Source organism: Xyrauchen texanus, chromosome 1, assembly GCF_025860055.1.
Source record: "Xyrauchen texanus isolate HMW12.3.18 chromosome 1, RBS_HiC_50CHRs, whole genome shotgun sequence".
Classification (NCBI taxonomy): Eukaryota; Metazoa; Chordata; class Actinopteri; order Cypriniformes; family Catostomidae; genus Xyrauchen; species Xyrauchen texanus.
The window spans coordinates 30,222,066-30,510,423 of NC_068276.1; the positions used below are offsets into that span (position 1 = coordinate 30,222,066).

General features: G+C 39.5%; 4 protein-coding genes across 7 annotated transcripts; 3 read left to right on the forward strand and 1 right to left on the reverse strand.

The window, feature by feature from the left end:
* The first annotated feature begins 19,317 nt into the window (after positions 1-19,317).
* On the forward strand, positions 19,318-86,287 carry LOC127634292 (coronin-2B). Of its 3 annotated transcripts, XM_052113821.1 has the most exons (13): positions 19,318-19,477; positions 66,292-66,378; positions 68,445-68,645; positions 75,295-75,411; positions 76,394-76,543; positions 76,848-77,012; positions 77,901-78,017; positions 78,407-78,511; positions 78,775-78,871; positions 79,066-79,178; positions 80,418-80,508; positions 80,631-80,770; positions 81,323-86,287. In XM_052113821.1, exons 1-13 carry the CDS (start codon positions 19,463-19,465, stop codon positions 81,476-81,478), a joined length of 1,554 nt encoding a protein of 517 aa, XP_051969781.1. In that variant the 5' UTR covers positions 19,318-19,462; the 3' UTR covers positions 81,479-86,287. The 3 variants fall into 3 exon arrangements, with proteins under 3 accessions (XP_051969781.1, XP_051969866.1, XP_051969937.1); XM_052113906.1 differs by lacking the exon at positions 66,292-66,378 and having other exon boundaries at positions 19,319-19,477; XM_052113977.1 differs by lacking the exons at positions 19,318-19,477; positions 66,292-66,378 and adding an exon at positions 58,072-58,172.
* Positions 86,288-86,852: 565 nt separating this feature from the next.
* LOC127634475 (acidic leucine-rich nuclear phosphoprotein 32 family member A-like) lies at positions 86,853-94,783 on the reverse strand. Its single transcript, XM_052114098.1, has 8 exons — positions 94,457-94,783; positions 93,072-93,136; positions 90,776-90,925; positions 90,558-90,680; positions 89,607-89,808; positions 89,370-89,479; positions 89,230-89,284; positions 86,853-87,701 (listed from the first exon to the last, which is right to left on the reverse strand). The coding sequence occupies exons 1-8, from the start codon at positions 94,470-94,472 to the stop codon at positions 87,637-87,639; spliced, it is 786 nt and encodes a 261-aa protein (XP_051970058.1). The 5' UTR covers positions 94,473-94,783; the 3' UTR covers positions 86,853-87,636.
* Positions 94,784-117,117: 22,334 nt separating this feature from the next.
* LOC127663349 (D-glucuronyl C5-epimerase B) lies at positions 117,118-224,551 on the forward strand. Its single transcript, XM_052154934.1, has 5 exons — positions 117,118-117,251; positions 184,366-184,469; positions 211,691-212,196; positions 218,121-218,360; positions 220,607-224,551. Exons 3-5 carry the CDS (start codon positions 211,701-211,703, stop codon positions 221,629-221,631), a joined length of 1,761 nt encoding a protein of 586 aa, XP_052010894.1. The 5' UTR covers positions 117,118-117,251; positions 184,366-184,469; positions 211,691-211,700; the 3' UTR covers positions 221,632-224,551.
* A 6,268-nt stretch (positions 224,552-230,819) lies between these two features.
* Positions 230,820-241,052, forward strand: LOC127663422 (membrane progestin receptor gamma-B). 2 transcript variants are annotated; one of them, XM_052155055.1, is made up of 8 exons: positions 230,820-230,971; positions 231,299-231,426; positions 236,207-236,412; positions 236,853-236,979; positions 237,465-237,509; positions 238,906-239,002; positions 239,302-239,446; positions 239,936-241,052. In XM_052155055.1, exons 1-8 carry the CDS (start codon positions 230,918-230,920, stop codon positions 240,205-240,207), a joined length of 1,074 nt encoding a protein of 357 aa, XP_052011015.1. In that variant the 5' UTR covers positions 230,820-230,917; the 3' UTR covers positions 240,208-241,052. The 2 variants fall into 2 exon arrangements, with proteins under 2 accessions (XP_052011015.1, XP_052011072.1); XM_052155112.1 differs by lacking the exon at positions 230,820-230,971 and having other exon boundaries at positions 235,556-236,412.
* The last annotated feature ends 47,306 nt before the right edge of the window (positions 241,053-288,358 follow it).

Sequence of the window (288,358 nt, forward strand, 5' to 3'; positions counted from 1 at the left end):
GTATAAATACACAAACAAGGGAAAAAGGGGCCAATGAACGAACAGAACTCAAACAAGATAATAAGGTGATTAACAGAAGCAAACGGCAAACTAATGAGGGCAGGTGAAAACAATGACAGGGAACACGAACGCTAACAGAGGACTATGGAGTTACATAAGGGACTAAAGTGAAAACTAAGAAGTGCAAAAGTGACAAGATGGAAAACAAGAGGGCAACAGTGAAACAAGACAGGGTAACGTTACATAGCCCCCCCCCCAAGGATCGGATACCAGACGATCCTTGACAACAAACAACAAAAGACAAATCCACAAGGACAACATGAGGGCACCAGGGGCAAACAGACAGTACAAGTGGGCACATGGGCAGACAGGCAGACCAGGGGGGCACACTGGGCAGGCAGGAAGTCCGCGGGGCACAGAGGGCAAGACAGGCAGGTCCGGGAGGTGCCAGGGGCAGATAGGAAGTCCGGGGGGGAAATGAGTCAGTCCACGAGGGCACGAACGAAGGTGAGACAGTCCACGGGGGCACAAGTGGAGATGAGGGTTAGGGGCCCAGGGAGGTATCGACCGGGCAGGGACAGGTTTTGATGGTCTGGGAGCGGGCCATCGGGCAAGGACAGGTTTGGGGAGCCTGGGAGGAGGCCACTGGACGGGGACTGGGTCAGGAGGCCTGGGTGGAGGCCACAGGACAGGGACTGGATCAGGGGGCCTGGGTGGAGGCCACGGGACTGGGGCTGGGTCAGGGGGCCTGGGAAGAGGCCACTGGACGGGAGCAGGGTCAGAAGCCCTGGGAGGTGGCCACAAGACAGGGACCGGGTCAGGAGGCCTGGGAGGAGGCCACAGGATAGAGGCCGGCTTTGGTGGCCTGGGAGGTGGTCGTGGGCCAAGGACCGGTTCAGGGGACCACGGAACAGAGGCCGGTTTTGGTGGCCTAGGAGATGGAGTGGCCACAGGGGAGGCCAGCAGCGCTGCGTGAGGCGGAGCCAAGGAGGACTTCTGAGGTGGAGCCGAGGGAGGTGATGGCTCAGAAGGCCCAGAAGGCGGGGCTGAGGGAGGCTCAGGAGGTGGAGCTGAAAGAGGCTCAGGAGGCGGAGCCGGGGTAGGTGGCACCGTGGGAGGCTTTAGGAGCGGAGACCAGGAAGACTCTGGAGGCTCTGGGGGCAGAGACGTAGGAGGCTCTGAGGGTGAAGCCGTCGAAGGCTTGAGTGGCTCGAGAGGCGGGGCCGGAGGAAGCTCGGGAGGCGGAGCCACAGGAGGCTCGGGAGGCTCTGAGGGCGGAGCCGTCGAAGGCTTGAGTGGCTCGAGCGGCGGAGCCGTAGGAGGCTCGGGAGGCTCGGCGGGCGGTGCCGTCGAAGGCTTGAGTGGCTCGAGTGGCGGAGCCGTAGGAGGCTCGGGAGGCTCTGAGGGCGGAGCTGTCGAAGGCTTGAGTGGATCGAGAGGCGGAGCCATAGGAGGCTCTGGAGGCGGAGCCGCAGGAGGCCCCGGGGGCGGAGCTGCAGGAGGCTCGAGAGGCGGAGCTGCAGGAGGCTCGAGAGGCTCTGAGGGCGGAGCCGTCGAAGGCTTGAGTGGCGGAGCCGTAGGAGGCTCCGAGGGCGGAGCCGTCGAAGGCTTGAGTGGATAGGGAGGCGGAGCCGTAGGAGGCTCTGGGGGCGGAGCCGTAGGAGACTCAAGAGGCTCTGGGGACGGAGCCCTGGAAGGCTCGAGAGGCGGAGCCCTGGGTGGCTCGAGAGGCCTGGAAGGCGGAGCCCTGGAAGGCTCGAGAGGCCTGGAAGGCGGAGCCCTGGAAGGCTCGAGAGGCGGAGCCCTGGAAGGCTCGAGAGGCGGAGCCCTGGAAGGCTCGAGAGGCGGAGCCCTGGAAGGCTCGAGAGGCTTGAGAGACGGAGCCCTGGAAGGCTCGAGAGGTGGAGCCCTGGCAGGCTCGAGAGGCTTGAGAGGCGGAGCTCTGGGAAGCTCAGAGGGCGGAGCTCTGGAAAGCTTGGGAGGCTTGAGAGACGGAGCCCTGGAAGACTCGAGAGACTTGAGAGGTGGAGCCCTGGAAGGCTCGAGGGGCTTGAGGGGCGGAGCCCTGGTAAGATCGGAGGGCGGAGCTCTGGAAAGCTTGGGAGGCTTGAGAGGCGGAGCCCTGGAAGACTCGAGAGGCTTGGGAGGCGGAGCCCTAGAAGGCTCGAGAGGCTTGGGAGGTGGAGCTCTGGGAAGCTCGGAAAACTCGGAAGGCGGAGCTCTGGAAAGCTCGGGAAACTCGGATGGCGGAGCTCTGGAAAGCTCGGGAAACTCGGATGGCGGAGCTCTGGAAAGCTCGGGAAACTCGGATGGCGGAGCTCTGGAAAGCTCGGGAAACTCGGATGGCGGAGCTCTGGAAAGCTCGGGAGGAGGAGCCCTGGTAGGCTCGAGAGGAGCCCTGGAAGGCTCGGGAGGTGCTGGCTCTAGGATGGGCACGACCACTGGCGCTGGCTCTTGGACGGTCACGGTTACTGGCGCTGGCTCTTTGACGGTCATGACTTCTGGTACTGGCTCAGGGACGGTCGAGGCCGCAGGCGCTGGCTCAGGGACGGTCGAGGCCGCAGGCGCTGGCTCAGGGACGGTCGAGGCCGCAGGCGCTGGCTCAGGGACGGTCGAGGCCGCAGGCGCTGGCTCAGGGACGGTCGAGGCCGCAGGCGCTGGCTCAGGGACGGTCGAGGCCGCAGGCGCTGGCTCAGGGACGGTCGAGGCCGCAGGCGCTGGCTCAGGGACGTTTGAGGCTAACGTCACTGGCTGGGTTACCGTGGTATGTGCCGGCTTAGGTTCGCCGGGCGCTGGGGGCAGAGTCAAGGGGGGTTTAGGGCATGGGGCTGCGGCAGGCGGAGGCTGGAGCACAGAGACCACTCCCTTTCTCCTCTTCCTCCGGGCTGATGCGACTGACGTGGCTGGGATGCTGTTCCCGGTCAGCGTGGGTTCAGGCTCGCTGGCCGTGGTTGACGACGACTCAGGCTTGCTGATGGTAGAGGCCGTAGGCGCTGGTTCGCTCACTGTGACATACGTGGCCGCTGGCTCGCTCACTGTGACATGCGTGGCCACTGGCTCGCTCACTGTGACAGGTGTGGGCCCTGGCTTGCAGACCGGGGCAGGCGTGGGTTCCGGCTCGCAGACCGGGGCAGGCGTGGGCTCTGGCTTGCAGACTGGGGCAGGCGTGACAGGGGGGGCCCCGGACAGCTGAAGGGTCTCCACAGTGGGTGGAGGGGTAGGGTCCTCCTCCACGACGCCCACGGTGAGCTGTGAGCCGCAAACTAGTAGGGTCGCCTCCAGGAAGTCGCAGAGCGTCCAGCCGTGCGTTGCCTGTGGCAACCGCTCCCTCAGCGCCGCGTTCAGATTGCCCCGAAAGAAGGCCACCAAGGCTGAGTCCGGGAAGTCTGAGACACTCGCCAGGTTCAGGAAATCGTGGATGTGGTCTTCAATGGGGCGGTCCTCTTGCTTTAAGCAGAGCAGATGGTAGTTCGCAAGTTGGACTGCTGGATCCATGGGTGGGTCGATCATTCTGTTATGAATGATTAACGAGGCAGACGAGGAAATGCGGATCCAAACGCAGCTTGAACTTTATTAGACGAACCAAAACAGGAAAACACAAAGGAACAACCCACGATGGGGAAAATAAACATAAAATAGTAAACTACACACGACGTGAGCAAAACAGGGGACTCGAGGAGGAAACACACACACACACACACACACACACACACACACACACACACACACACACACACACACACACACACACACACACACACACACACACACACACACACACACACACACACACACACACACACCGGGTTGACATCAAACAACGATCGACAAAGACTGAACAAAGACACGGGGTATAAATACACAAACAAGGGAAAAAGGGGCCAATGAACGAACAGAACTCAAACAAGATAATAAGGTGATTAACAGAAGCAAACGGCAAACTAATGGGGGCAGGTGAAAACAATGACAGGGAACACGAACGCTAACAGAGGACTATGGAGTTACATAAGGGACTAAAGTGAAAACTAAGAAGCGCAAAAGTGACAAGATGGAAAACAAGAGGGCAACAGTGAAACAAGACAGGGTAACCGTTACAAGTTCGCTATTACTTACTGATTGGTTAATCAGCACCTATTATGGTTTTTCAAATATTACATTTCATGTAGTGTGTTATATAGCTGTTTGTGTAAGTAAAAAAGTCTGCAAAGTTTCAAAAATCAAAGTGTATGACAAATGGAGTTATTGACCCCCAAAAGAAAGAACCGATTCTGAACACATGAAACGAGTCATTAGTAATTCCAGACTTACTTCCTATATAACTTTCATAATTTGGTAACCAAAACAACTGCCTCTGGTCTTCATTGGCTGCTCACGAACTGCTTTGACCCATCCTCATACACAACACTAAGTGATAGACCATTCACAACAGACTGAGACATCTAACCAATCAGAGTAGAGTATGCTCTCTAAAAGGAGGAGTTTAGAATGAATCCTTTAGGAAGGATCATTGAACAAGTCGTTTTTGACACTGGAAAAAAAAAAGTAATGCTGCAATTTAAATTATGAGCAAATTAAAGTTTGTTTGACCTTGGATGCATGTAAAGCTATTGCATAAGACCTATAAATCAAAATTAGGCATGTTTAAAAACCATAAATGGTGCTCTTTAATAGTAGTAACTAAAGTGTTAATGTAGTATTATTCAGTAATCCTGCATTAATTCCTGCATAGTTACCTATTTAATGACTGACCATTTATTATAAAGTGTTACCATTTTATGTTTAAGAGATAAAGATTTTTAAGAGATTTTCAAAACTGAAAATTGTGTCATTATGTACTCACTTTTATGTAGTTCCAACACACATTACTTTCTTTCATCTGCTGCAGAACACCCAAAATATATTGTATTTTAAAGAATGTTGTGATGCTGATTTTCAAAAAAATATTAGTTAATAGTGACTAAAGGTTAAAAAGCTCCCAAAAGTTAAACGAGTCCATGTGACTCCAAGTCTTTTAAAGGCATGCAATGTCTTTGTATAATGACTGAAATTTAAGTTGTTATTGAGTAATAAATCAAATCATTAATAAACTCTATAAACCAAATATGGTGACACGTCAAGGACATCGAACTTCATTGGTTCTTTCTTGTGTGTCTCGCAACCAAACAGCATTATTTCATGACACATGAACCAACTAGGTTTGTTGTGATTTATGTGTCACTATAATTGAGAGAGTGTTTTAATGATGGACTGAGGTTAACTATTGGATCACCATTGTAATTTATACCAAATATTTCAGTGTTTTACTAATGTTCATATTTGTCTTTTTTTGTTTTAAAAGGTGATGCTACTTTTTAATTGACTAATCCCCATATGACTTTTTAAATTTTTCTCTGGTGTTTACTTTTGGCACATACTGTATACTCCAGACACTGCAGAAGGGTCTTATGCTATGGGAACACACACACGTTAGTGGTGGTGGAGACACTAACATGTTTTGACAGCTTGTTGCCTGCACAGTACTTTTAAAGAGTTCAGGAAAAATGTATTCTCCTTTCATTGTAATCTCTGGCATGTTAATGGAGCCCTACAGTCTCGACTCCTTGCACCACTGTGAGAGGTATTAGCTGGCTCACAGCTCTGTTGTAATTGATGCAAGACCACTAGACTCACAGTTAAGGTCTCACTGTGCTTCAGAGGTGAGGTAACAGACAGACCACACACATGTGTTTACACACATGCTCAAACACTCACACAGGACATATTGTTCTTTGGATTGTCAGCCCTACATAAAACACATTAAAGTACTTGGCTGACACTGGAATAGTGTCAGCCAGAATAGAAACCAAACATGATTGTAAAGGTAAATGGATCCCTGAACACATCAAAGTTTTTCTTGACCACTAAAATTCAAGCATTTGAAAGCATTTTATCCTTTGAAATATGAACACTATATCCATACAAATCTTACACTGCCCAAGTAGACTCATACGGGCAGTTTAGCTTTTGTGTGACATACTTTTATTTTTCTGTACCAGTATTTTGTATTTTCTAGGAGATATTTTATCGTATACTTAGAGAGTATTCACAATCACAGTCAAAAAGTTATCAGCAATTGTCAGGGCAGCATTCCATTTCCAGACAGCCAGTTAACCCTCAGGGGCAGCAGCAGTAACTCACCAGAATGAGCCTGTAGTGATGTAACAGAGTTAACAGGCTAATGTGTTTATGAGGGGAAAAAACCCCACATGTGCAATGCAAACCTTAATGTTATACTCTGAGGAAACATATAGAAAGGGTAACTGAATATGGGGGTGAAGTCGCACAGTTTCCTTCCACTTGTAATGTTTTAAAGGGGCAGGTCTGACAGTGGGAAACATTATATAATTGGCAATGAAGATTTCCTGATTAAGATGGAAGGTGAATATCTCTTTGTATACAACAGTTTGTTCTGGTCCTCAAATCTGATTGAAAAAGTGATCTTCTGTGAGTGCTAATGTCTCAGAACATCAGCATCGCTTCACTGTTGGTACAACACTTGTGTTCGTGGCATTCTAAACTAAAGTGTAAGAGCAGCGCTGTTAAAGATTTTGGCGACAAATACCATTTTTATGTGTTATGAGTTAGTTAAGTTTGATGTGGATAGAGTCAGTGCACGTCAGTCAGCGAGTAGTTTCTTTGAAGTCATCGGCATTGTCTCTCACGCCATGATCATGATGACAGCACGATTGCGAGTGTGATATTGCTTTAACAAAAGTTGCTTATAACAGTGATATATATATATATATATATATATATATATATATATATATATATATATATATATATATATATGAGTCTTTTTGGATTAAGTAGGCCTAATGCCTTTTAACTCCACATTTCAGAAAAATGCTTAGCATCACATCCATTTAATACTTTTGAAAATCTATTTTATTTCCTCTGTTACACACCTTATTCTTTTAGTTTATGCAAATAGCCTTTTATCATCAGCTAAGCTCCTCTCTCTTTCCAGGAGGCCCTTCCATTTTCCTTCTTCCCTGACTTCAGAGGAAGTGGTTTCTTCGTTTAGCTGGAACATTGTGTCATGTACATGGGAAGGGGGGAAGGGGCTTTTATAGCTATTATAGTGTGTGTGTGTGTGTGTTTGCGTGTTTTTGTGATTTACGAGGACAATTTTGTAAGTTACAAACTGGTAATTACAAGGTTATTATGCTATAAATGTGATTTATGAGGACATTTATAGTGTCCCCATAATTCAAATCGCTTAAAAATCATACTAAACAATGTTTTATTGAAAAAGTAAAAATGCAGAAGGTTTTCTGTGAGGGTTAGGTTTAGGGGTTGTGTTAGGTTTAGAGGATAGAATCTATAGTTTGTACAGTATAAAAGTCATTATGTCTATGGAAAGTCCTCATAATGATAGGTAGACCAACATGTGTGTGTGTGTGTGTGTGTGTGTGTGTGTGTTCTTTATCTCTGCATCTGTAGGTAAATTCAACTCTTTATTCACACACAATAATAAGTCATAAGTAGCTTTCTTCAAACACACTAATGCACCGCACTGCTGTGCATCACTCTCTCTCTCTCTGTGGGCTGTGGTGTGGGCTCATCTTATCACATTACCGCAACAAGAAACTGTTGTTAGACCTAATTGTCACCCAGGGTCAAGGATGAATAGGCTTCTTATCACTTCCCCTCTCCCTGGACGGAAACGCAACAACGATTCAAACAATTCAAAGTAGCTACTCTATGAAACCAATGCCTTTTTACTTTGCTAATTTTTGTTGTTGTTGTTTAACCCCACTTAAAATTAAAGTCACTATAGAGAAGTCTACACAAACTTATATAAATAAATGTTCAAGTACATTTTAACACATGAGAATAACTCAATTTTATTCTTACTTTTACAGACACAGTAAAGGGAGTGTTTTAATTAATACTGTTTCTTTATTACAAGTTCCTTTAGCTATGTTTTATGGGTTGTAAAAGTATAATTGCAATGGTATACATGTGTATGTTTCTTTAAGAAATCCCTTGCAGACAATAAAGTTTGGTTTAATTTCGCTTGTGCAAAGACGTGTTTTTATTCATTTTATTTATTAATTTTTTTGCCATTTTTTGCCATCCCGCCCTCACTACGTGTTGTTGTTGAAATTTAAAAAGTCAGTAGAGATGGGCGATAAAGCTTTTTATTCTTTTCGATCCCATACCAAGTACTTTTAGGCCAATTTCGCCGATATCGACACCAATACCTCTATTAATTTGAATTTGGATAAAATTAGTAACTTTATTATTACTTGCATTATTATTATTATTATTATTATTATTATTATTATATATATGGGCTTAAACAGAAAATTAGGCTGCTTTGTTTACCCTTTAAAAATGTGTTAGTATAAGCCACATATAAAACCTCAAAATGAACCATAGATATTATTATATGGTTACTATTACTAAAATAAAGCTACTATATGGACACTACAGTAATGCTGCAGTAAAAACTAGGGATGCACCGAAATTTCGGCCACCGAAAATGGCACTTTAGGTTTTCGGCCGAAAGAGAAAAAAGGCCGAAAATATGAGCCGAAAATACCTCCTCTCCTCGCCCCGCCCCTCAGTGCTCTGATTTCACTCTGGATCGATCTAGCCCTTATCACGGCGCTACCAAACAAAGGCCGATCATGTCAGCGGTGTGGAAATTCTTCAAAGTTTCTGATAAGGACATCACATTTGCGATCTGCAGTGTTTGTTCAGCAGAACTTTAAATATATATATATATATATATATATATATATATATATATATATATATATATATATATATATATATATATATATATATATATATATATATATATGAGTACAGCAAGAGATTCTACAGGAAAGCGCCCCGATCCACAGCAGTCCCACAACTAGCGCAGCTACACCACAACTTGAGGCGTATCTAGCGGAACTACGCCAGAAGCGACAATCCCCTTGACTACGGTCGCATAAACAAAGACCGCTTTCCTTTGCTTGCGCGGATTGCGCACAGGTATTTATCTGCCCAAGCACCAGCACAGTGAGAGTGAGAGAGTGAGAGACTGTTCAGTGCAGCATCTCATGTTCTTGATGAGCTGAAAGTTTAGCAACTTTTGTTCTTGAAGAGAAAACTGTCACTTGTAGTTAAATAGAAAGCGGTCCAATTTGATGTGTATAGCAATTACATTACACTTGTTCTTCACTTGAGGATACGTCTGTCGTTTACAGTTGAGGTTGGATTTAGTTCAATTACTGCTGTTTTGCACTGTTGTTTTGCACAATAATTTTCACTTAAAGTGTACATATGTTTACATAAACAGAATAGAGCACTGATCTATATATATAATTATATATTATAGTTATATATAGATCAGTGGAATAGAGGCCCTCTGCCATTCGGTGTTCTGCCTTTTGTTGTAATTAAAATTACTGTTGCATATTTAAACTTTTTGAAAGATGTTAGCTAAGTTCATTACTTGACTGTTGTTTTGCATATAATAGTTTTCTAAAACTTTACATTATTTGGATAATTGTTAATAAAATCTGTAAAATTAAATTTTTACAGAACTGAATGAATATTTAATAATGTTTTAATATATTTTTTGTCCAATTTTGGTGTTACTTTCAATAAAAGTGTGATTTATTTTATTGGTTTGTAGTTTTTCAATTCAGATTCATTAAATTCATGAAATTAATGAAAAAGTATAATATTAATACAATTATACACAAAAATAATTTTCTTTTCCTTAAGTTTCGGTTTCGGTTTTCGGCCAAGTGCATCCTGGATTTTCGGTTTCGGCCCAGAATTTTAATTTCGGTGCATCCCTAGTAAAAACCATGGTATCAACTTGGTTAGCCTACTGCCTAACATAAGAGAAAAAACAAAACATGGTTAATTGGTTACTAGTCATCATGGATAGCAAGGGCATCATTTATTAACGAGGATTAACGATCATTATCGTTTTAACACCTCTGAATTTAAATAAGCCTGTAAAGATTGTCACACAAGCCAATTGTAATACATGTCATGTGTAGGTTTGTCATTACTTGGTGAATAACTCCAGATGCTGTTTTTCTGTCATTACCTCAGGAAAGCACTGCTCCCATTTGAACGAGCGCTGTGAGTGAAAGGGTGATTGCTGTCTGTGACTGATATTGTATTTTGTCTTTTCTGCAGGTCATGATGAGCAGAAAATTGTTGCCATCCAACAATTCCCTCATTTAATTCTTTGTTTCCTATTCGAAGCTTATGAGATGCATTAATATTCATGTAATCTAAATAACAAGATAACTTCAGAATCTATATTTTTTTGTGAGGATCGATATACCAAGGGCCAATAAGAGGGCCGTGGACCAAAGGTAAATGTTGCATTATAAGAACATGGTTCAGATGAGGGGCATTTTGTAGCCTTTAAAAGTGTTGAAAATGTAATTGTTTAAATGAAAGTATTTGACAAAAGGATTACAGAGTACTGAACAAAACTTTTTTCTCATTCACATATTTCCTAAATATTTTGGCTATTAATATTAACATAGCCTAGAAAACTAATTGACACACGACACACTGGAGTAGATGACAGCATTTCTACAGATTTGGAATGAGTAGCTTATATTTAAAAAACGTAGCAACTCCTTCATGCCAATTTAATAAAACAGTAGACAGAGTAAGGTTCCCTCTCGAGAGGTCTCTCCTATTGCGTAAGTAGCTTACGCTTTGGGAAAACTCTGTTTCTCGAGAAATATTGAAGTCTTTATGTAAAACGCATTGCAGCTGCACAGCAGACAGCAATGAGCGAGGCAGCTCGGTCATTGGCTGTGCTACGGCAACTTGCTCGAACCAATGACGGGGCGACTCTGAACGCGCGACCAATGAGCGCGCGCTTCGCGCCCGCGCCCAAGATTAGCGTGGCTAAGGCTATATATTAGGCGCCCCGTCATGAGAGTTCTTTAGATTTAATCTCCTTCAGCGAAGACCTTCTCTTCGCTGGATCCTCCGGATTGTTGGAGTCTTTTCGCCCGCTGTTGACAAGCCTACAGCAGGACTGCTAAGAGGACGCCGGCGCCTTCAGCCGCCTTCGAAGCCTTCTGCTACTCCATCCGGCGCGCATCACTGATATCCTTTTACTTACAAGTGTTACGCCTCTGCGACGCTTTTGATTTAAGTAAAAGAGCAATTTTCGAGCGTTGTTCCAAATGCCTTTAACCTGCGCCTCGTGCAGAGGCCCTCTTCTTGACGGGGACTGTCACGTTATCTGCACTCGCTGCCTGGGACCTGACCACGCAGAAGCTGCTCTCATTCAGGGCGGATGCCCGAATGTGACTCCCTGGGCCTCGCCGGTAGGCGCTTCGCTTTGCCGCCTTTGCCGCAAACGAGCCTGCTTCCACCGTGCTGCCGTCTCCTCCGTTCGAGCCGCGCAAGAAAAAGCACTGCTCACAGAGGCTGCCAGAGCATGTGGAATTCAGTGACGTCACGCCGGGCCAGTCCCCGCGTGCTTCACCACTACCCAAGATCTCCCCGCCGCCAGTCCATTTCACGCAGGCGGACCAGCACCCCTCCAACAGAGCGGTGGGTCTCGTCTCGTTCAGCGCGTCAGGGGACGACGGTGAAAAGGATGACAGCCTTTCTATTGACGCTGCATCCGACGACTGACCGGGCTCGGCCTTCGACCCCGCGCCGTCGACATTAGCGGACACGGGCACCAGCATGGACTCTGAGATCGTCCGCATCCTGTCCAAAGCCGTGGAAGACCTCGGACTCGACTGGTCTTCTCCGGAAGAAACCGCCCGCAGCCGGCTGGACGAGTGGTTCCTGCAGGGGTGCCGGCAGGCCCCTCGACAGAGACCCTCCCCTTTCTTCCCCGAAGTTCACGACGAACTCACAAAGTCGTGGAAAGCCCCGCACTCTGCTCCCCTGAAGCCTTCTTTCTCTTCCTCGCTCTCCTCGGTGGACGGCGCAGAGAAAGAGGCTACTGAGGAACCCGCCCCTCGAGGAGGCTGTGGCCAACCATCTGTGCCCACCCTCTACCGCTGGATGGAAAGCCAAAGCTTCTCATCCCTCAAAGCCCTGCCGATCTACCTCAGCTCTCGCCGGCCGCGCATACGCCGTCGCCGGCCAAGCTGCGTCAGCGCTTCATTCCATGGCTGTTCTACAAGTTTATCAGGCCAAACTTCTCCGCACCATGGACGAGTCGGGACCTGAACCTGAGGCTTTTCTCAGACATCTGAACAAAGCTTTAATGATTCGCTCATTCAGAATGTTAACGACCAAACATATCCTCGCGCAAGTTCGCCCCGCGGATTGGTTTCTATCAGTGGATTTGAAAGACACTTACTTTCACATTCCGATAGCGCCTCATCACAGGCCTTTTCTGAGATTCGCTTTCAAGGGACAGTCATACCAGCACACAGTACTACCATTCGGCCTATCATTGGCCCCCCGTACATTCACGAAATGTATGGACGCAGAACTTTCCCACCTGAGACAGCGGGGAGTGCGAATACTGAATTACCTCGATGATTGGCTAATCATAGCACAATCAGAGAGTCAGTTAACGACGCACAGATCTTGGATTATCAGCCATCTAGAATCTGAGAATCAATTTTGCAAATAGCGTGCTATCCCCCAGCCAGAATATCTCCTTTCTGGGAATAGTGCTAGACTCAGTGCAGATGACGGCGCACCTCTCATCAGAGCGCGCGTTCTCTATTCGACGCCTTGCAACATCATTCAGACCGGGCGCGCGCGCCCCCGTCAAACGATTTCAAAGGATGCTCGGTCTCATGGCCTCGGCATCAGCTGTACTCCAGCTAGGATTGTTGCACATGCGTCCTCTCCAACACTGGCTCAAGAGCCGTGTCCCCACTCACGCTTGGTGCTCGGGCCACTTTTTAATCAGAGCAAATCACGGCTGTATAAAAGCCCTGACGCCCTGGAAAGCCGTCGACTGGTATCGAACCGGCGTGAGTCTGGGCGTGAACACACGGAGAAAAATGATCACAACAGATGCCTCCAAAATAGGATGGGGGGCCCTTTACGAGGGCAGGCCTGTCTCCGGCTTTTGGTCAAACCCGGAAAAGGGCCTACATATAAACTGTCCGGAAATGAAAGCGGTCGCCTTGGCTCTCAGAGCCCTGCTTCCGTACCTGAAAAACGAACACGTCCTGGTCCGAACGGACAACATGACGGTAGTATCGTATATAAATCGCCAGGGTGGACTCAGGTCGAGCTCCCTGCACTCTATGGCCAGGGAGCTCATCTCATGGTCACAGCACCACTTGCGCTCGCTGAGAGCAGCGCATGTGCCAGGCATCCTGAACCAGGGAGCGGACATGCTGTCCAGAGACAAGGTTCTCCCAGGAGAATGGTCTCTCCACCCCCTGACGGTTCAGTGGTTATGGCAAACCTTTGGCAAGGCGGAGGTCGACCTCTTCAGCCTCCAGGGAAAATGCGCACTGCCCCCTTTTCTTCTCAAAGAGCACGGACGCGCTCGCCCAAGTCTGGCCGAGCCACCCCTTGTATGCTTTTCCCCCGATCGCGATGCTACCTCAGGTCATCAGTCGGATCAGGGAAGTGAAATGTGCAGTGCTCCTGGTAGCCCCTCTCTGGAAAAACCAGACGTGGTTTCCAGAACTGATGCAGATGATGCAATCTGCCCCATGGCCGATTCCGATGAGGCTAGACCTCCTCAGGCAGGCCAACGGGATGATTCTTCATCCCCGCCCCGATCTGTGGGCCCTCCATGCATGGCCCTTCAACGGGTTCCCGAGAACCTCCCCAGTGGAGTTTTGAGGACCATCATGGTGGCGCGAGCGCCCTCTACGAGATGCTTATATGCCCAAAAGTGGAAAGTGTTCAGTGACTGGTGTGATACCAAGAGCTTGAACCCCAAATCGTGCGAGATACCAAGTGTACTCGCCTTTTTGCAAGAGCTGCTGGAGGCGGGCCGCACACCCTCCACGCTCAAAGTCTATGTGGCTGCCATAGCGGCGTCACACAATCCTGATAAAGGACGTTCATTAGGGAAAAACGACCTAATCATTCGTTTCCTAAGAGGCTAGGAGGATGAACCCCCTCGCCCCCCTCGGTGCCGATCTGGGACCTGGCCACGGTCCTGGACGCACTCAAGAGTGCCCCGTTCGAACCTCTCCGAACCGTGCACCTTAAACAGCTCTCGCTCAAAACTGCGCTCTTGCTTGCGCTCGCCTCAGTCAAGAGAGTGGGCGACCTGCACGCGCTGTCATCAACGCTGCTTGCCTGGAATTTGGACCTAACGACTGCAGAGTTGTCCTTAGGCCAAAGCACGGGTATATTCCTAAAGTGCTCTCCACACCCTTCAGAGTACAGTTGATATCTCTGGCAGCTTATCGTCCCCAGTGGACTAAAGCGACGCTAATTTACTCTGCCCGGTCAGGGCTCAGAGTATATTTGGAACGTTCTGCCCGTTCAGACAGACGGAACAATTATTTGTATGCTTTGGCGGCCGCACTAAAGGTCTCGCAGTTTCAAAGCAAAGAATATCACGCTGGATAGTGGATGCTATAGCGCTGGCTTATGAAGCCAAGGGCCTTCAATGCCCCTTAGGCGTCAGAGCTCACTCTACGAGGAGCATGGCCTCCTCGTGGGCGTGGTCGAGTGGGATACCCATTGAAGATATTTGTGCGGCGGCAGGCTGGGCCTTGCCTTCGACATTTATCAGGTTTTATAACCTACAGGTCCCCTCATTGCATTCCAACATTCTATCAGCCTGACTGTAGAATGGACTGGAGTATGTATATGCTGAGCATTATCTCCTCCCTTATAGGTCCGTCTCTGACTGACTTAGAGGATTTTTATGCATATCAATACATAGAAAAATCAGTACATAAGTTATGTGCTTGTGTTTTTACAATGAGCCCCACCATGGACCTCCTTGGGGCAAAGGCTCTCTGTATTTTCCCATTATATAGCTCGCCGTTGGCGGCTTGTTGGATAATCACTTTGCTTTAAGGCTCAGGCATCCGCCTCTGGCTTTATAGAGCGAAGTCAGCACGCACGGCGTTTTGCATGGTGTTCCCATAGCGTAAGCTACTTACGCAATAGGAGAGACCTCTCGAGAGGAACGACTCGGTTACTAACGTAACCTCGGTTCCCTGAGAGGAGGGAACGAGTATTGCGTAAGCTGCCGTGCTTGTGCTTGGTCAGTTCGCTTCAGTCGATTGAACCTAAAGAACTCTCATGACGAGGCTCTAATATATAGCCTTAGCCACGCTAATCTTGGCTGGCTCTGAGCGCGTGGGCGTCTGGCTCATTGGTCGCGCGTTCAGAGTCGCCCCGTCATTGGTTCGAGCAAGTTGCCGCAGCACAGCCAATGACCGAGCTGCCTCGCTCATTGCTGTCTGCTGTGCAGCTGCAATGCGTTTTACATAAAGACTTTTACATTTTTTTACATTTTCTTTAAAATTATTGTAGAATCACTAATACTTTTTTTTAACCTCCAGGCTATTTAACACATCCATATTTTATTTTTGTTAAGATTATTATTAGCTACATTGTAGCATTTGGTAGCCTAATTTTAGCACAAGAGCAGGACACTGAACTGATGCGCAGCGTGAGAAGCGGAGTGCCTGTCTGAACGTCTGCCACTGACAGGGCAACATCTGCACAACGAACAGCACAAAACAAATAATATTCAGCGAAAATTCAAATGAAGATCGCGATGGATATATTTGGAACTATATCAGATTGCAGGGAATTTCTTTTTATTTTATTTGTTTTTTGCTCAGGCCAGAGCCCCTGTAAATTTCGGACGCTTGATGGAACTAGATGGAGATAAGAAATGTAACGAGTGTTTAAGTATATCTCTTAACCATGCATCATTACACAACATTTTTTTCCCCTATTTCTGCCTTGCAAATGTGCCTCATTATTTATAACTAATAAAGGAGCGCCAATATATGAAAGGTGCCAAAAACTTCAGATCGCTCCTACATCGCGCGCTTGCAATGTTAACAGCTTTGATGATTATAAACAGGAACGATACAGTATTATCGCGTCGCTCTCTTACGGAGCCGCGTTGTAACGCCATTTGTAAGTTGAATTAACAGGTTTCGAAAAGTTTATACATCTGTAGTGTAACCACGTGACAAAGTGCTTCCTCACTGTACGCTTACACTTCTGACACAGCTGACAGCTGTAGGAGAGCAAGAGACAGAGCACACCTTTTGTAATTACAGTTTGATACAAAACAAGTTTATTGGTTTGATTTGTTCATCAGTATATACTGGCTTACTAATTCGCATCTGCACTGTAAACTGAATAAAAGTTTTATATTAAAATATGAAAGTGTCCCTGGTTCCTCTCCTGTAATTTAATTATATTAAAAATCAAAGGCCATCAACTTTGGCCCACCAGCCCTGGTTTGGGCATCTAACTAGAGTGTTCAGATCGTAAATAGATGCAATAACGCTCAGATATTGAGAACGGGTGAATTAACTGCTCAAACAAGCAAGGTATAACATTTTATTTCATTATAAAAGTTTTCATTGTGTTTATGTGTCAGAGTGAATGTTTGTAAGAGGCAGACTTCGTTATTTGTCCGAGTATTTCTCTTCAGCAGTGTTCCAGTGATATCGCTGCTTTAAAGCTTCATCAAAAACATGTTCTGCTCTTTAAAGATGCAGTATGAAAGATTCAGAAACTCTTGTTATTAATGACACCTGTGGCCGTTTAGTGAACTGCAGCCAGCTACCTGTTGCTCGTGATCGTGCACAGTACACACACACACACACACACACACACACACACACAAGCATGGACCAAAACAAAGAGACTGAACTTGATCCACCGGCATCATGCTGACAGATGAGGTAGCATAATTAAAATTACACAGTTAATGATTATATTACTACAAACTTAAAGACTGTATATTATATTTGACTCTCCAGTGCTGGAACAGGGCTAAAACAAAGTGTGGACATGGGTCTGGCTATGCGAGACTGTAGTTTGAATTAATCACTTTTCTTTGCATGAAACATTGACTGCATTTATACGGTAGCCTATGTCTGCATTAGCTAGCTATCCAGCTTTATCAATAACTGTTAGCTAAATTTGGTGGATGATGACAACAGCTGTTTATAAAATAGTCTGTATTTTATAAATATGTTGACACAATTCAGTATTGATGTGATACAATCACAACTGTCATTTGATGCGCTATTGTTTATAATAATAGATTGTATATATTTTCTGTAAAAGGAGTTACATTACAAAAATGAATAGCGCTTTTTGATCTTGAACATTGTCTAGCATTCATTTCATGTGTTATTGTTGTTTATCTTGCTAAATAATTACAGATTGACATGGACATTAACCTGACTTTTAGTATAAAGAGAAGATCGTTGAAATTATTTGAAAGTTACGAAGCAAGGTAGCTTGCCATCCGTCAGCGTTAGCAGGCAAGATCAAGTTTACACAGATCAATCCTTATGGCACTATATTTCACATGCTTTGCAGTTATGTAAGCTTACCTGTCCAATAAGAAGAACGCCAATTCAGGGTTTTGTTTCTAAGGCCACAACGCACAAGCAAGGGCACAGACCTACATCAGTGTGTGTGTGTGTGTGTGTTTGTGTGTGTGTGGGCCCACATTTAATTAAGAGTATACTGTTATATTATCATACTTGAAGTTGTGAAAAAGGGTTGCCTTATATTAGTTCATATTCACTACTTAAATAATGTACTTTGAATTCAGTGTTAATTGCACTAAAATTGCACTATAAGTGTTAAGTTTATACTGTAAAACACAGTTTGCGCATACTGTGAAAGTCTTCGAGTATTTTATACGGAGTATCTGGTGAAATTGTATACATTGATACACATCTGAGTTTATTCAATGTATTTTGCTCTTAAGAATTGAGTGTAAGTTCTAAGTTTTCAAGCACATTTTGAATATATTCACGAATATATAACGTTGAATAACCTATAGTGAAAATATCTTTATTATTTATATACATATTATATTGTTTATTATTTTATACCTTCCCTAATACTTTTATTCTGAATAAACCCTTTGGATTATTATTATTATAATTTTTTTCTAAATCAGTCTTTGCTATTTTCTTTATATTTCTGTGGGAATATAGCCTAATAACAGTGGGATACGAGTAGGATTTTATATATAGTCGGTGCTTCACCCTAACAGAATTTAGGCATTACACACCTAAGAGGGTAGGGGGCGCTAGAGTTTTATTTATTTATTTATTTATTTTCAGGTCTATTTTGAAATTGAAAAAAATATATATAACAATTGCTTAAATATGCAAAATCATAACACGTGGGATTTGTTTTGTTTAACGCTACTACAAGCTATTGTACACCATGATAATGGCCTAGTCACTTTTACTCTTGTTTAATAAATATAATTAGTGATGTAATATCGCCAAAGCCCACACGAGGGCAGTAGAATCTAAAAAAACGCTACAGTTAATTCTGCGTCATGTTTTCAAAATTATCACTCAGGCAGCTCTTGCGGCAGTCAGTCTCATAAATGTTTGTTGGTAGGGCTGTTTACACTGAGAAACAATACAAGAATCTGTAGTACGGGAATCTCTTTTATAAAGGAATATTACAGTTTAACTTAATAGCTCCTGCATTTAAAGCAATTTTTGCTGTTCCATTAGTATATCCCTTACAAATACGCCATTGTAATTATAAAATAATATTTCTATTAAACATTATAAAATAATAACATAGTTTCCACTAAAATACTACAGTTATTGATTAAAAAAAAAACAACTTCTCCCTCAAAGGAATCCAAATAGGATCTCCTTCAAAACAACTTTTAGAGTCTTTCTGTCATTTTATATATGCATTATTACTTTTTATTTAATAAAAAAAAAACTTAAGGCAGTGGTGGCCAATAGCAAGTTCCTCGTAGTAACATTCATTAGGGAGAGAGATATTGAGTTTATTTATTTTTACAAATCTTGAATACAGAAGGAGAAAGAGGATGACAGATTGAACAGAGTGATGCTGTTGTGAACCATGTGGACATCAATAATCTTCATTAGTGCTTCAGTAATCAGATTGACAGAGAGAGAGAGAGAGAGAGAGAGAGAGAGAGAGAGAGAGAGAGAGAGAGAGAGAGAGAGGGAGGTGTGGTAGTAACACGCTGAGCTCACTGTACTGCAGAATCCTGACTAAGGGAACTGGGCATCCACTGCACTGATAGGCACTGATAGGCTTGTTTACTTGGTTACTTAGCAAGAGACAGTGGCCAGACCCTCCCTCCCTCTCACTCTTAAACGCCTCCTCCTCTTTCTCTTTCACAATCTCCTATGTCTCTCACTCTAGTATCAGAGGGGCTGCGAGCACACACATACACACACACTGAGTGAGTCTCTCTGTGTCCTGCCGTCTCACTCAGCATTTCAGGAACACAAGCTGACTGTTCTGCACTCTTCTCTGCATGACTGTCACAAAGGTAAGCGTGTGAGAGCGTGTGTCAGAGCACGTAAGGCTGGGAGGGGCTGCTGGTTTTGAGCGTTACTGCAGTGGGTTGTTCTGCTGAATCTGTGACTGTATGCTGCAGTCTGGACAGGTAGAGCTGCTTGAGGAGGAGTGTGTGTGTTTGTGTATGCAGGTGTATTGCATCCTGTATCTGTGTGTATGATTTGCTGTGCATTGCAAACTTGTGTGTGAGTTTCATCAGTCTTCTGTGTGTGTATGTGTGTGTGTGTGTGTGTGTGTGTGTGTGTGTGTGTGTGTGTGTGTGTGTGTCTTTTAGGCTAAAGCAGAGTGATTACTAACTGAAGCTCTTAATCCAGTGCTGTCCTGCATACAGCCTGAGCCTTGCTCTTTTACTTTGTAGAGACTGCGCTGAGCTGCAATGTGTTCATTTATGTTGTAAAAACATGTTAAAAACTATGCAGATAGATACTACTGTATATGAGAGAGGAGAGGCAAATGAAACAGCAGTATGTATGTGGAACAGGTGGTGGTTCACTGGGTCTTTCCTGGATCAAAAATGGTCTTCAGTGGTTGCTGACTTACGTGCTTATCCATGTGAAGTTTAATACACAGTTGCCATTTAAAATGTTTCCATTCCTCCATAGCACTTGAAATTAGGCCATACTCTGTAGATAACAAATGGGTTGCAAAACGTTTGTGGTCTGCGGCGCGATATTAATGGAAGCTCGGTTGACTCGTGCAAGTGATCCATATATCTGTACTGTAGAGCGTGCATATCCAGACTGATCTCACAGTGAAATCAGAAACAGTATGTTGACTTTTCTTTAGCTAAAATCGTTCTGTGCTTACCAAAATACTGTCGCCAGTGGACAAAGTGATAGCTGTGATGGGCGTGTGGGCATGTGTGAGCTCAACTGTCCAGGTGTGATGTCCACGGAGGAGCACAAAAAGCGAGTTTGGAAGGGAGTTCTTTTCAGCTGTACAGGCTGTAATAGTCAATTGAAATGCATATTTTATACACTGTACCCCCAAACCCCAAAGACACCATATTACAATTTTTAAAAAGCTCAAATGTGACCAATATGATGATACAATTATTTCAATTTATAATAAATACAATACAATAAATATAATTTATATAAAAAATATTTTCATAATGTACATATTTAAAAGGCTTTCTATATAATTACATCATTAACATCATTAGCTGAGAGATACTGTAACTTCTTTCATATGTAAGCAAAATGGACATTATAACTGAAATATAGCCATATGAATGGATATCGAATAGAATCTATTCCAAATTGAATCAAGCGCTTGTAAATCGGCATTGATTCTGGAAATCTGTATCAATACCCAGCCCTGATTGCACTCGTCACTGATTATGCAAATGTGATTTCTTCCTGGATTCAACATGGGATCTGAACCCAGTCGCACCAGAGGGGAAGGTAAACAGGCCAGAGCCGATGCAAAAATGTCTGATAGGAGATGCTGCTTGTAGTTGAGTTGGCATAATATGGCCGACCCTAGAGTAGCCAGAGATAGGATAGCACAGAACAGATTACTTGCGGAAATTGTTCTGTGATAGTTCATGTGACACTCGCATGAAACTAGGCTTCAATCACGCAATTTGCCCCTTGCGCAGATGAGCACTTATGATGCATCAAACGCAACATGAAGATCATTAAATTCCCTTTTGGTAGTCAAATTTTTTGCTTGTTTGTGTGTTTAAGTGACTTGCATGTGTAGGCATAGTGTGTTGTCACAGCTGAAAGCCTGGAGGAGGCTTCTGGCTAAATCGTTTGAATTGATCAAAATGGCAGAACACCGGCTCTATCAAATTGGCAATTCTGTAATCCCTCTCAGTCTCAACCATTTTCTCTCTCCCACATACATACAAACAAACACACATGGGCACACTCTGTCTCACACTTAGGAACTTGTCAAACTCTTTCTCAGTCAGTAAGGCTGGAAACATAGCCAGAGACTGCTGTTCTAAAGAGAACAGATGAACACATTAACAAAGTTTCCATCCAAGGTTTTTTTGTGAAAAAAGTTTTATCACATCAAAATAAAGCTGATGGAAACGTTAAATTTCACAAGTGTCGACACAATATTTTTCCGTTAAACTCTAGTGCTTATTGTCGATACTTCAAATGTCACAAAAAACTGGTTTGGAAACACTTTTTGTCAAGAAAATTGGCATTAACGCAAAAACATAGTGTCACATGACCGAATCAATCATTAGCCTGTGTTAATCACGACAACAAGCTATACATCATTGAAAGCCAATTTATTGTACGTGATTATGGATTGATCTTAACGGCATACCTGCACAGATCCGATGGTGCAATAATGCAGAGAGTCCCAAAACAAATATCTGGTATCATGCACATCTACAAGTGCACAGAGAAAAAAATGAATGGCCACTTTTTGCAATAAATTTAATCGTGGTAGCCATCCATTTATTTATTACAATTTCTTTTCCACAGTATTCAAAATAATAGACAGCAGTCATGGAATTAGCCCACAATACCAAAACATATAATTTCTGTGCACAAAGATGTTTTAAATAAAAAATGAATACACAATACAAGGTGAAAAGCTTCAGTGTGCTTTTTTGGAACACTAACAGCCCAATTCTAAAAAATTATTGTTTAGCTTACTTTTGAAAAAATGCTGGCAAAATTCCCTGTATTAAATAAAATAAATTAGCCATCCAAACTAATAAAGCATTAAATAAGAAAAATAAATTACCAAACAAGAAAATAATATAATATTATTAGGCCTATATACTTGCCTTTTCTTTACACAAATTTAAATTAGACTTACCCTGTTCTGTAGATGAAAAACGTTGGCTGAATGACGTTCTCAATGTTCTACAATTTTCAAGACTAGATAAGAAAACTATCTGTCTGATGCCGAGTTTATTTTCAGAAAACAAACTTTTGAAAATGTTAAATCTTTTAAATCTAACCCTCTTTACATTGGATCGTATTTGCTGTGCTTCTTCTTAAATTGCATAATGACGCTAACATTTTATTTTAGATGACAATCAAGTTCAGTTGGTGTTTTAGGTCAGTTGCTGGACAAATATGCTGGACAAAATGCTGTTGTGATGGTGATGCTTTAGGTAAGATGATTGTTCAAAGTATTAGATATTGGGAATACATCACATATATAATATCAGTAAACCCTGATATTACACTGTATCAATTTTTCTTTAATAGCACACGACATAAACACATCGATGGATGGTCATTATACTAAGACTGAAAATGTTCCCCACTACTTGATGCAGGTTGCCAGCTTGAACAGGGCCATGATGATTTGCTTTCAGTACCGGTGGCAACCTGCGATAGGTTCAACATCAGGACCAATATTACAGTCCTATCAGAAGGGCAACAGCTCCCTTTTGATTGCAATTCCATCTCCTGATTGCATTTATTTGTGAAATTAAAATAAAAGTAAGCTGGCTAATTAATGAATTATCTCAATACTCTCCCCATTTTACCAAAACTTAAGAGGAAAAAAATGATCCATCTGGGAGGCAAAAGGAATGGCCTACACAATTAAAAGTTCTGTATGGAAACAGCTTAAGGGCAGATTTCTTTTGCAATAACCCAAAACTTATGCGACAAAATGTTTTTTTAGGCATGACGTCATCACGCACACCATTTTTGTTGATAAAAGTTCATTTGAATGGCAAATTTCACAAACTACACATTTTCACTTTGTCGATAACATAAAACAAAGGATAATGTGAGTGTTTGTATTACAAAATACGGTATGTGTACAGGGCACACAGAATGATTCTAATAAATTATGTATTCATGGTCTTAGTGTATGTGTTTGCTTAAATTTGAATGATATATTAAATTTGTGAACAGAGGGAGAGTTTTCATCTAATCCTGTCAATCATAAATGGCCGCTTACCTCGCTGCTGTGACAACCACCAAAACCCCCACCTCTAGTTCTATTCAGTTCCATTATTTATTAAATATTATTTTATTTTTGATAATTAAGAAGTACAAAAGGGGAATTTTGAGTTGATGTTGAGTGCTTTGCTAAAACCAATTATCATGGGCAGCAAGCCAAATATGTTTACCCTTCTCTTATTTTATATGAAAATGTGAAATTGTGAAGTGTTGTCATTACGAGTTGCAAGATCTTTGAAGATATCACATATAGCCTATCATATTTGTATCTGACACTAACACAGAATTAATTTAAAAATTCACTGCCATGATGCAGCCATCTATGTTGCAGTTATTCCCAGCTGAACTACCCGCATTACACTGGTGCTGACTGCAGAGAATGGATGAGTGTCTACATTGTGTGTGTTTAGCTCTTTTGGAGAGGATTGAGGAAGAGAGACTGTGGGTGGGGGCTCAAATGATGGATACTGTACAGAGCAATATGACCTTGGAGTGTTTGAGTGTGTGTGCTGACATAGCTGAACAGCACTCTGTGTCAGAGAGTGCGAGATAGAGAGCAATTCCACTAATCTGTGAAGACTAGAGTGTGTCTGTATATGTGAGGGTGAGTGTTCATACATTAGTGTGCTGTATGGCTGTGTGGCAGGATATCCTCACTGACCTCTGAGAGTCCAGACAATCATGCACGGGGCAGGATGCATCCTTCACTGCAGGATTATGAAACAGCTGGCCGCACCTCACTTCATGTCACACATTAGTACATTACTATAGCTAATATGCGTCACAATTACACAAGTCACTATGTGTAATAAACATCTCATGTGTGACGTTTCAAGCTTGAGAATACAAAAAACCTCCTTACTACAAAAAAACAAGCTGGCCTGCCTCATATTTAAATTCAAAAGTACAAAATTATCTTTTCAACACAGTGGAGAAAATGAGAAAAGAGTGCAAAAATATACAAACATTAGGCCTCTTTCAGCCAATCTAGGAAATATTCCCATATGGTTACAAATCTTTTTTGTGGGAAAACTGTATTAGCCATGATCATAAGAATATCATTAGCACTCGGTGGCGAATTCTCAGGTCCACCGAACCTTCTCTGCTGTCCTAACGTGCATAATTAAAAATCCTATCTCTTTGTCATTCACATTTTTGCCTATTTATTTCTATAGCTTTTCACTCCTAATTCATCTACAAAAACAAATGGGGGAAAATTTAAAGTTTATCCAATCAGAATTTAATCCTTAACGCTTACAAGCAAAGCATGATGGCTGCATTTCATCGCATGCCGAAGCCAAGCTCCTTGGCCGAGTCTGAGCTCCACCCTCTGAAGTTCCACTGAAATGTGCAGTAAATTGGTATCTAATGTCAGATTGTCAGGTTCATCAGCCAATCAGATTGATTTATATGTTCTTGGTGGGTGTAGTCTTTTAGATATGTCCCAATCGAGGCCTTCTAACTGGCCTTGAGTCACGCACTGACTGAGGTACTTAATTTGAAAGCGAAGAGCGCAACAGAGTTGGCTATCTTGACTGCCACTATCGCCATTGAGAAAGAGATGGGTTTATAAACCTGATATGTTCTGCATGATCGTGTGACTGCTGAATTTATAAAACAGGAAAGGAGTGCTGATTTTCACTTCAAGTAAATTGTTAAGTGCTTTTTGCATAGCATAATAATTTGTTATAGCAACATCAGCTAGTTTAAGTGTAACTTAGGCTGGCTGGAGCATTCAGTGTTGTTTCAAAAAGTAATTATGTTCCCTGACAAAACAAAATTTAATTCAAGCAGCGTTGAAAATCACAAATATTATTAGATAGCTTTTTCCAGGTATTATAGAACACCTTGGTAGATTTGAATGAAAAATTTGAATTTTGTAATGTCAGTTCAGGAGAACTATTCAACTCTTATTTAATAATGTATTTCACAAAACAATCATGCCGAAGTTAAAATAAGGCTGGCTTGAGCATTCAGCATTTTTTCAACCTTTGGCATTTGTAATAGTGACACGAGTTACACAGAGATGATACATGCAGTGTTTTTCTTTCTTAAAAAAAAAGAAAAAAAGATTTAAAATAAATTTAAATAAATCCAGAGACAATTATGTATGGATTAAACTGTGTGAGCCCTCATTCTTAAATGAACATATAACATCTGCAATGACACTTACATTTGCTCAAGGTAAATTAAAGTTAATAACTGAACATTAATTAATTTATGTATTGATTAAAGTAAAAACGATAATAAATAACATTCACAGCATCAAAATTAGTGTTTTATGAGACATTATAAACAGCTCTTTTCATTATTGCTAACGTTATTAGATGTGTAATAGCTATTAAATTAAGTTATTCTCTTTTCAAGTGAACTAATGTTATTCAGTGATTCTAAATATATTTTGTTTCTTAAATAAAACCAGTTGTCTTTTTCAGCGTATTTAGGTACATTTTTTCTTCATTACGAAACACACATAAGCTGCATATATTTCTACAGAAAAGATAAATGTGAATGTCTCTCTATGTGAAGGTAGAAATAAAAATTTAGAATCAGTTTACACAGTAATCCATTTCATTTTAAGTGGGAAAGAAAAAACCGAGGAATGGATGGAACTGTTGGAGGGGTTGGGGATTATAGGTCTCCTAGGGTGGAAGGTCAACACATGTGCCCTCATGCTTTTGTTTATAGCTTAGCATATATTTCACCCTGGGACAGACTTCAGTCAGACAGAAATGCCAGTAGGCATCAAATTCAACAATAATTGTGTAGACTGGACCCATAAGTTGAATTCCCTCCTTAAAATCAATGCACAGAGCCAGGCAGATGTCAGAGTGCTTTTTAATCATTGGAGAGCTATTCTAGATTCTCTGTAGCCTAGATCCCACATAGAGTTTAAAAGAGGATGTGTGCTGCTCTCTCTGACGTCTACTGTATAGTAGCCAGTAGCATGTCACTGACTAAGCATCATTTCATCAGTGTGTAGTCAATTTATTCTGAATATTGTGAGACGGCTTCCTATTGTGTGTGTGTGTGTGTGTGTGTGTGTGCGTGCGTGTGTCTGTGCGCGTGTGTTATGGGTTTGCACAGGTGATATGTTTGTTAGTAGGTCGAGAGGCAGGTAGAAAGCTTATAGGTGTGAATATAAAGTTTAGATAAGACAAGAAAGCCATATTGTTGCACATATAGAATAAAGAGGAACATGCTTGGTGGTAATGATTGAGTGAATGAGAGAATATTGCGTGGGTAGGAGGTCTGTAAGACTCTCCGGGCGAGACATATTATCATAACTGTACTCCATATGCAGAGGTGACCTCAAAGTGCACAGAGTGTGTGGGAGTTTTTTTTTTTTTACAGAGATGTGAGTATATGGATGTGTTTACACCTAGCATTAAAACAGGATTAAACGGATTCTAAAAAATGTTGTAATCAGAAGGGAGGAGACCCTTCCTTTGAAGTTTGAACACAAGTGGACACAGGAGATGCAATATTACGCAGGAGACAAATATAACTACCAGGTGTAAACGATGGGTCTTGTGTTCATTGTCATTTTTGTGTCATATGGTATGACATTATGTATACTTTAGGGTTATTCCATGTCTAGTCGCCTTTGGCTTGCTTACTAGGGGCCTGAAGTCAATAGTTTTTAAAACATGCTTTTTCAGTCTTGTTATTAATTTGAACCACACAATGAAGACTTTAAGACATCACAGCATCTTCTGTTGCAGCATAATTTTCTGTAAAGCTGCTTTAAAACTATGTGTGTTGTGAAAAGTGCTATATCAACCAAATTTCAGAAACTAACCCAGATTATTCATTTTTATTTTGTTTATACTTTTCAGAAGAAAGATAAATATTAATGAAGATGAAAACCACATGCCTCATTTACCAAAAAATCCAAAGCACAAGAACTCAAGGAATTGGAAGGGAATATTAAAAGTGCCAAGCACTTTTAGAATGTCGTCTAATGGTCTCAAGGAATTGACCCAATTGAAATACAGATATAATACTATTTTGTTACGAAAGGTGGAGTTTTGGCTATTCAGAGCAAGAAAGTCATACTTTGAGTAGGGGCACAATGCAGGGAAACTTCTGGCTTGATATATAAAACAGAGAGAGTTTTTATCTACCATTTCCACAGTGAAATCTGTTGGTGGTGAAATATTTACCTCAGCCATTGATTAATGATTATTTTAAAGAATTCTATCTTGATGTCTATAGTGCCACGTCTTCGTCTGCTGATGAGGATATTAGAAACTTTGTGGAACCATTAGAACTTCCTAAACTGACGATTCTGAGATAACCTTGGAGGAGCTTGGTGAGGTAATTAAAGCATTGCCTACAGGTATGGCTCTGGGGCTAGACGACTTTGCCGCTGAATGTTTTAGATATTATGCTACAGAACTGGCTCCACTTTTGCTAGAAGTTTATAGGAAATCATTAAAGAATTTAAATCTTCTATCAACCATGACACAAGCCTGGATCAGTCTGATTCTTAAAAAGTACAAAGTTGATCTCTGATCCAGCTAGATGTTAAAATATTGTAAAAAATTTGGGCTAATCGATTAAGTTATGACATCTTTCACACAAATAGATCAGGTGGGGTTTATTGGGGGCCACAGCTCTTCTGATAACATTAGGCATTTCATCAATATCATGTGGTCAGTGGCGAATGATCAGACTCCGGTCACTGCCATCTCACTTGATGCCGAAAAAGCATTTGATTTGGTAGAATGGAATTATCTTTTTAAGATTTTGGAAATGTATGGCTTTGGGAATACTATTATTGGATGGATTAAGTTACTTTATAGACACCCGGTAGCAGCGGTACAAACAAATTGATTAATTTCAGTTTATTTTACTCTGGATAGGTCTCTTTCCCCATTATTGTTCTGTCTTGACCTGGAATCATTTGCCATTGGTGGTGGCGAGAGGTGTGGCGAATAAGCTTTTGCTTTACGCAGATTTTATTATTTGTCTCTGACCCCACTAGATCTATGCCTTGCCTCCACAGAATTATTAATTTATTTTCTAAATTCTCAGAATACAGAGTTAATTGGTCTAAACCGAAGCTTTGGCTCTGACAGCGTTCTGCCCGGTAACGGCTTTTCAGCCGGGCGCCTTCCAGTGGCCCAAACAGAGCATTAAGTATTTGGGTATTTTATTCCCAGCAAATTTGTGTGATTTAGTTAGAGTTCATTTTGACCCTTTAATAAATCTTTTTTCGAGCGATGTGGCCAGGTGGGCTTCATTACATTTATCTATGACTGGGAAGGTTAATGTTAATTAATAATAATCCTTCTCTTATATAAATCAATTTGATAGCATAGTGAAGTCCTTCATTTGGAATGGTAAACGTCCCAGATTACATTTCAGTAAATTGCATAGGCCGATTGACAAAGTTGGGCTAAGCCTTCCCAAGATTTGTTTTATTATTATGCATTCAGTCTCAGATATTTGGCTCACTGGTCGCTTCCACCTGAGAGAACCCCTCCCTGGTTTTGTAGTGGACAGGAAGTTCTTGCCCCTATTTCGCCATTGCAAAGTCTTTCTATCAAACTAACCGGAGTAGTTAAGTTATCTCCCATTTGCACGTGGTATGGACAAAAGTGTCCAGAGTGTTTAATTCAGACATTTATTTAAATGTTGCTTCGAGCATGTGGCTGAACCCATAAGTCCCCTTTCTGCTGGGCAGAGTGGATTGTGAGGGAGGTTAATATGCACGGTGACATTTATAAGAGTGGAGTGTTGAGATCCTTTGAAAATATGGTTCAACATTTTGGGATTCCCAGGTCTCAATATTTTAGGTATTTACAGCTGTGCCGCCTGCTTTGTACTATTTTTGGGAGTAGCATACACCCCCCTAAAGTGGCAGATCCTGCTTTTGGAAAAGGTCACGAGGCATCAGTGAATTTGGGAACAGTGAATTTGCATGCCACTCCCCTGGTCATATGGGTATAAAACGAGCTGGCTCACAACAACTGGTTTCAGGTTTTGCGCTGAGGAGCCGAGACAGGGTCCCAGCCATTTCAGCGGGTAGTTCAGTTTTGTGGCAAAAGGGACACAACGTATTGTTCCCTACATCAGGAAAAGGAGGTTACAACAGTAACCAAGACTTTCCTTATCTATCACTCACTCGACATTGTGTCGATGTAGTGACTCTAGGGGTCCCTATACAAAACGCCACAACTAGCTGAACTGTGTTATGTGGATTGGCAGTGCAGGTGCGGGTAAACCACCGCGTGCCTTGTAGCAAGCGCACCCGGCCCTTACGTAACCTCCCCCAACACTCCATGAGCGTTGTACAGTCTCCCACACCTCGGGGACAAGCCAACTGCCCATAATGGGGACAGGCTGCCCCAGCCGTGGCCCCTTCTCTTCTTTTTTCTCCCCAAAAAGTGGAAATCGTTCAGCTGGGGCCATAAGCATCTGCTTCGGGTGGGTGTCCTTTCCCCGAGGGGAAAAACACAGCAGAGACCACACCCTGCCCAAAGGGGAGGTAATTGTGTGGAAATACATCACATGGACTTACGACCAGCAGTATCACATGTGGAGGATGTCCCAGTGGTAGGTCCTAACAAGAGGGGACAGATCTCTACAAACACGGCGACCAGTGGCAGAGGGAACTCTGCCCAAGTTAGACACAGGTTTTCCAATGGGGAAAACGTACCGCGGAAGATTCATCACACGGGGTTACTCACGGGCAACCAGCGCGTATGCAGCACCTAGCCCAGTATAGGGTCTACTAGCTCACGTACTGGGCCGGCATTAAATTTAACTGCCGAATTCGTCTGCTACAGGTATAAAGAGGAAGGACATCCAGTGTCCAGAGTCTCGTGAACTCAGCTGGGGTGGGGGGGAGCATGTCTTTCCCTCCAGGATGTGAAAGGTGCTGGACGCAAGTGGGACATCTGGCAAGTTGCCACATATACTTACCTGTTCGTACCTGACAACACACGGGACGAAACCGGCTCAACCCGGAGATTGCAGAATATCAGGAAAGTATTGGGTGTTGCCCAACCCACTGCTCTACAGATGTCTGCTAAAGAGGTGCTGTCATTCTCTGCCTTAATGACTTCAGACAGTTCAGCACCTTCTGTGTTTGCTCGCTCGTGAGTCTATCATAGAGACAGAGTCTAACTCCATCACAGAAAAGAGATGCTCTGAACTGGGGAGAGCTTGCTCTTTTCCCAGTTGACCCAAAGCCCCAACTGGCTGAGGTGCCCAAGTACCAGGTCCCTGTACACACACAACAAGTCTCGAGAGTGAGTTAGAATCAGCCAGTCATCTAGATAATTGAGGATGCAAATGCCCACTTCCCTTTAATGGTCAAGGGCTGCCTCTGCGACTTTCATGAAGACACGAGGCAACAGGGACAGACCAAAGGAGAGGACCTTGTACTGGTATGCCCATCCCTCGAAGGTGAACAGCAGAAAGGGCCTGTGCCTATGTAAAACCAAGACATGGAAGTACATGTCCTTCAGGTCTACCAGCACAAAACAATCTTGATGCTGGACGCATGGAAAAATGCGTCAGCATCTTGAATGGGAGACTTTGCAAGGCCCTGTTCAGTACTCGCAGGTCCAAGATTGGCCGCAACCCACAGGCTTTCTTTGGCATGATGAAGAAGGGGCTGTAGAAACTTTTCTTCATCTCGGCTGGTGGGACAGGCTCTATCGCATCCTTCTACAGAAGGGTCGCAATCTCCACTTAGGGCAGCTAAGTCAGATGGTCCTGGCCAGCCATTACGATGGGTTGAAGAGTGTTAGCCATGCCTCCAAGCTCCGGGTGAGGGGCATCAAGGGGACAATTGCATCTGACGTACCTGCAGGTGGGGGTCCCACCTCCGTAGCGCCGTGCCTGCCGTGAATGTGTGGTGTATGGTGATCATAACAACAATGGCCATAAACACTGGGTGTGTGACCGAGGGAATGAGTAAACCGCGCATTTTCTTTGAAAATTTGGGTAACGCAGCCCCTTGGGCATGCGGCGAAATCTAAATCAAAGGAAACATAGGATTCTCCTCCCGGCCCTCGATCGGGGGATGGAGTCGTCTGTTCACCACCTCAAAACTTGTAGTGGGTCTCCATGTCCCTGGGTCGCCGGTCTCAGGGGTGTTTTGAAGCCTTTCTAGGGTTCTTGGTGGTAGACCATGAGATGGGGGCATCAGCTTCCTGTGGGGGGATTTTACGCCGGGGGGGCTTTACGCCACTAGGCTGAGGCGGAGACGGTCTCGTCCCCACAGGGGGATGCCCCTGGCGATGAGCAGACAAGGTGCGGGACCTTGATCCGTGCCGGGGCAGGATGTGTTGGATGGCATCCGTCTGCTTACTGACCACAAGAACTGCTGGGAAAAGTCCTCGATGGTGTCGCCAAATAGGCCAACCTGGGAGATGGGGGTGTCAAGGAAACACACCTTGTCAGCCTCCCTCATCTCGACCAGGTTAAGTCACAGGTGGAGCTCCTGAACCAACAAGGTGGTCATCACCTGCCCGAGAGCCCGTGCCGTGACCTTCATCACCCGGAGGGTGAGATTGGTCGCCGAGCGCAGCTCCTGCATAAATCCCGGGTCAGCACTACCCTTGTGTCAGTCGAGTCCTCCGCGTCCAACGGGACCAGCATGCTCTCTGATGTTATGATCGACAGCTCATCCTGTTCCCGAGCCTAGATTGAGACATTAAATTCACAATGAATCTCATCCCAGAACCGGGGCAAACAAGCATTCTGAGGAATCGGAGGTCCGTGGGGGATTACCCGGAGGAGCCAGTCCCATTGGGGACCCCAAATCGCCCCCAGTGCTAACCGGTGTGGCCTTATACCCGTAAATAGAAGGACTGGGGTGGGGAGCAACTGGAGTGGTTTTCCCTCTAAAGAAGGAAAGCCACGACCGCAACGTTGCCATGGTCATGTTCTCGCAGTGAGAACATGATCCATCCATGAACGCTGTCTCGGTGAGATAGCAATCATGGCCATCAGAGGCGGAGAGGTAGCGACCGCAACAAGGAACTAATCACAGACGGAAAGGCATCTTTAAAAAGACGCTCTTTACAGTGCCACTCTTTTAGAGAAAATATACACTTTTATTTCAAAAATATACATTTGCCCAGGGGTGTTCTCTGCACTCAATCTGTTCACAAAGGGGAGAAACCGCTGTAATGCGCCATAAATCGAACAGCATGCAGAGGTGAATGGACCGGCAGTGGAATTTAGCTCTCTATGAATCAACCACTTGGCTCCGAAGAAAAAATCTGAATGAGTGGTTGCGAGTCAGCTCCTTTTATACCTGTATGTCCAGGGGAGTGGCATGCAAATTCCACTCGCCAATTCCCATTGGCCTTTTTTCAAAGATCAGAGGTGTTTGGGGCTCCCAAGAGTGACCCCTAGTGTCACTGCATTGACCCAAAGTCTCATCAGGGAACGGGGGTTACGACCGTAACCAAGATATTATTTGTTCACTATTGGCTTTTTTCTGTATAGGTGCATTGGACCGCAGGAGGTTTGGGTTTCTAAGCTGGCTATTTGGGTTTAATTCTAATGTAACTATTGTCTGTGTGCATGCCATGGGGCATAATAGCCAGCAACTTCAGTAGAGATAAAAAAAATTCAGAGAATAGAACAAAAACCAGTGTCTAAATCAAGGAAGTACTAATGCATTTTTTGCCTGCCTAAGACTGACATTTCTATTGTAAAAAATATCTTGCAATGCATCTTTTCTCAAAGATCAGAGGTGTTTGGGGCTCCCAAGAGCAACCCCTAATGTCATTACATCGACACAACATCGAGTGAGTGACAGAAACTTTTTTTCATGAGAGAGTTTTTGTATGTGCATTTAATGATGCAGTTATAAGAAAGCCCCTGTCCATATTATTTGGTTTGGAATCATCTAACTCTGCTCTTGCTCCACAGAGAGAATGAGTTTCAATGGGAAATTTTGTAGAAAAGGAAAGGAGATCATGTCATTTATAAATATCCTCCTCTGATGCAGAGATAGAGTATGTCTCTGTGCAGAGCTTTCAGTCATGCAACAATAAAGAATGGTTGCAAGATAAAGACATTGTGTGGAGGAAGTGTTTCCTGTTTAGTGCTCTTGGGCTGGTATAAGTGCAGTGTGCTAGAACAGCAGCTGTGGGGCATGAATTTGTTTGTGATGTTCACACTGTCTGTAATTTGCATTATCTTTCACTCATACTCACTGAAAAGACAGTGAAACTGAGAATATGTAATATTAAGACTGTTGCCTTAAGATATCAGTCTCCATTACCACCAAACTTTTCACCCACATCAGGGGCGGACTGGGAAGAGAAATCAGCCCGGGATTTTACAAAGAAACTAGCCCAAAAGTTGTTGGGTGGGGGGTCGCTGTCCTTTTCTGCATATCGCTGCCCCCTTCGGAATATCGCAGTGCCATTTTGTGTCTCGTTCTGCATAACTTGGCGGCCCATTCGGGAAATGTCCTGGTTCTCCAGATGGCCAGTCTATCAAAAAGTCGTCTCACCGTGTTAATATCCATGAAAAATACATTCTGCATCCTTTAAGATTCTGATTTAACTTACAATTTGCAACTCTCTAAATGGCACACATTTATGTTCCAAGGCCTATAGATTTTAAAAAGTCTTCATAAATAGCTTTGGATGAAATAAATAAATGGAATGCAACAAACTAAATGGTGATGTTATTGTTGTGTATTTTGTGTAAGAGGTCCACAGTAGAGCATGGGAGCAGAAAAGGAAATGTTACAGCCTACACAAATTATATAGTGCAGGAGAAAGAACTACAGCGTAAAAGAGCATAAAAAAGATGGATCATATGCTTCCGCTATCTGGATATCAACACACTAGCAGAGTCTCCTGAAAATGGAGCTCATTCTCTGTAAAACAGTAAAACACCATATTCCATTTATTGATTCCACTTACCAATGACTATTTTAAAATGTTCTTGCCAATATGGGAAGGTATAAACAACAATGCCCTGTATAATATTGCAGGTAAATTACACACTGTATAGATTAATTTCTTTCACTTAAATGCTTAAATGCTATTTACGTTTGGATATATGGCCATTAGACCTGACTAGTTATTGTGTGTTTGTTCTGTGAACCAGATTAGATTAGTTTTCAACATGACAAATGGTGCAATCATTTACACTGGTGGCCAAAAGTTTGGAATGATGTACAGATCTGGCTCTTGTGGAAAGAAATTTAACTGATCACAATGAATAGTAAGGACATTAATAACATGAACAATTACTATTACAATTTCAAAGACATGTTCAGAACTTCTTAAATTACTTCAAAGAGTTCTCATCAAAAAATCCTCCACGTGCAGTAATGACAGCATTGCATATCATTGGCATTCTAGCTGTCAGTTTGTCCAGATACTCAGGTGACATTTCACTCCACACTTCCTGTAGCACTTGCCCTAGATGTGGCTGTCTTATCGTGCACTTCTCACAGAAGTGAGAGTGGTTTTACTGCTGTATATGAAACTGGTGTTGAGTGGGTAGAATTAAATTAAGCTGTCATCAGAGGACATGTGAGGTGTCTATTTCTCAAACTAGAGACTCTGATGTACTTATCCTCTTGTTTAATTGTAAATCTGGGACTTCCACATCTCTTTCTGTCCTTGTTAGAGTCAGTTGCCTTTTGTCTTTGAAGATTATAGTGTACACCTTTGATGAAATCTTCATTTTATTTTATTTTTTTGGCAATTTCAAGCATTGCATAGCCTTTATTCCTTAAGCTTATTTTAATGAACCAAATATCTTTCAGGGGTGTTTGATATAATGGCCAGATTTTCTAGTGTCAAATTAGCAATTTAACATGATTACTCAAGGACAAGGTGTTGGAGTGATGTCTGCTGGAAATGGGGCCTGTCTAGATTTGATAAAAATTACTTTTGACAAATAGTGATGGTGCTGTTTTTTACATCAGTAATATCCTGACTTACTTTGTGATCAGTTGAATGCCACTTTGGAGAATTAAAGTAACATTTTCCTTCCGAATCAGCAAAATCTGAACATTATTCCAAACATTTGGCTGCCAGCGTATGTCCAAGTTTTTATTCCTTTATTTTTAACTCCAAGTTTTTATTGAAACACATTTTTATCTGCAGGTCAAATATAAAAGCTTCATAAGCATAGGTTTCCTATAAATCGAGGTATGTGTTGTAATTTCACCCCTTTACATCTGTTTGGACAGCATACATTATACTGCTCATCGACACTATCTGATCATATTGGCAAAAAAAGATGTTGCACATGTCCAATATAATACCGATTCATAACAGTAGCTACAGCACACAACCTTCATTGTTGATGCCTCTAGTCAATTTGTCAATATCTACATATACATCTATTGGATTAGAAACTGCGGCTAGCAGTGTATACATTACAGAATTGCCTTAAGGTACCATTTCAGATTTCACATGCTGCCATATTTGTGATGATTTTGGCTATATCACTTTAACTGTACATAGCCTGTACAAATAAAATACAATATATAAAATGTTTTATACAATTATTAGTGAAAAAATATATATTTTTGTTGTAAATGTTACAACTCTAATATGCACACCTCATGTGTTATCCTTCAGGCTGAAGTAAACAATACTTAAATGTTTTCTAAAGGATTTGGTGTGGTCATTTATGTTAAAAAATGAAAAAGAGAGCAGTTTGCTTGGTGAGCAGAGAGAAAGAGAGAGGTCAGCTGAGTACTGCGAAGGTTCACATTCCTTCTCAGCATACTCTGGCCCTCATCAGTGTTTTTTGAAGTGATATGCCAAAAACTCAAGCCTTTTATTTTCTTAGAAAATGTATCAGTGAGAATGTGCAAAGGAGCACACAAAGTGTGTGTGTGTGTGTGTGTGTGTGTGTGTGTGTGTGTGTGTGTGTGTGTGTGTGTGTGTGTGTGTGTGTGTGTGTGTGTGTGCGTGTGTGTGTGTGTGTGTGTGTGTGTGTGTGTGTGTGTGTGTGTGTGTGTGAAAGAGAAACTATTAGAGACTACATTTTTTAACAGCATGGGTTAGCTTTTCCAGTGGGAGTGATCAATATTAAAATAAACACCAGCCAGAACATGATACCATCAACTGGCCAATAATAATTCAATAACTCTATAAGCTCTCTATGGCAATGAGGCCAACAAAACCGGTCTTAGATGTAGACTAAGTCAAACTTGGCTGTATTGTAGGCCTTAGGTAAAAATCTGGTGTTGTGGAAAGAGATTTAAAGAGTTCTAACCCCATCAGCAGATGTCCTTGAGGTGACTTTCAGAGCACTCAGTTCTGCCTCCAGCTTCCAGTTAACCAAGATCACCACAGACAAAACAAATCCCACACAGCTAAACAGTGGTTGAGTATTAAGACAGAAAGACAAAAAAAGAATGTGTGAAGGTTAGAATACAGAATGCTTGACAGGTCCTGAGGCAGAACAGACACATCACAATGTGAAGGCCCACTGACAAGGATCTCAGCTCCTTCACTCCAACTGTTTCTTGCATTTGCATTGTTGTTAAGCAGTTATACCCTGATGATAGGATGTAGTGTTCTGTTCCACCTTTTTCCTACATCCCATGATGCTTAGCGTGAAATGAGGGCGTTAATTCCATTGTCAAGAAAACATAGCCGTTGATATCCATTTATTCCATCTTTGCGGTGTTGGGATTTTGAGGACAGCATGTATTATTTTGTGAGGACATACATCAGTCACTGTATCAGTGTGTTACTGAACGATAATAAACTGCAAAACAGTCATAAAGACAAAGAAAGAGCAAATAAAAACTGACACGCTGATTCTCCCACATGCAGTTGAGATTTAATCCAAGCACAAATGCAACATGTCGAGCAAAATTAGCAGATGTTTTAGCAGAGTACCTGTGTTAGTTCAGCTTCAGATGTGTGTGCTTGTCATCTTGTCACCCTGCACTTTCAAATCAGACAGACACACTGAGGAAGAGCTGAGCACCTCAAATGCAATGTGGTTTTTGACTCTCTCTGTACGTGTTTTTTGTGATCCAACCACAAAACATTTTGCACCGCGTTTACAACTATATCTAGTGCTGACCATTTGCGATTGGATCATCCAAAATGTGTTATTATCAGCTGTAAACTGCGTCTAAAATGACTGCAGCAGGAGCCAAAAAAAAGCTATAGAATGACATCCGGAAATCGCACCCACATTTGTTTCCCCAGTAAGACCCCCAGGAAAAAGGTGGATATGTTAGTATAACACTATTTAGACACAAAATCAACAGCTTCCAGTCTTCCACAATAACTCATTTTCTCAAGAGCTCAAATCTTTATAAATCAGACACTTCAGACTCCAAATTATGATTGGATATTCGTTGTAAAATTACTATTGACCTGTTTCATGTGATAACAACGCGGCCATGTTTGTGACCAAAATTCCATATACTTTAATTTTGTTTGTATTGTTTGTAAACAAACAATATGTTTGTTTCTGTTTATAAATCTTGAAAAAGTGATACAGCTGTTTACTTTATGTAATGAACTCAGACCGGAGGTTGGGTTAGAATCCATTTTGCAGATGAGTTTATTGAACACATACAAATCAGGCAATACAGATAGAGGTTTGCAACAAGTAATCAATCCAATAAGGCAAACAATACAAAAGGGGTACTCCAAGAACGTAAATCCAGTGAACAGGCAGAAGATCAGAACGAGATAATAACAGGTAAACGCTTGGTAAGGCAGATAAACTTGCAATACTTCACAATGTGAAGTGAGTGTGCATGGCTTACATACAAACAAACAGGAAGTAATATGACAGCAACTGATGTGGCAGGAAACAGGAAACATGTGTTGAGCCCGGACGGCTATTGATAGAGTTCAGTATACAGGTGAGGGCTCCCTCTGGTGGACGGGAGACCAATCAGACTTTACATTGTACCAGATCCAAAAGGTTCCACAGGGCAGCGACTGGGTCTGGAGGCCTGGGAGGCGGCCACAGGGCAGGGACTGGGTCTGGAGGCCTGGGAGATGGCCACAGAGCAGGGACTGGGTCTGGAGACTTTGGAGGCGGCCACAGAGCAAGGATTGGGTCAGGAGGCCTGGGAGTTGGCCGCAAGGCAAGGACTGGGTCAGTAGGTGGAACCTCTGGTGGAGGAGCCTCTGGGGAAGTGGGCGGAGCCACAGAAGACACAGAGGGTGGATCTGTGGAAGAGTCCGAGAGCAGAGCCAAGGGAGGTGGAGCCAAGGGAGGCTTAAAGAGAGGAGTTGAAGAAGGTCGAGGCTACTACCGCTGGCTGTGGCAGGGAATCGACCACCGGAAACAGGATAGGATGAGCCCCCCAAAAAAAAATATTTAGGGGAGTTGAATGGAGTGGAGCAACCTTTGAGACAGAGGGCGAGGAAGGAGTCGTGGGAGCTGGGGCCGAGGAAGGCTTGGAGTTACCGCCATAACCCTCAAGGTGAGGAGAGAAAACTGGGAGATTATTTCTTTTGAGAAGGAGGGTAATGAGGGTAGATGAAGGATTGGAATAGCCGCAACATACTCCACCAGGAAGAGATTCCCCACCACAGGAAGCGTTGTTGTATGGTTAAAGTTTAATCCCATATCATAAATGGGTTTGAGGTACTCATCGGAAAAGTCTGCAGTAGCTGTGAGGCGAAGGAACCTAGTTGAGTATTCCAGTAGGGGAAGATCCTGCAGAGACTGGGAGATGACCTCTGAGGTCATGAGCACTGGCAGAGACTGGGGAACGACCACCGCGGTCATAAGCACTGGCAGAGATTGGGGAATAACCTCTGTGGTTGTGAGCACTGGCAGAGACTGGGAAGAAGGAGCCCTCTTCCTTCTCTTTCTCCTTCGGCCAATAGGGAGCATGGTTACAGGGACAGTCGAGGCTACAGGCGCTGCCTCTGGGATGGTCAAGGCTACAGATGCTGGCTCTGGGACGGCCGAGGCTACAGGCGCTGGCTCTTTGACTGTGGCAGGCGTGGGCACTGGCTCTTTCACCGTGGCAGGCATGGGCACTGGCCTTGCTAACCATGGCAGGTGTAGGCACTGGCTCTTTGACCGTGGTTGCTACCACTGGCTGTGGGAGGGAATTGACCACCGGAAACAGGATAGGATGAGTCGCCCCCCCAAAAAAAATTATTTAGAGGAGATGAATGGAGTGGAGTTACCTTGGAGACAGAGGCGAGGAAGGAGTCATGGAAGCTTGGGCCAAGGAAGGCTTGGAATTACTGCCATAACCCTCAAGGTGAGGAGAGAAAACTGGGAGATTACTTATTTTGGAGAAGAAGGGTAATGAGGTTAGATGGAGGATTAGAGTAGCCCCAACTTACTCCACCATGGAGAATTTCCCCACCACAGGAAGCGCTGTTGTATGGTTAAAGTTTAATCCCATACCATAAATGGGTTTGAGGTACTCATCGGAAAAGTCTGTAGTAGCAGCGAGGCAAAGGAACCTGGTTGAGTATTCCAGTAGGGGAAGATCCTGCCTGAAAAGCTCCAAAAATAAAGCTGTTGGCACCATGCTCAGTGAAGTGCTCCTTGAAGTGAGGCTTAGTAGGAGAGGAAGACGTTGGGATGAGCTGGCAAGTGAATCCGTATTCTTCTGTAGTTACTGGTCAGTCCTTCTGTAACATTTGGTGCCCAAGGACTGGAAGAGGAGATGCAGGAGTAGAGTTTTTGAATCTTTTAATTAAAAACACAGGAGTAGGACATTAGTAAGTGTCCCACAGTTAGGATAATGAAATATACTGCTTGGCAGAATACATTTTTATTCTGATTATTAACACATTACTAGTATTTACACGAATAACTTCAGAATCAGTTCTCGAACCAAACACACAGCTTTTATGTGATTTTCTTACCAAGCAGTATTACTCTGCAGACCAAGAATAGGACAAAGTCACAAAGAAGGACATGGTTATTTCCTGGAGGAATTTTTGTAGAGGGAATGCTGTGATTAAAAATTCCCACACAAGAGAGGAACAGGAGAAGGCCTGGGTTATATGGTTGCTCATTGATTTAGGACACTCACACAACCTTGCATTTGTTCATCCATCCATCGTCAACCGCTTATCCTGTGTACAGGGTCGCAGGGGGCTGGAGCCTATCCCAGCTAACACTGGGCAAAAGGCGGGGGACCCCCTGGACAGGTTGCCAGTCCATCGCAGGGCCACACATAGACAGACATACACTCACACTCACCTCCACATCCACATCTAGGGCAATTTTTTTTGGAGACACCAATTAACCTAGCCTGCATGTCTTTTGGATGGTGGGAGGAAGCCGGAGTACCCGGAGAAAACCCACGCAGACACGGGGAGAACATGCAAACTCCACACAGAAAGGCCGGGGCAACCAGGGTTTGAACCCACGACCTTCTTGCTGTGAGGCGACAGTGCTAACCGCTGCACCACCTCTTCTGCTGATGACGCCCATGGAACAAATAAGAAACACACTATAGATTGTAGGAGATGTTTATTTTAGGAAATCAGTGTAACATGCCTAATTATGTAAATTGGGAACATTGTTTAAATATACTGTATTTCCATTCCTTGTAGAAATCAGTCTGTTTTCTCCTGGAACCTTGAATAGGTCAGATTTTAAGTTTACTAAAATTTGAACCCCCAGGAAAATAAACTTGTTTGAAATGTGCCATCGGATGCATATAGATACATTCACAGTTGTGTCTCTGGTAGGACAGAAGATAATTTCTCATGGCTTATGCCTTAAAAAAACTAAAGTGTGGTTAGTAAACCTGTGATCAGGGCAATGAAATGAGCAAATACAATAGTATGTTAACACTTTCATCCCAGCAGTAGTTCTTCAAGAAAAGGAAATTAAATATCTCTTCTCCTCTTTCTAACACCAAATAAATGCAAGCAACTAGAACATTGTTCTAATAACAGTGACAGTGGCATTTGGTAAATAATAGGTAATTGATATGAGATAGATCTACTAATAGTACCTACTCATTATGAGTTTTGTGCCTGAAGTTTGAATTCACATTGAATGAATAATCATTGAAATGCAAGCCAACAAAGGCAGAATAGGAAATGTCTTTTAAAAATTATTTTCGGTTTGTCATTAGTGTGTGAATTAGTATTTATCATTTCACAGTCATCACTGCTTTAGCTCAGCCTCTCATCCAGCTGTTTTATATTTGACACTAGCCTGAGCCCATTTCACAGTACACCTTGCAGAAGACAATTTTAGCACGGAGTGCTCTGCTAGCGATCATGCTGGAACACAACACTGCCAGCTCTGAGAAACAGTCACAAGAGATTAGCAAAGCAGGAAGACAACAGGCTAATTCAACATTGTCATGTCACTGTGGAAGGTCACTGTGCTCATCAGTAGCTGGATAACAATATTACAGGATGTCAGGCTCTGAGGTCTGGCTGTTGTTGTCATCTGAAATGGCAGTGCCTAAGGAACTATAAAAAAATAGAGAAGTTTGAAAAAACTCATATAGAAAACTAAGCAAAGGGACATTTCTAGCTATACGCTGTAAAAGTGGCCACTTAGGGCTCCCACAAAGCACATTTGTATTTTATTTTTTATTGTATTTTATTTTATTTTTTAAATATACTAAAAGCTGCAAGACTCAGGTCTTACTGTTATGGCTCAATTAGAGCATTATGAGGGCCCCCTTGTGGTCCGAGAGGGAAGGGATAATGTAACTGCAAGAAGACAGTTGTTGCGATACAGTATGTGACAGGCAGACTCTTAAAAGGTTTTTTGTCATCGTGAAGCACACCCAAGTCGGAAGTGGAAAAAAGAAAAAAGTAGAGGAGAAATGCAACCAGACCACTGGCAAGAAATTAATGCAAGCCGTATTCTTCTGCAAGACAAATTAAATTGTCATGCATTAAATTGCAACAATTAGTTAGCTAATGTTTTGCAGTTGTGTCCTGTTTTTCAAAGTTACATGTTTTCATTTCTGCTTGCTACCAGTGTGTATCTAATGTCTAGTCAATAGACATAGTGTAGATATCCAAGGTTAGCTCACAGACTCGAGGCTATCTTTGTTTCAGTTAGTTAGATAGCTAGCTAATGATAGTCCTAGCACTGGAGAAGATTCAGTCAACCAAATTAGTTTTGTCTGCATTATTTAGGTGCCATATTACTTAGGGGCATCAAAGGCAACTGGGGATTCAGGTACACAAATTCCTTGTAAATAGCCATATGTAGCTGTAACAAGGTTAAGTTTGGGAAAGCAGGAGGCGGGAACCAGCTGAGCCATCAAAATAATGTGTAATGAAAACAAAAAAACACAAAATATAAATGCACACACTGCAGCTGTGTGTGGCTCTCTCTCTATCTCTCTCTCTCTCTCTCACTCTCTCTCTCTCTCTCTCTCTCAGACTGCCATATTCTGCTGCATTTATTCCTCTCCTCGGCTGATTAGCCCGATTGGTGGCCGGGCGCTCCCCTTCTGGCCCCGCCTGCTGGCAGGCTTTTCCCCGCCTCTCTAGGGCTTGAAAAGGGGGATGGGGGGGCAAGAGGAGAGGACAAGGGCAAAGTGGAGTGACAGCAAGAAAGAGAGAGAGGAGGGAGAGGAATAGCCTGCGCAATGACGTGAAACATAGATTAATTACATGGATGAATGAAAAACACGGAACAGCATACCTTTTAAAAATAGCAAGCTTTATTTTATGACTCATGCAAATCAGCATTCAAAGAAATAACCTCAATTAGAGTTGTTACAGGGCAAAGGAGATATATCCAGTCATGTGCCCACACGCATTTTGCAGGAGCATCTCTTCCTTAACTGATGTCAAATATTCAATGATGTATTGTCATGTATACTTGGACAGAGAGATAAAAAGTCTGTAGCTTGACTATGCAAAGCCCCGCTTAAGCTTGATTACAATTGTGGATGTAAACATACTGATGTACTATCAACTTACGAATGGCTTACCTGATTGCTGTCTCTGCATATTAAGCTGGGATAAAAGCATTTTAACCAAAAAATTATATCAGCCTTAACTAGCTTGGATTTGACAGTATCTATAGGGTTTAACATAATGCATGTGTAACACAATGCATTATCTGTCCTGCAAAAGGAAGCCAGACACACCTCACCCAAACACAAAACTCACACCTCTTGTTGTGTCACAATGCATGTGTAAGGGTGCATTGTGACACAACAAGAGGTATGAGTTTTGTGTTTGGGTGAGGTGTGTCTGGCTTCCTTATGCAGGACAGATGGCATGTCTGAGCCATGATGCTCCTCTCCTCTGCAGCACACAGGAGCAGACTGTTTACTTACACCGGGAGCCAGAGACTGCAGGAGAGAAAGTCTGTCCACTCAAATCTCAAGCCTTTGTAAAAGGACTTTCTCCATGATAGAGAATTCTGGAAAGAACGTATACCGATGTGCACCATTCATAGGATTAGAAAGCAGCATACACTTACCAATATGCAGGATAAATATAATAAAGGGTATACTCGAGGATTCGATATCTTAAAATTCTCAAATAGAATGTACTGTAGTTACTGTAATAAGTTATCAAAACTTGTTTTGCAGTGCAATGCAAAAACTGTGAGCCATAGTTTGACAGCAATGAGCAAACAGAATTTTCATTTGAATGTGTTAATTTACAGTTGTGACCATAGTTGGACTAATGGCTTTGTAAAAGCTACCATTCTGGTTGGTTTCTTTCATAAAAAGCATTTTGACCTAAATGAAATGAATGGACTGTTATAATGGAATATACCTGTATGGAATATACCTTCCAGATGAGGTTTAATATGAAAATATAAAATTTCTGACCAAACTTGTTGTCTTGTATGGTTATGAGTATGTACTGCCATACTGTGTTTAAAACTGAAAAACACATTTGACATCTTTATTAGGTCTGATATCGATAACAAAATATCAAGCTGCCATTAAAACTACCTGTGCAGCTTTAATGAATTATCTCTGAACGACAAAGTTGATATGTACTGAATCAGAAATGACAGGCTTTATGGAATTTTGAGGGACTCAAAAAAAGGTATGCAGGTTGGGATGGAAGTAATTTTGCAAAGTGCATTTACATCTGTGCTGGAGCTATCTAAATAATGAAAAGTATTCTGCCAGCAGAGAGCTGCTCTTGCAGCAGAATAAACGTTGCATGCTAAACTCAGAGAGAATTAATTCTAACCCATTTAATCACTCTCATAAAACACCACAGCACAGATCTGTTGCACCTATCTTAAAATACTGCAGTGCTCTTGGTTAATTTTGATTGGGTGTGTGTTGCATGTGTGTCTACGCATGTTTATCTCTTACAGACAAGCTGCCACTACTGAGCATTCTTCTTGTGCACTTGGCAGATGGCAGTCATTTACAATGGGGCTCATGTTTTTTATTGCATGTGTTACAGAGTTGGCATAAGGACACCTCAAGCTGAGTCAGAATGCTCACACCCAATCAAGCATACATAAATCACTCTGTATTCTCCATGCATGCTAAAAACATTGTTTAATTTCAGTTAGGAGCATTTGCTTTTTCATGTTGTTTTGGTTGAAAATGTCTTACTGTTGCAAAGTGTATTGTTTAGCCAAACATAAGAATCACCCCACACAAGTTGTCCTCCAGCAGCTTACCCCTTCCATCTCTTAATGTGTGCCATCCTACGTCCTTCAACTCCCCACCTTAATCTCCATCTACCTGACCATTAACAACATAGAGAGGTTAGAGGAAGGAAAACAACATACAGCTCCACTTCTGGGAAGTCTTTTTAAGATGAGGAAAATTCCCGGTCAGCAACTTTGGGGGCGTTCTCATTTAGAATCACATTAGAATCACTGGGTTTCACCCAGGGCGCCAAGCAAGCTAGAACCGCTACTGAGGATAATATACAGTATAGTGTCTTGATAGATATATTGCTAAATCAACTGCAAAGGCTTTAGCTAAAGATTTTATTTTGAATATTTAGCATAATCAAATAATTCTATAGATTATAATATTACTCAGTCAATTAATGCAAGGTGGATTCAAGTGTTGAATTTCACCAGGAAGAATACCTGTGTTCAAAATTACAAGCAATTGCAAACAAGAAAGTAATTTTTGTATTTGTCTTTGTTTTACTAATACAAAGAATGCACACACTGTTCAATTGTGGAGTTAGAGAGTTTGACAGTGTGTGTTGATTTTGGGTGTTTGTACAGTATGTCCCACGGACTTATCAAAGGGACACACTCACAAGCAAGATATAAGGATGCACAGTGTAAGATAAATAGAGAAGGAGGGGATAGAGAGGATCTCTTGCAGCACTGGCCCTTTTAAATGCTGAGAAAGGCAGTCCTTCACTGTGTGTTTCTCTCAACAAAGGATCAGATAACTTCCTCCTTTATTATTGTCTACCTCTCTATCGACTAAGACTGATAACCCTCTCAAGGATATCCTGTCTCTAAGTGCACGGACAATCCACCAAAGTTCACATCCTCTTTACACTCTGCACACAAATTGAAAATTAAAACTTTAAAAGGAACAGTCCAAATTAAACTTAAGAAATGTGTTTTGGGGGCCTGGGTAGCTCAGCGATTGTTGATGCTGACTACCATCCCTGGAGTCGCGAGTTTGAATCCAGGGCATGCTGAGTGACTCCAGCCAGGTCTCCAAAGCAACTGTCCAATTCCCAAATGTCCAATTCCCAATATGCTATAAGTCCTCATGGTGGCGTAGTGACATGGCTCAATCCGCGTGGTGGAGGACGAATCTCAGTTGCACAGTGTAATGGTCAGGGCATGCTGAGTGACTCCAGCCAAGTCTCCTAAGCAACCAAATTTCGAATCTCAGTTGCCTCTGTGTCTGAGACCATCAATCCACACATCTTATCACGTGGCTTGTTGAACGCGTTACCACGGAGAACTAGCGCACGTGGATTCACGCTATTCTTGTGGCATCCACGCACAACTCCCCATGCACCTTTTATTCAATTTCTTCAACTTCAGTCATCTAGCATTTATATTGAATCTTGCTTTTATTATGTGTGGTTCACAATGAATAAGTGCTCTGCTCTGTCATCTCATACAACGTGAATGATTCTCAGTATCTGTTGCGTTTCCAGTGTTTAAGCGGTCGGATATATGCATTAATTTAAATACGCTCTCATCCACACTAAGATTGCAGCCTTCAGCGGTTTAATAAATCATAATAGGACATGTCACAATTGATTAATTGTCCATTTCAGTGTAAAAGGAGTAACAGAGCATGGGTTCAAAATATGCATGTGAGCATTTTAAAGCTGTCATGTGTCAGTCATATTGCACGCTGTTACTGGATTGTGTCGGTACTTGATACTACTGGTACTGCAAAAACACTAATATCGTTACTAATATCTTTTTTATTTTAGTACCAAAGTACTGATACTAATCCTGAACATGATTATTGGTTATTAAGCATTTTGTTTCTTGCAACAGAAGGACCTAATAGTCCCTTTCCCACCTACAGTCCTGGTAATCTTCCCTCAGAAACTTTCTAGATGAGAACTCTTACGAGGACCAGAACACCCATTGCATTCACATTCACATAAGGAACAACCGACATCATCTAGTATCGACCATTTTATCTGAGCATTTCAATAACAACAACAACAAAATCTACAACACCGACACAGGATGCCGTGATCAGAGCTACACTTTGGTTTGTTTTTGACTGTTTTCTACAAACTTTGGCTGCATCATAAAATGTATGTTGATCATATTATTTTACTTGGTACAGTGCTTTATATTGATCAATCATTATATTGATGGATACATTGAGAGAGTAAGTAGGAAATGTAGCCACTGTTAATAAACAAACTAGCTGCTAGCCTGCTACTCAGAGGACTGTGGTAATTTACAATTACTGATTAGGCAGTTGTTAGAGTTTACGGGTAGGCTTAGTCTCAGAACTGGAGTTAATGGCTTGAAAAACATATTAATACACCCATCATCTCCTTTTCATTTTATGAATGGGTTTGCTTAGGGTTAGAGCTAATATATGGCTCACGAGTGGATATGGGAATGTTGGTCTAGGACCAACAAAAAATCTTAATCCAGGAATATGTCCTACATGTAACTATGTCATGCCCCAGAGATCTATATATCAGTCCTTATAGAGATGCACAGTGTGTTCATTTATTTAATGCCTTGCACAACTGTATTGCTTGTTTGGCTGTAGCTTGTTCTGCTAGTTTTAGAAGCCAAAATAATTAAAATATTTCAGATTTTAAATGTATTATTGTACCTGATATTCATTAATGGTGTCTCTTTTATACCAGACAAAAGTACCACGTGTCATAAAACTGGATGTGTTGTTAGTATTGATGTAGGTTGCTACAAATATATTGACATTAACTTACTTGCTCTTACTTGCAATATTCCATTAAACAGTTGCACTGCCATGGCAGTGGTTGACTTCAAAGAGAAAACTTACAATATAGCTTCTTTAAGACACTTTTAATCAGGGCTCTAAGCTAACATTTACAATAAGGTTCCATTTGTTAACATCAGTTAACAATATTAGTGAACATGGATTAACAATTAACAATACTTTTACAGCATTTATTAATCTTGGTTTATGTACAACACTAATTCTGAAAATGTTGGGACAGTAAGAAAATGCTAATAAAAACTAAAATAATTGATATATAAATTATATTCACCCTTTGCTATATTGAAAGCACTACAACTACACATTATATTATGTTTTTCCTTGTCATTGTTTTTTGAAAATGTACAGTCATTTCAAATCAGATGATTGCAACATTCTCAAAAAAAGTTGAGACAGGGGTAATTTAAGACTAATAACAAATTGACAAGTTAAAATAACAAGGTGATGTGAAACTGGAGATTGTAAACAGGAGAGGCAATCGTGTCAAAGTATATAGGGAGCTACCAAAAACAGCTTAGTCCTTCAAGAGCAAGGATCATTCGAGACTTGTCAATTTGCCAACATAGTCTTCAGAAAATAATCCTGCACTTTGACAACAATGTTCCCCAAAGACAAATTGGAAGGATTTTGGGCATTTGACCCTCTACAGTGCACAATATAGGAATTTGGTCAAATCTCGGTGCGTAAAGGGCAAAACGAAAACCACTTCTGAATGTGCGTCTGATCCCTCAGACATCACTGTCTTAAAAAACATGATACATCTGTAATGGATATCATGAACATAGGCTTGGGATAACTTTAATAAACCTTTATTAGTCAAAACCACTTGCAGCTGCATCCACAGATGCAAGATAATATTTTACTGTGCAAAGCAGAAGCCCTACATCAACACTTTCCAGAAGCTCTGCCAACTTCTCTGGGCTCGGTCTCATCTTAAATGGAAAGTAGAACAGAACTGTGTTTTTTTTGGTCTAAAGAGTGATTTCAAAAAGCTTTTGAAAAACAAAACTGTTGTGTTATCCGGGCCAAAGAGGAAAAGGGCCATCCAAGCTGTTATCAGCATCAGGTCCAAATGTCTGTATCGGCCAGGAGTGTGTCAGTGCCCATGGCATGGGTAACTTGCACATTTGTGAGAACACCAGGAATGCAGACAGATATGTACAAATTTTGGAGCAACATATAGTGCCATCCAGTACCATCTTTTCCAGGGACGCACCTGCATTTTCCAGCAGGACAACTTCAAACCACATACTGCCCGGATTACAAGTGCATGACTGTGAAGCAGGGAGTGCTGGTGTTAGATTGGCCTACCTGCAGTCCTGATAATCTCCAATTGAGAATGTGTGGCTCATTATATAGCACACAATACGGCACTGAAGACCCCGTACAATTATGCAGCTAAAGACTTACATAATGGATGAATGGGGGAAAAAATCACTTTCTAAACTTAACAAACTTGTGTCTTCAGTGCCTAAATGCTTAATAAATGTTATTAGAAGAAATTGTGATGTTTCACAGTGGTAAACACTGACTGACCCAACTTTTTAAAATCTTAAAATTGTTATTACACTGTAAATATTCAGTTTTAAAAGATACAGCTTCAAGTTTTCAAGATGAAGAAAAAATTCAGATCACCAAATTCAATATTCTAAAATTCAAACCACAGAAATTCAGATCTACAGAAAGTGGATCAGAGATCCACAGGGAAGAGTAGAGGGTCTCTTCAAAAGTTTTTTTGGCCAATTAAAGGTCGAGGTGCAATAATTCTCTAGCGTGAGCCTGATTCAAAAGGTCGCCATTCTGACCATGAAGTGGTTCTTAAACTTTTATGATTTATATTTTTATGGTTAGCATGTTAGCACCTTCTCAGCACATGAGACATTTGTCTAAGCGGTCTCTGGTATTTGTTTTAGTATAAAGTATTTTTAGTATGAAAATGATTAGTATGCGTAAGAGTAAGCATAACATATAACTCAATAATTAATGTAATTCTGCTTCATTCTGTGATCAGAATCCACATCAGATCCAAGTCGGATGTTATTTCAAACACTTGTTGGTGTTTGTAAGTGCATTTTGAAGCAAGAATTTGGTTAAATATGAAATGTCCAGGACTGCAGTTTAAAAAAAATTCAAATTCAAACCTATTTAAAATACAACGTAATCATTTGTCAAAATCACACTTATAATTCAAATTCAAAAGTCTATAATTCAAATTTACACAATTCAAATTCAGATTGTTTTGGCATATTTCTGGCTCCATATAAGAACACCTCTGATAAAAAAATTTCAAGTACATTTTTTAAGTTAACCTTACAGGTAGCACCAAACAACATTAGTCCTGACTGATCACCTTTTGAGCATCTAATAAACTAAAGGTGTATTGATGACATTTTACTTCCATTTGATGGTAACAGACATTATATTGGTAAAACATGGTGTGGCAGGGCGGAGGGCGGGGCCGGGTCGTGATCCTACACACCCGGTCCCGTATTAGGCTAATTATGCCTCCGTGAGGTTTAAAGGTCGACTGCAGAGGGCTGTGCAGGAGAGAGAGATCGTTAGCGGACATGTCCGTCATGTGTGTTTGTGTTGTCTTTTAAGTTTTCCATTAAACTATGATTTATATCGTCAAGCCGGTTCTCGCCTCCTCCTTTCCATTGAATACGTTACATTGGTGCCAAAACCCGGGAAGGAGGAGGGATACGCCGTAGTAGCGTTCTCGCCACTACCATCCACCCCAACGGAGCAGCCGCGGCCATCTGCCGGGGGACGAGGAGCCCAGCCACCTGAGCGAGGACGATGGCCGCCGACCGCGAGGGGAGGAGGGGCTCCTAGCCGACCGCCTGGAGCGAGAGAACCGCTGCCAGGGGCGGAGGAGTCGCCTACCGGCCGCTGAAACGCGGCGGGGTTTAAGACCGCCGACCGCGAGCGGGGAGGGGCTCACTGCCGACCGCCTGGAGCGAGAGAACCGCTGCCAGGGGCGGGGGAGACCCCTTCTAGTCCCCGAGAACGCGGCGGGGTGTTCCGTCCGCCAGGGGCTGGAGGACTGCCTCGAGGCGCGGCTGTCGTCCGACAAAGGGTGGAGGAGTGGCCGAGGAACAAGCTGCGGCGTATCTGAGAACTGGCGAGTAAGTTTTTTTTTTTTTTTTTTTTCCATCTCTCTCTCTCTCTCTCACTGTCGCTCTGCGTTGGCCTTTATCCTCTTTTAAATTCTATAGTTTTTTGGGGGTACTACACTGTTACAGGAGTACCCTCCCATTTTAATCATTTCTGTTTCCCTCCCTTGTCCCTCCCTCATCCAGGTAGATGGGGATGACCTGCCGGCAGTCAGCGCGAAGGCGCGCCCTCCCCAGGGAAGGGGATGTACGTCAGGCCGGGGCTCCCCAGCCTGAGAGAACGAGGGAGGAATGTGGCAGGGCGGAGGGCGGGGCCGGGTCGTGATCCTACACACCCGGTCCCGTATTAGGCTAATTATGCCTCCGTGAGGTTTAAAGGTCGACTGCAGAGGGCTGTGCGGGAGAGAGAGATCGTTAGCGGACATGTCCGTCATGTGTGTTTGTGTTGTCTTTTAAGTTTTCCATTAAACTATGATTTATATCGTCAAGCCGGTTCTCGCCTCCTCCTTTCCATTGAATACGTTACACATGGATTAGTGAACACTCAAATATATTGAATCAAACTTTGATGACATGCATAACTATTCCAAAGTATTTTTAGTTGTAACTATCTCTGTTAAGCATTGTATAATGCAATAATGTAATGTTATTCATGAACATTGTAAAATGTTAATGTTTTCCATGACATGCACATAAACTACCTATTTATTTGAAGATGCATTTCTGTGTCCGTATATGCTGTCTTTTTTTTTTAATTGTTTTTCTATATAAAACATATGCTAGACTGAGGTATTCTACCATTGCATCTCTCGGCAAGCAAGAAACTCTGCTTAAACCAAGGTCCCTTTCAAGGCAAGTCAGTTCACTCGGCGGCCATCTTTGTAATGTTCCCAGCCATCCCGTGCAGGCTGAGCAGTTGTTTTCAATGTAAATATGTGGCATAAAAGTGGAGCTCCTATGAAATTGAATGGGGAAAGGCCGGAATCTCCAAAATGGTTGGTCAAGATTACGATCAAAGAACACATTTAAAATCAGCAGTAAAATCTGTAAACATTGATATCATAAGTAATAAGTGCACTGTAAGTCGCTTTAAAAGCATCTGGAAAATGCATAAATGTAAATGAAAATGTAAATATCATAAATTGTGCTTCTCTAGCTCAGATCATGCTAAAAAACAAAGTTTTTCATGCTAGTTCAACTAATGCACATCCGTGTTCTTGAGTTGACTGACTGGCAATGTCTGTTTCTAAAAGGACACACTTGAGAATGCGAAAAAGCCTGAAATTTAGCTTGCGTAGCTACGAGCGTCTGAGACCACGTACTTGCATAGAGTATGTGTCGGACTTAATAGCAATCCACTACAACTACTATTCTCCCACTACACCGAACATACTGTATGTAACACACACAAACAAACCTTGGTTCTATGAGCAAGATCTCCATCTACAGACTGCAAGTAGAAAATAATTAGAAATATTTTTCCCTTTTTTACAGTTAGGACATTTATGTCATCTATGTCATACAGTTGATGAAGAGCAGTTTATGGTCTTTGAAAAGGCAGTGTATAAAATGTAATAGTTTGAGTGTTGTTACTCATAGCTGCATCTTCACCATCTGGCTGAGGGAAAATACAGCCAGGCAGACAGACAAAAGCAAACAAAGGTCACTCCAGTACACAAAACACCCTCCAGTACAGTAGTAATGAGTCTATACTCCCTCTCCTTATAGTCTCGCTCGCTGAGATTTAAAGGGATGTATCTGATTTTCAGCTCTGACAAAATTATTCTGTTCTGATGAAGTTATCCAAGTTTTTTCTTTCTCAATGTATTGTAAATGCTTCATAACATAACACAAGCTCATTGCTGAGTTTAATTTCATTAGGTTGTACATGCACAAATCTAGCAAAAGTAAAAACACACACTATAGAGTAGAATGTTATAATTTGCAGCTTGGCAGCTATGTCAGGTAAATATCATGTTGCTCTCATTATATATACAGTATATATATGTAGGCAGTGAGTAAATGTTTAATTTTCTAAAGCACATTACCCAAAGTTCAGCACTGGCAGACCTGGGACACATTTAAGATAAGACTTATTGATGTTTACACTGAAACTCATCTCCAAAGTCTCCACCATTTATTCTAACTGCTCAGTGTCTGAAAAGATGGCATGCTAACCCGACTTGGCTCTCTCCCAGCTGTATTTCACTCACAGCTGGAGCCAAAACTGCCAAAACAGCCAGCGGGTCTCCAAGCTTAGAGTTATTTCACTCCTACCGAGACAGAATGGCATCAGAACTGACTCCCCGTACTCAAAAATTGGAGCAAGAGCCTTAACAAAGACGAGATGCTTGGCATGATGGGGGCCCAACAGCAGTGTAATTGACGGCAACTTTGGCCCTCTGGAGGCTTTTTTGTCCCGCTCTAAGGACAGATGAGGCTTGCTTCCTGTCTTGGAAGCTGCTGGGTATTCAGTTGCTTTGTATGTAATGATTCATTAAATGAATAATAATCAAAAGCAGTTGGGTTGGGGAGATCTGGTATTTGGATGCTGTACTAGAGTGATCAATGGGGCAGAATGTACTATGAATGATAAATGATTGATACTGCATTATGGTTAGTCTTGTTATGGCATTCTGTTTCATCGTAGCAGTGGAAATAAGATGAAGCCTGTGCACCGAATTACTTTGGCAGGAGTATCTTTGGTACAAAGTAACACTCTGGTTCTTGTACAGATCTGGTTCTCTTGTTCAATGAGGGGGGAAACTGGATAGTATTTTGTGATGCAGATTGAGCATTAATGGTAGGTAGATACATTTATGGAGAGAACAAAAAAATCCAAAAACATATATAGCAGCAGAATAAACTGCAGCCAAGAAGTGGAAAAGTCAATATACAGTGTGTTCTCTGGAGTTGCTTTACCCTGCAGCAAAAAGAGCACACACATAGTGGAACCATGCAAATGCATACACACATCACAAAAAAATTTTTTCTCTCAAACAGTCTGCTAAATTTGCAGCAACATCAGTCTAGACAAACTACATGTGCACACACAAACATATCCTCTGCAGGTCTACCTCTAGTAATGTGGCCTATACATTGACTTCTTAAAAGAGGTTTAGATCATATTAATTCTGCTTCAGACTAAACACACAAATACCATTGTACCTACAGGAATATGTTACTTTTTTATTGTCTAGTTCAACACTGTCTGACAGCCCAGTTGTTTATTAGTACAATGCCTGTAGGTATACACTCAAAGACATATTACAATATGGTATGTGAAAAAATCAGTTATGCTTCAGTGTCTGTAACACAACTACATAGTTCAGAGTCAGACTAGGGCTGGGCGATACAGCTAAAAAATCTATCATGGCGATACAGCTTAAAAATATATCATGGTATAATCTCCTCATCGCCGACAGGTACGCCACTCATTTTTGCATGTGTTCATGTGTTCTGACGTCACATGGCGATGGTGCAACAGAACCCCACAGCAATGCAACTTGTTATAGGCTGTTTGCTTGTCACTCGTAGCATGCTCCTTTATCAAGCCATATGATAGGCTGTTTATGATCCAGGGACAGTGCACGCTTGAGGGTTTTTTATGCAACCAAACTTCATGTCTATTTCCATTTTAATGCATTTAAGTGAAACTATCGAGCATTATATAGAATTTTTTATATATCATTATCGATAAAGGTGTACCGTTGATAAATACAGATACCGTTTTATCGCCCAGCCCTAAATCAGACTACAGAATATTTGAAAAACACACTGTTAACAGAGTGCAAAGCCGAAGGTAAGGCCAAGGAGAGATGTCTCACAAAAGTAAAATAAATCCCATCTGTCTGCATAGAGGTTATAAGAGCCAGCCAAATATCCCATTTAATCATTCAAGATAATTAGAGAGAGAAATTGAGAGCAGACATTTGTATTATTATAGGTTTTAGAATGCTTCAGATGACCAAGGTCTTATTAACATTCTCCTGTTTCTTTCTAAAAATATCCAATAATTATAATTATATGAGAGTGTAAATGATTGCCAGACATTAACTCATGCTTAATGTGGGGTTAGTTTAGGATGGCATTCAAAAAAGATGCATAATATATCATGTTGAAGTTTCCTGTAAATATGATCAAACATGAGCATCCAATCTGCCTAAACATTTAATAAATGCTGAAACACTGTTATTTCAGCATAGCCATGGGAAGATGCTTTATTAGGGTTACTGAAAGGACAGCATGGTGTGGGTGTCACGATTCCCTTGTTGTCTGCCCTGGGTTTCACTTGTCATTGTTAAATGTACTACACTTCCCAGAATCCACCTGTCATCACCACTGCCATTTTGTTCATTGTTCTCACCTGTGTCTAATTCAGTCATCACTCCCTGGTTATTTAAGCCCTGCTTTTTGTTCACTCCTGGTCATTCGTTGAATGTTGTCAAGCCTGATCTGTGGTTCCCTGCCTGAGTTCTTAGTTTTTGTTTCCCCATCAAGGGTTTTTCCTTTGTGTTTGTTTAATAAATAAAGAAGCCTGCATTTAGATCCTCTCTCCTCGCTGCCTCATTCGTAACGGAACGAACGACCAACTATGGATCTAGCAGGGTTCCTCATGGAGCTGACACAGGCGGACTTGACTGTCCGGGAGTTCTCCTACTTTTTCACCAATGTGGCCAGTTGCACCGGCTGGGATGACCACACTCTGAAGGTGGCGTACCGGTTCGGTGTTCCTAAACACCGGTGGTGGGAACTCCCGGAGACTGCACCTGGCGGGAGTACGTGGGACTCATCTTGGAGGAGTTCGCTGCCGGGGAGCCACCTCTCCAGATCCCAGCTCCCGCCTCTGGGCTTTCCTCTCCAGCCACAGTGAGTGAGCCAACCCCCACGCCTGCCGTGGTCAACGAACCAGCGCTGCTAACTTCATCCGCCCGGAGGAGGAGAAGAAAGGCCTCTGCTCTCCAGCCTCCGCTAACCACGGCCAACCAGCCAATGCCTGCAGCCCCGAAGATCAGTGAGCCAGCGCCTGTAGCCTCCGATGTCAGTGAGCCAGCGCCTGTAGCCTCCGATGTCAGTGAGCCAGCGCCTGTAGCCTCCGATGTCAGTGAGCCAGCGCCTGTAGCCTCCGATGTCAGTGAGCCAGCGCCTGTAGCCTCCGATGTCAGTGAGCCAGCGCCTGTAGCCTCCGATGTCAGTGAGCCAGCGCCTGTAGCCTTGACCGTCCAAGAGCCAGTACCCCCCGAGCTTTCCAGAGCTCCGCCTCTCGATCCTCCCAGAGCTCCGCCTCTCGATCCTCCCAGGGCTCCACCTCTCGAGCCTCCCAGGGCTCCGCCTCTCGAGCCTCCCAGGGCTCCGCCTCTCGAGCCTCCCAGGGCTCCGCCTCTCGAGCCTCCCAGGGCTCCGCCTCCCGAGCCTCCCAGGGCTCCGCCTCTAGGGCCTCCTCCCAGGCCCCCTGTCCTGTGGCCTCCTCCCAGGCCCCCTGACCCTGTTCCTGATGGGTGGCCAGCTCTTCCTGATGGGTGGTCAGCTTTTTTTTATTTTTGAGGGGGGGGCTGCTATGTCACGATTCCCTTGTTGTCTGCCCTGGGTTTCACTTGTCATTGTTAAATGTACTACACTTCCCAGAATCCACCTGTCATCACCACTGCCATTTTGTTCATTGTTCTCACCGGTGTCTAATTCAGTCATCACTCCCTGGTTATTTAAGCCCTGCTTTTTGTTCACTCCTGGTCGTTCGTTGAATGTTGTCAAGCCCGATCTGTGGTTCCCTGCCTGAGTTCTTAGTTTTTGTTTGTTTCCCCATTGAGGGTTTTTCCTTTGTGTTTGTTTAATAAATAAAGAAGTCTGCATTTAGATCCTCTCTCCTCGCTGCCTCATTCGTAACAGTGGGGGCAAATTATGCTGACTCCATGGCAACAGTGCATAGAAAAAGTGTTATGCAGCACTGATAATGCATACATGTACTCTTGTTTGAGAGTAGCACTGAGACTCAAAAGTATCTATCAATGCAAAAGGTGAATTTACATACCATATGTTTTTTTGTGCCAGAATACATATGCAAACTCAAAATATCAGAGTAAATTACAAAAACCACAAATTATGTGTATTTTTTTTTTCTGTGGTTTTGATACGATTAAATTAAGTGCATTAATAGGCACTTCTTGCTAAATTTGTGTTGTTGCGTCCCAGCATTTATGAGACTGCAATTCATAACACAATGCAAATGCGTGTTCCAGTTTCAATGTTGTCTCAAGGTGCACTACTGTAGACATTAGAGTGAACTGTCCTCTTCTACTTTGAGTTTTCTCTTTCAAGCCAATTACCGTCATGGCAGGCAACAGTTTGAATATTGTGGCAATTAAGTTAAAATAAAAATATTGATAGCAACCAAGTTGTATTAAAAACACAACCATTTTGTTTAATGGCACTGATTTTTTTTTAACTTAACTATATCTCCCCCTTGAGTACTGAGGTTTGTTAGCACCATAGTAATGCTAGATTGCATGTTGGCATGTTTAACCGGACCACGTGTTGGCAATGTGTTGGCTTGCATTTGTGTTTGCGTACTGTGTTTCTGGCTTTAATTTTGTCATATATTTAACAGCACAATGTCTCATCTGGAGGACTGGACAGTTAGAAAGGAGAACATTTTTTAAAAAAAATGTGAAAACAATGTTTTCACATTTTCACAGAAAGGGCTCAGGAACAAGAGAGTAATCTTATAAACATTAGTTTTATGACCATAACTGCCAGAATGGATACAGTTCAATCATCATCCACCAGTGCAGATGGGGGCACTTCCCAAAGACATATGTAGACAAGAGTGCAGTTGCGCCATATTTATTATATTTCTTCCAGCTCTCTTTTAATAAAGATCAATATATTTTGATAAACAGAGTGAGGTCAGGAGTGTGACTAGGGTCAGTCTCTGCCAATACATGACAAAAAGACACTGCAAAGCAAACACTGACATAAGAGCCGGGGTGGATGGAGCAGAAACTTGTGTCTCTAGGGAAGCAATATGTATTCGTTAGAAAGCGAGTCACTGTGTGATTGTTTGGGATAGATTCAACCTCTAGCTGTTACAGTAGCAGCAGAGTAGCTTATCTGGGGCTGGGCCTGTCTGCCTCGGTTAGAGGAGGAGGATGTGGGAGAAGGCTTGAAGGAAAAGGGAAAGAGAGAAACAGATGCAAGTAACTTTGGGCTGGTTAACTAGATGTAAGCAGGAAGCCAATGAGGATACTTGCTGATTCTGTAGCACAGAGGCGTTAGCTGTTTGCAAAATTATCAGAGGCTGTTCAGCACAAAACCACTAGGAAGGTAAGAAATTAGTGTCAGTTTGGAGATGAAAATAGATAATACATTATTGTATATTAATATTAGCATATTTTGAAGAAAACAAACATGTTTTTGTGGATAAAAGATGCAAAGAAACTACTTGAGAATGTTAAGTTTGTGTCAGTTTGAAGGTCTAAGTGTGTGAGTGAATGTGTATATACTGTATATGGGCAGCATCATATGAATGTCCTTGTATGCAAATCTCAAAGACACATCTCTCCACAGCCCAAGGCCTCTCTCTTCACTGCTTTATGGCTCAACAGGCAAGACAACACACTCACAAACCACTGCAAGCTTTAGGACAGCTGTAAATACACACATATACTATGGGAAATCTTAAAGGAATAGTTATAAAATGATCATTCTCTCAGTCTCATCATTTACTCACCTTATGCCGTCTCAAACTCGTGACACTCTTAATTCTGCGGAACACAAACAAAGATATTTTGATGCAGTGTCAAGATTTATAGTGAAAAAGGAGTTGTTGTTTTTCATCTTATTGCTTCAGAAGACGTGGATTAAACCTTTTGGTTCGTATGAATTAACTTTTTGCTGCCGTTATGTAAATTTCAGAGCTTGAAATTGTTGGACCCCATTGACTTGCATGGTATGGATATATTAGCATCATATCTCCATCAAAATATCTTTGTTCTCTGTAGAAGAAAAAAGTAATTCTAGTTTGAGATGGCATAAGGATGAGTAAATGATGAGATAATTATCATTTTGGGTGAACTATAGCTTTAAAATTAGACAGAAAGGAGCAGTGTTCAAAGTGGGAAGAAACAATTGGTAGTGTGAGTTATGACGATTAATTGTCTGTTTTAGGGCTATGACAATTAATTGTTTCTTTAAGGAATTTCACAATATTTTTACTCATTTAACTTGAAATATATAAATCAAATAATAAATAAGGACATGGGATTTCATTTTAAGTCTTTAAAAACGTATGAATGACATGAAAAATAATGTTTTAAATATCAAAATACTTACAATACTTCAAATATGTCTCTCTTTTTGGTCATCTTTAGTTTTGGTCAATTTTAAATGTATATCGTTGTTTTTTTTTAATCATATATTTAAAATGTTATATTTTTATAAAAAAAATATTTTTTATATTTTATTATCTTTATATAATATGTTATTATATTATGCAATATTAAAATATTTCTGTCCAAATTTCTGCACTTTCACACACTATTTTAATGCTCTGATTAAACCACGAGCCCTTATTTGTCATGAAGCAAAACTTTTGTGATTTTGTTTAATCATTTCATGTTTCCTCCTCTGTGCCACTGTGTGAATGAACCAGTAACATTTGCCATTACACGATCGTTTAATGTGAAACCAGAGCGCTTTGCGCTAACTGTCACAGTTTTTTGTTTATATTTTCGCGGTAGTATGGTGCGAGCCTCTGATAACAGTGCACGCATCAGATTGCTTGAGTTTAACTGAATGACACACAAACGCACTGTTCATGGCATTTATACAGTATATTCAATTAAAATTCCCTTATTTGGGCATTAAAATATGATTGGAATTAGAATGCCCAATAATTGCAGTCTCATATAACCGCAGTTAGATCGCATAACCATGATCAGATGGTTATTTAATCGTGACAGGCCTAATGTCAGATAAATGTCAAACTTTAATAGCCCACTGCTAACAGAATTTGATTAGCTACATTTCCTTTATCATCTCAAAACAATTGCTAATACACTAATTACAAATGTTTGTACGTGTGTCACGGATTGAGGTGTTTGAGGGAAGGACCCAAGCACATATAGGCAAACAATGAGCTTTTATAAAAATAGACAGAAAACATACATAACAAAAACTCTTTTGATGGAGAAAAGAAAACTAACATAACCAAACTAGAATAAATACAAGAAGTACTGAACCGACAGGGAAGGCAGACAGTAAACACAAGCACATGACGACAGGAGCAAACAAAACAATCCATCACAGGACAGCAAACACAAGGCGCTAATATAAGGAGAGAAATCAAACAGGTTAACAAGGGGCAGGCGAAACAACTGAACTAATAATGAGCATACAATGAGGTATGACACAAGACTGAGAGACACGTGGCAATACGGAAACAAAACAAAGCCACACACTCTCACAGACATAAACACACAAATGAGCGCATATCGCCAGAGACTACAAGGCAAAATGCCGCCATGGCAAACGACAGACGAGATGGGACATTTGTGCGAAGGTTCGGCCACAAATAAACAGGTACCAAGACAGAAGCGGCAGAACCAGGAATGCTGGTAATGATAGGGGAATGGCCTTCATGGCCAGGAATGCTGGCAGTGACTGGGGAACAGCCCCTGTGGCTGGGAGCGCTGACAGCGGCATGGGAATGGTCTCTGTGGCCGAGGATGCCGGCAGCAGAAGGGGAACGGTCTTTGTGGCCGAGGATACTGACAGCGACTGGGGAATAGCCTCAATGTCCAGGAGTGCAGACAGTGGCAGGGGAATAACTCTGAGGCCGAGGACGCTGACAGCGACTGAGGAATGGCCTCCTTGGCCGTGAGTGCTGGTAGCGACTGGGGAATGACCTCCGTGGCTGGAAGTGGTGATGGCGACAGGGGATCGGCTTCCAAGAATGCTGGCAGCGACTGGGGAACGACCTCCATAGCCAGGAGCATTGACAGCAGGGGAACGGCCTCTGTGGTCAAGGACACTGGCAGCAACTGGGGAACAGCCTCCATGGCCGTGAGCGCTGGCAGCGACTGGGGAACGGCCTCCGTGGCTGGGAATACTGGCAGCTGGAGAACTGCAGCGAGAACGCCCGCCGTCTCCTGGCAGTCGGCAATGGAAACGAACTGAGGGGTTGCATCTGACCTGTTCTTCCAGCTCCTCCGTTTACGGGTCATAGGAGGACTGGGGATTGGTCTTGTTCAGGGTAGGATGATAGTGTCCACCTGGGGAAACCTCTCCTGGGATAGGAGTGCATACACCCTGCACTCGAAGAGATAGTCAAAAAAGTCCCAAATGCTCCAGATTCTCTATCTCCCCCAACTGAGAGGTTGTTCGAGGCAGATGTTATAAACCTCTTTCTGATCAGTCTCATCATAATCCATTGCAATCAAAAACTCACATGCAAAGTCCCTCTCCTCATTTCCCCTCTTATGGACATTGCGAAGGTGAACAACTGAGTCATGCGCTGACGGAAGGAAAAGTCAGTTAGGGGCAATGGAATAGGTAGATGCCCACTGTGCCCCTGAAGTACTTTTATATTTATATATATATATATATATATATATATATATATATATATATAGATATAGATAGATAGATAGATAGATAGATAGATAGGTATAAATGTATTTAGAACCCCAGTAAGCAAGCCGAAGGCGACTGTGCAAAGGAACACAAAACTCCATAATATGTTGATTAATGGAGGAAAAGAACCCTGGGTGGAACCAGGCTCACTGTTGGGTGCAGTTCACCTCTGGCCAAACAGGATTGACATAATACCATAATAGTTATTTATGTGCAGTGCAAGTCATGATTTAAAATTAGTAAACTAAGTAAGTTTTATGGGCCAGTGTTTAAACAAAGATACTGTAAACTGTAAGATTAATGTCTAATGTCTCTGAAGTTCATCCTGGATTAACTGCAGAAGTTCATATAGATGCAATTGTCCTTTGTTAGACGGCTGATAAAGTCATTTGTTAGCAATTAATTGATAGTCTAGGTATTCCATTTTAAGTGTGTAGTCCATCATTAGACCAAGGTGATGCAGGCGGAGATCAGTGATGTGCATCGCAATTCAACCGGCATGTCATTTCGTTGAGGTTCAGGCAGTGGCATATGAAGTATACCATGTCTTGGTTGAAGTTGGCATCAGTTCATCCTCTGAAGTCCATCGTAATAAACTGAAGTGATGTCTGGCTGGCATGGCTGCATTTAGTCATTATCACTCAGAGGCACATAGCAGTGGAGTCCGACACCGAGCAGGACCGGAGCGGGGTCTGGCCGGCTCTGGTAACCTCGGGATATAAATCGGGAGGTTAGGACAGGGAAACAAATAGAATAATATTAGTGTATATTCTACAAATATTGGAAAAGTGATTTTCAGAGGACAGATTGGTATCAAATATATAACACCTAAGTTCTTCGCTGTAGAAGACAGTGTAACAGTACATCCATTGAGATTGAAATTATATTTTAGCTGTTTTTGGTCCAATAATTAGCACCTCGGTTTGGTCGGAATTGAGTGGAAGGACATTTCTGAACATCCATTGTTTGATTTCATTGATACACTCTGCTAATTTGGAGAATTGTGAAATTTCATTGGGTTTTGAAGAAATATAATCAAATCAATCAAATTGTCACTCAACCATATACACAATTGCAACAGTGGGTGAAAGTCTTGGGTATAGTTCCGAGTAACATAGCAGTCATGACAGTGACCAATTTACAATAAACATTAGATTTACACAACACAATTTACATATCTAAAATACACATAATTACAACACAATATACAAATAATAATATGCAATGTACAGTATACAATACAAACAATATAGAATACACATACACACAATATAGAATACACAGTATACAATAAAAATAGTATATATAAAATATACCATAGGTTGTATAGCACTGTATTCAGGCTGTCGGTTGATAGTCAGTTGCCAGTATGTTTTTAAGAGAGAAAATAATTTATGACAGTCCAGTGGAAGATTAACCCTCTGGGGTCGACGGATGCGCCGGCGCGTCCTGCTGGATTTTTTCATCATTACAGTGGAAACAACATAAAATTATCCATCATTTTGTGGCATACAGATAAGTGTAAGACATCATTAGAGACTATAAAGGGTCTACTTTTCTTGTGTACACTCACAATAACAACAAAACCTTGTGCTTTTGTAAAATAAGGGAAAAAAAAAGGGTGAGCTAACAGCAATCTGAAACACGTCACAAAAATGAACTGAAACTCCGTGAATACTCATCAAAAAAACATGAAACATATGTCTAAAGAAAGCTTAAAATGTCTACTTTTAAATAAAACAATTCAAATTTAAAACAAATATTCTCCTGCAATGTAATTTGTATGAAACAAAGCGATGTACAATTTTTACTGGCTCAGCTAATTATCTGTAATGTGATCCCACCCACCTGCTAAAGCAGGTATTTAAATTGTTTGCTGTATAATATAAATATGATATGTAATATGATATAAAAATAATATGAATTTTTAGATAATATTTTAACTAGTGTTTATGCTGCCTCATTATCATCAACAGAGCTTGTGCTTGCAAATATGTGTTCAGGTTAAATGAGTAAAATGCACTTTAAATATGCCCATATTAGAAAATCAGCATATTATAATGATTTCTGAAGGATCATGTGACACTGAAGACTGCAGTAATGATGCTGAAAATTCAGCTTTGATCACAAATGCATTTTACAGTATATTCAAATAGAAAAGTGTTCTTTTAAATTGTAAAAATAGTACAAAATATCACTGTTTTTACTGTATTTTGGATAAAATAAATGCAGCCTTGGTGAGCAGAAGAGACTTCTTTTAAATGGTAGTGTAGGTCTATAATTAAGTAAAGTCTTTATGTAAAGAAAATGTATAGTCAGATTACTTCTTTTAACTTAAAACTTGATTTTCATCATTAAGTCTCATCATATTCATTATCTTTCTGTCACATTCCTCATTGATGGGCCCAGGGGAAGGTCTTTGTCTCCTCAGGTGTGAATTACAATTAATATTCATTATAGTTCACGCCTCCTCGCATATGACTTTTCATTAAAAGTGTCTTACAAAAGATAAATGACTATATTGTTTTGTATGAATGAGTGATCAGGATGGTTTTCACATCATTTTGTAGCAAAAACTCTAGGGTACAAGATCCAGTTCTCAAAAGGCTTGTGGACAAATGTTGAGCCTTATTGTATGGCCTTATTTCAATTACTTAAAAAATGTGTGCATAAAATTAGTGCATAAACGTTATTTTCTCAAAAATACAAACATGTACACACATGTTGCTTTACATAGTTTGATTGGGGGAAGAAGCTGTAATGAAGTTTGCTGCTGCGGGTCATGATCGTTGGTGCAGGTCTGTCGTTGGAAAGAGATCCGTGCACTCAGCTCTCAGAGCTTGTTGTCCAGAGACTGAACATTTGCCAGTAGAATACTGGGTAGCTGGGGTCGATTTGCATGACGTCTTAGTCTGATGAGAACGCCGGCTCTCCTTCCCCTTTTCCGGCGGTGTTTCCGCAGCCAGGCTGCCTAGACAAAGGTCTCCGCTGGAGTGTTTGAAAACAACGGGTGAGCATTGAGGTATTTAAAGTCCGGTTTTTAGTGTGCTTTTGCAGAACCAATGTCCAAAAGTGTTTGTCTATCGTATACAATAAGGCAGACAACATCCAAGACAAAAACATAAGAATTGTAGACAAAACAAACAAAAAACTGCAATATTGGGTCGGAGCTCACAACGCAGCAGTCATACTCGGCGCCATCTTAAACATTGAACAATTAAAGTTGGGTATCATCGGCATAACAAAGGAAACTTATTCCACAATTCCTGATAATATATCCCAGGGGAAGCATATATAAAGAGAAAAGAAGAGGCCCTATAACTGATCCTTGTGGCACTCCATACTTTTGTTTGATTTGACAATTCCTTGTTTACACAGACAAAGTGGTAGCAGTCTGCTAAAAAGGACCTAAACATGCTAATGCAAGTCCACAAATGCCAACATAATTCTCAAGCCTATTCAAGAGGATCTATTGTGTCGAAGGCAGCAAGATCTAAAAGCAATAGATGAGAAATGCAATAAACTCCTAGTGATGTTGGGCTGTGATTTGTGTGTAAAAACTAGTTGGGTTTTGGGTGTAGGCTTGTTTAGCCTGGTTTTATTTTATGTCCTATGGTAAATTTACCACTACAGTTATGACCAATGTTTAAAAACACACTATGATGTTATTTAATAAATCAGACTTCTCGTTAAATTAGGGTGTGTGTGTGTGTGTGTGTGTGTGTGTGTGTGTGCGTGCGTGCGTGCATATTCAGACTCTAATTATTTTACATTTTTAATGGTGTGCAAATAATAACAACATTCTACTGCAAAACAATGGGTATGTTTACATGCACCCTCATAATGTGATTACAATGTTTAATTGTTTAAGGGGATACTGCGATTAAACTGTTGCTCATGTAAACAATATTGTGATTATGCTAATAATCAGAGTAATGACAATCACAGGAAGATATGTGGGGTAACTCCTATTTTAATCTCTTTATACTGGAATGTAAACTTTAATCACATTTCTCTGATCCACTCTGACTAAAGTGCACCTGCGCCAGTGCTGCAGATGGATCTGATGATGTTACACTCAAGCACAAGCTCAAAAACATAATGAAAAAAATGCTGCTCTTACTTCTCGGCTTCATGCAAAACGGCAATTTCTAGCATTGTTTTCCAGCAGTGGTGCTCCAGAACTGCAGAATCTACAGCCCCGCTGCAAAAGAAAACATATTTTCCTGAGTTATAAATGTCCATTTACAATTGACAATATTCTTGGGCTGGAATGAAGAGTGACATTGTAAAGCATATTTATCTGATGTTTTTTGTAAAAGAAATAGTAAAATTGCACTGTAATTTGATTGAAAACTGTGGAGACTGAGAATCAGAACCGCGACAAATGATCATCACAGTCACTTGAAAAGAGAAGAGTGCCATTTGATGGTGACACACCTCATACATTTGCACAAGTGAACAGAACTGCTAATAACGTATCATAAAACACTCACTATGATGCTGTGAACTCTTTCCTAAGTCCTGAATTAATGTTAAGATATTAGCTTTAATTTACCTTGGAGCAAATATATGTGTCCTAGCTGATGTTAAACGTGTTCATATGGGAATGAGGAATGACAGTTTATTCCATAGGATGCTCTTCTCGATATTTATTTAAAGATTTTTTTTTTAAAAGAATGAAAATACACTGCATGGATCCACTTTAGGTACCTCGTGTAACTATTACAAGTGATCTAGCAACAATGTTTTGTACATTTTGTAGATATTTTTTGTCAAAAGCTTAAAACTGCACACATTCCTCCCATAGACTCTCATTGGAAAAAGCAAGCGCTTGTCAGAGAAATGGAGCACGGCTACAGTTGCTAGGATAGGATTGGTCAGAAACACTTTTAAGGTGGGATTTAGCGAAGGGTCAATTCTTACATAATTTGCTTATAACTTAATCTCATGCCATCCCAGATGTGAATGACTTTCTTTCTTCTGCAGAACACAAAGATTTTTAGAAGAATATCTCAGCTCTGTAGGTCCATACAATGCAAGTAGAAAGCTTCAAAAGCACAACGGCATCTTAAAAGTAATCCATAAGGCTCCAGTGGTTAAATCCATGTCTTCAGAAGTGATATGATAAGTGTGGGTGAGAAACAGGTCAATATTTAAATACTTTTTACTACAAATCTCTACCTTTGACCAATAGGGCTGAAACTAGTCGACATTATTGACAACACTGACAATAAAACATTTTCGTCAAAAATGTTGGTTGTTGAATAGTCGTTTGATCTCATTTAACGTAACATGAGATCATAAACTCTAATGATAACGCACAAGAGCAGCATTGCAGTTCACACCTGAATGAGGAGAGGAAGAATTACACAGCTCACAGTCCAGATGCACTCTAAACTTTCCAAACAGCTTCAGGTGATGTAGATCACAATGTATGAGGGAATAATACAAAATATGTAAATAAGCTTTCTCATTGAGGAATAAGTGGAGCTGGAGCTCCGCTGAAGCAAAACATGCATGTCGATTGTCTTTAAAGGAAACACCCCAGTGTTGCATCTTTAAAAAATGCAGTTATAATCTTAAATGCTGTTATATTTCATGCGTTAAAGCTTTATTAAAGTTCAAATAATATGGAAGCAGATCACGTAAATAACTACAAACTCCGAAACTGGCATTTGTCTGTGCGGTCAGCGCCTCTTCCATGAGCTGCGTGAAGTGTCCAGATTGAAACTGCACCCAGCTGATACACATTCTGTCGAGTGAATGTTATAACTTATTGTCTCATGACTTATTGAATCATAATACAGTATGTCTCACTGTGCATTTCTTATTGGGAAGAAAATTGGCATTACACAACTTTATTAGAGTGAGGTTTTTTTTTTTGTGAGTTAAAGATGGATTGAAGTGAACAGAAAGGTGAGAGAGGGAAGTCTTCATCCCATAATACACTGAACAAAACACGTTTTTTATTTATTTTTGTTTTGGCTTGTTTTCCAATATAAATATCAAAAAATCCTTTAAGAAAAGATGCATTAACCAGATGGCAGGGTGGTCAAACATATAAGATATTAAGAGAATAGATCTTAAATACAAGTATATGTCGTCTTTACTGCACTTGCAGAAGCATAACCAAGTGAAAAAATACTCTAATATACAAAATACACTTATATTTAAGATACATCCTCTTAAAGCAAGTCTAAATATGTTATATGTTGCTTATCAAGTAAATGTATCTTGTTTTAAGAATTTTTAGACAATTTTAAATGGAAAACAAGACAAAAACACCTGATAACAATAGCATTTTCAGCAGTGAATTTCTTTACTGAATTAAACACAAGCTGAATAATCGGTTAAGAGCTAATGATTAATCATTGCAATAATCGTCGAATAGTCGAATAACCGTGCTTATAATCGTTAGATTACTCGATTATCAAAATAATCGTTAGCTGCAGCCCTATTGACCAGCACCAACCAGTAAGTGGCGATATGCACAAAGATGTGAATTGACCAAAGTCTAAAGAATATGGAAGTGAAAGTTGAGATTTATAGTAAAAAAGTCTGTTTCTCACCCACACCTATTATATTGCTTCTAAAACATGGAATTAACCACTGGAGTCCATATGGATTTATTTTATGCTGCCTTTAAACTTTTTGGAGCTTCAAAGATCTACCCACCATTCACTTGCATTGAATGGGCCTACAGAGATTAAATATTCTTCTAAAAATCTTTGTCAGTGTTTTGCAGAATACAGAACACCATAGACATTTGGGATGGCATGAGGGTGAGTAAATGATGAGAGAATTTTCATTTTTGTGTGAATTATTCCTTTAAATTGAACAAATTTTTTAGTATGAGTAAATATTAAAAATAAAGTTCTTAATGGAAGTAAATAAACCCTGAAAACCTGTTCTAATGATGCTTTTCCTCACAACGGTTTCCTCTTTGTATGTGTTTTGCAGATGTCATGGCGGCCAACCTACCGAAGCTCCAAGTTTCGAAACGTCTATGGCAAAGTGGCCAACCGAGAGCACTGCTTCGAAGGCATCGCAATCACAAAGAACGTCCATGACAACCACTTCTGTGCGGTCAACGGCAAGTTCCTCGCCATAGTTACGGAGAGTGCGGGAGGAGGATCCTTCGTTGTTATCCCGGTCACTCAGGTAACCATGGCGACAGTCCTCCTGCCCGGCCATACTCCGCTCATGTGCGTTTCCTCTGGACCATTTTTCTTACGGCTACTACTAAATGAATGACTAACACAATGTGGGCGGTGAGACAGGCACAAACAGCAGCATGTTAGGAATGATGCTAAACTTTCAAGAAAGTTACTTTGGCTATGTTACATGCATTCACAATGTTGAAACTGGAGTCATTAGCTGTTAGTTCAATTCATGTTCACAATTCACTGTGTAACTTGGAACAACTTAGAGCAGTTGTGCCACTCAAGAGGTCTTCCAATCCTGAGTAAATTACAGAGCAAACATGCCATCATAATATTTTTCTTTTTTTAAAACTGTATGACAGGCAAGAGACAGTTGCAGCAGGACTAAATGTTAAAAATGGCATGATTAAAATAAATAAATAAAAACAGGTAAAACCCCATCTAAGCTTGTTAGCTGGTCTTAGCTGGTCACCCAGCCTGGTCAGTTGGATGGTTATAGTCGGTCTGGGAGAAACAGCACCAGCTTTGCCAGTCTTGGTAACCAACTTAAACCTGCCATCCAGCTTCACTGTTCTGTTCTGATCACTGTTATCACCTACATGCTGAATAGAATAATGTATTCCCTGAAGGAAAGGTATCTCTTTCAGGAGGGTTATATTCTGTCCATATGGCACAAATTAGTTTGTCAAATGAATTAGCAGAACTTGCAAACTTATTTTTACTGTTGCTTTTGCCCTATTGCCCATGTTTATGGCATTCTTTGCTGTAAGCTTTAAGAACAGTATGCTATCATCATCATGCTTTAAATGATGACTCAAGTTCCTCACCTTGTAGCTTGACCTGCTTTAGATATTAAATCTCTCCTTCACCCTGTTTACAGGTGAGTAAAATATGAGTATTGGGCAAAGAGCAGATGCTTTCCCTTTGATCTCTGGCTTTAATGCTGTAAATTGGAAAGCACTGCGAGTTGTAACCTCCTGGCCACTGAAACTGATATTACCATGGTGTAGGCCAATTATTGTGAACATCAATGTGCTTTGGCTGGATCAGAGTATAGTTTCTTATGTCTGCTTCATTAGGAAAGATAAATGACATGGGTAGCAGTCATAACATATAATATTAAGATAAAAGGCAAGCTACTGCATTCTTAAGATATAAAATGTAAAACATTCAAAGGGGAATCCAATCTTCCCTGCATGTAACTGAGTAGCACAGTCAAAAAGACTGACACAAAGAATGGCACAGCCACAAAGCCATTTATCATTGGCTTGACAATGAGATTTTAGCATGTCCAGTCCTTCCTCCCAGTCATCTCCTCTTTATTCTTTACTTCTGTCCCTCCTTCTGGGTGTCCTTCCGGTCACGCAACACTACCCAGTGTGCCTACATACCCTCGGTCAGAGTCTCAGCCAACTTAGAGAAACTATCAATAGCACTTTTGTGATAAACATTCAGAGTCATCCAGTTAATGTGTAATGTAGAAGGCCAGCTTTGTGCCCTTTTATGCCCTTAATATGCTCATTTTGCAGAGTGCGTGACTCCAGCTAGGCTCCCAGGCCTTGAAAGAGCAGTTGACAGAGTTCAGTCCCTCGGACTTCCGCATATGTGCTCCTCTTTACACATCATGGGGATAAATTTTCTCCCATTTTCGTCAATCACCCTCTCTCTTTCTTTCTTTCTCTCTCTCTCTCTCTCTCTCTCTCTCTCTCTCTCTCTATCTATTTATCTATCTATCTCACTCTCACTGTCTGTCTCACTTTCTTTTTCTCTGTAGAATCTGACATCATTGCAAAGTTTGATTGCATAAAATACTTAATGGGAAATGTTTTGCCACTATCACTGAAATCTGACATTCATCATATGTGGCTATTTAAAAACAAATAATAATCTCACCTTGGCTGTATGATATAACCAAAGATTTTAACTTTTTGAATGATCAAAAACCAACATCATGCCCACAGTTTGTTTATTAACAACTTATGATGCCGAGGCCATAAGTTGACCCTGAATGGTCAAATAATTTCCGTCTGTCTATTATGAGATCAGCAATAGTATATTTTCTGAGAGAAATCCAGACACATGGGAGCAATATAGTGGTTGAACGTTGGCTTTCAAATAAAATTCCTCAGGACAAAGGAGCTTTAGTTGTGGAATAGAAACAGCATACTGAAGACACCATGAGATGGCCCAGAGAAAAAAGAGCATGAATAGAATGCTGTGGTATTCACAATGATGTCATTATTAACTATTTAACTATTTGGAAACACAATTCCTTTCCTTGACCTGCCAGGCAGCTGCTGAGAGAAATGTCTCAAAATGGTAACGTGTTACAGGGTTTTGTAAAGGTTTGGGATGATATCAGATTTCTTAAATAATGAACTCCCCTCTAAACAAATTGTGCAAACACACACACACACACACACATAAGAGGGAGTCTGGGCCATCTGGCAACACTGATAGGAAACTGCCAACTGGACTACCCTGCCCAAAAGCCCTTATAGAAATTTGTCCAAAAGCCCTTTTTACTAGACCCACATCCATTTTTAAATGTCACTTATTCACAACTGCGTTCAAGAGCCATGGAAAGGTTTAGATTTAGGAGTATGCTTAATAATATTAAATAGCCTAGACTTTAGAGAAGAGTAGTGCTGGCCAGTCATGACTGAATCAAAAGCAGCACTTTTCTTGTGATGTGGTAGTGCAAATCTAGTGTTAAATCCAACTGTGCATATGAGAGTGGTTCCACACTCTTTTATTCTCCTGCTGTCTCTAAATATCTAAGAATGATAATTTGTTATTAGGCAGGCACTCACAGCAAAGTTACTGCATATTTGTGCATGGAAACATTCTTAATCTCTGCATTAAACATGTATTTTATTTTTTTTTAAACCTAACCATAGAGACCTAAAGCACGATTTGAAGCAGAACGAATATGTTATATACGGTATGACAGAAGAAAGTAATTGTCACATTTTAGTTGATGTGGGAGAGTCGAAGTCCTAACAGAATTTGTGTGGTTCGGTGTGTGAACATACAACTGTAGGCTTTCTGTGATAATAAAGGAAATAGCATTATAAATGAATGTATTATTTAAGCAATATCACATGAGCAAGAGTGCGATATGGCATTACATCAAATTTGATCGCAGTAGAGTGATATTGCTTATATTCAACAGTTCAATGAACATGTACATTTAACAAAATAAGGGAAAACTGAGTACGGTCATAAAAACTAATTTGTGCATGAACTAATTTCAATGCGGGGGATCAGAATCTGCCGTTGCTGGTTCAAACCAAATGATGAGTCCAAGCCTCCGTTAGTAATTCAAAAATTTTACTTCAGAAATAGTATCACAGTTGTGCTGTTTCTACCAATTTATTGGATAAACAAGGATGGATGTGTGTGTGCATATGTGTGTGCATATGTGCATGCATATGTGCATGCGTGTGTGTGTGTGTGTGTGTGTGTGTGTGTGTGTGTGTGTGTGTGTGTGTGTGTGTGTGTGTGAACGTGTATTTATCACTTTGTGGGGACCAAATGTCCCCATAAGGATAGTAAAACCCGAAATTTTTGACCTTGTGGGGACATTTTGTTGGTCCCCATGAGGAAAACAGCTTATAAATCATACTAAATTATGTTTTTTGAAAATGTAAAAATGCAGAATGTTTTCTGTGAGGGTTAGGTTTAGGGGTAGGGTTAGGTTTAGGGGATAGAATATAAAGTTTGTACAGTATAAAAACCATTATGTCTATGGAAAGTCCCCATAAAACATGGAAACACAACATGTGTGTGTGTGTGTGTGTGTGAGAGAGAGAGAGAGAGAGACGGAGCATGTGCAATCACCTGTTTCTGGAGATCAGCTTTCTCAGTGGAAAAATAGCTGTCCAAGCGGGGGTAATTCTCCCTATTTCGCTATAGCCGATGTGCAAGAATCTTTCACTATAGAAACCGCAATGTCCTCCATCATTTTTAACAGTACTTTTTCTCCAATCTGGAAACTCCAGTTAGAGGTAAGCTCCTTCAGTTTGTGTAATTAATCTGTCTGTTGTGTCTCTCAGCTGTGATGAGCCGTAATGCTGAAGTTGTTCGTATAAAGCCATTTAAAGATATTTTCTAGCTGTAGTCATGTAGTACGTATGTATGTAAACAATGACTGATAGATTCACTTCACATCACTAACTGCTCATATTGCACACCAAAATTATCTTTTGCCACCACATGCTGGCTAACATATGTAATGTCAAATAATAAAATAAAAAAATACATATAAGAGACACTTGCACAGTAACTCTTGCACTACTCTTACACTTTATTTTAGAATGGCACGAACACAAGCGGAGTGATGCACACACAGTGAAGCGTCGGAGCGTTGATGGTGTGAGACCATCAGTGCTCATGGAACGTCTCTCGTCCAATCAGATTTGAGGACCGGAACTAACTGTTGTATATTTGACAATAATATATGAATTGCCTAAGGTCTCCTTATATTGTATTCATCAACCATTGAAAGAACACAAACAATTGTGCAAATTGTATTTCTGGGCTGGCCCATAACAATGTTTTTGTGAATCTTATATGATTAGCAGTAGATGATGTAACAATAATTGTAACAATAATTGAAGTGTGGCTCATCAAAATCTGGGGCCGGTTGCATAACATTTTTTAGACTAGTCTTACTAGTTATTCGTCTTAAATTTTGATCATAACTTTTTCAGTCAGTTGCATAAAAACTTAGATTTATAAACTCTAATTTAAGACCTAAATGTATGACAGCACACCCCTAGGCTAACTTTTGTTTACATTTTATGTTGTCGTGGAAAATATCACCTGAGCTAGTGGGGGCTTCTGTTGAGGGATTGAAATGTCTTCACTTGAGATTTTGTCATGTGTTTTTGGCCTACTAAAGACAGCTGTGAGCTTTTTTCTATGCAACTGGCCTTCTATGGCGTCTTTAGCTAGTCAGACTAATTGTTAGAAGAAGTCTTAAGTTAATGGCTATGTTTACGCAACCAGCCCCTGGAGAACGTTTCTGCTTCAGTTTGTCCACAAGGATGCACCATGTTTTGGCACCATCTTTCTTTTACATTACATTATCAATTTAAAGGAATCAATTGTATTTCAAAGATTAAAGTTAAAGAATATTTATAACATCAATACAGACTTATTGGAAATCTAGACCTTGGCACATCCACTGACATCATAATTAGGATAATCACATGGCTTTACCCACTGCATCAAATATATTACTATCCTTATCTCCTTTTATCTCCTGCGACTGCAAGATCACAGGCAGTGACTACTGAGAGCCTGATGTCAGGCCAACACATCAGTGTCAACAACCCACACTGAAAATCAGTGTAAAAGCCATCATGTATACACTGTAGTGTAAGAAAACATTTGCAGTACATTAAAAAAATCATAAAACTCTGCAATGACTGCATTTCATTGAAACCCTGACCTATAGATGAAGACTTCCTAAACCAGCCCACTCCGGGTGCACTCAAGCTTGTCCTGAACTACAAATCCAAAAAAGTGTCATCAAACATTCATGACATCATCACTGACGTTCTAAATGTTGACTGTATGACTGTAGTGATGTAGCTCCACATAGTGGACATTTGTGTGCATTACTAAGGAGCTGTATTTGTCCACATGTGATAATGGTGTGGACCTTAAATATCTCCATAATTTATGTTATTTTATTAACAATAAATTGTTTGTTTATCTTGTTATGTTATGTTATATGTGTTTGTGTTGTTGTTGTTGTTGAGTGTGTGTGTGTGTGTGTGTGTGTGTGTGTGTGTGTGTGTGTGTGTGTGTGTGTGTGTGTGTGTGTGTGTGTGTGTGTGTGTGTGTGTGTGTGTGTGTGTGTGTGTGTATGTGTGTGTGTGTGTGTGTGTGTGTGTGTGTGTGTATACTATATTCACCGATCAGCCACAAAACCACCTGTCTAATACTGTGTAGGTCCCCCTTGTGCCACCAAAACAGCACCAGCCTGTCTGGCACCAACAATCATCCATGCGATTATCTAATCAAACAATCATGTGGCAGCAGTTCAGTGCATAATATCATGCAGATATGGGTCAGAAGCTTCAGTTAATGTTCACATCAACCATCAGAATGGGGGAAAAATGTGATCTCAGTGATTTGGACCATGGCATGATTGTTGGTGCTAGGTGGGCTGGTTTGAATATTTCTGTAACTGCTGATCTCCTGTGATTTTCACACCCAACAGTCTCTAGAATTTACTCAGATTGGTGCCAAAAACAAAAAACATCCATTGAGCAGCAGTTCTGTGGATGGAAATGCCTTTTTGATGAGCGAGGTCAACAGAGAATGGCCAACTGGTTAAAATGAAAAGTCTACGGTAACTCAGATAACCACCCTGTACAATTGTGGTGAGAAGAATATCATCTCAGAAAGCTATTCTGAGATGCGGGTTGGTGCTGTTTTGGTGGCACGAGGGGGAAATACACAATATTAGACAGGTGGTTTTAATGTTGTGGCTGATCGGTGTGTGTATATATATATATATATATATATATATATATATATATATATATATATATATATATATATATATATTCATATTCCTTGTCATATTGAAAAAATAAATCAGATCAGTAACCTGTGGTTCCCTCCCACAGTTTGGCCGGATCGAATCTCACTATCCAAAGGTCTGCGGTCACCAAGGCAACGTCCTGGACATAAAATGGAATCCTTTTCATGACAACATAATCGCTTCTTGTTCAGAGGACTCTTCTGTGAGTAAGCTAAAAGTGTAACATTCACCACAGTGGTCAAAGTATTTAGCAATCAAGTACAACATTTATAAAACCCCATTCTGTGTCATTTATTTATATTTTCATAAATGAACACCTGCATTACTTTTTTGTTAATTTTAACAGTGATTCAAACAATCGTTATGTATCGCCAAAATACACCAGTGTCAGTGAAATCTGTTTCCACAACTTTCAAGTGATGTCTAACGCTGAAGTTTTACAGGGACAATTCCCTTGGCGCAACCTGGGGTTAAGTATCTTGCTCAAGGGCACAATAGTGATGGCTCATTCATCACTATTTGCTGAGATAAAACCAGCAAACTTCCAGTTACCAGCACTGAGCCTTAACCAGCATAACAAGGATAGGGATAAATAATTCAAAAATATGGATTCATGTAAATATAGTATGTCTCCATAACTTTTCTTATGAAAATACATTTTCTTTTTCACATAAATTACTTTAAGTGACCCTGCGGAATAAAAAGAAATATTAAAAGAAGCAGATACGGTATTTATTTTAATGTTAACTGTATAATTTTACACAATAGCATAAATATCCCAGTGCTTTGCTCAAGACCTCCATGGTGAGTGCCCAGGAAAAACATATTATTCATACATGGCTCTCTGGAATGCTTGATTCTGATTGGTCAGTCATTGCATACTGCTGTCAAATACCTTTTGAATATTGACCATTAAACATATTTAATTGACCATTTTCCTATTATGTTTATCAGTCAAATTAGTTTGTGTTCTCTGATACAAGAAATGTTTTGCTTCTACACAAATGTAACTTTCAAATTCCTATATTTCAGTCATCATAGATTATATTCCATTTTTGTTCTTAAATTGCACTCTTAATCAAGGCTTGCTGAGTATTAAAGAGTTTAAACGTGAAAGCCTAAAACCAGCTTGGAAACAATATCATAAGTGATATTTGGCATCTGTGTGTTTGCATGTTTGTCAGGTGCGAATATGGGACATCCCTGATGGTGGACTGAGAAGAAATTTGACCGAGGCTCTATTAGAACTGTATGGCCACAGCAGGCGTGTAGGCCTCATAGAGTGGCACCCAACCACTAGTGGCATTCTCTTCAGTGCTGGCTATGACTACAAGGTAATTAATTATTTCACAAACAACATTTTTACAGTTTAAAATACAATATTATTAGATATTACATGATATGTGGTATAAAATTAGTTCTCAATGATCTGAATTAATCACTTGCCAATAACAGTCAGTCCAGAAGATCAGCTTATTAACTGACTAAAGATATTTGTAATTGTCTGCATTGTTAACATAGCTTTGCAGAATTATAGGAAGTATATGAGAGAGATTGTATCTTAGAAATGAAAATGTCTAAGCAAGAGTTTTAGAGTATCTTAATTGTGGCTCTACTATGCTTGCTCTCTCCCTACAGATCCTGATTTGGAATCTTGAGATTGGCGAGCCAGTGAAAATGATTGACTGCCACACAGATGTGATCCTCTGTATGTCGTTTAACACTGAGGGAAGCCTTCTGGCCACCAGCTGCAAGGACAAGAAACTTCGCATTATCGAGCCCCGCTCTGGCAAAGTGCTACAGGTGTGAACTCTCTGGAGTGTAATCTGTCTGAAGTTAATCATAGTTACATCTCATGAAACCTGTCAAGAACATGCCCTGGTCAAAAGAAAGAAATAAGAAATTATATTTTGCTAAATAATATTTTGCTAATAAAGCCTCATTTGAAGTCCATTAACTTGAAATTTGACATTATTTTCATAACAGTTGTCATAATACATTTCTGGTCATTCTCATTACTTTAATGACAAAAAGAAAAACTAAAAAGGACATCTAAAAAATAAATCTACAATATTTGTATTACAGTATATTTAATTAAATTCAGTAAAAAGTAATCTACAACAAAACCGGGAATCTAATTAATTTTGTATTTAAATTAATTTCATTAAAATGAATAAATCTTTATATTAATGAGATTGTGACAGGGAAATGTGCTTACAAATGCACACATCGGCTTCATTTTGTTACGCAAAATCTATTTTAGTTTTTGTTTTTACTTTTTATTTTGAGGTGAAATGTAACCTCGACCTGTGACCTGGATAAACACTCATTCATGTAGTCAGAAGTAAGCAGATGCAGTGACTCACTCAAGCCAAATGCCAGTAAAATTATGTTCATAGCTCATGCAGTCTCTACTCATTTCCTATTAATAGGTTGTAAATTTTTGGGATTGATCGACAGTATATTGACAGAATACAAAACTGTTTATCTTGAGAATGAGTCTGAGTTCATATTTTGTGGTTGACTGACTCCTATGACAGAGTAGTAAAGTATTCTTCTTAACCATTTATATTTATAGGATCCAAAGATCTTCATGAATCCTGATTTTACAGATGCACTATTGAGAAAATAGTGTGCACATGTACAAACATGAGTTTTTCAGTTATGTTTTTGTTTAATGTTGTCGAGCAGGAGGCAAACTTCAAGAACCACAAAGTGAACCGTGTTGTGTTCCTAGGCAACATGAAACGACTTCTGACGACAGGCGTGTCCCGTTGGAACACACGCCAGATTGCTCTCTGGGACCAGGTGAGAACAACCTGTTTGCGTGTGTGTGTGTGTGTGTTTGTGCTTTCTGTCTGATTAATTCCCAAAACTCAACCAGAAATGAACCTTGCACCAGATATCTATTGCCTTAAAGATACCACCCCTCTGAAAGTCATTATATTTTCTTCTCAGCTTGTCCCCTGTAATTACTGTGTTATAATCACATTCATTGTTTCAGCTACAGCTACACTTAACGGCAGTGGAAAGAAAATGTCTGTAAAGAAAATAGTTGCTTTGCCCTTACCAACAATTAATTTGTGGTGTTCTAAGAAAACCCTGAACACTTCTCCCTTTCAGGACAAAAAGGCTTTTTTGTGTTGTTAAGTTATTATTTTCTCTTATACTGTGTGCACTGTATCTATCAATGACAGGAGGATCTGTCCATGCCTATCATTGAGGAGGAGATTGATGGCCTGTCAGGCCTGCTTTTCCCTTTCTATGACGCAGACACACATATGCTCTACCTAGCAGGCAAGGTACACATTACCCCATAGTGACAAGTATTCCTAAATGCAATTGTACTGCTAGTAAATGTATATTACATGTCAAAAAATTCTGGTTGAATTAATCAATTAAATTAAATTAATAAAATAATTGTTATTGAATTGAACACAGAACAAAAAGCATATTGATGGAACAGTAGGTTAATGCATTATGATATTGCAGAGTTGTTTGATCAGATTGCTAGATGATCACTTTAGAACAAAAATTTCTTTGAACTGACTGAGTGTAATTGTAGGGTGATGGGAACATCCGGTACTACGAGATAACCCTGGAGAAGCCCTACTTGCAGTATCTCATGGAGTTTAGATCCCCTGCACCACAGAAAGGGCTTGGTGAGACTGCATCTACATCTATTGATAATCAGACACCAGCATCCTCTGTAAAATGTTGTTGGGTCTTTGCATGTATAGCCTTATGTAAATAATAGCACTTCCTTTTATTTTCGCTGTATGTTCTTCCTCAGTAAAGCAAGTATATATTGTGTTTTTATTATCTAAAAAGACAAAGCTAATGTGTGTTCTGATAGGAGTGATGCCGAAGCATGGGCTGGATGTAGGAGCGTGTGAAGTCTTCAGGTTTTATAAGTTGGTGACTCTGAAGGGCCTGATTGAGCCTATCTCTATGATCGTGCCTAGAAGGGTGAGCATAAACACCATGACCGCACTCCACTATTAGTTTACTGTGACCTACAGTACATCTTATTAACATGTTTTTGCATCTTGCGTTGCAGTTTTACTAAATAAATTATTGAGAATTTATACAATTCCACAGAAGGATGAGAAATTTGTGCTAGACGTATACCTTGACCTTGTGTGAGGTCCCTGGTTATAGTTGTGTATCTAGCCAACATGTCTTTTTTCAATCAAAAAGTCTGACAGGGTGCAGGAATCCATCACCTCTTGGTTCCTGTTGTAACTGTCACATCATGGAGATTAGAGTTGTGAGCCATGTAATAACCTGCATGTGAGACACAGCTTGCTCCGTATATACTTGGCATTGGCAGGCTCTCCCATTATCTGAAGGCTTCAAAAACAAAGGGAGTGACAGGATCCTCTCAGTTCCACAATGTCAAAACAAGCCAAAGAAATTCAGCACCAGATGCTTTTTCAATGTATCCAGCTCTGATCTCTATCTAACTATCCACATCTATCATTAATAATAAAAAGACATTGGATGCCAACAGTTTAACCCATGCTCAAAGCATTAACAGAGTACATGCAATATATGGCCAAAAATCTTTTTCACATTCTGGAGCAATCAAGGGCACAATGATTAGAGGATACTCTTAGTAACTCTATGGGTATTTCATGGTTGTCTCACCTTGGTTTGAACCTGCCATATTTGCATTACCTGCCCAGAGACTTAAAGGGATAGTTCACCCAAAAATGTAAATTTGCTCATCATTTACTCACCCTCATACCATCCCAGATGTGTATGACTTCCTTTCTTCAGCAGAGTATCGCAGCTCTGTAGGTCCTATATGACTCCAGTGTTTTCATCCATATTTTCAGAAGTGATATGATAGAAAAAAAATCTATATGAGAAAAAAATCTATATTTACGTCCTTTTTTGCTGGAAATTGTTCTCCCTGCCCAGCAGGGGGCAGTATACATGAAGAATATGAATCACCAAAAACACAAGAAGAAGAATGTGAAAGTGATCTGTTTCTCACCCACACCAATCTTATAGCTTCTGAAGACATTGATTTAACCACTGGAGTCTCATGGATTATTTTATGCTGATTTAAGTTATTTTTGTTTTAGCTTCAAAATTTTGGCATGCTTGTTTTGTATGGATCAAAAGAGCTGAGAAATTCTTCTAAAAATCTTCATTAAAAATAGTGTAAAAACAGTAAATGAGAGCCCTGTTTCCTTGCAGTCAGAGACATATCAGGAAGACATATACCCCATGACTCCTGGGACAGAACCTGCACTTTCTGCTGATGAGTGGCTCAGTGGAATCAACAGAGGTGAAGACTAAAATCCACAGTTATTTTTAGATGAAAAAACTTTCCAAAATTGCCATTGTAGAACTTCTGTTCTGTGCATGATGCTGCATCTAAGCTAACTGTTTTTACATGTGCACATCTAGGCCCTATTCTCATGTCCTTGAAAGAGGGCTACAACAGGCCCAACAAGATGGTATTCAAGGCCCCTGTAAAGGAGAAGAAGAGTGTGGTGGTCAATGGTATTGACCTGCTGGAAAATGTGCCTCCCCGTACAGAGAATGAGGTGAGCATTTTATTACAGAGGTTCTTGTACTGAAGGGACAATTAAACAGAGAAATTGTATGTGTGGGTATAATTTATTGCTGATAGTGTGTGTGTGTGTGTGTGTGTGTGTGTGTGTGTGTGTGTGTGTGTGTGTGTGTGTGTGTGTGTGTGTGTGTGTGTGTGTGTGTGAGCGTGTATTTATCACTTTGTGGGGACCAAATATCCCCATAAGGATAGTAAAACCCGAAATTTTTGACCTTGTGGGGACATTTTGTTGGTCCCCATGAGGAAAACAGCTTATAAATCATACTAAATTATTGTTTTGAAAATGTAAAAATGCAGAATGTTTTCTGTGAGGGTTAGGTTTAGGGGTATGGTTAGGTTTAGGGGATAGAATATAAAGTTTGTACAGTATAAAAACCATTATGTCTATGGAAAGTCCCCATAAAACATGGAAACCAAACGTGTGTGTGTGTGTGTGTGTGTGTGTGTGTGTGTGTGTGTGTGTGTGTGTGTGTGTGTGTGTGTGTGTGTGTGTGTGTGTGATAAACCTGTGCATTGTCCTCTGCAGCTCTTGCGGATGTTCTTCAGGCAGCAGGATGAGTTGCGAAAACTGAAGGACGAGCTCACTCAAAAGGACATTAAGATCCGACAGCTTGAGCTGGAGCTCAATAACATAAGAAACAGCCCAAACAACAATAACAACAGCAATGATAGCAGCATTTGACATGAAATCATTAATGTCTCTGTTGATTTCCTGTCCTAAAGTGACACTATATACAGTAAGCCTCCAGCAATGCTGACACTACACAAGGACCTCCTCCTTCCTAACGGTCCAATATCCTCCTTCCAAGATCCCTGTAGACCAAGTGCTCGTCTTCATTAAGCAGTGTTTCACACTTGACCCCCAGTGTTGACACTACAGCGACCATGTGCTAAGTTGACTTTATTGGAGTGATGATTCAATACTCTCCCTTCAAATGTCCTTCATTCACAATACCAATCTACCTGCGGTAGCTCTTCCTATATACAGTGAAGGGGTACACAAGACTCACAAATACATAAACTGGCACCACCCACAGATAGGTTGGGAGGTGCAGTGGGTAATGAACAGAAAGGGCTCCTCTTTCCTTTTCGTTATATTTATTAAAGGGTTAGTTCACCTAAAAATGTAAATTCTGTCATTTGCTCCCCCTCAGCAAACCCGTATGACTTCCTTTCTTATGTGTAACAGGTTTTAAGAAGAATGACAGCCTCAGTCACCATGTACTTTCATTTTATGGAATAAAATGCAATGAAAGTAATTTGGTGACATTGACTAACATTTTTCTTTTGTGTTCCACTGAAGAAAGGAAGTCATAAGGGTTTGGAACAATATGAAGGTGAGTAAATTATGAAAGATGATCTTTTTAACCATTCTCTTTCGTGTAATTCTAATCCCTTCCTCTCTTTTGTCACATATGAATGTTTACTTCAAGACTGGTAGTTTTGCATTGGATTGGTTTTGATTTGACTTGGCTAATAATTGCAGTATCATCTCGTAATTTAATCTTACCTAGATTTAAGTATTAGAAATATTTATTTAATTATTTCCTTATTAGTAATTGTTCTAAATATCTCAGTAAACGCCATATAGAGTCATAGCTATTAAGCCAGAAATAAAAAAAAAGTATTGTAAGGTTTAAGATAAAAAATGTTTAATGACTTTAAGGTAAATTAGAAATGCTTCACCAATCAAGCTGTATTCTCATGAGAACTGAAGTACAGTTAGGTTTGTTATGACAGTACCCACAGTGCTGATTGAATGGAGAACATTTTTCAAAAACCACAGTTCAGCACAACACAATAGATGATATTTATCCAAATGACACCCTGGAGTATTGGGTTATTACTCATTTGAGTTGGGAACTGTGGTGACACTTTAGTTGCTCCTCTTCACATTGTGCAAGTCAGTTTATAGAGGCAACACAAATGGGTCAATAAAGCAATTAATAAACTTAGTGAGAAGATTTTACAGTGTGAATAAACAAGCAACGTCAGATTAATTTTATACACTGATATACACAAAAACAATCGCGGTCAAAATTTTGGAATAATGTACAGATTTTTTACTTTTTATTCACCAAAGTGGCATTCAACTGATCACAATGTATAGTCAGGACATTAATAAAGTGAAAAATTACAATTACAAGTTTAAATTTGTTCAAACTACAAAGAGGTCTCATCAGCAATGACAGCTTTACAGATCCTTGTCATTCCAGCTGTCAGTTTGTCCAGATACTCAGGTGACATTTCACCCCACACTTCCTGTAGCACTTGCCATAGATGTGGCTGTCTTATCGTGCACTTCTCACACACCTTACAGTCTAACTGATCCCACAAAAGCTCAATGCAGTTAAGATCCATAAAACTCATTTCCAATTATCTGTTGTACAATATCTGTGTTTCTTTGCCCACTCTAACATTTTCTTTTTGTTTTTCTGTTTCAAAAGTGGCTTTTTCTTTGTAATTCTTCCCATAAGGCTGCACCCCTGAGTCTCCTCTTTACTGTTGTAAATGAAACTGGTGTTGAGCGGGTAGAATTCAATGAAGCTGTCAGCTGAGGACATGTGAAACGTCCATTTATCAAACTAGAGACTCTGATGTACTTATCCTCTTGTTTAGTTGTACATCTGGTCTTCCACATCTCTTTCTGTCTTCGTTAGAGTCAGTTGTCCTTTGTCTTTGAAGACTGTAGTGTACACCTTTGTATGAAATCTTCAGTTTTCTGGCAATTGTAAGAATTGTATATTCCTCAAAACAATGATTGACTGACGAATTTCTAGAGAAAGCGGTTTCTTTTTTGACATTTTTAACCTAATATTGATCTTAAGACATGCCAGTCTATTGCATATTGTGGCAACTAAAAAACAATCACAAAGACAATGTTAAGCTTCATTTAACAAACCAAATAGCTTTCAACTGTGTTTTATTTAATGGCAAATGAATTTCTAGTACCAAATTAGCAATATAGCATGATTACTCAAGAATAAGGTGGATGTGATGGCTGCTGGAAATGGGGGCTGTCTAGATTTGATAAAAAAATATATATTTTTTTCAAATAGTGATGGTGTTAAATCTGTACATTATTCCAAACTTATGGCTGCAAGTGTATTCAAATCTTGTATGGAATCCACTAATTGTAAAATTAAATTAATAGTAACAGATGTACATTAGTATTAGACACTGACACTGTCATTTCATAAGGATCTGGGTAAGTAAAGTTTGAAGGAAATGTAAAACTGACCACTCGAAGAAAGAGATGGAGAGAGAGGTCTGGCTGGTAGATTTTTGATTGAACAGTCTAACTGTAAGATGACATGCTATGTTTCAATGGATAGTTCACCCAAAAATGAAAATTATTTTATCATGTATTCACTCTCACGCCATACCAGAATATCTCAGTTCTGTAGGTCCTTATAATGCAAAATAATGGTGGACAGAACTCTGAAGCTCCAAAAAGTATATAAAGGCAGCATCAAATTTATCCAGATGACTCCAGTGGTTTAATCCATCTCTTCTGAAATGATGTGGGTGAGAAACAGATCAATATTTAAATATTTACCTTTTTTACAAAAAATCTGCCATCCTATTCATGTTCATGAGAGTTCTTCTGTTTGTTTGTTTTTTTGTCTTTTTTTTTTTATGATGATTCACATTTTTGGTTTATATCAACACCTACTGGGCAGAGAGGAGAAAGAAAATATGGATAAAGCCAAGGAAAATAATAAATAAATCATATTTGCACAACAGCCCACTAGGTGGCAAGATGCACAAATTTGCAATTCGGCAAAAAAAAGAATAACTGGTGCCTTGTAGTTAAAAACTAAATTTAGATTTAAATAGTGATCTGTTCCTCACCCACACCTATCATATTGTTTCTGAAGACATGGATTTAACCACTGGAGTCTTATGGATTGTTTGTATACTCCCTTTGTGCTTTTTGAACCTTCAAAGTTCTGGTCACCATTCATTTGCTTTGTATGGACCTACAGAGCTGAAATATTCTTCTAAAATCCTTGTTTGTGTTCAGTAGATGAAAGAAAGTAATACACATCTGGGATGGCATAAGAGACAGACAATTATGAGAGAATTTAAATTTTTGGGTGAACTAACCCTTTTAGACTGACTGTGATTGAAAAAGCACAATGAAACGCTGTTAGTTCTTTTTATTATTGAAAATTCAATAATAATTTCAATTTAAATCAAACATATTTAATGATACCATTTTCAATTTTTTTACTTTTAATATGCCACAAAATACAGGTGCAGTCTTGCTCTTTATGTCGCGTAAAACCTATTAATTAGAACAAGAACAGATTGGTTGTGCCCTTATAAGATCAACTAAAAGCTAAAAAAAAAAAAAAAAAAACTTTATCAGCAAATCTTACAAAAAAATGTTTTTAAAGTTGAATGGCACATTTAATTGGTGATCACTTTCATTCTTAATTGAAATCAGTAATTAATAAAAGTCCTCAGACGTTTCTCAATCAGCATGGAGATCAAGTTGGTTTGCCTTTGCAGCCAGTGAGTGTTTGAAACTTTCTGGCTGTAACTATTTAATGAAAACAATATGAACCTCAAGCTTTGTAAATATTTTGCCTCATAAAATAATAACGCAAACTCCTGTGCTCCGGTTTCATTTTTGCATATCATGTGTTTTGAGGGAGAAAGTTCCCTACAATAATTCTGAGATTATGGGGCAGTAAAGCCACAGTCTTTGGCAGAGCATTGGAGTTCACATACCATGGATCAGACACTGCACTGCATCCAAATGTGTTAAACAGCAACATTAGAAGATTTCTGGCAATAAACAAAACGTTCAGGGGATACAGTGGGTAATATCCTAGCCTATGTAGTAGACTTCAAAACCAATATGTGAAATGAATAATCAACAGTTTCCTGCACAGACACTTGTAAGGCACTACAACGTGACTGGAACACTCATCTAGAATCCAAATTCTCTCGTGCCTTATAATACATAGTGTACAACGTTTGGCTGCAGAAGTAAGGGGATATTCATTTAGATGCTCAGTGTGAGGTGCCTGAAACTCTGCTGTTCTCGGGCCCTTCATTTTGTCAGAGAACTCTCTCGCTGCCAAATATTGTGACAATATTGGGCTGAAGAGTTATGCGTGACATTAGGCTAAACTTTGGCTTTGATTAAAATGAAGAACATGAATGGGTAGAGTTGCTCAATTTATTATGGATAACTGTCTTACTTCTGTTTATCAGGAGATCATATTAAAGAGACTGCATTTACATTTAGCTTTTATCCAAAACGACTTACAGTGCACTTATTACAATCCCCTCTGAGCAACCTGGAGTTAAGTGCCTTGCTCAAGGACACAATGGTGGCAAACTAAACAAAACAACTTCCCGTGGAGTAAATTGTAATGCACTCATATGGTTCATTGAAACCAATTGCCTCCACTCATTGGAGAATTTAATTTACCTGTCCATCTTACACAGAAAAATATGTCAAAGGACTATCGGTAGAGGCAATCTGTCCACAATGTATATATTAGAGGCACCTACATTTGTATTTTTTTCTTTACAATGTAAGGCTTTATTGTTCAAATTAATAAAGCACCATAAATGCTTATACAGTAAACATTCATTTGAACAAAAATGCTGACTTATGTGAAATTTGAAGTCTTCGTTTTAATTACATTTTCCATCTGAATGATCTGACAACTGGATACAGCTCAGTTCAAATTATGTATGCTTTCTATTTAAATCAGCAGGTTGCTTCCAAATATTTACATAACATCTATTTATGTACCACCCAAAAATATACAAGCTATTTTCCCTGAGCTTCACAATGCAATTTCACTTCATAATCTCCACCCGAAACATCAGTGTCAAGATTATATACTGTACACTTGCCATTTCTTAACAAGACTCCAAATACGTAATCTATTGACCAAGTGTGTAATCATGTCTTATTACAATATCATTAAAATATGTGGACTTTCTGTGGGCATAAATATAAAAGTTGGCTGTTACACACATTTAAAATTACCATACAGCTGCTTGTGTTTTCATTCATTTTATTACAGTTAATGGTTACAACTGAGATTATTTGTGAAAATGTCTGCCATTATCAAAGGAAATCAGAAAAAAAAAATATATTTGGTCATTATTTACAAAGAACACAAAACCTCTGAACTATCCACACAAAAGGGAGAAGGGGTTTAGGACTCATTTGACAAGGGCAGACATTCAGCTCTGAACATTAAAAAAAATAAAATAAGTCACATTGAGAGGTTGAACTGTGCATGTCCAAGCAGACATCATGATCTATTCTTCATGCCCAAACAGCACATAACATGGTGGTGGTGGTGATAATGATAAAAACACCAAATAAACGCAATAAAGAAATCAAAGATGCAATAAAAAGTGTGTTAGGAAAGGTTCTTCCTTGAAAACCAGTAGTCAACTTTAAAACAGAGTCAGAGTCAGCCATGCACTTCTAAAAGGTTTTTGGTTGTTTTTTTTTTTCCTTTTCTTTTTTAATATAGAAGAATCAGAATTTAGGCATCAACAGTAAAGAGGGGAGAATTACAAAGAGCATACTGATCTTTTTTCCCAAACAATCAATTTCAACACGGTGTTGTCAGCCATTTGAAGAGCTTTAGGAGAAACTGAAGGGAATCAAACTGAAAGTACAAACCAAAGAAAAACAACAACAACAAATAAGCTAAAAAAAACAAATATTTAAAAGGTGTCCTCGTTTATACTACCCCAACCCCTACCATTTCAATACATCCCCAAACCATCCCAGAGTGACAATATGACAGATATACAGGGGTTAAACGGTCAATCACAATGGGGAGCGCATGTTCAGTCATCATCTTCCTCCCCTTCCTCATCCAGCTCTCTTTTCCTCTTCTGACCCCGCTCCTCATCTGTAAACATAACACAGAAAGTTTGTCACTTCATTAGGGCCCAAGCACTCAAAGTGCGTGAGACCCTATTGTTCTTCTAAGGATTATTATTATTATTCTTTTCATGTTTTTTTTGTACTTTGGGGGGTACTTAACATGCGTGAAAACACATCAGTCTTTGGCCATTAAGGCTGGGCAAAAGTTCACCCATGAGTGCATAAAAGACAGCCTCTGTAGCACTCCCATTTTCACCTACAGGCACCAAAATTGGTACATATATAGTTCTTATCAAGCCGGACAACTTTCATATTATAGTTATAAGCTCTGCCAAACAGAAGTTGCCATTATGATTATTCAGAAATTGCAGTATCTGAACATTTAAATACTCCTCAAAGGAGATTCATGAGACTTCCACCACATTATGCCAAAACACTGTAGATGCCACCACCTGGCAGCAGGAAGTCTGGCTCTTACAACAGACTTTAAAATAGTCCTCTTATATTTACCCATTATGCTTCAAATTACGTCAAATGCCAAATACATGTGTCCACCTTGCATTGTTTTCCGAAAGCCACCAGGTGGTTGCACTGCTTGCAGCTATATTTAATATTATTTCAAGGTTTTCAGTACTTTTGCGGTACTTAACCTGTGTGAAAACCCTTGAAATTTGGTACAAATATCAGAGTCTGCCATGTTTGAATTTCTGAACAATCACACTTTTAAATACTCCATCTAGGGGATTCCTATGACTAGCATTATGCCAAGACACTGTAGATGTTAAATTGAGAAAGGATATTTTGAATGGTGTCACAATACATTCATCAAAAAAACAAAAATGGAAAGCAGGAAGTACTTTATATCTTCTGTGTGCAATGTGTGATTTAGATCAAAATTCAGCTCTATTATTGGCAATGAGGGCCAATCACATTGATGCAGCTATTATGGATCACAGTCATAGCGCCATCAACTGGCAGCAGGAAGTGACTTTAATACCATTTGGGATTTTTGCAGTTTCTGAACTTTTAAATATTCTTCCTATGCGATTCATGAGACTCACCACATTTAGACAACATTATGCAAAGACATTGAAGATGCCAAATTGTGAACAGATTTTGATATATCTAAAGGTGTTGCCATGGCAAGGCATTAAATTAATGGCGAAAAATGGGAAACAGGAAGAGTCTCATATCTTCTGTGTGCAATGTGTGATTTAGATCAAAATTGAGATGTACGTTTAGACTTGGGGGCTAAATCACATTGACTTTAGGTCACGGTCATAGCGCCAGCACCTGGATGCAGGAAGTGTGTGGAATAATATGGAGCAAGCAATTATTTGAATAATGTCAAATGCATGTCCCCCTTACATTGTTTTCCAAAAGTCACAGAGCGGAAATGGACCAGTTGGGATTGGGCTGTCATCGGTGCTTGCAGCTATGTTATTTTGGTTTTCTTTTATTTCCAATAACAATGCTTTCCAGCATTAAATAGTCACTCACAGGTGAACTTAATTATTAGTGGAAACCTTAAAATGCATAAACCATTCACTTACCGATATCTTCCTCATCATCTACCTCTCCATCATTTAACTCCTCTTCTTCCTCTTCCTAAAATGAAGAAAAATGGGTAGAAATTAACACCAGGTATGTGCGTTTGTATAGAAAATGCTTATAATTATTTCCTAGTATTCACCTCTCCACTGAGGTCTTCCTCTTCCTCCTCTTCTCCCTCTTCCTCATCATCCTCCTCTCCTTCCTCTTCATCTCCTGGAGCTGCATCTTCATCATATTCCTCTTCTGCCTCTGTAAACACAATTGGGTCAATAAAAACAGAATTCAAATCAAGATTCAAAACATCAAATGGAGGCTATTGGGAATGAGTTTGCATTTACATGAGGCCAGACTGACATTACAAATCAATGGCACATACCATCTTCGTCATCCTCATCATCCTCATCTAGTCCTTCAACGTAAGCTTCAGTGTCAGAGTCTGGTGCTTCTTTATCCTCTTTGTCATATCCATCAAGATATGTCAACTGAGGGAGCAGCTTGAAAACATTTTCCCTGTAGTCATTCAGGTTTGTCACCTCACAGTTGAACAAGTCTAAACTTTTCAGGCTTTCCAATTTTTTCTGGAAAAAGACAGTTCGTCAAAAAAATTATTCAAGCACGGCCAGATTTACTTAAACAGAAATACATGTAAAATTTGTTATTCAAGATTATTATTACAAGTGTTAAAGTTCACCCAAAAATTAACCCTCATGCCATCCCGGATGTGTATGACTTTCCTTTTGCTGAACACAAAGATTTGTAGAAAATGTTCAGTTCTGTACGTCCTCACAATTTAATTGAATGGTGGCCATTTGTAATCCATATCTTTTAAAGGGATACGATAGGTGTGGGTGAGAAACAGATTAATATTTAAGTCCTTTTTTACTATAAATTCTCCTTCCTGCCCAATGTGCCTGAAAAATTTGAATAAAAAAATGAAAAAGAATGTGAAAGTGGAGATTTAGAGAATTAAAAAGGACTTATATTAATCTGTTTCTCAGTAACACATCATATCGCTTCAGACGTTGCAGATTTTACCACTGGAGACTTTATTATTTTTCATAAAGGCAGTGTGCCTTTATATGCTTCAAAGTTCTGCACACCATTCATGTGCATTGTATGGACCTACAGAGTGGAGATATTCTTTTAAAAATATTTGTGTTCTGCAGAAGAAATAAAGTCATGTGGCATGAGGGTGAGTAAATAATGAGAATTTTCATTTTTGGGCGAACTATCCCTTTAAGTATACTTTATTAACGGTGTGTAATTAGTAATATACATGAACGTAAAAAAAAATTATTTAAATCGCATGTCAATGAGTGTGGCATACCAGGGGTTCGATGGTACTGAGGTCTTTAATTTTGTTGCCACTTAGGTTGAGATGAGTGAGGTTGGGACACTTCTCTGCCAGTACCTCCAGACCCCCTGAGATTCTGTTATCACTAAGCTCGAGCTGCAGAGAACATGATTCAGTGATGCAGTATTAATAAGACTGTGCAAAACTACCAATAATACTTCTAAAATAAGAGAAAAATAATTGGCTATTACCTTTTTGAGTTTGTTAAGCTTCGGCAAATTGGCAACTGATGTTAAGCCTACATTGATTGTGCTTAAAAATTCCAGCTCCTCAAACTCATCAGTGAGGCCTTCGATTTTGCCCTCATTTGACCGACAGTTGTCAAGCACAAGCTCTTTCACCTGGTAAAAGGAACCATTAAATAAAGAAAAGATCAAGACTTTATGATTACAGAACACAACATTTATTACGTTCTCTATGTGTGCAACTTCCAACCACCAGGGGTTCTTAAGGTGGACAAGGTGGTTAAAGTGGCTTTAAATCAGTCACATCCCTGCCAAGCAATAGTATCCACTGTATATTCAGGGATGTAATCTCACGAGGTGAAAATCGCAGTTGTTCCAGATGTAATTTTTTTCTGTGGATTTGTTTGTTGTATTAAAATCTTTTTAACAGTTAAGCTTAAATTAACCCTTTCAAGTATAAAATTATGAAATAATTTTAGCTTGTGAAAGGTGAGTGATTTGCAACCCTTATTGTGTCGCTCAACCAGAACAGTAATATTAGGTCACTATTGGAAACAAACGTGGGAAACTGTTTGTTAGCATGATGTTAGCCAACACAATAACACACAAGTAGGACAATTATAAGAAAGCTCCATTATATGTGCATACGTTAATCAACACGATTATGAGCATAAATACATATGTGGCCAGGACCGTATTGAGTTGAGGTCTACAGTAACATATACAGTAGCATGTTTCAGTCCGTTGTCGCGTTTGCGTGACAAAATCTCACACTTGACTCCCACTCCGTTTACCACACACAACAAAATGGCTGACTCCGCAACAAGCGGCATACAAGACCTTCCTGTGGCAAGGATGTTTTTACTATAGTGTTTGCATGCTCAAACGGCAAACAAAAAAAGCGTAAATGGGCGTTACGCCGCTAAATGCATTACATTGTCTTGGAAGAGCAAAGACACGAGGACGGACCAAAGAATCCACGAGTAGGAGGGGCAGAAACGCGCATGATAATGCAACGGGGTCGCTCTTTAAGTGAAAGTCATCGACTTTCGTGCAATAAAAACGAATTTTTCGGCTTCTTGCAAGCTCGACTCTCAATAGTCAACGGTTCTGGGCCAGACAAAAGGACTGAGGCGGCAGCAGCGCTTCTCCGCTCGATTAAATATCGTGCGTCTTTGTTGCTGGATAAAATGGCGGCGTGTCCTAGATCTTAAAACTAGAGCAGCACAGCTTCAAGTTGCGTCGCGCTCGCACAAGCGCCCAGTGCATGTCAATAACAAGCCGAGCCACACGACAGAAAAGCACTTTATCCCGCCAGTGGAAGCGCGAGGAAGGACGTAGTTGCACGGTTATGACATTTTAATTACGAGTTATATACGTTAAGGTATATGTAAAGGAGCAAGTACATGGACTTTGATAATGTTGCACTGAATTCATCTGAATTCATGTAACATACTTACACTTGTGGGAATTTGGATATACATTAAAAAAAAAAAAAAAAACACCATCAGCTGATTTTGTATTTGCATTCTGGTAATGTTGTCATATAACGCCGTTTTAAATAGGATTGGGCACCTTTACGCAACTAGATATGCCGTGACACCATTGCTTTCTACTCCGCGATTGAACAGCAAATGCGCGAATTTTAATCAAAGATGTGAATATTAACTTCACAAAATGCCAAGGTAAGACTCCGATTAAGTATATACGCAAATTGCCTTGAGAAATGTAAATGCTTTCGATGTACGTCCAAAAAGCCTGGACAGATGCCTCGAAATTCAGTTGGCTGGTCAGGTTATTATAAGCTATCTGTCAAATCGTCTGGACAGCATTTCGCAAATGTTGTCCCACAACAAGTTACTGAACTGGCCAATGACCCCTGGGACTGATAAATGTGATTGCTGAATTGAAAATGGGTGTAAGAAAGCGTGAGAGAAGCATGAACTGACTGGAGGCTACTTTTGCAGCTCTGTGGATGCAAAGGAAAAGGGCGCGTTCAGGGGCTACAAAGTTACAAATATGGCTACTCTCGCCGCTTCCCTTGTTTATACACTCAATGCATGGAGGCTCGTACAGTTTCATCAATCAAACGATCTATCGAAAGTTGAAGAGGATCAGTAGAACTATTGCGGTACACCGATATAGCAATATTAAAGGGTCTAGGCTTGTAAGTAAGTCGCCGCAAACTTTTCATTCAAGACATCATCAACTCACGTGCACATCTACCGCTGTCCATCCACGCAGCACAACTAACCAAGTTTTAATATAACGCTATCACTCGGGTGATAATAAAGATACTTACGTCTGATGGCGTTCGGTTCCGCAACTCCAAGTGAATTCTCTTTTTCATATCCATTTTGCTGGCCTCTAAATGAGAGATTTAAACCAAAGAGCGCAGTTAGACTTGGAGTCTTTGCTGCACATTCAGCTATAGCCTCTTAAACTAGCTGTTGCGAGTCTCACAAACTTGATGCCTCAGTGGGTGGGAGTTGGGTGTGGGATTGTCGTCACCGGCGACCAATTACAGAGGCGGAATGAAATGTGAAAACATACAACCAGCGCTGCGACCAATCAGAGATCGATTAGAAACTGGGTGGGGCTACAGGAACGGTTAGGTTGATCCAGCGAATCTGTTTTAGGGTGACATCTATGCGATAAAATCAACCGAACTGTCGAAGGCGCCAGATACCATAAAAAGGGTATAGTTCGTATTGTTTTCAGTGGTTCATCTAGACTTAGACTTATAGTAATGCAAATAAAAGTATTTCAAAACAGTTTAAAATTAACCGACATGCTGGTTAGAACAATATGCAACAGTCACGTGACGACAGCTGTAAACACTAAACCTTTAGTGCAACCTATTGCCTTCTGTCTTTACAAGTAAATAGTTTCTTAGCGGGTAATACAGTCACTTTGGACTGAAAACACGACCCCTCCCCCTTCAGAGGGCCGACCCAAGAGGGAAAGCACGGTGGCTACCACAGACCAAAATCTTTATTATTTTTCTTCTAGTTTTCACTGAATGAACACATGTTCTGGGTATGGATAACACGCCTCATGTAACAACAAGGGGATTTTCAACTGTTGAAACGTTACTGATCAGCGCACTAGGTTGATTTGTTAAATCCTTATAATTTAAATGGAATTATGTAAATAATACTGTGTTTGATAAATATTATGAAGCATGATATTTTGACGAAGACGAATAGCCGATTACGTGGGGTGGGGGATGAACTAAACACAACCTTGTGAGATATATATATATATATATATATATATATATATATATATATATATATATATATATATATATATATATATAAAATGCTCAAGTGGTAATATGAACATATTGACTATATAAAAATACTTGATAGTGCTGCACGGGCCCTTCGTTACGGTTACCAGTACACACTGGTCTTATTAAAAACAAGTTTGTCCCATGCGTTTGACAGCCACATCGCTCACTCCAACCACGGGCCCACGCTTTTTCCTACAGTTCAAACCAGCCAATCACATTTCAGGGGGATCATTCACTTCCGCTTTGACTATTGTTGGTGTCGAGGTGGGGGGAAAACAAGGTCACCTGACTGCGCTTGGCGCCATCTTGATTTGCAAAACGCAACACATTAAAATTATTATTATGCCATTTATTGACTCATAAAGCGAACAAAAAGCAATAGACTTTACCTATATTTGATGCCATGCCTTTGTGTCGCTCCGCTAGCCCTTAGAAAAAGCAACTGCTTGGCGCATGATTGTTTTCACAAGTGCACCGGCTGGCTTGTTTGTTGAGAGAGCACATTTCACGGGCGACTCTGTCGTTTTATAACGTTATTTCGAAATCACTTTATACCAGGACATTTTGCCCTTGAAGAAAACAGGAAAAAAAAATCTTCTTCTCTCGATCTGGCCATTTACTCCAACCCGCGCAAGCAGGCTATTCTCAAGCCCTTTTGATTGTACTTGCGCATTAGTTGAGACCATTTTTCCTCTGGGTGTGTCTCACTCGTTGTCTGAACGCCCTTGCTAGCAGTACTGCATCAACTGTGTGTGTGTGGATTGCATTGCTGAGTGCGTGCACGGTGTGCGCAGAGCCAAATCGCATTCGCACGGTTTATAGCACACAGTCTTTTTTTCACGCAGATGGACAGCTTTCTGCGTGAACGGCGAGGAACGTCATCAAGACGAAACGAACAAATTAGTGAACTTGCACGAACATCAAACTCGCATTCATTGTGCGGTAGACTATCATTCTGTGAATGGCATTGAAGTAAATGTTACACTTTTTATGTGACACTCATTATTCGTGTTTGATATTTGTATGAAACTGATTTCGCAAACAGACAGGGCAGATGGAGCCAGATGGACTGAGGAACATCGTTTCCATCTGCTAAAACGCTGAAAGTGATGCAAAGGAACAGCTCATGACGTGCCACCACTAACAACCTGCTAACAAAGTGCTTTATGGCTACATGCTATCTTTTTCAATTCTGCTTGCATTACCCCACTTCATCAGAAAGCTCATTTTGTGAGACCATTGATTCTTAAGTAATGGGACTACAAAGGCTACAAAACTTGAATTTTGTATTTGTATTTATTTTGCATTAAAGTAATAGTTCACCCAAAATGAAAATAATAATCAATGTATTCACCCTCATGCCATCCCAGATGTCTACGACTTTCTTTGCAGAAGAAAGTCATACACACAACACATTTTAAGTGTTCAGTGTTAATGCAGAACACAAATTAAGATTTTGACCAAAACCTTGAAGCTCCAAAAAGCACATAAATGCATCTTAAAATGAATCCATATGGCTTGAGTGGTTTAAGATCTTCAGAAGTGATCTAATCGGTTTTGGATGAGAACAGACCAAAATGTAACTCCTTTTTCACGGTACATCTTGCCATTGCTGTTTCTTTGCACAATCATGATTTCAAGCTCAATTACACTTCCTAGTGCTTGACACTAGATGGCGCTAGGATGTGTAACCGAACTTGAAATCATGATCATCAAGGAGAAGATTTATAGTGAAAAAAGAAAGTTATATTTTGGTCTGTTCACACCCAACATTGATTGGATCACTTTAGGATTAGCCTACTTTATGCGGCCTCTATGCGCTTTTTGGAGCTTCAAAGTTCTGGCCACATTCACTTGTGTAACGACTTGCAAGACCCACAGACCGGAGATATTCTTCTAAAAATCTTTGTGTTTAGCAGTGTAAAGATATAAAGATATTAATAAAGATAATAAAGTCATACTGGGATGGTATGAGGGTGAGTAAATGATGTGTGAATTAAAATGTTTTTGTGAACTTCCTTTAATCTGTAAAACATGTTCTGAGGTATTCACATGCAGTACTGGCATAAAGAGGATTTCTTCAAAAATAGTGCGATAATTAGTTTTCATTTTTCAATTAACATCATACAAAGACCAGTAAACATAAAAAAAAGCTAAATCAATATTTGGTGTGGCCAACTTTGCCTTCAAAACAGCACCAATTCTCCTAGGTACACCTGTACACAGTTTTTCTTGGTTGTTGGCAGATAGGATGTTTCAAACTTCATCACAGTTCTTCTATCTGTTTAGGCTGTCTCAATTGCTTCTGTCTCTTCCTGTAATCTCAGACTGACTCGATGTTCAGTGGGGGGCTTTGTGGGGCCAAGCCATCTGTTGCAGAGCACCCTGTTCTTCTATTCTATTTGCAGAAGGAAAAATGTCTAAAATGTATATTTACACACTACAGCTAAAGATATAAATAACCATCTTAAGACAAATGTTTTTGATAAACATACAATGTGCTAAAGACCAAGTCCAAAGAATTTTGCACAGTACTGTACTTTTGGGTGCAACCTCCTGCTTCTATTTTTACTCCCTTGCCCATCACAAAATATTGGTCAACTATTATTGATCAGATACAAAATATTCTGTCAAGTAGGTATTATAAATATTAATGAATCTCCTTTTCACTGACTGAATTAGCAATTTTTTCCCATAAAATAATATTGGCCAACTAATATTGGTCTAATAGAAAGAAATTAGCCAAATATTTATTAGAACAATTTACAAATCTACTATTCACTTGAATAAATAAGTTAAGACCAGAGGATGGCCTCTCACTGATTGTCAGCTCCATCTATTAAACATATATCACTGTCAGAAAATCTTAACTGTGTTGACAAAATAACCATATTTGTCATATCTCACATGCTAAATGCAGAAACATTTTGTTTGATTATTTATCTGTGTGTGTGTGTGTGTGTGTGTGTGTGTGTTCTTAGCTACTAATATGACCAACTTAAAATAAGTGCAATTATTAAATAAACAAACCTCACTTATAGTACTTCAATCATTTTGACTGTGTTAGCAATGTGGGGTTGGCAACAATCTTGTCAAATATTTAATCTTTATACTTCCTGTAGAGAAGACTGAAACAGTGTCACAGCAAGCAGTTGGTGAAGAGAATGCTCTAGATCTGCAAAACTGGAATAGGACTACCTGTGAAACATTTAGCCTTTTTAGTTGTTGCATGGAGAACATCCTGTTTTGTTCTCTCTTCGTACTGGAGGTTTCATGACGGGTTTGGAGATACAGACTTTCAGAATCTTGAATTGCTTAACAATGTTTCTCAGTATCAAGCTGTGCTAAAGAAAGATAAAAAAAATAATAATAATTATTAGAGTTTTTAGGTTGTGTAACTATCTCTGTAATAGCGTGTCAAAACATTGTACTCTGCTGTAAAACCACTAGATGACAGTATTTAATAGGCTGAATAGCTTATTAGAAAGGGCCTAAGGTAAAAACCAATGTGACTGCTACAGACTTTGTTACAAAAGTGTTATTCCGTTAGAGATTGTGATATATAGACAAAGAGTGGTGATAGGATTTTCACATGCAATATAATAACTTTTACTCACGGACTATTTTGTTACTTATAGGCCTAATTATGATTTATCACTCCACCAGCAGCTTAATTTATATTAATACATAATTACATAATCTATGTTTCTTTACATACAGTAACTTTTTACTCAGTGTCTTATAATAAATAATAAATAACCTCTAACATGTTCAGACCATAATCAGGCCTATTTTGAGGATTACTCTAAAAAGCATTATATAGTGGAAGCAAATGGAGCACATCCTTTCAGTGACAGGATTGGACTGTATATAATCTATCATAATTTATTAACTTTATAGTTGACCATGTTCCATAAAATAAAAATATATATAATAAAACGTCTTACAGCAAGCATATGGTGTATTGCTGCCATCTAGTGGTTTGCATTCAAACATGCAGGCATGAAGAAAGCCACAACTGATGTATGGATATGGATATAGATATATGAATGTTAATATATATCAATGTCAACAGTCCAATGGGATTTTTTTTCTCATTTGGTGAAAAAAATAGAAAAGAAAAAAGGAAAGGAAAATAAATTGGCAAATGAATAAAAAAGCAATAGCCAAATATACCTTTTTAAAATGCAATGTAAATGGTGCTTTTAAAGAGCATTAAAATGTACATTTAAAAGACTCAATAATTTCTCATTTATTGCTACATTTAATTAAATTTTAAACATGAAATAAATATGATTTCTTAATGCACAATTTTATTGTTATATATATATATATATATATATATATATGTATTAAATGAACACATTTAAATATGTCTTTTTATTTGTCCATTTATAACACTTATTCAAGTTTTTATTTTCAAATTAATAGATTGATAATTTATTCATTCATTCTTTTTTAATTGGCACTCCTGGGCATCAGCTGGTATGGATTGAAAAATGGTAAAAGAAAAGGAAAAGTCAAACAATAAAGAAAAGCAATTGAAAAATGCTTTTTAACATGCAATTTAAAGGTGCATTTAAAAATTACTGTTTTATTGCTAAATATTAGTACATTATAAAGCATGAATTAAATGAACACATTTTAATGTATTCAGGGTCAGATTATCAGGAATTTTGATGCAGCAGTATTAGTTGTTACTGTAATTATTAGAATGAATGTCTTGCTATATATTAAAAGCATAATATGACAGTGTAAAATTAGCTAATTAGAATAATTACAAACACTGTCCACACAGGGTCCTAGACTTTTAATCTCTTAAACACTAAAATCAGTGGATAATAGTATTTTATACAAAATAATTTTCACTAATGGTCTCAGACTTTTGGACTCTGCTAATCACCCCCACTCTTTTGGGATTTCATAGAAGAAATTATTTCTTACAACATCAAGACAGAGTAATGGCCAAAAATGGGTGCCTTATGAGGACGTGTTTGTCAGTGAAAATAAAACTACATTCATTATTAATGTTAAATTGACTTACGATCCGATCTAAGGATGAAGATTGTAATTTGATAGCCACTTGGAGGGAATGCATATCCTGGTCTATGAAAGCATCCTAAGATATGTGGCTTAAGCAAATTATGCTGACTAATAATAGTAACAAACATGCCTAAGACAATTTCATGCCTTACAATGCCCATGATTCAGATCTCAGGAATCGTTATGACATATAGATGGAAAGATAGCTCCCTGTTGCATTAAGGTTAAGGTTAGCGTTTCTTAATTTTTTTTTCAGAAGTACTCATCTACAGATTATTAATTACTCCTCTAAAACTGTAACTCCACAGATTACTAATTAATTCATGGACAAAATCACATTAATTTTAATCATTGGTTGTTCTGCCTGTGTTAAGAATCGCAGGAACATTCTTCAGAAATGTTGTGTTCGACTGATGAATAACACCATACGTGTTGAGGCTGAGTAAATAATGACATTTAAACTTTTGCACTCAAATGCAGTAATGATTCGGAGCATTTGACATGTTTCACTCACATGGATGACATGAGCACACCCACTTTCAAATTTTTTTGTGTGATGGCAGTCTTGAGCACACATAACAAGATACAGTGAGCTTGATTTATTGTGTTTTAATCTTGCATAAAAACTGTCATACTTGTTTGAAACAGCATGAAGGTGAGTGAATGATAACATTTTAGGGTAAACTATCCCCTTAGCAAGCATGGTCATTCAGCTGGTGCCATGCAGACTGGAGGAGAGAGCTGTGACCACTTTCCATGACTGCCCTGTCTGTCTAATAATCTTAGAAGATTTACACTGCAGCTATTTCACTCAGATCTCTTGCACATAACTTTGTAGAATTCCCTAGAGTCCATGTCTGCAAACACAATTTTGGTGTTTTATATTAGATCTAATTCCTTTCTGTGTATACTGATCCCCAAAAGTGCTGTCTCTCCATGTACAGTGTACTATATTCAGTCAACATCAAGTACTGCTGTCTTATTGTGCATTATTTCTTAGGACACCTTAATCTTTCATCTTATTTTATTTATAATGGTTCAGAAGAGCTTAGTGCTACTGTATCTATCTAACCCGATCAGATCTCCAGTATCTTTTCATTTGTGTTAGTCTTTCATTATATCCTCAGACCTGTTCTGACAATGTCTAATTACAGGTTTCCAATAATAATAAGCTCCAAATTCCTTTTTCTCTCCTTCTCTTGATCCATATATCTATGTTTATGACTCTCTCTCTCTCTCTCTCTCTCTCTCTCTCTCTCTCTCTCTCTCTCTCTCAGCCTGTAGCTAATCACATTTTAGCAGAGCAGTGGGTTTGTAATTATATATTTACAATACGCAGTACTGAATCTCTGGTGCCAAGAGGAGATGAACCAGACATTGGGCTCTGTAAATGGAGATCTGCTAGACATGGGATATAAAGGACAGCTCATGCTACTCAGTTATCAAATCATACATTTGATGGACTGTTCGTTATTGAAGGAGCACCTTTTAAAATCTAGCAATCAAAATTTAAACCAGGGGAGCCTTGTTAAGAGGATAACTTTTTGAAGGACGTAACAGTGAATTATAAAAAATAAAGGAAAAGGTGATTTCACTTGCCAAGACTACAAACCATCCCATACTGTAATTAATCAGCACACTGTCTTCTGCAAGTGTATTAAAGTTTCTCCCTGCAGAAATTCACAAATAATTTTTCTCCTAAGTTTACAACCTGGCTTTTCTCCAGTTGCTCCCTTGTCCTCTATAGACCTACATCACAACCATGAAATCGTGATTCACGATTTATGACAAAGCTAATAGATTTGGTTAAGGTGGCAGTCACAGTGTCCTTGAGCACATCACTGCTAAAAAGACCAGCAAAGATAGTTGACAGCACACAGTATTGTATATTTTATGCTGGTCCTCCCTAGCATGGGATCCTGGTGTCCTTATACCAGCCTTCTGAACTAGCTTAACCAGTAAGACTTACTTAGTGAACCAGTATCACCAGAAAGATCATGGTGCTCTACCAGCTTCACCAGCTAAGTTTTGGTGGTGATAAACCAGCCCCAAACCAGCACTAAACAGTATAAACAAACCAGGACCAGCATGAACATTCATGTTGGTCTAAGCTGGTCTTTTCAGCAGCGTTAAATTAAAGTATTATATAATTCCTGACACATTTTGTTGATAAGCCTCACACGTTTGTTTAAAGGGGTCATTAAATGCTATTTTTCTGAAACTTCCATGTGGTCCACTGATAATGTCAGTAAATGTTTTTGCACAATAGTCATAGTTTAATAATAAATGATAATTTTCCACCCTGTCTCTGGCCCTCTGTCTCAAGCACTCAGTTTTGGACACAGCATCTCCTTTAAACTTCAATGTAAATGATCACTGTTCTGATTGGCTAACATCGTGCAGCCACTTAAATTCAGCCATATTTGAAACTCAATCAGAAGAGAATAAACAAGCTCTCCACAACATTATAAAAATGTATTTCAGCGTTTAAACATAACGCACATCCAACACATTGCATCTGAATATATTAAACTGTTCACTCATGCACATCAGCACCATAAGTATTAACCAGTCATGACTTATGAAACATTAATTAATTAAACTGTTGACTCATGATTTTGCAGTCAAGTCCAAGTGTTGTTTTCAATAACAGTGTCATGTTTCAATAACAGTGAAACATGACACTCACACATACTGTAGGTGCACAGAGGCGCAGATCACTAGAAACACATCCAAACGGTCACAGACATCCAGCTAGTGCTTATTTACATACACCAACAATTAAAAATATTGCAGATGGGCACAAGAACAGCAAGCAGAGCAGCTGAACGAAACTGAATGGCATCTCAGTTTCTGAATTGTAACTTGACACCACGTCTTTTAAAAGTTGTGTGATAAACATGACAACGGTCAAAGATGTCTGTGTAGTGCATGTTATATGCACAAAAAACTTCAAAGTAGTTCAGATAGGTCCCATTTGATTCAGAAATATTACTAACACTAGGCCTGTCTCTCTCCCTCTCTGTTTATGATACGAACTGAGTGCCGGTGGGCGGGGCCAAGAGTGTGATGATGCATGTTGTGGGGCATGTAAATACCTGATGTTTCAAACAGGTGGGAACTATAAATGCCCTTTTTAGACTGGGAAGGGTACTGAGTTCTGAAATTGACAGTATGTTTTTATAGAACAGCTAACTCTTGTTACACATTTAACATTTAAATTGATCATTTCATGACACCTTTAAATAGGAAGTAAGGAAAAGTTATGATTTATTCAACAGCACAATCTCTATGGTTGACTATGATTCTAATTGTCAGTGTGGTTTATTTGCAATATGCCTTTTAAACTCATACATTGAGCAATAACTCACTTTTGCTTGTACAGAAAGAAATAACAAACCACAACAGTGATAGATGTGACAGTGACAGGTGGTGATATAAGTTTTCATTTACTGAAGTTTTATCCATGTGAAAAAGACTCATCTCAAATACTTATGTTACTAGTTTGTTCATTGATATTATGGAGCTCTCCATATGTTTTCACCTCTGTATGTTTTTATAAAAAAAATAAATGTAATAAAAAAGACACCAGGTGGACAATTGGACCTAAAATAATAATTCCTACCATTAACTTATGATAAATAATATTGTGCATCCACAAATTGTTAAATGGATAGTTCTTTGGGTTAGAGACACACATAGATGTTTATGCCATCCAGCGTAGAGGTTCTGTAACACTTTTGAGATACACTAGAGTGCATTTGCATGTTGTACATGAGCCAAGTGTGTTTGACACTCATTTCACTGTACTAGAAATAAAAAAGAGACAGTCTTTGGGACTTATAGAGAAAAATGAAGCAGAGCTGGATATAGATGGATTTGTGATAATAGATGGATTTGTGAAAAGAGTTGGTATGTGAGCTTGTGATGAGAGAGAAAGAATGTAGAATATATAGACAGCCTCCCCTATGCTCTCTTTATCTCTCTCTCTCTCTTACTCCTCATGGATTAATGTACACCCAGGAGAGGAATGTACATATGCTTAACATGCAGCAGATATAAACAACCACATTCACATTAGGGTGGGGTGGGGAGCAAAAAAGGATCTACAAAATCTTGGATGCATTTATCTGGAGAATGGCATTTATCAGTGAAGCAAATGGCCATTAGGTGGTACATTATGCTATAAGATTGAATTTGTATAAGCAGCCACTAAATGCCTTTCTTCAATAACACCAATTAATGGATTTAATGACAAAAAGTACCATTAATGGGGGTAATGCAATAAAAGAAACACATGTTATAAAATCAGATAACTTTTTTGAATAATGAGTAAAGTAACACAATATTATTTTAGACCATAATACCGGAGTTAGTTTTTTAAATAAAGTAACGCATTGCTTTTGTACACCTCTACCTGTATTGCAAGAAATCAGGAGTAAAAGTGTGCAAACTTCAGGGAGGAGACGTAGTGCATGATTGGAATTGAAGTTCTATTGAGTGTGAGGCCAGAGACTATTTAGCAGAAAAAACAAGTCACTTCTTTTTAAATGAATGGTAGAAATTGGAATGCCCAACCAAGAAGACTCTAGCACCCAACAGTCAATGGATATAGAAAGGAAGTCCCACCTTGCAGGTAAAAGTGCCAATCACCTTTTAGATACAGACATCGCCTGTCAACTTGCTAACGCGCTTATGCATTTCCTGTTTTAGAATAATATGAGGTCACTGACTCTGGATCAGTGGCTCTGAGCAATGTTCTACATCGATTGTGTATGCAGAGAAAATGTCTTAGTGTCTTAAAAGATTCTACATTTTTGTAGAAGTAGTTTGATTCATGAAAAAAAACTGTTTTTATGACATTTTGGTAACATTAAAATGATGCGTGCACTGACATGACTTAAGTGAAAAATATTCATTTATTCATCTGACTTATTCCTTATACATGTTAGGCTGGCATTCCCCACTGAATTTGATCCTGACTTCTGAAAAACATCTCAAGTTGACTCTGGCATTGTCGATGGGCACAGCATATGATTCAGGTTCAAGTGTTGGACTTTGCTGCTTTAGGTAAGAAAGTGTTTATTCTTCATTATTCATATCCTCTAGTTGGTGATGTCCTGGATGCCCTGCCACATGCGCCGTGTGTCGCCGCTGTCCTGGAAGTGACTGTGGATTCTCTGGGCGTGTGCATGCTTTGCCTCTCTGATGGCCCGGGACAGTTTGGCCCTCGCTGTTCTTAGGGCAGCCTTGTCGCCTGCTCTGAAGGCGGAGTCTCGGGTCCTCAGCAGCGCACGCACCTCCGCAGTCATCCACGGCTTCTGGTTGGAGCGTGTGGTGATGGTCTTGGAGAAGGTGACATCATCAATGCACTTGCTGATGTAGCTTGTCACTGATGCTGTGTATTCCTCCAAGTTGGTAGAGTCGCCATATGTTGCAGCCTCCCTGAACATGTGCCAGTCAGTACACTCAAAACGGTATGCTGAAATTAGCATAACAGAGATGTGGTCTGAGTAGCCGAGGTGGGGGCGAGGCTCCGCCCGGTATGCACCTGGGATGTTTGTGTAAACAATATCAAGCGTGTTCGCCCCTCTCGTTGCAAAGTCCACATACTGATGGAATTTAGGGAGCACTGTCTTGAGATTTGCATGGTTGAAATCTCCGGCGACAATAAACAGTCCAACAAACAGCGTTCTGCATTTCGCTCATAGCCCCATACAGTTAACAGAGCGCTTTCCTGGGGGAAATGTAAACTCTGGTTATAACAGTGGTGAATTCCCGTGGTAAATAAAAAGTTCTGCATCTAACAGTCACAAGCTCCACCAGCGATGAGCAGTAACTAGAGACTAGCATAGCACATTCCATGTTGATGTAAACACACAAGCCACCACAGCGAGTCTTACCACACAGAGCTGCATTTCTGTCGGCACGAAACAAGTCAAGCCCATCTAGCTGAATGGCGGCATCCAGAACTCTGTCGCTGAGCCACGTTTCTGTGAAAACAAAGACGCAGCAGTCTCTAAGCTCACACTGCGTAGTCTGCTGGAGTCGGATGTAGTCCAGTTTATTGTCCAGGGAGCAAACATTTGAGAGCAGGATAGACGGGAGAGCCGGCCGGCTAGGATTTGTTTTTAGCCTAGTATGGACCCCCGCCCTCTTGCCACACTTTCTCTTCCTCGCACACCGCTGGAGTGCGGTGTGCACCAAGGACTGGAGGCCTGGTCTCCGCAGCAAGCCAAGTTCGCGTAGAAACTCCTGCAGATCATCATGCAGTTTGGTGTCTTATATTTTAACAGTGTCTGGCGATGGTAGACATGAACACGGGTTGCTCCGATGTCCATATGCTGTAAAAAGTGACAAAAATAGCACCATTTTGGATTCGGAGATCCGCTGCGTGCTACCGCGCCACCATCTTGGATCAACAATCAAAAGTAACACAAAAGTAAAGTAACATTTTACTTTACATAAAAATACTTTTTAATTAATTAAGTTACTTTAAGGAGTAATGCAATATTCTAATGAGTTACTTTTAAAAGTAATGTTACCAACACTGAAGAGAACAGTGCAATGAGTGCCTGCTCTATTGTCGCTGATGTCAAATTTGTCAGTCTTATATAAGTATATGTGACAGGTTGCCTAAATTTCATCAAGCATGTGTTGAGCAATGGCCCACAACTGTTTTACCTGCTCACTTTCCTTTGGTAACTAACACTGGATGAGAGACTCCAAATGCCAATGAGCCATTACTGATGAATGTTTGTAGTTAGGTTCATGCTTATGTTTTCTTATGCTTGCAGACATCATAGTGTGTGTGGATGTGTTTGTCCATCTTTATGTTCTTCTCAATGACAAATTAGAATAAGGTGACATTCTTTTCCATTATTCCATCTACTCAGTTTGCCAGTTGTCAACTAGTGTCACTTTGGACACCCCATGTTGGAAAGGTCTCAGAAATTGTGTTACAGAAATAACCAATTAAATAGAAGAAGAGAAAAGTAAAAGAAAGAAAACGATAGCGTAGTAAATATTTAAAAAGGGAGTGCTGCTCTCTGGCTGGGAGATGCGACACATTGAAGTACATTAATAAACACAGTAAGCAATCCACATGAATCTTTTATATGCTTGGAGGAACAACAATAAAAGACAACAAAGGATTGCAACAAACACACACATCAACCCTGAAATCAATCGGCCGTCAGCCCCCCTCACTCTAGCTGCAGACCAGCAGACTGCAGATTGTACTATGCAAGAACAGCGTATATGCAGAGCCACAAATGCATTATGAAATAAAATAATTTGAAAGCGTCAAGTTCGGCACTTTGTGTGAACCACACTAATAGTAAAATATGTGCTAAAAAGTAGAACAATAAAAAGGAACTATTTAAAATGATTGACAGCCCTTATTATAATATTTAAAATACATTATTTAAATAGCGTGGCACATATACTTTACTATTTCATTTTAACTTATTTTCAAACATGAAAAATATGTTAGTGCATAAAATCCAGACTGATCTCATGGGAAAATTGCCGAAAGCAGGTTTATTGTTTTGTCTGCTATAACTTGTCTATGCTTTCCGAATTTTGAAACTTTTTTAAGCTGGAACTATACAATCGTGCGAGTGGGATGTGATGTCAGAGCATCCGTGTGGGTAATTTTCAGGTCTGAACACACATGGCATGGAGGTGCTTATCCAGAATTCTGCTCATTGGGTCCGAATTTGGATAGAAAATAAAAATCTGAACAAACAAGGTGATTTTCTGTGTTATCTATGGAATAATTGCCCTAAATGTTATTGTCTGAGTATGAAAGTGATCTATATATCTCTGAAACAGAAATGTTACAGATAATATTTAAAATGAACTTCTAAAGGTGCATTCAGTTACACATTAACAAATGAATTGTGTTTATGTAAAGAGTGATCTGAATAGTGTACACTCACATGAGATGAAGACTGTATTAATAATAGTTTTCTATTAAAAGTGTTTTTATTATAAAAGGTGTGGGTCACCCCCTTCAATGTGTTTCACCATATTGAAATGACATGGTCCGCTGTGTTTCACTAAATGTTGAAGAAGACAATCCTCACACTCATTGGCTGCCGCCTATGTAGATACGCTTGGCTAAGCTAAGCGCAGAGTTGTTTGGTGATGTGAAGAGTGAAAAGAACACAATGGAAGATACTTATTGTTGTGCTTTAGCAGCAGAGACAACAGGAAATTCAGTAGCTGTACAACTGAAGAAGCGAAAAAGGTCAGAAACAAGAAGACAGAAAGTCCGGCAAAGGCAAAAAATTACAGTAAACATCGGCACAGCATACATAAGGTGGAAAGATTTGATGACGGAGAAAAACATGAGTAGTGATGCCGATGTTGCTTCTCTTTTGTTGGACATGTAAGGAATTATTTAATGTTTAGTCCACTCTCTAAAATAGTATCTGAGGAATTTATTGAATACTCATACAAGTTTCCATCAAACTTTTTAAAATTACATGTGTAGTCAACATGTGTTATTAATGGACAGTCTTCAGCTGTGTTTCCAAACGTAACCGGTTATCACAGCTATAGTAAGGGGGGGCCCCATCTACCTCCACCTCTATGAAAAAGCATACGTCTTCATTCGTTTATTAGCTTGGCACTGTCATTGTTGTGGATTTTGAGTAAACCATGACGTTGGTTTGCTTGGAATCAAAACGAGTTCTTCAATTCCTGTATTCATGGACATGATACATTTTATCATCAAAAACAATTCTAATCTTTCCTTTACCATAACATTCTGTATTGCTAAATAATTGAGGGTTATTTAACGCTAAGCAGTTATATAATAAAGGTAATAACTGTCTTAGAAATAAAGTGAAACATATACAGTCTCCAAAGTTTATCGATATGATGGAAAATAATCATTTGTCTTTAACTGTAGAAGTCCACTTCAATTCTGACATTTGTTTTTAGGTAAAGCAGTTATATTATAGTAGAAATAAATAACTTTAGAAATTACCTCAAACTCTGACATTTTCCAGATGCAAATGGTATTCCAAAGCTGGCAGGGGCAGCAGAGACGATCATGCGGATCCCCTTCCATAGACGGCAGCACTTAAAGTACATGAAGCAGAGCAATGCTAACACTAGATAGAGAACTACTGAATGCCCCTTTAAGGCAACATCAACACTAATCTGTTTTAATTTGAGAACTGTTTATTTCAGTTTCCTTATGTCTTTTTCCAATGTATGCATTAATGAATAACGTTTTTGAAATACTCCATTGTCAGTGAAGGAATACGCAGTTTCCGCAACTTTTCAAATGAAAAAATATGAATGTGAATGTAGCCTATAATGCTGCGTTCTCGTTGTGTCTGAATCACTGTTATTATGCGATGGCAACTTGGAGATTCTACTCAGAACTGTTCATGTCTGAAAATTATTTGTTACTATGGCAACACTCATAACGTTCCGCTATCTGTCACCTACCCATCTTTCCGCTGGTCTCATCCTCTTTTCCCTCCCCTAACTAATTCTCCTCGCTTGATGTCAGTAATGCTACTAACACTCTATGCTCTACTTTAAATGTCCCCTCTCCTCAGGCCAGCTCAAGCTACTGCCACCAATCACTGGATATCTGATGTTCTGTGTGAACATCAGTCCAAACTGAGGGCTGCTGAGAGAACATGGCGCATATCAAAAGACCCAACTGACCAGAATAGTATCATTCTCTACTCTTGTCTTCACTGCTAAAACATCATACTATCAAAACAAAATCAACAGCACTTCTGATATTCACATGCTCTTCGAAACATCTTTCCTCTGCCCTTCTCTTCCCCCTACATCCATCCTCTCTAACAGCTGATTACAATGCTACTTTTTCACACACAAAAAACTACAATCAGCAGTAAATTATCCACACCACAAACACACACAATCCCCTTCTCTTCTTTTTTTTCTTCACTCTCTGAGGCTGTCTCTAAACTTCTCCTCTCCTTTCAACCTACTGATCCTATTCCCTCCCATCTCCTCCAAGCCATTTCCTTCAATCCTACCTGCACTCACACACATTATTAACACATTTCTGCTCACAGATACCTTTCCCACTACAATTAAGGTAGCTTGAGTAACCCTAATGTTTAAACATTTTCAAATTTACCATTGCATGGTGAAATTCTGGATGCAAATCATGGTGGATGTCAAGCACGTGTAAAACCAGCAAAAAAAACTATGCACAATGTTGTTGTAGTGATTGTATCACTTCAGAAGACAGAATGTATGTTTCTTAGTGTGAGTGCAACTGATTTTGTATTATCTAGATTTTCTTGAATACAACAGTACTTATTTTTCCATAAGGAAAACAGGTTGAAAGGTTGAAGGTTGAACTTAAATTCTAAATATTTCTTGTTTTTTTTATGTTATAGTTTTACAAAATTCTTCTAAATGCCCATCCACATTGCAAAGACAGCAGATTTGCACTGTACAATATTAGGAAGATCATATCTTTCCTCTATGAGCATGCTACACAGCTGCTTGTCCAGGCTCTTGTTATATCAAGACTGGACAACTGCAATGATCTTTTGGCAGGACTATCAGCATGTACAGTCAAATCTATGCAATTGATCCAGAACTTTATTGCTGGTGGAACGACCTTCCGAACTCCACCCGAGCAGCTGATTCTCTAGCTACTTTCAAGACAAATCTAAACACTCAACTCTTTCGTAAGGACTTGACCAAATCCTATTAATGTGTTCTTATACTAAAAAAAAAAAAATCTACTCTAATTATAATGTTGTATTGCAGCACATCTCATATTATTGCCTCTTTAGGATGAATCACTTTTGCTATATTCCTCATTTTTAAGTTGCTTTGGATAAAAGCGTCTGCTATATAAATTAATGTATATGTCTTCTGCAGCTGATTGAAGAGCAAAGAAACCGCATTCCATGGATTACTCTGACTGTGCAGAGATGACTGACTGAATAGAACATTTTCATGACCCAAGTCTGCCCTTTAATGGCTAATCCTTTAGGACTTTGTGTCGGTAATCCATAAAATAATAGGGAAGGTCTTGGTATACATATGATGTCAAATTTCAGAATGTGATTGGAGAATCAATTAGAATATGCTACTTAGAATGTTAATTTGGAGATGTGGCTGAATACAACAGGTAAAGAAGCCATAAACCACAGTTCATGAATAGTTAAAACAAATTAATAAATCACTGTTTAATTTAGAGCAAGATGGCATTTATTTGCAGTAGTTGGGGGGCATTTCATCTGATAATTATGAACCCAGATATAAAAAGAGTCCCTCATTTCCCTAATAGAACTGTCAAGATAAAGATTAGGTCTAAGATTAGGCTCTAAAGACATTTGTTCAACCAAAAAGGAAAATTCTCTCATCATTTACTCACCCTTCTATCATCCCAGATGTGTACGACTTTATTTCTTCTGCAGAACACAAATTAAGATTTTAGAAGAATATTTCAGCTCTATAGGTCCTCACAATGCTAGTGAAAGGGTTCCAACATTTTGAAGCTCCAGAATCCAAATAAAGGGATCATAAAAGTAATCCATATGACTCAGGTGGTTAAATCCATGTGTTCAGACATGATGACAGGTGTGGGTGAGAAACAGATAAATATTTAAGTCATTTTTTTTATCATACATTCTCCTCACTGCCCAGTAGGGTGTGATATGTATGAATAATGTGAATCACCAATAACAGAAGAAGGAGTATGTGAAAGTGAAGTGGAGATTGACTGAGCAGGGATAAGAATTTATAGTAAAAAATATTTACATTTTTCCTCCCGCACACCTATCATATTGCTTCAGAAGATATAGATTTAAACACCAGTCATCTGGAGTACTTTATGTTGCCCTTAAGTGGATTTTGGAGCTTCGAAATTGTGGCACCTATTCACTTGCATTGTATGGACATACAGAGCTGAAATATTCTTCTAAAAATCTTTGTTTGTGTTCAGCAGGTGAAAGAAAGTAATAATTAATAAGTAAGTAATAAGAAAGAAAAACAATTGCATTTTTTGGGTGAACTAACCTTTTAACAACTTTTTAAATGAAAAAGTTAATTTAGAACCACAGATTTCTGTGTTGGAACAGTGTGTGGATGCATAATCACAATCATTTTGTGACTGTTAGAGCAGCTTGACATGTCTTTGTTGTGAAACTCATGAGGGTCATTGGGCAGGTCATTAGGATTTTTTCCAGATGGATTGTGGGTAGAGATGCAGTTTGCTGATGAAGTATATGATTATTGTCATGCTCCTCTTCTCTGCAAACTAACTCATTGTGTTAGTCTTGGCACCACATGTGCGTGTAAGAGAGAATTCAGGGTCATTAATAATATCCACAATTATATTCTCTCGGGTCAAAATATCCACAAATGGAAACAGTTTAAGATAATAACTAAAGTTGATTTTAAGCATATGTAAGGAAACTTACATTCACTTATATATGGGAACAGGGTTTCCATTTAACTCTTAAATTCTTAAAGGATTAGTTCACTCAAAAAATTAAATTCCTTAAATTAAATAATTTAGTAAAATGTACCCACCCCTACAGTAAAGACTGTAAAGAGATTGACCCAGAGCAGGAACTACAAGTCTGCTTTGACTTCACTGATTGGATTGTTTTTGAGTCTGCAGACACCAATCTGGACAAGCTCACAGATACTGTAACATCATATATCATTTTCTGTGAGGATGTATTCCTACTAGGACTTATTTAACGTTTAACAACGACAAACCATAGTATACAGCAGATCTCAGACAACTTCGTCAGGCTAAAGAGGATGCTTACAGGGGTGGGGATAAAGACTTGTACAATCAAGCCAGGAACACACTGAATATGGAAATCAGAGTGGTTAAAAAAGATACTCTGAGAAGCTGAAAAACAGGTTTTCAGTTAACGACCCTGCATCAGTATGGAGTGGCCTAAAAGACATTACTAACTTAAAAAGACCTTCCCCCAACACTGCAGGGAACCAACAACTGGCTGAGGACTTGAATGTGTTCTACTGTAGATTTGAAAGTCCCAAACTCACACCCCACACTCACTCTAACCTTCACTTCACACAAAAACCAACACCTCATGCAACCCCCCTCCTCCCCCCTCCTGCTACACAACCTGCACTTAAGATCTGTAAAAAAGAGGTGTGCCTTCTGAACACAAAAGACAAGGAAAGCACAGGGCCCAGATGGTGTTTCACCCGCTTGTCTTAGATCCTGTGCTGACCAGCTGGTCCCCATCTTCACAAAGATCTTCAATAGATCACTGGAGCACTGTAAAATCCCATGCTGCTTCAATCGCTCAGTCATCATTCCTGTCCCAAAGAAACTAAACATCACAGGACTTAATGTCTACAGACCCTTCGCCTGACATCTGTGGTCATGAAATCATTTGAGAGACTGGTGTTGTCCCACCTGAAGGACATCACTGGACCCTTTCTTGATTCCCTTCAATTTGCTTATCGCGCAAACAGGTCTGTGGAGGATGCAGTCAACATGGGATTGCATCATGTCCTGCAACATCTGGACAGACCGGGGACATATGCAAGGATCCTTTTTGTGTACTTCAGTTCAGCTTTCAACACCATCATCCCAGCTATTCTCCAGACTAAATTACACCAACAGCTTTCTGACGGACAGGCAGCAGCTTGTGAGACTGTGGAAATTCACTTCCAGCACCTGTACAATCAGCACAGGTTCCCTCTAGGGATGTGTGCTCTCTCCACTACTCTTCTCATTGTATACAAATGACTGCATCGCCAAGGGCACCTCTGTCAATCTCCTGAAGTTTGCAGACAACGCCACTGTCATCGGCCTCATCCAAGATGACGATGAGTCTGCATACACAAGGGAGGTTGAACAGCTGGCTGTATGGTGTAGTCAAAACAAACTGGAGCAGCAAAAGGGTGGAGATGACTGTGAACACCCCAATACTGACCCCCTCACCATTCTAAACAGCACTGTCGCAGCAGATGAGTCATTCAGGTTCCTGGGCACTACCATCTCACATGACATGAAGTGGGAGACCCACATTGACTCCATTGTGAAAAAGGCCCGGCAGAGGTTGTGCTTCCTTTGCCAGTTAAGGAAGTTCAACCTGCCATAGGCGCTACTGATACAGTTCTACTCAGGAGTCATTGAGTCCGTCCTCTGCACTTCAATAACTGTCTGGTTTGGTTCAGCTACAAAATCGGACATCAGAAGACTACAAAGGACAGTTCGGACTGCTGAGAGGATTATTGGTTACCCCTGCCCTCCCTTCAAGAACTGTACACTTCCAGAGTGAGGAAAAGGGTTGGAAAAATCACTTTGGACCCCACTCTCCCAGCCCATTACCTTTTTAAACCTTCCGGCCGACGCTTCAGAGCTCTGAACACCAGAACCGTCGTTCACAAGAACAGTTTTTTCTCTCAGGTTATCCATCTCATAAACAGTTGAAATTGCCCCATTGAGCAATAATTAATGTGCAATTCACAGTTTAGTCTTTTTGTATTTATCCAACATATACTACCTCTTCTGCCATCACATTCCCTTGCACTGTATTTAACAGATTTGTATTTGCACTTCATATGTGTATGTATGTACTGTATATGTGTGTGTGTGTGTGTGTGTGTGTGTGTATATTGCCTTATTGTGTATTATATATATATATATATATATATATATATATATATATACTATATACTTTATTTTCTATAAAATTTTTATCAAATTTGTATTTATTTTTAATTATATTTTATTAGTATCTCTGTCTTGTTGCTGTATTGTTGTGCACTGGAAGCTCCTGTCACCAAGACAAATTCCTTGTATGTGTAAGCATACCTGGCAATACCTGATTCTGATTCTTATATAATTCCAAACCTCTTTGGCCCTCTTTCATATTTGGAACAAAAAAGATGTTTGAAGAAGCTGAGCTGCTCATGCCCCTGCAAGTCACTCACAGGAAAAGTTCACCGGTCAACACTTCACAAGAGAAGTTCCCCGAACTGGTCAACGTGGAAATTTCCATTTAAATATAAATTGATTTGATACCTTTTGGAAATGTTGATAAAGTTATGTTCAATGGTCTGGACCCTTTTCACACTTCCAGGTTTTGGAACACGAAAGTAAATGATTGCAGCGTAAACTTCGATAGCAGTGAATGGGACTGAATTGTAGACCATGCCATATATAATTTTTGCTTGCTCATTATCTCCAACATCAATAGAGATATGCCATTATTACATTCCCACAACTTGCCAAATGATAAAAAAAATAAAAATTGATTACCTATTGATTACAACAGTCAAAAGAGAGATGGCAAATTTACTGTCACTCATTCAGCAGCTGTATTAGAAACCTTATCGCATCTGTAGTAACTTGTATTCCAAAGTAATATAATACAAAGTGTAATGTTATACATTTACAATGAATAATTAAAAAATAGCAAATATAAAAAAGTTGCTTTACGTTGCTAAAGAATGTGGAAACGCCTCATCACAATCAGGGCTGGACTGGTAATCTGGCATACCAGGCATTTTCCCGGTGGGCTGACGCACTTTTAGGCCGATCAGGAGTGGATTGTCCATTGGGAGAACCAAGTGGGCCGGTGGGTCGGCCGCGAAACGTGCCAAATAGGCCGCGCTAGACATAACCCCCCACGTTATGTCTGTAACATGGCAATGTGTAAATGTCAAAGGAGAGACCGCTTGGACTCAACCCTCTAGGTGAACCTTACTGCAAGCAATGATTAAGAGTTAAAAAGTACTTAAATATCTATATTTTTCACACCAAAATGTCTATGACGTTTATAAATATTTGTGATTTTTGGAGTAATCTCCATTCACTTCTGCACTTGTGCAAAACTGGTAAAACACATCACGTTTTCTCTGTAGTAACAATAGCTGGTATTGTAACAGATATCTTATAGTTTCATATGAAATCTATAAAAGGCAATATAAGACATTTTTACAACTGTGAAATGTGTAGGCCTAGTTAAATGTTTTAAAGGGGTCATATAATGGTACATGCACTTTTTCAAGTTGATTGTACTGAAATGTGTGTTGGCTGTGCCTTTACACAACCATCCTATTATGATAAAAATCCATCCAGTGTTTTTGTTTTAATCTCCTTATATATTTTCCCCTGCCACAAATCGAGCCGTTCGACCGTGTGACGTCACACGGTCGGACGCCCCTCCCAGGATTGTTGATTGACAGCAGTGTTTCAACACAGACCCGCCCTCGCTCGTGAGCGAGCTGTCAATCATAGTCCGTCATCATTGTTGATACACTGGAGCAGAATGGCGCCTAAGCGATTGTCGTGTTCGGTTCTTCGGTGTAATAACGAACACAGCAGTCATTTTGATTTTGCTAAATCTGAACCGCTGAAGACGCAGTGGCTGAGTTTTGTTTACGATGGGAATATTCCCCACGAGCAACGTCAATGCGTTCATGTTTGCGCGAATCAGTTTTCACCAGACTGCTTTATAAACGAGGGTCAGTATAAAGCTGGTTTTGCTAAGAAGCTGCTGCTGAAAAAAGTTTCGGTACCAACTATGTATATTCCCTCTGCACCTCCAGAAGAAGTAAGTGTAACGTTTTATTAACCTTTATATTAATCTTTGCAAATCGCTTGCACGCTTCACAATGAATGTGGCTAATGTTTACACTCAGGGTACATTACGGCATGTTTTCCATAACTTTACGACGTTCTCAATATAATTCATAATCCCACGTTTATAATGAACAACGCGTTATGGTTATTGTGTTATTAAAAACTGTGTACGCAGGTGTTACAGTTAACATGGTAACACTAAGTTACACCTGGTTTACTTGTATGTTACTGATTAAGAAGTAATGTCAAAAAAACAGTTATACGGAGAATAACTCCAGAACGGAGGGGCGGGGTGACCAAAGCTCATTATCATTTAAAGTCATATGTTCTGAAACGGCGTGCTGAAAACAGAGCTGTTTTTGAGCAGGTGAAATTAGTGTTTTCTTAAAATACTAATGAGAATTTTTAATAAAAGTATATTACAAAGTTTTCATTTAGACCCTAAAGATTCATATTAACTTGTACAAAAATGGCATTATATGACCCCTTTAACTACATCTGTATTATCTGTGTAGACTATTAATGTTCTTATAACAAATAATAGTTTATTTTTTTAGATTGACTAGCTGGCTTAACCATATTAATGAGGCTTAAAAACTGCTAGATTGGAACACCAAGATGCAAATAAACCATGGCATTAAATGCCACTGGTAAAACATGGAAGAACTATGGAAAACTTTGTATAAGCAAGTATGTGTGCCTTTTGAAATTGTCAGTGCCATGTTAATTGATGTAAGTGTGCACAAAAACTGATAATTATTTTCATTGTAGGGTTAGATTAGGCCGTGTTTGCACATTTAATATGATAGGCTTAAACATACAAATAATGCTTGTGTTGTTTAATCAGCCCATGTCATAGGGTTTTTTTTTTTTTTTTTTTACACATGCTGTTCCGCATTAGGCAGGCTAACAAACAGCCTTTTCATACAAGCACATTTTCCTTTGTTTTCCAAGAAGAAGAAAAAAGCAATACAGATTTGAAACAAAATGAGGGCAAGAGACTGAACAAAGGTCTAAAGATCTAAAATCATTGAAGCCTGCACAATCTGTCTCATTGTTCAGGCAAGATTATGCACTCTGGCCTGGCATGCATGATTGCAAATTCTGCAATCATAGAAATGATGGAACATTTTCATTTGGGCATTCCTATGTTTGGTTTGGCAAAAACTTTTCGTCATTTGACAGACAATCTCAAGTACCCTCTCACATTTGTAAACAAATTGGATGATTGGGCTTTGTAAAGGGCTCTCTCAGACGCCAATCAAAGTGAACTGTCTTCTGTATTTTCATTGAACGACGTACTTTGACTATGATTGGTCAGATCTGTGTCGTCACTAGTGTTGAGGTCTCGCGATAGTTGAAGCAGATGCGCTCTCGCTGCAGCGCTGGAACAAACTGAGACGAGAGAGGGTGCGCGACTGACTGCAGGGAGTCGGGAGCAAACGTCTCTCTCTCAAGCGAAGTGCAACCTGTTCTCTTGAGGCTGTTTACGTTAACTTTTAAAGGCCCGTGGAACAGCGTACTTGAATGTTTCAATGGTGAGTGAATACTGTTTCTTTGTGACTGCCTTTGCGAATGTTTTTGTTCATTCCTGCAGTGCTAATATGTCGACGAGTTCATCGGGACTGCTAGCAGCTAGTCTCAGTCATTCTAGCTCTTTTAACTCTTCATTACTAAAAATAATTAAACGATAAACCCCAGTGTCCTTAGCAACACCACTGTGTTGACATATTTGTCAGCATGTCATTGCGGCTGCAGGGGTTTTAAAGAAGTTCCTTTACCCTTGCTAGTCAGTGCTAGTAATGAATAAACGGTGTATGCATGTGTAAAACTTTGCGTGATAGCAGTTCAGTAATATTACTGAACAACAGAAATTAGTTTTCTGCTTGTACACTGCCTGTATATTCTCAGTGTCATGCGTGGACGTGGCGTGTGTTCGGAGCGCTCAATGATAATGAATTGTTGCAGGATTTCCTCCTGCAGGGACATGCTTATTTGTGGGTATATAAGCAATTGTGCACAAGATTCATTGAGAGGTATTGTATTGATTTAAGACCGAGATCATGACACGCATGCTTTTCACAGAGGATATAGCAGTATGGATGGACTGTTTGGTATAATATACAGTGCTGTGGAAAAAGTAATTGTCCCCATCCTGATTTCTTCTGTTTTTGTGTAGATCTCATACTAAATTGTTAAATTCAAACAAAATCTAACATAAAACAAAGTTTGTGTTACTTTGAGTAAACACAAAGAACAGTTTTATTTATTGAAGCAAAATCCAATACCAATTAGGGTTGCAATAGTATGAGATTGTTACAGTACGATAACCGGTTGAGAAAATATCACAGTATACGGTATTACACTATTATTATTATCAGTTACAATGACCCTTAAAGGAGTGAAAACAGATTTTTTTTTTTTTTTTTTGGTTGAACAAATGCTTTATTATAATTGAAATGTGGAAAAAGTCTCCCTTTTGAAAAGAAATCAAATAAATAGAATAAACAGAATTTTAAACATGATAAAGAAATAGGATGTAACTATAACATGTTATGTAACTAAAGCTTGTTAGTTGACATGTTAGCATAGCATGTTAAATTAACTACTAAATAAAAAAATAACATCAGCTGTGTGAGCTTTAAAGTAATGTCCAAAGATTATTCATAATTAACATATACTGTAGGTGCGCGGCAGCGCAACCAGACTGCTCCTGTCTGTACGTTAAACCCAGTGACGTAACCTGTATTTAATGTATTCTGGGTCATAATCCTTTTAGGCTGCATAGTTTTGTTCATGGTTTTCAAGTACAAGGACATGCACCAAGTGACATTATTGTAGTTGTTTATGTCAACAACAAAATCTACAGGAAATTTTCTCACCCCCCTTTTCAAATTTGAAGAGCATATTTACATATATGAGCCCATTATTATCTAATTTCAAACATAATTAAAACAGAGCATGCATATTACACAGGAGGAAAGGCTCCTCATTACCATGGTTTGGTCAGTGTAGCTAGTCTTAGATAATAGTAATAATAATAATAATAATAACAAATTATAGTATTTAGGAAAAATACTACAAGCTGAAACACATCTTGAAACTTTAACTACAACTGCCACTGTTGATATAAAATGAGGTCGAATACATTCTAACTTTTAGATTATTTCATATGAAACTATAACATTTAGTCAAAATATAACAGTTACTATATAACAAAATATAACTTGTGATGATGTATACTGAAAAAATAAATTGTCGTATAGCACAGTGTTGCTCTTTTCCTCCTCAGTGCTGTTTAGCATGTCAGGGCTGCTGCTGTTTGAGAGGTTCGACTTGACTTCCTCCGTAATTCTTTTGTGGTCTGCGCTCCGCAATATTGAGGGAAGCCCAGTTGTTGCACGCATGCGTCAGTGAGCAGAGTGTTTCATGATCACAAGCTGGTTCCATTACGCTCCTTTGAAAGTGCAGATGAGAAGCCTTTAGCTGATTGCGAGATTATCATTAAATCTGCCTCGGCAGTCTTAAATAGTCTAACACTTGTGCGGGCATCGAAATATCTTCAATGGGAGAACCAATGCATTGTTCTTTCCCTGCTGTCCACGACCCAGTCTGAATAGACCTGCAATCCACTTTTGGGTTACGACCCACCAGTTGAGAAACACTGCTTTAACTCACACACACTCACTTATGTCAGACCCCCTCGCCTCGCTTCTCTCTATCATTTGCTCCGCTGTGTGTGATTTTATTTGCATCTTGGTGTTTTCATCTTGCAGTTTTTATGCAATATCAAAAATATAAAATGTGTATATAATTATGTGAATGGAAACCCAGCTAATGATGCATAACATTCAGGTGAAAGTAGTGAGTTTCAGTGTTGGTTTGACTTTCATGTCAAGAAATGTTGTTAACTTTGTGCATTCTTCCTGATCACCACCAAAAATAACAGCTAGGACCAAATTTTTAGTATTTAGTATGCAATACTAACAGGAGGGGTGGGCGAAATTTGGCAACTGGTATTAGGGTTGTCACCATACCAAAATGTAATTCCTCGGTACCAATATCAGTGAAATTTCAAGGTTCTCGATACCAATTTCGAAAAATGTGCTAATATGATAATGTGCAATTGAAAACACTCCTTTAGCCCATTTAAAGTTACATTTTAATGTAAATAATAAATTAAACTGTATGCATGTTTCCAACGCTTGTTTGCTTTAGCAGGGCCCTACTGAAATCTGTTTTATTTTTTTATTATATATCCAGAATTCCATGTTTTAAAATGTAATTTCATTATCAAAATGGTGTCTAATCAAAAGAAAATTCCTTACAATTTTAAAGTAATAAACGTATCAACATAACGTTGCTTTTTTTAACAAACATTTATTCAGTAAAAAAGCATTCTTGCTTGTGATATATTGCTTAATTTTTTATTATTATTTATTTTATCCTGATTTATAATAATAATAATAATAATAATAATAATAATAATTAATATTTCTACAGTGAGGATTACATTTTACTATAAAGTTATAATATATTTCTGTTGCAATTTCTTCAGTTTCAGGCATTTAGCTTTTATTATGAATCATGCTTTTATGTACACTAACCGGTGTACAGTTTTGATTATCGTCTGTATCGTGGTTGAGAAGGTTACTTTTGAAATGTATTCCACTACAGATTACAGAATACATGCTGTAAAATGTCATTTGTAACATATTTTGTTAGATTACTCAAGGTCAGTAATGTATTCTAATTACTTTAGATTACTTCTTCAGTACTGGTTGATTTATTTTCACTTGTTTTGACAATAAAATGTTAAAAATACATTCTCTGAAAAATCCAAATATGTTTTGCAGTGTTGTTTCTAAAACAAGATCAATCTAATTGATCTTGTTTTAAGGATTTTTAGATATTTTTACAGGAAAACAATACAAAAATTATCAATACGATTTTGCCCTAATATCAAAAGGTATTACTAGAGAAAAAAAATAAAGAAATTATGATCCAACATGAATTTTCTTGATAAATATGATCGTGCCTGGTAACGTGTGCATGTAAAATAGCTAGAAATAGCATTTTAGCTTGGCGTAAAGCTGATAATTTACTCAAGGTTTATTTTTCTTTCTTCGGCTCCAAACTAACGTCAACTAATTACTAACTGTATTCTAATTACCAATTATTTAAATTGTAACTGTAGTGGAATACAGCTGCTTATATTTTGTATTTTAAATATGTATTCCCGTTACATGTATTTCGTTACTCCACAACCCTGGTGGTTACGCAAAACCGCCACCACGTTCAAAAAATGTGCTCATCATTCTATTCATAACATGATACACATTCTGTCAGAGAGGAAGGTGAAGTGACATTAGTCTTTGTGAGACTGAGAGAATTGAAGAAACAGGGTTTTTCATGTACTGACCCATTTGCAGCCCAAGCATAATTTGGGGCCGCCGAAGCAAATTCAGTGACATTAATCTCTTGTTCTGAACATGCTTCTCATCAGAAACTCAGCTGTGTTTCACGTGAATTTCACACGCTATCTCTGAAGCATGAAAGTGCACGCGAGTCCAGCATGTTTCCATATTGGGCTCCACAGACACTTGCACTAATCTTCCCGGTTTCTCTCTTTCGCGGCACAAATGTAAAAACTTTAATGACCCATTTGTATTCTACTGAGTTTTGAGCTGTTTAAAGCGCTGTGGAGGAAGTCAAACATCTCAAACGGTGAGAGAGCCTGACATTATAACAAACACTGACAAGATAAACGGCTAAAACTATGTCATGTGCCAACAATTATGTCATCTGTCATACAGATTTTTTTCATCTACACATCACCCTTAATAAATATAAGTTTGAATAATTAAAACAAATCGGCTTTGCTTTCAGATATTCAAATATTGTCTACAGAGATAAATAAACCATTAAGATCCTAATGAAGAGTTTTATAGTAATAACACTAGTCAACAACATCAGACTGAAATTTGGAATTTTGCATTGTGGTAAGGTTGATTACCACTTTTCGAATACCAGGTCATGTCAGAGAAATGCGAGATGTCGAAATAAAGAGAAAATTGTACAGGGCTCCAGAATAAAAAAATTACTTTAGAGCCATTGGCTCCTAAACTGAAACATGAAGCCAAATGGCTGTTTTTAGTTGCCAAATCACAGAATTGCTCGATTTAGATAATCCATTAATTGGAGGTTTAATAAACAGTATATTTAGTTAAAAAGATTAATTTGCATTCCCTTTTGTGTCAATGTTCACACCACTTTCATAAATACATATATAATCTTATTTATTTAGTACTTGTCTTTAGAATGTACATTACAGATATTGAAATAAAGTATAGTATGCATATATTAGTGTGTTGTCTTCTTGACCATCAATACATTTTTTCACCTTGTGTAATAGTTGTGCACAAATCCCTCAATCCCTGGATGGCCCAGACACAGAGACTACAAGAGTGCAAGTTGAACGAAATCCCAGATGCAGTTTATTGTGCTACTCCAATATCAATCAATAATTACCAGAAGAAAAAAAGTGGTACACAATACAGGACTTTTAATTATAAAGAAGTGAAATGTCTGCGCTCACTGTTGTGAGCTCACAGATGGCTGATTCGGAGAAAGTGAATCTGATTAAAATTGCTAACCTGAGCTGATGAGTTCAAACCCTCAGTTCTTTTTGGGTGATTCATGAAAAATAACCAGTTCAAAAGAGTCATTTGTTCACAACTCTCTAGCGCTGGGTTTGTTGTGGTGCAGCGAGCTCATCACCAGGTGACACCTGGTGCACGATCTAAAGATGTATTCAACGACAAGATGATATCTGGCGAAACAGCATATGAAAGCACAATTGCACATAACTCGACTGTCGCCAGTGGTGACTAGATTTTAGATTATTGCAGCTGCAATCAGTTATTTTTGGGCACATTTGCTACCATTTTAGTCGCAGTCTGGAGTCCTGTTATAGAAGAGGAAGTAGTTTTCATTTATAAAGTATTTAATTCAATGACTGGATTTAAAAAAAATAGGCATTACAATATGTTTTTTTTAATATTAGGGATGCACCAATCATGATTTTTCATGGCTGATTCCGATTGCCTTTTTTTATATTGTGATTTATATTGTCTATATTTTATATAAAGATTTTGGTCATATTGCCCACCCCTAACTAACAGTTATATTTTTGCACCTTGACTAGTAAAAAATTTGCAGTGGTATGTTTTTTTTTTTTAGCTAAGTGCTATCTGAAATGGTTACAAGAATTGGGTAAAGTTTCAGGGGTCAAGTGTAGGATGGAGCGGAGTCATCATATTTGAATGGCATGGAATTGGTTCACTGAAAACTGTCCCAACTGATAGCCATAATCATATGCGGAAATAGTAGACTAAGTCCAGTCCACTATAATTTATGGAGAAATGTTCTAGTCCTAGTTGTGCCAGGTCTGCTCTCTCCAGAAACAAACATGGATATTCTGTACTGCTCTTCTTCAGAGAGAGATTTTTGTCTCCTCTGGAGTCACCACTTAAGTGCCACAGGTTAAATGGTTAGTAGTACACCCCAAAATGATCTGAATTATAATAGGCTGCTTGTTTGAACAAGTCTCTAGGGCATTGTCATGTTTCGCTGTTGTCTTTGATCAGATTTATAATGTGGAATACATTTGCATAAAAGCAAATAAAAACAATCTAAATTTAAAAAGTTGGTCTCTCCCGATAACAAAAGAAAGAAGGTGCATTGGGAATTTAATTTTTGATTTTGGCAGAGGGGATATTTGGAGCACAAAAGAGTGAGAAAAATAGGCGAGTAAATTGACAATAGCTTTGACTTAATATGAGGCCTGGTTTTTAATTGACAAGAGCTCAGACTTGACATGAGGCCTGGTTTTCAAAAAGCCAGTGAGAATAGGTCTGTGATCAGCTTTTGTGGCAGCATTGTAAAGCGGGAGGAGGAAGGAGGCCTTCAGCTGTTCTCAACAATAAAGCACTGTCATAGTCATCATGTGGGTAAGTGTCTACATAAAGTCACTGCACATTGCATTCAGGCTCCTGCTCTTCAATATGAGAAGCCAGTATCCACCTCACTTGTAGTGATCTAAAAGTATTTATGTAGATTCAGTAGGTAGGTAGGTAGTGTGTGTGTGTGTGTGTGTGTGTGTGTGTTTGCGCACGCGTGCGCAGTGCATGTTGTTGAGCTGACTGAGTCAGTACTAATGTGATAGTGTGGTAAGCACTAGAGGTGGGAATCTTTAGGCACCTCACGATTCGGTCCGATTCCTGATCAATAGATTTTTTTTCCTTTTAGAATATTCTGCTGTTCAAATGCACAGTAACTTAAAATTGTGATCATGGTTTCTATGGCGTTGCCTGTGTCTGGACCAAAATGTTTCAATTGAACACCACAAAGACTACAGCCAATGGCCAACTAGCACATATGTTCTGCTGTTGTGCCTTCTGGGCCACAGATGCTCAACGATGGCCTGACATTGGCTGACTGTCGGCTTGGTGTGTCATGGCCTTAAGACTGTAAGTTGTAAACCATAAAAATTATAAACACTGACTATTTCTTTTATTTTACATAGTTTTTCCTGTACATTCACAAAGTGGCCCTTTACATTCAGTATGAATGAGCTGTGAACGAAACATAGTTTATTTAATTTTAAGGATATTCCATCAAAAACAAAATATTTCCAGTTTTTTTTCATTATAAAAAACTTAAACCAAAGATATTACCAAATTGAAGCAACACTTATGGAATGATAAAAGCAATAATAATAGTAACAAAGTGGTCAAAAATTATGTAAACCACCCTTCCACTTCACTCAAGTATTTGTCTCTAACAGGTGGAAAATAACTAATAACTATATCTAATTATATTTTATAATAAAAAATAAAAATATGCAAATGCTTTCACAATGCATGATAACCACGAACCGCTCCGTGAAAATAAAGTGAAATAAACTTTGAGCACCTCCTGAAATGGTCTGAGGTCATTTGCAGCTTTCGCATAGATGCACTATTCTTGCAAACAGTTTTCAGACGACTAAAACGTGCATGTTCCACAAGATACTCATCCGTCATGATTTCTTGTCATGTGTCATTCCAAGATGTCTAGGTAGTCCACGACAGTGGCAGGTAGATGAGCAAACCACTAGGCTACCCACAATTGCCGGCTGCTTATTTTAAACCCTGTGCTGATATTTAATATATTTGTCCTCTTCCCAGCTCCATGGTTTTGTAATTTTACGATATTGTCGATCATCATCTCTCAATGAATGTCACAATCTGTGACCAAAAATCCAATGAAATGTAGAGAGAGCACAAGAGAAATGCATTGAGCAGGAGACAAAAATAATAAAAGATACAATTATTACATCACCCATGTTTCCATCACCACTGTCTCATGATTATTTTCAGCTGTTTTTTTCTCACCTGTTCTGTTAATTACAGTAAAATGTGGAAAGTCAGTCCCGCCTGGACCTTGGCTGGATATTTCCTAGAGCCTTGTGGCACAGGGGACACTCTGGTCATTTCGATCACTTGGATGCACTTGTTTACTGAAGAGATGTCCAAGAAGCAGTGCTGGTAGGCACTTTGCCAACATCACTAATCCACCGCTGCTGCACTCTCGCCCTACACTGAGGTTTAAAGAAAACTCGAGCAAAGGCTTGCTGTTCTGAACAGGGACAGTAGACGCAATGCATATAAATGATGCTAATGGATTTTGGGCATTCGAGATCACAGGCCTGCAACAGGTCTGCAAGTCCTCAGTCCAGCCTCTCTCAGCCTATTGCGGACAGTCTGAGCACTTATGGAGGGATTGTGCGTTCCTGGTGTAACTCGTGCAGTTGTTGTTGCCATCCTGTACCTGTCCTGCAGGTGTGATATTCAGATGTACCGATCCTGTGCAGGTGTTGTTACATGTGGTCTTCCACTGCGAGGATGATCAGCTGTCCTTCCTGTCTCCCTATAGTGCTGTCTCCCGCGTCTCACAATACAGACATTGCGATTTATTGCCCTGGCCACATCTGCAGTCCTCATGCCTCCATGCAGCATGCCAAAGGCATGTTCACGTAGATGAGTAGGGACCCTGGGCATCTTTCTTTTGGTGTTTTTCAGAGTCAGTAGAAAGGTCTCTTCAGTGTCCTTTGTTTTTATCTGTGAACTAAATTGCCTACCATTTGTAAGCTGTTAGTGTCTTAACGACCATTCCACAGGTGAATGTTCATTAATTGTTTATGGTTCATTGAACAAGCATGGAAAACATTGTTTAAACCATTTACAATAAAGATCTGTGAAGTAATTTTGACTTTTGCAAAATTATAGTTTTTTTAAATACAGTGCCCTGAAAAAGGTACGTTTCTTTTTTAGAGTGTGTGTGTATATATATATATATATATACACATACATACATACATACATACATACATATATATATATATGTATATACACATACATACATATATATATGTATATATATTTGCACCAATTTTAATGGAGAAACTGCATGTCTTTCTTTCTCTTACTCTAGTGAGGAATTTCAATAACGGTTGTCTTGAGTTTTTATCTCAGTTCCATATCCCCTTTCAACAACATCACACAGGAAGTCAGCATGTTTTGTCAGAGAGTTTCAGTACCCTAGGTTATCCGTGACTAGCACTATTTCGGAAGTTGCTAACTTTACATTTTAACACTTAAGGGTGGGTTGGGTTTTGGGGGTAGAGTTTATAAAATATGGATTCCACTTCACTCTATTTAAAATTTGTACATCTAAAAAAAACCTTGTCTCTTCACACTGAAAATAAAAATCTGTTAAATTTATGGTAAAATACTGGCAGCTTTTGTTGCTAGAAATTCACCATAAAAAAATTGTGTGACCTTGTTTCATGCTTTACAGGATGTAATTTTTATGCCTGTATATTTAATGTTTCACAGTAGTTTTATGGTAGTTTAAATTGGGGATGTGCACTAGTCGTCGAATATTTGTTCTGCAATAATTATTTTAATAGTAAAAATACTATTTAAATTTTGCAAAGTTTTGCTTTGCTGGCCATGTGAGATACATGTTAAATTCTGAACACACAAACTAAAACTCAGTTATAAAAGAATGCACTGGGTGGCGCTGTTGAGTGTGGACACAAGTTGACCAAATGTTTCTGTCACTCAGTGCGTTCAGAGGGACACCAAAAAAGTGGGTTATTGTGAGAATTTGGCTTACTGTGAGAGCTGTATTCCTGTTTAAATGTACTGGATAAGCGGTGTACACTTTACTCTCATATATGTGCAGCTCATCAGAAAGTAGAGTCTCTGTAGCAATGTAATCCCTGTAAACAACAATCCGAGAAAGACAATGCTAGCTGAGGTAAGGGACATTCCATCATTTAAACTGGTGTGTATAAATGAGTATAGTTTACAGAGCATGTGGATATGCTTGTTTTTGTCAACAAAAACATGAGATTATATACAATATAAAAATTATAACTATTATATGCCGAGTGTTTTTACTAGTCCTATACGTTAACAACGTCAGTCTACTTCATTAGCTGATTCTTTTTCTTAGCTTTGCGTGAGTTTAAATGCTGTGATTCTAATCTTTTTTTTGTTTTCACACATTGCTTGTTTAAATATATATATATATATACCTTACACAAAATAAACTTGTTTTGATTATAATTAGAAGCTTGTTTTTTTTTTTTTACTGTTGCCTTTAAAAACCTGTATGACTAAAACAATAATTTTACAATGTCTCGTTCTCATTAATTACCTTAATTTAAATAATAGAATATTCAAATATTCATTTTTTTTTTTTATTAATTTAAATATTCGAATACCAAATGATTGATTAATGCCCATCCCTAGCTTATATTGTTATATGCTTGATATACTAATATTCTGGCACTATAAAAGTCTGATTTTTACTTTAAAATGTTTTGTTAATCACCGTAGTAACAACAAAAGTCCACATGATGACATTAAGTTCATCTAGAGTGACCCTTCCATGAGAAATAATTTGTACACATGTAGAGTACCTTGTACCTTGTACCTTGCACTGTGTCACTCACATAAGCACAAAACACAGTTAAGGTAACACATGACACTAAAATAATGCAATAATCATTGACTTAACAACATAAAATATATCATGGAACACCCCATTGAACATAACTGATATTAAAAGTAAGAAGTTACAACTATTTCCATAAAATTTCATGAAATGCGATTGGTCACACAGGGACTTCTGGGAATGCCCGATTATTGTTTTTCACCATCATTTTAACACTAATTTAAATACATTAATATTAATCAACATTAATAAATACATGTATTCTCTGGTTTAACATAATATTATATTTTACCTTTTTATACAATAAAAATGGACTTTTTACACCAAAAAATTAAACAAATTTATTATAATTTTGACAATATTTTACAATAACATTACATGTATTTTCTTGAAAATATATTATTTTTTAACTACCTGTTAACAAATTAATGTTGTTGTTTTTTTGTTGCATTTAAAAAAAATAAATAAATACTGTTACAATTACAGACAGTCTTTCTAGTGGCAACTCACTTTTGGTGCCCCTCCTCAATGCCCCTGCATTATCCCTGGGCTCACACTTGCCCAACAACACTTACCAATTTGGCCACTGGGAGCAATATTTCAAATTTCGGTAAGCACAGCCCAATTTTAGCTAAAGAAAAGTCCTAACCAGACACAACGTGATAAGATTCCAGTGACACTCAATTGGTCTGTCCACACCAGGCGTGACATAACACCGTGATATTAATAAACTAAAATGTATGTAATTGCTCTGTTTCTACATTTTATTGTTAATTATCCTCAAAGCAGTCTGTTTATTGGACACAACTAATTTTCTCACTGACTATGCCATCTTTAACATACTGTAATAAGAATAATTTTAGACCCATTTGGTGACTGGGCTGGCCGGTGCCGCATCGCAAAAATAGAAACCATTCCAAAAATAGAAAGCCCTGTTGCTGTTGCTCCTCATGTGTCAAAGATTGCAGTATCTTAAAAAGTAAAATACATTTATCGCGGCATCTCATCTTGTTAGGACATGGTGTTTGGCCATTCAGATTCATAACTGTATTACCTTCCAGGCAACAGCCAATGCTGGAAAAAGGCCGACTATTTTGTAAGTTTAATATCATATGGGCTGCTCTTATTTTTTTATTTTTTTGGTCTGTATGTCAGAGACATTTAATCAAGGCATTTTAGTATGGTGCTACCTTGTACTTAACATTCAGGTCTGTTTTTAGGTTTTCTTTGCAATGCTTTCAACTATAGACCAAAAACTGGTTGTAAGATTTCTGGCTAAATTGCCACATAAGTTTTGAAAATGTGAAAAAGGTCCTTCATTATTGTTAATTTTTCTTCGTCGTCTTCGTTGTTCCTGCACGTTTTCTCCTCTGCTTTTAGGCTTTGCAACCACAGTTAATAAAAACAAAATGTTATGAGTTGAACTTTCAGTGAGACTAGAAATCTCATAATGTTTTTGTTTTTTTTTAATTTTGGGGAATTTGTGTCCATTTCAGTGTCATGATCCTTGGGATAAAAAAGGTATCATTGTTTATCCTAGCAGTTGAGTCCCTTGGAGTGTCACTGGCAGGATCTTCCAGCTGAGGGCCATTTCAAAAACACACCCATTCCTGTAATCAGTAATGCCTGACTGTCCTAATCACAGTAGTCTAAATCCCACGTACAGTGTCACAAAGGCCCTGGGCCCCATCTACTCTGACATCAAGAATAACAACATCATAATAACAATAAACTTTGTAATTTGGCACAGTATCTACCAGCCAGACTTTATAAATGCTTGCCAGTTTGGTTCTGATGGAGAGGAGTTCTCTTTGGCCGGCTATGTGTCCTGCTGTCCAATAAGCTGTCAAGCTATTGACATGACTGTTGGACATGTCAAACCCCACCTGCTCTGCTCTGCCACCCAGCTGAGATCAGGTCTGGAAGGCCTTGTACGCTTCCCAAGCCCCTGATTTTTCTAGACTCTTTAGTGCTCCAGTGAGATTTTTAAAATGTATATTTAGTCAAGGCATCACTTATTGTTGTCTATGTTGAACGTTGAGTTACTCTCACATACTAAATCAAGGTAAATATGATTAATCCCCTCAAAGATGCAGTAGAGAAGCAGTGACATGAGAATGCAAGCTTAACTGGTATTCTGTAGCAAGTGAAGTTGTTTTATATGGCACCTTTTTTTTTTAACTGGTGTTCAATCTCACTGCTAAATGCTGTCTATTTATGGTCTTTGTTACAATTTTGTAGATTGTCATTTTAGGCACTCTATATGCATAGAATGGGGATGAGCACTGATCTATAATCTAGAACTTGATTGCAGATTGCTTGCAAGAGGTGAAGCCACCGGAAGTGTTCAAATGGCCATGTTGGAATTCTCAAATCACCATAGGGCCTCAGTGACTGACTGCAGATACCGCCACCCTTTTTTTATTATCTCCAGTCGCCTTTCATCCACTAGTGACAATTGTGATAAAATTTTATTTGCTCGTTATGGATAATATTTGTTCCAAGAGAAGACACGTGCAAATCGCAATGTGAGGTAGCATAATTCAAATTACACAGTTATGATTGTTTTACTACAAACTTAAAGACTGTATATTATATTTGACTCTCCAGTGCTGGAACAGGGCTAAAACAAAGTGTGGACATGGGTCTGGCTATGTGAGACTGTAGTTTGAATTAATCACTTTTCTTTGCATGAAACATTGACTGCATTTATACGATATGTCAGCGTTAGCTAGCTATCCAGCTTTATCAATAACTGTTAGCTAAATTTGGTGGATGATGACAACAGCTGTTTATAAAATAGTCTGTATTTTATAAATATGTTGACACAATTCAGTATTGATGTGATTCCATCACAACTGTCATTTGATGCGCTATTGTTTATAATAATAGATTGTATATATTTTCTGTAAAAGGAGTTACATTACAAAAATGAATGGCACTTTTTGCATGATCATGAACATTGTCTAGCATTCATTTCATGTATTATTGTTGTTTACCTTGCTGAATAATTACAGATTGACATGGACATTAACCTGACTTTTAGTATAAAGAGAAGATCGTTGAAATTATTTGAAAGTTACGAAGCAAGGTAGCTTGCCATCCGTCAGTGTTAGCAGGCAAGATCAAGTTTACACAGATCAATCCTTATGGCACTATATTTCACATGCTTTGCAGTTATGTAAGCTTACCTGTCCAATAAGAAGAACGCCAATTCAGGGTCGGCTTTGATCCCGAAACTGAACGAAGTTCCCTCCAGGAATCAAATGCCCTGCCGATGTTCACTCTAATTTTTGTTTGACCACGATCATGTTCCCGCTTAGCCAGACGGGATTCTGTAGAAATTTTTTTTTTTTTTTGGCTTACTTGCCGTTTGTGTAGGAGTTGGTGTTGTGCTGGGAGGCGAACGTTTGCTGGATTCCATCTCTAAGATAACATTACCTAGTGTTGTAGTTTGTTTGTTGTTACTGAATAGTGGAAGAGAAGCTGATGTCTCAGGCAAGGTTCCCGGGAGCACGCATAAATGTCACATCCTATGGATTATCCCGGCAAAGTGACCCGCTCCCTCCACATGAAAATCAGTTTCCAGGCTTTAATAGGCAACCTAGGAAGTCCGGGAAGAGTTGCATTAAGAGTTTCTTAAGTTGCATTACAAGCCATTCACACATTGGCAAAAAAAGGCGAATATTACATGAAAATTATTACATATTGAACCTTTAAAAAAACTTCAACTTAAAAAATAAATTAAAAAAAGCATCTTGACACCTGCGTTCTGTTATGTTTTACGCTGTGTCTACCTTTTTTCTGCACAAGAATAAGAACTTGGTCTTAAAGACCTCTAATATTTTTGTCTAAGTCTAAAGGCCTCTGCACACTTCTTAAAAAATTTAAGAACGAACAGGAGTGACATCATTTACTAAATCTGGCCAAAAGGTTCGCAACAGCTCGCCAGGACAAACTTTCAGAAAAGCCTACTAAAAACCTGACTGCCATTGGTCTACATCATCGGTAGTGGAGGGAAATAAAATCAGTTCTTTTACAAATCTTGATTCTTGCGACAGACAATTTGTAAATCGTCTCCCTGATGAAAAATCTATTTTTAATACTTTTAACTTAATTCTAATACAATATTTGATAGATGATATAGGAAGCTATATTTTAGTATATTTTGAGTTCCACATTAACAGTTTTTCTCTCTGAGAAATTTATTCTTACATTTTTACTTCTTTACATCTATCTTTTAATGTACCACTGCTGTATACAGCAATCAAAACTCCACTTGTTCACTGTCGGACATCAAATCCTCTGCTGTGGGCAATGTTCTTGTTATTATGCATAATACACATGTTTATTTGTGAGGTGTTGTGGAGAGTATTTGTCTGGAGTCATTCTGCAGATTCTGTCTGATATACTTTAATAAATAGTTTTAATAGCTGTAAAAAGGCTCATCAAAATGATGGATGCAGTGAACTACATGTTGCGCTCCAACAATGTTTATAATCTAACAGCTGTGCACTTAAATGCAGAGCAAGGATCATCCTGTGATTCAAGCACTCTAGTTACATTGAAACATGTAATTCTTCTTCCAGGATGCGCATAAGCTTACTGAAGTGTCATTCTACGTCTGGGATGTACATAAGCAGTTTTGTGCCATCCTGTATTGAAGCTTTTCGTGTTTCGTATTTGAATAATTTTGTTGCATAAGAGGTATAGTTATTTTTTTTGCCAATTTTTAGGAGAATATATTCACTAGTAACTCTTAAGGGCTGTGCTTTAGCATCCATAAATCCCTATGAAACACATCTTATTGGGTAACAGACATAATGCAGCTAATGATACACGGGTTCCTTAACACCGACTAGCCAACTTGTCGATTGGTAGTTTTAAATTGGTAGTTTTGTTACTCTCCAGTTGTACTTACAGTGGATATAAAAAGTCTACACACCCCTGTTAAAATGACAGGTTCTTGTGATGTTAAAGAATGAGACAAAGATAAATCATGACAAATTTTTCCACCTTTAATGTGACCTATAATTTGAACAATTGAATTGATAAACAAACTGAAATCTTTGAGAAAAATAACCTAGTTACCCACAGTATGTTACTCACAGTAACCTAGTGTGCACACCCTTAAACTAATACTTTGTTGAAGCACCTTTTGATTTTATTAGAGCACTCAGTCTTTTTGGGTAAGAGTCTATTAGCATGGCACATCTTGATGTGGCAATATTTGCCCACTCTTCTTTGCAAAAGCGCTCCAAATCTGTCAGATTGCGAGGACATCTGTGCACAGCCCTCTTCAGATCACCTCACAGATGTTCAATTGGATTCAGGTCTGGGCTCTAGCTGGGCCATTCCAAAACATTAATCTTCTGGTGAAGCCATGCTTTTGTGGATTTGGGTGAGTGCTTTGGGTGGTTGTCGTGCTGAAAGGTGAACTTCCTCTTTAGCTTTCTAATGGACACCTGAAGGTTTTTTGCCAAAATTGCCTGGTATTTGGAACTGTTCATAATTCCCTCCACCCTGACTAAGGCCCCAGTTACAGCTGGGGGAAAAACAGCCTCAAAGCATGATGCTGCCACCACCATGCTTCACTGTGGGTATGGTGTTCTTTGGGTGATGTGCAGTGTTGTTTTTGTGCCAAACATACCTTTTGGAATTATGGCCAAAATGTTCAACCTTGGTTTCATCGGACCATAATACATTTTCCCACATGCTTTTGGGAGACTTGATGTTGCAAACTTGGATGTTTTTCTTTGTAAGAAAAGGCTTCCGTCTTGCCACCCTACACCATAGCCCATTCATATGAAGAATACGGGAGATTGTTGTCACATGTAGCACACAGCCAGTATTTGCCAGAAATTCCTGCAGTTCCTTTAATGTTGCTGTAGGCCTCTTGGAAGCCTCCTTGACCAGTTTTCTTCTTGTCTTTTCATCAATTATGGAGGGATGTCCAGTTCTTGGTAATGTCTCTGTTGTGCCATATTTTCTCCACTTGATGATGACTGTCTTCACTGTGTTTCATGATAGGCCCTATATCTAATGCTTTGTAAATTCTTTTGTACCCTTCTCCTGACCGATATCTTTGAGATGCAACTAAAATGTCAGGAAAATCCTACTAGAACAGCTGAACTTTATTTGTGATTAATCAGAGTCACTTTAAATGATGGCAAGTGTGTAATGACTTCTATTTAACATGAGTTTGAATGTGATTGGTTAATTCTGAACACAGCCACATCCCCAGTTATAAAAGGGTGTGCAACCAGGTTATTGTAAGGTTTTTCATTTTCATTTTTCCCCCCATGAAGAGTTCAGTTTGTTTTCAATTGAATTGTTCACATTATAGGTCACATTAAAAGTGGAAAAAGTTCTGACATGATTTATCTTTGTCTCATTCTTTTACATCACAAAAACCTGGCATTTTAACAGGGGTGTGTAGACTTTTTATATCCACTGTACCTCATCCCCCCAGAATCTACGCCCTTGTATATAAGTGTGTTTTTTCACTTGTTCATACAAAATATACTTTAAAATATAAGTGTTAATATCTTATGTTAATTTTCATGTACATTTATCTTGTTTATACTATTTTTTTTTTAAATATGTTAAATATTATATTCAACATTCTCCAATTACAGTTGTTTCTTCATCATTATAGCTCCTAAAGTAAATCTACGTATGGAGTTTTATTTTGGAAAAAAAAAACTTTTTTATATTGCATAATGGGCTAAGACTACACTCCCTCACATTTTTGTTAAATTCGATCCATCTTTAACTTAAAAAAACTCTCTTCTTAATAGATCTGTGTATCGCCAATCTTCTTTACAATAAAATACACACCATGACACATACAGTATGTTATGATTCAATATGTCAGAAGTACAGATGCACCGATCGACCGGCCAGGGACCGGAATTAGCCGATTTTCCGCATGCTCGGCCGGACCGGTGACCGGCCGGTCATCCTCACGTCTTTCCGATTCCAAGCCGGTCAGTTTTGTTGCCAGCGGCGCAGGCAATAACGTCACAGCCGCACGTAAACATGTCATTGGCATGGAAGATCTTCACTGTGAGTGAAGAATACATAAAGTTCGAAATGTGTTATAATTTTAAGGCCAAAGTAAACCGTGGGGGAACCACCACAATAACTTTCGGAACAACAAACCTAATTAGATATTTAAAACACCATCACCCAGCTGAAAATGCCCATTTAAAAAAGAAGCTAAAAAGTGAAAGCGGCTAAAGCTAGCCAGAGCTCAGAGCCATCCACAAGTCAGCAGCCTCTCATATTATTCCTTGGAATGAGCAGGGAAAAGACTAAAGCAATTCGTGGCCCTGGATGACCAGCTGTTCTCCATAGTTGAGGACAAAGGGATCAGAAATCTGATACATTTCCTCGATACAGAGTAGGAGGTACTTTTCACGATGCTGAGTTGTTTAATCTCGTGTCATGTCACACACGCAGCCTGATATCTGTCAACATTTGGGTACACAAATCCGGGTGAGGGGAAGTGGGGTGCTAGATGGCAGAGGCAGGCTAAATACTATAGAAATTGTGCCGTTGTGATTTAATGTGCTGAGTAACGTAATTTTTCCCACTGTGTCCGATATTAAAATCAGCGCGACACACATTGCAAAAGGCATGGGTATTGATGATATGGCTTCGGAATATGAAATTAAATTCTTCCATCCAGCTGTTGTTAAATGTACATGTATATTTCGTTTTTTTTCACCAGGGCACCAGCTGATTCTTCTCCTCCCTTCTACCAGTGATGCTTGATTTAACATCCCACTTCTACTGCCTGCGCAGATATCAACAGCGCAAATGGGTTTTGGTTGCCAGGTTGAGGTCATAAATGATTTGTAATTTGTATGATGTGTCGATTGTGTGAGTAGGATGCGTTTCATTCAAGATCTGGCAACTGGACCACCTTGGAATAATATATTGATGTGATTATTCATATAACGTGGTTTGGGCCAAACAAATCAGCAGTGCTCTGTTTTACAACTGATATTTGTACATCTAACGTAAGTTGAGCGTATTGGACACTTCAGTTTTTCAGATCTTTGGAATTGTTTTGTTAGACGAGTAATAAAGAGAAAAAGGTCCATTTATAAAAATAGTGGAAAATTACATTTGTTATATAAAGCAACTAATTTGCAGTTGATTGTTATTTCTACCTCTTTCCAGTCACAGAGCACTTTATTTTGAGAGTTGTTTAAGTGAGAGAAGTAATGTTGTTTAAGTGAGAAATTGTAATGTTTAAAGATTTATTTTATTATGAAAATAAAATGTTGCATTGAAGAAAGGTACATTTTGTTTGTATATGTGGTCAATAATAGTTCTTGTAAAGAAAATCGGAATCGGAAAAAATCAGTATCGGCAGGTCACACTTGCAAAAAATCAGAAATCGGAATCGGCCAAGAAAATTGCAATCGGTGCATCTCTAGTCGGAAGCCATCTTATAATCTAGCTGCAGCAAGCGCCGCAAGAGGGTTTATCAGCCGGGAGAAGTTTGAAACTCTCATTTTGTTTTTCCATATGATTCAAATAAGCGGCGGCTCTGACTGCACAGATAAATGCTAGTTTTGGAGTTTGAGCTTTTTTACGCAACTGCATTTAAGATATAACGCCAGGGTGTTTAATTTTTAGACGCTCTGGCAGGTACATTTGCTCAAGAGGAACGCCAGGTAAGGTTCCACTTTATTTCACATCAGATAGTCACTGCTTCTGTATTGAATTATTTTGTGTTTTTGTATTATAATTCCCTCATACTTTGCGATCTACATCCCCTTTGCATCTGGACTGTGAGCTGTTTTCTTCCTCTCTTCATTCAGGCATGAGTGGCAGTGATGGTCTCGTGTCATAAGTGTTTCAAATAATCGTTGCATTAAATGAGATTGTGGCAGGGCGGAGGGCGGGGCCGGGTCGTGATCCTACGCACCCGGTCCCGTATTAGGCTAATCAAGCCTCCGAGGTATAAAGGTTGACTGCAGGGTGTCGTGCGGGAGAGAGAGATCGTTAGCGGACATGTCCGTCATGAGTGTGTTTATGTTGTCTCTTTAAGTTTACTATATGATTTACATCGTCAAGCCGGTTCTCGCCTCCTCCTTTCCATTGAAAACCTTTACACTAGTGCCGAAACCCGGGACCGGGTGCGTAGGATCACGACCCGGCCCCGCCCCGCCCTCCGCCCTGCCACAGAGATCAAACGACTATTCGACAACAAAATGTTTTTTCAGCAATTTTTATTGTCGATAACTAACTATTTACGTTTGTCGATAAGCGTTGACTAATCATTTCAGCCCTGCTCGTCAGTCAATATGAACACACCTGCATGTAAAATTCTTAAGGTGGTCGCATACTGGGCGAGAAGCTTTGTGACGCGGCTAGGACATGGCACAATTTTCAAACACAGATCAAGTCAATGTGGTTCAGGTGGCAGAGAGTACACACAAAATTTACCAATTTTCCCTTCTTCAAGAATGAACAATGCTAGAGGAAATAATCAATGTTCTTTGATAATGATTTGGGTCGAATATAATGGAAAGTAAGCGAGTTGTGCTCCGTGGCATGGCCGAAATTTTAGCAGCCTCCGGATTTGTAGCTGGGCTCTGGCGGTGTGCATACCTTCATTGAAAACGGTTTAGAATTTTAGAACGCGCAAGATGCATCCGGTGTGTGTCCCACCCCCCCTTTAGAGATCTGGTACAAATTTTCCTACATCTGTACAATCGTTTACATAAAGACATTTTCCAAGAACTTGTTGTGTGTTTTCAAAAAACTAAATGTGTCTGCAAAGGGAATAAAATCTACTCAAATACTTAGGCTATGTTCATACATGCAAAAAAAAAATCTGATTTTTTTTGGCCTATCTGACTCCAATCCGTTTCGTTTTATGTAGACTGAACAGGACAAAAACACAAAAAATCTAATTTTAACAAGCCTGATCCAAAACACATTCGTAGAGAGTTTGGAATCGGATTAAAATCTGATTTTTCTGAATGATCAGTTAGGATTTTTATGTTTCGGCATTCAATGTGCACAACAAGTTGTTTCGGTGTTGCAACGAGAAGATGCATACTGCATTCCTAATGCCATAAATGATGCCTTCACAGGGCACTTAATGGGGAAAACAATAATGATGGCCATGCTGTAGGATCTTTACAAGAAAACTCTCATTAAAAAAATGTCAAAGTGAATTTGGTATGATCGAATAATAACAGCTTTCAAACCTTTGACAGTGGAAGGTAAAGTCTTTGAGGGGAAAAGAGTATTGGATGATCACTTCAGAAAGTAACTCACACATGTGTCCTGTATATGTTACAGGGCAGCCAAAGGAGTGGAAAAACTCCTAAATAAATTAATACAGACATTGGCTGGGGGCCTGGGTAGCTCAGCAAGTAAAGAAGCTGACTACCACACCTGGAGTCGCAAGTTTGAATCCAGGTTAATTACCCTCTAAAATGCAGGACAATAGCGCTATATTCTGCATATCAGGGGTCTTCAACAGTTTTTGGACCAGGGACCCCTTGGTGGGTAGAAATACAGAGCTGGGACCCCGTTACATATTGTATTAAATTGAGTGTTGTGTTTAATGCCTATAAAAATGTGAACGGTAGGCTACCATATTATTATTGTATGTACATACTTTATGATGTTTATATCGCAAAGCCATAATCATTAAAAAAAAAAAAAATGATCAGGGGTCTACAACGTTTCTGACATGAAGTGACATTTTTCATTTTCCTCCATCTCATGTGAGTGATACATTTTATTCATGTATTTTAAAATTGCATTTCATTAGGAGTAAAACTATGCATTGAGGAAAATAATGACTGAGTGCACCTTTAATTATGTTGTTTTGAGAGTCACCATCTTGGGTGTGTGGAACGTTAAGGACCGTGTATGCCAGCTTGATAATCTCAGTGGAAACCATTATTGTTCTAAAAGCAAAACAAATTAATAATAAAAGAAACTGTAGGCTGTCATCTGTTCAACCGCACAGTGCGACCAACACAAAGCAGATGCGTTTACTCACGTGACCCTCTACTGCAGCGCTGCTGAACCTGATGTGTGTCACGCTTTGAGTGGCTTGTGAACGGCATGGGCGTGTGAATGGTTTGTGCACGCTTCTGCTCACTAGCTCAGTTTGATCACACTTTAGTAATGTTTAGGCAGTTTAGCGTTCCAATCAGTTCATAACTAAATACACAAGATGCGTGAATATGAGCAAGGATTAAAAAGAAAGCGGAAGATTTGGCATTCAGGTGCGAGGAACTTCAACATGTAGATTAATTACCTAGATTGTTGTTGCCCGCCACAGTTTCATAATGAACCGAAAATATTTGTACACTTCTCAGAATAATATAAAAGATCTCTAATGTTGTGTTTTGCACTGTTGCTTCAGCAAAGCATCTCTCACTCCCAGTCAGTAAGGGGTTTAGTTCATTCCCACTTCTGAACTCCGATAAATTATTTAGACATGTTTGTACATTGTACTTTATTCAAACACGTAATAATACACTTTAAAAATGTAATAAACTTATATACACATAATACAAATAAAAATACAAGTACACACATCCTTGGACATTACACACAAATAAAAAAATAGCTAACATGTCATACTCTAAAACATACTCCCAAAAGTATAGAAAGAATGGGACTTAATCCCTGAATTCAAGGGGTGGCTGAAGCCCTATGTTGGCAGTGACACAAGGGCAAACTGTCAGTCCCTGACTGAAAACAGAACATCCTTGTTGTTCGTTAACGTCTTGATTAAATTTCAACTAGAGTACAACATTTTTACAAGAGCACAGAGTTCTGTAATAGATCTAGCCTCTTAATTTTGCTCTCAAACTGCACCAGATTGATGCATTTAACTTTAAAACGTGAAAACAATTTTTACGGGGGAGCATGCCCCTGCACTTCCCTAGAGGGTGTGAGGTCCACCCACCACAGTCTCACAAAATCCTGTGGGAAACACTGCACTTATCTGCATCACTCGTGTGTGTGAGTGATTATTACAACTGCCAATGGTGGATCAAAAAATTATTTGCAGACCCCTGCAGTACAACCCCCTGTTGAAGACCTATGCTGTATATTACTTATATATGTGTGGTGTGTGTGTGTTGTCAAAAGTACCGGTACTTCGGTACCAATTCGATACTGAAATAAAAAGATGTAACGTGTGCTCTGTTACTCCTTGTACACTGAAATAGACAATTAATCAAATTAAAATCGTAACATGTCCTAGTGTGATTTATTAAACTGCTAAAGGCTGCAATCTTACTGTGGAAGAGCTGCGTACTTAAAATAAATCTGACTGCTCATCCACTAGAAACTCCACAGACATTGAGAATCATTCACATTGTATGAGAAGACAGCTCATGTAGAGACATGTGAAATATGTATTTATATAATACAAATCACAGCATTTGTGCTTTAATCTCGGCTCAGAGTTTACCAAAGTGCTTCAAAATAATACAATTTAAAACCTAACATTTCAAAATGACCACATATATAAACACTCCAAAACTGTGTCCAATACTTGATGACTTTTTGTCATACTCAAAGGCCAGTGTAAAGATAAGATTCAGATGTGAAGTCTTCAACGATCACACTGCACCATGACAAAAACTGTTTATCTGGATAAGTGAAGCATCCAGTAAGAAACACACTTCATAATAAAAGCACGATTCACCATTGTGTCCTTGAGCTAGGCACTTAAATCCAAGTTGCTCCGGGGGATTGTCCCTGTAATAAGTGCACTGTAAGTCGCTTTGGTAAAAAGTGTCTGCCAAATGCATAAATGTAAATGTATCGTGTTTTAAGTAGGCTGTTTTTAGATATTTAAAAATGTTTTTATATTAAATATTGTATTCAATATTCACCAATAACAAATGTTCTTCTCCAGTATAGCTACTAATGTAAATGTACATTTGTTTTAAAGGAGTTTTAGACATTATTTTTGGAAACAAGCCAAAAAAGACTGATGGAAAATCTGTATAATGGGCTAAGACTAGACTCTCTCCCACCTTTATTTTCACTTCGATCCATCTTGAACTCACAAACACAAACTCGGACTTCGTAATAGAGCTGCGTATCGCAGATTTACTTCACAATAAGATACACACGTTACACACAGGCTACAATATATTATGATTCAATAGGTCACAGTCATCACATTTTGAATCCAGCTACTGCAAACATGCACGAGGGAAGGGCCTCCCCGCACCAGAGGGTGCCTCAGTCGGGTGCAGTTTCAATCTCTCCCCTTCACGTGACTCGGACGTGGTGCTGACCGCACAGAGAAATGGCATTTTTGTAGTTTGTACTTCCTTATTATTTTAACTTTAATAAAAGGATGCATTAAAAGATATAATGCCAGGTTGTTTGCTTTTTAGATGCCTGACATGCAGGTTTTGGTTCATTAGAATGCCAGATCCAGCTCTGCTTTATTTCACGATGACCGTGCTTCTGTATTTCCTTATTTAGCATTTTTCCATTATAATTCCGTTATATATCACCTGAAGCTGTTTGGAAAGTTTAGAGTGCATCTGGACACGTGTTTTCTTCCTCTCCTCAGTCAAGCGCGAGCTGTGGTGTACCGCTCTCGTGTCATCATTAGAGTTTCATATGATCTCATGTAGGGCTGCACTATTTGGGGAAAATGTCAGATTGTGATTATTGAGGCTAATATTGCGATATGCGATTGCGATATAATAAATGAATGGTATCAAGTGTCAACTTGCTTGGTTATCAAGGAAAATTTACAAATAAATAATGCTGAAATGTTTATTTCTCAACTCAAACATACAAACTAGCAACAAAAAGAGTGTTTTCAAATTAAAATTATTTTTGTACTAAATTAAATAATAACATCTTTGCATTACTGCAAACTTGTTATTTTCTCAATATTACACCTAAATAAAATAGAACAATAAATAAGAACATACAAATTTTCACGAAATTAAGATTATCCAAACAAACAGGGACATTTAAGCAGGATGTAACATTTACTTTGTATAAACTCTTTTGAAAAGGAAACTGGATATAAAAGTGTGGTTCACATAATAATAATAATAATTAATATAATATAGTTGTGGTTTTTCCTGGCTTAAAATTAGGCGGAGGTGGTACCATACTGATCAAAAAAGTGACGTTAAAAACACGTAAATGTTGGCTTTGCATTAATAAACTACTAATGACCTGGCAACTGAATACTAGTGTTCATTTTGTCAGCTGTTTTTTTTTATTTAATCTTAGTCTTAATCCTGTGTCAAATGGCCTTTTTAGTTTTTATCATATTTAATCAACCTTATCCTATTTCTATTTATTGTTTTTAGTCGTTTTTTTTTTTGACAAAGTCTGAGCATTTTTTATGTAGTTTTAGTCAACGAAAACTAATTGGTTACCTAACGTAACCTCGGTCCTCTCTAGATGAGGGAACGAGTATTGAGTAAGCTAGCTTACGCTACGGGAAAGATTCATCTTTTCTGAGATATTAAAGCCAAAAAATTATCCTTAATTTTGTATCATTTGTCAACGCAGTTGACAAATGATACGCCAAGCATCCACTGCATGCGCCAAGCAACCACTGCATGAGCCCCGGGGGTGGGGGGACCCGGGGGAGCCCTTGTGAGTGGGGAAATAATATTTGGCCGGCAGAAGTGCGGGCCAGTGTGTGTGTAATACATAAGCACATAGTGGGAAGGGAACGACAGAGCGGCGGTGCCGGTCTGTGTGGAATGAGTCCCATCAGTGCAGCTCACCAGGGGAGCTTTAGCGTATTAAACCGCTAGTAGTTTTGCCTGCAGGGCGGGCACTTCCAAATTGTGAAATCTGACAAAGGTGGAGGGGGAAGCCCAGCCCGCTGCCACACATATGTCGTGAATGGAAATCCCGCTGGACCATGCCCACGATGAGGCCATGCCTCTAGTGGAGTGAGCCCTAATGCCCAACGGGCATGGCAGGTCTTTTGACGCGTATGCGGCAGCAATAGCGTCCACTATCCATCTAGACAGTGTCTGTTTCGAGACCTTTGGTGCGCCCTCCGAATGAAACGAAAAGCTGCTCAGAGCGTCTGAAAGAGGCGGAGCACGCAGTATACAATCTCAGTGCTCTGACTGGGCAAAGGAGATTGGCGTCGCGTTCGCTATCGGATGCTGGCAGCGCCGATAGGGAAATGACCTGTGCTCTGAAAGGAGTACCGATCACCTTAGGAACATAGCCGTGTCTAGGCTTTAAAATGACCTTGGAGTCACTTGGTCCGAACTCAAGACACGCAGCGCTGACAGACAGCACGTGAAGGTCTCCCACACGTTTGACTGATGACAGGGCAGTCAGAAGAACGGTTTTGAGTGAAAGGTATTTCAAATCCACGGATTGAAGCGGTTCGAAAGGGGGGGCTTTCATAGTTTCGAGAACTATAGAAAGATCCCAGATAGGAACCGATGGGGGGCGCGGGGGGGTTCATCCTTCTAGCTCCCTTGAGGAAGCGGATGACCAGCTTGTTTTTTCCTAGTGACTGGCCGTGCAGGGGTTCGGTGAATGCCGCGACGGCCGCCACATACACTTTGAGCGTGGATGGGGATCTGCCCTTATCCAGCAGCTCTTGTAAAAACACGAGCAGCGACGACACCCCACATGTCCGTGGGTCCAGGTCTCTGTCGGTGCACCATTTTGAAAACACAGACCATTTTGACGCATAGTCTTCTCGTGGAAGGGGCTCTAGCGTGTATGATGGTGTTTATTACCCCTTCTGGCAGAGCGATGTGTAGTCGTTGATCAACCACGCGTGCAGCGCCCAGCGCTCTGGGTGGGGATGCCAGATCGTGCCGCGAGCTTGAGAGAGGAGATCTGCTCTCACTGGGATGGGCCACGGCGCTGTCAGTGACAGCTGCGTAAGCTCCGGGAACCATGTCTGATTCTCCCAACGCGGGGCTATGAGGAGCACCGAGTGACGCGTTTCCCTGATCCTCTACATTACCTGTGGCAATAGCGAGACGGGAGGGAAGGCGTAAAGCGGGCGGTTGGGCCAGTCCTGGGCCAGCGCGTCCTCGCTTTTCGAGAAAAATATTGGGCAGTGAGAGTTCTCTTCTGACGCAAAGAGGTCTATCTCTGCTCTGCCAATATACGCCATAACTTCTGGACTGTTTGAGCGTGCAGGGACCATTCTCCTGGAGGAATATTGTCTCTGGACAGTCTGTCTGGGCAGGTGGCACTGGGACCAACTCAGTATGCGTTTCGTCAGATGGAAGAGGTTCCTGGATCTGACACTGCCCTGACGGTTTAGGTAGGATACCACAGATCTGTTGTCCGAACGGACCAGGACGTGGTGACCCTGAATGACCGGGAGAAAGCGCACAAGCGCGTACTCGACCGCTATCATTTCCAGACAATTTATGTGAAGGAGCTTTTCCTGAACTGACCATAGGCCAAAAACCGGAGAGCCCTCGCAGACCGCGCCCCAACCCGTGTTGGACGCGTCTGTCGAGATGACTTTTCGGCGAGATACAGCTCCCATCATCACTCCCCGCTGATACCATTCGGCCACTGTCCAGGGCTGCAGAGCTGAAATACAGGTCTGAGTCACCTTGATCGGCTGGCGGCCTGTGGCCCAAGCCCGGCGAGACGCGCGGGGTGTTTAGCCAATGCTGAAGCGGGCGCATGCGCAGTAAACCCAGATGAAGTACTGCTGCGGCTGAGGCCATGTAACCTAGCACTCTCTGAAATTTTTTCAGAGGCGTGAGGTTGTTCATCTGAAAGGACGCGGCTAGTCGCTGAACACGGCGCGCGCGCTGTGTAGATAAGCGAGCTGTCATTGCCACTGAGTCTAGTTCTATTCCAAGGAAGGAAATTGCCTGACTGGGCTGTAGTGAGCTCTTGGTCCAATTGACTGCAAGACCCAAACTGTTCAGATGGCTGAGGAGAACTGTTCTGTGAGACAGAAGCTCCGTATGTGACTGTGCCATAATCAGCCAGTCGTCCAAATAGTTCAGAATTAGCAAGCCCTGACTCCGCAGGGGTGCGAGCGCTGCATCCATGCACTTCGTGAAAGTACGGGGTGCTAAAGACAGGCCGAACGGAAGGACGGTGTATTGATAAACCTGGCCGTCGAAGGCGAATCTCAAGAATGGCCTGTGACGGGGATTTATCTGAATCTGAAAGTAGGCATCTTTCAGATTGAGAGATAAACCAGTGCCCCTGGCGCGTATGCGTGAGGAGTTTCCTGATTGTAAGCATTTTGAACGGTCTTTTTGCAAGCACCTTGTTCAAACCCTTGAGATCTAATATTGGTCTGAGGCCGCCGTCTTTCTTGGGAATAAGAAAATAACTGCTGTAAAACCCCGACTCGCTCAGCGAAGGCGGCACTTTCTCTATGGCCCTTTTGCACAGAAGGTTTGCTATTTCTGAACGAAGCTTGCAGGCTGCTTCCGTGTTCACAATAGTTTCGAGCCGCGCTCTGAAGCGGGGAGGGCGGCGATCGAACTGTAGCAAATAGCCCTGTTTTATTGTGCTTAACACCCATTTGGATATCCCTGGGATAGCTTCCCACGCTTTGAAGCGTAACGCTAGAGGGTGAATGGCCAAGTCGCCCTGATTGCCGCACACAGCGAGCTGAACAGAATGTGTGAGCGCGCTTACTGTGCTTATGCATGACTGCTCGCAGACAGCAGGGACAGGCTGTACTGTGAGTGACTTCGCGATTGAGGTGAATGGGGAAAGAGTCACATCTGTTAAGTGATGCGCGAGCATAGTCACGGGCACGGGACTTACATACAGAGAAGTGTTTGCTGGCCGTGTGACAGAGCGGGCAGAGAATGGGCGCGCGCACGTATTCGTGAGCGCGTTTATTGACTTTAACATTCAAGCGGGCTGTGTCTGCTTTATGTGAGTGGGCTCTGATCGGGACACGGGAAGTGTAATGCTTGTGTGTAGAGGTGAACACTGGATTGTGGGCACATTTTCTACACATAAGGCATGTTTGCTCTTTACAAGATTTCTTTGGGTCGCCATGAAAACGGCGTTTGAGTGCAGGCAAGTGGGCAGTATCACCGGCTTGTTGGCTGCTGAATCCACCACTGTAGTAGCCTGAGAGAGGGGGACTGACAGGGGGCGAAGCTTTGACGGTGGTCCGGCCGCGGCGGGACTGAGCCGTCGTTTTTTTCAACAAGGCTAGGAGGACTTTGGTTGCTCAGGTTTCAGCGTAACCTTAGATCGAGGCCCGCGGGGGGGCGGCGGTCTGCGGCGGCTGTCTGAGCGCGATCGAGGGCAGCCGCCCTGTCGACGCTGAGAAGTCTGACTTTGTTGAGCTGGGCGCTGTGAAGAGGCTCGTGCAGGAGGCTGGTCACGTGGGCGGCCTGCAGAGGAGCTAGCGCGACGCGGCAGGAAGAGGTTCATGGCTTGGGTGGCTTTCTGGACTTCTGAAAAGCGGTCAACAATGCCACTCACCGTGGAGCCGAAGAGACCGGTCGGAGAGAGCGGTGCGTTGAGGAACGTGGAGCGCTCTGCTTCTCCCATGTCGGCTAGCGTTAGCCACAGGTGTCTCTCGGTCACAGTGAGTGAGGCCATGCACTTCCCTAGAGCTTGGGCTGCAGCTTTGGTGGCGCGAAGGGCGAGGTCCGTCGCTCTTCTTAGATCTGTAACAGCCTCTGGGTGCCTGCCTTTCTCATCCCACTCCCGAAGAAGGTCCACTTGGAGGATCTGTAAGACGGCCATGGAGTGCAGAGCAGATGCGGCTTGGCCAGCGGCGGAATAGGCGCGGCCAACATAGGCGGAAGTCGCTCTGCAGGCCTTAGACAGGAGCACTGGCTTAGACCGCCATCTCGCGGAGGGCGGGCAAAGGTGTGCTGCTACCGAATCCTCCACCGGGGGGATGGAGGAGTAGCCCTTCTCGGTGGCGGCGTCCACCGAAGCGAGAGGGGTGGAGACATGGGAACGGATCCTGGCCGAGAAAGGCACGTTCCACGACTTTGCAAACTCAGTGTGGAGTTCCGGCAGGAAGGGAGCGCCCGGGCCGCGGGTGTTGCGCGGCGACGGCTCTGAAGAAAGCAGCCGTCGAGTCTGTTGGGAGCCTGCTCAGGGGGCGGTGACCACTCGAGCCCGAGGCGGTCGACGGCCTGTGTGAGGAGGCGTGTTAGTTCCCCTTCGACTCCGGCGCGGGTCCTGCTGGATTCCTGGGCCGAAGAGGAGGCGTGGGAGCCTGACCACTCCTCGCTGTCCGAAGCCATGATGGAACAGCCCTCATCCTCCGCCTCGTCCTCCGAGATGGCCGCAGTGCGGCCGCTGGGCGGCAACTGCGCGTCCCGGGGGGGCGGGGAGTGTGAGAGCGATGCTTGAGGGAGAGGCTCCGGCGAGGCAGTCGCTTCTATCACCGGTTCTGGCAGCCTTTGGGAGCAGCGCTTTTTCCTGCGCGGCGGCTTCGGTTCTGAGCGCTTCGAGTCGACCCCGCAGGGTAGGGTTTGGCGATGTCCCCTAAATTGGCAGTTGACGATGTTGACAGTAAAACATCGTGATGGACGATGATATCGTCGGTGGGTGGGGGTGGTTATATAATTTCATATAATTTTCAAAAATTATATGAAAAATTATAATTTCGTTATTTTACTAACCCAACTAATGACTTGTCGCGCTTTATCAGTAGGTTGCACGACACGTGAAGCATTTTTTTTTTTTAGCTTTCACTTAAGAAGAGTTGTGCACTTTTTATTTTAATATATCTCTTTACATAAATACTATTTTCCACTTAAAAACTATAATTTCGTTATTTTACTATCCCAACTGACTCATCCGCGCTTTCCAATAGGTTGCACGTAAGGGGGAAAAATATTTCTTCCACTTAAGAAGAGTTGTGCACTTTTAAGCACTTTTTATTTGAATATATCTCTTTACATAGATATTTTTTTTCTACTGAAAAACTATAATTTCGTTATTTTACTAGCCCAACTAATTAGTACTCATCCGGGCTTTTTAATATATTGCGCCTAAGAAAAAAAAGTCATCTTTGGGCAGCCTTCTTGCGAAGAGAGCAGCCACAGCCACGCTCACTGATGAGCAAAAGGTCGAGGCAGAAATGACCATGTACCTGCAGGAAATGGCCATTGATGGGGAAGAGGACCCGCTGACTTGGTGGAAAACGAACGACAAAAGGTTTCAGTTCATGGCAAGATTAGCACGGAAATATCTGTGCATATGTGCTACCAGTTCTCCATCAGAGCGGGTCTTCAGCACAGCGGGTAGTATAGTTACTCCAATCCGCAGCTTATTAAAACCAGATAAAGTGAATATGTTGGTATTTCTGGCCAGAAACAATGAAATTTAAACATGGTCTATGGTGAAAGATATTAGACTTCTTTACGCATTTTTCGCCCTCCGTTGCGGAGCTATTCGATTTTGCATATTATTTTTTAAACGTTCATTTGTGTAGTTCATATGACCACTTTACAATATTTCAATAACATAATTTATTTTGTAGCCTGTGCTGAAGTTAATTGTGCTGCTAATTATAAGTGAAATGTTAATGCCGAGTTTCGGTCTGAGTGTTGTACCCGTTTTCTTGTTAAGTTGGCTTGTGAGAGCCAACTTACTGAAATTCTACTTAAACTTATTATTATACCGATTCTTCTTCTTATTCTTCTTAGCGGTGAAATTTCGGTATCTAACTCCTCCTAGAGCTTTTAAGCTACAGGCACCAAACTCGGCACAAACCTTCAGACTAATCCCGAATAGTGTGCTATATCTTTTCTAACTGATCGGACTTACGGTTTTCCTAAAAATGACGATCAAACTCGGAAAAAACTCCCATTGACTTAACATTGCGGAATGTTCAGAAATTTAAATCCCAACTGACATTTGCACACACAGACAAAAAGGGCCTGTCAGCCCTGCATCTCTCCCTCTCTCTCTCCCTCAGAGGATTTATTTTATCAAGCAGCCAAAAAGTAATGACCTAAAATCTTCATAGCCACACGCTAAAACATGCTAAAAACGTGCTAGCATCTATCTATCTATCTATCTATCTATCTATCTATCTAGCAACTAAGTTAAACTTTTTTAACACTACACTGTAGAACTGGCTCATTCGAGTCATTCATTTGGGAATCAGACTAAACTGGTCACACTGTAAGTTTCACACTGTAGATTCAAAAGAACTGGCTCATTAGAGTAATTTGTTTGGGAATCAGACTACACTGGTCACACTGTATGTTTCACATTGTAGATTCAAAAGAACTGGCTCATTAGAGTCATTAATTTGGGAATCAGACTAAACTGGTCACACTGTATGTTTCACACTGTAGATTCAAAAGAACCGGCTCATTAGAGTCATTAATATTGTAATCAGATTACACTGGTCACACTGTATGTTTCACATTGTAGATTCAAAAGAACTGGCTCATTAGAGTCATTAATTTGGGAATCAGACTACACTGGTCACACTGTATGTTTCACACTAGATTCAAAAGAACCGGCTCATTAGAGTCATTAATTTGGGAATCAGACTACACTGGTCACACTATATGTTTCACACTGTAGATTCAAAAGAACTGGCTCATTAGAGTCATTAATTTGGGAATCAGACTACACTGGTCACACTGTATGTTTCATACTGTAGTTTCAAAAGAACCGGCTCATTAGAGTCATTTGTTTGGGAATCAGTCTACACTGGTAACACATGCTAGCATCGCCTAGCGAAGTGTTAAAACATGCTAAAAAAGTGCTATCATCATGCTAACACATGCTAGCATCGCCTAGCGAAGTGCTAAAACATGCTAAAAATGTGCTAGCATCATGCTAACACATGCTAGCATCGCCTAGCAAAGTGCTAAAACATGCTAAAAACGTGCTAGCATCATGCTAACACATGCTAGCATCGCCTAGCGAAGTGCTAAAAAATGCTAAAACGTGCATCTATCTGTCTGTCTATCTATCTATCTATCTGAGGGTCAATATCTATCTATCTATCTATCTATCTATTTGAGGGTCAATATCTATCTATCTATCTATCTGAGTGTCTATCTATCTATCTATCTATCTAGCAACTAAGTTAAACTTTTAACTACTTTAAACTTTAAACTAATTTAAACTTTAAACTCATTTAAACTATAAACTACTTTAAAATTCAAACTAATTTAAACTTTAGACTACTTTAAACTTTGAACTAATTTAATCTTCAAACTACTTTAAAATTCAAACTAATTTAAACTATAAACTAATTTAAACTTTAAACTAATTTAAACTTTAGACTAATTTAAACTTTAAACTAATTTAAACTATAAACTACTTTAAAATTCAAACTAATTTAAACTTTAGACTAATTTAAACTTTAGACTAATTTAAACTTTAAACTAATTTAAACTTTAAACTAATTTAAACTTTAGACTAATTTAAACTTTAAACTAATTTAAACTATAAACTACTTTAAAATTCAAACTAATTTAAACTTTAAACTAATTTAAACTATAAACTACTTTAAACTTCAAACTACTTTAAACTTCAAACTACTTTAAACTTCAAACTACTTTAAACTTCAAACTTTCTGGTCAAAACTTTCACAAGCCAACTTAAAGTTTGTCTCAACAAACTTTTTCTAGTTTTATTTGTTGTTCTATGTTTTAATAAATGTGTGTTATTCATATTCACCTTGTTTCTTTCATTTGATTTGACATTATGGATTTATGGCCAAGGAAATTTTTCTTTAAAAGTATTAACCAGACAAAAGTTATTTGACGTTCGCTGGTCTGGGTTTATCTTAAACTGCCGCTTCAGTGTATACAAGAGCTGTATAGCTCTATGTGACAATGAGCAAGATCTGAGACACTACAACTACTAATAATTCATTAATAAAGGCTATTTTCTTGTAGCCTACAACATATAATATTTTAATCTAAATGTACAGTGTAAGACATGTAAAAAAAAGACAAGAAGCTAACAATGTCAAGATCAATATTTGTGTAGCCTGCCTGACACGGTATTTTCACAGACTAACACGTCACGTCTCTGGCATATACTACAGTATTTAAAATAGCATATATGCATTAGTTATATTCTCAATTTAATTTACAGAGCAATCCCTGCAAAGTTTTTAGGTTAACTATAGAAGAGACTAGGATTAGTGAGTCACACTAGCAAGACTCGCAAAAGGGGGGCGTGGCATGGCATCACGATGGTGATCACGATGGTCATCGTCCATCGTGATGTTGGTCAGCCATCACGATGGACGATGATATCGTCCATCGGCACAACCCAAACGCAGGGTCGACATCGGAAGCTCCTCGCAGAGGTCGCATCCGCCTTCAGCGAGGGCGAGCTCTGCATGCCCCAGTCCCAGGCAGAGAGCGCAGATGATGTGGCGGTCTCTGGTGCTGAGAGGGGCGCGGCATGAAGCGCAAGTGGTGCGAAGCATCTTAAAAAAGACGCTCGTTACTCTTTTGTGAAGTTCGTTAAGAACTAGCTTGCTCTAAAAAAGGATACGTCGCCGGATGGCGTAGCTCGCAGGATGGCTGAAGGTTGCGGAGACGGCCGGCTTCTTCGAGCGCTGTCCAAGCTTGCTAGATGCCCCTCGAACGGCGACGCGGCTTCCAATTCAGATATGCGAAGAGCTTCGCTGAAGAGATGAAAATCAGGGTTCCAGCCTACGAACTACGCTTATATGCACTCTAGCCACGCCCATTTTGGCGGGCTTTGATGCAGTAAGCGCGCGGACGCCTCTCATTGGACGCGAGTTCGCCCAAGTTCGTCTATAGGCTGCAGCAGTTGCCGCAGAGCAACCAATGAGCTCGCTAGCTAGCCCGCTCAAGGTCTGCAGTTGCTGCACTGCATTGACAAATGATACAAAATTAAGGATAATTTTTTGGCTTCAATATCTCAGAAAAGATTAATCTTTCCCATAGCGTAAGCTAGCTTACGCAATACGAGAGAACCTCTCGTAAGAGAACTGTTGGCATTTTAGTCATATTTTAGTAGCATTTAGTCATATTGAAGTCACTGAACACTGTAAACATTTTTAGCCATAAGAGTGTTATTGATAAGCATTTGTCAATCATGTCTATCCAAAACCTATTATTGTTGTTGTTGTAATTTTTGTGGTATTTTTCACACAAGATTGCTCTTGTCATGATGATCTTATGATGATGACGTTGCGAGCTGCAGACAGCAGGGGTGTGAGACGAGAGTTGTTGAATGCTCTCTCCAGAGAGAAGAGCTTATTACACTCGCGAAAGTGCAGATGAGAAGTTTTAGCTGTTTGCGAGATTATCATTAAATCTGCCTCGGCAGGTAAATACTCGATCACTTGGGCGGCCGCCGAAATATCTTCAATGGGAAAAGTTACCATGGCATTGTTATTTCCCTGCTGTCCACGACCCAGTCCAACTAGACCAGTTGAGAAACACTGCTTTAACTCACAAACTCATGTCAGAACCCCTCGCTTCTCTCTGACATCTGCTGCATGTGTGTGTGGCGCAAGTTGACGAGTCTGACAGGTAGTCAAGAACGAAAGGAGATGCGCATGTGAGAATCTCCATCCGGTTGCATTTTTTTCTCAATACTGTAGATAAGCTAATGCATGGTATGATAACCGTCAATTTTCAAACCGTTGTATACCGTGAAACCAGTATACCGCTGCAACCCTAATGTGAACGTGCCTACAAACAGACACATACTGGACTTCCTGGAGAGTTCAGAAATTTGAAGTGCACCTGTTATGCCCCTTTTCACAAGACGTAATTTAAATCTTTGGTGTCCCTGAATGTGTCTGTGAAGTTTCAGCTTAAAATACCCTACAGATAATTTATTATACCATGTTGAAAATGGAAATTTTTGGGCGGGAATAAAAACACGCTGTTTTTTAGTAGAGGTCGACTGATATTGGTTTTTTCAGGCCGATGCCGATCTTTTGAAATCTGGGTCGGTCGATGGCCGATTACTGCTGCCGATTTATTTTGGCCGATATGTGCTTGTTTTTAACCTCTTATTTGAACCTTTTATTTGAAAGATAAAATGTAACACAAATAATTACTTTAGACAGACAAAATTTCTGAACAAATACATTTATTGAACACTTGACCAATCTGCACTTGTAGACTTAAATTAAAAATGTATAATGTAAAAACATATTGTATAACTAATGTATAAAAAATATATTAAATAAACAAAGCAGGTGTTACGAACTGCTCCGAGACACGAAGGTTGAGATCCAAATGCAGCTTTAATTAAGGGGCAATCCAGACACGTAATCCAGTATTCAGAGCATCCAAGAGAAGCACAGGCATAACTAGGGATGGGTATCGTTAAGTTTTTAATGGTATTACTACTCTTACGGATACTGCTTATCGATCCGGTACTTTAACGGGATTCTTAACGGTTCTTTTTGTTATATATATATATATTACACAAAGATAAACATTATATAGGCACAGTGATTTAATTTCAGGAAGGTCTACTAACATTACTGTTCAGGTGTGGTCTAAAAAGAAATCTAATAAAGTAATCAATTGTAAAATAACACTGCATAGTTTATCATAGATAGATTAATGCATATTCATGCAGAAGTTATTCATTCAAGAGCTGTAAGTGATTTTCTCTTTGCCTTTTGTTGTTTGATTTGCAGTAATGGCTCAATCGTCAGCATGTTTATTAGGATGCTTCCCCTTTAAGACCGAGTCTAATAGGCTCCTGGTGCAGCATATTTTCTCCCAACTATTGCCATAACTACGTCCATTTAAGACATAAACTGTGTTTAAGTGAATCTCCAAGCCGGTCGTTTTGACATATTTTTGTGTATATTTGATATACGCGCACATGAAACCCAAAATAGCCTATACTTTGCTTGTCTCGTTGCGGTGTGTTTCGGAGCGCGTGCCGCCTTGGGAACGGTATCTCTTGCGCTCTTTTTATTATTAAACGCGTCCTGCAGTTTAGCAACAGTAGCTAGACTGCATTTTACAACAATCACCGATCGTCCTGATTCTGACATTAAGTTTGAGTTTTAGGGAGAAATGTCAGTGCACCGCTGTGAAGGGAAGGAAGTTGTGCTAGACAGAATGCGGCTTATGTATAAATATTCTTTTTATAATCTTTGGAAGGCGAAATCTAAAATAAAATCAGACTAATATCACAGATCTAAACCAGGCTATGTCTGAATGTTTCGTTCTGTCACTCATTTAGCTGGGCTCGTGTTGTGCTCGCTGTGTGCAAGATCTCTCTCTCTCTCTCTCTCTCTCTGTCTCTCTCTCTTGACTGCGAATAGCTAAATTGCATCACAGACAAATGGTTTAATATTATTATACATAGAAATGGCTGGCGAGATAAAATAACTTTATCTTTTTCTAATTTCTCCAGTACTGACAGCAGAACCGATAACGTCCAAGCTTACCAAAGCCAGTCCTTCAATAGCCTATAGTGTGTTGGTATCTTTTTATTACTTAATTCTCTGCATTGAGTGACAACCCTCTCAAATATAAGACACACAAACAGAACAAATAAAAGTCTCAGATTCACTGTCTGTAATTGCAGAAGTCTTGCTTACTTATTGTGACATGATAGCAACCCTTCTGCTGTGATAATGCAACTTCAACTACGCTATCAATATCCAAAGTAGCCGAACGTAATGTCGCGTTTTTTCTCGAAGTTGGCAGTAACATATCAAAAGTTTTAAATTAAATATAAAGAAGTTACACAAATTTAATCCTTACCATTTTCTCCAAGGAATTTAGCACTGGATGAGGTCTGCTCACTCTGCTGGAAAATGACTCTAGGGGCAGCGTGCGTCGAACACGTGTTCCACAACAACACTAGGCTGCCCACAGATGCGCCTGCCTAATAATCGGCTTGATATACTTGGATATTGGCCGATGCCGATTATGTTAAAAAATGCTAAAAATTGGCCGATTAATCGGTCGACCTCTATTTTTTAGTGTGTGCCTTTAAATGCAAATGAGCTGGTGCTCCCTGCCACATACAGAATAGGGTGGAGTTTTAACATCTCTGCTTTGGATAACTAGACATAAACAATATGAGAGAGACTCCCTCTGAAGTAACAGCTTTGAGAATGAACCAGAAAGTTTTCGAATGGTTATTTGATAAATGTATTTATTTGTTGTAGAGTTTTTTCAGCAGTTTTGCAATGATGGATGAGCCACACACACACACACACACACACACACACACACACACACACACACACAAATACTGTTAAAACGTTCCCTATGCACTATAACGAAACAAACATTTGTGACCATTTAATCACAGTCTGGAGCCCTCCTTCACACAGGTCATTGGCCTGAGATTCTCCCAGATATTCGCCAACCTAATTGGTTTAATAGCTATTACATCTTATTTGGTAATGAGTTGTTCAATGTCAGCAATAAGAACCTCTGATGAATGTGTTCATGTGAATACACTCCTTTTATATATCTGTCATTTTCTACACTCAAGTTCGTTCCACAGGGGTGTTTCACAAGGGCTGTCTAAAAAAAATACAAATTCAAAGTGTGCTGCTCAATCATCTGTACTTATTTTCCCATCTCTCTGCATGCATAAGACTTGGTCTTTAAGCATCCTTTGTGATTCTTTTGCGCCTTATAGGCTGATGGAGTGCTTTGAGGTCAAGTGAACTGCTATATATCAGGCCTTCTACGAAACCTAGAGAGTTCTTGAAAAGCTAATTTAGCCAACATTCAGAGCTACGCTTAAATGCATGCCTCTAATAAGTTGTTGAGACATCCTACTACAAAAAAAAAAGCTTTCTAGAGCAGGAGTGTGAGATAGCCATGAATGGGAGAGCAGAGGAAAGATACTACCTATTTCCTTCTGGAAAATTCTTTACAACTATGACGTCTTTGTAAAAGAACCACACATTCTCAAACCAGCAGGTATAATGAAAGGAAATGGTGTTGTCATTTCATTCTGATGTTTGCTTTAAAAAAAGAATCCAGTTGTCTTTTTCTTCCTCAAGTAAAAGTGTTGTTGAGAAAATTGTGGATATTTGTCAGGAAGTGTTTTCATAATAGGGAGGCTTGAAATGAGCCCTGCTGTGCATCTTGTCTTCAGATTTTTCATCAGCTTGCACACACAGAAAATTGCAATGCTCACATGCACAGGTGTGGAAAACCAAATTCTTACATTTTCTACCTTTGAAGGGGAGCAACAGCTTGAATATATGTTAATACAGTGGCTGCTCTGAAAACCCTCTGACTGAAACATGTCATTTTCACAGAAGACAGAAAGCTAGATTTCCCTTCAGCTACAGTAGTTGATATTAAAGAATGCTCAGAAATCTGAACAAAGGTCTCTGTGGTGCCACAATGATATGACTCACATTGGCTGATGTTTACATTGGTTTGCCATGTTTGTTGTCTCTCGGCAACTGCCTTTGAAATCCAGCTGTGATTGTTCAGATTTAGGTGTATTCAGATCTCAGATCAGATAGTTTTTTTTAAAAACAAAAAGGTTTTAATTGTTGGATTTATTATGATTTTTTTGGGGGTTGGGATCCGAGAACTGGTTCCGTTCTTTATATACCGGAATCGTATGATCTTTGTGACTTTCAGTTCCATTAGCAGTTTTCCAGCGTGCAATTTTCCACCGATGCGGCTGGGGCACCGTCCTGAAAAACTCTGAAAAACTGAAATACACACTTCCGGTATAGTTTGATTCCCGAAAGTATCATTCAAGGAGCCGGTTCTTTTGTATCTACAGCGCTAAATGCAAACGGTGCTTCCGGTATTGTCCGATCTTGAAAGAGCCATTCTAATGAGCCAGTTCTTTTGAATATACAGTGTGAAACATACAGAGCTTCCATTTATAGTCTGGGATACAAGTAATCTCATACATCCTTTGATGAGCTTCTTCATCTGCATATGTATAATGCATAAATTAGCCTACAGCACTAAAATAAATTTAGATGGCAATCGATTAAAGTCAAACTATGCAATATTAAAATGTTGATTAGTTCAGTTGTTGTTTTACATCAAGTTAATTTCTATTTAATGCAGGACATAATAGCCTACAGTTAAGATTGAGATACATTAGATTAAAATGTTGATATGATGATTCAAAATATTTAATAGGGGATTTATGTTTTACTGACCTTTTTAGATTTTCTCTCCAAATGTGAACGGATTATCATCGTATTTTTTGGACACATCTTTTAAGATTTCACAACAGACATTTGATCGTGGCAATCACCCCCCCACTCTTGTTCTCCTTCACTATCCCATTATTAATTTTCACTATATGCCAGTTGATGTAAGAATAAAGAGACAAGACACAAACATGTCATTAATTCAAGCTTTACCGCAAGCTTAACTCAATAATAGGGAGCGTGAAAACAAAGTGAAAGTAACCTTCGCGCTGGATGTCGAACGTTACCAAGTGCTGCTAGATTTTAAATTAGTATTTTTTTTTTATCACATTCTTTCTGGTTATATCAGAAATTCCAGTTTTCCTTCATGCCAATAGTGTTTAACGCTACTTAACATGTGGTGAATTATTGCATTAAGTTCCGTTAACAGGTGTTTTACCCATGATAGAGCGTTAGTGGAGCGCTCTTGGAGCGAGAGAAAAAATGACGCTCTGATTAAAACCCGCTCCTCGCTCCAGGCAAAATCATGCCGCTCCACTCCAATCACATACTCTGGTGTGGAATATTCCAGTTTGTTTGGAGGGTTGGGGGTGGTATGCCCAGTGTAAGGCTCACTGACTGGGGAACGGAGTTGTTTACAAGCCCCATTAGAGGATTATTCACCTTGTTGTCTGCCATGATGCAAGGTAGGGAGTTCAGGAATGGGGGTGGGTGCTTTTTCTAAGAAGGTTTAAGACTAGTGTTGTGGAAAAAAGGCTTCCTCAGATCTCCTTTTATTGTCACTTAGCACATCACTGTTCTAGAAACAAATGGAAAGAAGCATACTGATGTATATTTTCTAAATATTCATGAAAGAGGTGTTTTGATGCATTCTCATTATTCTTTCTGTATGATCCATAGTTGTTGAAAAGAGTTTTTGTGATTCAAAGGCACGAGTCTATGTTGCAGATATAGCCTTATATGTCGACGTATTTGTGCTTGTGGTTTCTGTCACAGTCACTCATGTTTGGCCTGTGAGAACTTGCCATATGCTTCTGTCTGAATACAAACTGAAGGCTTTATATAGACCCACTCTCTGATGTGTCAGCACTGTTTAACTCTGTTTTGTTTGCTAGTTTGTCCTCTCTAATTAATGTCACTGAGTGCTTCTAACTTGTCATAATGGTTGTTTGAGCTAGCTCTTAACAGAAAAATCGGGATTAAAGTTAATTCCTAAATGTAACCCTCTGTCACACGCTCCATCTTGTCCATAAGGATGGACTTCTCTTGAGTTTTTGTTGTCATTGTTTGATAAGCTTGTCTAATCAAGCTGTGGAGATCTTCTTAATGTCTGTCTGTGAACACACTAAGTCTCCATCTGTGAAGAAACTTTTGCGAGCGTGTCATTAACAATTAATTTCCCTCTGGTTTTAATGTCCTTGTCGTTTTTATTTATTTTTTTCTTCTGCAGGCATTCTATATAAGATAAGAATTCTGGATGATTTTTGTGACACATCCACATCTCCTTGATTGATTTAAGCTGATGTCTAAATCCATAAAATAAAGAGAAAGATTATAGTAAAACCACCATGAAGGTATTATAAAATGTTTAACAAGAAATGTTGTCAAGGAATAGGTGAATTCTTGCCATGCCTCATATTAATGTGCAGTTATATTTAACATAGCCACAGGGCTCCTCTTTCCACCTTCTTTTATCTGCCTCTTATTTCATTCTAAAATACATTGTAACTGGAGAGTCAATTTGTCACAAAACAAAATTTCAGTTGTCGATATCAAGATGATTTGTTGAAACAATTTTGATATCACTGCTAGTAAGCACACTCCTTCATTTTAAAAGCAAAGCTCTGGAATGTACCTCTCAAGCCCTTTTTTCAGTATCTTACAGCAGCATTAAGTATTCAAGTAAACATTCAGAAAAAAAAAATTATTCAAAAGAAAAATTGTTTTATAGTTTATTTATTGGCATAGTGTTTATTACATGTTAATTCCATAATACTGATTTAAAGTCTTTGTGAACTGGTTTAACAGGCAATGTTTTCTTCGATGTGTTAACGTATTACCTACTGAAACATGTTCATGTTCAAGCAGATTTGGGGGAGCAGGGCAATATAAAAACATATACCCCCCTCAGGTTTTAAAGTTTAATTACATTTTGTCATTAAAAAAACCTGCCAAATCAAATAAATTCATAGAATTTAATCACTTTCAAAATACCATTGCTTTATTTTTTTCAAAGGAAGTGCTTTTATACTGATCCTCACAGCACAATCCAAATCCATAATTCAATTTTAATAATTCGGTTTTATTTTGGTCAAATATAGATCATTGTATTAATGAAAGCAGTGATTAAACTCTTGCTTGTAAAATATTGCTTAAATATAATGTAATGTAATTGTTATTATTATTTCATATTAATAATATCATTATTATTACTACTAACACTACTACATTGAATATTACGTTTTACTATACTAAAGTTGTTACTTGTTGCAATTTTTCTATACTTGTTGCAATTTTTCAATTTCACCCATCTTGTTAAATAGAGCTTTTATTGGAGATGTTTTTGATAACTTCACTTTTTGCCTTGCATAAATATATAGTCTGCATGTGCTAAGTGCTTCACAATAAATAAGTGCTCTGGTCTTTGTCATTAATACACGTATTATGGTGTATAAGCAGTGGCTTCTCACATTCACTTACTGCTGAAATGTGCAGTTCATGCAAACCGTATATTTGTTTAATTAAATCTCAGCATAACACAATTTGAATTTGAATACTTGTGCATTTATACATACATTTTTCCCCAAGTATGTCAAATTCCATTACATTCCTTGTTTTATGGTTATTTCCATTTTTATGACCGGATTCTGTGATTTGGTTCAGTAGAGAGAGGCTGTATATATTAGAAGCTTAGCTCCTGAAAGTACCTTTTTGTCATTTAACATTTATAAGTACTAGATGACCTTAGAGCTAATAGACATGGTATTTTATTTTTTCCCCTTTAGGCTCAACTTTGTCTGCATGTTCGATCTTAGACTGCTTATTAACATATTAAAGTTATCTAGCCAGTTAGCCAAGATGTTGCAGCAATGATCGCAGAGCATGCACACACAAATACGTGTACAGGTTAGAAAAGAGCCGCTAGTAAATCAGACATCGCTCGAGTACCAAATTGAGTATGCACTCAGTAGAGCCAATAGAATGATTGACATTCTGATTTAAATTTTTTATTTTAATATTAATAAACTGTCACAATTATGAAATGTGGCTAATAATTGTCAAATATTTTTTTTTATAAACAATTTCATATCATTTTATATACAATTGAAGTCAGAAGGTTACATACACTTCAAAGTCATTAAAATTAACTTTGCTTGACATCATGGGAAAATAAAAAGAAATCAGCCAAGATCTCAAATAAATAAATAAATTGTGGACCTCCACAAGTCTGGTTCATCCTTTGAAGCAATTTCCAAATGCCTGAAGGTACCACGTTCATCTGTACACACAATAGTACGCAAGTATAAACCCCATGGGACCGTGCAGCCCGTCACAACACTGTCTCCTAAAGATGAATGTAGTTTGGTGCGAAAAGTGCAAATCAATCCCAGAACAACAGCAAAGGACCCTATGAAGATGCTGGAGGAAATGGGTTTACAATATCTATATCCGCAGTAAGATAAGTCTTGTATCGACATAACCTGGAAGGCTGCTCAGCAAGGAAGAACCAATGCTGTAAAACCGCCATAAAAAATGCCAGACTACAGATTGCAAGTGCACATGGAGACAAAGATCTTAATTTTGAAAAAATGTCCTCTGTCTGAAGAAACATAAATGTACTGTTTGGCCATAATGACCATCGTTATGTTTGGAGGAAAAAGGGTGAGGATTGCAAGCCGAAGAACACCATCCCAACCGTGAAGCAGGGGGTGGCAGCATCATGTTGTGGGGGTGCTTTACTGCAGAAGGGACTGGTGCACTTTACCAAATTGATGGCATCACGTGTAAGGAAAATTATGTGTATATATTGAAGCAACATCTCAAGACATCAGCTATGAAGTTAAAGCTCAGTCGCAAATGGGTCTTCCAAATGGACAATGACTCCCAAGCATACCTCCAAAGTTGTGGCAAAATGGCTTAAGGACAACAAAGTCAAGGTATCAGTGTGTCCATCACAAAGCCCTGAACTCAACCAATAGAAAATTTGTGGGCAGAATTGAAATGGGATATGTGAGCGAGGAGGCCTACAAGCCAGACTCAGTTACACCAGTTCTATCTGGAGGAATGGATAAAAATTCCAGCAACTTATTGTGAGAAGCTTGTTAAAGGCTACCCAAAATGATTGATCCAAGTAAAACAATTTAAAGGCAATGCTACCAAATACTAGCAAAGTTTATATAGACTTCTGACCCACTGGGAATGTGATGAAAGAAATAAAATCTGAAATAAATAATTCTCTCTACTATTATTCTGACATTTCATTTTCTTATATAAATAATATAAAATAAAGTAGTGATCCTAACTGACCTAAGACAGGGCATTTTTCTACAATTAAATGTCAGGAATTGTAAAAAACTGAGTTTAAATATATAAGGTGTGTATAAACTTCTGACTTCAACTGTGTGTGTATATATATATATATATATATATATATATATATATATATATATATATATATATATATATATATATATATATATATATATATTGTATGAATATATTTATATTATATTATTAGTGGTCGACCGATTAATCGGCCGATTTTTAGCATTTTTTAACATAATCGGCATCGGCCAATATCCAAGTATATCAGTCCGATTATTAGGCAGGCGCATCTGTGGGCAGCCTAGTGTTGTTGTGGAACACGTGTTCGACGCACGCTGCCCCTAGAGTCATTTTCCAGCAGAGTGAGCAGACCTCATCCAGTGCTAAATTCCTTGGAGAAAATGGTAAGGATTAAATTTGTGTAACTTTTATATTTAATTAAAAACTTTTGATATGTTACTGCCAACTTCGAGAAAAAACGCGACATGACGTTCGGCTACTTTGGATATTGATAGCATTGTTGAAGTTGCATTATCACAGCAGAAGGGTTGCTATCATGTCACAATAAGTAAGCAAGACTTCTGCAATTACAGACAGTGAATCTGAGACTTTTATTTGTTCTGTTTGTGTGTCTTATATTTGAGAGGGTTGTCACTCAGTGCAGAGAAATAAGTAATAAAAAAGATACCAACGCGCTACAGGCTACTGAAGGACTGGCTTTGGTAAGCTCGGACGTTATCGGTTCTGCTGACGGTACTGGAGAAATTAAGAAAATAAATTTATTATTGCTATAAAGAGAAAGTTATTTTATCTCGCCAGCCATTTCTATGTATAATAATTCTATGAAACCATTTGTCTGTGATGCATTTTAGCTATTCGCAGTCAGAGAGAGAGAGAGAGAGAGAGAGAGAGAGAGAGATCGCGCACAGCGAGCACAACACGAGCCCAGCTAAATGAGTGACAGAACGAAACATTCAGACATAGCCTGGTTTAGATCTGTGATATTAGATTCATTTAAACACAGATTATGTCTTAAATGGATGTAGTTATGGAAATAGTTATGAGAAAATATGCTGCACCAGGAGCCTATTAGACTCGGTCTTAAAGGGGAAGCATCCTAATAAACATGCTGACGATTGAGCCATTACTGCAAATCAAACAACAAAAGGCAAAGAGAAAATCACTTACAGCTTTTGAATGAATAACTTCTGCATTAATCTATCTATGATAAACTATGCAGTGTTATTTTACAATTGATTACTTTATTAGATTTGTTTTTAGACCACACCTGAACAGTAATGTTAGTAGACCTTCCTGAAATTAAATCACTGTGCCTGTATAACGTTTATCTTTGTGTAATATATATATATACACTCACCTAAAGGATTATTAGGAACACCATACTAATACTGTGTTTGACCCCCTTTCGCCTTCAGAACTGCCTTAATTCTATGTGGCATTGATTCAACAAGGTGCTGAAAGCATTCTTCAGAAATGTTGGCCCATATTGATAGGATAGCATCTTGCAGTTGATGCAGATTTGTGGGATGCACATCCAGGGCACGACGCTCCCGTTCCACCACATCCCATAGATGCTCTATTGGGTTGAGATCTGGTGACTGTGGGGGCCATTTTAGTACAGTGAACTCATTGTCATTTCAAGAAACCAATTTGAAATGATTCGAGCTTTGTGACATGGTGCATTATCCTGCTGGAAGTAGCCATCAGAGGATGGGTACATGGTGGCCATAAAGGGATGGACATGGTCAGAAACAATGCTCAGGTAGGCCGTGGCATTTAAACGATGCCCAACTGGCACTAAGGGGCCTAAAGTGTGCCAAGAAAACATCCCCCACACCATTACACCACTACCACCAGCCTGCACAGTGGTAACTAGGCATGATGGATCCATGTTCTCATTCTGTTTACACCAAATTCTGACTCTACCATCTGAATGTCTCAACAGAAATCGAGACTCATCAGACCAGGCAAAATTTTTCCAGTCTTCAACTGTCCAATTTTGGTGAGCTCTTGCAAATTGTAGCCTCTTTTTCCTATTTGTAGTGGAGATGAGTGGTACCCGGTGGGGTCTTCTGCTGTTGTAGCCCATCTGCCTCAAGGTTGTGCGTGTTGTGGCTTCACAAATGCTTTGCTGCATACCTCGGTTGTAACGAGTGGTTATTTCAGGCAAAGTTGCTCTTCTATCAGCTTGAATCAGTCGGCCCATTCTCCTCTGACCTCTAGCATCAACAAGGCATTTTCGCCCACAGGACTGCCGCATACTGGATGTTTTTCCCTTTTCACACCATTCTTTGTAAACCCTAGAAATGGTTGTGCGTGAAAATCCCAGTAACTGAGCAGATTGTGAAATACTCAGACAGGCCCGTCTGGCACCAACACCCATGCCACGCTCAAAATTGCTTAAATCACCTTTCTTTCCCATTCTGACATTCAGTTTGAAGTTCAAGAGATTGTCTTGACCAGGACCACACCCCTAAATGCATTGAAGCAACTGCCATGTGATTGGTTGATTAGATAATTGCATTAATGAGAAATAGAACAGGTGTTCCTAATAATCCTTTAGGTGAGTGTATATATATATAACAAAAAGAACCGTATCAATAAGCAGTATCGGTAAGATAGTAATACCATTAAAACCTTAACTATACCCATCCCTAGTTATGCCTGTGCTTCTCTTGGATGCTCTGAATATTGGATTACGTGTCTGGATTGCCCCTTAATTAAAGCTGCATTTGGATCTCAACCTTCGTGTCTCGGAGCAGTTCGTAACACCTGCTTTGTTTATTTAATATATTTTTTATACATTAGTTATACAATATGTTTTTACATTATACATTTTTAATTTAAGTCTACAAGTGCAGATTGGTCAAGTGTTCAGTAAATGTATTTGTTCAGAAATTTTGTCTGTCTAAAGTAATTATTTGTGTTACATTTTATCTTTCAAATAAAAGGTTCAAATAAGAGGTTAAAAACAAGCACATATCGGCCAAATATCGGCCAAAATAAATCGGCAGCAGTAATCGGCCATCGGCCGACCCGGATTTCAAAAGATCGGCATCGACCTGAAAAAACCAATATCGGTCGACCTCTATATATTATGCAATAGTAAAAAACTTCTGTCCTAATTTCTTCACTTTCACACATTATTGTAATGCTCTGTGATAGTGCCTACAAGCCCATATTTCTAATAAAGCAAAACCTTTGAGATTTAATTTCATCATTTTATCACTCCACAGAAATAGAGTAAGTGTGCGTCTCCTCCTCTGTGTTACTCACTGCGTGTCATTAACACTGAATATGAACTCGTAATGACCAGAAACATTTGTCATTACACGATCGTTTAAAGTGAAGCCGGAGCGCTTTGCTTTCCCTATCAACGTTTGTATTTGTTTGTTTTTATTTTCGCGGCAGTTTGGCATGAGCCTATGCTGATGACACAGGCATCGGAGCGTTTGAGAAGCAGTTCACACACACTTCCGGGCAGGAGCTGCCAGTTGACACCCACTGTGCAGCTCAGTGATGCTCGGAGTTGAACTTTATGTGCTGCCTTGTGCGTTAAAACGGGATTAAAAAAAACAGACCATCAGTACAGACATGCTAGAACATTCCCCGCTGTCGTTTTTGCAGTCTCTGTGTAGAGATGCCTTTTCACTATGACAAAATAGTTACCATTTTTAGTTCTGTGCTTGTGTGGTTTTGTTTCAAGCATTTGAGGAGGCTTGGCAACACGCATTTGCTAGATAGGCATGAAAGACTTTATTCCAGTTGCACACAAGATCACCATCAACCAGGCTTACATCTGCACCTCCATCCCCTTGTCTCTCTCTCGTTCTCCCTTTCTTTGATTTCTCCCTCTACTGTGACAGTTTCTTCTCATGGATTATGAATTATAAATCTTGATATGAAAGCAAAGCCTTTGATTAGCAAATAATGTCTTGCGCTTATGCAAAGTTCAGATACGAATGAATAATCCTCCCCCATTCTTTTATCCTCCACTCTTACTGTCTGCTCCCAGGGAGCTTTTTCCAACTGCAATCCATTTTGTCCTTTCCCTCATATCACCCTTACAGAGATGCTGTGATATTGCAAAGGCTTTTGAAGCACTCTTCACTCAAAAGGCTTTTGATTTCAAGAATCAGATGTTAAATATTCAATGCAAGTTTCTTTCATAAGCAGACAAGGTGCAGAGGATGTGGTACTTATCTTACCGCTGACAGCTGGAAGATGCACTTAAGACTGACATAAGGGTCAGAGATTATTAGATGCTCCTGTGCCTTTGTGTTTTTGGGGTTTGTATCTCTATAATCGGCAGAAGGCTGCTATGAGTAACAATCTGCCCCGGCTGGTGGGTTGATTGTGGGCCTCTCAATGGCGTCACTGAAGCATTAGCCTATCTGAACTCTTGAGCTCATCATCAGTGAATAATCGCACACATACCCCAGCAGTCAGGCATGAGCCCACGGCCGTCTGACCAAACGTCTGTTCATTTTGTTTGTGCAATGCCAGCCACGTTTTCAGTTGAGGGAAGGCTGCTTCATCCTCCTGAGGCAGAACTTTGAAATCTCATTCATACTTCAGCTGTTTTATGTGTCAGGGATCGAGGCTGTTTATGCATTAGGAGAGATGCAGCGCATCCAACCTCAGCTTTAAAAAAACAACTCTTTTCCATTTTAATTTGCAGAGCTCCAGGCCTTTTGTGCTTGTTTTGCAGCTTAGCTGGAGTGGTTCCGAGGGAGACCGTGTCTCCCAGAGAATCCTTCCAGGCCTTCACAGCTTTTCTTTTATTCAACCATTAAGGAATAGTTCACCCAAAAATGCTAATGATTTGAAGCTTGATTACACTTCCTTGTGGCCGACACATGTGCAGAGCACGTGTACAGCATAGTGTTGTCACGATAGCAAAATTTCAGTAGTCGGTACTGATACCAGTGAAATTGGGATGGCCATTTTTGAGTAATTTTGTAGTCCTACAAAAAACAAGTACCCAATTACTCGTAAATGAAAATGCAAGTTAAAGCTAAAACTCATGACACATACATTAATTTTTTATTTGTTTTATTCACAAAGTAATATAACTTCAACAAACTATGCTTTTTGGGGGAAACATTTCCTGAACAGAAAGTGTCATAGAAGTGACATGAATTGATGTGGCTGCTTCAGAAAATTTCAAGCATAAGAAAAAAATATTAGCAATATTTTAATGCTTTACACAAGTGTCATTCATGTGTTGTAAATCTGTAATTGCTTATTAACACAAAGTAAATATGGTGTGTATTCTTCTGACTTCCTTTTTCGTGCTTGCACTTTTAGCAATGTTTTTGCCCCTAAACGTGGCCAAAGAATTTCTCAAAAATGTCTCACTAAAAAGAGTTTTGCAAGTGTGATGGGAGAGGTGGGTCTACCTGCTTCTAGTAACCAATCAAATTAGGTTTTTGTTGACCAGTTTACTCTGACCTGATTGGTTTAATAATGTGACAGACAGCTTTTTATATTTTTTTATTTATATTTTTATAGTTTTTAATATTTAAGAGATGAGAGATAGCCAGAGGAACAATGCTGAGCCTTATGAAAAAGAAGCTGTTGGTCACGTTATGAAACCAATCAGGTCAGAGTAAACAGAGAAAACATAATTTGATGGGTTGCTAGAATCAGGTAGACCCACCTCTCCCCTTGCACTTGGAAAACTCTTTTCATTGAGAAATTTGTGTCAAAACTGTGAGCGCAACAAAGGGAAGACAGTGTAAATCGGATTATTTCTGGAAAATATTTATGACACAAACACAAGTCATTTACACGTTTGCAGTAGTTTATTTTACACATACAGACTGATTCTATGCAGTCAATCCATTTTGCTGTTCATACACCCTTTCTTTGCTTGCATATTGCTGATTACAACTTTGCAATGTTTTTGGCCATGTTTAGGTGCAAAAACGGTGCCAAAAGTGAAAGCGTGAAAAAAAGAATAATAAAAGAAGAATACACAAATTTACTTTTTTGTTTTAATACGCAATTACAGATTCAAACACATGAATTACTCTTATGCAAAGTGCATTAAAGTATTGCTAAAATTTTTTCCTATGCTTGCAACTTGATTTACACCTTTACAAAACGTTCTGTGCACATGCAATTTATTTTTACACTTGCAAATTGATTTACACTTTTACAAATCTTACTCCACGCATGAAATTAATTTAGGCACTATTTTACCTTCATATGGTTAGGTTTAGGTGTTGGTTTGAGATAAGAATGTCTGTTTTGTGTAACTCATTTTAATTAAGATCACTATTTGTTAGGTTTAGGTTAAAGTTTAAAGTTAGGGAGGTGCGTTTTACTAATTTAAACCATAACCTCCATCTAATATTCACTTCAAAACCTCATCTGATTACGACACCATTTCACTGGCTTTTGGTACTCCCTGCTGAACATTTGGGGAAACTGCAGCCAAATGTGTAATGAAGTTTGCAATTTTGTTTTTGGAAACATTTTGTCATGGTCATGTAATGTTTTTGAGACCAGGCTGATTTAAATTTTTTATCTGTTAAGCATTATATAACAATGAATAATGCTTGTTAAAATTATTAAGGCTTTGCCTTTTGAAGTGCACATAAACTACTAAATAATTTTATTTGAGTTGTCTGTGCTGTGATTTTAGTTCTACTAAGTGAAGGTGAATGTTTATGGTGACAGACATATTAATTGTCATAAGATATTCACTCAGTAGGCTTAATGTTATATTAGCTCAAAGTATGGAGGCGCAAAACTTCACTCGTTCAAAATCGAGTAGTCTGTTTAGGCAGCCCTGTATAATTAGGTTGCATGTACACTAAAGCCAGATCAGGCATGTTTTACAGGCACAGTATATGTGCATTTACATTTAGTAATTTAGCAGATATTTCGATCCAAAGCGACTTCCAAATGAGACACCCAGCAAGCAATCTGTCATACAACATTTATCAACATCTCACAGTGACTGGAGTAATAATGATGCTAGCACAGAAAAAGACAGACAAGGAATTCTTATATATATATATATATATATATGTATATATGCAGGTTTAGTGCAGTGGAAAGCACAATTAGTGTGGGTTAGTTAAGTGCTCATGGAACATGTATGTTTTCAGCTGGTTCTTGAATGTTGAGAAGGCAACAGCAGATCATGTGGAGTTTGGAAATTCATTCGACCACAGAGGAGCAGAGAAAGTGAACAGTCATGAAATAGACTTTGAGCCTCTTTTGTGATTGGACCATCAGGCTTCGCTTGTTCATAGACAGCAGAGAGCGAGTTGGAGCATAGACCTTAAGAAGTGAATTGAAGAAAGAGGGTGCGGTTCCATTGCCAGAGTCAAAGCCTTGAATTTGATGCGGGCATCTACAGGTAGCCAGTGATGTGAAATCAAGAGCGGGGTGTCAAGTGCCCTTTTTGGCTGATTGAAGTCCAGACACAGTGCTGCATTCTGGACCATATGCGGTTGCTTAATTGTGTTAGCTGGAAGGCCAGCGATAAGAGCAATGCAGTAGTCCAGTTTTGAAATGACCAGAGCTTGGACCAGGAGCTGTGTAGCATATTCGGATAGGAAAGGTATGATTTTCCTGATGTTGTAAAGTGCAAATCTGCAAGACCGGGCAGTTGATGAGATGTGTGCAGTGAAATTAAACTGGTCATCTACCACCACTCCCAGGTTCTGGGCTGTTCTGGTTGGAGGTAGTGTAGTTGAAACCTAGATGAAAAGTGAGTTTGTGGTCAACAGATGGGTTCACGATGACAAGGTTGAGCTGAAGGTTTTGTTCCTTCATCCAGGCCGAAATGTCCAAGAAGCAGGCAGAGATATGAGCTGAGACCGTAGGGTTATCAGACTAGAACGACAGGTAGATCTACGTAGCAGTGGTAGGAAAAGCCATGAGCCTCAATGACTGGTCCCAGTGATGTTGTGTACATCTAGAAGAGGAAGAAACCAAGCACTGATCTTTGATGAACCCCAGGGGTCAGCTGCTGTGTCTTGGACACTTTTCTCCACGTGACCCTGAACGGTCTGCCCATGAGAAATTACTTAAACCATCCTAGTGCGGTTCCTGTGATGCCCAGGTCAGAGAGGGTGGACAGGAGTATCTTGTGGTTCAGTGTCTCAAAGGCAGCAGACCAGTCGAGGATGAGGACAGATGAGTCGCAGGGTTTCAGCTACTGACAAGAGTGCAGTCTCTGAGTGTCCTTTTTTGAAGCCAGACTGATGTCTGTCGAGTAGGTTGTTCTATAAGAGAAAAGCAGACAGCTGGATGAGTACGGCCCTCTCAAGAGTTTTAGACTGTAAGGTTAGGAGAGACACTGGCCTGTATGGATACTAAGCTCAAGCTTCCAATAAAATAACTGATAGCTATTCAACAAATAGACTAAATAATTAGCCTACATCCACATGTGGAGTCCACATGCAAGGAGGGCTGGGCGATATAAAAATGTTTTGGCGATAATTGCCTTAAAAAATATTGCAATATCCGATTACATCATCATCATCATCCCCCCTGCCGAGGGTCGGTGATTTTTTTTTTGGTTTTATTGATTTTGCTTTAAAAATGTAATTCATATATTGAAACACAAAAACTTAAAAGACAACTCAAAAGACATTTCTAAATTCCTATTGCACTTTAAACTAAACAAAATTATTAAAATAATGAAGTGATAAAAAAATCGTATTTAACCACCTCCCCAAATCCAAAAATGTATCGTCTCCATTGGCTTCATTTGCCATCACGCAAGCAATGACACCAGATGGAAAATTACTAATAGCATACAGATTAAGAACTAAAGACAATTATAAATGTAAAGACAATGATAATCAAAATAAATAAGCTTAATAAATTGCCTTTTGTTCCCAAAATAATGCTATCAAATGTGTGTTTTATCGAATTGTTTTTGTATTGCGTTTTGGTAATGCAGTTTATGCTGTCAAAAGAAAAGAAAAGAATACTCAATTTTAGGTTCAAGGTGAACGTGTCTTGTATTATTTTATGATTTAATCACTTTCGTCTTTTTTTCTTTAACACGAAGATATTTATTACTAAACCTACACAGTTGTGTTCACAAGGCATGTTAACCATGTGGAAAAAAAGTGAACTAAATTCACAGCACCTCCAGAGATGATCAGAGATCATTTGCAGCATTCTCATAGATGACAAGTATTCTTGCAAATGGTTTTCAGTTGAATTAAATGGAGAAACAATTGTGAAAACTCTTTTACATAAGCTTGTTCTTCGAGACACGAGACCTGTTCCAGCTCGTGCTGCATGCCTCTGAACAAACAACGAATCAGACACAATCGGTGACTGTTTCCATCCAAGTTATGAATTTAATAATCTGAATATCGCAAAAACAATGTGTGGATAAAGCCGCTTTTTCATCCCTTGCATTCAAAAGAACAAAATAGTTACTTCCGGGGAAATTTTTGCAACTGTGTGACATATTAATAAAATATTCATGGTTAAGGATGCACTGATAAAACGCTTTAATAACTAATTTCATGACTGGAAATTACAGCACTGCACACAGTTTTGGGTGCACTGTGTGTGCGTTCCTCCATCATGGCTTTGTGGTGTGGTTCTATAAGATATCCTTTAATAGTATCTATAAACCTACTTTTCAGGAAAAAGTGCAAGTTTGTGTTTAACTTATTTGCTCTGCAAACTCTATTCAGGCTTTGGATTTTTAGGACACCGGTATTTCAGAATGACCAGGGCAACAATTCAGTTGCAATGATTGGTCCGCTGGTTCGTCCAGTTCTGAATGAAGTTTTCAGTCACATGATTTGTTTTTTATGCACATCTTGTATTCCTGTTAAATTGAATAGGAGTTTATTTGGTAAATGTGTTTCCATCATAGTTTATGCACATTTTTTCTTATCGAATAAAACATTTATCCACCTCAAGCGAGCTTATAAAGTTTTCCATGCGCATTTGAGATTTTATTTGCATCTTGGTGTTTCCATCCAGCAGATTTGTATTATCCTAAAATGTGCATAAAAATGTGTAGATGGAAAAATAGCTTTTGATGGCTTTTATTTGCCTGTTGTTAAAAATATAAGAAAGTGTGTTTTTTCAAGCGCATGTCTTTGTGACTAACAGAATTTCTTGTCATGTATCACTCCAAGACATTTTGCAGCAGGTTGCCCACCTGTTGAGCAAATTAACCCATGCATGAAAAATTAGGATGAGCTCGCAAACTGGATTCAGCCTCGTCACATTTGGTGTGTGGCGGGTGCTAGTTTCACTACCTGGTCGCTGTTTAATATATTTTGCGACTTCTCAGATCCATGGTTTAGCCATTTCCTGATATTCTCAAACATTTCTGTTTCGAATCACCATTGGGATATTTGTAAGACATCGTCAATATCCAATTACATCGTCCTATTGTCCAGCTCTACATGTAAGACACACTCCAATACAGAGCGGCATGAAACCACTTATGTGAAGCCGGAACGCAGAATACACTTTGATTTACATGGCAATCCTCACTCCGAGTTTGCATTTTTAAAAGTGTATTCACCTGTTAGATTAGATTAATGTTGTCACTGCTCAACATCCAGTTGATATCATTCAATGTTTTTTTTAGCTTTTTTCTTCTGCAAGTACATATTAATGCATTATTGGTCTGACTGCAGTGCTCAGTCTCATTTATAACAGCACAAAAACACAACGCACTGTCAGATGTGTCTCTGCTTTTACCCTTTTAAAAGCACCAGCACTAAAAATACTAAATGCAACAGAGAAGACCAACAGCTGAAATGTTTGATTGGGTGTCAGATGTCACTCATACTGGTGTGCCCATGGAATTTTCACTCGCAAATGCTCACACTGTCCTGCCCTGCATGAGATATCTTTAGGTAGAGACACTCAACACATAATGGCGAATTTATACTACACGATTTTAGGCCCAACAGTTTTGTTTTGATCGCCCGCAAAAGCCCGATATCATAGGCAAATCAGAGCTCGCTCCTGTGAGCGACGAACGCAGAGTATGAATTATCAAAGACGCGATCTGAGTGAAGTGCAGATGTGTCGCCGATGCCAGCGAGATATCTAGCATTTTAAATATCTGGACCTGAATTTTATATCTGAATTTTTTTTTGACTGAATGCAACTGCAGCGTTGACCTACAGCCAATGAGCGAGCAAGAAACAGGCACGGGAAGTTTCAGTGGAAGGAGACCTGATGTACCTGCAACAGAACATCAACTAGCATGGCTGCGGTATCAAGAAAGTCTCATTGGACTGAAGAAATGGAGGAATATTTATTGGAACTTTGGCAGGAGCACCAGTGCCTATTTGATGTGTCCTCTGAACTGTACCACAACCGGGTGGAGAAAGAGAAGTGTTGGAGATAAATTGCCAATTCTCTTGGACAGTCAGGTAAGTAAATGGGTAGTAAATAGGTAGATTGTTCAGTAGGAGGTACTTTTTCATATTGTAAACAATAAAATAGATGATGCCTTTACACATTATGTAAAGGCTATTAAAAACATCATATTCTGAAATGCATAACATATGGTCATGCATTTGTTTTTGTATCTCGTATCACTTCTCGTGTGTACTCTGTTGTGAAACGTAATTTGAAGTCATCGGGGAATCGTTAATAGTGACATTTTTTGTAATGTGTTCACACCTGTCACCGATTCCTTGTGTAATTTGAAAACGCTACGACTTCCATGACAAGACAGATGGTTCTGTAATATGAACGATACCACAATCCAGCGTCTTTTAAATTCATGTAGTCATAAAGCAGCTCCTAAGGTGTCAGGACTTCGATCCAAAGTAAGAGTGCGTAAGACTGTGAGAAGAGACTGAGAGTCCCAGGGAGGCGGAGATAGTGGGAGAATGTATGCACAGCCGCTTCGAGAGCCATCGGAATTTTACAGATGAGCACCATATCCCTGAGAGACTATAACAGGCTCCACACATCTCCCCTACTGCGACACTCAAACTCCCAGCTTGTCTTTGTTTCTGTAATCCACTGTGACGGTGAGGGTCGCTTTTCCACTGTGAAAGTGCCTGAAAGGAGGAGGTGCTGCCAGATCACACGGGCCATTTATTGGGCCTCAAAAAATTGCTGGGGCCCTGGATATGTGTCCATAGGATTAAACAAAGAGGTCTTTTCTTCTTTTTGAGACACTTGATGTTGCTTTTGTTGCTGTTGTTTGGCCCGCTCAGTGTTTTTTAAATTGTCTGTGGTGGACATGGGGCCAAAAGAAATTAAGCACTGCTGCAGCATCTTCAAGGAGAGTCTGATTATGAATGTTTTTAAAAACATTTTTGGTTCCTGAGTGCTTCTAGACTCGTCCAAATAAGATATTAAATGTTCCTGTCCAATCCGTCCTCTCAGGCACCGAGTCTGGCAGATTGTGTTTATGAAGAATGGGACCCTTTCAAGTGCACATCTGATAACTGATCATATTTTATCAGATGCTCCTCTGTCAGGGTATTTCTGTTACTCCTCCCTCTTTCCCTGCTTTTTTCTTTCATCTGAAGCTGAAACACCAACATTATTCTTGAACGCAGAGCAAGGGAGATGAAGTGTGAGATGATTTCCTGTGAATGTGTCTAAGCTTTCTTCTCTCTGTCTCAATGGACTCCACATACTCCTGCGCATTTTAAACTCTCTCTCCAAGGACTTTTTTTTTATCTCTGGATATGTCCTTGTTCATAGGAACATCAGAGACTCCCAGAAATCATTGTAGAGCTTGACTTTGTGGGACAATAAATTGTGTATGACATGTTATGACGTGCTTCAGTATGCAATTATCTTATGTGTATGATATTTGTTGCTTTTGCTTATTGTTTCTGTAAAAAATAATTAAAACATACAGCACCATTGTGTGATTCCAAAGAATTTTTTGAGGTCCTTGAGAGAGGTTAGCCGATTTATTGTTTTTGCTTATTAAAAGTGTCCTGATTCCGATACCCCTATCACCTACTTGTACTCAATCTCACAAAAATCCTCAGATTCCAAACACTGATACTCTCTGATGTACAAATGTCATTGCGTAAACATTCAGAGCACAAATTAAAATCACGTTTCCAAACACTGATAGTGTCTGATGTACAAATGTCGTTGCGTAAACATTCAGAGCACAAATTAAAATCACATTATGCATTATTAAACTGCAAAGGCTGCGATGGAATTAAATATACAGTCTGCATATGCTGCACACTTCAAAGTGAATGTGTGAAGCCGGCTGCTTATAGATTGAAAACACCCCTTTAGGAGCCTCACGTGCACACTCTTGTGTTGTAGATAACAGATAGCTGAATGCGGATTCTCTCTACATCATGCATCAAATACAGAAATCATATTTGTCTAATTGAATCACAACCTTTGGCGGTTTAATCACACTGGGTCATGTAGCAACCTGCTTTTCCAAAGGTGTTAAGCTGTCGCCAAAAATATGCAAACTGAAAGGGTTTCACTTTGTTTTCTGCCAGAATAAAAGCTTAATTTAAATGGAATAAAATACAACAGAAATTTATCACTTCTGAATCGTCATGTTGTGGTGTAACGATTCACTCGTTTTCTTGATGCATCGATTAGTAATCCTGCCAATTCATATCCACCCATCTTAAGAATTGTCAGTGTTGGGCAATCATTGATTTAAATTGATAAAAATCTAATAATTCACGATTCAGCAAATCAGAGTACAATATTTTAGAATTTATAAACGTTAAAATATTTACATGTGCGATTTAAATTAGATATGCATGGTCTCATTCTCTAGGGCATCCCAGAGTGTGCGCCCTCACAGCTCTCCCCTCACAGATGCACTGCACTCTTCCGTCACCCTTCATGGGATCGCTCCTTCTCATCGTTCCATCTGTAACACACTGAAACTTTTTCTGAGCAGCTTTCTGAGTCTTTCAAGCACCTCATGTCTAAAATCTTCTCCTGATGGACATTAACTCATGAGCAAATGACAGCTTGCGATCTCGCTCTTGTCGCAAGTCACACTCAAACGATTTGATACAGCTGCCAACTTGCGACTACATGGTCTCAAATTAAGGGGAACTTCAGGCAAAAATGCTCCCGAAATATATAATGCAGAAGCAAATTTTTTTTTTAAATTGCCCATGTAATGAATTCTTTTATTTTTTTTATTTTTTTTAATTTGTAAGCTCTGATATAGTTGACGTTGATGTAATTTTTAGGGTAAGACGTAATACCTTCGCAGATATAAGAATTTGCATTAATTGATTAAATTGAAATTTTTACAGTAACTGATGACACATAATTTGTTTTAAATTGTTAGAAAAAAAGCATGCCTCATAAAGGTAAAAAATGCCCCTGATTTTCAAATACAGGGGGCAAATATTTACCATAAATGTAAAAGTTAATTTCTGACACTGGGTCACTACTGAAATAAAGTGATTTAATTGTGAGGAAACTTAAGCTGTTATTTTCTATAAGATAAAGTAGTACCATTTTACTGATATCATGGTTTATTAAGGGACTTGGTGTCATTCCAATATGATTCACAGTTATTTTTTTGGAACACATTCAACTTTAATATTGTTATAAATTGTAAACAAATACTAATGATGACAATAATAATAATAAATTGTTATTCATATTATTATGATTTGACTTTTAATTTTAAATACTACACTAATATATTTAAATTGTGCACTTTTTAAACACTCCATGCTTTTATTTTGATATTCTAAACACTCCAGGAAGTCCTGTATGTGTCTGTTAGCAAGTTCACAGTAGTTTAATTCGCTTCTTATTCAAATTCTGGTAAAATGCACCTCCTGCCGTTCTAAATGCATATTATATGCAAACTGTTGAGCATCTACATCTGAGATGTTTGTCTAGAGTAGCGCTCCAATATTGCGCACCTCTGTGAAGGCTAAAAATAGCCGTGAGTGCATCACCAACCTGTGCGTGAGTTTGTCAACAGAGCAGCACCATCCACTAACGCGCCGGCTCTGCGCATACTATATATTTACTTATTAAACACAGCCTTTTTTGATACACAGCGCTTTTGCACGTCTTCAAGTGGCTTTGAATAAAATGCACAAGTCAAATGAACCATAAAAACACAATTATAGTAGTTCATATATGTCTTTTTTTGAGCACGGACATGACTAACACAGTACCAGATTTGGATCTGGCTTGTCGAACCAATATCCGATCCGTATAAAAGCTTCAGTATCGGAGCCGACACAGATCCCGGTATCGAATCGGTGCATCCCTACTTTCAACACAAATATTCACATCCCTATATTAATGTAATATTCACTGTAGTAATATTAATACTAATAATAAATAAGTAATAATTGTATTATTTTTAAGCAATACCGTTCATCTGTGAGGCTGTGTTGTGCAGAATTTTATATGACAATAATAACTGATGACTTTAATGAAATTAAAGTGTCGAATACGGAATTCAGAAAAATAAAACAGAACAAAAAATTATATAAAATGAAGAACTTGGAAAAAATAAATCATAATCTTTTTGATGATGTCTTGTGTAACATATCACCTCTTCTGCTACTCATACTTTTTCATATTCATACTCACAGATTTTATTTTATTCTTTTTTTTAGTACTATTTTCTCTAAAGTCCACTTATTTAAGTAAAGTTTTGATTGTTTAACATTTGAATACAGCCAAATATATTTGATATACTCAAAACAGTGAGACGCAGCAGAATGGGGATCTCCTTTTAAGAGTTGACACGGTGTCTTTTAAAAGCAGCGCAAGATGCATGACAACTGTTAAAGACATATGTCTAGTGTGTGTTTAAATACAAAAATAATAAAACTGCACAGGGCAGCGCTCTGAGCCGTTCACATGCAATTTGAAATCAAAGTACTGCAGGTTCAAGCTCTAGCATAATTCCAAACATTAGTAACAAGTTATTATACAAGTCTACATGCAGAATGCAGCACATTATTACTGCTAAGGAGATGACTGCATTTCACCAGATGCGGAACATTGTTAATTGTCAAATACACACAACACATTCAGGGTCAAAACAAAAGCCCAAGGTGAAGGGGAAATAAATGGACACAGAAATATATTACTTTCATATAACACAAATATGATCCTCAAAATAATAATGATAATTCAGTATTATATTATAATAATAAACTTGACTTGGTCCCACAGTTAAAATGTAGTATTATCCAAAATTCTAATTCCAAGGTTCCAAAAAAAGCACACCTTGTTCATTCACAAAAATATTTTTGTAAATATATATGAAGGTAAATTAAGATTTTAATTAAGCTACTATTTATTCATTGTAAATTGAATGTTAAATATAAATATAAAAGTTTATTTTTTTTTTTCTCCAATGAAAATGATCTTAAATCTCCTTCCTGGTTTATTTATTGAAAATTGTTGAAAACATGTCTTCGTTGTTTTTAAAAAGATTTGTATTTAATGCCTATAAAATATCTACCTGGCTACAATCGCTGTTTGGATGAAATAATGGTTCCTCTGAAAAAAAAAAATAATAATCACTTTTAGAGCCATTTCCGAGCAAATAAATAATGATCCAAATATACTGTATGTTATGATGAATGTCATCAATTGGCTAAAAAAAAAATACATCATTTTGGCATTGGGAGGAAGTTTCGAGTTCTGAAACTTGCCATATGTTATAATGAATTATTATATATCAAAGATCAGAGAAAAATGGAGTTATCAAGTCATGACCCCTTTAAGGCCCTGTCTTGTGACCCACTAGCTGGAGGAAGCTGCTCTCTGCATGGTGCAATGTCTCAATGAGCTTTGCTCAAATTTTCGTTGATCATGTGATGGCCACTGGGGCTATTGAAAAGCCTATTTAATGTCACACTTCTTGAGTCTGCAGCCCTACTTCCTTTCTAGTCCCATCAGAGTATGACCTGAAGGAATTGCTAAATTGCTTAATCTTTTAGCTGCTATATATTTTGGTGGGAAAGCAGGCATGAAAGACAGGGCTTTTAATAGTGACTGCTGACAATGCCCCACAGACAGCCATGCCTAAATGAGGTGATAACTAGCACTAAGATGCTGTGACTCTCAGACAGACAACCTGTTGTTAACCTAAAAATAAATTTTTTGTTGTTGTTCTATACCCATATGACATTCTTTCCTCCATGACACAAAAGGAGATGTCAGGCAAAATGATGGCCTCGGTCAACATTCACTTTCATTGTATGGCAAAATAGATGAAAGTGAATGGTGACTGATGTAGACATTCTGCCTAACATCTCATTTTGTCCTGACTGAATTTGTTTTATATGAGCTATCAATTTAAATAGACACGATGCAATGGAAAGCATTGAATTAATTGCACCAACAAGAATATGAAAAATGCTTTACAGTTGTGTGCTTTCAGTGCTGTGTGTCTCTGTTGACTTGTCTGAAAAAATTTAAACCAAAAATTTGTCAGCTGTAAAGCAAGTTTAATATCTAGTAAGCATTTTTTGTCATGCTTTGTTTTTTACTACAGCTATAAATCACATTCTTTCAATCGTTTGCTTTGTGAGTTTTATTTTCGGAGTTTTACATTTCTCACATGTTGAGTTTGTTGCTTGTGTTAACTTTTTATAGGCCTGCTTGGCTGAATCATCATAAATTATGGACACTTGTCTAATCATTCTTGGTGTTCGGTTCATTTTATACCCCATAATTTTGTGACATTGTGATGAATGGGCACCTTGTCAATGAGGCCTTTATCAAACAAATTGTGATAAACTTGCTAATATCTAATTTTAGTGCTTCATCAATACAGCCATTTTATAAAAAGATCAATACCCTATTTACGGTGTGATTTGGTTGATTGTTTTTTTTTTTATTTAACAAGCCTTTCCTCGGGTGCTGGAAGATTGTTATGGCAGAGATTAATTGTGGGGTGAGGAGCTGCTGTCACTCTCCAAAACTGCAGCTGATGGATCGTCATTACATTAATGACCGGGTTGTTGACAAGCCTGTAAATTGCCTGAATGCTATTTCAAATATGTATTTGTTTTTCCTCCATTGTTTATGGTCTATTTAGGGCTTGTAAGTCAGTGTGGCTTGACGTGGACGTGTACTTAACGCCTAGGACAAATGCGCTTTGCCAATTTCATTTCCTCTCACAACAAATTTAATTTATGGATAACTGCCCATTTAGCTTTGCTTTGATCTCCCTTAACATCAACTAAATTTTGTTATGATTTTGTGCAAACAATCAAATTATGCATCTGCCAATACCATCTGATGATATTTGATGGTAACGTTAAAGGGACAATTGTCTCAAAAATTAAAATTCTATTATTCACTCATCCTGATTTTGCTCTAAACCTGTAAGACATTTTTCTGTAGAACAAAAGGAACTGGTGTTTTTTTTTTTTTTTTTTTTGCTTGACAGACTTTATTCAGTCACTGTTCACTTCATCAATTGTCAAATAAACTGTGTGAATATACATTTTATACATTCATGTTTTTTGTTTCACAAAATGTTATAGCTTTTTGCTATTTGTTATCAGATGTTTTTTCAAGGATGGAACATGCCATCTAATGAAACGGGCAACCAGTAAATAGACTCAGTTGGTGGTAAGGATGATACAGTTGAAGTCAGAAGTTTACATACACTTAGGTTGAAGTCATTAAAACACATTTTTTAACCACTCCACAAATTTTATATTAGCAAAATACAGTTTTGACAAGTCGTTTAAGACATCTACTTTGTGCATGACATGAGTAATTTTTCCAACAATTGTTTACAGACAGATTGTTTCACTTTTAATTGACTAAATCACAATTCCAGTGTGTCAGAAGTTTACATTTTAACTGTGCCTTTAAGCAGCCTGGAAAATTCCAGAAAATTATGTCAAGCCTTTAGACAATTAACCAATTAGCTTCTGATTCTGATTGGAGTCAATTGTATGTGTAACTGTGGATGTATTTTAAGTCATACCTTCGATCTCAGTGCCTCTTTGCTTGACATCATTGGAAAATAAAAAGAAATCAGCCAAGATGTCATAAAAAAAGATTTGTGGACCTCCACAAGTCTGGTTCATACTTGGGAGTAATTTTAAAATGCCTGAAGGTACCACTTTCATCTGTACAAACAATAGTACGCAAGTATAAACACCATGGGACCATGCAGCCGTCATAACACTCAGTGAGGGGATGCATTCTGTCTCCTACAGATGAGCGTAGTTTGGTGCAAAAAGTGCAAATCAATCCCAGAACAACAGCAAAATAAACACCTGTCTTAGTTTGGGCACTGTGCCCGCTGCTCTCAAACACGCCATTGTTAGGCCGCTGCTCAAGAAACCCAACCTTGATCCCTCCATACTTTCCAACTTCCGTCCAATATCTCACCTGTCATTTCTGTCCTAGTTGATGGAGAAGCTGGTTTTCTCTCAGCTTCAGTCTCATCTCCAACTGCACGTCATTGGTGATAAATTTCAGTCCGGTTTCAGGTCTAGACATAGCACCGAATCGGCACTATTGAGGGTCCATAATGACATTCTTGGAGCACTGGACTGTAAAAGCTCTGTGGTTTTGGTGTTACTGGATCTGACCGCTGCATTTGACACCGTGGATCATGCCATTCTTATCTCCCGTCTTTAGGGCTGGGATAAACGATTATTTTTTAAACTATTAATCTAGCGATTATTTTTTCGATGCATCGATTAATCTAACGATTCGTTTTTTCAGTCCGATTCGATTTCGATTTGATTAATTGACTTGTGACAACACCGGTAATACCGGTTTCATCGGGGGTAGGGGTGTATAAAATGTAAAAAAAAATAAATTTGCTGGGAGTTTGATTGACTGGCGATCTGATCAATCAATCTGATCAATCAATCATAATACTCCATTTTTGTCCGACAAAGTAGTCAGGAGAGAGAAGATTAACGTCGGTGGATTTAAATAATGGATTGTAGGCTACCATACTGATGTCTTTCCGTGGTTAAAACAACAGTCCTTCTGATGTAGGCTACATTCATGTTTAGCCTATTTGATGCTATAAATTAACCAAGGAAAAGATGATCGGTTCACGAGCAGCTTTAACTGAGGCAATCTGTCACGACACATTAAAGAGCCACAAAATAGTAGGCCTATTTATGGTTTAATTTTCTTTGAATGACCAAATTTGAAAGTTGAGACTTTATTAAATGTTACCTGCTTGGTCCTGTCTGTCAGCGCGTTGTCAGTGTCCTCTATGTATTTTTCACGACATTCATAGCTATAAGCGAAAACTTTAGGTGTCGACAACGTATTATAGCCTACTCCAACATCGAGTGCAAAGTGGGGAGTTGAAAAAAACTTACGGTGCTCTGTCATCTGCAGCTGCAACCGGGTGGCGCCTCTTAAGGTGCTGGTGCATTGCCGTGGTGCTAGAATGGAAGGCCATCTCCATTTTGCAAAGACGACAAATCACGGAACTGTTTCCTTTTAAATGAAAGAATTCCCATACTTTAGAGGAACGAGTGCATGCGGCCTTGCACTTCTGATAGTCTGAGGAGCCACTCGTGTTGCTACTACTTGCTGGCGCCGCCATCTTTGTTTTGGGTCCGACGAATCGATGCGCATATTTTGCGTCGACGTATTTTTTGCGGCGACGTCATCGATGACGTCGACGCGTTGTCCCAGCCCTACCCGTCTTCAACATGTTGTCGGTCTGCAGGGCGTGGGGCTCAATTGGTTCTCTTCTTATCTCACTAACAGAACCTTTTCAGTAATGCTTAATGACTTTTCCTCCTCAGCTGCCCCTCTGTCTTCCGGTGTGCCTCAAGGATCCATTCTCGGTCCGATTCTATTTTCATTGTATATGCTGCCACTTGGTAAACTCATTTCCAATCACAATGTTCATTTCCATTTCTATGCTGATGACCTCCAGATCTACCTTCCTGTGATTCTGAGCAATCGTTCTGCACTGGATCCTCTGCATAACTGCCTTCAGGACATCAAACAGTGGCTTTCCCAGAATTTCCTTCATCTGAATGAAGGAAAGACTGAGTACATTCTGTTCAATCCGGACTCATCCAATAGGTTTGGTCCTCTAACACCTCAGTTTGCACCCAATGTGCGTAACCTGGGAGTTATTTTTGACAAAGGTATGCAGTACGATAAACAGATTAGTGCAGTTGTGAAGGCAATCTTTTACCAGTTAAGGCTCCTGAGTAAGGTCAAACCATTTCTGTCCAGAGCTGACCTTGAAAAAGCCATTCATGCCTTCATTAGACTACTGCAATGCCCTCTACATTGGATTTAATCAATCACTTCTCAACAGGCTTCAACTGGTACAAAACGCAGCAGCGCGTCTCCTCTGCGATGCCACCAAACACTCACATATCACCCCGATCCTCCGCTCGCTCCACTGGCTCCCGGTGCGGTTTAGGGTGGAGTATAAGGTCCTGCTGTTCGTGTTCAAGGCCATTAATGGTTTGGCCCCGGCCTATCTCACAGAATTACTAACGGTCCACCAACCAGCCAGAACCTTGCACTCCTCTGAACACACCTCTCTGGTGAGTCCAAAGTTTAAATATATAAAGTTTGGAGGTCGGTCATTTGCCGTTCAAGGCCCAAAACTGTGGAACGCACTTCAACCACACTTACGAAGTATCACCATGTTAAGTGTTTTTAAATCGCAGTTGAAAACACATCTGTTTAGACAAGCTTTTAACACGTAGCCTCCGACTTGACTCGATTGCTATTTTTATGTACACTTGTGTTTTTTATATTCTGTTGTCTATTGATTTTTTTACTGGAAAGTGCCTTGTGCACCTTTTGGCTGTTGTAAGGCGCTCTACAAATAAAATTTGATTGATTGATTGATTGAGCAAAGGACCCTATGAAGATGCTGGAGGAAACAGGTAGACAAGTATCTATATCCACAGTAAAACGAGGCCGATATCGACATAACCTGAAAGGCTGCTCAGCCAGGAAGAAGCCACTGCTCCAAAACCACCATAAATAAGCCAGATTACAGTTTGCAAGTGCACATGGGGACGAACTTCTTACTTTTTGGAGAAATTTCCTCCTGGTCACATGAAACAAATATCTAACTTTTTGGCCATAATGACCATTGCTATATTTGGAGGAAAAAGGGTGAGGCTTGCAAATCGAGGAACACCATCCCAACCTTGAAGTACGTATTTCATGTTCTGGGGGTGCTTTGCTGCTGGAGGGACTGATGCAGTTCACAAAATAGATGGCATCATGAGGAACTAAAATTATGTGAATATATTGAAGCAACAATTTAAGACATCAGACATGAAGTTAATGCTCAGTTGCAAATGGGTCTTCCAAATGGACAATAATCCCAAGCATACCTGCAAAGTAGTGGCAAAATGGCTTAAGGACAAAAAGTCAAGGTGTTGGAGTGGCCATCACAAAGCCCTGACCTCAATCTGATGGACAGAACTGAAAAAGCGTGTGTGAGCAAGGAGGCCTACAAACCTAGATCCACAAGTTCTGTCTGGAGGAATGAGCAAAAATTCCAGCAACATAATGCTACCAAATACTAACAAAGTGTATGTAAACTTCTGACCCACTTGGGAATGTGATGAAAGAAATAAAAGATGAAATAAATAATCCTCTCTACTATTATTCTGACATTTCACATTCTAAAAATAAAGACGTGATTCTAACTGACCTAAGACAGGGAATGTTTTCTACGAATAAATGTCAGGACTTGTGAAAAACTGAGATTAAATGTGTTTGGCTAAAGTGTATGTAAACTTCTGAATTCAACTGTATCTTAAATTGGAACACTACTTCAGAAGAGATGGTCTCAGTGTTAACTTTAGTTTGCAGATATAACCCCTAAAACAGTGTTTTTTCAGCGCAGTCAAGTTTCTTGAAAACAAAGAAATTTCAGTGTTTTAAATTATTACAACTTGTGCATTATCCCGACCGCTTAATTGGACTAATCCCTTGTATGGTTTCTTTTTCATTTGTCTCAGGTATGACAGACTACTCTGTGAAGCAGATCCCTAAATGAGCTGGTGTAGGGGAGCAAAACTGTGGCATACAGCACAGTCAGAGATTCTCTGGTGAATGGAGCTGGGTAAGAAATATGATTGAGGGGTGTTATTTACACCTAGATATAAAGCTAGCAACCAGCTAATATCAATGTGTTGTTCATACAATCTTGTTCAAAATGTAATAAGTGCTCCACAGTTGATTGTTAAAAACATTCTCTTGGATCTTTGCTGATCATGGTGATTTGAAGTTCTTTGTAACTATCAGAGCCCAGATTCGAAATAGCTCATCATTGTCAATATTAAATGTACTTAAAAGGACTTATAACTCTACATTAGTCAATCAGTGCAACAGTTAGACTTCTAGGAAGGTGTAAATGTAATCGTGTGATCTGATTTAGTTTAAGCCCTGTGAATTCATCCATGCATGAAACCTACGAATCTCCTTTTATTCAAAAAGAGAGAAATTATCGTTAGTCTATTTTCAGCCATAAAACCCTGTTTTTATATATATAAAAACCTGTTGCTGGCATTGGCAATGGCATTGGCAACATACACTTGCATTGGCATTGGCAACATACACTTTTAAGGGTATTGGGGCTTGCACTGTATATTCTGCTGGGCTCATTATGTCCTTTCATGACAATCCCATAAAGCAAAAAAAGAACATTGTTCTAAAATAAATTTCCATTTCCATATCTGTAAACAACTCTCTCCTGCAATCTTCATACTGTCCAGAGATGCTTGGTTATAGGAGGAGGAATGGGCATAAGACTAATATAGTTAAGCCAGACAGGATGTTGGGTCACTGCTAATTCTCTTTGTTTTGCGAGCAAAGTTAATAACACTAGAAGAAATCTTTTTGGCATATTTATTTTAGATATGTCAGCTAAGCAGAAACGGCAATTTCCAACTTTTGTGCCATGCTTGTGGTGGCTTCCTTTACTTCAGAATGCAAAGACTGACACTCTTTGCATACGCTGAAGTTTTGTATGGAAAACATGTAATGCACAAGTAATCAAATATTTGTATGTGATTGCAAATTTTAAGGAACATATAACCAGTACATCAATTGGATTAAATTTGTTTGGATTGAAGAAAATGAATGTATGTTAACGTACTCGATAACTTGGATCAGCAGGTTTTGACAACTTTTAACAATTTTTGCTGTCCATGCCACCTCCAGTGCATGATGTCATTAAAGTAAAAAGGACATACCATATACTGATAAATTCTGAAATTCATGTACATTTTTCAACCTTTTTCTGAAACAATGATGATTGTAATGAAAACCTTTGTATTACATTTTGAAAGGGGGCAAAACAGAGCACTAATTTACCAACATCAATGTTGCCAGAAATTGTAAACACTCATTAGTCGCTCTTTCACTTTACTGTCAGAATGAAAGGCTCTTGTGTGTTTGCTAGTGCAGTTTGTGTGTTGGTCATAATGGCTCTGTCTGATGGTTTGCTTCTTCATTTGATGAGAAGTGTTTAATCCCCTGTTGACTATAAGATTTAAAGTAATTGTAATTTTTGTACGTTTTTGGTAATATAACAAATCAAGTCCCCTTATTGCTGATGAATTGGATGAGGGGGCATTATCTACGAAGCAATTTCTTTGTTAACACACTACAAGAAGATATATGCTTAGAAACACTGTTTATTGGAGCAGCACCAATTTGAATAGGCCATTGACCAGCAAATTTGCAATCAAATTTGTAATAAAATGGGGCCTGATGTATAAATGTTGCGTACACACAAAATGGGCATTAGAATGTGCGTAAGCAATTTTCCACAAACATATTGTGATTTTTTTTTTAATAAAAAAATAAAAACATATGTGCGCAACTTCCGGACACATTTCTGTGCGTATGCTCCATTCAAATGGACTTTTATCGATAAAAAGGGTGTGCATGATGATGTCATGCCTAAAAAAACACTTTGTAGAATAAGTTTTGTTTTAGCGCAAAAGAAATCTGCCCTGAAGCCGTTTCCTTTCAGAAATTTGTGTTTATCGCTAATTCGCCTCCCAGATGTCCCTAATCTTTTTCATCCGAAGTTTGGGTAAAATGGGGAGATTATTGAGACAATTCATTTAAATGAGCCAGTTTACTGTAATTTTAATTTCACAAATAAAAGCAATCAGAAGAGGAGGAATTGCAATCAAAAGGGAGCAGTTGCTCTTCTGATAGGACTGTAATATTGGTCCTGATGTTGCACCTATCGCAGGTTGTCATCGGTTCCGACCCGATAGCAGATCGTCATGGCCTTGTTCAAGCTGGCAACCTGCACAAGTAGAGGTGGAAACTTTTGGTCTCGGTATAAGGACCATCAATCGATGTGTATGCATGCACAGCTATTAAAGAAAACTGATGCGGTGTTATATCAGGGTTTACACATGATACATTCCTGATATTCAATATTTTGAACAATCCTCTAATCAAAAGCATCGCCATCACAACCTCATTATGTCCCGCATATTTCTCCAGCAACTGTTAACGACCAACTAAACTTGATTATCATTTAAAATATATTTTAGCTTCAAAATGCGAATTATATTTTCTGAAGAAGCTTTAAATGCGATCTGAGGAAAGAGGGTTAGATTTAAAATATTTAAAGTTTTAAAATGTTCAAAAGCTCATTTTCTGAAAGTGAACTCAGCATTGGAAAAATAGTTCTGATAGTTTATATTCTTGAAAAAAGTAAAAAGGGTAAAGCTAAAAGCTTATTTTTTTTTTTTTTCGTTTGGTAATTTTTTATTTTATTTAATGCTTTTTTCGTTTGGTAATTTATTTAATTTAATACAGGGGATTTTTTTCAAAAGCAGACTAAACAATAATTTAATAGAATTGGGCTGTAAGCACGCTGAAGCTTTTCACCTAGTATTGTGAATTTATTCTTTATTTAAAACATCTTTATGCAGAGAAATGATATGTTTATTTTTTTTGTACTGTGGGCAAATTTTGTGACTGCCGTCTATTATTTTGAATGGTGTGGACAAGAAACTTAATAAATAAATGGATGGGTATGCGATTAATGTAAGTGGCCATTCATTTGTTCAACATGCACGAGATATTTGTGTTGGCACTCCTGAAAGAATCATGTTTGCAGATCGGCTCTATATGCCATAAAGATCAATCCATAATAACGTACAATGAATTAGCTTTCAATACTGTCATCATGATTAACACAGGCTAATGATTGGGGCAAACTCTGTCATATGACACTACATTTTCACGTTAATGCCAATTTTATCAACAAAAAGTGTTTCCAAAATATTTTTTCATGACATTTGATGTATCAACATAGTTTATGCTCTTGAGTTAAATGGAAAAATATTATGTCGACCTTTGTGACGTTTTAGCGATAATGTGCATTTCCATCAGCTTTATTTTGATGCGCTAAAACATTTTTGGCAAAAAAATTCTTGGATGGAAACCTAGTTAGTGAAACACCCGTTCTAGTCTAATGAAAACATTATGAAAAGTACATTTGCAGTTCAGCTGTTTTGAATATAATATACCAGTTAAATATAAAATTAATGCGATGATATCAGACAATGCTGCACAAAGAATTTTAATAATTTTTGTTTTATTTCCAGTACTAAAATATTTAACTTCTCAATAAAAACACCCTTAAAAAGGTTTTCTGAGAAGCAAACTTGCTTAGGTTAGATTTATGTCTGCAAAGATAATTTTTTTTAGATGTGTTCTTTGAAAACAATTTACAGTCTCATCTCTTATAATACAGTTTCTCGTACCGTTAAATGCAGTAATCCCATGTCTGGATGGTGAAATGCATATGGTAATTGTATGCAGATGAGAATATGCATAGTATAAACAGGTGTTGTACACTATATATGGTTATTTTGGGGAGGAGACGGGGAAGGGAATGAATTACGTGCATGTATGCACAATCTTCCGCTAGCTGGGATTTATTAAGGGAACTCTGCGCAGGTTCTGGCATACATGCTCTTTTATAAATCTGAATCTTTTGTGTGTGTACGCATAATGTGACTTTTGTGCTTGCGCACAAATTTAGGAAGACATTTAAGCAGAATTTTATACACGAGGCCCCAGGTATTTCATAATATCAGTAGTCTGTTATTTGTAGTGTATAAATCACTGCACAGCTCCCCATGTTGTTGGATTGCTTTACATAATGTTGGAAAAAAAGAAACAAAATAAGACATGTCACAACACCAATTCGAAGTAAAGCAGGTCATGTTCAAGGTACTATTAGTGCTCCACCAGTACATTTCTGCAAGATGACTAACATATTGTATAAGGGAAGACTCGTATGAGGAAAGCTCTACCTGATTTATTAGGTTTAAGGGTTGGGTTATAGTTTATCTGACCAATCGTGTAACACTTTCCTGATGAATATTACTGAATCGTCAATGACGTGACATGACATACAGTTCAATGTAATATATATATATATATATATATATATATATATATATATATATATATATATATATATATATATATATATATATATATATATATTTATTTATTTATTTATTTATTTAAGGGATGTGCATGAGTAGTCGAATATTCGATCGTTCGTTCTGTAATAATTTCGCAAAGTTTTGCTTTGCTGGCCTTGCATACTGTGAGACGCATGTTAAATCCTGAACACACAAACTAAAACTCAGTTATAACAGAATGCACTGGGTGGCGCTGTTGAGTGTGGACACAAGTTGATCAAATTTTTTGAGCAAACCGTTTCTGTCACTCAGTGACATAGACAGATGGACACTAAAAAAGCAGGTTATTGTGAGAATGTGGCTTACTGTGAGAAAGCTGGGTTTTTGTTTAAATGTAGTGGATATGCGGTGTACACTTTACTCTCGTATATGTGCAGCTCATCAGAAAGTAGAGTCATCGACACCGTAGCAACGTAATACCCGCAATGCTTCTGTAAACAACAAACATGGCATCTGAGAAAGACTATGCTAGCTGAGGTAAGGGACATTTCATCATTTAAACTGATTTGTTTAAATTAGTATAGTTTACTGAGCACGTGTATATGCTTGTCTTTCTCAACAAAAACGAAACATGAGATACAATATAAACATGATAACTATTTTATGCAGAGTGTTTATATTTGTTCTGTACGTTAACTACATCAGTCTACTTCATTAGCTGATTCTTTTTCTTCGCTTTGCGTGAGTTTAAATGCTGTCATTGTTTAAAAAATAATAATAAAAACACGGGACATGATACAAGCTTGTTTTGAATATAATTAGAAGCTTGTTTTGAAATACCCATCCCTTATAAATATATACATATCTTCCAGAGACCCGAGCATGACTGCTGTGTGCATTTTACATTTCCATTTCCCTTTTTTTTTTTTTTTTTTTTTTTAAACCGCAAATAGTCTTCCTAAAAAAGGAATAAAATGTCCTCATATGGGGAAATTTTTTTCTTCATTCCATAAGATTTACTATAGAATAGATTTAATAAATATATATATATATATATATATATATATATATATATATATATATATATATATATATATATATATATATATATATATATATATATATATATATATATATATATATATATGGGCTGACAATCGATTCACATTTTTAATCTAATTAATTACATGGTGTCCCGAATAATTAATCGCGATTAATCACATATACAAATATTTGCTGAGCCCCTCATATAACAATAATTCAATATATATTGATGAAATAATTATACATAGTTATCTTTAAATATTCAAACATTATATATATATATATATATAATATTCAGATAATTAAAATGCTTTACATTCTTGTGGCAGAAGAGTTAATAATTGATAAGACAATACAAAAAGCAACTTTAGAATACAATGTATTGTTTACTACCATAAACGCATCATAATCACGTGACTGAAACCCAAGAATTGAACATAAACCAAACATTGGCATACAGTACAATCACTTCGAGATTCATTATGATGGACCTGTCAATGAACAGCTGCGTCAGACATGCTTGTGTAGCGTCTTGGATGCGTTGCATCATAAACATAAAATTTTTAGGTCAAGTTAAATATAGTTTAGTACTTAGAAAACATATTGAGATCCCTTAGTTCGGATTTGCGCTCCACGTGTTTTGAACTCAAGAATGTAACGCATGTTTGTGTTGTTCTGCTGTTCAACTGTGTTTTTCTTAACTATATAAACTGCGCATTGCCACGCAGCTGAAGTTTCACTTACTGCCCTATGGAGTAAACGGGTGGTACTACAAGCTTGCATTTCTCAGGAATCTTCCATATTACGGTCCGGGGGCATTGCAATTTAATTGCGTTAATTTTTTTAATGTGTTATTTTTAGTCAAATGAATTGCACTGAATTAAAGTGTTAAACTGACAGCCCTAATATATATATATATTCTATAGTAAATCTTATGATGATGATGATAAAATATGTAATATTTTTACATATCCTGTGAAGTCAATGTTGCTTGAACACTTTTGCTTCGCTATGATCAAGGACAGAGTTATCAAAAGATTAAAGTCTCCTCCCAATATTACATCATGAGGTGGGCCAACGGCTTGCAACATTCCTATAAAAAGCCCTGACCATCAACATTAGGTGCATAAATATTAGACGAAATAAGACTTTGTCCCTGAATTTCAGCTAAAACAATAATAACTCTTCTTAATTTGTCTTTACTCTGTTTGAGACATTTGAATTGTAGATGTTTACTTATCAGTGTAATGACTCCCCTGCTCTTATTCCAGCACTATAAAAAAAAATGCCCACCCATATACAATTTTTCAGCTTCCTGCAGAGAAAGATGTGTTCTTGAAGAAACTCTATCATATTTCTTACATTTTAAAAAGAGAAATAGCCTTCCTTCTTTTTATGGGGTGCGCCAACACATTCACATTCCAGGTGGAGAGAGAAATCTGTTCATATTAACATTTTATATTTTGACATATAAGAAAAAATTGTGTGTGAAAAACATTATAAAGACCCCATTCCAACATTAGTGCACCCATCAAAACCCGAACATCCCCCGGAACAAAACAAACAGAAAAAAGAAAATCGTGTGCATTAACCCCACGCACGACAGTGCCAACTGGCATCCGTCCCTCCAAACTCAAACAGTCCATACACGCCTACGAGAACCCCATGACAACTTTGCTGAAGATCAGTTGAAGAGAACAGCTATACTGCAGAAAAAAAAATTGTTATCTGAGAATGTTGAATATAATATTAAAAATACTAAAAATCCTTTTAAAAAAGATGCATTCACCTGAGAAGCAGCATATAAGATATTTAGACTTGCTTTTAGAGAATACTTGAATATAAGTATTTTTTTTGTCTTTACTGCACTCACAGAAGTATAACAAAGTGAAAAAAAAATACTCATGTAAATATACAAAATACACTTACTGTATATTTAAGATACATCCTCTTAAAGCAAGTTTAATTATCTTTTATGTTGCTTCTCAAGTAAATGTATTTGTTTTAAGGATTTTTAGACAATTGTAAATGGAAAACATGACAAACACTTGATAATAATATATATATATATTTTTTTTTTACAGTGAATTTCTAAAATAATTTTTTTCCCCTCTTTATTGTAAGCACGTTTAGTACAACTTTTTAAGCCAGGGCACAAGCTGAAATATCAGTTAAGAGCTAATGATTAATCATTGCAATAATCACCTGATTGTTCTAATAATCATTAGATTAATCGAGTACCGTAATTTCCGGACTATAAGCTGCAACTTTTTTCCCACACTTTGAACCTCGCGGCTTATACAGTGACGTGGCTAATATATGGATTTTTCCCACTTTCACGTGTTATATATATATATATATATATTTTAAAAAAAAACATTAAGACGTGCTCAGTTTTTTGGCAGCGTGAAGCTTTCAATGAAATTGCCGAACGGGTTAAGGTCAAAACAACTTTTTTTGTTTACTGTTTAGATTAAATCGAGCGCGCTCAAACTTCCCATCATTCTGATTACGGTAGTAATTTTGTCACCCTCAAGACACGGAGAAATGCATATGATGCAGCTTTCAAGTTGAAGGCGATTGATCTGGCTGTTGCACGGGAGCTTGGTCTTAATGAGTCGATGATAAGACGTTGGAAACAGCAGCGTGAGGAATTGACTCAGTGCAAAAATACTAAATCTGAGGCTATTCAACTCTGACACCGAAGGAGATGACTTCAGTGGTTTCAGTACACAGGACGAGAAAGATAGTGACCAATGACTTTCTTGGTAGGCTACTATTTACTGCAAATGTTTTATTACAAGCCGTGTGTGGCAGTGGGGGCGTGGTCAAGCGCCCGTCCGGGAGAGAAAAGCGGTAAGGGCACTTACACCGGTGTCTAATTTCAAGTGCCCTGCTTCACATGTCCTTCTTGGGAAAACTGTCACACGGGCACCAGTGTGACAGTTTTCAGCAGGGCACTTGACGTTCCAGGTAAGGCTTTTAATGGCCACAGCAATGTTTACAATCAATTTTATAAAGTTTCTCAATTCTTCTATGCGCCAACACTAGACTGACGTGTGTCACTCTGTCAGCTCTGTGGCTGCTGCCTTTTTATGCCGCTCTCCCCATGCTTACTGAAATTAGACACCGGTGTTAGACATAATTTAGCTCAGGTGTAAGTGCCCTTACCGCTTTTCTCTCCCGGACGGGCGCTTGACCACGCCCCCGCTGCCACACCGTGTTTCGTTAAAGCCTATTTATTTTTGTTACAAGCCGTGTTTCGTTAAAGCCTGAGTAAAGTTCATTGCTTATAGACAGGTGCGGCTTATTTATGTTCAAAATAATATTTTATTTAAAAATCAGTGGGTGCGGCTTATATTTGGGTGCGCTCAATAGTCCAAAAATTACGGTATCAAAATAATCGTTAGTTCCAGCCCTAGTACATTCCATCCATAAAACTGTCCTGAAGGTGTGTTTCTCTACAAAATAAACTCCAGCTGCTAGGCGGAACAAGCACAAAAAAAAGTGCTCTGTTTCCTCGAACAGTAAGTGAGCATTTCCACTCGGTAAGGTGACTTACTCCATTGACATCGCTTGCTGTGGGCATGTGAATATTTTACAGCCATCCTTAGCATCTACTCTCAATTTGGCAAGGAATATCAGACAAAAGTGACCTTCCATTGTTTTAAAAGTTTCTTGCATTCCTTGAATCAATCACGCTTCTCTCGTCAAATTTGCAAATTCTGGCAACAAGAAAATGCTGTGGTTTTTCTAATAAACCTTCCTTTACTCCTCGCCTTGTGTAACACAATATCTTTAATGGATGATCTCAGAATCTGTCAGAATTGATTGGGCCCGTCTCCCTCTGTGGATCGCCGAGCAGGAACCCTGTAAACTCGCTGGATTTCCATCTTATGGCCTGCTATGTCGAGCAGATTTGGAAGGAGCTCATCCAGGAATTCAGATGATATCCTGTCCCTCTTCTGCCTCTAGAATTCAGACGATACGGACGTTATTCTGCTGGCTGCGGTTCTCCATGTCCCCTAACTTCTCCCAGATGCGCTCTAAATCCACCTTGGTCGCTAGAGGATTAGCAGATAATTCCCTCTCTGATGACTCCCAGGTAATCAATCCATTTCTCGACATCTTCCACTCTTGTAACCACCTTAGTGAACTTCACCTCCATGACAGTGATCAATCGACGTATCACAGCAAGATCCTCCAAGTCAGCTACGACCTATGTCAGCATTGCCGACATGTTCTGCATCTCTCACACTTCTCCGTCTAAATCGACTCCCAGGCTTGCGGCCTGCTCAGGGGTGTCAGCTTGATCGCTTAAGAGTATTTTAAAGTCTCCAGAGCCTGAGGGTTTTGAATTCTTTGACATATTGTCCTCCTACTACAGTTATGGACAGAGTGTATTGAATATCACCGGTTTATATAATGAAAACTGTTGTAGCGAATCAGCTCTATGAAATATTAATAATCAATCATAACTTGTTATAATCGATTATGAATATTTGGATCAGTTAATCGGGTTAACTTGATGTAGCTACATTAACATTACAACCAAATACTCGGTTCATCCCGTGAACACTCAATATTGGTTATTAATTAATTAATTAATAAAAATGTACATTTCCGGGGCATGGGAAATGTCTTTCTTACTAAGTATTAAGAGCAAGTAGTCAAAATCTATGATTAGTGACTTTAGATATGAGCTTGAGACACAGACAACTTTATGTGTGACATGAACAAGACTTTATTAACTAGACTAAACATTTAAACTACTCTAACATACATATACATACATGCATACAGTTTACCAAGGGAAAGAGGGCTGAAGCAGAATACAGGAAGGCAAGAAGTTATAGCATTGTTTCAAGTTCAGCAGATCAACAGCCTGAGCAAACCATCATATTAGTTCTGACACGCCCTTTTTAGAAAGGGGTAAGGATACTTAATGTATCAAATAATGAGACTAAGTTTGATACTTGCATGTCCCATTTGAATTAAACTGTCCTGATGCAATTTGTTGAGGCTCCAGTTGATCTTTGATGATGTTGTCTTGATGAGAGAGAACCAGTGGGAGTCAGAGGATCTTGGGTGAATGGAAAGACAAGGCCGTAGCCTGGTGCACGCTTGGGAGTCCTTGGGGGCCTTCTAGTTCAGCATCATCTTCATTAGGACTTCTCAGGAAGGACCAAGAGAGTAAGAGAGCACGAGGCTCAGAGAGCTAAGAGAGGGCTAAGAGGACCAGAAAGCAAGAGGACAAGAAGCAAGAGAGAGAGAAGGGCCGGTGTGGATGCAATTTATAACCTTAGCATCTTAAAATCCACGATCCCGGTTCCGGGATTTAAAATTACGTCAGTAAAAATGTACTTCCAATTTTAAATGTATGCGAAGGAGTTATGAGCTCATATCTGGTACCATTTGAAAGCTTAGAATGTCTACTTTCTTGAGATATGCATCACTTTGGCATTTGTTTTACACTAAGTAACTTATTTACAATAAATTACATAGTTCCACCCATCAAAAGTCGTGGTCATAATTATGTGCGTTTTTGAATACATATGTCTCATATCGCTCAAATATGACGCACATGTACAAACCATGTATCAAATGAAAGCTCTCATTGCCAGTAAGAAGTTCCAATAAGTCTTTTTATTGAGGTATAATCACATATCTAATACACTTCGAATGAATCATGAAGTATACAATCATACAAGTGAAATTATTGAATATTTGCCGTGCTACTCGCGACTAGACAGCACAGTTAGCCACAAATGCTACATAATCCTTTACCTTAGGTTATTCTCTGCAAAATGAGCCGCTTTTCAGTGTTTTCTGTGGTTGTGTGCCCAAGTAATCCCTCGATATGTCACACGAGTGCAGAAACACCACAAAGTAATGTTATATGATATTCAACAATCCAGGAAAATATGTAAACATCCGATCTGGATAAAGCATATATTGCCGTAAAGCTTAGACCCTCCGCTTTCCGGCAATGTCTCTCAAGATCAAATAGACCAATCAGGGGCTGTGATATTGCATCCAGACTGTGAAGTGATCACTGGGTAGGTTACGTCACAAAACACACAGACGCTGCCTCACCAGACACCAGAGCGCATATTTACCACTTTCAACAGTGTTTTATGTAATGACAAAGGGTTTTCTGTAAAATTACACTGGGATTTTGCATTTATAGCACTGTATATGGGTATGGGGAGACTTTAGATTTGGGTAGGCGGAAAGTACACCAAAAAAGGTAATATTCCTCCCTTCAAATAAATTGAAATAGATATTAAATAAAACATGATACAGACAAAATTCCTTTTTCAGGTATTTGCTGACATCTAGTGGAAACAGCCAAAACTGTCTGCTTGCTGCTAGGGTTTACAGGGCTTGAGTTATACACTTTCAAAAATGAATTTATATAAAAAAAATCAAAAAGCGCCTCTTTTTTTAGGAGGGTTATTACTGTTCAGACAACATATATTTAATTTTTTTTTTTTATTTTTAGCAGTGTTTTATGCAACTTCAAAGGGTTTCCTGTAAAATGACACCAAAACTGTGTATTTAGGCCAAAGTATGTGGAAATGGGAAGCTTTTTAATTTGGGTAGGCCAAATCCAGGCGGAAATCCCCAAAAATGGCAAGGTTCTTAAGAGGTTAGAAAACGTGTCCCACCTCTCATTGGCTCGACCAATAAGAAGGGTGAAAGTTCCAGGCGGGAATTTGGTTTATTGCTTTTTGTTCTAAGGGTGCTCATTGCATGTGCACCCTGCAGGGGTGGTAGCCGATGAACAAACTAGGAAATATTCTTGTAATACTAATATGTTGTTGTTATCGACATATCATGTACACAGTCATTTCGATCTTCAAAATACCAAGTTATAGAGACCAAATATGCCACACATATGATTTCGGTTAACCATAGTATGCAAAGTCTGAAACATTAACCCATTAGAGTTTGCAAGAAAACATAGACCAAACAACATTAAGGAAAATCATGAGATGGAACATTAGATACATGTCAATACATTTATCACATGGATATATATATAGAATATATAGGATTAAAAGGGTTCATTTCTCCTTCTCAGTAAGAATTAAGTGAGAGTCAGCACTCTCTGAACATTCCTTTGGAGGTCGTAAAAGTCTCCTTATCAGCCCTGTAACCTGAGACTTGGTTCTGCCAGGGTGTTCGTTTCATTTGGGATGTTAGTTTCGGAGGAGTTTCATAGACCTTTGTATATAATGAATGATTAGTGTGTGTCTGGTTGGTCCAGACCCTACACTGTTAAAACTAGCAAAGTGCGCAGAGCTCGCCATTCACATGTCTGATCCTCGCATGGCATCGAATAACTCCAGACATTTCAAATTCTTAAAATAAAATAGTGATTCTAACTGACCTAAGACAGGGAATGTTTTCTACGATTAAATGTCAGGAATTGTGAAAAACTAAGTTTAAATGTATTTGGCTAAGTTGTATGTAAACTTCTGACTTCAACTGTACACCACAGTATGGACCAGATCATTTGAGCCTGGCTACACGACACTAACTTTTAAAAGAATAGTTCCCCAAAAAATTTAAATTCTCTCATCATTTAGCCATATGCCATCCCAGATGTGTATGACTTTCTTTCATCTGCTGAATTCAAATTAAGATTTTTAGAAGAATTTCTCTGCTCATTTGGTCCATACAATGCAAATTAATGGATGCCAGAATTTTGAAGCTCCAAAAATCACATAAGTCAGCATTAAAGTAATCCGTAAGACTCCAGTTGTTATATCTATATTTTTAGAAGTGATGCGATCAGTGTGGGTAAGAATTAGACAAAATTACATAGAGTGCAGAATGATTTGCCTGTCAACAGTGTTTATTATGGGCTGCATCTTTTCCACTGGGGGAACCCCTCTGATGGCTGTAGAAGACACAGCTGGCAATTTATTTTCTCTAATGAGCATAATAATGTAGTTGTTTCACACAAGAACAAGGGGGATCACTGTAATTTAATTTCATCACATTCATTAATTTACCAGGTCTGGTATGAGTGATCAGTCTGTAAGCTCAACGTGAAGTCGCTGCTTGCCCTTGATTCACGCCCCACCTGATCAGCAAGTCAGTGGGGTGGAAATGTCAGGAGTTTAGTTAGAGCTAACACACCTGAGCTCAAACACATGACTTGATTCTCACTGCTACCCAGAGGGCAACATATATCTTGCATTGGTCTTGTACTTTTTCTGTTCCTGTTGGCAGCTCAGACTTTGTCTTGAGTAGAAAGGCATGATCCTGAGCATATTCCAAGGAGCTTTTCTTGTGAAAGATTCAAGAATATTGCAGAGTATTGTTATTTTACAGTACATCATAAACAATAGGGCTGTGCAGATACAATCATTGTGGCATGCAGGGTGAGGCCAAGCAGCGTCTGGGTAGAGTGAGGCTGGGAAGATAAGTGGTGAATGAACTCCACCTGTGTGCCACACCGGTCTCGTGTTCCAGTGAGGGGCGGCAGGAATATTTGAGTAGAGTAGAGGAGACAGTGGCAGAGCAGGGAGAGATGCACGAAGCTGTCTGCATGTCAGTGGGGTGCATGCTGAAAAGCCAAACTTTTGTGTACTGCTGAAAGGCGGTGTCTTATTGTGTGCGGCTGAAAAGTGCAACAATAAATGTCTGCGAGTTTTGTCATGCCAGCCCCAGCTTCCTCCATCCTTTAATTGTTACACAGGTGCCGAATGCCAGGAAGGAGGAAGGATGCGCCATCAAGGAGTTCTCGCCGCTGACTGAGGATCGCAATGCTGAGGTATTGCTAAATCTGGTGGCGCTGGAGCTCTGCTTCTACTGGCAACTGAAAGGGACAGCTTAGGCTTCCAGTGTTATCGCCCGTCATCGCAGACAGAAGCACGACAGCGAGCTGAGGGCCAATTGATGGGGTATCCGGGGCCAGCAAGTCCGTCTCTATCTCTTCTCTGCTTTCTCTTCTGCTTTCTCCTCTCTGCTTTCTCCTCTCTGCTTTCTCCTCTCTCTCTCTCTCTCTCTCTCTCTCTCTCTCTCTCTCTCTATTCTCCCCCTCTCCTCTTCCTCATTCTGTTCCCACTCCCAGACACACGCAGGTCAGATCCGGAGACATCACGTCGCATCAACGCTCCCACCCTTAAAGGGGAAGGGGGGGTATATGTCACATGCCAGAGAATTTGAGTTTGAGTTTGGCGATGGGGGTATGTGGCAAGCAGGGTGGGGCCGAACAGTGTCTGGGCAGAGCGAGGCCTGAAAGATAAGTGGTGAATGAGCTCCACCCGTCTCGCATTCCCATGAGGGGCCCATGAGAGTATTTGAGAGAAAAGCAAACCTTTTGTGTACTGCTGAAAAGTGCAACAATAAATGTCTACGTGTTTTGTCAAGCCGGCCCTGCTTCCTCCTTTGCCATTGTTGAATAATTACTCTCACATTTGTAACATATAACATATTGTTCAACATATCAATAAACGATAATCAGTTTGTCTAAAGTGCAAACTTTCCGACCAGCATTTCCCAGTGTTGTCAGAGCTGCTTCTATGTGACATGAGAGCGATTGAAACTGAGCCTGCATGATTCAATTAAATTCAAATAGGCTTTATTTGCATGACTGTGTAGATAGCAAATGTTGCCAAAGCATTTAGTAATAAACATTCACTCTTTCTCTCGTGATCACGGCAAGTCTCTCGCATGTGTTTGCCACTGTTTCAATTGCAACCCAATGATAGTATAGTGAATCGTGATGTATTTATTGTGACGCGTATTGTGAGGTTAAAAGATCAAAACTTTTCTGCTGATGTACCCAAGCCACTGCTGATGGGGGTGGCTGGGGGGGTATTAAACCATTATAGCAAAGCAAAATATCCACTGTCCACCAAACCTAGACAGATAAAATCAGCACATTATATATATTTTTGATGTAATTAATTTTTTATCATTTTGCTGTTATTTTAGAGGATACAGTACAGTCTGATCTTTTTCTGGATCTCACTCATAATGACTAAAGTGGACTTCAGTCAGATTCTCAATGCTCACCTCCAGTTGGGTTGCCCAGGGTTACATTCTGATCATTGCTAGTCTAGCGATTTCTGTTATTCTTACAATTTAATGCGTCATCTTGCGGTTCATGGTAGGAGTGAAAGACTGCAACATGGACTACAACAAGTTATGCCTAGTGTACACTACAGGACTCACAGTCAGCACCCTGCAAACACTACATGACTCTCAATCTTTTATTTTTGGTTGTGTTGGTTCACACTCTACATGACTGGGTGTGTCAGCAACACAACCATTCGTTGCCGACTGTAGCTTTAAGATCCGGATGTTGTCACGCAAACTTGCATAGCAACGAAATGTCTCTATAAACATCATGGAGCAAGAACTCGCACTCGTTTGTGCGATTTGGTCTCTTGCTCCTGGGGACACATGATGTCTGGATTTGAAATAGGGCCGCAACGACGCGTCGACGTCATCGATTACGTCGACTATGAAAATACGTCGACACGAATGAAATGCGTCGACGCGTCACATTCATTATTTACGTTTAAATATCGAGTAATGGCGGCTTCTGCTCCAGCTCATGGTGAAAATGACAACCACGATCATCCAAAGTATGGGAATACTTTAAACTACAGCCGAACAGAAAGGTGCTTTGTTCACTATGCAAAGCGGAAATGTCATACCATGGCAGCACAACTGCTATGAACGAGCATCTTAAAAGGAAACATCCTGTGACTCTGCGAACTCAAAACGACGAGCCAGCTGGGTAAGTAGTAGGCTTTATTACAGTGAGTTTTTGGAGTTGTTGTTGCGGTCATACCTACTTTTTTCAGCTGTTACAGCTTGTGTGCTAGTTAATAGTGTTAATTGCTAACGTTGCAGATGTAATTTATTGGCCCATTCGGCGACAATAAAATGGACTTTCATTTATAACTTCAACTTAAATCTGTCAACGAAGCCTTCAGTGCATTTAAATTGCCCGTTTTTAAAAGTTGTGTATGCACATGTAGACTAGAGACATGCACTCCCGCGGGACCCAACACAACGGAGTGCGTCGCGGGATCTGATGGCCGAGTCGGGCGCTGGCGGTAATGCACTCGTGTGTGTGCTGGTTCGTGGAGAATAAAACGATTCGCGGGACTCCCGCAAAATAGAAATCTATAAATTGAACATCTCAAAACAAATAAATTGTCATTCATCTGTTGCACAAAAGCAACAAGAACAACTAAAACAAAATAGATAGACCCCGCCTGTAAATCGTTCTATGTATACATGTTTGCAGCGTTTAACAATGTAGCCAATCACAGACATATGTGTTCATTTTCTGAACATAATGGCCAATCAGAAGCATTTAAGATGGAATCTCCTCACCGCTCAAAATGGACTTTTTGTTCAGTGCTGAATTCTGCATACTGGCAAATCGATATAATGAAAGATTCATTGTGCAGTCAGTTTCATTGATAATAACAGAGATGTCCGCTTTTTAGGAATTATTAAGGGAGAAATCCGTCCGCAGCATGTCTCTAATGTAGACTTTAAAAACAAACAATAACGTTATATTTACATATTAACAGTAGCCTGTAGTGTATTTATTTATTTATTTATTTATTTATTGTTTATTTGAATAGGGACAGATACAAAAAAAATTTCAGAAAATGAATTAATAAAAGTTTGAAATACTAATGTAGAAGTTGTACTTATTATTTATTGGAAAGTTTGCCAATGGATAAATCGGCTAATCCCAAAAATATGCATTAGATTAATCGGAAAAATAATCGTTAGATTAGTCGACTAATCGAAGAAATAATCGATAGATTAATCAACATCAAAAATAATCGTTAGATGCAGCCCTAATTTGAAATCCACCTTGGCGTCTGGGACGACTCGGGGCGTGTCGCAGCAGTTTGCACACAACAAGACCATTCGTTGTGAGATCTGAGACTTTTCATTGCAGACCAGTCGCCGACCAGTTGCCAGTTCAAAACATCAATGGAGATGAGCTTAAGTCTCGTAATGTACAGAAGTCATTAATGAACGGAGTCTTGCTCTCTTTTTTCCTGAACCCAGATTTTGTCTGATCCAAATATCACCACAGGAGGCTTATTTCCTTCCTGTGTTTGGCTTGAGATTTAGTCATATTTAAGGTCTTCTGTTATTTAATATGTGGTGTAATAGAGCTGGAAATCTTTATTCCCTGTGGCATTTCCCAATGCAGATTGATGCTATTTAGCCCTTATTAACTTTGTATAGGACTCTGATTCTCTGGCTGTTGTCATTCAGTCACCAAACTGTTTAGTTTTGACAAAAGTTTCATAGTGGAATAAAATGCACATTAAATATTACCCAATGATCCAAGATGGCGGCGCGGTAGCACGCAGCGGCCACTCCGGATCCACAATGGTGCTATTTTTGTTAAAAAAGCCCGACTTTTGCAACACATGGACATCGGAGCAACCAGTGTTCGTGTCTACCATCGCCAGACACTACTCAAATATAAGACTCATGCAAAAACCAAGCTGCATGATGACCTGCAGGAGGCGCTACGCGTACTCGGCTTGCTGCGGAGACCAGGCCTCCAGCCCTCGCGTCGCCTGATGCCGGTGGCCGGGGGAGAGGACGTCATAAGCGGTGTGCGAAAGCGGAAGCGGAAAGAGGGCGGGGGTCCATGCTAGGCTAAAACAAACCCTAGCCGGCCGGCTCTCCCGTCTATCCTGCTCTCAAATGTTTGCTCCCTGGACAATAAACTGGACTATATCCGACTCCAGCAGGCTACGCAGCATGAGTTTAGAGACTGCTGTGTCTTTGTTTTCACGGAGACGTGGCTCAGCGACAGAGTTCCGGATGCCGCCATTCAGCTAGACGGGCTCGCCTCGTTTCGTGCCGACAGAAATACAGCTCTCTGCGGTAAGACTCGCGGTGGTGGCTTGTGTGTTTACATCAACACGGAATGGTGCAAGAACTCTATGCTAGTCTCTAGTTACTGTTCATCGCTGTTGGAGCTTGTGACTGTTAGATGCAGACCTTTCTATCTACCACGGGAATTCACCACTGTTTGCATAACCGAGTTTACATTCCCCAGCGCTAACGCTAAGGAAGCGCTCTGTGAACTGTATGGGGCTATGAGCTGAACTGCAGAACGCTCACCCCGACGGACTGTTTATTGTCGCCGGAGATTTCAACCATGCAAATCTCAAGACAGTGCTCCCTAAATTCCATCAGTATGTGGACTTTGCAACGAGAGGGGCTAACGCGCTTGATATTGTTTACACAAACATCCCAGGCGCTGCACCGGGCGGAGCCCCGCCCCCACCTCGCTACTCAGACCACATCTCTGTTATGTTAATTCCAGCATACAGACCGCTCGTCAGACGCACAAAACCGCTTCAGAAGCAGGTGAAAACCTGGCCAGCAGGAGCCATCTCTGCTCTTCAGGACTGTTTTGAGTGTACTGACTGGCACATGTTCAGGAGGCTGCAACATATGGCGATTCTACCAACTTGGAGGAATACACAGCATCAGTGACCAGCTACATCAGCAAGTGCATTGATGATGTCACTTTCTCCAAGACCATCACCACACGCTCCAACCAGAAGCCGTGGGTGACTGCGGAGGTGCGCACGCTGCTGAGGTCCCGAGACTCCGCCTTCAGAGCAGGCGATAAGGCAGCCCTAAGAACAGCTAGGGCCAAACTGTCACGGGCAATCAGAGAGGCAAAGCGCGCACACGCCCAGAGAATCCACAGTCACTTCCAGGACAGCGGTGACACGCGGCGCATGTGGCAGGGCATCCAGGCCATCACCAACTACAGGACAACATCAGTTGCCTGTGACAAAGATGCCTCCCTTCCAGATGCGCTGAACGACTTCTACGCTCGGTTTGAAGTGCAGAACGACGTGATGGCGAGGAAGTCCACCCCTCCTCCTAACGACCAGGTGCTCTGTCTTACCACGGCAGATGTGAGGAAAACTCTACGTAGAGTCAACCCACGGAAGGCTGCTGGACCAGACAACATTCCTGGCAGAGTGCTCAGAGGATGTGCAGACCAGCTAGCAGATGTTCTTACCGACATCTTCAACATCTCTCTGAGCAGCGCCGTTGTTCCAACGTGCTTCAAGGCCACCACCATCATCCCCATGCCAAAGAAGTCTTCAGTGTCCTGCCTCAACGACTACCGTCCCGTTGCACTTACACCCATCATCATGAAGTGCTTCGAGAGGCTCGTCATGAGGCAGATTAAGACCCAGCTGCCCCCTCACTAGACCCACTGCAGTTTGCGTGATCGTTCAAACTGTTCAACGGACGATGCCATCACCACAACCCTCCATCTGGCCCTCACCCACCTAGACAATAAGGACTCATACGTTCGAATGCTGTTCATAGATTTCAGCTCAGCATTCAACACAATCATTCCCCAGCACCTGATTGGAAAGCTGAACCTGCTGGGCCTGGACACCTCCCTCTGCAACTGGATCCTGGACTTCCTGACTGGGAGACCTCAGTCAGTCCGGATCGGGAACAGCATCTCCACCACCACCACACTGAGCACTGGGGCCCCCAGGGCTGTGTGCTCAGTCCACTGCTGTTCACTCTGCTGACTCACGACTGTGCAGCAATGCACAGCTCGAATCACATCATCAAGTTCGCCGATGACACGACCGTGGTGGGTCTCATCAGCAAGAACAACGAGTCAGCATACAGAGAGGAGGTGCAGCGGCTGATCGAACTGGTGTAGAGCCAACAACCTGTCCCTGAATGTCGACAAAACAAAAGAGATGGTTGTTGACTTTAGGAGAGCACAAGGTGAACACACTCCGCTGAACATCGACGGCTCCTCTGTGGAGATCGTCAGGAGCACCAAATTCCTTGGTGTTCACCTGGCGGAGAACCTCACCTGGTCCCTCAACACCAGCTCTATCACCAAGAAAGCCCAGCAGCGTCTCTACTTTCTTCAAGGCTGAGGAAAGCACATCTCCCAACCCCCATCCTCACTACATTCTATAGAGGGACTATTGAGAGCATCCTGAGCAGCTGCATCACTGCCTGGTTTGGGACTTGCACTGTTTCGGACCGCAAAGCCCTGCAGAGGATAGTGAGGACAGCTGAGAAGATCATTGGGGTCTCTCTTCCCTCCATCAAAGACATTTACAAAAAACACTGTATCCATAAAGCAACCAGCATTGTGGACTGACCCCACACACCCCTCACACAAACTCTTTACCCTCCTCCCGCCTGGCAAGAGGTACCGAAGCATTCGGGCCCTCACGGCCAGACTGTGTAACAGCTTCTTCCCCAAGCCATCAGACTTCTCAATACTCAGAGACTGGTTTGACACACACGTGTCCTGAGTTGCACTTTAATAACTGTCACTTTATAACTGTCTGCTACCTCAATAACTGCTATGTGCATAGAACACTATCTCATAGTATGTTATGTTTACATTTTTAGAAACTGTCATCTTTTTGCACTACTGAGTACTGGTCGGCGCTGCACTGTCTATTGTCCTGTTCATTGTCAGTAATTTGTTGTACTGTCCTGTACTTTTTGCACATGTTTGCACGTGCACTTTATATAGGTATATATAGGTAGTTTATATAGGTATTTTATTTCGTTGTGTAGTCTCATGTGGTCCTATGTTGGTCCTTTGTTGTTTTTATGTAGCACCATGGTCCTGGAGGAACGTTGTCTCGTTTTGCTGTGTACTGTACTAACTGTATATGGTTGAAATGACAATAAAAACCACTTGACTTGACCCTGTGGCTGACATGTCAGTTTGTTTGCAGTTCTAACATTTTCTTAAATCCAAAGACAATATTTAAAGCTTTCAATCTCATTAGCATATTTGATTGGGATTACCGTGACTTGCTTATTATAAACTATACCATAATGAAACAGTGCAAATTTTGCAAAACAATAAATAAATCTCAAGCTTGCATTCATCAGTGGGGCTCCAGCTCCTTTCAGCTTTGTTTCGGGAGCCAGTGGCAGACCTGAGTAGGGAGGACAGATGTGCAGCCTTGGGAGCAGGTCTGTGTGGGTTGTGGTGACAAATGAGCTGAAAGCTTGGTATTCATTGTACCCAGCTCTCCTATGCCAGCCCTGTCCTCCCTTCACTGACAGAAAACCATGTGTCAACAATGCCTCCAACTGTTCCCAGAGCCCATGGTGGCAGAAGAGGACCGTAGCCTGGGGCTGGGTGGTATGACGGTACAGTGTGATTGTAGAAATGTGTCAACCGGTAGATTGTCTGCTTTACTGTTTATATCATGGTAGATATATTTTTGCTGCTATTAGTGGACAGGACTGATTTAAGTTGTAAGAGTGTTGAAGAAACATGGAGTAATGTGAACTTTAGAGAAGGTACTTGTCCCTAACTAGTTATTACGAGTGTTATTAAGGGTTGTACAACATAAGGGTTTAGTTATTTAGGGTTGCCGAGCATCATCGCAACTTCCCGCATTAATATAGAATTAAATTGATGTTTCTGCAATTATCTTTTACATGCAGTGACTATAATCTTCTCTTTTGGTTTGTGTCCATGAAGTGGACATGCAGGTGTCGCATCAGAGGGGCAGCATGAGTGCAACACGAGCGCATCATACAGACATATCCAAGCCTGAACCTTTTATTTTTCTGCCGCCCAAGCGGTTGAAGTCCACTGTCTGAGATTACTTTTGCTATGTTAAAGACCCTGGCACTGGAACAACTCCCTGATCTGTGCCCTGACTATTGAACTAGGTAGCTGATTGAGAGACACCCCCAGTCTGTAATGTTTGTCGCAAAAAAGGATTTGCTCAGACGGGATACACTTCAAACTTAAAGCACCTTCTCCGTGATTACTATTCCACGGTATTTGCGGAGATGATTTAAGTGGAAATCCAGTTTACAGGATAAAAAATGACAGCCCCCGTTTCATTTTAACACCAGATTCTATGTAGTTTTACATGATATGTAATGACTAGGTAGGATAAACCTATGTTTATGCCTTCTGTCACATTCACAAATGCAGCAAATAGTTTTAAGCACTCTTTCAACATTATGATGTTCCAACTGTTTGTTCATTTGCCTAAGTGCAGAACAACAGAATGCCAACAATGTGTTTGTTTTACTTTTACTAAATAGGGTTTACAAAGTGGCTTTTGATGTGCAGGAAATTGACATTGACAATATGCATGCAGGAAATTGACAGTGAAACTATGGCAGAAAATACAGTATTGGACAAAATGGAAATAAATAAACTGCAAATTGTATATATTTTCAGTAGGTATTGTTTAGAATTTAAATAAATCACAAATGCATCAAATTACTGAATGTATACAAATGCAAATTTGAAGTGTTAACCTGGGCAATAATCATTACAAATTAAAAAATATTATAATAAAATATTTTTTTCATTATAGTAATCTGACTACTGTACTTTGCAATTGTTTATTATTATTATTGTTGTTTTACTTTCTTTTTTTTTTTTTTTTCGGATTAAGAGTGTCCTGATGTTCAGGTTTAAAGAATTAACATTGAACAAATCCAAAATAAAGTTAAAGAATTGGTTATAACTGAAAAATGTCTGTGTTTAACAGACATATTTCATAACCAAATATTAAACTGTTAATAATATAATTAATGCACCTCAATATCGTGATACCATAATACCATGGTCATTTTTATGATGGTTATCATACCTTGAAAATGTCATACCGTTACACCTCTACTCAGAAGTGACCGCAATGATCAATCAAAAAACGATGATCAATAATTAAAATATGTTATGTGACTTTTCTCTGAATTTGTAATTCAGTGACAACTACCTGCAACTATACAAAAACGTGTGTAAGAGGGACCTTGTTTTGAATTTTGAGATTGATTACATTGAGATTTTTAGCGGTACCTTGATTGTCAACAGAGATGTCTCATAGATACCAAACTGATAAACAATGCTACAATGCTAGCGGTTGTTCTACAGGTTTACGATAATAAAAAAAATATATATTATTCACCATGTTTTTTGAACACCTGTCTGCAAATATTTGCTAAAGTTTTATTGCCAAATAATGTAGAAACGTGAACTTGTTAATGTATAATATTTAACAAAACTGAATGTTTATCAAAATAAATGTTTATCACATTTACTCAAAATATCCCTGGGTACCGACATGTTTGTGTGACATCACTCACCTGCATCTCAGCGAAATCAGAGATGAAGATTTCCGCACACGTTTCCAAGTTGTAAGTCCAAAATAAAGTAGCGTTCAATTGCAATTTTCCCAGTTAAAATTCCGAGTTAAATGTGAGGAAGCGTGGATCATCACATCAAACTCCAACAGAGCACAGCATGACTTTCTGTCTGGGGCAAAAACAGCACTCTACACTCTGGAGAAACGCACACAAACTCTTTCTTTCAAACATCTTGATGGAGCACAGCTGTATGTAACAGATCTTCAAAAACTTCAAAAAATGTGATGGTTATGGTGTCTCCAGTCACGTTAACAGCAGTTTGCAGGTGCACGGTTCAGAAACAGTGTTCCACACTTTCTAAGCTTATTACGGAAGCCTGAAGGAAGAACAGCGACGCACGTTCTGATCATTTTTCATTGAATTGGCCAGTGTGTCTTCACATAATGATAATGCCCTCTTTTGTACTAATTGTACAGACTTCATTATAACAGCCATTGAAAATAAATAGACACTGGAACATCGAGACGCAATGCAGCAGCCAAGGATGTATGACATATAAGTACATACTGTAAATGTGCATGTCTGTGCAATGATATGTTACAATCTGAAGTTCACAAGCGTCTGACTGAATTGTGATCAGATTCAGACTGCTTAGCAATCACATGAGGTCAATCTAATAGAAAAGAATGGACTCAAATGAGTGATTAATTTGTGAATCAGGCATTTTTTGTTCTGATTCAAAACTGGCGATAGATAATAAAAAGTCCACGGCTTGATGAAGTGATGTAACTTTTGTCAACATTACGTTGCTGCCTAATAAAAAAATATTTAGCTTTTTTACTGAAAAGCTACTTGATTAAAACAAATTGTGAACCTACCACCTCACTACTGAAAAGTGTAGCTAAGCTAATATCTTCGCTATTTGTTGCGATGCTACTGCCCATCACTGTCAATATAGCAGTATATTACAAAAATCATAACAGTAAATTACAAGTGATAAATTGTACCTGCTAATATATTATTTACATGAGTTTACGCATTAGATATACACATTACATTTTGTACAGTGATTTTAAATGTGTTTTATCTATCAAAACGATGGATGACATTTTTAAATGTCTCATTGTTTTAAATAAACTGTAAATTATGAAAAATATTAGGTTCAGCACAACACCTGACTGTGATATAACATTTTGGTAGGGCAGCGTGTACTCCTGTGGGTGTCGGTCCTGAGCCCAGGTAGCAGGAAACGAATGAGGATGTGGGAAATCGATAGCAGGCAGAGTTACATGAAAGGTTAGCTCATGAATCAACATGATGAGAAGGATGCAGAGAGGGCATGGTCAGCGACAAGTTGGCTTGACAACTGAGATGCCTTTAAACGCATACTGATAGGGACTGCAGAGATGGATGTTTTTGAGAGCTTTGCATTTAATGATAAATCATCTTAACACTGCTTTCCTCAAAGGAGTGGCTCTTACAGATCTGCCACAGCTTTAGCTATGGGGATGGTGTGTTGTAAACACTTTTTCATCTCTGACCATCCCTAAGCCCACTCTTCTAAAAGCCATTTTCTTAAATCTATGGTATGTTGCTCCCTATGATGTGTATGTTGCCTCCTTTAAGTCAGCTGTGCCACTTCAGAGAAAGGATTACATCCGTGTTCCTCCTGTTTTTAGTTTGATCTCTGGATTATACATAGCTCAGCCATATCTCCTGCATATTAGTGGATTTGAATACAAATTATCCTTGTTCACAGATACACTCTGCATTGCGGTGGGCCGCCTGATCCAAATGCTCCATCAGGGAGGCTTGACTCAGGTGATCTGTGTTAGGATTCAGATGGCACTCTGAGTTTGCTCATTTGAACTCTATTTCCCTCCCTGCAAAAGCCAAAAAGATCAAATTATTTATATCCTCAGCAAACAAGATGAGCATCTTATCTTTTACAGAGCAGGCAGACACTGGTCTACTCTGTGCTCTTAACAGAGAGGGTGTGGCATCAACATGGGATGGAAGAGTAAAGTGAATGAACGGGAGAGAGATTTGAAAGCTGTGGAGCGCAGATATGTGAAACAAATGTTAGCTCTGCAAAGAAAATTAAACCGAGAGGGTGGGAGCAAGAATGATTCAGTTGTCCTGATCTTTCAGCAGAAAGAATATCAGAGCTTCAGGCTTGAACTATACGAAATTAGGTTTTCAACTAATATATGGAGGCCAGGTCAGATGTGTTGTGTGGCAACCGTTCATCATATTTTTGCTCCTCTTAGGCCAGTTTGTTAAATATAGAGCATCATAGTTTGGATTGATGGATCGAGTCCATTGTGAAATTGATGCGTTTTCTCTCATCCCTGACCTTAGTCTTCGCTTTTGCATCAGAGTGGTGTGGACTGCTAATGATGGTATTGCCTTGTTTTCAATGCCAAGCCCAGTGCAGTAATTAGCTGTAGTGGAAGGCAGTGCGTTTCTGCTTATTGATTTTTATTTGTTGCAAGGATGATATAATGCTAAAGAGAGATGTTATAATATGTAGAGGCTGCTAATTTGTGCTATGAGCTGCATTTACAAAATTAATGTGATTGTATTCATCGCATTGAAACTGCATGAACAGAATGCTATTTGTACAAGAAGATAGAAAAGAAGATTAGTAGAGAACATTGAATACTTTTTTCATACTCTGTTTGTTACTCATATACTTTAAGAGCAGGATCACTACATAGACAATTAGAAACTCCAGCCAAATACAGGAGCAACATTTGTTCAGTGTGGAGCACTGCCTCTGAGACATGAACTATTGAGTATAAATCATAATTCAGTTATATGTATAAATTCAGAATACCTAATACCACAGTGCATATTTTTAGGTAAAAGACATCAGATTAAACACTCAATGACAAATATAGAAATTAATGTTATTAATTTTTTTTTTACATCTATGTGTTCTGGTTGCATTGATCTACTTTGTTTTTGCTGCTGCTATGAAGTTTGTGAGCTTTGTGCATTGTACATATGCCTAAACATTTTACACAGTTGTCCAGACAGATATTGAATTTCTGTTATGCTGCATTTTATAATACATACAGAGGGAAAAATATTGATCAGACCTTTTAAACTCTGATTAATTCCTTGTAGATATGCATAATATTTCCTCTAACTGAATTACTGATTACTTTGCCAAAACTAGCTTAAATCTAAAATGTCACTGGTGTATTTTGGACAGAATGTCTATAGGCACTTTTTCCTCATTGGGCCATACAGATCTCGTTGTGGAACAGTGTCATTCCATACCTATCCGGACTCGCTGGCACAGTTATAGATTGTTTTTCCATTGCAGTGCTGCAAATCAGTAGTTGAATGGACTGACTGAGCAAGTGACCAATCTTGAGTCACCACGTTACTAAAGGCATTCCACCAGCACATTTCTCTCTGAGAAATCCGAGCCAGGAATGGTTTGAAATCACACCATACCAAACTGCTAGCACATGGAAAGCTACTGGAACAGTTACTCCGCTTGCTCAACTGTTCTGTGCGATGGTGGAAAAGGACTTTATGATTGTACATTTTCCTGTGTCTTTCAGTTCAATAAAATATATATATATATATATATAATTTAAATATTTAAATGAATATTTCATAGAATATATATGTTTGTTTGTTCTAGGTAAGCAGTGATGATGCGTTGTCTGGCAGCCCGTGTTCACTACAAGACCCTGATAGTGATCTGTGCCCTTCTCTCTCTGCTAACGGTTGTTCTGTGGAACAAGTGCACAAGTGAGAAGGCACTCCGCTTCCTCCCCCGGCACCCCCAGACCCCTCCCAGCCCTAAAATAGACAGCCACCCGCAACAACCCCAGCCCCCCGAACCACCACCTGTGGTCGGTGGAGTACGCTATGAAGAGATCGACTGCCTGATCAATGAGGATACCACCATTAAGGGCCGTCGAGAGGGCAGTGAGGTGTACCTGCCTTTCAACTGGATGGAGAAGTACTTTGAGGTATACGGGAAGGTGGTACAGTACGACGGCTACGATCGATTTGAGTTTTCTCATAGTTACTCCAAAGTATATGCCCATAGAGAACCTTACCACCCCAATGGAGTCTTCATGTCCTTTGAGGGGTATAACGTGGAGGTGCGTGACAGAGTCAAGTGCATCAGTGGAGTGGAAGGTGAGATATGTGTTGGTGGTTTCAGCTCTTCCTTTATGCTGCACTTTATCCTTCTGATCAAGCTTATCTGGTCTTAACTGCTTAACAATGCTATGCTAAATTGTTCTTTGCACTTTTTGTGATGACTATATATAAGCATGGCATTGGCATCCATTTCGGGTGTCCGATCACAAGTGATTAGTCAAAATAGATTGCTGTTTAAACCTGTAATTAGGTTAGGGGGTGGTTACTCTCCCTTCTCATCATTAAGATTCACATAAATGAATGTCATATTACAGCAGCACATAATTATAGCAGGTTGGGAGAAGTGAGAGGCAAAGCTACCTGCCACATCTCTAACGCAACTTGTTAGTGGCCATTAATAGTAATTCAGTATAGTCCAAGAGAGGATTCCTCTAAGCCTGCTCAAGTGATCTACGTTTGCCTCTTAGTGAGTAATGCACTCTCAGTGGACTATACATTAAGCAAATGAAAGTGGGATTGATTCAGCCACATCACAAGTGCTGATTTGATGACCTTATACTTAATGGAGGAAAATTGTACACACACTCCCATGTGTCTTTCATTGGAATATAAATGAGAAAAGGGTAAAGAAGATTAAATGAGAAGATTATTTTTCCTTCATTGTTATAAAGCAGCTGGTGCACAATACGTCGATCGCGATCTACTACTAGTTGATCGCAAAGGCAATGCTGGTAGATCGCACAAAATGTAAATGTACTTTCGTTAAATTTTTATAAAAATAAATATAATGTCTTTCCTTCTTTTAGTTTCTGTCTGACTTGCACTTGACGAGTAAATATGGACCAGGCGAGGTTTTGTTTATTCAGTTGCCATGACAACTAGGTTTGCGCATACACGCCTTTCAAGGACTTCTGAGAACAGAGCGTGAAATTGCGATGCTACTGCCCGGATTAGGCAAAACTGTCTGATTCCATTCAGTTTTGCCTAATCCGGCAGTAGCATCGCAATTTCGCGCTCTGTTTTAGCGCTCTGTTCTCAGAAGTCCTTGGAAGGTGCGCAAACCTAGTTGTCATGGCAACTGAATAAACAAAACCTCGCCTGGTCAATATATACTCGTCATCAGAATAAGGTAAATGCCCTGGCTATTGTAATCTATTGTGCTGTAGGTGTTTTGGGTTTAGTTTAGTAAAACTGAATGATATCAACACTGAACATTATTATATATTTTTTTTATTAATTAGAAAATGAATTCCATGTAGGGATACATGCAGTAGTCCCAGCAAGCATTTTCTTATTTTAAATGAAACCGTGTTTTTTTTAGTTGGTAGATCTTGCGGAGTTGGTCATTTAAAATAGATCATCACACACAAAAGTGTGGGCACCCCTGTTATAAAGGAAACAGACAACACTTGAAGAGAAAAGGCTGATTTTGGTGGTCTCAGTTGTGCCCTTCAAAGGCATTTCATTGTTCAGATAGCACATTTTTCTGTCTGTTACTGTCTGCTGTGTCAGTGATCCATCACTGTCTCTCCGGCCTGACAGATTACTTTAAACCATTTCCTGCTGGCTCACTGTCTCTATCTCTCTATTTCAAGGACAGTGCTTCAGCAGACAGGGTTAAGTGTTCTGCTCATAGCATTGTGTTGATAGAGCAGAACTCTGATCTCAGTAACACTCCAGTTCTTGGATCAGCTTTTTGGGATTAAACCTGCATCCTTTGGATAAACAGCCCAGATCCCTTATCCCATTTTGCACTACTATTATATCTGAGTTTTTAAAGTGGTAGTTCACCCCAAAATGAAAATTCTGTCATTTACTCGCCCTCATGTCGTTGCAGACATGTGTAACTTTATTTTTCATAGAACACAAAAGGAGGTGTTGGGCAGAATACTATTCTCAGTCACTATTCACTTTCATTATTTGGAGGGGGAAAAAATGCAGTTAAAGGGAGTGGTGCTTGATGTTGTCAGTCTCTAACATTCTGCCTAACATCTTTTGAAATACAGTCATATGGGTTTTGAATGACATGATGGTGAATAAATGATACATTTTCATTTTGAAAAAAGTATTTTATACTCCCTCAAGAGAAGAAAGATCCACTCAGTTCCCTTCTGCAGTTGTATATTCATTTCTTTATAAAGGGACTCCGTAAGTAGTTGTTAAGGAAGGATTGACAATGGGGTCATCTGATCAATGCTGGATTATAAAGAATGCTTTCCAAACCAAAACAACTATTTACTGATGGTGATGGTCTCTTTCATGAGTTAAGAATGCTTCATGGGATACAGATAGCTAACAGTAAGTGTAATATTAAAAGAAGATAGAATCTGAACATTTTGGAATCTATAAAATTTAATATGAATCAAATTCAAAGCAGATCAAATCAGTTTATTGTGTGTAAATTTACAGTACCTCAGTATAAAAAATGACAGGCATATACGCAAACTGTTGCACACTTCACTCGATGAAATGGAAATATTCTGTAACACTGATTTAAAAATGCACTAATGTGACACATCTAGGCATGATTCTCAGAAGAGCTTTCGCTTTTTGTTTGTTTTTTTGTTTGGTGTTGTTTTAGTCTTCTGATGAAAATGTCCTTAAATTAGCCAGAATTTTGTCATGTAATATATATTAATTTTAGTCAGTTTTACTCTGACAAAAATTACAATTTTAGTCAACAAAAATTATATCTTTTAGTTGATGATGACATGCAAAATGGACAATAAGTGTGTCAAACTCTAACAGACAGTCATTTAGGGAAAAAAAAATTATACTAAAAATGTTCTAATGTAAACATATATCTAACATAAATATACATAATGTCCTTGTTGTGAAAAACCTGAGCTCCTGAAATAATAATGAATAGACTGTAGTATTAGCTACTTTTTAGAATTTTTCCTACTGCATTCTAAATTTTTCATGCTTTAGAGACTTATTAATTTTCTGTGAAAGGATATTACATTGTATGAATCCTGTTTCTTATGGAAACAGCATAATCACAATGCAAATTACGCAATGCAAATGACCAAATTCTGACTATCGCATCATTTAGTTCAAGTTCATTGATCATTCACTTCACAATGCTGATGAAAGTTATTACATATACAGTATGTTGTGGATTTAGTGATTTAAAACAATGTATAAATAGTATGTGTTTGAATTTGGTATTTACCCCGTTTTGAAGCGGTTCATTTTTTCCGGTGTTCAGCGTGTTCAACTCATGCAGCTCAAGCAACGAAATCCCTAACATGCTCGATTAATGGATTAGATGAATCCATGTCTAATATCTTCTATTTACAGAATTTCAAGATGTTTCTTCTTCTGTGTATATCTTGCACTATTAATATCTTGCAGTATAATTTTTATCTCGTCAACAGTGTGCTTTATTTATTGCCGTCATGATATGCTCCTTTTTCATCTCATTTTTGTAACATTTGTGTCAGTGATTTCGTTGATGAGATTAACACTGCTCATTGATCAGCATACAGGATTAAATCGCTTTCTACTCTTTTCTGGCCAAACCTTTAAAAAAACGTGTTATTCAGATGTTGTTTCATGAGCAGGCATTCAAAGATACCCAATGTTTTTGTGACACCTCAAAGATGCGCATTTGTACAATAATCCTTGATGGCAGGTGGAAAAATGGTTGTCTATCAATTGATAAAATTTGTAATTAATCAGACAGTGTTTAAATGGTGCTGCTCTATGTTTTGTGAGCTGCAAAGGAGCTCTGTATCATTAATGACCATGTTGGAATGAAGGAGCCTGTAGGGAATCATCGAAGGTTTCTAGTGTTTCCTCTAATTCTCACCCAGTATCCATGGAATATTAAAGAAAGTGCTGCCTCAGTGCACAAGTGTGACATTTAAAAACCGAATTGAGTCATTACAGTAATGGTCTGAAGGTTGTCTGACCTATGTGCATCAGTCCATGTTGAATCTTTCTGGTGACATGGATAGTCTATCAGCATGTATTTAAATTTAGTGCCTTGCATTTTTAACAGTGGTAGTTCACCCAAAAATTTGAATTCTGTCATCATTTACTAAGTCTCATATTGTTCGAAATCTGTAAGACAGACTGTCTTCTGTGAAACATGAAAGACGATGTTAGGTGGAACAACAGCAGCGGTCACCATTCACTTTCATTGTATGGAAAAAAGATGCACTGAAAGTAGATGGTGAAACTTAATATCCCTTACACCTCATCATGAAAATCATGAACATTTTTGGTGAACTATTCTTTTAAAGATTATGCAAAAGTAACGCGGCAGTTTTAAGAAGTATATTCATTTGTGAGATGTGTTTGAGAGGTCGGGAAGACCTTTGCAGTGTTTACACGCACACCAACACAAGACAAAAAATAATTAAAGGTTCTGTTCCCTTCATTTTTATCCTAGGTGTTTGGAGGCAGAAAAATAGTGTGTTAAGCTCAGAGGTAATAAGCCACATGAGCCTGTAGCAGTGTGTTAGAGCAGAGAGCCAATTATTAGAGACAGCAGACAGACTTATCAGTCTCCATGCCACAGCTGAAGGAGAGAGAGAGGGAGGAAGAATAAAAAGGAATGAAAAGGAGATGAGTATGGAGGGTGACAGTGAAAGAGAGTTCTTTTTTCCTCCCCCTCCAGTTTGAGGGATGATGTCTTCTCCAGCAGAGGATCAGAGTGCTCTGAATAGAATCTAGGCTGGAAAGCGTCTCCACTGTGCCCATCTGCCTCCTCATACGGGTCCCACTTAGAGCCAGTGCTCATATATGTCTGTGCTTGTGCCATGGAAAGAGGCAGACTCATTAGCGTTTGTCATTTCTATTGCCTTGTTATGTCTGTGTTTAACCCTGCATGTTTGTTTTTATGTGTATGTTTGTGGATAGATGCTTTAAAACTAGCAGTTGGGTCTCAATGATTTGCCTGTAGCTTAATAATGTCATGACAGGCTTTAGAATAGATAAGTTGTGGTTTAGGGAGAGAGAGTGAGGGTGGATGAAAAGCCTAATGACCTAAAGCCCTTAGTCTTTTTGTCAGTATAATCAGCACAATCTCATACTTGTACTAGTACCAGAGTGCAAGAGATCTGGTGCTAACTAAAGAAAATGTGGGGCTTTTTATCTCCCAGTGTTCACTGCCTTTTTGTAGATCTCTGTTAGAATCTGAATTCAATGAAGCAACTAGGGACAGAAATGTACTTTTCAAGGTTATTTTCTGGGGCATTTTATACTTCCTATAGTCCTTTTTTTCTCTCTTTTTCTAACCAAATAAAAAATATATGGTGTCATCCTTTAATGTCAAATACTTACATTTCCATTCAATTTACATAAAGGGCAATGCCGTGCTGCTCTTTATTTATTTCTTTTGATTTTTTTGTCCAAATGTATTAAATTCTTCAAAAATACATTACAAATGAAATTCACACAAAACAATCATTTGAAAACATGGCCTCTAGTCGATTTGTAATTTTTTTTTAATAAGTAAACAATGACATATGGTGTAACCATTTGGAAACAGTACAAAAATCTCAAAAGCTGAAATTCTTGAAAAAAGAAATGTTGGCATGAGCAGTGCAGAATAATCTTTTATTATATTTTTTTAAATAAGCAGTGAAATTATTTTATGTGAAAAACTTTGTCCATCAAAGTTTTGTGGTGTAACCAACATGTAGGTAGACATTTTGTTGCCATGTGACTATAAAGTAATAAACCTAAAATAAAGAGGATTTGAAGATTATGAAAAACATAAATTAGTATTGGTATATCTAATCCGGTATATATTATGATGTAGCAGAATCTGGTTGACAATTCTACCGTTGCACAGTACTGTATATAAAGTATTGTCATGCTGCCTAGCTCGAGATTGTATCGTAAATTTCATTTCATTGCTCTTCCATGTTGCACTCAATCAAAAGTTAACCAATCTGTCTTTCCTAACAGCATATCCCCTCTTGTTCCGTTTCCTCATCTCTCAACAGGAGTACCGTTGTCCACCCAGTGGGGTCCTCAAGGGTATTTCTATGCTATTCAGATAGCTCAGTATGGCCTGAGTCATTACAGTAAGAACCTGACAGAGCGGCCACCCCATGTGGAGGTGTATGACACAGCGGAGGACAGAGACAGCAGCTCTAGCGTGTGGACTGTCCCTAAGGGCTGTGCTCTCACCCGAGTCTATGACAAGACCAGAGCCACATCAGTGCGACAGTTCAGCGCTCCAGGTACCACGGCAGACATTGAGCTACTACTTTTTCATCTTTACACCATTAATCTTGTTCTTTTTCCACTTTTTTTTTTAATACTTTATCTAGTATTCTGTTGTTCACACTTTTATATGTTTTTCATGTGCTCTAAAGTTGTTGTTTTTTTTTTTCGATCCTCTCTCCCCCACCCTCATTGTCTCATCACAATCACTTTTTCACCTGTTTTTCCACACATTTCTTGCCTCATATTCTCATAAACCGTAAATTATCTGTTCAAAGAATAGCATCCTGCTTTTCTTTTAAACTTTCTCACTCCATCTCTTCTTTATTATTTTATAACTATTTTCAGCATCTTTGCACTGCCTCTTATAGTCCTGCCCCACTGAGCATGCACATAAACACCAAAAAAACTTCAAAACATACTCTGCTCCTGCTCCTTTTAACCAGCCTCATGTATTTTCTAGTTAGCATTACAATGAGGGTTTGTTTGAAACTGATGGCTGCTTCTATACTGCCCAGTGAGTCAGTGTCTTAAAAAGCTTTTTGGGTTGAAGGTATCTTAGAACTTAACTGGCTTCAGACTGACCATTATATCATATCTAATGATCTGTAACAAGTTAAAGTGAGGTTTAAAGAGAAGTGAATGTTTAAATATCTGCCAACAGTGCTTATTTCTGGGAAGAAATACTGTAGAATTTTAAGTAGAAAAAGAAAACATTTTACAACTATTTATTAATTGACTTTCAACTGCTCGGTCGGATACCTTTTTAAAAAAAAGAATTATTCAGATGGCGAACCGCACACACAGGTTGGTGGGGTACAGTTCACAATAATGTCTGCTACAGCACCCCTTGTGGCAATGCTGAGAATGAGGCTTATTTTATGAATTGCTCTGACAAATTTCAGAACAACCATGCACAAAATCAAGCATGCATAGCTGCATTAGAAGCATCTGCATTTGCATACTTACGTAGTGTATGTTTTGAGCCTAAAGTTGATTTAATATTCCCACTTTGCTAATAATTTGAATATATTGAATCTGTATTGAAGAACACTTGGTTTTGGACAAGTGATTTAAGCTTTCAGACAAGTAACATCAGTTTTACTTGTCTGAAAGACAAGTACCTTGAATAGCTTAATGGTGAGCCTTGGATACATCTATAGGTATGCTGCCTTCTGAAAACGACCAGTTGTATCCATTTAAGTAGACAGGATGTCACGTGAGCATTAGATTCAGACATGCCTTCGCTTTGATGCCCTATTCCCTCAGCATTTTAAGGCACTATTTTTAAGGTTTTGGACACACCCTGCTACTTTTTAGCATAGAGTTATTCAATAGCCATTAGAAATAGCTGGGCGGTTGTGCTGACAGGCAGTAATTGGTGTCATCACCCAAAGCATTGATTAGAGTGGGGCCAGCAAGGACACGCTGGGCCCAAGGCTCCAGCGTGGCGCTCCCTTCCTCCTCTCTTGGCCCTCCACATCACTGGTATTGATGATGTGGGTAATCAGAGCAGGACAGTACAAATCTACTTAGTCTCTGCATTGCCTTAAGTAATGGATTTACGAGTGCATTAAATAGTGATAGGAGGCTGCTTGAGCCAAAATGCCCTCTGCTGTCTCGCTTTCATTTTTCCTTTTATTTGCTTTCCTTTTTCATCCCTCCTCTGACCAATTTTCCTCTTTTTATTTAATGCTCTTAATATTACCCTATTTCTCTTGCTCACTTACTCAACCTGCTATTCCCTTTCTCTCTTTCATGCTTTTTCTTTTCCCATCATCTCCTTTCGGTAGAGGGTATGAGAAGTTTTACTTTTCCCTGCATAATCTTTTCAGAATGCAACAGAAAGAGGAAAGTAGAGGGATTTGATGCTAACAATGAGAGATGACTTTAGGATGAAGTGTTGCATAAAAAAAGATGAAGAATTACTTTGAGAGTTGAAAAACTCTGATCTGCTCACTCTAAAGTGCTCTGCAAAAGCACAAGTTTCAGCACTCTGTCTAATGTGAGATGGATTATTTTTCAGTTGTTATATCACAGTTGGAGCCTGGCTGTCTCTCCTCCTCTAACTGTCTGTTTAATTAACCCCAGGAGAAAGTGTCACATGAAACCTTCCAATACCACACCCAACCTTCAGTGTTCACAAGCACTATTCATTAGTGTGTGCATCTGTGTGTTTGTATATCTCTGCAGCACAGGAGGAAGCCAGACAACCTGTTTTAACAATTTATTTTTCTGTTCTCTCATCTCTTGTGTTTTCTAGAAAACTCAGAGGGTATCTCTCTTCCACTTGGCAACATGAAAGATTTCATCATCTCGTTTGACCTGAAGTTTACATCGAATGGTAGCATCTCTGTTGTCTTGGAGACAACAGAGAAAGGGCCTCCATTCATTATCCACTATATCACCACTACTCGGCTTATTTCGTTCAAGGATCGTGACATCACCTATGGCATTGGCCCTCGGACTGCATGGTCTATGGTCACCCGTGACCTTCTCACTGACCTCCGCAAAGGCATTGGCCTCTCCAACACCAAAGCGGTGAAAGCCACCAAGACCATGCCTCGGCGTGTTGTAAAGGTAGTGCTACACGGCCATGGAGCAATAGACAACATCACAATTGCCACCACTTCACATATGACAGCATTTTTTGCTGCCAGTGATTGGTTGGTGCGCAACCAGGACGAGCGTGGTGGTTGGCCAATCATGGTGACTCGTAAAGTTGGTGAAGGTTTTCGTGCACTGGAGCCTGGTTGGTATTCTGCCATGGCACAAGGGCAGGCCATGTCTACTTTAGTGCGCGCCTATCTGATGACAAAAGATGATACGTACCTGAAGTCTGCCCTTCATGCCACTGGACCTTTCAAACTGCCCTCAGAGCAGCACGGAGTCAAAGCTATGTTCATGAATAAATATGACTGGTATGAGGAATATCCCACAATCCCTAGCTCCTTCGTACTGAATGGGTTCATCTATTCCCTCATAGGCCTGTATGACCTGGCACAAACAGCGGGTGAGAAACTTGGTCGGGACGCAGGTCAGCTGTACAGCAAGGGGATGGAGTCCCTTAAAGTGATGTTGCCCCTGTACGATACAGGGTCGGGAACCATATATGATCTGCGGCACTTTATACTGGGCACAGCGCCCAACCTGGCTCGCTGGGACTACCATACAACGCACATCAACCAGCTCCAGCTGCTGGACTCTATTGACAACTCTCCCATCTTCAAGGACTTCATCAAGCGCTGGAAAAGTTACCTGAAAGGAGGGAAGGCCAAGCACAACTAGAGCACAGGAGGCCACTAAAATCTCTTCAAGCTCTCAAATCCTCTTCATGACTGCCGCCGTGAGGACCAGAGGAGGTCAAGTGTAAAGCTGCTAGCAGCAATCTGCTGCAGTTTCTAGCTAGGAGAAAAAAAATTACTGAACTCTCTAGTAGCCCTCTGATTTTCTGCTTGAGACCGTAATTGCAGTGCTTTTGTTTGTGCTGAGGTTTTAATTAGGAACAAACGCAGCTGCTTGCAGCATGTGTCTGGATGAGGAGGAGGATGCGCTTTGGTTATTTAATTATCAGAGCTCCAGATCTACAGGTTTGAGTGAGAGAGGCGTCTGCTGAGATTTTCCACATTTGGGCACACTACAGTCAAAAAGATGGATCGCAAAGCAGCTTTCAGAACCTTCTTCCAAAGTAAAGCTCAGAAAATAATTAGTCACCAGATGGGAAAAATGGTTAAAAATAAGCAGTTGAAAAGATTGTAGACAGTGAGAAAAAAACTTAAGCTGCTGTAGATTCAAGTTATTTAAGTTCATAGCCCAAAAGCATAATACTAATACATACAAGCTATAGAAAAAAAATGCTGAAAACGTCCACAAGTGTAGCATAATTATATGTCAAAGAGCAGTTAAGGTTTACTTAGTCAATTTGACATTGGAAGGAAACACGACACCTTATAAGGCCACACACTATGATTAATTGTACAGCCTTCAGTCTGCATATCATGGTCCTTTGCCAAGTCAAACCCTCACCACAATCAGATTGGGCTGTTATTAATGTGGTCCAGGCCTGCCCATAATGCACTTAAAGCTTTAGTGAGGTTATAGGTCTCTTGCTTAATGCTTACAGCAAATTTCAGGAAACATAAATGTTGTTCTTAAGAAGTACACCCTGACACCACTGTACTAGACTAATAAAGGTGAGATCAGCACAGTTCGGTTTCTTTGAGTATTTTAAGGAACCCAAAATGGTTTTGTAGGCCATAGTGTTCGCTCCTGTAATCAAGATGTCAAACCTCAGTTGAATTGTACTACATATAAATTATTCATGCACTTTACTTGTGTGGCATGTGTTTGGTGAGGATGCCTTTTTTAGAACCATTTGTGATTTGAATTAGGATTTAAATCCTAACACCAATTCATTATTTAATTTCTGCATCTCGTGATTTGATGACAATTAACCATTTTTAAGGGAATTTTCTGATTCCAAGCATACTGTAGCTATTTCCTCTCTTTACCAACATGTTTTATTAAACAAGCTATATTCATTTAAACATATTATTTTAGGACAACTGGTGAATGTCAACCAACATAAGTGAGTAGATTATGTCAAGCAAAAGAGTGAGATTATTTACTCTCACACTCGGTCGAATGTCTTGTGTCTCAGCCAAACAAAAGAGTCTCAAAAAAGGAAATGTGTTTTTCATGTATTAAAAGCTAAAATGGTCCCTACATTTATCATGTTATTCAAAAAATGTCTTCCCACATTGAAAATCCCATCCCTGACTAGTGTACCCAAGTGTTTGGAGTGCCTAGAGACTGACATAATTTGAGTTTAGAAGTGTTTTGGCCATTTCACTTCCTGATGTTTCTCAGAGGTATCGCTACTTCACCTCGGCAGTAAAACCTCCACCTGGCTGAGTCCTGTCTGTTCAAATCTCACCTAACCACAGCGACTAAATGCAGAGATACTCATTATCTGACAACCTGCTGTTCAGAACCCTCTTAAGCAGATGTTCACATTACAGTGTGGGCTTTGGGCTTTTGGCTTTAGATATTAATAAATGGCAAGCAGTCGGAGTTGAAAAAATGTGATATTTATAAATGTTTGACTTCAAAGCGATTGGTTGGTTTATGTTTGTTTGGTAGAGATAGCATTTTGAGGCTGTGGGCTATTCTCAGTGCTTCAGCCCTGGGGATTATCTCCGTGTTAACCCATTTTCAGTTTAAAAATCTTTTGTTTTCCCATGAAAGCTAGGTTGCTGCTAGTTTTCACTGACCTCACAAATAACACTATGCACATTTCATACTTGTCACTTAATAGGTTGACAAAAGTATGTTACAAGGGAAAATGGCATTAACATGCATCACTGTAGAAAGCCTACATTTTGTTTATACCAAAGTCTTTAAAGTCATTTTTCCCCCCTGTTTTGTTTCTGTATTGTTGTATATGGAAGACAATGGAGTATTTGTATTGGTATTTCTTTTTTGAAAAGGTGATTGACAGAATGTTTTTGGGTAGTATATATGCCTTCCTCCTCTGAGGAAATGCCTTTTGATACTGTTATTTTTTGAGACTAAGATTTCTATAATATAACATGTGTAGAGAAGGGAACAGGGAATACTATTGATTGCCACTATCAATGGGGATGTGTGCAACTATATATAGAGCACGTGCTCAGTGCTAGATATTTTAAATGGGAAAAGTGAGACTCGGAACAGCAGATCTGTTCTTGGAAGCCTTGTTTCAAAGCAGCCTCCTCTGAGTTGGGTTTTGACAAACCTTGTTGTTTCCATTTGAGTGAACTCCTTGAAGTAAGCAACATTAAAGCACAAAAATAGTTTCTTTAGTTAATTTATTGTCATCTTTTGTTGTGGTTTCATTAATATTTCTCCTCTGGACAATGTACAAAGCATTCCTCTGAAAGCTGCTGCAGTTTAGAATTGTAAAACTGTAGAGTTGTGGTTGATCACCCCTTCCCCTTTTTTTTGTTTGTTCTTTTTCATGAATGGGTTTTTGACATGTGAGTTGTTTAATGTGTATGCAATAAATGGTTGAACTTGATCGCAACAGCTACACACCCAGAGGTTGTACAGACTTTATAGTGGAAGCACAATGTGCACATGCGACCATTTGTATGCAGGACAAATGTTTATTAAAGTCTTTGTGCTATAAATTGCTTTTTAAAATTCTATAAATAAATGCATTTCTTTTTATACATAAATTAGTCCACTGTGCTTTTTTTATTTGGAGAATAGAGCGAGTGTGGTCTGTAATTAACCATAATTTAAATAAATGCCATTAAACAAATTTTTTAAATTAATTTAATATAGGTCCCACTGTTCTCCGTTTCTGTTCCCACACAGTCACTCAAACTCCCTCAGTAGCTAAGCAAAGATGACCAGTTAAAGAGTGCTATGCGTTGCCTAAGGCTGCCTGACAACTGCATTACCCTCCAGAAGCATTTTATAAACTTGGATGTCCCCGTTCACTGTTATTCCTACAAAAAAATGTCTATCTTAGTCACACACAGACACTATAAGTTTAATTATTAGCCACAGCCTGGGGTCTGTTCTGGCATTTCACATTGTTCTTGTTCTGTCATATACTCTCCTTACAGTGTATCTTATCGCAGACGTCATTAGCTGAGCACACTGTGCTGGTAGACGGTGGGTGAAGGCACCCCATGCGGCTCATTCTAATGACTGTCTGATTAGATTATCACTTGTTTTTACCTAGACTTTTGGGCCATTCACACATGCAGTGAATTGCAGCCACAGAGCAACTGGAAGTCATTCATATTTAATGAGATGGTGATTTCTGGCGACAGGCAACAGCTGAGCTCAACTTTATGCAAATGAGCAACCCGAGAACTACCAATGGTGCATGGTCTTACTTTTATGCACATGCTTAAGCGGAAAATGTGTTAGATCATCTTAAATCTTCAACATTTTTCCTTTATCAGGGAAAGGTCAGAAACGGTTTAAACAAATAGATAAGCACACATACATTTTTGCATGCTAGCCTGATTTCAGTCTGCATGTAAACACCTTTATCAGCGTTCTCACTGGCTTCTTCAATGGGCACATATGGAAAGTGCTTTAACATTTATTCTTTCAGGCTTCTTTAAAGCTTTCCAATAGAATTCAATGGAAAAATGTAGAATGGGATATTTACTTGACACTACTGGAACAGTGACTAGTAGCAAAAGAGTAGTACTAGTATCTAAAAAATAAGTACTACCAAAATTGGAAAATATCTTAATCACTATTGAAATAATAGTAACAAAATAAAAGTGAGTCAGCTTTAAGGAATAAGCGTTAAAAGCGCTTGCCATAGAGTGCGTGGATGTTTATGTTTTGATGTCCAAAGCAGAGAATATCTCAATGATTTCTAATCTCATGTAAATGTGGTTTTCTTGTGTTTTTTGAATAAACCGATTGTGTAGCCATTATTAGCGTATTTGTGTGCTTGTAAATGAATACAGTGATCCACTGCCTGATACAATTGATTACAGTGATCGAGTAGGAAATTTTACTAGCAACCAATGGCACAGAGACCTCCAGCACTGTGTGTGTGAACGCCGCTTTAACCAGCTGCGTTTCATCTTTGAAATGTATATTATGTGCTAACTGAATTTATTACAGTTAACTTGATCAGGGATATACTTTGACATGTATACCTGCATAACACAAACAAAATAGGTCAGATACTGTCACAAAGCTGTCAAATTTCTGTTTCATTACATTCAACTCCTGTTTGCATCCCTGATGAATGCAGCAGCCATTTCAGTTGTCGATTTTGTCATTGCAACAGGACACGGTGAGTGCTGCGGCATTTGTGTCTTGTTAGAGATTCATACGCACTGGTTTCATTTCCTATTTATGGCCTAATACCTAAAATATGCAGGACCTATGCAGAATTCAGCTTCTCATCCGGCAAGCCCAGAGATGTTATGACGTATTTTACCACTGGTATTGCTCTGACGGGGCAAGATGTTACCAGTGCTGCTCTGGCAACAAGGAGAGAGACAGAGGTGGAAGCAGGAGTTGACATTGGCATATTGTGCCAGTCTGGAGGGTTGGATAGGCCGTGCCCTCTGCAACACTGTTAAATTCTGTCTGTCTGCATCTGGCCTCCACAACACTGCTGCTGCTTAATTATGCATTAAGCAAGGCCACACACAGCCTTGCTTACTCCCACATTCACTCATGTCTGCCCTCCAGATGATACACACATATACAAGCACACACACACACTTAATGAAGCAGATGAAGGCAGTCTGTTTGAGCTGAATGGAGAGAGGGAGATAATGAGAGGTGCTGCCATCATAAAACAATGGACATACAGTGCATCCAGAAACTATTCACAGCGCTTCACTTTTTCCAAATAAAATTATGTTACAGCCTTTTCCAAAATTTATTAAATTAAACATTTTCCTCAAAATTCTACAAACAATACCCCATAATGACAATGTGAAAGAAGTTTGTTTGAAATCTTTGCAAATGTATCAAAAAAATCACATGTGCATAAGTATTCACAGTCTTTGCCCAATACTTTGTTGAAGCACCTTTGGCACCAATTACAGCCTCAAGTCTTTTTGTGTATGATGCTACAAGCTTAGCACACCTATTTTTGGGCAGTTTCTCCCATTCTTCTTTGCAGGACCTCTCAAGCTCCATCAGGTTTGATGGGGAGCGTCCGTGCACAGCCATTTTCAGATCTCTCCAGAGATGTTCAATCGGGTTCAAGTCTGGGCTCTGGCTGGGCCACTCAATGACATTCACAGAGTTGTCCCGTAGCCACTGCTTTGTTATCTTGGCTGTGTGCTTAGGGTTGTTGTCCTGTTGAAAGATGAACCTTCACCCCAGTCTGACGTACAGAGCGCTCTGGAGAACGTTTTCCTCAAGGATGTCTCTGTACATTGCTGCATTCATCTTTCCCTCGATCCTGACTAGTCTCCCAGTTCCTGCCGCTGAAAAACATCCCCACAGCATGATGCTGCCACCACCATGCTTCACTGTAGGGATGGTATTGGCCAGGTGATGAGCGGTGCCAAAGAGTTCAATATGTGTTTCATCAGACCAGAGAATTTTGTTTTTCATGGTCTGAGAGTCCTTCAGGTGCCTTTTGGCAAACTCCGGGTGGGCTGTCATGTGCCTTTTACTGAGGAGTGACTTCCGTCTGGCCACTCTACCATACAGACCTGATTGGTTGTTCTTCTGGAAGTTTCTCCTCTCTCCACAGGGAAATGCTGGAGCTCTGTCAGAGTGACCATCGGTTTCTTGGTCACCTCCCTAAGGCCCTTCTCCCCCGATCGCTCAGTTTGGCCAAGCGGCCAGCTCTAGGAAGAGTCCTGGTGGTTCCAAACTTCTTACATTTACAGATGATGGAGGCCACTGTGCTCATTGGGACCTTCAATGCCGCAGATATTTTTCTGTACCCTTCCCCAGATCTGTGCCTCTATACAATCCTGTCTCGGAGGTCTATAGACAATTCCTTGGACCTCATGGCTTGGTTTGTGCTCTGACATGCACTGTTAACTGTGGGACCTTGTATAGACAGGTGTGTGCCTTTCCAAATCATGTCCAATCAACTGAATTTACCACAGGTGGACTCCAGTCAAGTTGTAGAAACATCTCAAGGATGATCAGTGGAAACAGGATGCACCTGAGCTCAATTTTGAGTGTCATGGCAAAGGCTGTGAATACTTAAGAACATGTGATTTTTGTTTTTTATTTTTTATAAATTTACAAAGATTTCAAACAAACTTCTTTCACATTGTCATTATGGGGTATTTTTTGTAGAATTTTGAGGAAAATAATGAATTGAATCTATTTTGGAATAAGGCTGTAATATAACAAACTGTGGAAAAAGTGAAGTGCTGTGAATACTTTCCAGATGCACTGTAAATATGTTAATGTGTTAATGTGTTATGGTGGTTATTTGTAAAAAATAAAAACTCACACTTTCTGCTCCAAACCATAACCATATATTTATTAAAGGCACATTTAGTTTTTTTGCAGCAGTAAGTGTGCAAGTTTTTCTCTGTTTTTTTATAGTACTTTTTGACTCTGCACCTTATGAAATTTTGCTGTGGTGTGCCTGTGCTTTTATGAACGTTGTGGTGGATATGTGTGCCTTATAGCTTTTTACACCATTATTCATGTATGCAACCCATTTCATATAAGAGAAACTCCTGATTTAGTTTCAGTCTGCTCAATCTTACAATATTTACCCTTTCAGACACAGAATTTATTTCAACCAATCAATTTTATTGGCATGAATGGCTGACAAACCAGCAAACTAAACCCCAGGTTGGGCTTGAGTATGCAGGCTAAGCTTCTCCAAGTTACCACTGCACATTAAGTGGCTCTTGGTTGGTTGGTGCAAAGCATTTAGTTTACCATTATTTTTTGCAACGATTAGTATAAACACTTTTATACGCTCGTGAGCAGAAGAAACATGAGTCGCATACACATCATGGTTGTGAATGGTTTAATATACAAAGATCCATAATTTTCACCAAACAGAATGCTGACCACCATTTGTTGTCACGTGCCATTTCCTGTTTATGCACAGTAGCCTACACATTTGACCTGTGCAAAAAACACTTCGTTTCCCTAATAAAATTGCAATATTTTACAGATTTAGAATAATTTTTTTGAATCCTCAAAAATCAACCTATTTCAGCTGGTTAGCAGTTTTAGAAGCTCCGAATGGAAAGTGTGCACCCAAGAAACTGCAGCTATAACATCACCTGCTCTGCCCAGCCCTAAACAACAGTCAGGGTTTTTTTCTTCTTCATAAAATGAGTTTCCTACTCTAAATTCTAACGCAAAATGAGAGCTGCGAAAAGAACAGCTGTGCTTGAGCAGGTTACAACTGAGGGAAAAGACAGAATAGCATTGCTCAATCACCTCATATCAGTAAACACTCAAGGCTAATACTGCTCAAACATGGCTCACATCCACTAGTAAAGGAGAAGGGGTGTTTTTAGTGATGGATAATGGAGTCAGAGCAAAGTATTTCTAACATTTAATAAAGCATTTCTCTTTTTTTCTAAGCCCATTCTACACCTACATTGATCCTTTTATGTGGATTTAGGCAGTATTCTGATTTTATAAGTAATCACTGTTAAGAATACATTTCCAAATGTAATCATTGATTATAACTTGTGTCTGACTTATGATATCCGCCACTTGGCTTTTCTTTAAAGTATGTTAAGGGAAAGGAGATTTCAAGTAGAAGTTCAGAGAGGAGGAGAATTTAAAATAAAAGGCAAAAATTGACTCCTGCCTTCTGGCACAGTTTAGGACCTTAAAAGACAACATGCTGAAAAACAATAGATTATTTTAAATTAGAAAATGCTGCCATCGTGTGGTGTTATTTGTCATTACGTTTCTTTAACGTTATATCAGTTTTCCGCTTCACCCACACAACTGAATAACAGCAATGTGATGTAATATTGAAACATGTTGTGTAATGTCTGCTATGCACTTTTCACATTCCCATTCTAAATGTAATATTAATTTATTTTTAAGTTTTAAAAATTCGGTCTTTTATCATAATATGATGGTTTATATTTTATGCTATTTAACATGTGTGTTATGTATAATAATCAAAGGAATGTTACGGGTTTAATACAAGTTAAGCTCAATCGACAGCATTTGTGGCATAATTTTGATTACCACAAATATACATTTTCAATTTGTCTTTAAAAAAGCAAACATTGAGGTTACAATGAGGCACTTACAATGGAAGTGAATGGGGCCAATTTTTAGAGGGCTAAAAGGCAGAAATTAAACTTTTTTTTTAAATTTTACAAAAACACTTGCTTTCATTTTCCTATTAAAACTTCTGTATTATTTGAGCTGTAAAGTTGAGTTTGAACACATTTTTGCATTGTAAAGTATAATTCCAAGAAGTAGGAGAATGGTGACTCAGTTCTGATTTAATATGTAATGGATTAAGATTATGTGTGTGTACACTGCTTCTCAATTACCTTCTTTCACACCCTCTATTCATTCATTGCTCAACTTTACCTGCACTGACTATAACTGGCCTGAACACCCCCTGGCCAAGCAAGTCTCACAAAATGCAAGAAGCTCAGGTATCCACAAAGGTGGACTGTGAAAATATTAAATGACCAGGTCTGAGAAATTATGATACAAACCTGGCTCTTTTCATTTCTGTTAGTGATGCTTGCATAAATAGACCAGAATTAAACTTGAGATAAGATGTTCCTGAGAAACCTGAAAAAAATAAAAAGTGAAAAGTATGACTAGTTTACTGTGGAACTCTCTCTTATGTAAAACAATGTGCTGTTGAACAAGTGTGCATGCTTTGTTAACTACAGTAGCTGGTGTGTCAGGTGTGTCAGGTGTGTGTGTGTGTGTGTAGGCGTGTGTTTATGGTAGAGGTTGATGCAAGGAAAAGGGCGGGCTAACCAAGTCGGTCTCACATCAGATAGAGAGGAAGTGTCTCTGTACATGCACATCTCTCTGTACCTGTCTGTGTGTTCACGTATTTGCCTCTCTCTCCTGAATCAGGCAGTTAGTGGCCATTCATCTGGGAAACATGTTCAGTCTGATCAAACTACCTCGTGTCTTCACTGTCCACCAGGTGCCCAAAGTAAGTTTAACAAACCAAAAAAAAATTACCTGAGCAAAGAGATGTTTGATTTTAACTCATTTGCATTATTTGGTGTTATTAGTTTGGGGTGTTTCTTTCAGTAGATAATTAATTATTTGTTTACCCTCTAATAAATGTGCATCCTGATGTGCAACAGCTTGAAGGTGTGTACCCAAACACATATTGACATTTTCAAAATAATGCTACATAATTTAGTTGGTTTGCCTTTAACATTTTACCTGTAGAGAGATAGTTTTGTTGCATTTGGAGATATTAAATGAAAAGTGGTTTCTATGCTATGTTGTGAGGACACTTTTACCATTTCAGACATTCCAGGAGGACAGTATCATCTCTGGTTATCGGCACCCTCGTAGTTCAGCCACAGACTGTGTCCTCAGTCTCTTCCAGCTCACCAATGAAACCCTCAATGTCTGGACACATTTTCTACCAACCTGGTACAGAGAAACAGTTGTTCGTTTCCACAGTCATATTGTCCAACGCAGACAATCTCTTTCATTGTTTCTCTATATCTCTATTGCTCGCTCTAACTCTCTCTCTCCTTGCCACTTGCCCTCTGTTTGGCTTTTACATAAATCTTTTTATCTTGTGCATACACAACCCCACAACAATACCAATAATTACTCAACCCTGTGTTCCATGGCAACAGTTGTTAGACTGACTGTATACCATGTGCTGAGACTCAGCTTGAGACTCTGAAGCCCCTCGATGGATTGTCTTTTCCCTAACAGCGGGTTCGCCAAGCTGGGCAGCTCCTGGGAGAATTTAACCTTACTGGATGTTCACATAGAGTCTGCTGTCAGTGTTATTGAGCTAACAGCATTATTATTATCACCAGAGCGCTCACAAGATGCAAACATGTTGAAGAGCTGTTTATGTAATTGATTCTCTGGGAAAGAGTGAACAATAATCTTTGAGAACAACTGTCTACTTGACTTTCCTGTCATTTAGTTCATGCAGGGGTTTATGTCTGACAATGATATCTATGCTTATCAATATTCTAAGGCCATGTGCACACTGATCCATTTTCATTCGATAACTCAGTTTTCAGTTTCCTAATGTCATTTTTAAACAGAAACATAGTGTGGACCTGTGGCGGATTCATAAAGATTGTATGAAAAAATCTTTGGATAAATAAAAATGTTAAGAATGTTCCTAAGAGTAATAATTGAAAAATTCTTAAGAAGTTCTAAAACATTTTCTTAAGAATGTCTTTTTTTTTTCTTCTCAAAAATAAAATGACAGGCATACTAGCCAGCTCATCTGGTTGCTTGTTTAATATAAAAGATTAAATCCTTCAACTCTGGTCAATTTTAACAATAATTTTATTTATCTATTAAACTTACTTTTTAAGTATCAAAGCACCTCACGATATTTTTGAACATTAAGGTTGAGATGTGTTAGGTTAATGACAATAACTGTCATATACTATATACATTGATAGTATTATAAAGTTATAATTCTGTATAATTATATCATTAGAATAACAAATATTATGTTTCTAAGAACTCTAAAGATTATGGAGAGAGAATGCTATGCAGCACATCCGTTTGAATTGACTTGCATGGTTGGTCACAACACTCATAAATTTGAAAATGACATTTATTGTTTGAATTTCATGATAACATTTAAATGGTTTGAACGCTGAAAATAAAGAATAGCATGAAAGTGTTATTGACAAAACAGGCAAAAATGTGTTTTGGTCTAAAAATGTTTTTTTTTTTATATAAACAGATCAGGTCGACTTCCTACTCAACATGATAAAATGCGTCACATTTGAAACAACCCAAAAAATTAATTTCACGTTACATTTCGGAAGTGAGGTTATTCTAACGTATGTTATTTATGATGATTTGTAAGATTTTTTTTAATTTATAAATGTATTGAGAATTTGAATTCTTCTTATTTTTTTTTCAGAAATACAAATATACTTCAATTTTTTCTTAAGTTTTCTTAAGAAGAATTTTCTTAAGAGTGTTTCGTGAATTCGGCCCCTGATCTAAATCCAACTGCCGACTGAGTTTGTTGGGGCAGTGTGAACTAGCCTTTTGATTTGTGCATAAATGAAATAATGCATTAGATTATCTTTGCCAGTGTCATGACACTCAGTTACATCATGGTTTCTGTTGCCTGCACATAAGCATAAACACATAACAACAATTATTTAAAGTGTAAATGCAGCTACATACATATAGTAGATGCAAGAAAGAAAAGACCAATCAACAATTCAACAGACAAATAGATGTCAGCAAGTATGGGAACTGGCTTCCCCAGCTGAGCCTGTTTTCAAATTTTTTCTTTGGAGTTTTGGGTTCCTTGCTACAGTCACGTTTGACTTGCTTGGAAGAAGAAAAGAAGGATTTTTTAATTACATTTTTCAATGAAACTGTTTAACGAGGACTTTAATACATTACAGATATTACAGCATAATTTTCTGTAAAGCTGCTTTGAAACATATTGTGAAAGCGCTATACAAATAAAATGACTTGACTTGATTTGACATGTAAGAAAGAAGCCCAATAAATTTGAATGCTATCAATGAAAGTCTGAGATATTTTGAAACTTAAAACCTCTTAAAAAGTAATGTAACACTTCAAGCATTAGCTGTCTGCATTAATTAACATGAACTAACAATTACAAACTTTTAAAACATGTACTAAATATGATTCATTTTAATTTCAGCATATACCAATATTTTTTTTTAAATTCAAACATGTATAGGTTAACATTGGTTAATGCACAAATTATAATAATTATAAATTGTAATTATAATAAATACAAATGTAATAAATATAATAAACTATAATAATAATAATAATAATAATAATAATAATAAACAATATTACATGTTCATTATTACCTAACACATTTCATAATGTTTGCAAATACATCCTTACTGTAAAGTTTTACCAAAAGTATAAAGTTTACAAGAAACAAAATAAGATATCACACTTAAGGCTGAAATTATCTACAAAACGTTTTAGTGGAGTCCTACATAAAGCAGTTTGGGCTATATTAATTGCAGATGTTTAATGCGTATGGTTAAGAGGCAGAACAACCCTGATACTAAAATGTCTGAGAATAAGCGCTGACTTGTTGGCACTCTAATGAATTATTATTATTATAAATATATATATATATTTTATGGCAAATACTATTTGGGTTGATTTTGTAAAAATGTTTATTGTTATTGATTTAGTAAAAAAATTAAATGGTTTAAAACATATGAACTCTCCCACTGCAAACCAAATCTACCTACGGATATAAATAAAGTAACCTGAACCTGATAACAAATCCACAGCATTGCCTGCTCTTTTTCAGGTCATCCCTTATTTTTCCAAAGAACTTTCCTCTCAGGTCTGCAAATGGAACTAAAATACTGTAATCAGTTAATTCAGTAATTAACCTTTTTTTAAAAAAAAAAAAAATTCATATCAAAACACTGCCATAATAATATTATATATTAATATTATTTTCCACTTTCAATTAGTACATTTTTTTAACCAACATCAGTTCTGATTGAAAAAAAAAAAAGGAAAAAGACAAAAATGTCCCGAAGGGTTAACCCCCAGCATAAATCCAGCATGGTATTAGGGAGAACAACAAGCATGAACATATTTGTAGAGGCTTGCTTCCAAAATCCTCTCGTAATTCCATTAATTTTCCTTTACATTTCCATTCACAGCTTTCAGCAAAATGTTAATACTCATCTATTTAAAGCATGCCATATCTTCAGACTAACTCCCATCTGATTTCAAACAATGGTTAAATACAGTATGTCCCGACAGTAAATCAATGAAAGGACAAAACTATGCTTCTGTAACTTGACCTTTTGTTAATGTTTGCTCATGTTTAACTTACTGATCCCTTCAAACCAAGCAATAGCAAATCAAACCTTGTGATTCATCACTGAAAAATCCCTGGATTTAAAGACCAGATCTTTACATTTCACATTCTCTGTTTGTTTAAAAGGATTTTCTTCAAAAACATTACAATCCAGGTTCTTAGCCATGACGTTACATTAAGTGGGGTCCAAAAGTCTAAGAACACTTCATTTTGAAAAAATAATTCATTACAAATTATATTATCAACATAAAAAAATTAAGATTTATATATATATTTTTATGTAAATTAATTTAAAAATGCCTTACTGTTTAGTTTGTCCCCCTTTTGGTGCAGTCTGTACTTGAGCTTGCTACATTTATAAAAATCCTGATGACAACATAAAATATAGAAGTTAACATGGTTAGAGTCAAAAATAGCTTATTTGACCATGATCTAGAAATAACCCCGAATTTTTTTATTTATTTTGTTCATTTTACGTCAAAAGGTTTCTATGTTTCAAATTTTTCCAAAACTTTTCTAAATCTTGGATTTTCAATGTGGTCTCATACTTTTGACCCCACTGTACTGTATATCAACACACATTGACCTGCCCAGTGCTCATTAAGATTAAACCATATAGGCAGACACACCTAGACTGATAAGGCATTGTGTAGTCTGTATGTACAATATATTCATGTTCTTCTGTTTGTATCTGTGTTTTCTTGTCTGATGCATCCATAGTAACAATGCAGGTGATGGCAGATTAAACATTTGAATAAGATATACCCAGGACTGGACTGTAATCTGGCATTCCGGGCATTTTCCTGGTGGGCCAACACACTTTGGGGCCGATCAGGGGCGGACTGGCCATCGGGAGAACCGAGCGGGTCGATGGGTCGGCAGCGAAACGGGCTGAATGGGCCATGATAAACTACAAAATCCCGGGCCGATATCTCTTCCTAGTCCAGCTCTGAATATACCTAACCACGCTCTGTCGTTCTATATTTTTTTTCTACAGTTAATTTGCTTAAATAACAAATCTATTATGTAGTAACTTCTTCATAAAAGCTATCTGTCCTCTAGCCTCTCTGTTTAAAATAGAGGGGAACCCCATTTATAAATACTACATTACCAGTCAAAAAGAATGAAAAGTGCTGAGCTCTGATAATACACCTTTGAGAGGAAATGGATTTCGGTCTGTTAGATGTTCTCCGTGTTATATTCTTGTGAATAATATTTATTCTACCAACAGAATATTGGTGGAATATATAATATTCATGGAATTATTATTTCATAATATACATTGTTTGTTGTGAGTTCCAGTCTTGCAGTGCTGTGTTTCATTATTGTCATCATCACATCTCTCTCGCTCTCACTCTCTCTCTCTATCAGGTATTTTCTATGGAAGTTGATGACTGTGTTGTTGATGAAGGATGTGTGGTATGATGAGTATACATGGCCTCTGCTGGTCTATCTGTTCTCCTGCTGCATGTACCCACTGGCCTCCAGCTGTGCCCATACCTTCAGCACCATGTCTACCCGTGCTCACCATATCTGCTACTTCTTTGACTATGGAGCACTCAGTCTGTACAGCCTTGGTAAAGAGGGAGAGACACACACAAACACCATCAGTTTCTTTACTTATTATGGAAAATATTGCCATAAAATCTACGTTCAAAGTTCAAGGATCAAGGTTCTGTATTGCTATATGTAATAGGTACAATGATATTCTTGCAGATAGAGACTGTTCCAAAGTATCTGCATTTGTAAACTGTATTTTAAATAGAATAAAAGTCAGTTTATGTGTCTATAATTGGTGCATGTAAGTTAACTAATCGGTAGGACAACCATATTATTTATAAAATAGGTTTTTCCTGTGTTTCACACTTTTTAGAAAGCAAGAAACTAACAAGCATTACAGAGAAACAGCACATGAGTTATGCCTTACACCACTTCCTTACACACTTCCATGCATCATTACCTAATTATACACACCACATTCATTTGTATTCATGTGCCTGCTTGCATGTTGATACAGGTTCAGGGATCAGCTATTCTGCATATGTTATACCTGATGCATGGGTCAACAGCCATTTTCACACATGCTACATTACTGTAGCTGTATATAACACCATCCTCTCAACCAGCCTAGCCTGCTACTCAAGGTAATGTTCTAGTTCATGCTAAACTATGCACTATAGTTGCTATGTTAACACACCACCATATTAATAATGGAAATGCTGGATGCATGAATGTTGGTCACACTGGTGAGAATGTGATTATCCATAAAAAGCTCAGTCCATATTTGGCACCTCACAGAACAGAACTGAAAGAAATAAAGAAACATACTGAGAATTCTAGCTATATTGTTTCACATATATTACATACCTCCTATCATTCATTCAACTGAATTTTAATTTAACCAATAATAATTTGAAAAGTCTGATGCAATTAGCTTACTAAAATAAATGAATGATTTTCTTGAATGTCTTGAATTCATAAAATGTTTCCGTAGCACAAATAAACAAATAATATAGTGTCATAAATTGCCATAGCTTATTACTGTGCTAAATGTATCATTTTTTATACTACATTATACTGTATTGCAGTTTTATAATTTAATATTGCTTTTTTTTTTTTTTTTGCTAAGGCTTGGCTTACCATTCATTCACTATAACCATGACATAGATGAAAGGTAACATTTTAAAGACAGAATTTGTTTGCACACTTTCTAAATCTTTCTTTGCCTTTTTTTCTTTACACAACACAAAAAACTATTAAAGGGGTCATGTCATCCATTGTATTTGAATTTTGTTATTTCACTTGAGGTCGACTTATAATGTTAGTAAATGTCATAATGTAGTATTACATGATTTTTCCACCCTCTCTCTGGCACTCTGTCTGAAAAGCTTTGTTTCTGGATACTTCTGCTTTAAGACATGTCCATTGATATGATTGGCTAACCTCTTTGCAGATCAAACGCCCCCTGCCACTACATCTGTGGAACAGTTTTTTTCCAAGCTTGAAAACATGCAAGCCAAGCGATTTACAAAATCCCATAAAAGCACTCAGTCCAGTAAATCAGAGATAGCTATATGTCTTGGTTTATGTGAAGTACACAATTAATCAACAGTTGAAGACTGAAATAACAATATAAAACTGAACAAAGTCGGCACACTGTTGCACCCTAATATTTGTATTATTAGGCATACAAGATTTGATGATAAAATTGTGCCATCTAAACTGACAACCGTACAAATAGTCCAGCCACACACTGTGAATGTGAAGGGTTAATAAATCTGTATCCAGCAGTAGGGAGAGTTATGAGGGATAGCTGACCCATGGTTTCCCAGTCTCGTCTACCCACTTCAGTATGCATCACGTGTCAGGAAATCCAGGATATTCGCTGAGTGGGGTGTTTCAGAACAGCACTTTCTGCAAAAACCCTGGAATAAACAGTTTTCTTAAGTTTATGTAAATGTGCTCATTGACGTGTTCAGGAATTTTGTTTGAATAAGCCAGTCATTCCTTACATTTTATCCATCAAAAGGCTTTGCAGAGATGCAGTTTTTCCACAACCAGGAACACAACCATGTCTGGGGAACTTGACGCTTTTCGCTGGTTAAAAGCAAACTACAGTTACAATCGTACCACTTTCATAGTGCCCCAGATGCTTTCTCTGTCACCACGATGATTATGTATGCTGTGGAGGCGGGAACTATTCAGATTAACCCTTTTTCTACATAACTATGGGGGTTAATTTCAAAACTATAAATAATATATAAAACAATAAATGCTCTTTTTGGGCTGGAGAGGACATTTTGCGTTCTAAAACTTACAGTGTGTTTTTAATAGTACAATGACCTCTGACATGTCAAAATATCAAAGCAAATCTGATTCCTCATGCCATGACCCTTTTAACATAAAACAATTCCATCTCATGATGTTTATCAGGCAATTATCCATTATTGTGATTAGGAACAAACAACCTTCTGTATACCAGCACTTAAAATGACATAACAATTCACACTGAAAGTCTTATCAATGTTATCACTAGTGAACATAAAAATGTGTCTCTTTATCTTTTTCAGATTTTCTGAAAGACAGAGCCCAAAGCTGAGTAAGGTTTTGCGAATTCTTGCCTTTGCCTACCCATACTTGTTTGATAACATTCCTCTTTTCTACAGGGTAAGTTTCTGTGTGCATCCACCCAAATGCCCAGGTTGTTGCACAGTCAAAGTTAATTGAGGTTAAATTAATCTTTGTTTATCATTTCATACTTGTTTATCACAAGGACACATCAGACAACAAAGAGCTCTTCTATTGTCAGTGATTTTTTTAATGCTTTAAAAATGGTAATAAACTGATGCATTAACCAGAAGCCCGCAAATCACAATTTTAAAGATTACTAGGTGAGTGTATGAATAATGTAACACTTCCTCGTGTTACTTGTAGCCTAATTATTACTCTATCGTCTCTCTCTCTAGTTATTTCTGTGTGAAGGTGAGGGTTGCACTGATAATGAGGCAAACTCCATTCATGTTCAACACACATTGCTCGCATTTCTAACTGGATTCTTGTTTGCAACGCACCTACCTGAGAGACTGGCACCAGGACGGTTTGACTATATAGGTAAGTGATGACTCATGCAGCCAACAGCTGCTCCATTAAAAGAGTCAGTATTACATAAATATTGATATATTTGATAATATAATTGAATCTTCTAACCAAAACATTTGCTTCATGTGGGAACGTCTAAATTAACTGGTTGTATTCAAGTCAAGATATGATTTAACATCACTGAATTAACCTGAATACATTAGGTTATACCAACAAAAGTAATTTTAAGGGTTAGATCAGGTAGAGCAACAATTGTAGAAGGTAGAAGGTAACAATTACAGCAGGTTACCACTTTTTACATATGTGAAGTCAATTCAAGTATGGCCCTGACCCTATTGGTGCAAACTATTCTTTAGCAGGGTGTTACAAAATATGGCTGAAGTAGTGAGAAAAACATGCGTAATATGCCATTCCAAACTCTCTGGGCACTGTCTGTGTTATGACTCACCGTCACCAATCACTCATTGTTTCAAGTCAGTGGCTCTCTTCTGACCCCTACAGGTCACAGCCATCAGCTGTTCCACGTATGTGGGATCATTGGGACACACTTCCAGATGAAGGCCATTGAAACTGACATGGTGCTGAGAAGATCACAGCTTCTTGTCAGTGCCCCAGCTATCACCTTTAACAACACACTGGGGGCTGCCCTAGTCTGTGTCTGCATCAGTCTAGGAAACATATGCATTTATAGTCTACCTCTGCTCTACGGCACCCCACTCAGAAACACAGCTAACAAAGACGCTTGTACTGATGGAAAGAAATGCAAGGACTAAGAGCTCCCAGAGACATGGGGGTCTGAGAAAGATAGATTGCAGTCTTGCACAAATATTAAAATGACCAAAGTTATTATGGAAATATATCTAGGCAAGGTCGTTGTGTCCGGGGGGTGGGGGAGGGGTAACCCCCATAATCAAACCAAGCAAGTACAACCCCCCCAATATTTATACCATGATCAATGGAAATAAATATAATGCCCTAGATATGCCCTTGCATCTAGGAATTGTTTAGTTTTTTTGGATATTACATTATAAAAATCCCCAAGAGGGGGTTGTAAGTTTACTGAAGCTATGCACGCGGAGATGGCTAAGAAGAATGAGTGAGTAATTGCATTAATACATCTCAGGGGAGTGCGCGGAAAGGCACCGTTCATTTCGCGACATTATAAGTCAGTGGGAGGGTGTTAAATACGGCTCCATTTCTGTTATGATGTTTTGACAAACACTACACAAGCTCACAGCACTGACCTCAGCAAATCACTAACAATATTAAACCATTGTGTAAATATCTGTACAATATTTGTTGTGTGCACAGAATGGCAAAGTCCACAGTGATGATCATGATTTATACTACACATTTCCTCTGTAAAACTGTAAAATAGCACAACACTTAATGATGTATAAAAAAAAATATTTTGTGTGTGGAGGGATTATAATTTTTTCAACACATCCGTTGACAGCGATTGGTCAAGCAACCAATTATTTATTTTTTCTGGGATTCTTTCGTTAATAATAATAATAAGAAGAAGAATAAAAATTTTTTTTAAATGTATATTTTTTTGTATTATTTCTTTTTGAGACCTAAATATAGCTTCTTACTGTAATAAAAAGAGAGGTCCTGATTGAAGGTTGTCAGTGTTTATTATACAGCCCTCTACAGCCTGGCGGCAGCAAGACATTTGAGAAAAGTTACAAAATCTTCAGTAAAACTTTACAAGCAGCAATGAAACAGGGGGGTATTAGTTCATGCAGTTATTATTAGTATTTGACCTGGATAAAGAAAATGTGCTGCATTGTTCCTAATGCATTAACCTTAAAAATGAAGAATGACTGAAAAGAAACATTTTGCTGCAGTTAAGGTATGTCACTGTGGTGGTAGCTTTCAGAAATATCTATACATGTAGTAATCATTTCAAATATTATTATATACTGTATGTCAATAGTGCATGCATCGTTCTAGTAGGTTCACTGTTCAACTGATTAAGCAGTGTACTAAAGCCACAAAGAATAATAAAAAAAGAGCAAGAGCAACTGGGTTTTAACAGCTCTTTCCATGAATAGATTACAAAATTGAACTTAAAACTTGCACTAGTAATATTTTTGCTCTTTTAAATTAAGGGTGATTGAAATGAGACACCACTTCACCAAAGAAGACAAAACTTCTGCTCAGGACAGAAAAGAAAAGGCTAGATAGGCAAAACTCACTGTCACAATGTCCTGCCAAGGGCCTCAGTACACTGCCCCAGATCAAATTAGTCCATCCCATTTCTCTAAAATGTCCTGGTGACAAGATATGGTTGGGTCATGTTGTTATACGGTTGCTAGGGTGCTCTGGATGGCTGCTAGGGAATGGCTAGGTAGTTGCCAGGGTGTTACTAAAAGACTGCTTGCTAGAATGTGTTAAATCACTGAATGTTATGATGGTCATAATTCTAATGCAAGTGCCACTAATAATACAAGCTGCTTGATTTTTTATTAATGAGGTCAACAAATTTTGCAAACCAGTTACCAAAATTTTGCCTGAATATAGTTTAAAGCCCTCGTTTGTGTAATTTCTTTTTTTTTTTTATCAATAATAGATCAACATTAACAGAAGCAACCTTTCTGGCCAATGGACCAATGGACTGTGATGACATGTTCTGCCATATTTAGCAGTGTAAATTTTGCGAACTTTTGCCATTTTTTAATTATTTGTTGTAAATATATAACATTATATTTTGTATTATATTACTTTGGAATTAGTTTTGAAAAATTAGGTGGCACAGATGTGGTGAGGTTTCTAATACAGCTGCTGAGAGAGTGACAGTGAATTTGCCTTAAATGTGTCGCAATCCACCGCTCTCTCTTTATTTCTTCATTTGGAAAGATGTGGAATAGTGGCCTTTTTCTTTTGGTGTTGGAGCAAATTGTAAGCAAAAATTATATTTGCCGTGGTCTCACATTCACCGCTATCGTAGTTTACCCTGCAATTGTTTACTTCCACGTTCCGAAACCCAGAAGTGTGAAAAGGGTCCATTACCTTTTAGCATCATGTTAGTGTGTTTTCAAGCCTGCTAGTGGTTAACAGCAGGTGATGAGAAACTTTACAATTTTGCTAAAATATCACTAGAATACAAATTATCTATGAATCTCAAAACAAGAAAAAGTAATAGTTCAGCCAAAAATGAAAATTCTCTAATCATTTAGGGACATCACTTACACTGCAATTCTGTCATATCAGTGCCCATCTTGAATACACGCAAATCAATTATTAGCATTCAAGCGTGTGATTCAAGCATGTTCAGCTGCATTGACCTATTGACCCAGTGCCTCATGAACTGTGAACCTGTGAACTGGAGCTTCCACCCCCTGCCCACTAAATAGTGTGTGTGTGTGTGTGTGTGTGTGTGTGTGTGTGTGTGTGTGTGTGTGTGTGTGTGTGTGTGTGTGTGTGTGTGTGTTTGTACTTGTGTGTCTGTTTGCTCAGGATTCTCTGTTTGTTTGGAGAAGATGAAAAATGTCAAAGCGAATTGTGAATCTCAAACACACAACAAATCTGACAGAAGCACACACACACATATTTGACAGGACCTTTAGTGTTCTGCTGAGAAGTCTCATTGGTGGAGACTATTTAACTGCTCATTTCCTCTAAAGAGAAACAAAGAAATAAGAGCTTGAGATAATTTCACAGCAGTATTTGTAACTGTTTCATTTAAACACAAAATGTTATAAAGAGATTTGTTGCTTGTATAGTGATAGTAACTCTACTGAAGCCCTGAACCGCAAGGCAGGTTTTTTTTTTTTTTTTTCACTGATTCACTGAAAAATAAATTTCTCTCTTCATTTGTTTTGGATCTCTGCATCTCTCTCTCTCTGTGTGCGCATGTGCGGAGTGTTTGGAAGGAGAGTGTGAGTGACTGAGTGGCGTGTTTGACTGAATTATATGTTGTTGGGAGACTGGTATAGTACCATTACTATGCAGTGCAGATTGTCCCAGGATGGTTTAAAAATTCTTGGCATTTATTTTGGAACTGACCAGCATATGGAGAAGGAATGGATGACCGGGTTATTTGTCAAATTCAAAAGTGGAAATGGATTCTCCCACAGCTCTCATATAGAGGAAGATGCCTGGTAATTAATAATCTGGCAGCTTCAATGCTGTGGCATAAAGTTACAGTGTTAGATCCCCCTAAAGAAATGCTATTAAAAATTAAAAAGGCAATTGTTGATTTTTTATTTTTTTTTTGGAATGGCCATCATTTGCTTCATCCTGGGGTGCTCTATCTTCCCATTGCAGATGGAGATCAAGGCCTTATACATGTTGAATCCAAAATTGCAGCAATGAGACTAAAAACATTGTAAAAACTGCTGTAATGCCCTGATGTGTGCCATGGATTGATTATTGTTTGAACATTCTTAAAGATCTTGGAAGAACAGATGTTGAAAAAGAGTTATTTTTAATTTTTATGTATCAATTTTTCAATCATGGAGTTTGTTAAAATTCTCTAGAGTGGATGATAAAAATTACGGGTGAGCAGAACCTTTGTTTTTTAATGCTCTTTTTAAGCTACAGCCTCCATTATCAGGTTCTGTAATCAAAATGTTTTTAAATGCTGGAATAACTAGAGTTATGGACCTGCTCGAAATAACAAGGTGTCAGTGGCGAGTCAATTGCTGACCAGGCTGGGATTGGGAGGGGTAGTTAAGAGCTTTAAAGCTTGTTTTCCCCCAGTATTCACTTCATTCATAGAGTCTGCTTTAATTAATGACTTGACATCTCAAACATTTCCTGAATTAAAAGTTGTCCCAAACAATTTGGATATTGAAGAGAACACTAAAGTTGTTTTGTTAAAGGGGTTTGAATTTTTGGATTTCCAAAGTATGGGGAAGAAAATAATTTATCATATTTGTGCTAAATCAGCACAGTTTGGTCAGTTCAAGGAAAGGATAGATACTAAATGGAGGACTTACCTTTCTGTGCCCAGAGATGTAAATCATTCATGGAGGCTGTTGTATAAACATCCTATTCTGAAGAAATGTGGAGATCTACAGTGGAGAATACTTCACAGTGCACTGGCTACCAACAACTTTGTTTCTAAATTTAATAGAATGGTTTTACCTGAATGTTCTTTCTGTAAGGCTTCTGACACTGTGTTCAAGGCTGGTTCCACTTTTTGTACTATTGGAAGAACTAATTATGAAATTGGGATTTTCTTTTAATTTTTGGTGGTAAGTATAAACAGTCATGGCACGAACAGTGTGTGCTTGCCAATTTTTTAGTGGACCAAGCCAAGTTAGCTATCCTGAAAACACATCAATGTAAAAATATGGGTCACTTTATATGTTTGTTTTTCCCCCCACATAATTTATTTATTGCTCACATGGAAACACAAGAAAATTTTTCTTGCTAGCTAACATTTAGCATATGGTACCAACCTTGACCACCAAGTGCCACTATCAGCATGAAATCTGGGTGATATGTTTCATATGGCATTCGCTGTCAACTGCGACAAAATGAGTTATTTCTGACTGTTTGATGAACTTCACCACTGGGATAATATAAAAAAAAAATGTTACCTTGAGGTTCAGTGCTTCCTTAGACATCCATTTTGCGGCAACAAACTGTAAATGATTCCAATTTTATCTAAAATTTAATATAAATAGTTTATAACTGAATAAAGGCAATATACTTCAGGTTTGCTGTTTATCAGCACATATAGTTCCCGAAGGACATCAGGGACTTTGTAATTAGGAATCACATCAGCAGGGAGCAGCATTGGACTATATTTGTTATTGTTATAATGTAGACTACCAAGAACAACCCCATCATTTCGATCAATTTGAAAATATTTTACAGCATGTAAGTACTGTGCAAACTCTCTCACATTAAAAGTGAAAATTAAATGTGTATACATCCAAAAAAAATCCAGATAAATATTTCCCTTTTACTTCAAGATTCTTTAGATCATATATATTTCCTTTTCTCCTATTTTTAAAAGGCATTATACATTATTATTCTACTTAAAAGTCCTTATTCATTACGTGTATGAACTGACATCCTGTCATGTTTGATCAGATTGTGGTGAGCGTGAACAGAGAAGCAGCTGTCACTTCCTCTGCTCCAAAGTCCCACTGTTCCAAGACCTCCTTGTAATAATATTGACCTTCCCTGCACTGTTTACTCAGCCTGCCTTTAAACACAGCACCAGCAAATATCACACAGGCCTGCCGCTGTCTGCAACACCATTTCACTCTCACACTCGCTAATTACTGCCTAAATACCCTCTTATCTCCCTGTGCTGCCTGTTTGTGTTGGAGCATGGCACGCACATTTGGGCACTTACACATCCACTGAAGCATTGCAATAAATATGACTGATTGATGTTTCTGTGTCTGCCAGCTGGGTGTTTCATTTCTCATGTTTTTCAGGTTTTAGGAACTGAATTCTGAGACAACCCACAAATGCTTAATAATGTGGTGGAAGAGATTTCAAAACAGCAGTAGTAGTCAAACTAGTAACAATACACCAACAATAAATTTTTACTGCTTAATTCAATGGAATATTTTGAGTCAAACTATTTAATTCAAACTATTTAATTCATTTCAACAAGTAACCAATTTCCTTTAATCTGCTCAGTAGCAATCTGAGTTCCTTGGCTCATTTGCATTCCAGTAGACTATATGCTGGAAGCTCTCCAGAACTGTGCTGTTAGTCCTGACATTCTGTGATTGTGAGCGTTGATAGATTCGGTTTGGAAATGTTTGCTCAGCCCTTAGCTCACTACTCGTATGAAAGCCTACAACTCAGCAATGATAGAAAATACACGAGCCCTATCTGGACCCCCATCCCTTCCCTCTTTCTGTTTCTCCTAATTAAACACTGTGTGTTTGTACAGCCGGCATTATGTTTTCAAAGTACACAAGCAGGTTCTGAAGTTTTTGTTGGCCTGCCTTGTTTCCTGTCTCATCACTCACAGACTGCATTCACCTGTTAAATGGAACACATCCCATGAGTGATTAGTGCAATGATTCAATCTCAGACTGCATCACGAAAACTGTCACAGCTGTGGGCCAGCACAAGAAAGAGAACAGGTGTGTGTATGTGTGTGAGTAAACCACAATTTTGACAGCGTTGTTCAAATGTAGCTTGTTTCTAAAGGGAATTAACTCTAAATGCAAAGATTCATTTATGAAATGCCTACACGTAAATTGATAAATATGTAGAACAAAGGCGATGATTGAGGTACACAGAGAAACGTTGTGCATGAATTTTATCATCATTGGTTGTTCAGCGTGTTACCACGGAAACATAGCGTGTGTGGAGGCTTTTCCTCACTTTTTCCTTATTCTCCAAGGCATCCTCGCAGAACTCACAACGTACCCCAGCAAGAGAGAATCACATTATAGCAACCGCGAGGAGGTTACCCATGTGAAACTACTTTCCCTAGCAACCGGGCCAATTTGGTTGCTTAGGAGACCTGGCTGGAGTCACTCAGCACACCCTGGATTCCAGGGGAATAGTCAGCACCAATACTCGCTGAGCTACCCAGGCCCCACATTAGCAAATTTTAATAAATGCTGTAAAACATATATTGTTCATAGATTGTTAATTAAAAACCAAATGCATTTACTAATGCTAACAAATGGAACCTTATTGTAAAGTGTTACCCCTTTTTGTTTTTTTAAAGAAAAAGAAAAAAAAGGGATGTCAAATGTATTTTTTGTGGTAATTAACAATATGCCACACAAAATGCAATAAAACATTGGATGGAACATTCCTTTAATGCCAGAGGCTGTGTATGTGTGTCTATAAGTGTGAATATGTATTTGAGTATTTTATTTTGGCAGTATGTTTAATAATGGATTTTGCCTTGTGAGCAAACCCCTTCACTTTTATTCATCTCTGTGCTACATATGGCAACATTGACTGCCTGTTCTAAACTCAACTGTGTATTCTAACCCAAACACAGGCAGCTGTGACTATTTAGTGGGCAGGAAACCACCAAAAGCACATAATTCTCCATTTATAACTTCTGGTTCTCATTTTATTTTCTTGTTGAGTGAGCCAATGCTGGCTCTCCCATTAGCTGGCATGTGTTGACCAAGGCCCGTTGTGTGCTGTCCTCTGTGCTGATTGCTGGATATTGAATATCCTTGAGGTAATATCATCCAGGCCTCTTTTTCTTTCCATAGTCATTTATCCTGTGAGGCAAACCACAAATCTTATTTTAACTGCCTCTGAAAGGGTTTAGTTTGAGTGGCTCATAAAAAAGAAGGAAAAGCTTGGAAACTTTAGGGTTTTTGAGGCTAACCAAAATAGGGCAAACCACCAAGTATACCAATTAGCCAGCAATGTTACTGTTAGATTGACATGGGGACAGGGTTGTGAAAGAAAAGACACAGACCACACACAGAAGCAAAACACTACAGGATGTTCAAGTGGAAACCCAAAATGAGATTAAAAACAAACAAAAAAATCTGAAATATGTTTGAAATATAAAACACATATCAGTGATACATAATATAGAAGACATTAATACAAGTTATGTCTCGTGAGAGGTTACTGTGAGACTGCTCATAGACAATGTTGAAAACTAAGACATTTTTAACAGTCATCTCAGTGGCAGAGGAATGATTTTGTCCATAAAACTAAGCTCTGGAACCACCAAACAGAACACAAATGGCATTATGTAATTTTTAAACCATGGTCACTGTAGTATTCTATTAATCAAAAGGGCGCATATGCAATGGACTCTGAGGTTCTCTTCTCTGTGGAGAGTATTAAAGTGTTATTAAATTAATCTGTGCTTAGTGGTGCATGTTATTGTGGAGGACAGTTTTGTGGTGAATGAAGCTGTTAGGCTGTCGCTAAGCTGATTTATTAAGGTCACCTAGAATCTCAAAATAAACCTGTTTTATTTTTCCATAATTAAAGTGAACATTTACTTTACAATAAAATTAAATCTGCTTATATGTTACTCCAACTTTTGTTTTCATTTTTTTTAATGTTTCAATAAAACCGCATTTAGATCCCACTTCTTGTCTGCCCTCGTCTGCACGCATAACGCCTATACCCTATAATACATAAGCACAATATCATTAAGAACACAAACAAGTCATTTTTAAGGAGCAATAAATTGTAAACTAGTGACATGTGAAAGTGAACCTTTCTATTAATTTCTTTCATTTAAAATCTCAAACTTTCTCAACAGCTAAAACTGCACATGCAACCTAACCACATGCACTCGGGCAGCATAGTTATCACAAAAACACACTTGAGTGTGCAATGTGGCAGAACTCAAGAGAGCTTAATCAGAGCTGCTGACTGATGAATGGAGGGTCTCTGTACAGTACATCACAAAAATTGAAAATACACATACATACTGAGTTAAGCATGTTGACATGCTGCTGCTGCACATATGGACAAAACCCAAAATGTTCTGCATTGAGCATGTATTATATGATGCTGCACAAATAGACATTACAAACAATCCTCCATGTGGCAGATCTAGGCAGGTGGAATCTGGTTTGGAGGTGGGTTTCAGAGAAAAACTCTAGCAGTTCACTGCAGAAAAAACTGAGCCATTTAAATGTTAGACAAAGACAGAGACTCAAGTTGATCCGATAACAAGTCAGAGGACCAATCAGCTTACACCATGCAACAATAGAAAACCACAGAGAACTATTTATACCTTAAGTTTTGAGTCCTTAAATTCATATAAACTGCAACACATTCACTCCATTTCATGCAAAGCACAGATTATGTTAATAGTTGTTGACTGTTAACACAACAGTTCACGGGACAGACCTATTAACAGTTCCAGACGATGCCTTTAATAATTTGAAAGAGGTTTGGTAAAGAAATAATGCATGAGTAAAACATTAAAGTCACTGTTTTAACACTGTACTTTATGCTATGCAAATGAGTTCCACACTAGGGTGTGCAAAATCGTGGCTACTTCAGACACCAGTGGCCAATCACACTCCAGGATAGGAATGGTGCCAGATTTCAATCTCCGGCTTCCTCGCTCCTCCGCTCTCACTACCCTCGTGGTGGAGCGGTCCAAGACTGCTTCCGCCCTGCATGCCATGACCCCTCCTGCAACCAACACCAGGCCAAGGCACTTCAAAACTTGCACTTAGGTAGTCCTGTTCTTTATGTGTTGCAGGAACTGCGCTCAATGACCGATCGCACCCCCCCCGCCACGAAGGTCAGAAGCGCCGGCACTCGAACGGGCGATGGCCACCCTTGGGGTCAAGAAACATAATCTATGGACTGGAACTGGTCGAAATATGGGAGGTAGACAAAGCACTTTTTCTCGAACGCCCCTGTCTCCCAGCTCCGTTCATTCGGTGGCACCATTGACGACTCCGCCTCAGTCCTCAGCAGTGAAGAAGCAGACGGAGGCATCCTGCCCCGCCGCAAACCTGCCGCCAGGGGCCATGCCCCGTCTGCTTGCCGAGGGCGTCCTCCTCCGGCTTCAGCCCCAGCTTCGAGCACTGATAATGGCCCACTCCGAGAGTTACTATGCACTCACAGAGACCAGGTGCTCAGGCACCTCAGCCGCTCGGGAGGCAAGTCGTAGACATGATCAGCCAAGCCAGAGGCCCCTCTACCAGGCAACTTTACGCCCTGAAGTGGCGCTTGTTCGTGAATTGGTGTTCTTCCCGGGCTGAAGACCCACAGAGGTGCGCAGTTAGGTCAGTGCTCCTATTCCTGCAGGAAAGGTTGGAGGGGAGGCTGTCCCAGTCCACCTTGAAGGTGTATGTTGCTGCTATCGCGGCCCACCACAACGCAGTACACGGCAAGTCTTTGGGTAAGGACGACTTAATTATCAGGTTCCTAAGAGGAGCCCGGAGGTTAATTCCTTCCCGGCCAAGCCTGTTCTCCTCCTGGGATATCTCTGTGGTCCTCACGGGCCTTCAGAGACCCCCCTTCGAGCCGCTTGAATCATTCCCTCTCTCTAAGGACTGCCCTGCTGATCGCGCTCGCCTCCATCAAGAGGGTCGGGGACCTGCAAGCGTTCTCTGTTAGCGACACTTGCCTGGAGTTCGGTCCGGCAGACACATGTGATCCTAAGACTTTGCCGGGCTACATGCCCAAGGTTCCTACCATGTCCTTCAGAGACCAGGTAGTGAACCTGCAAGCGCTGCCCCGGGAGGAGGCAGTCCCAGCCCCTTCGTTGCTGTGTCCGGTATGTGCTTTGCGTACCTACTTGGACCACACGCTGAGCTTTAGACGTTCTGAGCAGCTCTTTGTCTGCTTTGGTGGACAGCGGAAAGGGAATGCTGTCTCCAAACAGAGGCTTTCCCACTGGGTGGCAGACGCCATTTCATTGGCCTATTACATCCAATCTGTGCCCCCCCCCTTGCGGGTCCGAGCACACTCAACAAGGAGTGTTGCGTCCTCTTGGGCACTGGCCAGGGGCACCTCCCTGGCAGACATATGTAGAGCAGCGGGTTGGGTAACACCTAATACCTTTGTGAGATTTTACAATCTCAGGGTTGAGTCAGTATCGTCCAGTGTTTTCTCAGGTCCGAGCCGGTAGAACTCGGTAACACGCTGATGGATGGCCAGGTGGATCGCTTGCACCTAGCGCCCTTTCCCTCGGTCGAGGTAAAACTGTACGCTTTCTCTGCCAGGAGATTCCATATATTCGGATCCCTGGACGACTCCTCCCTAGCCCTATGGGTCAGCAATTCGGCGGAGGAATTCGCTGACCCAATCCACTACGGGTACTCAAATCTACCCTGTACTGGAATAAGGTGCTCCACAGGTCGGGACTCCTGCGTGGACTCCTCCTGTGTGTATTTTCCGCGGTACCTTCCACTTGTGAGTAGACCTGCGTCTCCCTTAGGCAGTTCCAGCTGCCCTCTGGTTGCCGTGCTGTAGCAACTCCCCCTTCCTTGAGGCTGGATCTACCACCGTGCTGTTTTTTACACATGTGACCTGAGTGGCCCATGTGATGTATTTCGCCACTTTACCTCCCCGTTCCTGGGCAGGTGTGGTCTCCGCATGGTCTTTTCCCAACTGGGTAAGAACCCTTCCCACGATGCGTGTAAGGGCCCCAGCCATTTGGCTCTATGCAGGAAACATAGAGAGAAAAGAGGCCCGGCTAGGCTCGACCCATAACCAAAAGGATTCCGACTTTTTATGGGGCTTTGGGGAAGGGTACGTGCAGTCTGACATAACTGGTCGCCTTTGCACGTGAAATACTTGCCCGCTCTTGTTTTAGCAGTACACGTACACGGCTCAGCGCATGGCGTGATTTGAATTGGACACCTAGTGTCACTTCTTTGGCACAACGTTGAAGTGAGCGACAGACGGGGAACGTCTAGGTTACAGATGTAACCTCCGTTCCCTGATGGAGGGAACGAGACGTTGTGTCCTCCCGGCCACGTCGCTGAGCCGAGCCACTGTAGTGGCTGGACCATTTCCGGCTCCTCAGAAAAATCCTGAATGAACTGGACATATTTGCCCGCTTTTATGCACGTATGTATGGGCATGCAAATACTGTCTGCCTAATTCCCATTGGCCTTTTTTCATAGAACAGAGGCATATTCGGCGCTCAAGAGAGACCCCTAGTGTCGCTTCTTCTTCTTCCCTCCATCAGGGAATGGAGGTTTCATCCGTAACCTAGACGTTTTGTATCATTAGGTTCGGTGTTAAAAATGCCAGTGTGAATGCTAAACGAACCAGGACAAAATGTATAATATTCTTTTTTGATCTGGACCAAGAGAACTCAGAGAACCGAACTGCATGTGTGAACACACACTAAGATTCCTAGTGGTGTATCTGTCTCATCATGTGAGATAATGTGATGCTGTAATGTGACCTTGATTGTTGCTCATGGGTATATATATATATATGCTCATGTTTTTGTAAGTGTAATTTAAGTCTGTTGAAGAGCATGTAGCTTGATACCTCACATTCATTTATATCTTGGTGAGCTCATCATATTGATTGGGAGCAACAGTATGCCAACTTTGATGTGTGTTTTTCTACGGTTTTACTACAAATACCATGGTTAAAAGATAGTCCCATTAAATATATACATTTTAGGTGATATTGTTAAATAATAACATCTGATTGCTGTAGTATATATCTAAATATATTTTTTCTTTAAATAGCTTCAGTATAGCAAGCAAAAAATGTTTTGTAGCTTATAATATAGCTAACTACATCTTAAAAGAGTAGCTTCACTGTAGTTTAACAACTTTAAGATATAAGTAGCTTATAGCTAGGGAAACTACAGTTTAAAATAATCCTTCTTAACAATGGATCCTACCAACTCTTGTTTGGGATAAAGACATATCAAAGATCAGGGGCATATGGCAGGTGTTTCAAGAAATGCATTGTATTTACATCCTAAATTAATCATAGATTGTCTCCAAAATGTGATGGTCCACTGGAATCATTCTAAACCTTGACACGCCATATGGCAGCCATGATGGATTTGTGTTGTCTGATAAATGGTAAAGGTCATACCTCTGCAGAGAAAAATGCTTTCCCCTCAAATTACAGAATTCTCTTGCCACTGACCCTGGAGTAACGCTTACAGTTTATAAATAGTATATACTAGGCATGCTGAATGAGAGAGATCTCATACTATTTCTGCCTATTGAGACGTGCCTTCCAACTGGACTTCTGGACTGAAAACAAACTGTACAGGACCTATGGCCTAATGGTGCGTTCACATCATGTCGGAATTACTACAATTATGATATGGAGACTCATAGATTCTACTCTGAGCTATTCACGTCCTTACATCTCGTAAGTTTTTTGTTTCTATGCCAACATGTATAATGGCAAAATTACTTTGTTTTTGATAACAACAAAATGTTTATCACTTCATTAATTCACCTCTATATGTTCTTGCAAAATGTCTATGAACTAAATTTATTCAGTCATCAATGGCATAATAAAAGGGTGTTTCATACACTAATATCTACTCACTACTTTAAATGTTGTGGTCATATTGGTTCTTTTTACATGATGTCAGGACAGTCAAAGTCGGAGCTTTCAAAGAATTCAGAGTTTATAACTTGTACTATAAGTCAGGATTGATGGCACTGCTGGAAATAGAGGCTCTGTGCTGTGGAAACACATAGTGACACAATTACTGGGGTTTGGAACTCACTGATCCAGTGATGGAATTCAGCCTCATTTAGCAAAGAGTATGCCAACAGTATAAACATTTAATTCAGCGTGAGATTTTTAGGCCCCAATGGGTCAACAGTTTAGCTCTACATTTTTTTCAACCTGGGCCAGCTTTCTTCAAAATATTTAAACATTATTTTTCCATGTCACCAAGCAAAATTTACCTCAGAATTGAGGAGCTCACCTCTAATACCAAAGGGAAAATAAACCCCCTCAGTCTGAAGTGCAGTTTATTTGTAGAGAAACAGCAAAGCATACAGGGATATTTTCCCTCATTGCACTCCTCTTTTAAAGTGGACCTGAACATGTAAAAAAAAATATCTTACTGATGCATCTCAAACATCACAGGGGTTTCTAAAGCACGTGGATATCACATCTTACAGTGAAGCACCACAATCCACAACACACTTGTTATCCTGCCAGGTTAAATATTCTACATCTGTTTTCTATTTAAACAGGCTGAAAATATGTTTGTAAGTGCAGTGGTCCAACACAGCATCCTAACATCTGCATCTTGGCAAAACTGCAAGGCCAGAATGATTTCAGACCTGCTTTATTGCGAGTAACACACAAGATTCCTCTCAAGACAGAATGTATAAGAGAGTCAAAACTTTATTGGACCTTTGAGAGAGAAAAACAGAATGAGAAAGTTTCAGTATTCTAGGTCTGGACAATATATTGTCATGGAACACTGCAGTAATGGCATTACTGTGTTTAAAAAAAAAATCCAACATTTAGGGCAAGAGTTATTGGAGAGCAAAATAAAAAAACATCCAGTCTTAATAAAACAACTGTTGTTGTAGGTGAGATGTGGGTGTTACTGTGTCAACTTCTCTAGCAGGTCACAGTAAAGTCCCTCTCAGAATCCAGTTATTCACATCACTGGTTTGGAGCTGGCGTTTAAAAGGACCACACACCGTGCCTGAGAGGGAGATCACATGACTCAGGGAATAACCGCAGTTACAGACACGTGGGAGAAGACGAGGCAGAGAGAGACAGAATGAGGGAACGATCTCTCTCTCTCTCTCTCTCTCTCTCTCTCTCTCTCTCAATATGAAAGATTCTTCAGATTCAAGAATCTCAAAATTCTCTCTCTCTCATTCTCTGTTTGTTTTAAAATCTTTGTGCACTGACAAATATATATACTGTGTATAAGGTGCACAAGTTCTTGTGCAGCTTTAATACAATTTGCAATACACAAAATAGTTTTCTGGCATATGCACAGCAGAGGGGAAATGCAGCCCATCAAACTACCCTCTCACAGTTTCAAGATTGCAAGACTGACAAGATAGCTGAAATTAGGAGAGTGCCTGAATACTGTACATACAGTGGCAGATGTGTGCATGTTATAGTACATGTATAGTGGAAAATTACTTAAATGTTTTGATATTTTTTATCTTCCATCTCTTTCAAATTTCAGCCATACCACTAATTTGATCTTCTTTGTTCAACCCCTCACAACCTCTGTTTTGGCAATTTAAATTTAAATTACGCAATTACACATTGGACCATTATCTTGGGCCACGTGCACACTAATCCACATTCATTTGAAAATGCATTGATTTTACTGTGTTTATGCCTCTCACTCACACTGGAACTGTGTTCCCCTCTATTTGAAAACAGAGATTTTCGGAAATGCTCTCCATGACCATATCATTTGGAAAAAGATTATGTGAAGAAACTGAATACTGAGGTTTCAGACTTATTGTCAGGCCTTCTTTCTCTTTTCTACTCTCTGCTTCTGAGTGACCACAGTCTCTTTGTTGGTAACACAATTGCTTTTCGTTATAAGCACATTGAAAAAAAGATAATGCTTTATGTTGAGATTTATTCCTTAGTTAACCAAGATCATATGGTTAAACTTGTTTTTCTGAATGTGAATTTTCCAGACTGATCTGATCATGTTGAATGTGCACATGCATGCATAAGTATGTATGTGACTGTAGGGGAAAATGTGTCAGACTCCTTAAGTTTCCTTTCTCAAATCACTGATCACAAATTTGCAGAACAAGGTCACACCTGTGTGGGTTACATACAGTCTATTGCACTTGATGAGTAGAGTGTATTTATCTCATGCACTCACATAATAAAATTCAAACAAGTCTTTGTACAAAGCGGTTATTAATCTGAGTGAATCAAGATTTAATATTTGTATTTACATGTAATGGTTCCCTCCTTAACATGTTTTCATATGTAGTAGACAGTTGATTTAGTACATGATTTGGAATTGCTAACTTCTGTGGTAAGATACAGTTTAGGTTCCTTTAATTGGACAAACGCAGACATTTAAAAAAAGTAAGCAATCAACACATAATATATTGTCTTCTGTGCAACATAATTAGCCTTGGAAGCCAAAGCTATTCAAGCTTATTAAATGATTAAATGAACCCAGGTAAAGCTCAACATGCTTCCACAGAACTAAATACATGAACACATGTCTTTGAGTAGCATACAAATTTGGGTATTTCATTTGGAGCCATTAAATTACAGTTATTGCACAACACAATTAAACTTGCTGTTGAAACATCACCTTTCTGCTTGAATTCACAAAGTTAATGAGCAATTGTCTTGGTTTTTAAAAAATTAATTACTGCTTTATCAGTGATTAAGTTGAGCAAGTATTATGGGATGGTTCCATGCAACATGAAGGAACTGGATTTTCCTAGAGAAAAACTGACATTAACTATAGAGTTTTCTAATAAAATAGTGCACAGCATTATCTATTTTGCATGCAAATGGAGTGGAAGTGATTCACATGTCTGTACTAATACAGTATAGGAGTGATATTTTCCATCATTTTCAATAATGTCTATAATAATAAGTGTAATAATAAATAAAAAATAATGATCCCTGTTTTTAAATGAAAGAAAGGTTTAATCTGTCATTACTGTGAACTATTAAAATCCCATCTGTTATTATATTATGTGCTAAACCGTGCAATGCGAGCAACGCAGCCTTATATGTTTTTATTTTTATAGTTTCAAAGCAGCTTTACAGAAATCATAATGTAATGTCTATAATGTTTAAAAAAAATTAAAAAGTAAAGTGTAACATTTGAAATAATTGTTACTGATTTTGTAAGTTTTTGTTCCGGATTCATCGACAAACAGCAATGTTTGTAAATTGTAAATTCTGTAAATGTTCTCCAAATTCCTTTTCATTTTTTCGACCAGCATGTTTTCAGACAGGGCTTTTGACTAAGCATTTTAAACACATCTGGGCAGTGGTGTGCACAGACCTCAGCAGGAACAAGTGCGAAAGGACATAAAAAAGGCACATATTTTTTGTATATACCTAAAGGTGCACTCGGTTATTTTTCAAGTATGTCAAAGTGACTTACATTGGCTTACAGTGACACCTAGTGGCCTGGATGCTGCATCATTCAAAATCAATAGTTCCCTATCTGTCACTCACTTGATGTTGTGTCGATGTAGTGACACTAGGGGTCACTCTTGAGAGCCCGGAAACACCTCTGATCTTTGATAAAAGGCAAATGGTAATTGGCGAGTGGTATTTGCATGCCCCTTCCCCGGACAAACGGATATAAATGGAGGGGACCTGCATGCTGCTCATTAAATTTTCTCTTCGAAGTCAAAATGGCTTGCTTTCATAAGTGCACCTGTGCTGGCGTAGCGCCACCATCTGGTGCCCGAAGCTCCTATCCAAGGCCTGTAGGCTCACGTCTTCCCTGACGGCTAGAGCCTACGGTGCCGCAGGCATCCACTTCACAACGGTGAAGGCCGAGAATGCTGCCACCCTTCTACGGAAGCATGCGATACAGCCTGTCCCTCCAGCTGAAATGAAGAAGGGGTTCTACAGCCCCTACTTCATTGTACTGAAAAAGGTGGTGGGTTGCGGCCAATCTTGGACCTGCGAGTTCTGAACCGGGCCTTACACAGACTCCCGTTCAAGATGCTGACATTAAGACACATTCTAATGACCGTCCGGCATCAAGATTGGTTCACGGCGGTAGACCTGAAGGATGCGTACTTCCACATCTCGATTCTACCTCGATACAGACCCTCCCTGCAGTTTACATTCGAGGGTCAGGCGTACCAGTACAAAGTCCTCCCTTTTGGCGTGTCCTTGTCCCCTCGCATCTTCACAAAGGTCGCAGAGGCTGCCCTTGCCCCGTTAAGGGAAGTGGGCATCCGCATTCTCAACTACCTCAACGACTGGCTAATCCTAGCTCACTCTCGGGATGTGTTGTGTGCACACAGGGACCTGGTGCTCATGCACCTCAGCTGGCTAGGGCATCGGGACAACTAGGAAAAGAGCAAGCTCCTCCTGGTTCAGAGCATCTCTTTTCTTGGTTTTGGAGTTGGACTCACGAACGAACACGCCCAGTCGGTGCTGGCCTGTCTGAAGGCGTTCATAGCATATGGCTACATTGGCACATCATCTGCCTCGAGTTGCTGGCATTAATCTGCGGAGGTTTCGGCCATTGATCCAGGGCAAACACGTGTTGGTTTGAACAGACAACATGGCGACAGTCACTTACATCAACCGCCAAGGCGGGTTACGCTCCCCTCGCATGTCAGAACTCGCCCGCAGTCTCCTCCTCTTGAGTCAGCAAGGCCTGTGCAAGGCTCCCTTCAAGCCCCTTAAGTCAGTAGAGCTAAAGGAATTCTCCTTGAAGACTGCCCTTCTGACGGCGCTCACTTCCATAAAGAGGGTTGGGGACCTGCAAACGTTCTCTGTCAGCGTTCTCTGTCAGCGTTCTCTGTCAGCAAAATGTGCCTGGAATTTGGTCCGGGCTACTCTCATGTGATCCTGAGACCCTGACCGGGCTATGTGCCCAAAAGTGCTGTCTCCAAACAGAGGATTGCCCACTGGATCATCGATACCATAGCCATCTCCTACCAGGCTCAGCGCGTGCCACCCCCTGCAGGGCTACGACTCCATTCCACCAGGAGCGTGGCGGCCTCCTGGGCTCTGACCAGTGGCGCCTCCCTAGTTGACATTTGCAGAGCAGCAGGCTGGGCTACACCCAACAACTTTGCGAGATTTTACAATCTCCGGGTTGAGCCGGTCTCGTCCCGTGTCTGAGCAGGAACAAACGGGTAAGTCCGAATCGACTGGCCGGGTATACCATTTGCTTGATTGATTTCCTCCTAGCCCTGTGGCAGATGAGTTTGCGTAGAAACTCACTGCCAGCCCAGTACTTGTGCTAACTATGCCCTGTGCTGGGACAGGTGCTCAGCATGTGCTGGTTCCCTATAGGCAGCCCCTTGCGATGTATTTTCCGATGAAAAATGTTTCCCGGTTGGCAAACTGCATCTTCCTTGGGCAGAGACCCTCTGTCCCAGTCTCCATGCTTGTAGAGCTTCCTCCCCAATATTGTGTAGGACCTACCATGGGACTTCTCCACATGACATACTTCCGATTAGACTCGGAAAGACCATGTGACGTATTTTCACTTAATCCCCCCCCCCCCCTCTCTCTTGCTGGGGTGTGGTCTCCATGGAGTCTTCCCCTCGGGAGTGACAACGACGTGGACACTGGCGTCCTGGTCGGTTAACGAATTCTCTCTTTTTCTGGGGAGAAAAAGAAAACAAGAGGGAAAAGAGGCACGACGAGGACAAGCCTGTCCCCATTCTTTTGAGTACTTGACTCGTCCCCAAAGGGCTGTTCAACACTCACACTTGCGTCAGGGGAGGTTACAGGTCGGCCCGGTGAGCTGGCTAAGCGGCACACAGCTGTCTGCCCATCTCGCACCGCCAATCCACGTAACCCAGTTCAGCAGTTGTGGAGTTCCTGTAGGGGACCACTAGTGTCACTACATCAACACAACGTCGAGTGAGTGACAGATAGGGAACGTCCTGGTTACTTTCGTAACCTCCATTCACTGATGGAGGGAATGAGACGTTGTGTCCCTCCTGCCACAACGCTGAACTACTGAAATGGCCGGGACCTTATTCTCGGCTCTTCAGCACAAAACCTAATGAGCGTTATGCACGTCCCCTCCTTTTATACCCGTATGTCCGGGGGAAGGGCATGCAAATACCACTCGCCAATTCCCGTTGGCCTTTTGTCAAAGATCAGAGGTGTTTCCGGGCTCTCAAGAGTGACCCCTAGTGTCACTACATCGACACAATGTCTCGTTCCCTCCTTTAGGAAAGTAAACGTACGAAAGTAACCAGGACGTTTTCAGTAACCAATATATTTCAATATTACTATTAATTTCTTTAAAGGACAAATTTACTGAGTGCACCTTTAACTAATTCCTTGCTATTGGAGTAAAACAATTTCTTGTATTATAAACATAATTTATGACAAATAATGTCTTATTCTGTTATATTTTAAAAAAAAGCACCATATTTGACACTTTTTTTAGGCATGGTCTGTGACAATCCCATGTTTTTGACGTGTCATAGTAAAACGTGGCCTTTTTTTAAGTACCTTGGAGTACCATGACAGTATCATAATATATGAATAGAATCATTCAGTACCATGGCATTACCCTGTTAACGGCACAGTCTTCTTCTTTTCTTTTTTTGTTATAGGGCTCTAATCTTTTCACTATTCTATATTTCCACTGATCTCATCACCATGGTTTTGAATGGTTTACATAGTAGCCTACAAGTCCAAAAATGGTAATAGTAATACCATTGTATTTTTCTGAAAGTGATTAATCTATTAGTTTAAATAAAAACCAAACTGGCTTTGCCTGAATCTGATAGCTCCTTCAGTTAATGACAGTATTCTATAAAAGACGTATTACATTTATATCATTGAAAATGAAGCAACAGCACCAATTATAATTAATAATGCTGTCTACACTGCAGGTATGCGATGTTGGAAATGCAGTAGCAATTGAGTATTATTCTGTTGATGAACTTACAACAAAATACAAGGAGTGGACATTTTATCTGACCTGTGTCTTCAAAAAAACGGCTAAAAACACATCTTTTCCAAAAGCACTTAACCGGTCACAAAAAAAAAAAAATGTTGCACTTAAATCTGTTTTGTATACTATTCTGATGATAGTGAAACTTTGTAATATGGCACTTTTTGTACCACTGTCTCCCTAAGATGATTCGCTGATGTTTTTCCTCTTTTGTAAGTCGCTTTAGATAAAAGCGTCTGCCAAATGAATAAATGTAAATGTAAATGTAAATGTTTGCATTTATAGTTCTGCATTGGTTTGTCTGTGCCATTCTGTGAGTACACAGCAAACTATGTTTCATAAATAAACAAAAGCAATGCAAACAATGAAATTTCTGGATTCAAAAGTATTTATAACATTATTGTATCATCAAAAATGAGTTACAAATAAGTGAACATGGTGAAATGTATTTATATATTATTTATTATTTATGTTGCCTGCATTGCAGGCAGAAAGTTAATGAGAAATGTATGTATGTAATGTATGCTTGCTCTTGAGTCGCTTCAATAATAAAGCATGCTGAAAAGAAAAATCATCAAATTAATTAATTACTTCGTGCCTGAATAACACAAAATTGGTGTCGTTTTAACGACTTTACAATGCGTATAGGCGATATAACAATCTCTGAACCGGTACTTTTTAATTTGCTGACAAATTAGATGTTTTCTGTTTCAATAACTAATGAAATATGATTATTCTACTCATACTGTCAAACATACGGTCAAATTATCATGCCGATTGGAAAGTTCACGAGATACCACTCAAAAGCTAGTTCCAAATGAAAGTGGAAAATGAATGGGCCCTTCTTCTTGAAGACAGCAGTATTGTGTTCCTTTCAGAGTACCCAATTCAAAGGCTCTGCACCTCGGAGAGAATAGGTCATAGGGAGGATCACTTGCGATTATAATCGACTGATTAGCGCTGTTAAAGTCACCTTCACTTAAATTTCTTTAATACACCTGTGCTTTACAAAGAAATCTCACATTAACACATTATTACTGTTATTACTGTTTAATTTTGTTTTAACAATTTTAATTGAATTATTAAAATGTATCACATTTTTCTGGATGACCAGAAGGGGACATTTAGATTTGTGAATGAAAGGGGCTCATGCCTCTGCTGCCCTCGTTTTGTGCACGTCACATCAAGGTTATTCTCAAAAAAGGTAGACTACAAAATGTCCTGCTCCTATTTAACTCTAAATTAGAATATTTTGCATAGAGGAAATTAAAGGAATGTTCCAGGTTCAATACAAGTTGAGCTCAATAGACAGCATTTGTTGCATAAGGTTGATTAAAGTAAAATTAACTAGGGCTGTCAATCAATTAAAATTAATTGCGATTAATCGCATATACAATATTTGCTGAAATTCCCTCATATAACAATAATTAAATATATAATGATGAAATAAGTATACATAGTTATCTTTAAATATGTATATATATGTATATGTATATATATATATATATATATATATATATATATATATATATATATATATACATACATACAAAAAAAATATATATATATATATATATATATATATATATATATATATATATATATATATATTCAATAAAAATATTCAGATAATTAAAATGCATTACATTCTTGTGGCAGAAGAGTTAATCATTGATAAGACGATACAAAAAGCGGCTTTAGAATACAATGTATTGTTTACTACCATATTATTGAACATAAGACAATCATTGGCACACAGTTCACAGCAATCCATTTTGTAAGTAATTTGTCAATCAGATCGAGATTTATTATGACGGCTTGTTTAAGGGCCTGTCAATGTACACCTGCATCAGACATGCTTGTGTAGTGTCTCGGGTGCGTTGAGTCATAAACATACAATTTCTAGGTCACTGTGTGAAGTTAAATATAGTTTAATTTTAGAACACATCTTGAGATCCCTTAATTCGAATTTGCGCTCCATCAAGTGTTTTGAATGCAAGAACGTAATGTGTTTTCTTCACAGTATAAACTGCACATTAACACACAGCTGAAATTTCAATTACTGCCCTCTGGAGTACATAGGTGGTTCTACAAGCTTTTTCAGGAATTTTCTCAGGAATCTTCCTTATTACGGTCCGGGGGCATTGCGATTATTTGCATACATTTATTTTAACGCGTTATTTTTTATTCAATTAATCGCACTGAATTAACGCGTTAAATCGACAGCCCTAAAACTAACATTAACATTTATATTGTAATTGATATTTCAAAATAAGTATTTATTGAATTCAAGCAACATATGCTTAAAATGTCTTTAATTTTTTTTAAAATAGGGTTAAACAGGTTTAAAAAAAATTCTGGCTATTATTTCATTGGTTAAGCTTTATTCTTTGTATACAAAGCTGTTGAACAAAAACATTTATTATACTATTCATTGCTATAACATTATTCTATTACAATTTGTTTTTTAAATAACATGGCTTAGGTGGTTGGGATAAAGAAAAATTTTATATTTTACTTTGTGCGGTTCAAAAGTACTGATTAAACTAGATATGTAAAGTTTGTCGAGACAAAGTATAATGTTGGTCTAACAAAACCTTGTCTGAAAGATTAAAACAGTTTTAAATGTCTTTAAAATGCCTAAAAGTTAGAAGTCTAAACAGTTTAGAAAGTTAATGTCGACATGCCCTGTGTGGACAGCCTCAAGCCGTTGCGTTGCATCAATGGACACGCACGTTGTAGACAGCATGTCAGCATCATAAACTATCAAACAGTCATGACATATGAAATATTAATGAATGGGCCTGTACATTTTTTATAAGGTCCAATAGTGTTTTTAATTGCCTAATATCTTTGGCAGCTTGGTTTCAATGAATGGTTTTATTGCTTTGGGGATTAAGTTTTGAGTTCTGAAATTTACAGTATGTTTTTACAGTAAAAAGACCTCTTATATGTCACAATATCAAGGAAAATGTGATTCCTCATGCCATGACCCCTTTAATAATAATACAAATATTGTACAACAGCATCTTTTTTACTGTAATACAGTATTACGGTTTTCAGTGTTACAGCAATGATAATGATCATTGAAAACAATAGGATTGCATGTATTATAATGTCCGAACACATTATGGTAATGAGAATCTGGGGGTAAATGTGCTTAAGTGTCATGAAAATAATCTCACAATGCAAACATTTTATTGGCCTTAAATGTAGATCTGTATTCTTTATGCAAAATGTAATTATTTTAGTTTATTTGGGGTTAAATATGACCAGGACATTTTCATGATATATTTTATTAGAATCACCAATTCAGAGGACAAAGTGAAAACATCTAGGTTACGGATGTAACCTCCATTCCCTGATGGAGGGAATGAGACGGTGTGTCGAAGAAGCGACACTAGGGGTCTCTCTTGAGCGCCGAATATACCTCTGATCTATGAAAAAAGGCCAATGAGAAGTTGGCAGACAGAATTTGCACGTCCCATATTTGACATATGGTATAAAGGTAGGGAAATGCATCTGTTTCATTCAGGATTTTTCTGAGAAGCCAGAAATGGTCCGGCCACAAAAGTGGCTCGGCTCAGCGATGTGGCCAGGAGTACACACCGTGTCATTCCCTCCATCAGGGAACTGAGGTTACATCCGTAACCTAGACGTTCCCCGTCTGTCGCTCACTTCAACGTTGTGTCGTAGAAGCGACACTTGGTGTCCAATTTAAATCACGCCATGCGCTGAGCCGTGTACTTGACGTGCCAAAACGACCAGCTGTATCAGACTGCACGTACCCTTCCCCCAATGCCCCATAAAGTCATCGGAATCCTTATAGTTAGACAGGGGAACAAGGCGACGCTTGCCAACCTGGGAACGGGCCGAGCCTAGCCGGGCCTCTTTTCTCTCTGTTTCTCACATAGAGTCAACGGCTGGGGCCTTACATGCATCGGGGAAGGGGGTCTTACCCTGTTTCCTATTCTTTCAGGGAGAAAAGACCCTGTGTAGACCACACCTGCCCAGAGAGGGGGAGGTAAGTGTGGTGACATATACCACATGGGCTTTTAGGTCACACGTGGGAAGTGGTGTGGTGGTAGATCCCGCCTCTTCGGAGGGAGGAGTTGCTACAGACACGGCGACCGGGGGGCAGTGGGAACTGCCCAAGGGAGACGCAGGTCCGGTCCTAAGGGGACCGTACCGCGGAAAATACACACAGGGGGAAAGTCCACGTAGGAGCCCTGACCTGTGGAGCACCTATTCCTGTACAGGGTAGATCTGAGTACCTGCAGTGGATTGGGTCGGCAAATTCCTCCGCTAGATTGTGGACCCAGAGGGCTAGGGAGGAGTCATTAAGGGAGCCGAGTGATTGGAATCGCCTTGGAGAAAAACGGCTCGCCGTTCACTGTGGCCGTCGTTGAGGAGGACCCTGTCACTCCTCCCACAGTGGTGACTTTCCAGTCATCCATGGCGCTTCCTGTCACGTCAGTCCCACCTGTCAGCGAGCTAACCCCCACGCCTGTCATTGTCCATGAGCCAGCGTGGTCAACTTCGTCCGCCCGGAGGAGAAAGAGAAGACGGGCTTCCGCCTCCCAGCCAATGCCTGCCCCGGTCAGCGAGCCTGAGCTCACGCATACCTCGACCGTCCCTGAGCCAGCGCCTGTAGCCTCGACCGTCCCTGAGCCAGTGCCTGTAGCCTCGACCGTCAAAGAGCCAGCGCCAGTAGCCATGACCGTCCAAGAGCCAGCGACCACCCGAGTCTTCCAGTGCTCCTCCTCCCGAGCCTCCCAGGGCTCCTCATCTCGAGCCTCCCAGGGCTTCGCCTCTCAAGTCTCTCGAGTCTTCCAGGGCTCCTCCTCCCGAGCCTCCCAGGGCTCCGCCTCTCAAGTCTCTCGAGCCTCCCAGGGCTCCGCCTCTCAAGCCTCTCGAGCCTCCCAGGGCTCCGCCTCTCGAGCCTCCCAGGGCTCCTCCTCTCGAGCATCCCTAGCCTTCTAGGGCTCCTCCTCCCGAGCCTTCCAGGGCTCCACCTCCTGAGCCTCCTACGGCTCTGCCTCCCGAGCCCCCTAGGGCTCCGCCTCCCGAACCTCCTACAGCTCCACCTCCCGAGTCTCCTAGGGCTCCGCGTCCCGAGCATCCTACGGCTCCGCCTCCCGAGCCTCCTAGGGCTCCGCCTCCCGAGCATCCTAAGCCTCCCGAGCCTCCTACGGCTCTGCCTCCCAAGCCTCCCTCTGCTCTGCCTCCCAAGCCTCCCTCTGCTCTGCCTCCCGAGCCTCCCAAGGCTCCGCCCCCTGAGCCTCCAGAGCTTTCCATGGTTCCGTCTCCCTCGGCTCCTCCTCCTGAGTCTTCCTCGGCTCAGCCTCCTGGGCGTCCCTCTGCTCTGCCTCCAGAGCCTCCCACGGCTCCGTCAACCACGGCTCTGCCCCCGGAGCCTCCCTCGGCCCTGCCTACAGAGCCTTCTATGGTTCCACCTACCACAGCTCCGCCTCTGGAGCCTCCCAAGCCTCTCCTGACTCCGCCTCCGAAGCCTCCCTCGGCACCGCCCTCAGAGCCTTCTTCGCCCTCGCCTCCTTCGGCTCCGCCTCCTGAACCTCCTTCGGCTCCGCCTCCTGAACCTCCCTCGGCTCCGCCTCCAGAGCCTCCTTCAGCTCCACTTCCTGAGCCTTCCTCAGCTCCGCCTCCAATGGCTCCCTCAGCTCTGCCTTCTAAGCCTTCTACGCCATCGCCTCCCTCGGCTCCACCTCCCGAGCCTCCCTCGGCTCCACCTCCAGTGGCTCACTCAGATCTGCCTCCCTCGGCTCTGCCTGCGCCTCCTTCGGCGCCGGCACCCAAGTCTTCGACTGCTTCGCCTCTGAAGTCCTCCTTGGCTCCGCCTCACGTGGATCTGCCAGCTCTCCCAGTGGCCACTCCTCCTCCCAGGCTCCCTAAACCTGTCCCTGCCCGGTCGATACCTCCCTGGCCTCCTAAACCTTTCCCTGCCCGGTCGACTCCTCCCAGACCACCCAAACCTGTCCCTGCCCGGTGGACACCTCCCTGGCCTCCTAAACCTGTCCCTACCCGGTGGACGCCCCCCAGGCCACCTGACCCGTTCCCCGTCTCATACCCCCATGGACTGCCTGTCGGCCCTCTCGGCCTCCCTGGTCTGCCTGTCCGTCCCTTGTGCCTCCGTGGACTGCCTGATTGCCCCTTGTCCCTCCTTGGTCTGTCTCTGTGTCCCTTGTCCCTCCTTGGTCTGTCTCTGTGTCCCTTGTGCCCCCTTTTGTCTGTCTGTTCTCCCCCTCTTCTAGCCCCTCTTTTCTGGAACATTTTGTTTTTTTTATTTTTGTGTTTCCTTTGACCGTCTGGAATCCGGTCCTTTTGAGGGGGGGCTATGTTATGATCCCGTGTTGTCTGCCCCTTGTTTTCTGTTTCACTCGTCACTGATCACATTCCATGTCACGTTTTCCTTGTTGTCCGCCCCGTGTTTTTCGCTAGTCCTTGTCAAAGGCACTACAATTCCCACAATTCCCGGCCTCCTTCACTGCCTGCACTCATCATTGTTCTCACCTGTGTCTCATTTAGTCTTCATTGTGTCTGTGTATTTAACCCTGTTTGTTCCTCTTTCCCTTGTCGTTCGTTGATGATTGTTGGTAGATGTCTGAATGTTTACGCTCCTATGTTTTGCCTACCTTGCCTGTCTTCCCGTGTTCGTTCCAGCCGTGTGTTTCCCTAGTTCCATGTTCCTCCATTGTGCTCGTGTTTTTGTTTAAGTTTTGTCCCCCCGTGGATGTTTTCTTTTGTTCCTGTTTATTTTGTATTCACCTTCATTGATAAAATAAAACCGCACGTAGATCCAGCCCCTTGTCTGTCTCCTCCTGCATTCTTCATAACAGTTTATGTATGTGTGTTCGATAGGCTCTGTGACACGAGACAAGCCTCTGTGGTGGTGAAGAGGTTCACAGCAGGTCACCTGCTGTCAGATCTGACCGTCTAAGTGACCAGCAATCATCTAACGGGATCTTAACTTTCACTGCGACTGTCGCACTCGCAGGTGAGCAGTTACTGACATTAAAACTCAATTAGGGTCCCATGCACTAAATAATGCAGCAGCAAAGTGCATTAGCCACACGCTCATTGCCCACAGCAATTCTACAGCTCTAGTAGTAGTACATCTCAATATGTTAAAATCGCCCCCAAAGCCAGTATATTTGCATATGTGTGAGTGAGTGAGTAATAAATGATTGTGTGTGAAGAAAAGACAGAGGCATGTACTGAGACACTGGTGAGCTCTCTCAGTTAGATTGTCATTTAGCGAATAGAGATCGCTCCATTCTCACCATTCCATTTAGGATAAATTTTACGAATCATCACACTGTATTTCAGCAAGATCATGTTTTTGGCCTCTTTATAAAAAGTTTTAATAGACATCAACCAGCATAGCCAAAACATCATACTATCATTGTACTATCTGCACATTTAACATATATACATATGAATAGTTAAATATGTTTGTAAAATAATAGATACAAAGTTACAAAATATACTGTATATTCATAAGATTAAGATATTATTATTTATTTATTCTTTAGGCACGAGATTAGGCAGCTTTGTCCAATTTTTCAATGTGCCCAACACATTTTCCTGTTGAATATTTATAACAACACTAAACAATGTTTGAGTGATTTTAATAACAACTAATGTATTATGCCTGATAATTTCACAGAGCTCAGCCTTGTTATTTGGCTCCAGAATAATATTCAATGAATTCTATAAGTGAGAATTTCATTCCAGATTAATTAAATATCATACAGTACAATCATTTAACATAACCGTGTGAGACAAAACAAACACCACCAAATGAAATATCTAATAAAATATTTAACAGCACTTGGTAAAATATTTTGCTGTCTTAATCATATCTAAAGAAAATTTCTCCTTAGATTTCAACAACAGTCTGTGAAATATTGAGTTGAACAGCACCAATCAATGCATCCTTTAAAGTGTTTCTCAACACCTAACTGCATTTAGTGAATTTAAATTGTTGTGTCTAATTATGTGGTGGAGGAATGAAAAAACTATTCTTAAAAATACTCTAGCACATTTCAGTTGAAGAAAGCACTTACCTGTTGATTAAAGCAGCAATTCAAGACATTTCTTTAGTGTTCCCCTTCTGTCACTCACTCAACGTTGTGTTGATTGTAGTGACACAAGGGGTCTTTCTTGAGAGCCCCGCATACCTCTGAACTTGAGAAAAGGCCAATGTGAAATTGGCAGACAGAATTTACATGTCCTGCCCCCGGACATATAGGTATAAAGGAGCGGACGTGCGTATGTCAGTCAGATTGTTTCTTCAGAGCAGAGCGGTTGTGCAACAGCAAAGCTGAGTTCACCACTGTTCCACTCACCTCTACTGGTGAGAAGCACTGCTGTTGGATATACGTCACGTTTCCAGCTGGCATTCTCTCTCTCTACACGCTGTGCAGTCCATGCCCCTGGGCACTTCGACAGTGCTTTCATTGCATTAAAAGAGTGTTCTCCTCTTAAAAGAGTTTATATTCGGTTATATGCGGTCGATTTCTCTCCACTTCTGGCTGTCTTAAAAGCTTCCTCGCGTGCCTGGGCTGCGATCACGTGCAGGCAGCGTTTTATGAATGGTTCATGTTCTCAGTACAAGAACATAACCATGGCAACATTGCGGTCAGGGCTTTCCTTTTTCACTAGAGAAAGCCACTTCAGCCGCCCTCACGTCGTTCCTTCTTCCCACGGGATTGAGGACGACCCAGCTGGTGATGAAGGCCGGGTAAATACCGATGAACCACCCGCCCCCCAGCATGCTCGCTTGCTTCCGTCCGAGTTCGGGATGAGTGTGGTGGTAGGTCCTCCCTTGTCAGGCAGGACCTACCACCGCACCATGTCCACGTGTGGCTTGACAACTCCCGTATGTACTGCTTTAAACGCTATGACGAGAACCATAGAGAGAGAAAAGGCCGCGGCTGGCCAGCTTGCTCCCCTGTCAAGTCATGTCACCTGTTCCCGTGCGGGTACTGGGAACCAAAGAGCGGTATATGACACCTATTATCGTGGCCGTTTGGGAGGGTTACGTGCGGCCAACACAGCTGCTTCTAGCACGCAACAGCCTGCTTGCACCTGTCTCAGCAGTTCACGTAACACGGTTTAGTGCATGGTGTTTTTAAATGGGACCCCTTGTGTCACTACAATCGACACAATGTCCACAGAAGGAGAACGTCATGGTTACTGTTGTAACCTCCATTCCCTAATGGAGGGAACGAGACATTGTGTCCCCCTTGCCATGGCACTATTCCTACCACTGTAACTCGCCATACCTTATTCTCGGCTCCTCAGTGCAAAAACCTGGCTGACAGACGCACGTCCGCTTATTTGTATCCATATGTCCAGGGGCAGGACATGCAAATTCCTTCTGCCAATTTCACATTGGCATTTTCTCAAGTTCAGAGGTACGCCAGGTTCTCAAGAAAGACCCCTTGTGTCACTACAATCGACACAACGTCTCGTTCCCTCATCAGGAACAGAGGTTACAACAGTAACCATGATGTTTCCTGGACTTGTCAAAAATTCAGTAGATTCAGTTAAATATAATATGAGAAATAGAAGAAGTTGTTCTAGACACATTTTTTAATTAAACAGCACACTATATACACTATGTAGAATTTGATATAATGCCTGGTTATTGGCAAGTGTATTGTGATAACATACATGTGACAAAATTAATCTAGATTCAGTATGTCGCACTTCATTTAATTTAAAGTATAGAATCATGTTAGCTACTGCAGTTTAGTATAACTACCAAACATTAAATAATTGTGTAATTAGTAAAGTTTAGCATATTTAAAAAAAAAATATTTAAATCAGATGTTGAAATCTTGATTTTACAATGAGTAATTGTTTTGTGTATATTTATAATTGTAGCAGCATTCTTATTGCCATATTTAGGTACTTGAGATACCAATGCTTGGCTTCTATCATTTGTGACCTATTTCACGGATAGACATGTTTTGCAAAGTACAAGACACTTCCAAGAGCACAAATGTAATTTGACGTGTGTCATTTCTGAGCCTCCAGCTGCGCCAAACACAATTGCACTAATAATGTTTGTATATGTTCAATAACCAAAGAGCCTTGACCTAGCACATTTGCATGTTGCGCACACAATTTCAGCAAACCCACTTACAAAGAGACTGAGCGCATACTTGCACAAAAACGCCAAAGCCTTATGGCCATGTCCATTGACTTTATGCTTATGACTTGCACTTAGCGCTAGCACTCTTAAAAAAGAGCCTGCAGTGTTAAAACTCTTCAGGAAGTCAAGCTACGAATGGCTTACTAATAATTGTCTCAGATAATAAACTGGGAAAGGATAAAATAATTTTAACATCAACACCCTGCAAAGTGTTATACACTGAGAGTATCTAATTTTCCATTAGAAGGTGCTTATGCAAAACATTTAGGAAGAAAAAAAACATTAAACCATTCAGGGGAAGTGTTTAGAAAAATTTTGCAGAGGTGCTTGCATAAATGATTTCAGAACAAGTACCTGTGGTGACTAATGGTTCCTTTAGCAGACATTTCACCTTTCTTTTGCAAAAATCAGATTTTGTGGTTTGGTGTGGTTGTGCTGGGAATCATATTAACCTGTTTTTGGCAGCAGACAGTGCACAACAATTCACAGCAAATGGATTAGAGCTGCTTCAAAATGTGTTAATCTGTCTTTGTTAGCTAAAGCTATCTTGTTGTGCTCCATGCCAAAGAGTGTTCAGCTTGCTTTAATACCCACACAACCATGAAACAAACAATTGTGTTTTTTCTAGCATCAGGTCTTTGCCGATTTCAGTGGATAAACAATTCTATTGCTGAGAGCTTGTAGTAATTTCCTGCATTTCAGACTAACGACGTCATTATTCCTGACACAAAAAGTGACACAAGACCATTGTGGTAGTGACCTGTGAAAGATAAAGAGATTTGGAATGATTTTCATGTGTTCCTTTTTGCCGAGGTTGGCATTTCTGCCAAAAACAATACAGATGAAGGGTAGTATTTAATGCAAATGTTAGGAGGGAGGGAGATAATCATTACAGCCATAGCAGTACTTGGAATTACCTTTCTTTTCTTCCTCTCTTATGCACATTAAGCCACAGTTATGGTTCAGGGTGTCTCAGTATGGCATTCTCACTAGCATTAATTTCTCTGTGGTCTGTCACATACCAGTGATTACTTATCTCTCACACTCTCTGTAATTCCTTCTCGTCTCAGCCAAATACATTAAACTGTACTTCACTTTGAACTTCACTGGATCAACACTAAAAACACTAAACTACACGTGGACAAGTTTGACACAAGTCCTTTCTTTAAATATCTATGTTTGAGCAGCCAGGCTCTGTCCTAGTACCTTACCAAGCCTCCAACACTGCCGTGGTGGCAGTGGCCTCTTCTAGCCACAAACGAAATGTTTAATTCGAATTTGAGTCCACATAGAAGCTCCTCCAGTGGCCTCCATGTTAACTGCGGCAACAGCGGTGGATACTCACAGCAGAGTCTGTATAACAGAATGCTTATTAGGAAGTTCTTAGAAATCCCCTGCTGATTGTGTTTGTTCTTTAATAACTGAATATGTGAATCATTTATCTGTGAATCATCATATTTCCTTTGTTGTTATGGTATGTGAGTCTCAAGTCTCAAGTCTCATTTATTTATATAGCCCCTTCAACTACAACGTAGACCAAAGGGCTGTACATCCAAAAACAAGAAAAAACATACATACAATATGCAATGACAAAGTCAAGAATTAAAACAAACAGAATACAAATACGTTTTCACATGAATTTTAAAAACATCAACTGACGGTGCAGTTCTAATATCAGGGGGAAGAGCATTCCACAGTCTAGGGCCAGCGACTGAAAAAGCTTGATCTTCTTTAGTTTTAAGTCGAGTTCTTGGAACAAAGAGTAGTAGACAATTAAAAGACCTTTGAGATCTACTAGAGTTCATTAGCACCAAATCCTTGATATATTCCGGGGCCAATTCGTGAACAGCTTTATAAACATATAACAAAATCTTATACTGTATCCGATATTTCACAGGGAGCCAATGAAGCCTTTTCAGAAAAGGAGTAATATGCTCCCTCTTCTTAATACCAGCAATCAGCCTCGCTGCAGCGTTTTGAACCAACTGCAATCTTGAGATAAGAGATTGACTAATTCCTACATATAAAGAATTGCAGTAGTCCAAACGTGTGGAGATAAATGCGTGAATCACTGTCTCCAAATCAGGAACAGACAAAAAAGATTTCATTTTAGCAATAGTCCTTAACTGATAAAAACAATTTTTTATCACATTTTTAACCTGATAGTCAAACATAAGAGCAGAGTCAAAAATTACACCTAGATTTCTTATTTTAGGCTGCACATATGTTTCCCATATACCTAAAAAATCGGTTAAACCGCTGTCAGCCTTCTTCGGTCCCAAACACCATGACTTCAGACTTGCTGGCATTTAACTGTAAGCAGTTTTGCTGTAACCAATTAGTCACCTCCTGTAAACAAGCAACCAAGGATAAATTAGGGCTTGATCCTCCAGCTCCAATCGGTAAATAAATCTGAATATCATCGGCATATAGGTGATAAAATATACCATATTTCCTGAATATTTGACCTAGAGGCAGCAAAAACAGAGAAAAAAGAATAGGTCCCAAAATTGAACCTTGAGGTACTCCACAATCCAGAGAAACTGACCCGGAGGAAAAATCCCCAACCCTAACAGAAATTGAACGCCCCCTTAAATATGAGGAAAACCAATTTAAAACCGTCCCTCTCAGCCCTACAACGTGTTCCAAACGATTAATAAGAATATCATGATCAATTAAATCAAAAGCTGCACTAAGATCCAACATGATTAGCTCCCCAGTATTGCCCGAATCTGCAATAAGTAATAGATCATTAGAAACTCGCAGTAAAGCTGATTCAGTACTGTGTCCTGCCCGAAAACCAGACTGAAAGACATCTAACACCTCGTTTCTAGCCAAAAAAGAACTTAACTGAGATAAAACTACCTTTTCTAAAATTTTAGAGATACAAGGCAGCTTTGAAATGGGCCGATAATTATTAAAATCCAACGGGTCAAGAGTCTGCTTTTTAAGAAGGGGCTGAATAACCGCCTGCTTAAAACTTAACGGAAAAATGCCTGTATAAAGACTGCAATTAACAATAGCAGTAATACAAGGCCCAGTACAATCGAATGTCTCAGCCAACAAATCAAAAGGCAAAACGAGTCCTCAAATCAAATCAAAAAGGCAGGTGCGAGTCCTCCAACCCCTGGTGGATGGAATGTCCCTCTGCGTTCTGGTGGCTGGGATTGAGCCCCTCAGCCCCTGGCAGTGGCTCCACCACTCCAGGCGGCCGGCAACAAGCCCCTCCTTCCCTCGCGGATGGCAGCCATTCCTCTGCATCCAGGTGGCCGGCAGCGACTCCTCCGTTTCCCGGCAAACGGCTGCTCCTTTGGGTGGACGGCAGTGGCGAGGACTCCACGACAGCACATCCCTCCTCCCTCCCAGGTTTTGGAATCAATGTAGCAGGCATAAAATGGGCAAGGAGACGGCGGGAACCGGACAAAAGATCAAAATAATGTTTAATGAAAAAAAGATAGCTCATCTTTATCCCTCTCCTCGGTGGATTAGCCCGATTGGGGCTAATTGTGCTCTCACAGCCCAGCCACGCCCTCCTCCTCGCTACAGTCCTCTCGCAAAACTATGGAAATCCCCTCAGTGGTGGTGTGGGAAGGGTATTTACAAAACTTTGGCTTGCAAATCACTATGTATGTTTTCACAATTGGGTCTTCTTTAAATCTGCGCATGCTTGCAAGTTATTTTACCACCGAGCGGGCATTTTCAAGTGCAGGATAATCACCTCAGGTGCGTCAGGACCCGTCATTCAAGGACCATGCTGACATGTTAATTTTGCTCATCAAATGTATGCTCTAAGTAGACTAGAAAATTACTATTTTAGGCTAGGTATAGCAAAAAAAATATAATTCCCTGCTGATCAAGAAGGCTTATTCATACAATGTGTGACTGAGCATATTTAGAACAATATATTAGGTTTAATGTACATTTCGCACAGGCCTGTTTGATCTACATTGATTCAATGGATGTGTATCAAATATTTAATGTTCAATTATCATAATGCAAGGCAAGTACTTTGCAGATAAATGCCCCTAATCAGTGGAATTTAGTGTCAGATTTGGCTGTTGGAATATATTAAGAATTTTAAATGGGTCGCACACAATATTTTTTTACTGTTTTCTGAGGGTTTCTACTTTTTAGACTAGTCAACTACAAAATGTACATTTAAACATCAGTGACATTAGTTGCTCCACACATCCCTATTATTTACTCACCCTCATGTTATTCAAAACCCATGAAATTCTTCTTCGGAACACAAAAGGCTGTATTCTAAAGGACGTAAATCCACAATTGTTGATTTTAATATAGCAGTTGGCATGAAGAACACATTGAAATTCAAATCATTATTCACTCAAATCAAATAAAATCAAATGAAATCTACAAAGCCTAAATCAAATAAGGTGACATGTCAAACCTCATGGGTTCCATAACAATCCTAGGTGTTTATTCAGTACTGTGGCTAAATTGGTTAGGAATAAAGCATTGACTGAACCAGATATTCTGTTGCAGCACAATAGTAATGACTTCATGGATTTATTAACTGATATATTTAAATAAACTGAAATAAGATTGGAACTATGCAATCAACTGGCACAGCACCTCAGAAAACAGTGTCTCATAATTTTCCTCACAAGCAACTTCAATCTTTCGCTGTCATAGTCATGAAGTACTAACAAAAACCTATCAAGAAATCGAAAGCCACAACATGTATGTTAGATCCAATACCAACTAAGCTCTTGAAAGAGGTATTCCCTGTAATCTCAGAAACTGTTCTTAATGTTATTAACTCCTTGTTGTTCTTAGGACATGTCCCAAGAAACTTTAAAATGGTAGTTATCAAGCCTCTTATTAAGAAGCCATAGCTTGATCCTGGAGCATTGTCTAATTACAAACGATTTCATATATACCTTTTATGTTGAAAATACTAGAAAAGGTAGTGTCCTCCCAACTATGTTCATTTCTACAGAGAAATGGTTTATATGAACAATTTCAGTCATGATTTAGGCCCGATCACATTATAGAGACTGCACTCATCAGACTTCCTCTTATCATCTGATCACGGCTTCACCTCTCTTCTAGTGCTTTTAGATCTTAGTGCAACCTTCAACACAATAGATCACGACATTCTCTTGAATACGCTGGAGAATTATGTTGGCAATAGTGGCCTTGCATTAGCATGGTTTAGGTACTATTTATAAGACTGCTACCACTTTGTCTGTATAAATGAGAAATTGTCAAATCAAACAAAAGTTAAGTATGGAGTGCCACAGGGATCAGTTTTAGGGCCTGTGTTTTTCTCCTTATACATGCTTCCCCTAGGAGATATTATCAGGAATCATGGAATAATTTCCAATGTTATGCCGACAATACCCAACTTTATATTTCTTTTAAACCCAACATATATTCACAATTCTCCAAATTAGCATAGAATGTATCAATGAAATCAAAGATTGGATGGCCAGAAGGTACTAGTTATTGTACCAAAAACCTCTAAAAATAAACTTGATGGATGTACTGTTATGTCGTCTTCTGTAGCGAATAACTTTTTTGAATTTGATACCAATCTGTCCTTTGAAAATCTAATTTCCAATGTTTGTAGAACAGCATTGTTCCACCTTACCAAATATTGCTAAGACATGCTCTCTGTTGCTGATGCCGAAAACGAATTAATGCGATCATGAGCTCAAGACTAGATTATTGTAATGCATTACTTGGAGGATATCCAGAAATTTCAATAAATAAACTTCAATTGGCTCAAAATGCAGCTGCCAGAGTGCTGACTACAATCAAAAAATATTATCATATTAGCCCAATTTTATCATTGTTACATTGACTACCTGCTAAATTTCATATTAATTTTAAAATGACTGTATGTTAACCACATACACAGCTTTGAATGGTGTAGCTCCACAGTACTTAAGTGACCTTCTGACATGCTATATTCCATCACGTTTATTACCATTACAAAATTCTGGCTTGTTAATTATTTCAAGACTATAAAAATCCACAAATTGACAAGTCGTAAGGATTTGGAACACATGAAGGTGAGTAAATAATGACAACATTTACAGCTTTGGGTGAACAATTCATTTAAAGATCTGCCATTTTGTATACATGATATCACATTGGCCAACAGGGGGAAGTTCATAAAACTTAGTTTTCAATTTGTAATTAGACTGAAAAAGACATGAATGTTTAAAACAAGTCGGAAACTCATCAATTCCAACATGATGTGAACAACATTACTGTAATAAATTAATGCCCTATACATTGTGCTAAACAGGGGATGGGTGTGTGTGTGTGTGTGTGTGTGTTTGGGGAGGGGGTGCTTTTGGCAGAGCAAGCACAGGGACTGTTTGATCACAAGCAGAAGAACCAGCTGCTGTTTCCAGGAGAGAAGGGAAGACCCTCTATCCAGCTGGCTGGTTCCCCTTAGAGTCTCTCTATTTATCTCCCGTATTCCGCTACCTGCCTCACCTCAATCAATAGCTACATCAAAGGGCCAGGAGGAGGTGGCCACATTCTTTGAAGTTGTTTGCAAAGTACTGGATTTGCAGAGCACTGGCCCGAGAAGACTCCTCCAATAACCCTGTTTGCACAGAGATTTTGGTGTTTGCCAAAACACCAAGTGAATTCTAATGGAGAGCAGACTTCACCTTTAGCTATCCATTTTACTCTTCATCATTGTTTTCTCCCAAAAATCCATAAAACAATCAATGCCTCTTATTGTGCTAACCTAGACATGTTCAGTGTTTGCTGGATCCTGCCAACATTAATATTTGTTCAAGATTTTATTGGCAGACGGTTAATGGTAACAGTGAAAAGAAAGACACGTTTTTCAATAAGGACACAATGAGGACTGTCCACTTGTTCCCAGCCGAATGCAATTGAATTGGAATTTACTGCACTGGACTGAAGAGGAGTGTTGGAAAATAATAAAATCAGTTTTACTGCACATTATTCTTTCAGTCCATAATTTGCTTTTGGGTACACTCTGAGTTTGGACTTGTGAAGATAGAAATGAGAAGTTGTTTCTCTTTTACAATCAGTTTGTTCAGATAAACAAATTTAAATAGGTGACAAGAATGAGTGACCATTAAAGCATAACAACCATAATCACAAACCATAACATTATCCGAAGGAACTTTGTACAGTCAGTTAAAATAAAGTTAAAAACTTCTCTCCAGGAGATGGCAGTACTGTCTATGAGAGATTATTCTTTCTCTATCTCTGTCACACACACACAGTCTGCTGATCTCAATATTATTTATCCTGTCTGGAGGAAGTGATTATAGCTTTATTAACACAAGAAACATCTTAGTGAGCACACATCCTTGCCATTTCTCTGCAGTAGCTGATAACATGCTGATTATGGTGTTTGCACAAATTTATGGCAGCTTCAATAAAGAGTGATTCTGAGCTGTATAGTTCCTCTTGTTCAGCGTTAAAGGCCATAAACTGTTACCAAGTCAGTTGAAAATCCTATACAAACACAGCAAGTATTTCCAAACCCCCACTGCTGCATTTTACAAGGTCATGTTCAAGAAACCAATTTGAAATGATTCGAGCTTTGTGACATGGTGCATTATCCTGCTGGAAGTAGCCATCTGTGGATGGGTACATGGTGGCCATAAAGGGATGGACATGGTCAGAAACAATGCTCAGGTAGGCCGTGGCATTTAAACGATGCCCAATTGGCACTAAGGGGCCTAAAGTGTGCCAAGAAAACATCCCCCACACCATTACACCACCACCACCAGCCTGCACAGTGGTAACAAGGCATGATGGATCCATGTTCTCATTCTGTTTACGCCAAATTCTGACTCTACCATCTGAATGTCTCAACAGAAATCGAGACTCATCAGACCAGGCAACATTTTTCCAGTCTTCAACTGTCCAATTTTGGTGAGCTCTTGCAAATTGTAGCCTCTTTTTCCTATTTGTAGTGGAGATGAGTGGTACCCGGTGGGGTCTTCTGCTGTTGTAGCCCATCTGCCTCAAGGTTGTGCATGTTGTGGCTTCACAAATGCTTTGCTGCATACCTCGGTTGTAACGAGTGGTTATTTCAGGCAAAGTTGCTCTTCTATCAGCTTGAATCAGTCGGCCCATTCTCCTCTGACCTCTAGCATCAACAAGGCATTTTTGCCCACAGGATTGCCGCATACTGGATGTTTTTCCCTTTTCACACCATTCTTTGTAATCCCTAGAAATGGTTGTGCGTGAAAATCCCAGTAACTGAGCAGATTGTGAAATACTCAGACCGGCCCGTTTGGCACCAACAACCATGCCACGCTCAAAATTGCTTAAATCACCTTTCTTTCCCATTCTGACATTCAGTTTGGAGTTCAGGAGATTGTCTTGACCAGGACCACACCCCTAAATGCATTGAAGCAACTGCCATGTGATTGGTTGATTAGATAATTGCATTAATGAGAAATTGAACAGGTGTTCCTAATAATCCTTTAGGTGAGTGTATATTAAAAATGACAAACAGAATGAAGATTTATTGTATTAATATATGATTTAATAAGAATAACAAGTAAGGCCCAAGTATTTTTAATAATGTCATAGGCTATGTGACGTTGTTTCTGCAACAGCCCCAGAGCTCAGACACTCTGTGAATAAGTCAGCATCCAATACACTAATTTTGTTCACTCACTGCTGAGATGTAGTGCACTAACTGCCATTCACTATATAGGATATAACGAATGAGTGAACGAATGCGGACACAGCCACTCTCTTCGCCATTTGATTACATCAGGGCCACACATCTCACGCGCCTCACTGTGCACACGCAGAAATGCTGTCTGTTCGCACTCCAGTTGTCAATTGCATAAATGGAAGAGCAAAAGACATTTATTTACACTTAACTTGGATGTTAACATGGATTTATAGTTAATCCGCCTGAAGTAGCTGCGATAGTTTCCAGTACCCCCGCAAGGGTGTGGGGTAAATGCGTAAAAACTGCTCATGACATGCGGGACACGGGACAAAGAACACTGATATATTGCTGCACTGATTAAAATGTACACTTATAAACTGAGGTCATAAGAGCCCAGTTACATTATCACCCTGACAATGGCCATCTCAATACACAGAAAAGCCAAATTAGGATTAGAGCCAAAACATACCTCGTTAATCTTGAAATATCAGCTTGTCTTGGTGTTAAATGAAGGCATTGTATGACAAAACTATTCTTTTTTTTTTTTTTCGATGTGGGGAGCGAAGAATGTGTTTCTTTTTGAACAGTTTGATGCTGCAGCAGTGATTGAGCTGTGTGAACTTCTTCAAACTTCTTCTCATAAAATCATTAAATTACACATGAATTGAAATTAAACCCAGTAATTTAATGACAGGTACGCTACCCATTGTAAAGAAGTAAAAGTAAAAAAAAAATTATTAGAAATGTACTTGAGCGAGAGAGTAAAAAGTTACTCAAGTAAATGTAATGGAGTAAATGTAGTGCGTTACTACCCACCTCTGTCATAGAGGCAAAAATATCAGCTCAGATTGCAGCCATGATGGCAGATAACACAAAATACAAATTTCACCAAAGTTGGCAGTTTTAGAAGCCGTTAACATTCAAATGCTAATGTTTGATGAAAATGTGATACAGTGCGAATGGGAACACCTGCCTCTCTGCCATCACTTCCAATACTGCTTGGCCCCAGGCAGGGCTGTTATTTCACTGTAGCTCTAATGCTCATCAAATAGTATTTTAAATGGCCAAATTCAATAGTGGCAGTGTTTGGTGGCTGAGTAAATATTAGCTCAGCACACACAGAGAGAGAGGAGTTGCTATGTGTGTCACTGAACGCTCCTTGCAAACCCAGCAACAACAACAAAGGCGAGTAAAAAAGGAGAAGGAGCTCAAATATTCTGCTTGCTTCAGTATGATGTGACTTTTTGTTTGACAAAGAACAAAGAAAGGCCTTTCTTTTCCCCACAAATGACTTTTGTGTGTGTTGGTTATTGTTAGTCTACATCCCTACTATTATCCTTGTTGTGTCAATATGTCCCAGCTCATGTTCAGGCAAACTATGAAAAGAATTCCTGTTTAAGGTCTCTTTGGGTCTTTAGCTTTATACAGTGAGTGTATTTTGTTTTATTTATCCCTTTGAAAGGCTGTTTTACGCTTAGCTTGGACTTAAAGCTGGTGTGTAACGTTTTTTTCTTATATTCCAGTTTAACATGCCATGTCAACAGAGACATTGATTAGAACTCTCTTTCTCTATGAACCAAAAAGACCAGTTTAGTGTGTTATCTTAAAAGGTGCTATCAGATGCTCAACAGATCTGTTGGGCTCAACATTTCAATATGTCACTTTCAAAGTCATCACAACACCAAGGGCAGGTCATTGTGTGTCCTTATCAAATTATCAAATTCCAGGTAAGAATCTACTTTTCATTGTATCTGAGAAGACAGACAACAAAAGTTGGGTAAAAAAAATATTTGGACCAAACTGGACTTTGGTACAGTCATGCCACACTGAACAAGGAAAAGAATGAAAACAAGAAAAGATAGCAGCAGTGAAATATTTGTGGAAATCTTAATCTCTTTTTGTATAAGGTGCAAAACAAAGGGAAGACAGAGAGTTTGTTTAACCCTTTGGTTAACCAACTCTTCAGCGATAATATTTATCTAAGTCTCAGCTGCAGCTGTTGTGAATGTGTGAGGCTTTATAGGGAAAGGCACAGAGGGAGAGAATCAATGTATTTCAACAACAATGCGAAGGATATTTGTGCATAGCAAGCAGAGAGACAACAGTTCAGCCCAGAGTTTCTACTTTGCTTTGAACTTACAGCACATAAGTAAACAATGGTTCCCCATCTGTCACTCACTCGACATTGTGTCGATGAGTTGACACTAGGGGTCACTCCTGCGGAACCCAGACATCTCTGATCTTGAGAAAAGGCCAATGAGAATTGGCGTGTGGAATTTGCATGCCACTCCCCCGGACATACTGGTATAAAAGGAGTGACACAGCAAATACACATCAGATATCTTCTTCGGAGCCAAGAGAGCAGTCACAGAGCTGAATTCCCCTGCCGTCTTCATTCATCTCTCCAAGCTGTTGGTTCTACGGTGCTTTCCAGCGGCTCTCACTGCGAGGGCATGATTCTGGCAATTTTGCGGTCGCCGCTTTCTCTTGTAAGAGGGAAAGACACCCAGCGGTTGCCCAACCCAGTCCTTCTACTCACGGGTATGAGGCGGGGTCAGTTAGCACTGGGGCGATTTGGGGATTTCAATGGGAGCTTCTCCGCCGGGAAACCCCCCACGGACCTCCCATTCCCAGCACGCTCGTTTGCCCCCAGCGAGTTCGCGATGTGAATGAGCTTTCGATTACAACATCGGAGAGTGGGTTGGTTCTCTCTTCGAGCCCCTTGAGTCAGCAGAGCTAAAGGCGCTCTCTCTAAAGACCGCCCTCCTGACGGCGCTCACCTCCATCAAGAAGGTAGGGGACCTGCAGACATTCTCTGTTAGTGAACTGTGCCTAGAGTTCGGTCTGGCTTACTCTCACGTCATACTGAGACCCCGACCAGGCTACGTGCCCAAGGTACACACGACCCCTTTTAGGGATCAGGTGGTGAACCTGCAAGCGCTGCCCCAGGAGAAGGCAGACCCAGCCTTGGCGTGGCTGTGTCCAGTGCACGCTCTTCGCATCTATTTGGACCGCACACAGAGCTTTAGAAGCTCTGAGCAGCTCTTTGTCTGCTTCGGCGGACAGCGGAAGGGAAGCGCTGTCTCCAAACAGAGGATCGCCCACTGGGTCGTCGATGCCATCACTATGGCATACCACGCCCAGCATGTGCCACCCCCTGCTGGCCTACGAGCCCATTCTACATGGGGCGTTGCGGCTTCTTGGGCGTTGTCCCACGGCACCTCTCTAGCAGACATATCTAGAGCCGCGGGCTGGGCAACACCTAACACCTTTGTGAGGTTCTATAACCTCAGGGTTGAGCCAGTTTCGTCCCGTGTGTTATCAGGTGACACAAACAGGTATGTTCGGGTCAGCTGGCTGGGTGTATTGCTTGAGCATAGCGCCTTTCCCCTCCCTTGAGGCAAAGACGTGCACTCTTTCCCCAGTTGCGTTTGCAGGAAGTGTGAACCCTGGACGTTCTTCCTCCCTAGCCTAGCGGCCGTCGAGTCTTTGGACAGGCTCGCTGCCGCCCCGGTACGGGTGTCACTAGGCCCTTGTACTGAGGTAAGTGCTCCACATGTGCTGGTTGTCCCCTTGGGTAACCCCGTGTGGTGTATATCCTGCGAAATGGTTTCCCTGCCGGTAAACCGCATCTTCCTTGGACAGAGGGCCCTCTGTCCTTGGTCGCCGTGTTTGTAGTAACTCCTCCCCTCTTGTGTAGGATCTACCACTACGCCGCTCCACACGATGAGCTCCTAACCGGTAAGACCGTGTGTGTATTCCACACCAGCTGTCTGTGATTTTTGGAGCTTCAAAAGTCAAATCACCATCCAAATAAATTTTAAGGAACTACTGAGCTGAAATATTTTTCTATTTTTCTTCAAATGAGTTCTGGTAAAGAAAGAAAGTCATGCACAGGGATATCATGAGGGTGAGTAAATCATAAGAGAATTTGTATTTTTGGGTGAACTACCCCTTTAACAATTATTAAATAAAAGGATTTTTTTTTTTTTTTTTTACTACACATTCATTGACGCAATAACAGCCATCACTAATCATTCTTAACTCCAGAGGTTTATGCGGTTTATTTCACAGCACTAATATGTTTGTCTGAATACAAAGCACAATTCTGAAAGGACTCTGTTTACTTTGGCCTTATTCTGGATCACTCTGCTTTTAAACACCAGCTATCAACATTTCCTCCTCCAATGAGCAGAGGAAGTCATGAGAATGTCAGTGGTTTTGCTTGATTAATGAAGACCCAACCAGATTTCTGACATAGCGCTGACAGTCTCAGTGGCTTAATGCAGATACATGAATCTTTTCATTGGAGCATTTAATAATGCTCTGGCTCATATTGCCACTGTCCTGTTTCTTTAATTGCAGCTTGAAACCTTCTGACTATTTCTGACATTATTCATGTCACAGAGCAAGCTCTCCTAAAACTAAACGGTCAAAGTCAGGTATAAGGGGAATGAGCTTGTCAGGTTGGTGAGTGTTAGCTACAACTGATCCGTTATGCATTGGGGAATTGCTATAATTTAAGGGGGAAATTGAAGTTGTGAGCGTGAAATTGCCCCTCATTAATCATGTAGAGCCTTTTGAGGAGGAAATTTGTAAATTAATTCCCAGTCCCCAAAATATCTCTTGGTCTACAGGCACAAGCTGCCTAAGGAAACAGCTCCTTAAATGTTTCTGTGTTCACTATGATTTTTGTAATACAGGCATTGCCTTACCACTCTGTCAGGAATAAATCCAATTCCACCCTAAGAATTTATTTTGGTGAAAGCTAAATAACCTCCACCATTACTAAGTAATTAATTACTGGTAATATATTTTCTTCATAGGGGAAACCAGGGCTAGTAGTTGTCACATGGAGAAGTTGTTACAAAGGCTATATCTTGGGATGTTCACCTTAATGTTCACATGAAACCTACGCCACTGGTTTCATGGCAGGTTCTATTGTGACAACAGTATTCACAAAAGGTCAATGTGTATATATTCGACATCCTGCATCTAGTGACAAATATTGGACTTTCATCCACACCACTAGAGCTCTAATCCAATGAAATAATCAAAATTATTTCACATTATGGAAGTGGATGGAAACTTTGATTAACACTACCAACTCCCTCCTTGCTTTTATGACAGCGTACAGAAAAAAATGGTAACACTTAACAATACGATTGTCTTCATTAATATTAGATAACATGAGCATTAGTTAACATGAACCAACAATAAACAACACTTTTACAGCACTTAAACTCTTGATTTATGTTCATTTCAACATATAGTGATACATTTTTAAATTAAAAGTTGCATATGTTAACAATAGTTAATGGATCCTGAACTAACATGAACATGAATATATATTTTTATATATAAACATTAACCACTGTTTGTTAGTTCAAGATACATAATGGATTAAATGCTACCAAAGAGAACCTTACTAAGTGTTACCGAAAACATAATATAAAAGAAACAAAGAGAGAGCATAAGAAACAAATGACACTGGGACCATCAATTATGCAATACTGACATGCAATGAAACTAGTGTGCAAAGTAGTGCACTGGCAGCCTGACAACACAGATATGTGAAGAGAGTGTATGTGTTTAGGTAAACCATGCTGCTGCCCAAACCATGTATAAGTGATGAGAGTGTAGGCCTCACAGACCTTACATCACCTCGGCCAAACTGTCAATCAAAGCTTACAGCCTGTGGGAATTACACAAGCTACATTTTCCAGCTCTATCTAATGCATCTGTTAACGCTACTATGAATATATATTGAACTTATTATGGCAGCATACAAGTGTGTGTTTGAAGGAATTGTGTGTGGGAGAAAAAGGCCTAAGGCATACTTTGTACAAATTAAAGCGCAACACTCAGCATGTAATTTCTAGAATGTTGCACAAGTAGAAAGGACAAAAAGGTGTGAAGGTTCAGAGAATGAGAGTGAGAGAGAGAGAGAGAAGTTGGCAATAAGTGAGTGAGAAAAGTAATGAGATAAAACATTAACGATGATAGTTTTTGTGTTCATATTTGGGTAAGAGAGTATGATAGGGGTTTGTGCAATCAGCACATCTATTGAAAAGGTTTAAACTGGTGTGTCACACACATAAACCACACCTTGCTATTTAAATCTATACTATATTAGTGGAAATACTAGTAGTGTGACATTTCAAGGTGAGTTTAGTATGTGGTGATGGAGTGGTGGTGGTGTAGTGGGCTAAAGCACATAAAGCACATAACTGTTAATCAGAATATCGCTGGTTCGATCCCCACAGCCACCACCATTGTGTCCTTGAGCAAGGCACTTAACTCCAGGTTGCTCTGGGGGGATTGTCCCTGTAATAAGCGTACTGTAAGTCTGCCAAAATGAATAAATGTAAATATGATCATGTGTGTTCCTTAACTAGCAAACAATGTGAGCACAATGACCCGTACCTTTATTCAAGTGACAACTGAGCTGACACAATCTCAGGAGTTGGATGGTTTCACAGGATAAGGGTGATAGTTTCTTGTTTCAGCCAAATTAGATCTGTGTCACACTAAATTAAGTCTGGCGAAGACTTGAACGCCACTAAATCAGAACGTAGAATATCTGAGTTGCCAAATGTCGTTCCAGCACCTTTTGAATGACATAATGTGATAGGTGGCCTACATTTCTGTTCTCATGAATTTAGATGGAGGGAGAAAAAATAGCAAAACATAATGAGATACCATGTTAGTTGCTGTTTGCAAGACTGACACAGTAATCAATGCTTAAAATACTTTCTCAATTGAATGCAGATATAATAACAAGTAAGCCAACAAAGGGAGTTGCTGTGTTTGGAAAAACTATTTGGAAATGGTCACTGACCACGTTTATATGCTCTTAAGAAAAAAATAATTTACAGGATTTTTGCAGAAAGCGAAGTTTTGAAATATCATATAAATGACAATGGCATTTAAGGGATTAAGATAGAATGGTTGAACACACCCAGGTTTCTCCCGGAGAACGCGGCTTTAGTGTGGTTATGTAAGCTCATGTACAGCGTTGTTACAGGTTTTAAGTGAGCATGTGCGTGAACAGACCGTCATAGGATAGGACAATAAGCCCAACAATAAATCAATACAGTGAAAATAATTCACTTAAAACTATACCCATTTATACATACCAATGTAAAATATCGACTGCCCCACATTTTCACGTATATGCGCTCGTACATTGGGAAAATCCTGGTTTTAAATAAGAGGGAAACCCCACTACTGCAATGCAATTCCGCTGCATGTGTCGATGGAAAGTTAAGGAAACAAACTCAACAATAACTCTGGAATATCTGGAAATAAAGCGATGCAACAAAGAATAAAATAAAGAAGTCTTCCTCAGATGCTATGTTTGTTATTTACACAAGCGCTGCAGGGAAATTACATTGCTTTGGAGAAAGCTGCTTACTCACCAAGCCACATGTATTCGGGAGTGACGTATACGCTGCATATTCGGTGCATGTAAATTCAAACACCACTTTCCACTCTTGACGCCACTCACAAAATATGCTGCTTTCATGCATTAAACCTTCTGGTGTCCATGTAAACTTAGTCATTGTTTTTTCCATTTCATTTGGTACCACTAGTGGCTCAGAAATTACATATTTCACCTTTAAACCAACACTGTCACACTGATTTGAAACAAATAGTTCACCCAAAAAGAAAAACAATTATAATAAATCTGTCATTATTTTTTTCCCCCTCATTTTGTTTCAAACATTTATTAACATTCTTCTGCAAAAAAAAAGGAGGTATTTTAAAGAATATAATGAGTACAATTATCCATACAATAGCATCTCCAAATCATGACACAAGAACCAATGGGGTTTGATGTTATTGATGTGTTGCTACATTTGATTTGGGCTATGTATTCATAGTTTATCAATGATTTTATTTCATTTGAGGGTGAATAACAATTTAGTTTCAATCTATTCATAATACAAAGTGATTAAATGCTTCAGAAAACTTGGAATATGACACACTAGTCACATTTACTACTTGTATGACACTTTTAGGTACTTTTAGATTTAAAGTGAGTCATTATCCACTGCTATTGTATGGAAATCAATGATTGTGACATTTATTTACAATACTACTGCAAAAAAAGCAAGTCAAATGGGTTTGGAATGACATGAGGATTAGTGAACAATGACAGAATCTGTTCTCTCTGTTCCAGCTTGTTCCTTTCTCCTTCAGGACTTGCTACTTTGTTTTGTCTTATGTGTTGTGTGGTGGTATGAGATTGTGTGTGTATGTGTTCAAGTATGTGGTTACTGCCTCATCCCACACCTGTTCTTCTCTCTTGACCCTTAAATGACCTTTATGTTTTCAACCAACTTCCCCTCAACCAGCAAAAGGCTCAAACGTTCTCTCCAGCTCTTCAGCAGTTCTACAGCTGCTACAAAAACAAACAGCATTAGGGGAGCAGGAGCAGGTGCTGAAGGTTATGTGGGCTAAAATTCTGAGCTGAGCGAGAGGAAGCCCAGTGTAGAAATGCACCCACACAGTGGGAATAAAAGCCAGGCTAACAGTCACACAGTAGAGTTCACCTCTAAATTTCACAGGTCACTGAATGCATGGCAAGCTGTGTTTGTTTTCACCGAAATCCTCGTGCAAATCACACACAAACACTGGCACCAGCACTCTGTTAAAATGCAGCTCTCTGGTGACTGACAGGAGTTTTGATCTGAAGTGAACCGTTTCATGACTGTGTACATGCGGGAGTGAGAATTTCCAAGCAGACTAACATTTATCGTGAAAAATGAGATAAGAATCTCCAACCCTGTCCTTCGCTTCATAGTGTTTTGATTACAGTGGTTAAATTAGAGTGTTTTTTGTATGGGTCAGACACGGCTTCTAAAGCTCTACAGCATTATCTGAACACCGATCAGCGAGCAGTCTGGGCAGGAGAGGGGATATGATGGTAGACACATGTCCCATACAACAAACATACTTCATTACAGGACACACTTACTGTACCAGGAAGTGAGTCACTTTCATTGAATCATATTGAACTAAAATTCACTTCATACAGATTTTCAGAATGCTAAGGTTAAATGGAAGCAATAAATCTGTAGAAGGATAGCAAGC

Coding starts and splice junctions, on each gene's coding strand:
- LOC127634292 (XM_052113821.1), top strand. Junction 76,544..76,847: donor GTGCTGGCTATGACTACAAG/GTAATTAATTAT, acceptor CTCTCCCTACAG/ATCCTGATTTGGAATCTTGA. Junction 78,872..79,065: donor TGCACCACAGAAAGGGCTTG/GTGAGACTGCAT, acceptor GTGTTCTGATAG/GAGTGATGCCGAAGCATGGG.
- LOC127634475 (XM_052114098.1), bottom strand. Junction 90,926..93,071: donor GGAACCGAACGCCATCAGAC/GTAAGTATCTTT, acceptor TCCTTTTACCAG/GTGAAAGAGCTTGTGCTTGA. Junction 89,809..90,557: donor TCAGTACCATCGAACCCCTG/GTATGCCACACT, acceptor GTCTTTTTCCAG/AAAAAATTGGAAAGCCTGAA.
- LOC127663349 (XM_052154934.1), top strand. CDS start 211,701: ATGATGCGTTGTCTGGCAGCCCGTGTTCACTACAAGACCCTGATAGTG. Junction 212,197..218,120: donor GTGCATCAGTGGAGTGGAAG/GTGAGATATGTG, acceptor ATCTCTCAACAG/GAGTACCGTTGTCCACCCAG. Junction 218,361..220,606: donor GCGACAGTTCAGCGCTCCAG/GTACCACGGCAG, acceptor TGTGTTTTCTAG/AAAACTCAGAGGGTATCTCT.
- LOC127663422 (XM_052155055.1), top strand. CDS start 230,918: ATGTTCAGTCTGATCAAACTACCTCGTGTCTTCACTGTCCACCAGGTG. Junction 230,972..231,298: donor CTGTCCACCAGGTGCCCAAA/GTAAGTTTAACA, acceptor TTACCATTTCAG/ACATTCCAGGAGGACAGTAT. Junction 239,003..239,301: donor ACATTCCTCTTTTCTACAGG/GTAAGTTTCTGT, acceptor CTCTCTCTCTAG/TTATTTCTGTGTGAAGGTGA.